This window comes from Acanthochromis polyacanthus, chromosome 4 (genome assembly GCF_021347895.1).
Source record: "Acanthochromis polyacanthus isolate Apoly-LR-REF ecotype Palm Island chromosome 4, KAUST_Apoly_ChrSc, whole genome shotgun sequence".
Taxonomy (NCBI): Eukaryota; Metazoa; Chordata; class Actinopteri; family Pomacentridae; genus Acanthochromis; species Acanthochromis polyacanthus.
Genome location: NC_067116.1, coordinates 6,303,968 through 6,592,325, shown reverse-complemented (window position 1 = coordinate 6,592,325; position 288,358 = coordinate 6,303,968). Strand labels below are relative to the sequence as shown.

General features: G+C 39.3%; 1 protein-coding gene and 1 long non-coding RNA gene across 31 annotated transcripts; both read left to right on the top strand.

Annotated features, from left to right (window-relative positions):
- Window positions 1-49,721: 49,721 nt before the first annotated feature.
- On the top strand, window positions 49,722-58,169 carry LOC127533511 (uncharacterized). Its single transcript, XR_007941247.1, has 2 exons — window positions 49,722-56,779; window positions 56,871-58,169. It is a non-coding gene; the product is annotated as an uncharacterized LOC127533511 (long non-coding RNA).
- Window positions 58,170-124,509: 66,340 nt separating this feature from the next.
- Window positions 124,510-272,711, top strand: adgrl2a (adhesion G protein-coupled receptor L2a). Of its 30 annotated transcripts, none has more exons than XM_051946593.1 (28): window positions 124,511-125,559; window positions 152,915-153,101; window positions 187,452-187,665; window positions 212,871-212,980; window positions 214,498-214,557; window positions 219,021-219,035; window positions 220,144-220,944; window positions 235,258-235,554; window positions 236,652-236,755; window positions 237,308-237,493; window positions 238,674-238,712; window positions 240,937-241,120; window positions 241,730-241,852; window positions 243,355-243,560; window positions 244,215-244,388; window positions 246,398-246,607; window positions 247,280-247,500; window positions 248,126-248,192; window positions 254,093-254,184; window positions 257,010-257,054; window positions 257,360-257,386; window positions 259,313-259,481; window positions 259,691-259,819; window positions 261,657-261,753; window positions 265,220-265,348; window positions 267,631-267,648; window positions 269,800-269,838; window positions 270,480-270,604. In XM_051946593.1, exons 2-27 carry the CDS (start codon window positions 153,026-153,028, stop codon window positions 269,835-269,837), a joined length of 3,831 nt encoding a protein of 1,276 aa, XP_051802553.1. In that variant the 5' UTR covers window positions 124,511-125,559; window positions 152,915-153,025; the 3' UTR covers window position 269,838; window positions 270,480-270,604. The 30 variants fall into 30 exon arrangements, with proteins under 30 accessions (XP_051802550.1, XP_051802556.1, XP_051802551.1 ...); XM_051946592.1 differs by having other exon boundaries at window positions 269,800-269,852; XM_051946590.1 differs by lacking the exon at window positions 269,800-269,838 and having other exon boundaries at window positions 124,510-125,559; window positions 267,631-267,682; window positions 270,480-270,660.
- The last annotated feature ends 15,647 nt before the right edge of the window (window positions 272,712-288,358 follow it).

Genomic DNA, 288,358 nt, shown 5'->3' with positions numbered 1-288,358 from the left:
CTATTTGGAAATTCCTGTGTGATGAAAGGGAAAGAATATCCCCCCAAAAAATGATTAATGTGGTGTTCAGGTACACAGAAGATTGAGTGATCCTGTCAACACGCCATATGGTACCAATTTATTCCAGCAAGCATAAGGCAAACGCAGTGGAGGAGCTCTCACGACTGCGCCTCCAACACTTTACGACAAAAAAATACATATATAGATAGATGTGTGTGTGTGTGTATGAGTGTGTGTTAGCATTATTTATTTATTACACACACACGTAAAAAGAAAAAATACATAAAAATAAGTATTGAGTGAAGTGCTGATGGTTATCTTTGCATGTGTGTTATTTTAATTTTTTGCAAAGTAAAAGATTTATTGTCCAGCGAAAGGCCCACTCCCATAATTATTATTATTACACACATTCCAGGGTTTTTCTCATGTCTGAAAAATGACATAAACCCATGTAATCCAGGTTACTGTACAAGGAACCGGCACCAGTTTCCATCATCTTATATCTCCCTGCTCCTCCTCTGAAAATAGAATTAAATTCCCTAATATCTGCGAGAGGGAAAAAAAAGTCTGTAAATTGAGAAAGTGGCAGCAGCAGAATAGTGGAACCTTTTGACAGCAACTCCAGAGGTTTCATTAAGAGTTTACACTTTAAGACTTTTCTTTTTTCTTTTTTAAAATAAATATAGCCAGGTAGTAGAATTTAGTTTGCATCTGACAAGCCTGTCGAATCAGGCTGAGGGCTGTAATTTGACACGGTTTGTTCATCCTTAAGCACCTAAACAGGGTCTTTTCCCAGAAATAGATATTGTGAACGCTCCGTGTATCTTATTGACCTAAATGCGGCTGCACGAGGAACATTGCAGGTTACAGTAGCTCTAATCCAGAAGCACGTTTAAACTCAAGTGCATTTTTTAAAATATTTCTAATGTGCAACTTTGTTTTTCCTCTTTTGCACGGATTTTACCCCACTCCTTTTCTACAAAAAATCAGAAATCACCCTCCCTGCCCTGTGAGGCGTTGCAGTGAGGAGTGTTTTTTCGCTTCAGCCTATGCAGTGCTTGACATATCGTGACGTTTGTGAGTGCAGCGTCTTCACATCACGTGACCTCCCCGATATCTCCTCTTTTTAGCGCCGCTCAAACGTGACTTTCAACTCTCTGATCTCCTATCTGGAGTCGCGAGCGGAAATGAGTGTTTTTTGAAAATGCAGATGGCCACTGGCACGGGGGGGAAACAGGTTAGGGAGCTGGACTCGGACCACTTTTCTTTCTCCTCTACCTTGTTATTTGTCGCCTCACCCCTGCAGGGCATGCTGACAGGAACTGATAAACCTCTTTATGGGCTGAACTGAATTGGCTCCTATTATCCAAAGGTGTGGAGCTGCTCAATGGTGGAAATAAAAGACTTTATCCACTGCCCATCTGCCCACCAGTCACTCTCTGCCCAGTTCTGCAGGATTCCATGAAGCCGCGTCCAATTTGTGCTTGTAGTAGCGTACAGCTAGGTCGGAAAAAACCACGTCTTGTGACGAGAAATAGATTTTCATTTGAATGGTGGCCTAATAGATGCCATGAAAAATAAATTGCAGTCGTGAAAAATGTTTTAATACACGGCTGTAGTAGGCTGCAGTTGCATGGTTGTGTATAGGGGCGTAGCTGGAACACTGAGCAGGCATTTGCTTATGAAGGAACAGAGCCAGGTCTCTAATGTTTGACTTTTAATCAGGGCAGTAAAACCGACGAGTCACTCATGTGGCTTTTTAGGCCTGACCGTGATTCCAGCTGCATCATAACACTGTTTGTCCGGGGGATATTGCGGTCGCAGCACTATTTTATACAAATGCTGGGAGAGGGGCATGCGTGCACCCCCCGGAGTGTTGGGGTTGGAGGTTCGCTTGTTGACTTTGTGCTACTTTTTTTTAGGCGAAAGCACAGCGCCACAGCCATAAATCACACAAAGAAAGAGGCGCGTGGTATCATTTATTTATCAGCAAACACGACGGCCGGCTGCTGATTTTGGTTATTTCTTGGCTCATCTACTCCTCGTGTGCTCAATTTCAACATCAGCTGAACAATTTCTCTGTACTTAATAAGAAAATTGACGTTATTTCTCACTCGTCACATTTTAGCGAACACACCCAGGAGGAACAGCAACCTTTTTAATATAAGGTGGCCGCAGAAAGTTGTAAAATCAATCCTTATTAGATGATATTTCACTGTGTTATTTATTTAAACCTGTGACCGCACATACGTACGTTTTGCACAGCGTGACAGTTAATCTCTATTGAAGCTGAATGCTGGTTCTCACTGGCTGCGCTGCTCTATTGATTTTATGCAGCCTGTTAAATTCACCATCACTCCCAGCTCATAGGGTTTTTTTTTGGGAAGCTTTTTCTTGCACCATGTCTTCAATCTGGACCTTTTCTCAGGTCAGTTCAAGTTCAACTGGATTTATTTATAAGGTGTTTTCAGCAAACAGGTTTGGAAAGCAAAAGATACAAAAACAACATGCAGCAACGGCGGTTATTAAAGGACGAGATGAATAAATAAAATCACACACTCCAGCTCCGCCGTGAGCAGACACACAGGTACGCTGATCGTTGTATCTCGGCGCCAGAGCAGCTCTGACCCGTCGGGGGCTTGAAACTGGCCCTCTGGGGGCGTCGTGCAGGGTTTGGCATCAGGATGTTGGCAGCCGATCCTCTGGGTCATGAGGTGTGCGGGGTGAGGCCTCTGTGGATTGGGCTCGTTTCAGAGAGCCACAGTTGTTGGATTCTATTTGTGTCTGGACCGTTTAGAGGCCTGGTATTGCAGGAAAATAAAATATACATACAGTTACCCACACTATCTAAAAACATTTGTAAAAAACATTGGTTTAAAAAATAGTAATGTGCGCATAAATTCGATATTTTTTCGCCGAGATTCAAATAATTGTTGCCAGTTTGTGTAAATCAAAAGTGTATTTTATACTAATCTAAAAAGAAGTGCAAATGTTCTGCAAAATTACAAAGTTTTGCTTTAAAAGAAAGGAAATTAGTGCATAAAGTTGCTGTTTTACCCTGAAATGAGCCCACATTCAAATAGTCAATGCGTGCCACGATGAGTAAATAAAGAGCTTCATATTGCTGTTTAAACGTGAAGTTAATAATGTAAATTTGTGAGGAAAGGCAGCCTTCCCTCTGCAGAACAGAACCAGGTTCCTAAATCCGTGTCCGAACTTCCATCCTTCTGCTCTGACGTCATCACAAACACCAAAACATTATTTAATGCATTTGATTTTCTCAGGCTCAGCAAATCTTCTGGTTTGGGGAACAATGATGAATCTGATGCAAAACCACCTTGAGATGATATAACCGTCCATCAAAAAGTGCTGCAGACGTGTAATTGTTCTTATTAACGGGATGATGGAGGTTTTAAATTAAAGCTTCCTGCCTGTACTTTAAAGTCATCAGTGGAAATCCAAAGAAGTATGCAACCAGGAAGTCATTTTCTAAATGAACCTGAACCTCGGCGTAAGTAGTATGTGCATACATTTGCTGTTTTTTGAGCCCAGATTCAATAGATATCACCAGTTTGTGTAAATCAAAAGCGTATTTTTACTGCAGAACAGAACCAGGTTCTAAATCGAGGTCCATCCTTTCACTCTGACGTCGCCACAGCCACCAAAACTCAACAATATTTAAAGGATTTGATGTCTTCTTAGATTCAGCAAAACTTAGTGTTTGAGGAGTAATGTCATATGTAGGTGTTCTGCTGTGAGTCAGATGTCATCATTTGTGGTTCTGATGCAGGTGTTTCACAGAATTACACACCGGTGGCTACAAATACTGTCAAAAGAGCCAAAATGACTGCAATATGCCTCCTTTATTGACGCCGTGCTGGAAATAACTGCAGGTGAACATTTTAAAATGCTTTATTTCATTAGCGAATTTAGCCCCGCTGACATTTAGAGCACGGATTAAAGAAAATTACAGACTCGACTATGCACCACTTAACATTTCTCCAGCGCTGCAGTGAAACGTGGAGATCGGTGTGGCTATGTGCTAGCTAGATAACTTCAGATTTACTGCCAACTTGCTAATACCTGGAGCCATTTTAAAGCCTCAAGTTTGAGTATTACTGTTCAACAGGAGCTAACAGATGATGTTTGCTTGTTTTCTAAATTCATTTTACGCTGTTTGCTTCCTTTAACAAAGTATCTCTGAAGTCTTGTCGTCTTTCTCACCTCTTCAGCTCCAGAACAGTCTATATTCCATTTTGAAATCGTAAAAGTTGTACCTTCTTTGCTGTCTTGTTTGCATTGGTTGAGACTTTGGTAACTTTTTTTGGTAATGCTGGAGCTTTTTTTGCGATTCAACTTCACTGCAGTTGCCTTGAAACCCGCACAACAGAAATTGAAGTGCAAATGCCTTTATTGTCATTGCATGTACACTTAGAGGACACATAAAAAAAACAGCTAAATACGGTAAAGCGTTGGAATAAAGTGCCTATGCCGTCGTGCAAGAAATGAAAATTAGAATAGAATAGCTTTATTTTCATCACAAATGGGGGCATGACAAAATATAAAAATGCTGCCACTGGATGAAGCTAAATTAATAACAATAAATAATAAAACCAAATGTACGTATTTAACAAGACTATATCAAGAATTCCAACATCTACAAAAGAGACCAGATATATACAACACAGTGTGGGAGGTAAATTAAATCAAATAAAAACCAGTAAAATGGAATAAATATGTACAGGAGATTGCACGTAAGCAAAATTAGAACCACTGAAAGTGACACTGTGTGTGTTACTGTTTTGAATTCAGAAATGTGATGGACCGTGGGAAAAAGACGTATTTATAGAGCGTTAAAATGAATGCTGGAATTCATGTGATTTACTGCAGAAATATTCACCTGACTGATGGAACTTTAGGCCTTTTGACAGGCATCAGTACAGCTTTATGTACTTACAGCGTGGCTTATATGAGTGTGTGTTTGGAAAGACTAAGATTCAACTGAATAAATATGCGTATTTTTACAATCTTAGGCCCCTCAATCGTGGCTTCTTGGGGGCGCACGGAGATTTCTTGGGGCATTGTTGCCTCTGACCTCGCTAATTTCTGACGCTGAGGTTCCTAAAATCATTCCTGAAAAGTTTCCTGCAGCGTCTGCTGAAAGAAGCCGTCAGGGAATACCGTTGCCACAATGCACGCGATCCGATTGGATAGATGTCAAAGTAGCATCTACATGAAAGCCACGCTGCCTCTGGTGGCTCGTCTTCCTCCCGTCGAGCATCCTCCTGCTGTTTCTTCTGCAGATAAACAATTCACATTCACTCAGCCGTCCACATGGTGCTAAAGAAACGCGATCCTTCAAACCGGTCGCCTTCTTTCTCTGCTCCATGGTCCAGTTTGATGCTCATTGTAGGTCTAATGGCGTCTCTGATTGGTCTGCAGCTGCACAGATTCGTAGAAAATAAGTTGTGATTGACTAAATATTCAGTTTTTGGGCAGTTTTTTGGTAAAGTAGCTCTTCTTCGCAATCAGACCACATGCAGCAGCCTTCACTCGTATCCGGTACATTCGTCCTTCCGTCGCCTACATTTGGTAGCTTCTAACCACAAAACATCTGCAGCTTCATAAATCCTCCACCCTGGTTGTGCAACCGCCTGATTTTTCTCGCCTCCAAGGCATCAACTTGAAGACCTGACGGCTCACCTGCTGCCTCTGACGGGTGCCTTTCGTAACAAGATAATCAATGTTATTCACCGCTTGGTTTTAATGTTGTGGCCAACAAGTGCATGTCGGCCTTTTAATGGCTTTTACACGAGAGTATAATTAACCTGTGTGGCGTTTGAGTGACGGCGAGTCGGTGTGGATGAAGAACTGCAATTTATTTGACAAAGACAGTGAAAGTAGGCCACGAGAAAGAGTTGCAGTGGATGTTTAAATGGATCTTGAAGTAAGACTCATCATGTTTCCATCTATCAAAGTATTGATTTGTATCTAATATTGATCCACACTGACTGTTGAACCGCTTTGCACGTCCCCAGAATAGCATTTCAGTGTGATTAGGTGGTTGTAATGACGGTATTATCTGCAGAAATGTGCTAAAACGAACATGACAGTGAAACCATAATGCATTGAAGACATATGCAGGCCTTCAGGCAGGAGGGAGAATCACTGTCTGAGTGATTTGCGTCTTAAAATCTCTTAAGTCTGGAGCCTGGTTTAATATCCCGTATGTTTACTTGTGAGCTTCCCCAGTTCAACAGCTCTGTTTCACACCAGAATAAACGGAGCAGAACTCGGGGTAAAGCTCGACTCTCATTGAAATGCAAAGAGATTTTATCCTTCCCCGAAAAATACTTCACGGTGACTAAGGATCGCAGACTTTCTTAAGTCACTGCATAAATTGTGGTGATTTGGAAGTGTCATTTGTGAAGCTACATTAAATACTGTATTAGTCCTCAAATACTCGAGTCACCTTGAGATGATATAACCGTCCATCAAAAAGTGCTGCAGATGTGTAATTGTTCTTATGAACGGGATGATTGAGGCTTTAAATTAAAGCTTCCTGCCTGTACTTTAAAGTCATCAGTGGAAATCCAAAGAAATGAGAGTACACAGCCAAAAAGCCACTTTCTAAATGAATCTGAAGCTCGGCATAAGTGTCTGTTTTAACTGAGGGGCTTGAAACTGGCCCTCTGGGGGCGTCCTGCAGGGTTTGGCATCAGGATGTTGGCAGTCGATCCTTTGGGTCATGAGGTTTACGGGGTGGGCTTGTTTCAGCGCGCCACAGTTGTTCGGTTGCATTTGTGTCTGGATAGTTTTGGTTCCTGGTATTGTAGGAACATTTTAAAAATACATACATTTAACCCCACTGTCTAGAAAAAATGGAAAAATTTCCACTTATAAAAAGGGAATTAGTGCACATTAGTCACTGTTTTTACCCTGACATGATCCCAGATTCAAGTAGTCAATGTGTGCCATTATGAGTAAATAAGAGCTTAATATTGCTGTTTCAAAAAGAAGTCTAATGATGTAAATTTGTGAGAAAAGGCAGCCTTCCCACAGCCACCATAACTCAGCATTATTTAATGCGTTTGATCTTCTTAGATTCAGCAAAACTTCTGGTTTGGGGACTAATGTCATATTCAGATCTTTTGCTATGATGCAAAACCACCTTGACATGATATAACCGTCCATCAAAAAGTGCTGCAGACGTGAAATTGTTCTTATGAACGGGATGATTGGGGCTTTACATTAAAGCTTCCTGCCTGTGCTTTGCATCAGGATGTTGACAGCCAATCGTTTGGGTCATGAGGTTTGGATTCCAATTGGATTTGTTTTCGGACAGTTTTGAGGCATGGTATTATAGAAAAACAAAACAAAAATATTTACCCCCACTGTCTAAAAAAAATTGTAAAATTTTGGTTTACAAAATGGGAATTAGTGCATAAAGTCGCTGTTTTTACCCTGAAATCAGCCCAGATTTAAGTAGTCAACATGGGCCATTATGAGTAAAAAACAAAAAGCTTAATATTGCTGTTTCAATATGACGTCCAATTATGTAAATTTGAGATTAAAGGCAGCCTTCCCTCTGCGGAACAGAATCAAGTTCCTAAATCTGTGTTCAAAGTTCCATTCTTTCACTGTGACGTCACCACAACCAAAACTCAACATTATTTAATGCATTTGATCTTACAGGGCGGTTGCGATTTACTTCGGAATTCTGTTCCGACGTCGTGACGTAACACGATTTTTGCCGTAAGTCGGAACTCACATATGTATATAAGTAGTTATGTCACTCACCTACACTAACACAATGGTAAAATCATAATCTCGGACATAAAACACTGTACTGTAAAAATACAAAAAATAAAAGTAAAGAACAATTCCTGACCTTTCCTTGGTTGGCTTGCACGCTGGGCGTTGCAAAGGTTGGAGAGAGACAGGTTTACACTCGGCTTTCTTTGTCTGCCATCAGAAGAGTCTGACACACACTTAGGAGCCATAATGAAGGGCAAAAAGTTTCCAGAAAAACAACAGAAACGAAAGAAAGCGAATTTAGCATGATCCAATGGGGCGAATGTCAAGCTGTCGTCCTCGTACAGCGGCGTGTGACAACGTATTCACAAACTAGTTTCTGTGGGAAATTTGCTTTAACATCGCAAACGGCATATGTCGGAATGATGGAACAAGACTTTCTTCATAAATTTATAGGAGATTACAAAATAACCACAAAACGTTGTAGGTCGAGTACCTGCTGAATTAGGTTCAGCAAACTTCTGGTTTGTTGAATAATGTCATATTTACATCTTCTGCTACGAGTCAGAAGCGTGTTTTCATCATTTGTGGCTCTGATGCAAAACCACCTTGAGATGATATAACTGTGAATCAAAAAGTGCAAAAAAAAGTGTATGACGTGTAATTGTTCTTAGGAACGGGACGATCGATGCTTTAAATTAAGGCTTCCTGGGTGAAGACACCGACGGACAATTTAGAGTAACCAATTAACCTCAGCATATTTTTGGACTGTGGGAGGAAGCCGGAGAGCCGAGATAAAATCCACACATGTACAGGGAGAACATGCAAACTCCATGCAGAAAGATCCCCAAAAGGCCGCAAACTGGGGATCTTGTAACTGCAAGGTGACAGTGCTAACCACCAAGCGACTGTGCAGCCCTGTACTTTAAAGTGATCAATGGAAACCCAAAGAAGTAAGAGTACACAGCCAAAAGCCTCTTTCTAAATGGATCTGAAGTGTCTGTTTTAGCAGAGTGTGATCTGCAGTGTGACATGCATCGACACAAGCTCCAACGTCTTCAGTTTGTAAAGCCGCCCGTCGTCACAGCCGATACACAAGACTTCCTCACCGCTTACTTATTGAATGTCACTTTGAAGAGACGACAAGAAAATAAGAAGTCTGGTTAAATGTCAGATTGTTCAAGGTGGATGCAACCAGTTACGCTCACTTAATATTAGTGTCAGCCGACTAGTTTAAGAAACACAGATGACACGGATCCAAATCCTTGAGAGGAGGGTTCGGCTGTGTGACAGCGAATCGTTCCCCCCAGCCATGTCTGTAATGACTCTGTTTGCATGGGGAACGGAACAAGCGGAGCCAAAGATGGATGTTTAGTTTACTGTAGCGCTATCTGTGGAGTTTTGGACTGCTTTAAGCAAGTTATCAAAGCCATCTGTTTGGGCCTACGGGCCGAGCCTGATTAATATAGCCACTGAATGAGAATGTCACAAAGAAACCAGAGTCGAAGACACCGACAACGAGGTTTCTGAAGGATTTAAAGCCTCAGTCCAATGTTCTGATGTTGAGGCAGCATGAAAAATGGCCAAAAAACGGTGTAACTTCAGGTCATGCTGACATGTGTCTTTACAAAGTTGCAAAAATGTGTTAAAAAGCAGCTTTTTGTGTGTTTATTTAGGTCTCCTGCAGCCTCTGTTGGATGATATCTGAGAGATTTAAATTTCAAAATTTAGAGTCGAAGATGAATGTGAGCCAAAGACAAAAACTAAGCGCCATAGTGAGAATTTAAGCACCAAAACAGTTTATTTTCCATTTTGAAATTGCAAAAGTTTCATCTTCTCTGCCATCTTATTTGCGTGGGGTGACACTGGAGGATTCTGGTTGCTTTCTTTGGTAATATTTTCAGCGATTCAACTTCACTACAGGTGCAGGACAGTGAAGCCTTGAAACCTGCACAACAGAAAATGAAAAGTCAAAAGCCTTTATCGTCATTGCATGTACACTTAGAGCACACATTAAAAGAAACATAAATGTGGTTAAGTGTTAAAGGATGGAATAAAGTGCCTGTGCATTCGTGCAAGAAATGAAAATTTGACGTATTTATAGAGCGTCAAAATGAAAACTGGAATGTATGTGATTTACTGCTGAAATATTCATCTTACTGATGGAACTTTTGTCCTTTTGGCAGGTATCAGCACAGCTTTCTGTAGTTACAGATACATGCAGTTACAGTTTATATGAGTGTGTGTTTGGATGGAAATCAAATGGCAGCTTAATGCAGGGATAAGATAATCGCCTAAACTGGTAAATATACACATTTTTAAAATCTTGACGCACCTCAATCGTGGCTTCTTGGAGTCACGCTGACATTTCTTGGGGCATTTTTGCCTTTGACCCCGCTGGTATCTGCTGCTGAGGTTCTTCAAATCATTCCTGAACAGTTTGCTGCAGCGTCTGCAGCAGGAAGCTTCAGTCCAGTGTTCTGACGTTGAGGCAGCATGAAAAATGTCCAAAAAACGCTGTAACTTCAGGTCGCACTGACGTGTCTTGACAAAGCCTCAAAAATGTGAGTAAAAAGCAGCTTTTTGTGCCGTCAGGTTTTATTTAAGTCATCTGGGACATTTTAATGACAAAATTCAGACCAGAATCAAAGATGGATGTGAGACAAAGGCAAAAAAAAAACAACAACAACAAAGTGCTGCAGTGAGAATTTAAGGTGTCATGTTGAGTTTAAATTGCCACAAAGTTACAGTTAGTTAGCAATCAGCGAATTACCACATCAGTTATACTGAGCAATTCTAAAACGGCTTTTTTCTTATTTGCATTTAGATGGGCATGCTAAATGGGATATTACACAGGACATAATATAAAAGCAACACCCAATTCATTGACTCTGTGCCAACCACTCACAAATACATCAATAAAAACAATCACAAACAGTCCTACACTGCCCATCTCTTGCCATTTGAATTATTTCAATTCAATTTAACTGCAGTGTCCCTCCCTCTCAAGCACCACAACAACATCCCAAGTGCTCAGTGAATTTCTATTTTGGACTAATAATCCAGAAAACAGATTTCCCTTTCAGACCAGTAAGCTAAGCGTCATTGATAGTTAAACGAAGACATTAGCATGAGTCGGTGGTTAATGACATTGTTTAATGGTGTGTTCACTTTGTTAATATGGCTGACAACACAGACACATTATGCTCGCAACTTTGAGTTGTTGTGACTTCAATATGAAGAGTCACTTTCAAGGATAAGTTCACAAATATTTCAAATCATTTTTTAAATGACTTCTTGCCTGCAGGCTAGTTTACAGGGCAGGTGAACAAGGCAGCTAAAAATACGAGGCGACGTGCAATTAGGTGGCTTTTTTTTAAAAAAATATTTATTTTCTTTTTGAAATCTCTGCTAAGTGATGCAACTTTAGAAACTAGAAAATGATCCCTGAGTTGAAAGTTTTAGATGCAACTTTATGCGCTCCATTTATACAAATAAAAATCTGTTGAGCTGAACCAGGGGTGTCAAACATACGGCTCGCGGGACAGAACCGGCCCACCACAGCGTCCAATTCGGCCTGTAGGACTGCTTTGTAAAGGTTAAATTGTACATTTGTAAATGAGAGTTAAGTGCTGAAATCATGTTGGAAGAATGTAAAAGAATAATTCATAGAAGTAACAATGAATGAGCTTTAATGTTTATGTATGAAGACATAAAATAGCCTAAAAACAGCGATTGCTGCACCAACTGATGTTGCAAATGAACCCAGCAGGTTTAAAAATGGAGGTTAAGGCCTACAGGGTCGTTTATAGTGTGAGTTTAGCAGAATATTTGACATATTAAGGATTTAAACCCTACAAAAATGTATGAAATACAACTCTACTTGATTATAAACCATAAGAAGGCTGAGACGCTTTCATATTATTAATTATGTAACTTTAAATATCAGGGGATTAATTATTATTATTAATTATTATGGGGATACATTATTAATATAATCCAGATGCTCTGTAGACACACTATGATCTGTAATGTGTAAATGATAAACTGAGGCATAATATTGTTCAAATTAAACTTATTTTTCTTAAGAAATTTCAGGTTGTTCATAATGTTTTGTAAAAACTGATCGAGTGGCACATATTGATATATTGATACTTTCTTTGTTTTCTAAAACATGTGGGACGAGTTGAGGGCTGAGAATCATGTTTGAAGAATCTTCAAGAATGAACCAGAGGCGTAACAATAAATGAGCTTCCATGTTTATGTAAGAAGACATAAAATAACCTAAAAACACCAAGTGTTGCACCAGTTGATGCTGAAAATGTTTAAAATTTGAGGTTTAGGCCCAACAGTGTTGTTTATAGTGTGAATTTAGCAGAATAATTGACATATTAAGGATTTAAACCCTCCAAAAATGTATAAAATGCATAATATTGCTCAAATTGCACTGATTTTTCTGAAGAAATTTCAGGCTGTTCATAACGCTTTGTAAAAATGTAAACATTTTCAGAGTTGTACTTTTTTGCGCTGAAACAGAGAGAGACATTTGGAGTTGTGGTGATTTATAGGTTATAATGCTGTGATTTAACAGGTTTTATTGGATCTGCATGTTTCCCCGATGCTTTAAACAGTCAGTCTCATGGAAAACAAATCTGAGTGAATGTTGCTTTTCATCCACACATGACAGAGGAGCACACAGGGGAGCTCTGATCTATAGCAAGCCTCCAAAATAGCTCAAGTAATTAGCCTAATCTCTGCACGATGCATTCACTCCTTCTAGTTAATTATAATCCCTATTTATGATGTGCAGGTTCAAGGGATGATAGAAGCATCTGTCACAGGTCTCGTTCTGCACAGTCTGAGCCCTGCGTGGTCATCAAGAGCTGCGCCCCTCAGCCTCGCTCGGCGTTTCGAGTGTACTTCCATCCCTCTAATTGTGTGGATTTCGGTCCTGAATGCATCTTTTTTCTCAAACGGGTGCATTCAGAACACCTCAGAAAGCTCGACGCACTCAACCTTGAGAACGTATCAATAATTCAAACACATCATCCTCTCGTGATGTGGCTGTCTGAAATTGGGGAGACTGTGTCTGAGGGATAATATTGCACTCCGTCACATCTGACTAGCTGTCACCTGCAGGAGCGCGGCGACGCCCAGCTAATAAATGCACAGTCAAAGCAAGCACATTTCCATGATTTGCTGCTGTACAGTAACTGCTGCCTTTAGCAGGAAATGGGACTTTCAGATCTACAGCGTTAAGATAGGAAATAATTGGAGCCCGCATATATATTTTTGGACTGGTCTCGAGTATAAAATTGATTCCAGGGATTTCCCAATCCCATTTGTTGGGCCCCAATCCCGATTAGCATTTAGCAGCTGCCAAGCTACTTTTAAACGTTATTTTTGACTATTTTGGGACCATTCCAGAACTGGAGGACATTTGGACTTCACAATTTTTGAAGAATAAGCCTTGACTTTTACAGTTTTCTGCTCCATAATTATCAATAATAGGTAATAAACTATCAAAGGCTTGATTGGCTCAGCTTACACATCAGTGGTACCATTTTTATTCCATGTTTTCTGTGTTGTTTGCTAACCCTACTCTAATCACAGTAACAGGGATGCTAATCCATGCTAATGTTAGCTTTTTCTCAGCAGTAGAAGCTAGATATTTAGCTAGCTGTTACTGCTGACCAAGAGGACAAACTGACTGATGGACAACAGTCCAAAGAATGAGTCTGATCCTGATAATGAGGTAGAGTGAGACATTCAGTCAAAGCTGACAATGTGATGAAAATATGAAAAACAAAACAAAACAGAAGAGCGGACATAGCTTTGCTCTACCTATTCTTTAGGAAAACTGTTTGATGATGATAATGACAAAAACAAGACCGAAAATGACAGAAATGAGACAGAAAATACAAAAGTGAGACACAAAAGACAAAAGCATCATCAACAGGGTTTCTAGCATGCTGTGGGACACACGCTCTGTGCGTAATAATAACTATTCAAAATATTATGTTGATTTAAATAAAAATGTTCCCACAATTACAAGAGACATCAATGAAAAAGTAATACCAAAAAATGGAGATTCCCATTTTATGTGAACTGTTTTATTTGAGATTCAGTTTAATCATCAGTGGTGGAATCAGAGAAAAATGTCCTTTTGGGGGAACTACAGACTTATTTGTTATTTTTGAAAATATTTTCAAATCTTTTCTCCTAGTTGTTTTAGATTCGGTCTCAGGACAAAAACATTTACACAATAACTGCATGTTTTAGCATTTTACACGTGAATTATTTAAAAATGTGATGGGTGGAACGTCAAATTTCCTCCACTTCTAGAGTGACCTTTTGCAGCTGTGCACAGAAAGCAAGAAGCAGATTAGCATCAACATAAGTACATTTTTATTCGAGTTCGGTTTCATCAAAACCAGCAGGAACAAAGTTCTTGATGCTTGAATGTGAAAAATGGTGCTGAAGTTTCTCAGAAGCCGCCGTGGCTCTGCCCGTAGGTTTGCTGAGGCGTGCTGTCGTATCATTAACTCAACTGCCGGCTGCTGTTTATTTGTTCTGTTCAGTCGCTCGCAGCTCGACGTGGTTCCAGCTTCTGACAGTTGGCGTTCGAGGACACGAGCAAACAGATCAGAGACTCCAACAGATCGGATCTCAGATTGCTGATATTATTGATCAGAAAGGGGCCCTGATCCTGATCCTGGTCCTGATCCTTCAGGATGCATTTTCAGCCCCTCGAGCATCTGAACGTTTCTCGGTTTTCTCCAGTTTTTTTTTTTGCTTTCCTGGCACATCCTTAATTGGCAGAATCAGATTCTCGGCCTTTCATCAAACAGCCCAGAGACATGCCTCTCACAGGAACACTTTGACTGGTTTAATATTTGTGGATGTAGAAGTTTTTGTCTGATGTTTGCTCTGAGTGGAGCAGGTGACTTCTCCCATCCAGTGAAGACAGATCAGTGTTAGGAAATGGAACTGAAATGATTTCTTCTATAATCAGTTTTACCTTGAGCAAGAAAACAAAAAAATGATTTGACAAACTAAGAGACAACTGCAAAGGGAGATAATAACATATACGAGTATAAAAAAGTAGTTGTGGTTAAAAAACATAATTTGTAACACAACAAATCTCCACCTCCTTCTTTGCACGTGCTCACACAATAACTTGTATCTCACATCTTCATTATCAAACCACTTCCTGCTTCTGTATCTCCATCTTCTGCACATAATCCTTCTACTTTTACAGTCTCGTATGTTTGTTGTTGTGTATACAACATGCTGTCTGCTATCTGATTGTTGTTGGCAAAGTGTGTTTTGCATATGAGCAATTTGACTTTGAGAATTTTGTATTCCTGTGCATCAGTAGTAGAATCATTTTAAAGCCTGATAAACGATTAGAAAACAGCTGTTAGATGCCAGATAAGAAGCACAGAAAATCAAATGTAATATGAAAGTAATAGAACTGTTTACAGTGTGCAGAAATGTGCAAACTTTTGGCCTGAGAATGTGCAAGATTATGCAGTATTCAAGATTTCTCTGTGCATGTACACAAAAATACGAAATATCCTTCCCTCTAGCCAGAATCAGCACCACAGAAAAGAAAGCAAAGAAGGGCACATTAAAAAAGTAATAAAGAATATCATAAATAGAGATTACTAGAAAACAAATAACTTAAAACCATGCAAACAATACAATAGCTGTGCAGGAGTCTGAGGACAAGATGGTAAAGTGCTGGAAAAAGAATCATTTTAAAGATTGAAAAATGATTAAAAAGCAGCTGTTAGAAATCAAATAAGAAGTGCAGCAAATGAAAGATAATATAAAGCTAATAGAACTATTCACAGTGCGCAGAAATGTGCAAAATATTGACCTGAGAATGTGCAAGATTCAAGATTTCTTTGTGCACGTGCGCACACAAAAATCTGAAATATCCTCCTCCTGGCCTGAATCAGTACCACAGAAAAGAAAGCAAAGAAGGGCTGGTTAAAAAAGTAATAAAAAATATCATAAATAGAGATCGCTGGAAAACAAGTGGTGCAGGAGCCTGAGCACGATACATTAAAGCCCTGGAAAAGTTAAATTAGCAGCACAGTGTGTCAGAGTTCTGCTGCAGGTCGGTCCAGTGGCAGCACGGTGCGTTCAAGTGCTACAGAAAGGAAGTTTAATAAGAAAATATGTGCAAATGATATTAATCTGATTTCTAAAGCTGTGCATTAATCGAACTCACTGAGTGTATTTTATAAAGACATAAAATGACAAAAACAAGACATAACATGGCAAAAACAAGACACAAAACGACAAAAACAAGGCACAAAACGGCAGAAACGACACATAAAACGACAAAAACAAGGCACAAAACGACAAAAACGACACAAAACAGCAGAAACGAAACATAAAACAACAAAAACAAGACACAAAAAAACAAAAACAAGACAGAAAATGGCAAAATTAAAGACATAAAACAACAAAAACAAGACACAAAATGGCCGAAACGAAACATAAAATGACAAAAACAAAACAAAATGACAAAAATGAGACACAAAATGGAAAAACAAGACACAAAATGTCAAAAAACAACAGCCAAATTGACAGAAATGAAACACAAAATGACAAATACAAGATATAAAGCAACAAAAACAAGACCCAAAATGACAGAAATGAGACACAAAATGACAAATACAAGACATAAAGCAACAAAAACAAGACACAAAATAACAAAAATGAGTCAAAAAGCAAGCGGTGCTGTACCTTGAGCACAATACATGAAAGGGCTGTAAGTAGTTCAACTAGCAGCACAGTGTGTCAGAGTTGTGCTGCAGGTCGGTCCAGTGGCAGCACGGTGCGTTCAAGTGCTACAGAAAAGAAGGACATATGTGCAAATGATATTAATCTGATTTTTGCAGCTGTTCATTAATGGAACTAGCTGAGTCGCTGGCGGTCTGTAGCCTGCTTGTTGTTGACAAAAGCGGCTGAGTGTGTTGGTTTTCTACGTTTCTATATTAATATCCGAGTCCTCAGTCCGCCTGCTGCACCGACAGGAAGCCCGGCAGCAGCTTAAACACTCAGGCCAGCTTCTGAATTTTTCATCGGTTGTGATGCAAGACTTCGGTTGGGTTGTGCATCTCTAAAAGGCTATCAATGGAGCTCATTACACTGTATCAACTGTATTAAATGATTTGCCGATTGAATGGCGAGGTCTGGAAATCTATTATTTGTTGTCATTCCCGCTGATGAGATAGCGCTCAGGATTTGACTTGACTCCTCAAATTAGATTCATTCATCATTATGGTTGAAAACAAATTTTCTCGATCAATTTGGCTGCCTCCCAGTAACTTCTGGTACGAGATAACCAAACATGGATAATTAGCAGATATGAGAAATCATTACCCACCGTTAATCATGGTGGAAGTTTGTCTCGCTCATTGTCGCTTCAGTATCAGCACACTTGTGAGACAAGAATATTCCACTGATGTAATGTAATCAGAGATGTCTATCTCTGAGAAGTTCTGCCTCAATTAGTCCTCCTGAACACTCAAGGCTGAGTGCTGAGCTAATTTTGTCCTCTACTCAGCACCTGCAGTGCAGTCGGCGCGCCGCTCACAAACTTTGTAAGGAGAGAAATATTTAGGAGGTGTTTCTCTGCTCAGGTTGGACCCAATTTTCAGGAATATGTGTCCTCATCCTGCACCTTTTCGTGAAAAAGCGTGATGTCCGCAGGATGATAAACACATTAAGCAGATTACATCGAACTTAAACAACCGACGTGGTCCGATTTAGAGCAGCTGGAGACACTCGTCTTTGTCTAGTTGATAATCTTGTTTAGTCTCCTGTCCTGAAAATGAACAGTCACAGAGAGATAATGGGTCATTCCAGAACTGGAGGACATTTAGGCTTCAAAATGTTTGAAAAATAAACCTTCTCTCTTACAGTTTTCTGCTCCGTATTCATCAATAATAGGTAATCAACTATCAAAGGCTTGATTGGCTCAGCTTACACATCAATGGTAGGATTTTTATTCCATGTTTTCTGTGTTGTTTCCTAACCCTACTCTAATCACAGTAACAGGGTTGCTAATCCATGCTAATGTGATCTTTTTCTCAGCAGTAGAAGCTAGATATTTAGCTAGCTGTTACTGCTGACCAAGAGGACAAACTGACTGATGGAAAACAGGCCAAAGAATTACTCTGATCCTGATGATGTGAGGTAGAGTGAGACGTTCAATCAAAGCTGGCAATGTGATGAAAATATGAGAAATAGAGGAGAGGACATAGCTTTGCTCTACACATTCTTCAGGGAAATTGTTTGATGATGTGAACGACAAAAACAAGACACAAAATGCTAAAAACAAGAAACAAAACAACAGAAATGAGACAGAAAATGACAGAAAATGACAAAAATGACAGAAACATAATCAACAAGGTTATTGTGGGACACACGTTCCATGTGTAATAATTAGTATTTTAATATTATGTTGATTAAAAAATGTTCCCACAATTACAAGCGACATCAATGAAACAAATAATACCAAAAAAATGAGATTTAAATTTCATTTTAACAGTTTTATTAGAGATTTAATTTGGTCATCAGGGGGGTGGGACGAGAGAAAAATGTCCTTTTAGTGGGAATGAATGACTCTAATGCCGTTTAGCTGCAGCCCAGACGTTCTCAGCCTCCCCTGGGCCGGAACACATTTGGATGGTCGGGTGAAAAATTGCCCTGAATTCTGACCAATGAGTCGTTTTACGCACACTTTAATGCGTTTCATAAATAATCTTCCTGAGAAGGTAATTAGCGCAGGTGTTTACACATCTTTCTGCCATCAGGGTGCACAGTAGGATCACAGTTGGCTGAGTGAGTTTTAGGTTATTAAATTAGACCCAAGGTAACAGCAAGACGGATGAGCTACAGTTGGCCAAGGTATGAACAACAACATGTTCCCCGATTCATCATCCAAACAACAACAACAACAACAACAACACACGTTCAGGACATTATGCAGGTTCAAGTTCTCTCCCGTCTCAGGAACAAGTTGTGTGTTTGCATAATCAGGAGCATTTTTCATGTGCAGGAGTGGAGAGGTCAGACGTCTCCCCGGGGGTTCTCCACCGATGAAAGAAGTGCTGGACCTAAAAACGGAAGAATTAAGCTGCTTAACTTCACCGAGCTAAATAGAAAAGTAAATCAGTGTCGTCGCTGTCTGCTAGTAAACAGAACAACACGGAGAGGAAGCTCCATCACGCTGCAAAACAGAAAGGAAGCAGAAAAAATGAACAATCTGACGGATAAATGACTGAAAAGCATGTGTTCAAAGTCAAATAAGAAGTGCAGCGAATCAAATGTAAGACAAAAGTAACAGATCAATCTGCAAGCTTGTGTACCGTGTTCAAAGGAGCAAAAAATTAGTAACATTTAAAAAAAGAAAAGGTTAAAAAAAACAATGAAAGCAAATAAAAATGAATAACTAAATAAATAGATAAATGAAAGAATAAACAACAAACAAACAAGCAAATAAATAAATAAATAAAAGGTAAACGAAAGTCAAATGAGCAATTCAATAATTTAAAAAATTAATAAAAAGCAAAAGAAAGTTGAAGTCATAGGAAATAATTAAATACATAAACAATAAAGGAGAAAAAATGAACAGTGAAATAAATACAATTTCAGTTTTAAAAAGGCTAAAACAATAATACTATTAATAGTAAATATTCTTTAAAAAATTAATGAAATTTTAAATAAAAAATCACCAATAATGGCAATAGTAATAATAAATAAAATAAATACAGAAATAAATAGATAAATGAAATAATAAATGCAGAAACAAATAAATGATTATGGAGAATAAAATGAACCAGAAAAATTATGAAATATTAATTTAAAAAAGGCTAAAAGTAATAATAGCAGAAACAGTAAATACATTAAATATATAAATAAACCAAAAATGAATAAACAGTAAAGGAGAACAAAATTAACAATAAAAAAAAATTGAATTAAAAATAGGCAAAAAATTATAATAGTGGTAACAGTAAATACATCAAATAAATGAATGAATAAATAAAGGCTAAAGGAGAATTAAATGAATTAAAAAATAAATACAATTTGACTAAATATAGGCAAATAATAATAATAGTAGTAGTAAATACATTAAATAAATAAATAAATTTAAAAAATTAAATAAAGAGTAAAGGAGAATAAAATGAACTGAAAAATAAATAAAAATTGTAATTAAAAATAGGCTAATAATAATAATAATAATAGTAGTAATAGTACATGCATACAGAAAATTTGTAAATAAATAAACAAAGGATGATAAAATAAAAAATAAAACTCAATCAAATTTTAATTAAAAAACTGCAAAAAATATGAATAGTAATCATAAATAAATCTCTGTGCACCTGCATACACAAAAACCTGAAATGTCATTCCCTCTAACCAGAATCAGCACCAGCTATGAAGAGCACTTTAAAAAAGTGTTTAAAAAATGTAATAAATAGAGGTTACTAGAACACAAATAACTTAAAAACATGCAAAAATGCAATAGTGGTGCAGGAGCCTGAGCATAAGATGCTAAAGCGCTGGAAAAAGAACCATTTTAAAGACTGATAAATGATGAAAAAGCAGCTTTTAGAAGCCAAATAAGAAGTGAAGCAAATCAAATCCAATATGAAAGTAATAGAGTTATTTACAGTGTGCAGAAATGTGCAAAATTTTGGCCTGAGAATGTGCAAGATACATGAAAAATGACATATGATCCCCCCAGCAGCAGCACAGCGTCTTTATCCTGCTCTCATTTGGAGAAATTTTCTGTTTAGCAGCTCAGAAATCTGTCTTTTTCCTCAGAGTGTTCTGTTCAAACATCAGAGCTCGTCGGTGAAGCCCACAGGTGATGACGGGTCGTTCCACTGACCTCAGCTCAGCAGCCGTCACTTTCATGGTTTCTACCAGCAGCTTACAGCAAACACTCGTGATGAATAATGTTTACAGATGCTGTGGCTCGATGGGAATTAAAGCATCGGGTTTAGATTAAAGCTTCAAATCTGTTTAGCTCGGAAGCTGCTGCAGAATAAATAGAATCAAACATGATGACGCCGACTGATTCTTTCTTAGCTGCTGATGGTTTTACCTGAAGTTAAATTATGTTGGAACCACGACAAAAATAGGTTCTCCTCTGTTCACTGTTTCTGAGCCAAGCAGCGTTTATTTTATTCATCCAGTAGCTTTGGTTTTCCTCTCAGTCTCTCTTGTCGTCTCTGTTTTGTCTTATTTTTTTTGTCATTTAGTAGTTTTTGTCGTGTTGTTGACATATTGTGTCTTATATTTGTCATTTGTTGTCTTATTTGTCTTGTTTTTGTGTTATTTTTTGACTCTTTTTGTCGTGTGTCTTGTTTTTGTCATTTTCTGCCTTATTTTTTGTCATGTATTGTCTTGTTGTCATTTTTGTGTTGTTTAGTCATTTTTCCCCGTTTTTGTTATTTTTTGTCATGTTTGTCTTGTTTTTGTTATTTTGTGTCTTATTTTTTTTCTTGTTGTCTAATTTTTTGTCTTATTTGGTCATTTTTGTCTCATTTTTTTCATTGTGTGTCTTGTTTTTGTCATATTTTGTTGTGTTTGGTCATTTTTGTCTCATTTTTTGTCATTTTGAGTCTTATTCTATCATTTCTTGTCTTGTTTTTTGTCAGCTTTTGTCTTATTTGGTCGTTTTTGTGTTATTTTTGTCATTGTGTGTCTTGTTTTGTCATATTTGTCTTGTTTTGGTCATTTTGTGACTTATTTTTGTCATTTTCTGTCTTGTTTTTGTCTTATTTGGTCGTGTTTGTCTCATTTTTGTCATTTTTTGTCCCATTTTGGTCATTTTGTGTCTCATTCTTGTCATTTTTTGTCTTGTTTTTTCATTTTGTGTGTCCTTTTTTGTTTGCTTTTGTCTCGTTTTTGTCATTTTATGTCTTATTTTTGTCATATTTTATCTTGTTTTGGTCATTTTGTGTGTCATTATTCCTTTTTTGGTCGCTTTTGTCTCATTTTTATCATTTTGTGTCATGTTTTGTCATATTTGTCTTGTTTTGGTTATTTTGTGTCTTCTTTTTGTCATTTTTTGTCTCATTTTGGTCATTTTATGTTTTATTCTTGTCATATTTTATCTTGTTTTGGTCATTTTGTGTGTCATTATTCCTTTTTTGATCGCTTTTGTCTCATTTTTGTGATTTTGTGTCATGTTTTTGTCATTGATCACTTCATTATCTATTTTACTTGTACTCCACATTAGACATTTAAAGACTGTGTTAACCTGGCAAATTACCAATTATATTTATAATTACATTAAAAAAAAATTCTTTTCATGAAAATATCCCCCAACCACTGTCCAGTATGTCTACCACAGTAAAAGCTAAGATGAGGGCAGCTTTCAGTTTAAAGTGACTCAAAGGGAAAAGGCATGTTCATTTGATTTGAATACGTATTTTAAAGAAAAGTTGTCTTTTCATACGCAAAACCTGCTCAAACACCTCTCCACCATCCTCCACCGCTGGAAAGCAGGGCGGTAAACAGGAACTTATAGCCACCGAAACATTCCTCTGTCTGATCCGATGGCTTCAAATCTCATGCAACATTTCCCACAAAGCAAATTATCTGCAGCAGGTCAGCTACGAAAACTCAACACTCACCGCCACCTATGGATTTTCTATATTTTCACAATTTAAAATCGATAAGATCTTATTTCTCTGTCGAGCCGTGCAGCCGCTCCAACGCTCTGTGGACTCAGACCAGCCTGTCTGAGGATAGTCCTTCTCTCTCAATCCAAACATGCGTGGGAGGACGGATTGTTCTCGGCTTTTCCCTGCAGATTGGAATCAATCCGGAGTTCATGAACAGTTACGATCAGGAACACTTCTGTACAAAGGTGTCCAAAAGTGATGCATTCAAGTTTACTCTGATGAATTATCCATCTAAACTGTTCAATTAAGCTGATGTATGCACGGAAGAAGTGATGTTAGCTTTGCACATGTGCAGCTTCTAACTGCTGCTTGGAGGTTTTAGGTTGAGTGTAGCAGACTTTACGCTGGAAAAACAACATTGTATAAACCTTTATTTCCTTTTCTGTGGCAGCGAACACCGTACACAGCATTTGGACAGCTGTTGTTGTGCAATTTAGACCTTTCTGATAACTTCATTTATTTCTATAGCGCCTTTAAAAAACACAGTTTACAAAGTGCTTGACAGACAGAACAAAAAATATAGAAAAGAAACTCAGGAAGAGCGCTGAACAACACAAGGCCGGTCAGAACAAACACACAGAGAAATGGAGTTAAAGGTGGTAAAAGATTCACAAATCGAATCAATACAACAACAGCGGATAAAATAATAAAATGCCACATCAAGTAAAGGACAAGAACAAGTGGAATAAAAGAAAATGGTGCATGAAGCAGTAAACTCAAGGCTAGAACTAACAATGATAGTAACGGTGAATAAATTAAATCAATATAGAAATAAAAAAAGGATAAAGGAAAATAAAAGGAACAAAACAATTCATAAAATTTTAAATACATAAACAAATAGATAAATGAAAGAATAAACAGAAACAAACAACAAAAGAATAAATAAATTAAAGGTAACGGAGAATAAAATGAACAGTAAAATAAAACTATTTTAATTAAAAAAGGCTAAAAAAATAATAGTAGTAACGGTAAATAAAAATAATGCAATTTTAAATAAAAAAGTTTAACATATTAATAGTTAATAAAAAATTAATACGTAAATGAATAGTGTAAAATAAATGAAATGAATGAATAAACAGATAAACAAACAAATAGACAAATAAATAATAATAAATAAATGATAATGGAGGCTAAAATAGATAAAAATGTATACAATTTTAATTTAAAAAAAGCTAAAAAATAGTAATAGTAGTAATAGTAAATATTTTTAAACAAATAAATAGACAACCGATAAGTAAATAAACAATAAATAATGGGTAAATGAGAATAAAATGAACAAAAATATAACCAAAATTTTTACTGAAAATAGGCAAATAATAATAGTAGTAATAGTACATGCATAAAATAAATACATAAATAAATAAATAATCTGAAAAAATTGATTACATTTTTATTTTAAAAAGTCTAAAAATAATAGTGGCAATTTTAAATAAATGTATGTCACATGTAAAGCAATAAAGAAATGAAAGGCAGAAGAGAATAAAATAACAATAATTTAAATAAAATGTAAAAGTAAACACCAAAAATAGACACTTTTTAGAATACAATTTTTTTACACTAAAACTCTGCTTCACTTAAAACACGTCTGTAGTTTTACACTCATTTTATGTTGCTCTCGTTTAAATGTGCGTGTTTTTTTTAAATTCTAAATAAAGTCACTGATTAATCCCCAGTATGGACTCCAGCAATGCTAATTACAGTTAGCGCATGCTTTCAACTGTACTTTACTGTTTATTTATTGATTGAGTTGAATTTCCAATTATGCAAACTGATAAATTAGCAAAATAAAATGACAAATATCGAGAAATAATCGCCCCAACTTTATCTCAGATCCCGGATGTTAACATTGAACGTTCCAAGCTTCAGTTAGCTTCTCTAGTGCAAAGATTCAGGTCAAAGTGGCCTAAAATGTGTCTTTATTAGTCTAATATCATCCAGGGTGCCATGAAAGGGAGAAAAACTGAAGCCTGGTGCTCCTGAAAATGCTTGAAAACGTGACGATCAGCAGCAGCGTGTTCGTAAGTCGGACACACATCAGCACATGTGGTGCTAATGGACTAAATAGGTGGGTCTAATTAAAAATAATGAAGTGTGTGGCTCACTGTAGCTCCAGTCTGTTACCTGCTGATAATATGAAGCTTTCCACTAACGTTATACATGACATTATTTCACATCAGTCGCAGTAACAAGAGCTTTCATTAGCACCTCAGTGGAACCTTTTATTGGCTAACTGCACCGTTTTATTCACCTTTAAACCTGGAGTCCGGTGAGGGAGTTCCTCAGTAAAGCTGCCGTCTTTAGCTTTAACAAGAAGAAGATATATTCACCTGCAGGAGTCGACAGAACAGGAAAACTCTTCTTAAAGCATTTGCAGAGCCAGAAAATGTGAATAAATGCAGCTGTAGCTTGTCATACCTTGGGCTGATTTTAGCGTCCAAATAGTGTGCAAACAGCAATACAGGATTAAAACTTGTAAAATCAATTTGTAAAGCCAAATGAAATAGTATTCAACACTAAAATAGTACAAAACAGGATTGTAGCTCATATAATCAAGTTACAAAATGGAATAAATATAAAATACTTGAATATTTAGACCAGCAATAGCAACCAAACCACAACAACAATAATAATAATAATAATAATGATAGTAAACCAAGATGCTAACATTAGCATCTCAACTTAACCTTAAAAAGGCTTATAAAAATTAGTAGACATTGTTTTAAGATGGGATTTTTTTGGGGGGCAGGAAAATAATTAATAATTTAAAATAATTAATATTTATATTTTACAAAAGGCTTGACAGACAAAAAATACAAGAAGGAAACTCAGCAAGAGCGCTGCACAACACAAGGCCGGTCAGAATAAACAGAGTTAAAGGTGGTGAAAGATGAACAAAATGAATCAATACAACAACAGCGGATAAAATAATAAAACGCCACATCAAGTAAAGGAAAAGAACAAGTGGAATAAAAGAAAATGGTGCATGAAGCAGGAAACTCAACTCTAGAACTAACAATAGTTGTCATAGTAAATTAATGAAATAAATATGCTAATAAATAAAGGAGATTAAAAGGAAAAAATTCATAAAATTTTGAATAATGGAAGGAAAAAATAATAATAGTAAATAATGAATGAATGAATGAATAAATAAATAAATAAAGCAAAAATGAACAATCAAATCTTTTTAAAAATGTATTTAAAAAAGCAAAAAAAGTAAATACATTAAATAAATAGATAATAAAGGAGAATACAATTTCACAGTAAAATAAATAAAATTTTAATTAAAAAGGCTAAAATAATAAAAATAGTAATAACAAATAAAAGTAATTACAGGGTGGGGAAGCAAAAATGTCCTATTGATAAATTTGCATGTCCTGCCCAAACGGTGAGGCTAATCAAAACAATAACTGAAATCAAAGTTCCTTACCTTTAACCAGTCTTTTTAGTATTTGTCAGACCTTGGTGCATTGTGAAGTGAGCAAGCAACAAGCAAAACGCAACAGGGTTTGTGATCTCCTGGATGCCCAAATCCCTCAGTGAGAGGACCATTCGCTGCATCCGGCATTCCAGACAATCCAGTTTGGGCACCAAGAGATCTCCAGATGGTCCTGGGAGTCCTGGGCTCAAATGGCAATAAGATGCCCCCCCCTACTTCTTCAAGCCAGATCAGAAAATTGTGGCTGATGTGTACTACAAAGTTCTGAGATACACCGTTTTGCCCTGGCTGAAGGCCACCTACCCTGACTACAACTCTGTGTGGCAGCAAGATGGGGCTCCTGCTCACACATCAGTCAAGGTCCAAAAGTTCTGTGAGTAGAATATGGAGAACTTCTGGCCCAAAGGCATTTGGCCCCAGAGCTCACCTGATCTAAACGCCCTCGATTTTTTCTGATGGGGTGCCATTCAGTTGAGGACTAATGCCACCCCTCATGCCAATATGGATAGATAGATAGATAGATAGATAGATAGATAGATAGATAGATAGATAGATAGATAGATAGATAGATAGATAGATAGATAGATAGATACTTTATTCATCTCCAAAGAAATTCACTGGAACTGTGAATAAAACTGTGAAGGAATAAAACGAACAGTAAAATAAATGCAATTTTAATTTTAAAAAAGCTTAAGCAACAATAATAAATTATTTAATAAAAATTGTTTAAAAATGTATAAATAATTATATATAAATTAGAAATAAGAAAAGGCAAAAAAAATGAATCAATAAATATGTAAATAAATAGATAAATGAAGAAATAAATAAATACACAAACAAATAAATGATATAGGACAATAAAATGAACAAAAGAATTTTACCATTTAGTGGAAATAATAAATAAAAACAAAAAAACATTTTTTACTAAAATTAAAAATAAGAAAAGGCAAAAAAAATAATGACAGTAAATAAATAAATAAATAAAGATAAAATAAACAAATAAATAAATGAATACACGACAATAGAGAGCATAATTAACTTTTTTTTTTTTTAAAGTTTGCATGGGTAAATCTGTGAACTGCTAAAAAACATGCAGTTACAAGCATCATTTTTTACAGTGCACCGTTGACCTGTGAATGGAGTTGTTAGAGAAACGTGAATTTCCTTCACAGTGTTTTTGTCTGAAACTCCTTACAGTATGTGAATCTGCAGAACTACTAAGGCCCAGTACAGGTAAAGGAACATGGAAATGTGTCTCCTTCCTGACAGACGGCAGCTTTGATCCGTTTTCATTTTTCCGTCCATCCAGCGTTTGTGATGGGAGTGGAGTTATAAACCTTGATGTACGAGCTAATCACACAGCTCTGGACATAGTAACGCTGTCTGGCGTCTGGGACAGTTTGGCTGCTTGATTCATTGAAAATCAACAAAACCCATTTATTCATTTTTCATACTTCTGGGGTTCGGAGCTCCCAAAAGAAAATAGTGGGACCTTTTAGACGGTTCGCTGTATTTGTGGAAACGTATATCTTCTTTATGTATTCCATTAATTCATATGTTTTCCAGTGAAGGAGGTGTTCGTGTGGAGGCAGATGGAATAAGTGAAGCTACAGTTTTAAAGTGCCAGTCAAAGCAACCCTGGCTTCACTTTTGGTTAATAATGGCTCACAGTAGGTCGTTTTTCCTTTAGGGAGGATTTCGTATTCTCGAATGGATGCCACGAGCTCCGAGGAGAAGTGGAGGGGACCGGCGATAAAAACGATCATTTGGTTGTGTACTATTTTTGAATCACCGCAGTATGTAATTATGTGGCAAACATCTTAAGCTGTGGAGAACCTTAACTGCTCATTTATGGAGCGGTTCTGATCGCCCTGAGGATGACGGGTTCGAGCACGAAAAGCCGCCATGAAGACACATTTAATACGAAGATACACTGGACGAGGTTTTAGCAAACATGAATCTTAAACCAAACACATGACCGTTCAGAAGTTTGGCCTCACTTACAAATGTCCTTATTTTTGAAAGAAAAGCATTTTTTTCCCCATGAAGAAACATGAAATGAACAAAAAATCCAGTGTAGACATTGATAATGTGGTAAATGACTATTCTAGCTCGAAAACGTCAACTTTAACTAATATAGAGAAACTTTAGTTTAAATAGAGCAACTTTAACTAATATAGAGCAACTTTAGTTTAAATAGAGCAACTTTAACTAATATAGAGCAACTTTAGTTTAAATAGAGCAACTTTAACTAATATAGAGCAACTTTAATTCATTTTTGAGCAACTTGAACTCATTTAAAGCAACTTTAACAAATATAGAGCAACTTTAACTAAAGTAGAGCAATTTTAACTAATTTTTGAACAATTAAAAAAAATATATAGAGCAACTTTAACTCAATTTGGAGCAACTTTACAAAATATAGAACAACTTTAATTAATGTAGAACAACTTTAACTAATACAGAGCAACTTTAAAGAATATATAGCAACTTTAACTAATTTTGAGTGACTTTAACAAATATAGAGCAACTTAAATTATTATAGAGCAACTTTAACTAATTTTGAGTGACTTTAACTAATATAGAGCAACTTAAATTATTATAGAGCAACTTTAACTAATTTAAAGCAACTTTTAATAATATAGAGCAACTTTAACAACCATAGAGCAACTTCAACTCATATGGAGCAACTTTAACACATGTAGAGCAACTCTAGCTAATTTTTGAGCAATTTTAGATAATATAGAGCAACTTGAACTATGGAGCAGCTTTAACTCCTTTAGTGCAATTTTAACGATTATAGAGCAACTTTAACTCAACTTTGAGCAACTTTTAAAAATACAGAGCAACTTTAACTAATATAGAGTAACTTTAACCAATGTGGAACAACTTTAATGTAGAGCAACTTTAAATAATACAGAGTAACTTTAACTAATATAGAGCAACTTTAATTCATGTACACTACCGTCCAAAGGATTGGGGTCACTTATGAATGTTCGTATTTTTGAAATAAAAGCGCTTTTTCCAATGAAGATACCATTAAATGAATGATAAATCCAGTCTAGACATTGTTAATGTGATAAATGACTAGTCTAGCTGTAAACAGCTGATTTTTAATGGAATATCTCCATAGGGGTACAGAGGAACATTTCCAGCAACCATCACTCCTGTGTTCTAATGCTACATTGTGTTAGCTAATGGTGTTGAAAGGCTCATTGATGATTAGAAAACCTTTGTGCAGTTATGTTAGCACATGGATAAAAGTGGGAGTTTTCATGGAAAACATGGAATTATCTGGATGACCCCAAACTTTTGAACGGTAGTGTGCGATTTAAAAGTACCAGATCACCATCAGAACCCACCTGCTTGGCTGACGGCAGCTCTGTATTTTTCTGGCTGCTTTTTGTCCTCTCTGGGGAAAAGCACAAGGATGAGTCATGCCAAATTCCTATTCAGACCAATACCCATTGAGCCTGATGGTTTTATGACGTTGCCATGGCACCACGCTGACAAAAGGCCGCTACGCTTCACTCTGGAAATGTGAAGATTTATTAAACTTCATAAATGGACACGTTTGAAGTGTTTTTACTGGCAAATTCTTAAACTGACCACTTTGCTCACGGCCAAACTCTTCACATTTTTCAAAAAAATATCCTGGATCAAAAACAAAAGCTCTTTGAAGACGTGGCCTCTGGATGGATGCTTTACTTTCTGTGTGCTTTAACGTCTTTCTGTGTCGAAGCTTGGCTGAATCTCAGAGGTTATCGGTCAACTTTTATTTAGATAATGTGAAAACTTGTAGAACTGAGCTATCTGTCTCTCAGCTAGTGGTGTAAATGCTTCCACAGTGATGTAAGTTATCGCCGTTTCCTTGGAGACGCTCTGGTGTAAGAGCTTCGACAGTCAAACACTCTTATGCAGCAGCAGCTGACGATGACGAAAGATAGTCGTATTGCTTCGGTTATTATTACCTCTGCCAAGGAGGAGGGTCTGCTTTCATTACCGTTTTGTTTGTCTGTCTGGCAGCAGGATTACACAAAAACTTCCAAGCCGATTTTCATAAAACTTGGTGGAGAGTCGGAGCAAAAGGAAAACTCATTAGATTTTGGTGAGGATCTGCTTTGGCTTGTGGAAATTGCACATCATGGAGGACAGTCGGCCTCGGTGTATGGAGGTGATTCGACTCTGCAGCATCAAACAGTCCAGTGTGCTCAGTGAAATCTGTAGAAACCATCCTCCAGCTGAAACCACCACCAACCAGTTCTGGCATTTCTGAGACTAAAGCCGCAGTAAGAGTGGAGATTCGAATGCTTGCTGTTGATTTCATCTAAATTCAAAAACCACAGCTGAAAGCAGCCACTGACAAAGCAGCTTCCTCTCATGATACCAACCCAGCGCTGCTGTTTGGTTACTGCCAGCGTGTTTCTTTGCAGCATCAACTCACATTAGAAAGTTAATAGTCGTCTTTGTGGTGCTTGTTTTGTTGGTTTTGCACTTGGAGTTCTTATTACTGGAGAAAGGTGTGCAGTTCTCATCAAGAAAAGTTTTTTAAAATCAGATTTTGAAGAAAAGTGTGACTTAAAGGGGAACTTTGGTTTTTTTCAACCTGGGGTCTGTTTTCATATGTCATTTCATACATGTGAGTGATGGAGAAATGAATTTTCGACATAGCTCCAGTATTTAGCCAGGCAGGCAGCTTAGCAGCTCAGCTAGCAGCTCAGCTAGCAGCTCAGCTAGCAAAAAGTATGGGGCAACTTGCCCCCCCGCGTCAAAGTCCACCCTAACGTGCTTTTTTTCCCGCACTGACCGGCTCGGATAGTCTCAGTGAGTGTCCCACAACATAATAGAGATGAGAAGTGAACGAAAACCTCCACATTACCTGGCGATCACTCTTTGTTGTGGTCTGTATCCAAATGTTGGGACGCTAGAAAGCAAATCTCGTTCCGAAATCGCAGTGTTTTGGCGCGAGCTATCGTGAGATTTCGTGAGCTATCGCGCGATTTCGGAACGAGATTTGCTTTCTAGCGTCCCAACATTTGGATACTGACCACAACAAATAGCGATCGCCAAGTAATGTGGAGGTTTTCATTCACTTCTCATCTCTCGTATGTTGTGGGACTCTATAGGACACAATAAAGTAATTCTGATTCTGGTTCTGATTCATATAGTTGCAAGGCTGCATGGCCACTGACTTCTCTGTTTTATAATAATATTCTACATTTAAAAAGTAAACATAGGGAACAACATTTTATTTGTTTCTTGCTAGAGCAACCTGCTTTCAGTCCATGAATTATTTATTGTTTTATTATCACATTCCGAAAAACAGACATAAACATTCACACCACCTAAATGCATATTTCTAGCTATAGATTTATATGATTGCAAGGCTGCATGGCCACGATCTGCATTTTGCAAGTTTCACTGTTTCTAAATCATCTTTGGCTTAGTAGACATGTATAATAATATTTAATTCTCTTCTGCTTCTGTTTCATTATCATATTCTGAAAGACAGAAATTAACATTCAGACCACCTAAATGCAGATCTCTAGCTTATAGATTTATTTAGTTGCAGGGCTGCATGGCTACGGTCTGCAATTTTGCAGCTTTTTTAAATTTCACTGTTTCAAAATCTCCTTTGGCTCTAAAAAATTACACGCGTTCAGTAATATTTCATTCATTCGTTGCAATATAAATCTGCTTCTGTTTCGTTTTCATGTTCCAAAAGACAGAATTTAAAATTCAAACTACCTAAGCGCACATATCCAGGGTATAGATGCATGCGATTGCAAGACTGTATGACCACTATCTGCAATTTTGCAGTTTTGCTTTTAAACTATGCGGTTTCAAAATCATCTTTGGGTTTAAAATGGTACACATGTATAATAATATTTAATTCTCTTCTGCTTCTGTTTCATTATCATATTCTGAAAGACAGAAACTAACATTCAAACCACCTAAATGCACATTTCCAGCTTATAGATGCATGTGGCTGCAGGGATGCATGGCCACTAGCTGCACCTTTTTTTAATTTCTCTGTTTCAAATCATACTTTCCTTTAAAAAAAATGCTTATGGTCAAGAATATTTCATTTGCTTCTTGCAATAGAAAATTTCCTGTGTTTTGTTGTCATGTTCCAAAAGACAGAAATTGACCTTCAAACACCTAAATGTATATTTCTAGCTTAGAGATGCATGTGGTAGCAAGAAGGCATGGACACTAGCTGCAATAATGCGAGTATTTTTTAAAAAGTTCACTGTTTTCAGATCATCTTTGGCTTTTAAAAAAAAGTGCATGTGTTGGATAATAATCAGTCCCTTCTGCTTCTGTTTCATTATCATATTCTAAAAGACAGAAATTAACATTCAAACTGCCTAAATGCATAAATCCAGGGTGGATATATGGTGGGTGGTGCAGTGAGACTTTTTTTTCAAACTAAGCCGTCTCAAAATCGCCCTTTGGCTCTACAAAAGTACACGTGTTCAATAGTCTTTAAGTCATTTGTTGCAATAAAAATCTGCTTCTGTTTTGTCACCATCTTCCAAAAGGCTGAAACTAACATTCAGACCAGCTGAATGCACATTTCTTACTAATAGATGCATATGGTTGCAGGGATGCATAAGCACTATTTGCAGTTTTGCAGGGTTTTCTTTTAAATTTCACTGTTTCTAAATCATGCTTACCTTTAAAATGTACAGAAACTAACATTCAAACTACATAAATGCATGTCTCTAGCTAATAAAGTTATATGTTTGTAGGGATGCATGACCACTATTGGCTGTTTTGCAGGTATTTTTTCTAAATTTCAACTGTTTCTAAATCATCTTTGGCTTTAAAAAAAAGTACACGTGTTTAATAATACTTCAGTCCCTTCTGCTTCTGTTTCATTATCATTTTCTGAAAGACAGAAATTAACATTCACAGATTTCCCAAACCTGCTTTAAGGGTTGATACAAAACATGATAAATATCAAACCACCAATAATCAAAAGCAGCTTTTCTGAGTGACAGACAGCCGACGAACCCCTCAGTGATCAAAGTCCTCCTGCGTGTTTCCTCCATCAGATTGCTGCCTGTGGAATGCAGCTTCTGCTCGGACCTGGACTTTAATTAGAGCAGCTCTGGTTTGAAGCAGGACCGGTCATTATCTGGCCAACACAACGAGGACGTTTTCCAGATTGCGCAGGCAGCACAGAGTCTGCTTTCAAAGCCTCGGCAGATACGTATCAAATAGTCACACAGATAGATAAATGTGATTCTCGCCACTAAGCCTGTCTTCAACTTTTCATGCTACTGTGAAATTACTCGATTTGCAGCTGCTCGGGGCAGAAGCTCACAGACAAGTGAGAGGAATGTGGCTGCAGACACCGAAACATGAACAACTGCATCAGGCCTGTGCTGCAGGGAAGCACGGCTCGATCAGATAAACGAGTGAAGAAGGGGATGAATGTGGAGATTTAATTGAAAATTAGCCCTTGTGATAGCAGAAATTTGTAAATAGTTCATCAAAAGTCTGGAAAATGGAAACCAGATTAAACTCGCAGCTTTAAATGAGTGTTTTTTGTTTTGTATTTTTGAAAATGTATCAGTTTGAAGTGCTTTAGACTGATTCATTTGCAGATTTTTAACAGCCACAGCGTCTCAAATGCAAAAAACAGGATTGAAGTGCAGTCATGATTGTACTTTAACACTTCCAGTTTGTCTTTTTGTTTTGTATTTTTGAAAATATGTCAATTTGAAGTGCTTTAGAATGATTAATTTGCAGAATTTTAACAACCATACTGTCCCAAATACAAAAAAATATGATTAAAATATGATTGCGATTTTACTTTTACACCTCTTAGCTTAAACTTGTAGCTTTAAATTACTGTTTTGTTGTGTATTTTTTTTAATTGATTAATTTGAAGTGCTTTAGATAGATTGATTTGCAGATTTTTTAACAACCATAGTGTCCCTAATATAAAAACCACAGGCGTCCTTCTTGTACTTTAGCATTAAAAACACCTCTTTTCTGTTTATGTATTGGCTGAATTAAATAAATGCACAATTTCAAACCTAAATGAGCAGCTTTCCATGCACATTAGCTCACGGCGGAGGTTTTAATTCTGAGAGAACGTGGTGGCACGTTAATCTGGTGGACGGTGAGCTGAGAAAGTGTGGAAAGCCCCCTTTGGCCATGTGGCTCGGTGTCTTCAGCTGTGGTCTCTTTAATTACACCGGGAACAATGGGGTCAGTTGTCCCGATCCGGTTCTGAGGCTAACATCTTTACAACATGGAGAGGCATGGAGAAAGCAGCTGTCAGCGAGGATTTCTCTCCACGTCAGCCTCAGCGTTTGAGAACACATCTGAGCGAAGAGAGAGAGAAAAAAAGATATTCCATTCCTCGCTACTGGTTGAAACCACTTAGAATACAGGATGACTTTCATTTTCAAATCCCCCCTTCCTCACATCTCTGTGGAGAGCAGACGTCATGAGATTTGAACCTACACCACCTGAGATTTCAACATTTATAGTAAACAAAGGCTCAAGAATAAGCGGATAAAAGATTCCTGCTGTTTACGGTGCTAGTTCTGGCCTTGACGAGAGCTTTAATTGAGATTTGGAGGATTAAAAATTGAAGCAAGACACCTAAATGTGAAGACATATTTTGGTGAAAGTCTTTTTATTTTTTTTTCTAGTGCTCTGCTGTTCAACCAGTTATTTAATTTCACTGATTGGAATCAGAAAACTGAAAAAAATAAGACTCATTCCATTACTGGAAGACATTTCACCCATCAAATTACAAATAATCCACGTACAAAACACTAAAACATGCAGCTGGTGTGTAAATGTTCTTGTCCTCAGACCAAATCTAAAAAAATCACTGAAAAAATAATGTTTGAAAATATTTTTAAAATACCAAATAAGTCTGGAGTTCCCCTAAAATGACATTTTTCTCTTGTCCCACCATCCTGATGACCAAACGGAATCTAAAAAAAAAACAGTTAAAATTAAATTTAAGCCTCCTTTTTTTGGTATTATTTTTTCATTGAATTCTCTTGTAATTGTGGGAACATATTTTTAAATCAACATAATATTTTAATAATAATTATTATGCATGTTTCCCACATGTTAGCATAACCTTTTCTAGCTGGTAGAAGAAGGAAACAGTGAATCACATGAAACGTTGGAATTAACATCATCAAACAGTTTTTCTAAAGAACAAGTAGAGCAAAGCTATGTCCTCTCTTCTGTTTTTCCTGTTTTCCATCAGTCAGTTTGTCCTCTTGGTCAGCAGTAACAGCTAGCTAAATATCTAGCTTCTACTGCTGAGAAAAAGCTAGCATTAGCATGGATTAGCAACCCTGTTACTGTGATTAGAGTAGGGTTAGCAAACAACACATAAAACATGGAATAAAATGCTACCATTGATGTGTAAGCTGAGCCAATCAAGCCTTTGATAGTTTATTACCTATTATTGATCAATATGGAGCAGAAACCTGTAAAGAGAAGCTTTATTTCTCAAACATTTTGAAGCCTAAATGTCATGAATTCTGGAATGACCCTTACATAAACGAAGAGTCGCTTCTTCTTAAGTTTTGACGTGAGAAGTGTTTCTGTGTGAATGTTGGCCACAGACGCTGTTTGACAACAACGGTGGGATTTCCATAGAATGCCAAGCTGTGCAGCGAATACACAGCACCCTGGGTAGTCAAACACTCGTACTTATGAGATGCATAAAATTGTTTGAAATAAGGCATAAGCTGGTTTACACCCGTGGTCGCATGTAGCGTCGCGCAGAGTCAAATTGAACAGAACAAAGTGGTGTTTAACCGTCTCCCCTGCAGCGCTGAAATAATGACCCGTCTTTGTGTGATTCTCTTCTTCATCCTTTCTTTCTCACACTTCCTTCCATTTTCTTTCCCATTTTTTTTCCCCACCAGCTTCAGCCAATTGAGATATGTAACCCAGCAGGAGGAGGGGATAAAAAAAACACTGTATCCAGCGAAACAAGACCATGAATAATTTAAAAGTGTGTTATTAATGAACTTCTAGACATTATGTTAATGAACGATTCCGAGTCTAATTTGTCGGCTCGACTTCTGCTGTCTGTTCCGTCGGTGGTTTTATGTTTTTATGCAGATCAGGGGGCGTCATAGTAACACAAGTGGGTGAGGAAGATGTGATGCCAAAGAAATCCTGGACTGAAATCTGATTTAAATAAATCCTCCTGTAATGCAGAAAAAGTCCAGTCTGAGTTCTGATAACTCACTGTGCCATCCATCTCATGTTTGTCCATTTTTCTGTGCATGTTATGAAGTAAAACATGTAAAATCTGGTTTCATAAGTAACATTAGTTTATGATTTAAATATTATTTAAGAAGGTTGATTTTTGCATAATTTTCTTTGCATCAATCAGTTGGATCGATGTTTGAAGAGTCATATCTTGACAAATAATGCAGCTGGAATCCTGAAATGTTGCAGAATCATTGATTTGTACATCTGGTCTTCATTGATGCAAACCTGCTTTGACAGAATAGTTCCCCTGGAAAATTTTAAACATCTACTACGGCCAGTGTGTTGAAATTTGGTCAGCATATGTAGATCTTCAAAATGCAGCAAAAAGTAATTGACACCCATGCCCAAAATCCAACAGTTGGCCATTTTGAATCATTTGTCAGATTTGGAGTGGTCTGGTGGAGGTATGACTTGACAAATAATGCAGCTGGAATCCTGAAATATTGCAGAATCATTGATTTGTACATCTGGTCTTTAATGATTCAAATCTGCTTTGATAGAATAAAACTAACCAGTTATATGATGATGCAAATTTGCTGTTGCCAACTTTCCCAACAAACTGCTTCTCTGTGACTAACTCTGCTAACAAGATTATAATAAATGAACACAGATCTTAAATGTTCTGTTATGTTTAAAGTTGACTCATTTTAAAGTTAAAAAAAAAGTTTCAATAGAAACATTTCTTCAGTGTGAAACTTCCTCTGCTTGGCTTAACAAGTGCAATCAACATCTAAAATGAAAATGATTCATTTCACATATTTACAAACCCACCATGAAAGTTAATTTACAATGAAAAGAAAAGAAAAATCTGAATGTAAAATGAATTTAAAAAAATCAATGTGATGACAAACTATTGTATTTTATATGTACACACGTGGACAAAATTGTTGGTACCCCTCAGTTAAAGAAGGAAAAACCCACAATTCTCACTGAAATCACTTGAAACTCACAAAAGTAACAATAAATAAAAATTTATTGAAAATTAAATAATCCAAAACAGCCATTACTTTTGAATTGTTGATTAACATAATTATTTAAAAAAACAAACTAATGAAACAGGCCTGGACAAAAATGATGGTACCTCTATAAAAGATTGAAAACTATTTGACCAGAGTGACATGATTAACTCAGGTGTGTCATTTAATTGACATCACAGGTGTTTCCAAACTCATAATCAGTCAGTCTGCCTATTTAAAGGGAGACAAGTAGTCACCCTGCTGTTTGGTGAAAAGGTGTGTACCACACTGAACATGGACAACAGAAAGCGAAGGAGAGAATTGTCCCAGGACATCCGAGAAAAAATGATAGACAAACATCTTAAAGGTAAAGGCTATAAGACCATCTCTAAACAGCTTGAAGTTCCTGTGACAACAGTGGCTCATATTATTCAGAAGTTCAAGACCCACGGGACAGTAGCCAACCTCCCTGGACGTGGCCGCAAGAGGAAAATTGATGACAAATTGAAGAGACGGATCGTTGGAATTGTATCCAAAGAGCCCAGAGCAACCTCCAAAGAAATTAAAGGTGAACTCCAAGGCCAAGGTACATCAGTGTCAGATCGCACCATTTGTCGTTGTTTGAGCCAAAGTGGACTTCATGGGAGACGACCAAGGAGGACACCACTGCTGAAAAAAACTCATAAAAAAGCCAGACTGGAATTTGCAAAAATGCATGTTGACAAGCCACAAAGCTTCTGGGAGAATGTCCTTTGGACAGATGAGACCAAACTGGAGCTTTTTGGTAAGGCACATCAACTCTATGTTCATAGACTCAAAAACCAAGCATACGAAGAAAAGAACACTGTCCCTACGGTGAAACATGGAGGAGGCTCAGTAATGTTTTGGGGCTGCTTTGCTGCATCTGGCACAGGGTGTCTTGAAAGTGTGCAAGGTACGATGAAATCTGAAGACTATCAAGGCATTCTGGAGAGAAATGTGCTGCCTAGTGTCAGAAAGCTTGGTCTCAGTCGCAGGTCATGGGTCTTCCAACAGGACAACGATCCAAAACACACAGCCAAAAACACCCAAGAATGGCTGAGAGAAAAGCGTTGGACTATTCTAAAGTGGCCTTCTATGAGCCCAGATCTGAATCCCATTGAACATATGTGGAAGGAGCTGAAACATGCCATTTGGAGAAGACACCCATCAAACCTGAGACAACTGGAGCTGTTTGCTCATGAGGAGTGGGCCAAAATACCTGTTGACAGCTGCAGAACGCTCATTGACAAATACAGAAATCGTTTAATTGCAGTGATTGCCTCAAAAGGTTGTGCAACAAAATATTAAGTTATGGGTACCATCATTTTTGTCCAGCCCTATTTCATTAGTTTGTTTTTTTAAATAATTATGTTAATCAACAATTCAAAAGTGATGGCTGATTTTGATTATTTAATTTTCAATAAATTTTTATTTATTGTTACTTTTGTGAGTTTCAAGTGATTTCAGTGAGAATTGTGGATTTTTCCTTCTTTAACTGAGGGGTACCAACAATTTTGTCCACGTGTGTACATCCACTTCTCCATCTCTAAAAAATACTATTCCATGATCTGCTCTGGTTGCACCAAATGTAGGAGGAGTTTCCTGCAAATTTCTCTCATGAACAGCAACTATTCACTCATATCTCAGTACACATAAGAAATATTAAATATTTCACTCTGAATTAAAGAGAAATAATCATCATAGTGCAGATTAACGTCTTTTGAAAACAACTATGAGGTGATGCTATCAGAGCGGATGAATATTTAATCATAGAAACAACATCCTCAGCTCCTACGAGCAGCAGTTGTGTCTTATCAGCGTGACAACATGCTGAAGATCCCACAGAGCCATTAGTGTCCTCTTTTTCATTCTGACACCGACTTCTGGATATCTGCCATCACTTAATATTATATTACAGCATCAACAACCCCCCGTTTATCTTTATTACTGGCCCCTAATCTCTCGTGACAGTTAATCATGTTACAAGTTCTTTGGGTCGCTCCAGTTCTTCGGAGCTTTCAGCGTCGTCTTTGGAACAACTTCTGATCCATTATACGGCGCTTCCTGCCGTCCAAACTTGTGTCTTAATAAGAGAAGTCGCCGGTTCTCCCTCAGTGCTGGTTAGCCACGCCGTGATTAATGTCTTCATAGTCTGGTCAAAGTGTCGATATCTTTAACAGCTGGGCCCATCTGTCATCTTTTTCCTGTGACACCCCTGAACGTAACTCAGGTCCTATCAGGGAGGCCATCCATCAAAGTGGTAAACAGAGACGTCTCACATTAGCAGCGCCGAACACTTCTCATCATATACCATAACAGACAAGCAATCATCTGGCATTATGTAGCGCTACGGGCTAATGTGAAATATTAACGGAAATATACGGCGCGCCAGCTGCCCGTTGGAGGAGGCATCTGTGCTCAAGCTAATGGCTGGATAACAATTTAATAGTGAGGAAACAGTAGATTGTAGATCTGCTCCACAGATTTGTTCCACTGGTTCGTGTCATAAACAAGGAGTTTTTTTTTGGGTGGGTGGAGTCTCTGTTTTTCTCTTTGAGCGTATAAATCACCGACTTAAACAGCGTTTTCCGTGGACAGCCGATTGATTTGTGTCGTTGCAGAGACGAGTGTTTTAGTTAACCCTCATGTGCTCTTAACATCCTCTACGCTCCACTTGTCCTAAGGGTCAAAAATGACCCGCCTCCACTCAGCCTCTAAAATAAAGCATTTTAACTGTTTCCATTTCTAGAGTACATGTTTATTATCACTATTATTGCTGCTAAATGTGCTGCATATGTGTAAACATTATTTGTTTAGCAAGAGATAGTACTTCTATATCCTAAGAAAGTTCCGGAAATGGGCATAAAGTCGCTTTACATGGATTTTTTGAAGGGAAACAACAACAGTGTGCTCTATACTATAATGGAATTCAACACAAAAGTTCAGCTACAAAATACTCGTCTTCCCACATCTTTTGAATCATTGCTTCCACAACAACATTAAGAAAAAATGCAACAACAGATGCAAAAGGAGTTTTCCTTTTGCATCTATTGTTGCATATTAAACTCCAATTAGCTTGTTTAGGACCGTATGCATGTGTGTGTGCGCGCGCATGGACTTTACAAATGTGTTTTTCACAAGCACAGCACAGTATTTGTTTTACAGTTTTGCCATCTGGATGTCTGAAGAAATCTGATCTATGAGCTACCAAAAACTAAAAACTACACTCATTACTTCAGCAAACAGAGGAGTGGTGGTTCTGTCTTTGTAGATAAACTTTCACTTTTTCTAACATTGCTTTTGGAAAAGTCATTGAATTTCAAGTTGATAAAAGGATATTTAGGGCTTTTTCTCTGCTATTAAACATAGTGGTCAGGTTATTTGTGACCCACAAGGGTTAAACCAGATCTGAGTTATAAGTGTCTCGTAAAAACTGACGGATATCGGCAACCACCGGCATTTGTTTCTGGGATTTGCTTCCTCCAGGGGGTGGCGGATTCAGGCTTAGTCTCAGATGAAGCGCTGGAGGGTCGAGGCCATGGGTCGGCGTACCAGCGATCCACCTGGTCGTTGTTTAGGCATCCATAACCTCCCGTCTGTCTCTGCAGCTCTCTCTCCTGGCAGGGATTATGCTGACGCTGTAGAGGCGGGAATATATGCACGCTGGAAATCAAGATATGGAGCTTTTGTCAGCGCTGTTGTCAAGTGATGGAGATAGATGCAGGTAAAATATGTGTTTTCAATGTTCGTTGTGGAAGCCAACGCTCCGGTCGCCTTCCTGTTTCTGTAGTTTCTGTGAGGATACTTTTTAGATAATGGCCTCTGCGGCGGCAGGGATTCTTGAGGATAGACTGATGAAAACGCGCCGGTGTCACAGATAAAACATCGGTCTCCTGGCCCTTTGTTGCTGACCATCGCGCTCCGTTATTTGGATTCAGGCTGCAGAAAACCACATGGCATTTGAGAAAGGAAAACTCTATTAGATAAAGGAGGCCAAATTAAGCACAGGTCCCCTGAAATTGGAGCGAGATAGTGTTTCTCTGACTCTTTGAAACCCAAGCACGATCTGGCACACATGGAGGAGCCGAGCGGCTAATTGCATCAGCACCTCTGCATAAAAAAGTCGCTCGGTTATGAAGACATAATGGAAAACAGGATTCCTCCGCAATGCTCGGCGTAATACACACCTTTTTTATTTTCTCGCTCGACGTTATTATTCTTTTTTCTCCCTGCCATCTGCAGTGGTCAAAGCAGAGATACCCATTGTAACAGTAGGAAACATTTCACATGTACAGAGGAATGAAGCGAGGGAGGCCAATAATCAGGGCAGTTAAATGGAAATAGTTTCATTTCCTTTGGTGTAAACAAATACCCCATGTAGTCCCGGACCAGAGCTGTGGGTAATCGGCTGCTGTAACTCAACAGAACACTTTGCCCTGAGCTAAACATAATACTTCCTGCACTTAACTAAATCCATTTTTCAACCCTCTGAAGAGTTATGACACGCTGATGCATCGCTGCACAAAGCTAAAGCTGCACAAAACATACAACACTTCGATGTTTATTTAAAGAACATTTCATTAAATGAGATCTCAGAGCTGTACAGGGTTAAAGGTGGACAGTGAAGGCCCTTTCTGCTCAGTTACTCTGTTTTTCTTTATTTTTTCTTCAGCGGGCTGAAAATAAGCCCGTCAGAATATTAAAATGACCCTCGTGACCGTTTTCTTCTATTTCAGTTCACTCCTGGCGAGTTTCAATTATCCATTTGACTCTGGTTAGTCGATAGGCCACTGCTCTGCCATTCCTCATCAGTATGGATTCTCTTTTGAACGCTTCCTTTTTTCATAGGCGGCGTCACACCGATGCTGACTGCAGCAAACTCAGATAATTAATCAGCTCAAAGCCACAGGTTTGGGCTGAATCGTATGGATTCACAGAAGGAAGACGTGCAGTTATGAAGAAATCAGTGCGGATTGAGAGCAGATAATTACTTTTCAAGAGCAGAAATATCCAAAGTGGGAGATCAAGCACCTGTCTGACACCATGAACTTGGACGGTCATTTTTTCTGTCCACACTGTAAATCATTTGACTGCCGCCTTAAAAGTGGGAGCTCAATGTATAGATCTTTTTGCGTTTCCACTTTTATAGACTCTGCATTTCTCATGTTATGTCTTTTTGCTTTTTCTTAGCGATATCTGGCACTTGAAGTTCCATAATTTTTAAAAATTCTTAGCTTGGCTTACACTCTAAAAATAATTCAGAGGATCTTTTACCAATCAAATGCATAGTCACAACATAAAAAGAGAAATTCATTGATTTAGGAAAGAATTTTAAGGTGGAAACATAATTTCATGAGTTGTGTTGACTTAGTAATGTTGCTAATTATGTCAATTTAATGTTTTATATAATTTCAACTTGAATTTCTGCATTAACTGATGTAAAGGAAAACTCAAGTTGAAGTAATTAAACTGGTTTTATCATTTTTTTTCACCTTGAGTTCAGTCAAACAGTTTTGTTGCTGAGGGAATGAATGTCTTAAAGCTAGAATAAAAACATAAAAAACTGAATGGAGCAATTTAATTTTTAACAGCTGAAAACTTGTGTGAATAACTATGCTAATAAAGTTTTTAATACTTAAAATTCCTTTGAAATAATATAGAAAAAGCAGTTGCAACAACTTAATTTTATGAGTAATCAATTTAAAAACATGTTTGTGGCACCATTTATTAAGTAGAAGGTAATTAAAAGTCCTTTTTACTGTAGAGGAAAAGCTATTTCACCTATAAACTGTTAGTTGAACTCAATTTCATTGGAAGTTACAGTTCAAAATTATTGATGCAAATTTGTGTTAATTTGTTTTAGTTGAACCAAAACATTTGTTTTCAGAGTGTAGCTGAGTTTACTTAAGTTGATTAATTTGTTTGAATTCATCTTATAGCTAACTCAGTTAAATAGCTAGACGTGAAAAATCAAGTTCAACAAACTGAAAATAAGTTGAATCAAGTACTCACAGAGACAGTAGCCTCGTGTTCATTTCACATTTTCAAAGTTTCAAGAGTTTTTTTTCTCATTTAACTTTGACAAGTTGCAGCCATTTGTCAGATTTTTACCACAGTCAGTCTGTGAGGCTGCTCCTGGTTAACGGGAAATGTATTAGAAGTCCACAGGTGCAGGGACAGAGTTCAGTACTATCCTTTGTCATTGTTAGAACTGTTTGGATTATTGTGAAAAGAAGCAACTTTCAAACTGTTTTTTAACCCTCTAACAATGCATCATGGGAAGTCTGCTGATATACTTCCTTTAAACATAGAATTAGAAGTTGAATTAATGAATGGCAGTGAACTTACTGAACTTAAGAAGTCATGCATTTATATTCTTGAATGGTCTGAAAATCAAAATTTAACTAGAAATTAGCAAAACCTACATTACCATTCAAACGTTTGGGGTCATCCAGACAATTCCATGTTTTCTATGAAAACTCACTTTCATTCATGTGCTAACATAACTGCACAAGGGTTTTCTAATCATCAATGAGCCTTTCAGCAGCATTAGCTAACACAATGTAGCATTAGAACACAGGAGTGATGGAAATGTTCCTCTGTACCCCTATGGAGATGTTCCATTAAAAATCAGCCGTTTCCAGATAGAATAGTCATTTATCACATTAACAATGTCCTTACTGGATTTATCATTCATTTAATGCTATATTCATTGAAGGAAAAAAAGCTTCTTTTTTTTTCAAATATAAGGACATTTCTAAGTGACCCCAAACTTTTGAATGGTAGTGTATGTATTTATACTAAATAAACCAAAAAAACTGACTAGATTTGATTGGATTTCTTTGTGATTTTTTCACTGCAAGCTCTTAAACTTGAGATGTGTTTCAGCTGCAGCCTTCATCTGAGCCCATCTCGGGTCCATGCAGGAGGTCTTTCCACTGCTGCAGGTGGTGTGAACGCCGTCGCCACGCCTCGTGTAGCAGCAGGCCTGTATCCAAAGCTGAGACGCACCTCTGATGCCTCACGCCAGAGCAGACAGTGTAAAGGTGCTGCTTTTACTAGTTGAAGTGTAATATTTGGTTATGCTTAAAGCACAATGCACCAGGAGATGAGTCAATATAATAATTACTAAAATAATGATGAAATAATTAAGATTTGTTCATAATTTGGCAACAAAAAACTCTAAATTCAACTAAAAAAAGAACTGCAACGAGTAAAGATGCACTGCTTAAATGAAAATCACACGTGAATGAACATGACATCCACCAGCTTGTACATTTTTCAGAGATTTATGGCACATGCTTTCTGAAAAATAAGCTTTCTGTGTGTCTTTGAGATATATTTAGACTTAGCAGTACATCAGTAAGGTTAAATGTGACATCCACAGCCTAAATATTGAATTAAATCTGCTAATATTGAAAAAAAAATACATTTAATTGGAGTAGACAGTGCGAAGGTGCTGCTTTTACGAGCTGAACTGTAACATTCGGTTATGCTTAAACCACAGTGCACCAAAGAATGAGTCAGTACATACGTGTGCTCTTCATTATTCATTTGCATTTCAGGAAAAAGCAAAAACTTTCTCCTCCGTGGCTGTGACTCCAGTGTAGAACTAGAAAACTAGAACTAGAAAAGATGAGTAGATTTGACTGGATTTCTTTGTGATTTTTACACTGCAAGCTCCTGAACTTGAGCTGTGTTAGAGCTGAGCGTTAAGGATGAAGCCTGCATGACTGCTGCAGCCTGAATGCTCCGTCTGAGCCCATCTCGGGTCCATGCAGGAGGTCTTTCCACTGCTGCAGGTGGTGTGAACGCCGTCGCCACGCCTCGTGCAGCAGCGGGCCTGTATCCAAAGCCGAGACGCACCTCTGATGCCTCACGCCGGCGCCGCTGTTTGTACAGCCAAAGCGTAAACACTTTGCCCATTTGTTTCACCCGGGCTGTAATGGTGCCTGACTAGCTTCTGCTGCCCCTGTGTTTTCAGTCCATATCTCAGCACTAAAGCAGCAGACAGGTCGCTCTGAGGCCCTGCTGCGAGGTGCTGCTAGATGAAGCCCGCTCCAGGTAAAAACATGCATGGCCACTCACCATTAGATCACTCCCCATGTTGTCGCCGGGATGGCGCTCTTAATTAGAAGGTCCTCGGATCTTACTGTCTGAAGTCAGACTTTACGGCCCACATTAGCCCTTTTTGTAATGGACTTCCTCTTGAGCGGAGTTAAAGCATCGTAGCCACCCACAGTATATTATGAATATGTGCTGTAATTGACGCTGTTTTGGAGTTGCTTTATGGCTTCGCGGTGGACTTCTCCTTTCTCCCCACCACCGCCCGGCGATTAGCCTGTTACTCACCTGCACTTCCTCCCCAGACAATGCCCTGCTCCGCTCATGCAGATGACGGCGTGCGGCATCAAAGCCAAATGAGACGGTTGCCAATTAAGGAGGGCTTCCAGGTGCAGTTCAATGCAAACGGGCACCGGTAACTGCACCCTGTAGTGTCTCCATTCAAAGACACTTTATAGCAGGTAGACTTCAACGGAAACTTCTGAAAGTATTTCAATTACGGGGATAAATGACAGATGACAGACCTCTTCTCAGTACTGGAGGGTGAGCCGTGTAATGATGTCTTACTAAATGTTCTAAGCAGGAATTTAAATGGATTTTCTGTCAGTTCAGTTTGTGTAGCCGCTTTTATTCCTATAGTAGTGAAAGTTCAATGGAAAAAATCAAAAAAATCCATTTTCCTGTGTTCTGGATGGACTCAAGGTGCATTGCTAGGAAACAGTGTGAGAGCATTCAGGTATTTGGAGGATATTCTATAAATATATGTAGCACAATACTGCACCTAAACACTTTACTGGTTTAAAATGAGACACCAGAGGAGTGAACCCTCTGCGTTGCATTCATATTAAAAGACAGTCCAGAAAATCCTTCCCAAAATAATTTTTAAAAAGGAAATGAGTGACGATTTTCCACATTCAAATGCAACACATTACCATTTAAAGCATCAGTGATGAACCAGGAAGTTCCTCCTTTAAACAGGTTAGGTCATGACAGGAAAAAAATTAAAAAAATCCCTGCTTGTGAGTGTGTTTCCTGATTCTGGAAATGCACTAAAGTGGCCTTTGAATCAAAAATTTTCGTCATTATTCAAATTAAATCAAGTCGGGGCAGACGGGAAGAGCAGTCAGAAGAAGCTTGCTGCTGTAAATCTCGAAGCTCTACCTCTGTGATTGCTCAGGCCACTGTGGAATAAAGATTAGAAGAAAATCACTAATCACAGCGGATGTCATTAGCATATTACCAATAAGGGGATGCAAAAGGGGAAAAGAGGAATTGCCTTATAATGCTGGTTAAAGTACGAATCAATGCCATGTATGGATGCACACAGCTGCTTGACAAACAGATATATTCACTTCCAGACATGGGTAAAGGAAGTGTCTAATAATGATGTTTTTTTCAATGTTTTTGTCTGAGTCACTCGCTGAAGCACTTGATGCTAATATCACATTCCCCCTCTCTCTTTTGATCAGCTTTTGCAGCTGGGCTGCCCTGCCTCACTTGGATGCATCAACAAAGCTTGAAGTGGCCACTCTAATCTGGTTAAGTATCGCCTGGTTGGGGAGAAATTAGCCGAATTCTTTTAACTTTTCAAACAAACATAATACAGTCGAACTTGCTGGATGAGAATCAATTGCATGAACTGAATATAGGTTCGGTGGGGGGTCGGTGGGGGGTTGGTGGGGGGGGGGGGGGGGGGGGGGGGGGCGTCATTTCATTTCTGGAAATCATCTAATGCATCTATTCAGCGGCGTATCCCTGTAGTGTCACATCGAAGCCATATTTCAGTCCAGTGAGATGAATGAAGCAGAGGAGGATCTGCTGAAACGCTGCCAGAATACGTTCCACAAATCCTTTCTACCCAGTGGTGATACCGCTATTATCAGCACTACTTAGCAGATGCTTATTTCTGGTCTAAATCTATAAGATATCCCGAGAAATAATGGAACCGCTTCAGGCTAAAATGTGCAGTTTCTCAGTGGTGACCACAAACTGAGCTGTCCTGGTTGTGTCGAGTAAACAACAACAACACATTTATGTCCGGTTTATTCAGCAGATTTTCTTCTGTGAGATGAGTCATTCCACAACTGGAGGACATTTTAAGTCCCACCCATCAAATTTCAAATAATCCACGTACAAAATACTAAAACATGCAGTTGTTGTGTAAATGTGCTTGTCCTGAGACCAAATTTTAAAAAAAAAGACTAGGAGAAAGGAATTACTAAATAAATCTGGAGTTCCTCTAAAAATGTCATTTTTCTCTTGTCCCACCCCCTGATGACCGAACTGAATCTCAAAAAAACAGTTCAAATGAAATTTAAATCTCCTTTTTTGGTATTTTTTCCATTGGTGTCTCTTGTAATTGTGGCAACATTTTTTAGTCAACATAATATTATAAATAATAATTATTATGCTTGTGTCCCACAACAACTCTGTTAGCATAACCTTTTTAGCTGCTAGAAGAAGAAAGCAGTGAATCACATGATACGCTGAATTAATATCATCAAACAGTTTTCCTAAAGAACAAGTAGAGCAAAGCTATGTCCTCTCTTCTATTTTTCCTGTTTTCCATCAGTCAGTTTGTCCTCTTGGTCAGCACTAACAACTAGCTAAATATCAAACTTCTACTGCTGAGAAAAAGCTAACATTAGCATGGATTAGCAACCCTGTTACTGTGATCAGAGTAGAGTTAGCAAACAACACATAAAACATGGAATAAAATGCTACCACTGATGTGTAAGCTGAGCCAACCAAGCCTTTGATAGTTTATTACCTATTATTGATGAATACGGAGCAGAAAACTGTAAAAGAGAAGGTTTATTTATCAAAAATTTCAAAGCCCAAACGTCGTACAGTCCTGGAATAGAGGAAGCCCAGATGTATTTTCAGTGCAATAAATGTCTCTTTTTGCTTCTAAATTGTGTGTTTTATCCACATTAAAAGTGCATTAATCTCCACCATCTTAATCCTTTGATGCACAGAGCGACCCGTGGAGCGACTCTCATTCAACAAATCACCATTTCACTACAAAGTCCTGTGTAATTGTACATCTAAAGCCACGAATATCCATCTATGTACCTGTCAAACAACTGTTGGTGTAGATTAATTACAGAGATACTAAAAGAAATATCTGCTTCGACGCTGTTTTTGCTATCAACTCCTTTTCTTTCTCGCGTGAGATAAGATTGCGGGACAAAAACTGATTTCTTTTATTACCAACTTCGCCTAACAGATGGTTCAGAGGGGGAAAGAAGAATATGATCACAATGCAGACATTTTTGTTGTATTGAACATTTTCTCCCATTAGATCTTTAGGGCAGATTGTCTCCATTTTTCAATGTGTCTGAGGCCTTTGTTTGAGAGAGATCTGTTAAATCTGTCTTGCTGCTAATAAACTGCCATTATTCCCCTCAACAAGGCTGCGCTCATTAATAATGCTTCTGTCAGCTGCTCATTCTCCTCTGTGAAAATAGAAAATATCATTAATTACAGTTTCTGTCACCCTCTGACAGCTCCGGCAATTGTTCCGGTCCCTGAGTTGGGTTTTATTGTGTCCATACCTAGTGACCACCTATTCTTTGCCGCCTCAATGGGGATGTCCAGCATGCGGGAGCCACAAAGGCCCTGAGATCTGCTGCACATTGCACAGCTCCCATCCCAGCAACACATTAGTCATCCGCCGAGCGATTGAGTTAGCCGGTAAACTCCAAATGCAGCTGTATTCTACTCTCAAGCAGAGATTAGGGGAAGAGTGTCAGCCCAGATTGTTGACTTCTCATTGTGGATTTGGTGCATTTTTTGGTGCTATCAGTTAAACGTGACATCCACGGCCTAAAAATTGAATTAAATCTGCTCATATTGGAAATATATACACACTTCATTGGCGCAGACACTCCAAAGGTGCTTTTTTTCTAGTTTAAATGTAATATTTGGTTATGCTCACAGCTCTGTGGACCCAGGAATGAGTCAACACCATTATAGTGACTTAAATAATGATGAAATAATGAAGTGTTTGGACAACAAATAACACTAAGCTCAACTCAGAAAGAATCGCAATTAGTAAAGAGGCAACGCTTTAATCAAAATCACATATAAATTAACATGACATCCTCCAACTTGGTGCATTTTTCAAAGATTTATGGCATAAATATTCTGCAAAATACGCTTTCTGTGCATCTTTGAGATATATTTAGACATCAGTAAAGTTCAATGTGACATTCACAGCCTAGATATTGAATTAAATCTGCTCCTATCAAAAATAACTGGAGTAGACAGTGGAAATGTGCTGTTTTTATTCTCTTAAATGTAATATTTGGTTACACTTAAAGCACAGTGCACCGAAGAATGAGTCAGTACAATAATAATTAGTTAAATAATGATGAAGTCATGAAATATTTAGGCAACAAATAACACTCAATTACAAAAGGCAATTCTTCTATGAAATTAACATCTTCCATCTCGTGCATTTTTTTTTTTTTTTAGATTAATGGCATAAACTTTCTGCAAAATATGCACAATAAGCTGTAAGAAATATCCTCCCTGGAAAAACACTGATTCAATTCATCATCTGGGGAAAAGAAGAGAAAAAACGGTGGACTTAAGATTGCAGCTGCTGAATGTAGTTACATTCTTGTAAGAATACACAGGGATCTGATTGCATGTGGAATGCTTACGGGTGAAAAATGGCCGCGGCGAATGGAAGGAAACAGTCGCAGGACAAGAGCTTAACTCGGCAACAGATCGGAGCGGCGTGCTAACAGAGCGAGCTGCTGGGATTGTTTAGTTTCACATTATGTAAACTGCAGAGGAGCCAACAATCACACGCCAACTGTTCCCCCGAGTGCTGCCATGTCAGACAAACACTTCACTCTGGTGAGCTGCTCGTACTCCTGCTAGCAAACTTCATACTGCAGCCATAAATTCAGAGCGGGCATGCTGTAGGTCTGTGAAGTGCCATCAGCCGGACATTAGAGCGTCGGCCTCCATGCAGAGTCCATTCAGGTTTGTTTATGTGCTTTTTGATCGGCTACAGGAGGCCCAACAAGCACAAACACAAGTCTGCAAATTGGTAAAACAAGCTTTCTGTGCATCTCTGAGATATATTTACATTTGTAAAGGTACATCAGTGAAGTTAAATGTGACGTCCAAGACCTAAATATTGAATTATATCTGCTCATATTGGAAAAAAGCGTACATTTCATTCTATATTTCTGCCTTTTCTACCTTAAATCTAATTATTTTATACCATGCAGGTTATACTGGAAGCACAAGAATGAGTGTATGCAATAATAATTACTTAAATAATAATAAAATTATGAAGCATTTGAGTGACAAATAACACTCAAAGGAGAATTGCAGTGAATAAAGAGGCAATGCTTAGATCAAAATCACATGACATCCTCCACTTTGTGCATTTTTTCAGAGATTTAAGGCATAAACTTTCTGTAAAATAAGCTTTCTGTGCAGCTTTAAGGTATATTTAGACTTGTAGAAGTACATCAGTAAAGTTGAACGTGACAAATCTGTGAATACTGGAGCAGACAAGGTGCTGTTTTTACCAGCTTAAATGTCATATTAGGTTGTTGCTGAAAGGACAGTGCACTCAGGAATGACTCAATACAATAATAATTACTTAAATGAGGATGAAATAATGAAATATTTGGGGAACAAATAACTCTAAATTTAATTAAAGGACAATCGCAGTGAGTAAAGAGGCACTGCTTCAATGAAAATCTCATGTGAATTTACATGATCTCTCCACTTGGTGGAATTTTTCAGAGCTTTACGACATAAACTTTCTGCTAAATTAGCTTCCTGTACATCTTTGAGATTTCTTTAGACCTGTAGTACTCCATCAGTAAAGTTAAACGTGACATTCACGGCCTAAATATTCAATTAATTCTGATCGTATTGAAAAAAATGTACGTTTAATTGAACTGAAAACTTATGAGTATGGATTTTCTAACTGAAATTTAATATTAGCCTTTACCACACAGGTTATACTGGAAGCACAGTGCACGAATAACTGAATCAATACAATAATAATTACTTTAATAATGATGGAATAATCAAGTTTTGTGCAACAAATATCTCATAATTCAACTAAAGGAGAATTGCAGCAATTAAAATTCTATGAATTAACATGACCTCTCTGTGGAGCTTTTCATGCATTTCTGATATTTTTTCTATATCTGTCAGTACTTTTAAGCAAACACGATCCAGGAATGTCTCATTTACAGTTAGATAAGAATGTACTAATGAATTTTTAAAGCACACACCTCATAAATATACAAACGAAACATGAGAAAAACAGTGCTGCGACCCGTACGGAGTCAGTTAATGTAATATTCTGTTTGTAGATGTGCGGCCATGCTGGTTCATTTCATGCCCCCGTGTTGATGTGTGCTGCAGGTTTTCAGGTGTAATTCTGACATGTGATGAAGAAAAAACATAAAAATCAGTGAGTCAGAGGAGAAGAAGCTGTTCTTCAAAGCTAATATCTACAACTTGTGCTCCTCGTTATTCTTTTGCAATCCAGGAAAAAGCAAAAACTCCAAGGAATGAGTCAATACAATAATAATTACTTCAATAATAAAGGAATAATTCAACATTTGGGCAACAAATACCACTTAATTCAATTAATGGAGAATTGCAGAGGGAATGCTTTAATGAAAATCACGACATCCTCCACTTTGTGCATTTTTTTCGCAGATTTATGGCATTTTCTTCTGCAAAATAAGCTTTCTGTGCGTCTTTGAGGTATATTTAGACTTGTAGAAGTACATCAGTAAAGTTAAATGTAACATCCACGGCCTAAATATTGAAGTAAATCTGCTAAATAATTGGAGTAGGCACTGCAATGGTGCTGTTTTTATTAGCTTCTGGTTATATTTAAAGCACAGTACACCAAGGAATGAGTCAGTACAATAATAAGTACTTAAATAATGATGAAATAATTAAGTGTTTGAGCAACAAATAACTCAATTCAACTAAAAAAAGAGGTCTAGTGAGTAAAGAGGCAATGCTTTTATCAAAATCGCCTGTGAATGAACATGACATCCTTCATCTTGTGCATTTTGTGAACGATTTATGGCACAAACTTTCTGCTAAATAAGCTTCCTGTGTGTCTCTGAGATATATTTAGACTTGTAGAGCTACATCAGTAAAGCTAAACGTGACATCCACGGCCTAAATATTAAATTAAATCTGCTCATACTGGAAAAATAATTGGAGTAGACAGTGCAAATGTGCTGCTTTTGCTAGCTGAAATGTAATATCAGGTTATGCTTAAACCACAGTGCTCCAAAGAATGAGTCAGTACATACATGTGCTCTTCATTATTCATTTGCATTCCAGGAAAAAGCAAAAAAACGTTCTGCTCCGCGGCTGCGATAAACCGTGTTAATGGATTAGCTGTCGAGATACCTGCCGCTCCTTAAGTTATGGCTGAAATATTCTTTCACGTATTCTGTCAAACACAGGATTATATGACACAATAACGCAGACTCTGGTTAAAGTTTCCTGTGATGGATCTGCTTTGAGGGCCGTGCTAGCGGACCCCATACATGGATGTAATTAAACAAGGCCAAGTGATAGCGGTAATGGATCATCCAGCCGAGCCCGGGTCCCGGCTTCCCACCAACCAGAGTTACCGGAGACAAACGACTCGCAGCCAGCGTCGCTTTCAACTTGGCGTGGTGCGGAATATGTGGGAACAGTGGTGGCCCGGCCAAGACGGATGGACAGTCATAATCCCCCCACTGGTGGAGAATGTGCTTTATTAGAATACGATACAGTGGAGGTGAAATATTTTTCTGGCGGTGCGATTTAGTTCCCAGCTCATTGCTCAGCACACACAAGTCATTCCTGACAGTTTCTTTTTCCTCCGAGCAGCTTAGCCGTCTCCGAGCCGCTGCCTTCAAAGTTTGGTGAGTTGTCTGTCAAGGAGAAATGTGTTATTATTATTCCTGCAGAAACTACAAGTAGGACACAACAATGAACCCTCAGATGCTCCAGTGATTGGACCCTACACTGGGTCAAAAATATAAGAATCAATGTGTTTTTGTTCCATTATTGTCATTTTGGTTAAGAATAGTCATTTGTATTATTGTTTGTATTCTATTTTTGTTCACACAAGAATTATTTCATGTTTGAAATGTCTTTATTTTTCACTTTAGAACAGATTTTCCACATTTTGATATTTGAATAAGAATAATATTAGAGAGAACAGCAGTAGAAGAATGTCAACGACCACTTTGTTGACATTTTTGCACTCTTTTCCTCTGGCTGTTGCTGTTGAATAGCTGGAAAATTAATTGATAAAAACTTTTCATTGCAAAAATATTGCCAGAAAACGACCTCACCGGGTCATTTTTGACAAGGTGAGATCATCATCATTGTTGCCTTCTTAATGGGGTTGGGACCATCAGTTGTGTTGTGCAGAAATCAGGTTGGTCCACAGTTGACAGCTTTATTGCACAACTATTAGAATCCATATTATGGCAAGAACCAATCAGCTAAGTAAAGAGAAACGACAATCTATCATTACTTTAGGAACATACAAGGACTTTGAACCTCCTCAGGACAGTAAGACCAAGAACCTCCTCTGCTGCTGAGGAGAAGTTCATCTGAGTCTCCAGCCTCAGAAATGACAAGCTAACAGCAGCTCAGATTAGAGCCCAGATAAATACCACACAGAGTTCTAGCAGCAGACACATCTCTACATCACCTGTTCAGAGCAGACGGACCAATCAGGCCTTTATGGTCAAACAGCTGCTAAGAATCCACTACTAAGGAAAAGCAACAAGCAGAAGAGATCAGTTTGGACCCAGAAGCACCAGGAATGGACATTAGACCAGTGGAGATCTGTGCTTTGGTCTGATGAGTCCAAATTTGAGATCTTTGGTTCCACCTGCTGTGTCTTAAAGAGGCACCAAGGAAGATTTTAGCGGAAATGTAGCGTTGCCTACATTTCCCGTCAGCCTCGGCGCGCACTGTCGCAAACCAGGAAAGCCGGCGGAGTTGAAATCATTGTTACCGAGCTAACGTTCGGTAGCTCCGAGCTAATGTTACATTAGCCAATACCCACACAGTGTTTTTGCCACAAAGTTAGTCAACTAAACCAGTCACAGTCAAACTAATCCCATAGTCTACTAACCACACATCGCAAGCAACACACACAAAAGAATTGTATCAAACTTACAAAGAGCTAAAGTTACGTACCTGTCTAGGAGAAGCACAGCCAGCTCGGCATCTGTTTTGATTCCTTTTTGCTCCCGGAATTCTCTCCACCTCTGAAATGCCTGACCAAGATGAACTTTTCTTTTGCTTCGTTGTCGATCTGACAACCTTTTTGCTTGCAGACTTTGCTCCGTTCTCTTCCTTTTGCGCTCCATGTGTGCCGTCTTCTCAACCAACTCTCCGCTCTGCTACTGCTAAAAACAACTAGCTCCGCTCTGCTACGCTCATCAGCGCACACGCACCGTATTTGCTGTAAATCGCTCCGTCTCTCACAGGAAATTCTAGACGAGTCGACAAAAAATTAATAAAATACAAATATTTACAAAACCAAAATGATTCATGAATCGAAAATGGGGGCATTAATAAGTGTAAATAACGAAGATTCATCCACATTAATATGAGACTTTGTTATGAGCATAAAAATCTTCCTCGGTGCCCCTTTAACCCTTTGATGCACAATATGAGTCAACAGTGACCCATATTCAATGGAAAATGGGTTTCTCTTCACCCATGTTGTGCATCAAAAGGTTAATGTGACCAGAAATGGTGGACGGATGATCTTTACATTTATGGTTCCCACCATGAAGCATGGAGGAGGAGGTGTGATAAACGATACACAAAACAACAAATAAAGTGAAACACAAAATGACAAAAATAAGACAAAAAACACAAACAAGACAAAAAGGAAACACAAAACAACAGCAATATGACAAAAGTCAGAAAAAAACAAGAAATTACAACAAAAACAAGGAAACATTACAAAAATGAGACACAAAATGACAAAAGTGAGAAACAAAATGACAACAAATTAGGCAAACGACACGAAACAAAACAAAAGAGACAAAAAGTTAGATTAAAAAGTTAGAAAGCGACAGAAAATTACACAAATGACACAAACAGGACAAAAATGAGAAAATCAAGAAAAAAATGACAAAAAACCTACAAACAACAAAAGCAAGACAGAAACAGCACAAAATGACACAAACAGTAAACAACATACAACGAGAAAAAACACAAATGAAACCAAAAGGAAACACAAAATGACAAAAATGAGAAACAAAACGACATAAACACGAGACTTACAACAAAAATCTGACAAAAAAATGACAAAAACAAAACAAAATGTTACAAAAATGAGAAACAAAAAGACAAAAAATTAGGCAAACGACACGAAACAAAACAAAAAAGGGACAAAAAAATGTGATTAAAAAGTTACAAAGTGACAGAAAATTACACAAAAGACACAAACAGGACCAAAATGACAAAAACAAAAAACAAAATGACAAAAATAAATAAATAATGAAAGGGAGACAAAAACAGCACAAAATGACACAAACAGTAAATAAAACACACAATGAGAAAAAACAAATGAGACCAAAAGGAAACACAAAATGACAAAAATGAGAAATAAAATGACAAAAGCACGAGACAAACAACAAAAATCAGACAACAAAATGACAACAAAACAACAAAAACAAGACAAAATGTTACAAAAATGAGACACAAAACAACAAAGGAACCAAAAACAATCTAGTATTTTACTTTATGATCTAAACAACTTGTCATGGTCTGGAAATTATTTTAAATTTATAGTTTTACTAATCTACAATCTGCAGTTAATGTCTTCTCTGTAATTTTTACACTTTGAGGACCGGATTGGACCCTCTGGAGGACCACTTCTGGACCACGGGCCTCATGTTGGACACCCCTGGTTTAGTTGGACTATCATTTATTTTCCAACAGAACAATGGCCCCAAACACACCTCCAGGCCGTGGAAGGACGATCTGACCAGGAAGGAGGTGATGGAGTGCTGCGTCAGATGACAAAAAAAACAACAGAAATCTGCGTTCTAAACTTAGAGAATCATTCTGCTATTTATCGGCTGTTTATCTATTCAGTTACAGGATGCAAGAAGTGCTGACGCCTTTGGATTTAGCCGTTATTGCATATCATTACATGAATAAAATATGTGTACCATTACATGCAAAAGTTTGTTCAACCATTCTCCAATTTGGGTTTGTTGGATCAGAGCGGGGAGGAGGTGAGTGGCAGCTTTTTGTCAACATCTTGAGCAGTAATAAGGTTCTGACCTGCGTTAATTATTAACAGAGAAATTACTAAAAGTACTTTAGTAATTTTTCAATAGAGGAAGCTGCTGCCGGATTCAAACTTTTGAACTTTTTTCTTTGTAGCTGTGGTGAAAGAAGTGCGAGAACAATGACTTCCTCCTCTGCTGCTTCGGCCTCCAACCACCGATTGTCATTCGTCCACGTTCTCCCGGCTCTCGGGGCTCTGGAACAGCTTTTATCTCGTACGCTCTGGTCATTTCCTTGAACACAGCAAGGACCTGCGGTGCTGAGAAAATCATTTTATGGCTTCTTGTGTCCCGTCTGGTCCTGCAGGGTCCTGCGCAGCGTCAGGGGAATGCAGATGAGCCCACCTCAGCAGACCTCTGTGGACGCTTTGTTTGATCGACCTGCCGATGGTTCCTTGCGCTTTCAGACTTTTTATCTTTGTTTTTATAAATGACCCTCAGAGCTGCAGATCACAGGTGGTTAAATCGATGTTTGAGGCCTCGTTTCCATCATTTTCCAACGTCTTCCATCATTCATCCCCGTTGCCTTTTCAGATATGCTGAAAGTGAAATATTACTCTTCTGAGTCAATACAATAAAAAACACTTAAATAATGATGAAACAATCAAGTATTTGGGAAACAGATAACTCTAGATTCAACTTTAAGAGAACTGCAGTGAGTAAAGAAGCAATGCTTAAATCCAAATGACATGAAATTAACACGTCATTGCATTTTTTCACACATTTGTGGTCCAAACTTTCTGCAAAATAAGATTTCTGTGGATCTTTGAGATACATTTAGACTTGTAGAAGTACATCAGTAAAGCTAAATATTCAAATAAATCAGCTAAAAATTACATATTTATTACAGTAGGCAGTGCAAAGGTGCTGCTTTTACGAGCTTCAGTGTAATATCATACATATACAATAATAATTACTTAAATAGTGATGAAATAAAAGTACTTGGAGAACAAATGACACTAAATTTAACTGAAAAGGAAATGGAGTGAGTGAAGAGGCAACGCTTTAATCAAAGTAACATGTAAATTAACGTGATGTCCTCCACTTTGTGCAGTTTTTCCGACATTAATGGCATTTTTTCCTGCTAAACAAGCTTTCTGTGCATCTTTGAGATATTTTCAGACTTGTACATCAGTAAAGTTAAATGCGACATCCACAGCCTAAATATTGAATTAAATCTGCTCATACTGAAAGAAATATACATTTTATTCCATATTTCTGACTTTTCTACGTTAAATCTAATTATTTTATACCACGTTTGAAGCACAGTGCACCAAGGAATGAGTCAATATAATGAAAATGACTTAAATAAGGATGAAATAATGAAGTATTTGTGCAACAAATGACACTTAATTCAATAAAAGGAGAATTGCAGTGAGTAAAGAGGCAATGCTTAAATCAAAATCACATGACATCTTCCACTTTGTGCATTTTTTCAGAGATTTATGGCATAAACGTTTGAGGCCATCCTTTTCCATCATTTCCGTCTTTCATCCACGTTGCCTTTTCAGATTTAGACAGATTTGTCGAAGCAGAAACATTACTCATCTGGTTTTTAATGTGTCATCTTTGAATCTCAAATTAAACTTTTTGCTGCAGAAATTCACATACAAAAGATTTATGTCGTAATTACTCGGGCATAATTACCGGGAAAACAGTTAATCAGCATAAATTAAAACACCGAATAGTTTGAAACGTGCAGTCGAGGAACAAACATGTCATCCGTTATGATGAAAAACACGAATTCAGGCTGCTGAGAAACTGCTCAGAAAGCCTGTTCTTTCCCACATTAGTCTGGAGTTTGTTCTTCACTTTCCAGGAACAGTTCATGGAATCACAATCTTAAAGATGTTTTACTTCTTGTTTCCAAACACACATTCAGCGTTAACATTAGCACAAACACATACAGACGAGACTGTGTAATGGATAATATCCTGTAAATTAATGCTTTTGGCTAAGATGTCTAAAATGTGATAAAAGTTGTGTTTTCATTTCCAGGTCATCGGTATTATGGGTGATACCAGGTTCTTTATATAACAAGGTAAAAATGAGATCAAACTGTTTGTGCCAGATATCGCTCAGAAAAAACGACATGACAACACATAAGAAATGCAGAACAGTAAAAATAAACATTAAGATATAAGTATGATGCTTTACTGACATTACTGAAATAAGTCGCTAAAATAAGACCAACAGTAAAACGTAATGCTGACACTTTTGTGGGGTAAATAAGTCACACATGAACTTGAAAAATAAATCAATAAAAATATATACTGCAGCTAAAAAATGAAATGAAAATTAAATCTTGCACATATTGACAGTACTGTGCATAAAAGTGAAATAAAAACAATGATAATAATCACTTTATTTACATGACGCCCTTTAAGAACAAAGTTTAAAGTGCTTAATAGACTCCACAACAGGAAACCGATCAGTCCACACATGGTCAAGAATAAATTAATACAACAACAAATGATAAAAACAATAAAATACCACATCCAAAGAGCAAATGGAATGAAAGAAAAACGAAAGGTAAAACCATCAACACAAGGCTATAAATGATAATAATAATAGTAACAACAGTAAATAAGTAAAATAAATACTGAGGCTGTCAAAATTAAGGCGTTAAGGCGAATTAAGACTGCTTTAAATTAAATTGGTGTAATAAGATTCTCAGAATAAATTAGTGCAGGATGTGAAAGAACAAGTTGATTAAAAGAAAAAATAATATAATAGTAAATATTGAAATATAAAATAATATAATAATAAACACATGGCTAAAAATGATCATATTAATAAATAAATAAATAATAAATAAAAACAAATAATAAATAAATGAAAATTGAATTAAATGAACAGTTAAATAAAATTTTAAAAATCTGATTATTAAAATAGATAGAAATAATGATAATAATAATAATAATAATAATAATAATAGATGAAATACTAGATATTTCATCAATAAGCTACAAATGAGACATGAAAATCTGAGCTGCTGCACATAAGTCAGTACGTATTTAGAAGGAACAAACTTTCCTCACAGTGACAGTGGATTGTGGTGACGTTAACCTCCACTGCAGCTCATCCATCCAGCTCTTCTGCTGCTTTCTTCCTATCGTTTGGTCGGGCTGCAGCGTATCCCAGCATGCAGCGGGTAAAAAGCGGGGAATCGCCTGCCGCTCCGTCAGAGGACCGGCAGAGGAGACAGATCCAGGTTCAGCCTGCAGGTGATTTGGAGTCTGCAGTCAGTCTGAGCTGCACATCTGTGGATTCACCAAAACACAAACAACAGAGGCTCTCCTGCTCTGAGACATCCACACCAGTGCAGCTCTGTTAAAGCAGCCGCAGCTTCATGAAGCAAATTATGGGATGCATTAACGCCCTGCCAGCAGAAAGACAGCTTTTAGGTTCACCTCATTCTGAAGCAACAGCTGGACTCAGTCACATCATAAGATTCATCATCTCAGAGGTCCTCTTAGAATTTAAAGAAATAGATCAATAAATAAGTCGATAAACAAGCACATCGTTTAATAAGTACATTTTTAAAATGAATTCTGCTTTGCTTTACACTTTAAAGAAGTCATTCAGCACCTGTTGTACCACTTACTTAAATGTATTACTGCAAGATTTGTGCTTTAAATATTAATAATAACTTCATTATATTTGTATTGCACATTTCAAAACACACACTTACCAAATCCTTTACAGTATAAACAAATTAAATATAATTAAAGTTAAAACCAGTAAGATCCCAGAAAATAGAATGGATAATAATAATAATAATAATAATAATAATAATAATAATAATAATAATAATAATAGTATTATATTTGTATTGCACCTTTCAAAACACAGTTACCAAATGCTTTACAGTGTAAACAAATTAAATATAATTAAAATTAAATTAAAACCAGTAAGATTCCATAAAATAGAATTAATAATAATAATAATAATAATAATAATAATAATAATAATAATAATAATAATAATACTGTTGGTAATTACACCAACTTAATATTTTGAGGAATTTAAACTAAATTTTCTGCATTAATTGATTTAAAAACAATTTTCAAGTTGCAATAAATGAATTAAAATTGACTTTTTTCATCTTAAGTTCAAGTTTTCAAGTTAAAAAATGTAAAAATTCAGTGTCTGCTGCTAATTATTAAAAAAATTACAATACTTTGAATTGTATATAAACATCTATTTGCTCTAACTCAAAAATATTTTTGAAATAATAATAATAATATACTTTCCGTGACACTTTAAAAAGTAGCTCAGCACCTGCTTTATTAAATGTACCAAAAATCACCAGATTCATAGATTTTGTTAACCTTTTGAAAGTTGCAAGCTAGCATTATAGCATATTAGCATTAAAATGTGATGCCAAATAAATATTTTTAAGTAATTGTAGCAGAAATTACTGCAAGAAATTAGATTCAAATTCTAGTAAATTAATTAAATTGGCTTGACATGTTAATTTTTCCCCACCTTGAGGTCAGAATTTATAGTTAAAACCCTTAAAACTTGTGTGTATGCTGCTAATTATTAATTAATCTAAAATACCTTTGACTGTAGAGAAAAAAATCTAATTGCTTCAACTCAAAAATCATTTGCTGGTTGAATATAATTTCATTTAAAAATGTTTAAAGTCAAAAAAACCTAACCCTGGAGTCTGTTTTTGCATATATTCCAGTGTTATTTTGAGTTGTGTTCATTCTAAAAGTGTTCTTCATGTGAAGAAAGGGTTAAAAGTAAAATAAATATCTCAGATAAACGGTTCTGCAGGATTACCGCTGTATCTCTCTTAAAGAGGACTTTTTGTCCTTCTTTTTAGATTATAAAGCAGTGCTGTGAAAGGGATTTGGGATGTTTGTAGATTATGATTAAATCCTGAACTGTACATACGCAGACAGAGGTTTGAACACGCTGCAGTTTGGACTGTTTAATACGCTGCATGCCGTTTTCTCGACCAGGAAGTGACAGTTGAGTCTTGGAAATAATAAAACTCAGCCAGAATATTGCTTCAAATTGAACTGAAAGTTTCCACAGCTGATTTTTAAACGCTCCCTCTCCAGGTAAAGTCACCGAGTATCAAACTGAACCTCTGTACCTTCATGGGAATTCACTTTTGGCACATTGAAGGCGTCGAAAGTGTTTTCTCTGGAGGTGTGTCTGGGATGGATGTGGCTCCTTCGGTGCACGTTAACAGGCTTCTTCATGTGATGCTCGGGTCGCTGCTGTTTGGAGTTTCCTCCCTGAGGAGGCTGAGGATTAGCAGCAGGGCTAACGTTTAGCTGCCACCTCACACTACATGACTCATAAGCTGTAAAGAGCTGCCGCATATGTCTGCATCCTAAGTCCATTTGTGATATGACAACATGACCCTGGGATTTAGACCCATCTGTTCAGCTGCAACTGTTTACAGAAGAGCAGAGAAGTGAATTACATTTTGCACTGACAGGAGATTTTACAAGAAGGAAAAAATAACATGCTCCACAAACCGCTTCCTTTTACACTCTGATTTTTAAAGACCTGCATTAGTCAAGCAAAGAGTTGGTCTCATAGAAACAGTTAGAATAAACATTTAAGAAGTAATTTGCTGGTGGCATGTAAAAAGACCAGGAAATGGTTATCACAGCAGAGCCCAACTTTGAACACATGGATGGATATCACAGTGGACATTTATAAACCAGACAGGATAACAGCGTTTGTCAGTCACAAATTTCAGAGATTTGTCTTATACAGAGAAAAATGGGTCAAATATGTCCCACCCAGAGGCCTGGCTTTATTTTTACAAAATGGTAATTGTGACGTATGGAAAAGATCACTGCCTTTTTGTTTGTTTTCTGTTGCTGTTTGTTTGTTGATTTTGTTTCATTTTCATTGCTCAGTAAAGACACTATTTTATCATTCTAAGGCAGACAATAGATCTGAGATGCTTGCACATATGTTGTATCGGATGTGAATATCTGACTTTGAATGTCAATAAAGTAATAAATTATATTTTAAAAAAAAGAAACGGTTGGTTGGGAAAGTTAAAAGCAGCAATTTTGTGCCGTCATACAACTGGTTAGTTTTATTCTATCAAAGCAGGTTTGAACCGTCAAAGAGCAGATGTACAAATCAATGATTCTGCAACATTTCAGGATTCCAGATGCATTATTTCTCAAGTTTGGGTTTTTTAAACATTGATCCAACAGATTGGTGCAAAGAAAACTGTGCAAAAATCAACCTGACTCCACTTTCTTTCAGAATATTGAAGTCATAAACTAATGTTACCTATGAAACCAGATTTTAGATGATTTACTCAACCCTCCTGTTATGTTACGGGTCAAACTGATCTACGTTAAAATAAACAAAAAAGCTAAAAGTGTGTGAGGAAGGTGTGATTCCAAAGAAGTCTGACTGTAAAAATCCTGCTGTGCAGAAGAAGTCCAGTCTGAGTTCTGATAACTCACTGAGCTGTCCATCTCATTTCTGTGCTTGTTATTCAGTAAAACCTGTAAAATGTGGTCTCATAGGTAACATTAGCTTATGATTTTAAGAATATTTTCTTAAAGAAAGTGGAGTCAGGTTGATTTGTGCACAGTGTTCTCCACACCAATCTGCTGGCTCAGTGTTTGAAGACCCATAAGTTGAGTAATAATGCCGCTGGAACATCCCACACTGGGCCATCTTAGATGGAAATGGAAAATAAAACCTACTAGAACAATAAAATAAATGCAGCATGGCTTAAAAACTGTATAAAAGCTGCTAGAAATGCGTTCAGTACGGTGAAATAACTTCGTAAAGTCGATCTATAAACACAGTAATGTGGAAAAAATGCTATGGGTTTATAGAGGTTGTAAAAAAAACTGTAAAAAAATAAAAAAAACTATCAAAGAAGGCATATGGAATTATGTTGTAAGCAAAAAGTGTTCATCTTTATTATTACTATACAATGTAGAAAATATTACAAATAAATAAAAAGCACTGAATGACTGTCCAAACATTAGTGTAGAAATGAGAAATTAAAGCAGATGTTTAAAATGTTCCACGGGATGCTATTGAGTCATTTTGGCATACATATGTGCAATTTCCTTAAATATAAAAAAAATTGCTTATTCTGATTCGTGCCCAAATTTTCACAGGTTTTCCAGTAGATTCAGGCCTTCAAAAGTCTGATTCAAAAAGTGAACAAAGAAAGAAAACAAATAAACCCACAAAGCAGGAGGGTTCCCAGACCCTAATAAACAGGTAAATAGGACATAAATACAGAATAGAACACTAAAACTAATTAAAAGTAAAAGTAAACTTCACATATAAGCAAGTCTAAAGAAGTGATTTAAAAGAAGTTACTGACTCTTTTACTTTGTCCTTTAAACTGCCCCACAAGTTCGAGGTTTACTCGAGCAAAACTGATGATTTTAAGATGTTTCAATCAGAATGTTTTGGAAACCTAAACGTTTTTTGCAGGACTTTTTGTTCTTCTTGTTGCTCAGTGTAGCGCTATATGGCTCCTACTGTGTCTCTGACGTGCTGCAGAATAAATTCAGCACCATCTAAAGCATCTACTGTACATTCGCTCTTCTTTTAGCTTTAATTCAGCCTCCACTAATCTCTGCTAGAAGTTTCTGAATCCACTCTGCTACGTTAAGCAACTCGATATTGTCTGTGTGCTATTTTGGAAGACGGAGTACAGTGGATTAATGAGAGCATTTATGCTGGAAAAATAAAAAAACTATTGACTGCACATGTGGACGGGGATGATGAGAACTTGGAGAGTAAACCGTTAAAGCTGTAAAACCTAAAAATGATCTGGAAGCACCAGATTGTTCCACACAGAGCCGACGGGAGCTGCAGAGACGCTGGATTGTTAGAAATCTGATCCGTTTTGGGTTTTATGGGTCAGTGAAGACTTGTGTTTTGTATTTCTAACCCACATTTTCTGTTCCAGTCAAAAGTACGGCACATTAATGGAGATAAAGCTGCAATACACAAGATTCAGAACATGAATATGGCATTTATATGGCAGCAAGTAAGGTATGCTGTGGAAAGACGAAGTCAAAGTACTTTTACTTGTGATTTAATCCCAGTTTCATTATTCTGTGTTGGGCAGCTTTGTGCATGTAGGTACATGTTTGTGCATGTGAGTCCCTCCTTTTGAAACTGTTCAGAAAAGACTGGATGAGATCAACTTTACTGCCTCCAAAGGGAAGTTTTATTTGGTCAGAAGTGCAAATACTACAAAAACTTGGAATATCGTAACTCGTTCCAGTCAAACGTACATCACATAAATGGAGATAAAGCTACAATACACGAGATTTTTAACATGAATATTGCATTCATATGCCAGCAAATAATGATCGGCTGTGGAAAGATGAAGTGGAATAATTGCATCCTTAAACTGAAGCAGTGGTTCTCAAATGTTTCCCCCAATAACGTTGTATATACTCACAGTTCATATGTGTATATATGAGTAGTTACTGAAGCCGTGCTAGGAGGATGGGTGTATTGTAGAATCGACTTTCTTTAGAAAGCTGCAGGGAGTTGATGCTAATTGTCCGCCTGCTTGGATGCCGTTTGCCTGAATCTCGACAACGTAGGCAAAAACTGCAAAGTTAGCATGACGCTTAGAGCCACAGTAGCAAGATCAATGAGGCACATGTACATAATCAATGTACATCGATTATGAGTTCGACAAATGCTACAAACTACCGAGAAAAGGACTATATATATATATACATATGTAGGGGCTGTCATATGTTATAGCTGTCAAAATGAATGCGTTAACGTGGATTAATCCATCATCATGATTAACCCCAGGACCCCAGGATGACCAGCTGGTGCCATAAGCATCAGCTAATGGGGATCTTTTTAAAGAGATAAATAAATCTGATTAAAAATTTGAACGGTATTAACATATCTGCAGCACAGAATATCTCAAAATTCCTGTAACGTCTCTGGAAACACATTTCGAGCAGTTTGTTCAAGCAGACTTGCCGTCGCTCATGCTCCAATGGGCAGTTGATCCGGTAGTGGCAGAACCAACCAGCTCAGCATGGAAGACGGTAAACAGGAGGACCTGGCTGGTTTATTGGCCAGCTGATTATTGATTATAGCCGTTTTCAAAAATAATCATCATCGGCCGGAGTTTTGCCGATTAAACGCAGATATATTCTTAATTTGTCATTAAACAATAAATGCTTTTCAGCGTCGGCGCGGCGCAGAATGATGTCGTTTCGCCGTTTAAACTACAGTCAGGAAATATTACAGGAGTGGGCGGAGCCAACAAGTAAGATTAAAACAATGCTGTGAAATTAACAATGACTCAACATGTCTCCCATTTCAGTTAAGAGAAAAAGTTAAAGTCCAAAGTTGAGAAAATACTAGATAAGATCAACTTTATTGCCCCCAAAGGAAAGTTTTATAGCTATATATACACATGTGCAGCGAAAAAAAACAAATTAGAATGTCATAATTTCATTCAACAAGGTAAACTTTTGTGTATTCTATATTTATTGCACCTACAGTGAAAATTTTAAAGCATTTCTATTGTTTTAATGTTGATGATTATGGCTTCTAGCTCTAAAAATCTGCAAGTTAGCATCTCAAATTCTGAGAATATTTCACCAATTAAAAGTGCAGCCCTCATATGTGCAACGGAGCAGTAAAAAGAGCTTATAGGCTGTAGAAAAATAACAATATCAGTAATAACTTAGACATTAACGCATTGAGTTTGCACCATTTTCTTGTATTTGTACTAAAAACATCTATGAAAATATATTTCAACAGTAAAAGTAACAGTCAGTAGTGTTTAGGGGAGGTATTTGATTTCTCAATAATAAATAAAAAACTACATACCCACTAAGATTGTCAGAGAACCGTACTGAAACGTGCGTAAAACAGATAAATAATGTGTGTGGAACAAAAACAAGGATCCAGAGATGAGCCCTGAGGATGAAACGTGTTAAAACACAGCAGAAGTTCAGACTGAGCTGTTGTTTCTGGAGCTGTGTGATGATTGGAAGTAAAACACAGTTTGTAAAGGTCGCTCTTACATCTGCAGGCTCCCTAACATCCACATGAAGGTGGTAGTTTGTAGACTAAAAATAGACTCTGAGTGGTCCTTCAGGTTCTCGGGATTTTTCACAGAAGGTGTTAAGGGACGGCTGTTATTTCCTCCCAGTCGCTTTCATTTCTATTTCTAACTCTTAACTGGACTGTGAAGATGCTGGAACAAGCTGCCGTGTCGTATCTGTTACAGCTCTATAGAATAAAACCGTGATCTTTGTGCAGACGGCAAACAGGAAAATAAAATCTCTGAACCTTTAAATCAGAGGTGTCAAACTCATCTTAGTTCAGGTTCCACATTCAGCCCAATCTGATCTCCAGTGACCAGAAAAATCACAGCACCACAACCTAGAAATAACCACAACTCCCAGTGTTTCCTTTTTAATGCAAAAATGTTCACATTAAATGATTATCCTTTTACAAAACATTATGAACAACCTGAAATTTTTGAATAAAAATAAGTTCTGCTACAGCAACACAGAGTGTCGACAAAGGAACACAACATTTAGTCATCTGGAACTGAACGATTTAGTGTTTTACTTTATGATCAAAATGACAAAAGTCAGACAAAAAATCAACAAAAACAAGACAAAATATTAAGGAATGAGACAAACGACAAGAAACAAAACAAAATAGAGACAAAAAATTGACAAAAAAATACAAAGCGACAAAAAAAATGGCAAACAACAAAAACAAGACAAGAAATGACACAAATGAGACAAAAAATGACCAAAGCAGGACACAAAATCACAGAAAACAGACAAACAACACAAACCAGAAAAAAAATCCCAAAACGGTAAATGGTTGTATTTATAAAGCGCTTTTATCCAAAGCGCTTTACATGATACGTCACATTCACACACTGATGGTGGGAGCTGCCACGCAAGGGACTAACCACGACCCACCAGGAGCAATTAGGGGTTAGGTGTCTTGCTCAGGGACACCTCGACATGAGCTCAATGTGCCGAGGATCGAACCGGCAACCTTTCACTTACAAGATGGCCACTCTACCCACTGAACCATGCCGCCCCAAAACACCAAACAGTGAATAAAGCCAAACACAAAATGGCAAAGTCAGACAAAAAAAACACAAGCGAGACAAAAAGGAAACATAAAACAACAAAAATACGAGACAAACTACAAGAAAGACAAAAAAACAACAAAAACAAGACAAAATATTACAAAAATGAGACACATAAAGACAAAAAATGAGACAAACGATGTGAAACAAAACAAAAAACTAGACAAAGTTACAGAGCGACAAAAAATGGACAAAAACGAGACAAAAAGTTACGCAAATAACCCAAATGAGACAGCTGAACAGCAACAAATGAGACAACAACAAATGAGACAAGAAACGACAAAAGCCAAAATGATAAAAAATACACAAGCAATGCAAGCGAGACAAAAAAACCCCCCACAAATATGATACACAAAGCAACAAATAAAAGACAAAGGCAACACAAAATGACAAAAGCGAGAAACAAAATGACAACAAATACAGAAACAATGCAAGCAAGACAAAAAAACACAGAAAAGATACACAAAACAACAAATAAAACAACAAAGGCAACAAAAAATGACAAAAGCAAGAAATAAAATGATAGAAACGTGAGATAAACAACAAAAATCAGACAAAAAAGACAAAAACCAACAAAAACAAGACAACATATAACAAAAACGAGACACAAAACAACAAAAGAACAATCTGGTATTTTACTGTATGATCAGAACAACTTGTCATGGTCTAGAAATGATTTTAAATTTACAGTTTTACTAATTTACAATCTGCAGTTCATGTCTTCTCTGTAATTTTTACTCTCTGAGGACCGGATTGGACCCTCTGGAGGACCACTTTTGGCCCACAGGCCTCATGTTGGACACCCCTGCCTTAGATGCTCATCCTGAACCACTTTAAAGGTTACCTGTTTGGCCCCATCACACCGCTGTTAATCATCTACCGTTTCGTTTGTTTCTTTGGTCCTCGCTGCTCTTCTAAAGAGACACAGTGAAGTAAAAATGGAGTCTAATGTTCAGCTGAAGCCCCCAAAACAAAAAACAAACAGTTTTATTCTCATAATTTATGTGCACCAGTTTAATTTCAGCTCAGTGTGAGTTTCTGCTGCAGATTCCATCTTAAATCACCGCAGGCCTTCTGCTCCACCGTCTCTCATTTGCATGAAACGTTATTATCATAAAATATGGCTTTATAAAATGATATGTGTAAAATTAGAAACTGCTGCATCTTGTGTTTTCCAAAAATTACAAAAACAGGAGGAAAATAAACACGTGCCAATCAATTTTAGCCAAATCGGTATAAATATTTTCAGAAATACACAAAAAGGCAAAATAAGTGATTTTTGTTTAACTTTTATATTAAAAAGTGAGTTCTACATGTTTGGTTTTGTATTAATGTGACATGCAGCTACGAGTGGCTTTAGAGAATTTCACTCGTTCACTTTGCATGATCATTTTTTGTTAATGTGTGTTTTTTTCATATTTCAGCTCACCCATAATCAGACATTATTTCATCTAACACTGAAGGTTCTGAATCAGTGACATGATGAGGAGGAGCAGTAAAAAGTTCAGGTTTTTATCTGTAATATTTCCTGAGATATCAGCATCAAATTTCACTTGGTAAATGATTGTATTTGTATAGCGGTTATACATCACATTCATCCATTCACACACTGATGGAGGAAGCTGCCATGCAAGGCACTAACCACAACCCACCAGGAGCAATTAGGGGTTCAGTGTCTTGCTCAGGGACACCGATGGGTCGAGGATCGAACCGGCAACCTTCCAGTTACAAGACAGCCACTCTACCCACTGAGCCATGCCGCCCTTATGGCACTATTTTCATAAGTTACACTGGTACATATTATTTTGAATATTCTTATTATATATTTTTCTGTCTAATTGTGTGAATGCACAAAAAATGCTGTTTAATGTCAATATAATGTAGAATATTTCATTTCTCGGTGATATTTTACTCCATCCAAATTATTGTCAGTGTTACTTTTTCTATTCTAGTCCTTCTATAATCTCACATTTATTTTGCTGTCATATCTTATAGCTTTTCTACGAGGAACTTTCCTTCAGGATTAATAAGGTTTTATCTTTTCAGCAAAACAACCTGCTAACAATGCATCTTTCTAAAAATATCTTGGAAATGATTTCATATATTAAGCTAAAAATTCACAAATATCTTTATATCTTTTTATCTTTATCTTCAGGAAAATTAGAAAAATGTTGAAATTGTTCTAAAAATACAATGATTTAAGATTCCTTTCTTTTCGACTCCATTCTTTGTGTGTCTGTTTCCACACATGCGTCGCTTCGGTTCTTTTTTTTTTACATATCTGGGAATTTATTTTATACCATAAGCTAAAAATTCACAAATATCTTTATAAATATTCACATTTTAGTTAATAATGACGTTATGCAAATCAGACATGGATGAGCAGAAGTTGTTCTAAAAATGTAATGATTTCAGATTTATGTCATTTACGTCTTTTCGACTCCGGTCTTTGTGTGTATGTTTCCACACGAGTCGCTCCAGTCTGTCCTCGGATCCACTACAGTTCTATGAACCGTGAACACTAACACTCATAGAGCAGAATAAACACAGATTATACTAAATAAAGACAGGTGAGGTGACATGCACTGTTAGCGTTGTCTAATTTTTGCACCCAGATTATTTCATGTCGGCTCTTGTGAACATACTCTTCAATCAGCCAGAGTCAGAGATTACTTGAACTACTTTTCCAATATTACAGATTCTGAATCAGTCGCAAGATAAAAACTACATAAATTTGAATATTTTTAAATTTCTTTTTTCTTCTATGAGAGTAAATGGAATATATTTGGTTTAGGGACAAAAGGAAACTTTTAGATGAGAAAAAAATGCAAAAAAAATTTTTTTTTAAAGATATCCTGTAATTTTTTTTTAGATATTAAGCTAACAAATATCACAAATATCTTCATACGTATTCACATTTTTGGTTATAAAGGTTTTATGAAAATTAAATGTGATTGAGCAGAAATTGTTCTAAAAATTTTGTGATTTCAGATTTTTTTTTTGAATCCGATTTTTGCGTGTCTGTTTCCACACATGAATTTACTGCGGTTCGTCCTCGGATCCACGACAACCGACCAACCAACAAACCAACCAGCCAACCAACCAACCGACCAACCGACCGACCAACCAGCCAACCGACCGACCGACCGACCGACCGACCGACCGACCGATTGACCAACCAACCAACCAGCCAACCAACCAACCAACCAACCAACCAACCAACCAACCAACCAACCAACCAACCAACCAACCAACCAACCAGCCAACTGTGGAAACTGATACTCATGGAGCAGAATAAACACAAATGATAGGAAATAAAGACAGATGAAGTGAGGATAATGATACAGGAGTAGACATTCAGCGTTAGCTTCGGCTAATCTTTGCAGCCGGATTATTTTTTTTCTGCTCTAATCTTTGTGGTTGTAAATGAAGATGAAGGCAATTAGAACATGTTTTAATCTGAGATGCTCCAGTAAACCTTCGGTGTTAGTAAAACAGCGGCTACATCATCTTTAAACTTTGCTTCTGGTATTAGCATCAGAGCGAGTGACTTAATAATCCTTCAGATGTGTTTAACATTAATCTCCAGATTTTGCATAATCTTCAAATAATCATCATCCATATTCCCTCACAAACAGGTCCGACAATAGAGCGGGAGTGTTTTTAATGGAGTAAATGAATAAGATGCACACTTTCTTTCCCGTGTGCCTTTTCCAAATGATATGAACAACAAAAACAAGAGTCGACGACCGTTGGAATTAGAATCCGGGTCTCTGAGGGCTGAGTGTAAAATTGCTTCCACCTCCTCTGCATTAAATGGCAGTTCAGGTCATTACTTTAACTCCAAATCAACCTATAAACTGCAGAACAAAATGAGTGCAGGAAGGCTGAATTCATACGACGGGTGGAAAGATGGAAGCTGGTGCAGATTCTTTCAGTCGGTTTTATCTCCTGAACATCTGCAGTGTGTCTCGTTGTTTTGACATTTGGAATCCACGAATTAAAGCCCCGCCGTATCACTCGTTAGCTCCATCCATCAGAGGGGCAAAAGGGTTTAAATACACAACGCTGCCGACATGTGAAACTAGCTGTTGACGCGGCTCAGATACATTAGGCCCCTAAATAAACCTTTTCTCGGGGAAATCATCTGTTAACGTCGAGCTGTTGGCAGGAATGTGTTTGCGTATTTAGTGTCGCCGGCTGCTCTGCTGCTAAATCCATTGGTGTGTCGTTTTTCTCAACTTTTCTACGAGGGAAAGTCCTTTGTTATTGCCAAATATGCACGTATTGGTCATAAATCTCTGATACGGGTATAGTTTTAAGTAATTTTTTAAAAAAAGCAACAAAAACAGACTAAATTTACAGTGCATGCCTATTTTAAAATAACATTAAAAGCCAGTAAGTGTGAAAAAGGAAACTAATATCCTCGTTAAAATGCATCTGCGGATGTACTATAATTTCTGTAGTATGTCTGTTTTATCTGGTAGATGAAACTGTTAAATTCAAAAGTTATTGTACTTTTGTAAGCTGTTTATTTTTTGTTATTTTACTGTATTTTTTGGTGCAAGAATATATTAGAGAATGGGATTTTAGAGTTGTATTTGTACATTACACTACAGGTCCAATGGAATTCTTTGTGGGTTTTCTGGAGTCAACTTTATATACAAGGAAAAACTAAATAAATAAAATAAAATAATGAAAAAGGAGCAGCAGCAACAAAAAACAATATGCAATATAAAAAAATCAGTACACAATATGAAAAGAGCACTTTGTGTAAAAACAATCCAAACAACTCTGAGACATTTATATATATATATTTTGCTTTTCTTGCAGTTTACCTTTTCATTTCCTGATTCGTTAGGATCCACCTTTGCTCAGTTTTGCCATAAATCTGTAGTTTACATTCATTTTCAGAGCGTCTTTTTGTTTTTGCACTGAAACACTCATAAACAGAGACGGCCCCGGTTAATCATTGTGTGGTAAAACATCTCGACAGATCAGCAAACAGAGCATTTATCTGAGTGAGGAAGCTGATAAGAAAATGAGTCTCTGAGGAACTCCAAGCTTCTGATTCCTCATTGGACGGTTTGTCTCTGGACAGGAAGTGACCCGTCCTGGAGAAGCTCCGAGGTCGGCAGCTTGTTGTGATTATCCTCCAGCTCCTTTTGCTTCCAATCTGGAAACAAACAAACCGAAAAGAGAGAAGGTGACGTCTCCCACGGCTCCGTCACAGGACGGAAGAATGGAAGCGCTATCAGCCCATCAACACCAGCAGGACCTGCAGACAGACAGAAGATCAGCTGCTGTTCAAGTGTCTCTGCACTGACAGGAAACCAGACTTTAGGCTGCTCTAATCCACTCACTGGAAGCTTCTCTGAGGACGCTTCACTCACTGGATAGTTACTAGAACGCCTCCCTGACGTAGAATTATTTATTCTAAGGGGGTACGATCATCAGAAAACCTGCGCAGCTCCAGTAAAAAGGGATTCAATGTGAGATACTAGGATTTGTGCTGTCATGAGAAGCCGTTACTGTCCAGTTAGTCAGCGTTTTGAAACACAAAATCACTGCAGAGCCTGACATTTCCTCTTCTGTAAGTTCTGATATCACTGTAAAGCACTGGAAAAATGTAAAAGAAATGACAAGGGGGAAAAAACGATTTTCAGCTGTAATTTTTTGGACAATTTACTTTTATTTTGCAGATTTTTCCATTTGATTGAATTACAGAGAAAAAAAACTGTCCAAAATTGTAAATAAATAATAAAAATCTGCAATTTTCTGTATTATTTATTCTTGATTTAAGTTACAAATTTTTGTAAAAATAAAAAAATTCTTTATTATTTTAAGGTATCTGAAAGAACAGAATTGCATATTAAGGACTGAAGAATAAATAAATTTGCAAAAAAAAACCTAACAAAAACAAAATTTGAACATCAAAAAAGACACATCCACATTAAAAAATATATTTTTGTAACAAATACTAATTTGTTGTTTTACAATATTTGAAAAAAACTGTATTTAGATTTGCTGAATTTTTCTGGAATTAAAAAAATACAAAGAAAATTGATTTATTTTGTGTTATTTCACAGATTTTCCCCGTTTTATTAAATTACAGATTAAATCCACTAAAAGCACAGAAAACTAATATTTATTTACACAGTGACTGAAAAAATTCAGCCCACAACTGTGATTTTGTTTTTGAAAAATCTGTAATTTCATTTATTTATTGTTCTTCTTATTATTATTTTAGGATATATGAAAGAACAAATTTGTAAATTAAGGATTGAAGAGTAAAGAAATTAGTTATTTCACAGATGTTACCAGTTAGTAAAATTCTAGAAAAACAAAAACATGCACAGCAAAAAAACAAAAAGACCAAAACTCTGAATAGCAGCCACATAAAAACTGTATTTTTACAAATAGAAATTTGGTTGGGGGACATTATTACATGTTTTCACAAGTTAGTTGTAGGAGCCTAAATGCAGTTTATTTTATGTTGGACATTGACATTCAGTGATTTAGAAGTTAAGAAATACACACCTCATAATTTCAGTAAGATAATAAGTTAATGGTTAAAATGTCTTATAATGACAGAATGACTGATAATCGAGTTAAGCTAAAAACGTTTAAAAATCTAATTCATATTACATTTGTGGCTTTTTGGAGCAAGTTGTTGTCAGTCAAGTTGTCGATAATCTTATCTGTTTGTGGCTGCACTACTTTATTTTGGTAGATTCATAACGTGACATGAGAGTTTGGGCCAGGTGGTCACACACACAGCAGTTCAGGCAAAAGGAGAGTGGAGCCACACAGTTTTTTGACCTCTCTTTTGTGGATCGATTCCTGCTTCTATTAACTGTGGAAATAATTTTGTATTACGTTTTTGTTTTAAGTAAACCTTTAAACGATCAAGACGTTCTGTGGATTTTTTCGTTGTGGATTAGTAGGAGTGGAATCGTCTAAGCTAAAGGCTACATTCATTAGGAACTACATTAGTGAAAAAATATTGGATAACAACATCTTATTTTACTAATATTTGCTGTTAATGGAGCCAGTATTATAAATTTATTTTTAATTCTTGCACCGATAATGCCAAATTTATATAGCATATTTAATTTTAAATACTTTTTTAGAGTGGGGGATTTACAATTCTTAAAAGTATAAATGAGCAATCTTTCTTCTGTGATCTAAACTGCAGAAATGGTGATAAAACACTATACTGGTAATAGAAAACACAGTTTGCCTCTCTCCGGTTACATTTCCTCTGTTGTAGCAGGGTTTGCATTTAAATGTCATGATAATTACAGATCCAGTTAGGCATTTCAGAGGGGATAATTGGCTCCCAGACTTTTCAGCCACATATTAGTCGGCAGACATGAGTTTTACTCACCCTGAAATAAGAGGGCGAATGAGATCACTTCTGCCAAAACTTCTACGTTTTCACCATCGAGGTATTTAATAGGCCGAAGGGGGATCGATAGTTATCCAGTAAAAGTAAAAGTATTTTGTGCGGGCTGCTGAAGATGAAGTGGGTCACACATAAAGCACATCATTCAGTCCCTGACAGACGGATCAGTATGCACGACGAGGCGCTCAGTCACTGTTAATCAGTTTACATCTCGGGACCGTCCGCCCTGCAGATGTGAAACTAACGGTAACGGTTTCATCAGACACTGCACTGATCACATGTGATCAATTGGTGTCACATCAGACGTGATTTGTCTGAATTCCTCCCCAGGTCATGTAGGTTTGTCCTGTTTACCGCCTCCTCAGTGCAATCTAGTGTTTCTGCAAAGGTAGAAGAAATGATGCAAGCGGTGGCTGTGCTTAGTTTTACTCGAGGGAGGGAATTACTCCTGTTGTTGGACTTAAATCTGTTTATACAGTCACAATATGGGACACAAAGCCAGTCCACATAATGGAAATAAGAGTCTGTGTGCTCGCTTTTAATTTACACAAACTGTATTTCACTGAGACTGGTGACCTGTCCAGGGTGTCCCCTGCCTTCACCTGAGTCAGCTGGGATAGGCTCCAGCACCCCCCGCGACCCTAGTGAGGATAAAGTGATGTATAGAGAATGGATGGATGGATGGATTTCACTGCAGGTTTCAGCAGGATAATATGGATGCAGCCTCATTTTAATTTCCACTTATTTTCCACTTTTGACCACTAATCAAGTGCCATTTTTTCGTGGGCGTGGCAGCAACTTTTTCTATGAAGGGGGCTCCTGTTCTGCATGTCTGCAGGTAAAACATTTTCCCTCAGCTGAAAATCTGAATCGCTCATAAATAATCATCAGGAAATGATTTGGTTAAAGAGAGATGCTTCTTACAGCCACTTTAAATATAAATCTCTGAACAGAACTTGCTCTGGATCAAGTTAGCTTCACAGCATCAGTTACCATGGAGATTTAGCTTCACAGCATCAGTTACCATGGAGATTTAGCTTCGCAGCATCAGTTACCATGGAGATTTAGCTTCACAGCATCAGTTATCATTGAGATTTAGCTTCGCAGCATCAGTTACCATGGAGATCTAGCAAGTTAAAAGAGAACCAGCCTCAAAAAAAAAATCTTTCTTTGGGCTGCTAACCCTCTAATCTTGTTTTATTGTACAGAAACATGCCAGCCTGATTAATCTCTGCAAAAGCAAAAGCTGCATAGCCAGAACTCAGGTGGTAAAACAGAAGTTTGCTGGACTCTCCTGGCTCCACTCAGCCGCCCTCCTGTTCTTCCTCTTCCATCCAGTGTCCTTCCTTTTTCTACTTTTCTGTCAGTGGGGTAATTATGAGTGGAGTCGAGGCTTCGGGGTTCGCCTTGGACCTGCTCACTGAGCCACAACAGCTCCTCCGTGTCCGTCTTCCTGCTCGGCTTGATAAATGACCACGATGCTGGCTGCTCCGGAGCGACCCAAGAAGCCGAAAACGAGCCAAAACACCACTGAAAGGAGTGTTTTTCTTCACCTCTGAGCCTCAGTCTTTAGTTTAATTTTAGCAGCTGCCTCTTTTTAAAACAGTTCCTCTGTCATGGCGCTAATTTTCTCTGTTTGTTTGCAGCGTTGATGAAATACCGGTCATTAAGTGGAAACACGTCGTTGCAGTTATTAATATGTTTTGTGTAATTTCCTGACAGAGCGTAGATAAATACGTTTGTGTGAAAATGTCACAAATTATGACTCGTGTGTTTACCTTGTGGGCAGTAAAATGTCACAAACCTCGCTGTGATTGATGATGAGCTGAATTTTTAATGTGTGAGGCGGATGCTTAAACAAAATCAGCAAAAATACACACAGTGTGATTTAATTCAACATTAAAAACACTGTGAAGGCCTTTGCTTTTATAAAAATTTTGCTCCGACAGTTTTTTTCATTTCCTTATTAGGGTTCAGTTTCACAGGCAATCAGACAAAACCGAGCTAATCAATTTAAAGGTGAAGTAATATTAAACAAGGTGATAAATGAAGGATATCTGAGTGGTGGAATGACACAGCATGGAGGGGAATGTTTACCTATTTCAACTTTAATTGAGGACAAAATCCATTAATTCTCGTCCCCGTAGAACCGAGGTGCTATAACGTTCTGCTACTCTCATGACAAGTTTAGATCCAGGGACTCTAGATCTTAAACCAATATATAGCTTATTAATAGAATTTATGCGCCATATACCGTCTTCTCGGGGACGGGCCGCCTAATTATCCCACAAGCTGAATAATATTGATGTGCTTTATTAATGTTCCACAGTATTGCCAGGGACAACCAATAAATACGGCGCTGGGGATTCCACCAAATGAAATGGGAATATTTCAGTCTTTTAATGAAGCACTGTCAGCGAGCACCACATATGCTCCTTATTTAAATATGCACATGATCCTTCAAAGACATATTATACAAAGGATGGGTAAGTGATGGCGGCTGGCTTGCTTTTTACAACCCAGGAGCTGCTTTGAGCCACCTCGGGTCCTTCCTCATAAGGAAAACAACAGCATGCAGATAAGACTCTTCTCTTTATGATGATGATGTGCTCCAGAGATGGACTTAACAAGCACCTCGGGGCCCCGAGTCGACTCTGTTTCTCTGGGCGTCTGAATCCCATCGGAGCCGGCGGGGGAAAAGTTTACATTTACAGCAGTGGCAGTCTTGGTTCTGCTCACCTTTCATTGGAACATAATGGAAAATCAAACATCATTATCAGTACATCGAGCCATAAAAGACAAATGTGTGTGTTGCTGCTCACACTCTGTTTTCCTCGGTGTTTTATGTCCTCCCAGAGGAGATGTTCAGGCCTGTTGCAGATCGGCCATAAATCCCAAACTTAGTCTTTTTTCTCCACCGCAGAGGGAGGCGGCTGTCTGGCTGAAGATTGACCACGGCTCAGGGCTGGATAGAGACCTATATGACGGGCCCCGCCGAGGACTGAATGGACAGCGGTGTCTGATGAATGACCCGCCGCCTTCTTAATCACAAAGCTCTCAGTCCGAGCGAGACGCCAACAAAAGGGGAGCAGCGGTACTGGCGAGGCGAGTCTGCCGATCTCAGAGGAACTTTGGTGACAGGATGACAGGAGGGATGGAGGACCAACATAGAGCCCGGTCGGGAGACGAATTCACTCATTTGCATGAGTCAATAAGGGTTAACTACAAAGGAGGAGGCTGGTCTCACCAGCACATCTGTCAAAGTTGTGCACCTAAATGGCAGCCAAGGTTCCAGCACAAGTCTGGAGGTCTCCTAAATTCCTCGTTATTGTCAGTAATGAATTGAATCTGCCGTAGCATCTTCCCAGCAGTCTCCACAAAATGACGTTATTAAGATAAGACAAGACAAGATACGGCTTTACTGAGGAAGCTTGCATTGTTACAACAACAAACAGGAGGTGGTGCAATGATTTAAGGAGCAAAATAAAGTACTAGTTCTGATTTTCCAAGTTTATCTGGATGGAAATAACAGTTTTGCACATTCAAAATGCAGTTTATACAACGAGACTTCACTGTCACATGCAATTTTGAAACAAACATTTTTTGTTTTTGCAGGATTTTGTCTGTAACCTGTCACAAATATGTTTTGAATCAAGATGTCTGTTGTTTATTTTACTCCTGAAGCTCCAACTGCAACTCAGAAACACACCTGAAAACCATCAAATGCAAGTGGGTTGTAACCATCTTCCATCCATCCATCCATTACCTGTTCACCGCTTAATCCTCATTAAGGTCATGGGGGGCTGGAGTCTATCCCAGCTGACTTAGGAAGAAGGCAAGGGACACGTGGACAGGTAACAGTCAACTGCAGGGCTACATGCAGAGACAAACAATCACACTCGCATTCACACAGGACAATTTAGAGTTACCAATTAACCTCAGCATGTTTTTGGACTGTGGGAGGAAGCTGGAGAACCTGGAGAAAACCCTCGCATGCAAACTCCATGCAGAAAGATTCTGGGATGGCCAGAACACGAACCGGGGATCTTCTAGCTGCAAAGCGAAAGTACTAACCACCAATCCATGGTGCAGTCCATTGTAACCATCTTGCAAAACAAAAAATAGATCATTTTCACAGAAGTTTGTGAAGTCATGCCACGTGAAATCATCTTCAGTCATCTGTAATCGATCAAAGTAAGTCCAAGTCCAGAGCAAAGTTGCACAACACAACAAGTCCTCCTCTTGAAATAATGGAATCTAATCTAATAATCTAAGTATAATTCACAAAATGACATTTTCAAAGAAGTGCATTTTCTGTACATTCTGTTTGTTACGTATCTCAAACATGTTTCCAATCAAGATGTCTTTGCCGTTTTCCAAAGTAGTTTAAATCAATCCACTGGACTTTAAGAAACTTTCTTAAAGTTTCCAGGTCATGGTTCTCATTCAACCATGACCTGGATGAATGAGAACCTTATTTAACTGCTTTATGATGACCACCAGTTGTACTGCTGGTGTATTATCCCCAACTGCAACCTTAAAATAACCAACTGGGTTGTAATCATCTTGCAAAACAAAAAAATAGATTGTCTTCACAAAAGTTTGTAAAATCATGTTGCTTAAAATCATCGTCAATCGTCTGTAATCAATCAAAGAGCAAATCCAAGTGCAGAGCGAAGTTGCACAACACAACAGGTCCTCCTCTAAGAACAATCTAATCATAATTCACAAATTTGCTGCTGCACTGTCATGTTTCCGTCTGTCTGCAGTCTTCCTCAGAAGCGCCATCTGACGTGTTGGTGATGGGTCATTTATATCAAGTGACCGGTCTGACAGATTCTGACAGATCTGTCAGACCGGCCACACCCGACGCTGTCTAATGGTCTCTGGAGGATGGAATCCCATGTGTGCGATGGTGTTCATGGAATTGCTCGCCCACTTCCTGATCTCTAAGGCCTCCTTAATCTACAATTTATCTGAGCTGTTATGATCCTCTCCTTGTCCCATAATGTGCTTATTACTCCAGCAAGGAGGTGGAGCCTACACAAAGTAATGTGACGATCAGCGTATGTCTGTCTGTCTGTTTGCAACACAACTGAAAAGCGGACAAATGGATTAGGATGAAGTTTTCAGGAAAGGTCAGAAATGAGACAAGGACCAAGTGATTAGATTTTGGCAGTGATGCTGCTTATAGTCTGGATCCATCCACCACTGAGGACTTATCAGGACTTATCCATTAGAAATGATATAAGGAACAATACATGTTTGTGGGTTCATCGATATTAAATTGACACATTCTATGGTGCCGTGATTTCTGCCAAAAAATTTTTTTTCAAGATTTTAGCTGTTGGAAACAATACAACGACTGAGCAGCCTTGAAGGAGGACTGGCTCTCTGAGTGCTTTTTTGTTTCTTTTGCAGCGGTCCATGATTCGATGATTTTGAGTTTCTTGTTTGAGTTTGTCGTTTTGTGTTTTTGTGACTCGTACGGCTGTTTCTTTTTCACATTCTGTATGATGTTCCTTTTTTCTTGTGTTGATTGCTCTTCCTGTTTCTCCTATGTATGTTTTCTCGCATGATTTGCACAGAATTTCATATACGATGTTGCACTTATTGTCCGGTTCTATTTTATCTTTGGGCCGTACTAGTAGCCGTCACAGTTTTGTATGTGGTTTTACTGCTGCGTTGACGTCGGGTTTTTTGTATTTTTCATTGTACAGGTTTCCTCGTATGCATGGAATGGTGATTATGTCGCTCTTCTTATTGTCCTTTTTTCTGTGCTTTTATTTGCATCTTCTCTTTGTTCTTGATTTGTTGTTTTCCTTTGTTTAATGCTTTTGGATATCGACAGTGTGTGAGTGCGTTCTTGATGTGTTTAAAATGTGATAAAAATGAGATGTCAGATGATGCTCTGAGGAACACTGCAGATGCGGTTAAAAGATGTCAGCAGGGCAAAACCCATCTTTTCCTTACTCAGTTGTCAGTTAAAAAGTAACGCTATTCTAAAGTAAAAAACGACAAAATGAACACAATCCATCTATGAACTTAAGCTGTCTTTCCCACATTGTTTTTCAAAACAAATGAATGTTTCATTCACAGCACATTTGAGAATGCTGTTTGTATCGTAGCGTGATTCTGTGGAGACGGTTTTGCTTCTTCGACCGGCATTTTTGCACCATGAGTCACAGCGTTGCATCGAATTTCACTAAATGCATGTTTCATTCCTGTTTTACTAACATTTACTGAATGATGCAGCGATTGACTGCTTTAAGAACTCTTTTAACATCTTTAAACACGTTTGTTACCTATTCCAGATGATTTATATCCAGGCAGAAGGTTTGGTTTCCTCACAGAAGTGCAGCTTTAAAATACTCATGTTTTACTGTATTACACATTTAAGCAAAATTCACAAACACTGTGTTCAAGGTTTTTGAATCTGATGTGCAAATCATATGGGATTTCCTTCTGATTTAACATTGGATTGCTAAAATCTAAATCCTAATATCAGGAGAAAAGCTTGTGTCAGTGGAAAAAGGTGACCCTAAATGCATCCTTCAGCGGCTGCACATTGATGAGCAGAAAGAAGCAAAATTGTCCTTCAAAGCCTGTTATTATTTGAGCAAGCTATTGCGATGCAAGGAGCACAGTGAGCCTGGAGCACGGCTTGCATTTGCTCTACACTCCACTGCAAAATGAGACTAGTCAAGCCCTAATGTAACCAGCAAAAGCTGGATAAAAATCTATACAAACTCAATTATGAATCAATTTGAGTTTGTGTCAGACAGTCTGGTGCCAACAGAGTGGATTTTTTATTAACTTATGGTCTGGGAAGAATGAAACACTTTTCATTTGTGTACTTCAGTATGTTGCTTCATGATTCAGAGGATGGGTGTTCACACTTTGTCTTGGAGGATCTCTGACGGGGAACGCTTGTCTCACTGTTTTGCGGCTTGGTTGTGAAATCTCTCTTATTTTACTGCTTAAGATTTTCAGATTACAGAGATGTGGGGCGACAGAGAACACCTTTTTTTGCAGAGCAGAAGGTAGCTCAACAGTTGATTGAGTAATTAAAATGAAATCCCTCCCACACTGATTCGTATTACCACGTTGCTGCGGTACATTTGAGTTCAAATGGATTTTTACCCTGCACCCCACTGTCCTGCTCTTGCGTATCAAACTAGGTCACAGGCTTGAATATTCATGATCCTCTATGACAACTCCCCGCTATTCCATGTCAAGACCTATGTTAATTCTCAGATTTGCACATTTGAAACTACTTGAAACTCTGTAATTTCACTACCTCAAATTTTGAGAGGCGGTTTGACAACTGTAGCCTCTCCGGGAGGAAAATATTGTGCTGCACAAGTCTCCTAATATCCCGTGCTTGCTGCAGGTTTGAGCGAGTTATTTGTCTGCTGTTCCTGGACATATGGCTGCCATTTTGGAGGGTCACTCACTCTGCAGCTGTGATAGTCTGAGATGTTATTGATTTGAACAGGATAGCCAGGTGGCCGGTGGGATTTCCACAGAATGCTGTTGTTTTGCACACAGATAGATTGAGCTCCAATTCTCTGGTGTCGCCGCAGAAGTGACAGTCGAGTCTTGAATATTCTGGGATGTAATGGTCAGCGAGACGCGCGGCTCCATCCGTCAATCATCGCTGTTATCGTCCGATGCTTTGTGTGCGAGCGTGCACGAGCCGGGACGGAGAGTTGACACGTGCACTCAGACACACGGAGGTCCCATTGGTTCCATTAAAAGTTGCCCTACAGTAGTTTGTCCTTTTCGTCCCTAACTCATACACCTGCCACTTCCCAGGAAAACCTGCTCCGTCCCTTAAGGTCAATAAAGCACTAAAGAATGGCCCAACAGAAACGACAGCGTTTTCCCCCGACGTTTACACCCGGCGTGTGATGACCTCTCATTAGTAAGAAAGTGGGTCATATAGGATCTAGTAGTTATCAATTCTTGAGTGAGAAATGGAAGCTGTGTGTACTTCATCTTGGGAAATAAAACAACCCTCTTGGTAGTCATTTACTACTTTCCTGCCAAGAGCAGCATCATTAATTGGAAATGGTGTGGAATGCTTGGCATGGGCCTTTTCTAACAAGTTGACTGAGAACTGAGGCTTTCGCAGCCAAACTGTGGGTGCGTTTAGCACAGAAACAGTGGGGAGGGAAGCAAACGTGATGGGAGAAAGGAAGTACTTGAAGGGTCATTTCAGAAGCGGAGGACATTTTACGTCCCACCCATCAAATTTCAAATAATCCACGTACAAAATACTAAAATATGCATAAAATGACAAGCAGAAAATATGAACAATTCATAAATTACCCTCAGAAAATGCCAAATAAGTCTAGAGTTGCCCCTAAAATGCCATTTGTCTCTTGTCGCTCAGAAACGGTGAAGAGAGGAGCAAGTTGTTGAAGATACATTCAGCATGGTGAAATATCTCAGACTAAAAATGGTCCAAAATTACTCAAATTGTCCAAATTGACTCAAAAACTGTAATTTTAAACACATTTTGAGTCATTTTAAACTAGGGCTGGCCCGAATAGTGGTTTCTGGCCTCCAAATATTCGGGCCCTATTAAAGACCAATATCCGAATATTCGCTCCGCCCCGTAACGTCCGACGGCGGGGGCTGTGGTGGAGACAGCGCGAATATTTGGATCCGTTCGTCTGGTCTCCCGGGTCCAAATTTTGCCTTTGTTTTGTCTTCAGTTAAACTGGAAAATTCCCAAACAGCGGAGGTCTTCAGCATCTTGTCTTGTGTTTATGCAACGAAGTGAAGCGTGACGCCAGAGTCGGCAGCAACCTGACCATTCGGGTGGTGGTAAGAAACACGAATGGATGAGCAGAGATGAGCGGAACACGACGGGATGAACGGAAGTGGACCGAAGGCGAAGGGAAGAGACGAGCTCCAAATATTTTCGTCTGGGGGGAGGAAGGAGTGATCATATAGATATATTCGGATCCGTTTGTCTGGTCTCCCAGGTCCAAATTTTGCCTGCAAATATTCGGATACCAAAATTAATATCCGGACACCGCTGTAGCGAACGAATATTCGGACATTCGGGTCCAGCCCTATTTTACTTTTCAAGTCATTTTCAAGTCATTTTCGATGATTTTTGAGTTGTTACTGACTAATTTTATGCTATTTTGGTCACATTTCAAATTATTTTAGACAATTTTAGACGACATTGACAATGCAACCTATGATCAAATTGAATCTCAAATAAAACAGTTAAAATTATATTTAAATTCTTTTTTTCCTATTCTTTTTGTCTATTGTAAATGTTGGAACATTTTTTAAATCAACATATTTTAAATAATAATTATTATGCATGAAACATGTTAGCATAGCCTTTTAACTGGCAGAAGAAGAAGAAAACAGTGAATCACATGAAACGCTGGAATTAACATCATCAACTGTTTTCCTAAGGAATGGGTAGAGCAAAGCTGTGTCCTCTCTCCTATTTTTCATATTTTCTCGTTTCTGTAATTTTTGTGTCTTATGTTTTGTCATTTTGTGTTTTGTTTTTGTCTTTTGTGTCTTGCTTTTGCCACTTTATGTCTTGTTTTTGTCATTTACATCATACAGCTGTTTTCCTAAGGAATGGGTAGAGCAAAGCTATGTCCTCTCTTCTATTTTTTATATTTTCTCATTTTGTAATTGTGTGTCTTATTCTTGTCGTTCTGTGTCTAGTTTATTCATTTTGTGTCTCATTTCTGTCTTTTTGTCTATTTTTTGTTGTTTTCTGTCTCATTTCTGTCATTTTGTGTCTTGTTTTTGTCGTTTTGTGTCTAGTTTTTGTCATTTACATCATCAAACAGTTTTCCGAAAGAATGGGTAGAGCAAAGCTATGTCCTCACTTGTATTATTTTTCACATTTTCACAACATTGTCAGCCTTGATTGAATATCTCACTCTACATCATATCATCAGGATTACACAAATTCTTTTTACTTCTTTCTTCACTGTTTTCCATCAGTCAGTTTGTCCACTTGGTCAGCAGTAAAAGCCTGGTCACACCGCCCGAACTTTGCTGGAGCGGTGAAAAAAATTCATCACCGCTCGTAACCGTTCACCACCGTTTAACAGAAGCTGGCCCCCGTTAAAGCAACGCCGTATACGCTCGGCCACCACTGATGTTTCTGGAGGGGCCCTCCTACCGCTCCGAAAGCTTTGAGCTGCACAAAATATTGCGAGTGGTGAGGAGGGGGCAATTTTACACCCCGGCAAAGTTCACCCCTGCTCCACCAACGCCCAGTCAAAGTTTGGCACCGCTAGATGCAAGTTCGTGGACGCTTGGGTCCACTAGGCCAACGCAGAAATCTTGAACACTGGACCACCGCTGCTTCGCCAGCGTTGTCTGGGCGGCGATTAAACGTTGCACAAACTTTGGTGGAGCGGTTGTAAGCGTTTTACGAGCGGACACGGGGTTGCTGGAACGGTGTCGGGCGTTGAAGCAGCGATCCATGGCGGCGATGAACTTTGGTTTGGCGTTGGTATAGAGGTGTCGGAGCAGGACCAGAATTTGGCTATAAATATGGGGAGAAATGGACCAGGAGCTCATTTGGAATCGAGCTGCTGAGTTTAAGTTCAGACCTCATCTATATCGAATTTGCTCAAAGTTACAGTAAAACTGTATCACCATGGATGCTGAGAGACTTGCTATGATTGGTGCACTAGTCCAGCAGCAGAATCAGAACCTCCTCAGATTGCAACAAGCTGTTGACAGAAGGAGAAGAGAGAGAAGAAGGAGAGACAGAGTTGTGTGGGTCAGACAGTGGATACTGAGAAGGCCTGAACATGGACTGTATGACAAGCTGATGGTGGAGCTGAGGAATGAGGATCCACGAGCCTTCCAGCACTTCATGAGGATGCCACCAGCCATGTTTGATGAACGATCCGTTCAGTTCCGTAGTCACAAGCGGTATACCGCTAAACCAACTCCATACCCCCGCCGAGCCAACGCCCGCATGTGCAGAACGCCGCTATACCAACGCTAAAGCAACGCCGGCTTCAGCGGTGCACCGCTAAGCCAACGCCCGTGTTTTCGATTGTTTTTCCCATTTTGTGCGCGGTGACGAGCGTTGTCGAAATTCGGCCCCCCCTCCCTACCATTCAAGGAATGCTCCAGCAAAGTTCGGGCGGTGTGACCAGACCTTAACAGCTAGCTAAATATCTAGCTTCTACTGCTGAGAAAAGCTAATATTAGCATGGATTAGCAAGCCTGTTACTGTGATTAGAGTAGCGTTAGCAAACAACACAGAAAACATGGAATAAAAATGCTACCATTGATGTGTAAGCTGAGCCAATCAAGCCTTTGATAGTTTATTACCTATTATTGATGAATACGGAGCAGAAAACTGTAAAAGAGATTATTTTTTTCAAACATTCTTACACCCAAATCTCCTCCAATTCTGGAATGACCCTTAAGAGGAAAGGTAGTTTCTATAATACAGTAGCTCCTCACAGTTTGCCTCCCTCGTCTTTTTCTTCATCTTTGCTGTTTTTCTGCTTCTTCTTCTTCTTTCTTTTTTCATCTTCTCTCCCCAGTCGTTCAAAATTACAACTGGCCTGTTGATGTATCTTGAAGATGATTATCCTGTGAGATTGGGCTTCTGTAGCTGAACACGCCCAGGGAGCCTCATCACCCCCGCTGTAATAGACAAGAACAAAAGGAGTGGAGAGGCGAAGGAGAGAGGAGAGAGGAGAGAGGCAAGAATTCCACCGAGCTACAACAAAGAACACAGTCAAATCTTCACCCTCCCTCCCTGTCTTCCTCCTCCTCCCCCCACATCATCATCATCACCATCATCGCCGTCTTCTTCTTGCCGTCTGCAGCAGCCGCTCAACCTGAAGATAGCTCGATCCTCATCTCACCCAGGGAGAGCGATACACCGAGGCATATTGATCATCGTCTGCTTACAGCTGTCATTAATTCAGACAACTCAGAGCTTAATGAGAAGTTTTATTTACACCTCTCAGTTCCTTTGTTGGTTCGGCTGTGTTAGATGTGTCCACCCCCACCTCCACTTCTACTTAGTGTGACATAGATGCTGCCCCCTGCCTCCCCCTCCTCCCCCTGCCAAATCCAACATTTAAAGATTTATCTCCTAAATGAGAACCTTTGGTAAACAGGCTAATCTGTTTGGCAGCACTCACGGTCATGGCTGAATAAAACATTTGACAACACTAAGCTCCTGAATCTTCCTATCTCTCCCTGGCAAAAGGCCTCTCTCTGCCTCCCTCCAGGGCTCCTTCATTGTTAATCCCACCGATCGCATTCTTCCAGCTTTTTTTTTTTTTTTACCGTGCTGCAGGGGTGTGGCCGCACTTTTGTCTCGTCTGACAGAGAGTTCATTATGTGATTGGCGAGGAGCTAATGCAATAATGCTCATCACGTGCCCGCTAACCGGGGCCAAGTCCAGCCGTTCGTTCAGCGCTCGGCTCTTCCTGCTCTCCTCTCTCGGCCCGGTCTGCTGGAGGCAGCCTGCCACTTCTCCTGTGGTGACAGGTTCCCTCTGAGGTATTTAACCACTTGTCTTGCAAAACCCCTTTTAATTGAAATTGCCCATTGGCTGATAAGCTTCTGGAGCCTTATCAGGGGGGTAGATATAGTGGTTGGGGTCTCTCACACTGGAAGCCCTGCTCTTGTTGCTCTGTTTCTAATTGTATTTCTCCCTCTTCAGCTCGGTCTCTCTTTCTTTCCAACTGGATGATCTCGTATTGTTGTTTTGCTCCTATCTGCCGCTCTCTCACTTTTTCTCTCTCGGGTTTGAAAGTCGCCCAGTCGAGCGTCTCGTCCTGTCTCGACATGCGACCTCGTATAGTGTGCAATATGCTACATGATCCGGTGAGCATTCGGGCTTTTATCTGACATACACAGACCCGTGAACCGCCGTGACACGCCTCCCGTGTTGTGAGCCATCAGAAATCACAGGTAAACAAAGCTGAGGCCACTTCAGCCAGTGACACCGCGGTTTGAAAGTAGCCCTTAAAGACCTACCATTGTGCAAGTCCACCAGGACATTCCTACCAGGGCTGGGATTTCAACGTATTTATTTTGATTAATTAATTACAGAAAAAATAACACGTTGAAAAAAAACACTTTTCTCAGTTCCTTAATTTCTGGCACACCGGTAACACTGATGAACACTCCATGCCAGCAGATGGTGGCAATCAACCTAAAGTCTGTTTTCCAGCCGTGAAGAAGATCCTCAGGATGCACTGAGAGACGTCAGCTCAAGAAAGTTTGATGAACAGTAAAGAAAGACATGACTGCATTGAGCTTGTGGGGAGGAAGGTTTTCTTTTAAAAATCTTACTGATGGCAGCTTGGATAAAAGCGTGGTTGTTCGCAAATTGTGCAACAAAGAGTTTTCTGATCACTGCATCACTTCATGCCGATGGTATCACCTCAATTCAAAATATGCTGCTGTTAGCACCAGAGCTAATGTTGGCTATGATAGTCCTGCTAATGGCTAACAGTGTAGCCATCCCATAATAAACTACTTTTCAAGACATTGAAAGTGCTTGAGTTTACAAAAAGTCTTAAAATGTTGAATGTAATAATCGCTATAATTGCACTTTTTCTGTTTGCAGTAATCTGATTGTAGCAGACAGATGAAAAAATGCAGATAAATATAAAGGAAGCATATTTTAACAATGACAAATTTTTTAACCCAGCCAGCCAGCGGCAGATGGGTCCCCCCATATGAGCTGAGTTCTGCTCAAGGTATCTTCCCGTTAAAAGGGAGTTTTTTTTATTGCTACTGTTGCCTCAGGGCTTGCTCTGGGGATTCAGACATATAGTTTCTGTAAAGTGTCTTCAGACAATCTGAATTGTGATCGGAGCTATATAAACAAGAAAAGCACTCAGAGAGCTCAGTCCTCCTCCAAGGCTGCTCATTCCCCCATATATCAGAAATGCACCATTTGTTGTTATTAGTTACTGATGATCGTATATCATTTAATATAGATGAACCCACAAACAAAATGACCTTGCGCTGAGCATAGGCATGTGTTATGCATGTGTATGTTATGTATGAATTGCATGCCCTAAATATGTAGCGGGTTGCGGGAATTGATGGGACTCAGAAACACCCCCACAATTTAATCAGTTGTTCCTTGGATCATTTCTGATGGATAAGTCCTGATAAGTCCTCAGTGCTGGATTTGTAGTAGGATCACAATCAGCTGATGTCGTGTTCACTTGTTGTCATGGTTACAGTGACGCTGTGCCGCTATCTGGCAGTAATACAGAAATCTTTAACAAATCCGTGGATCCAGACTATAAGCTGCATCACTGCCAAAATCTAATCACTTGGTCCTTGTGTCATTTCTGACCTTTCCTGAAAATTTCATCCAAATCTGTCAGTCCTTTTTTGAGTAATGTTGCCAACAGACAGAATAACAGACGAAGACAAACATAAGTCGATTGTCACATAACTCTGCCACATTCCTTGCTTAAAAGTGCAACAAACCTAAAAAAAATGAAAACAGTTTTTGTTTTATTCACACATATTTCAAAATACAGAAATTGCACAGCTGTGTCCTTCAAATTTGTAAAAGAAGTTGCACAATGTTCCGTGATCTCGTTTCTAAAGATATTTGTTATGTGCGCTTTATGTTGTATTTTTGCAAACCCATCACTGCAGCCAAAAAGCGCTCTGAGACCTGGTGAATGTGTGAAATGTTAGTCTAACTCCAAAGATTTAATATGCAAAAGAATGATTGATATATCTTATCTGGCTTTAAATCAAATGCCAATCAAAAATGAATGTGCAGTCGTAGCGCTATGATGGGCTCTATGGGGTTATAGAGCTTTTGCTGATCGCAAATTGCTAATTTATCATTTAGCTGCAAACTAATGCACAAGCACCATAATTAGGTCAGTAACAACTGCTGTTTAAATTCTGTCACAGTCGAAGCCTGACATCCTCCCTCCCACCGGCACATACATACAGTGACACGTTGTGAGACAGCAGAATCAGCAGCAGCAGCAGAATTAGCCTGCTTTTAAAGGGCCAGGGGAGAATACAGTGATGACATCATTCTGTATTAAACAACTCATCCATTTTTCTTTTCTTTTTTTTTTTGTTCCGTTCTGCCTGACTGAAACCGTCTCTAAAGAATGATCTCCTTGGATTGGGTACCTCGGAGCATGCAGACTCCTTTTGTGTAACCCTGAAAGAAGAATGATGTTATCAAGTCAGAGGCTTCTACAGCGCATTGGTTTGCCAATGGAAATGCACATTAGCTCGGTTCAATATCTCCTCTTTCCAGTTGCAGCACAGCACACTGCATTTCTGAATGGGCTCCAACTCAGCAGGCCAAATTCAATATGAAAATGCAACGAGCATAAAGCAAGGTAAACAACCTCAAACGTACTTTTCCAAAGATGACAGGAATACGTGCACACTAGGACGGGCTCACGAGTGCGCACGGCTCAAAAGACTGCCTGTGTGTTTAACAAAACACATCGCAGCTACCTAGAAACATAGAGTCAGGGATTTTTTTGTTTGATATTCAAATACTTCTCCTGTGAGTCGGTAAATAAACTTCAGCTTCTGCCTTGTTGAATGTAATTTGAAGGCTATGGCCTGCCGAATATAATTTGATGAGCACTTACTATGCTGAAACCCACATCACTCTTCAGGCCATGACACAAATGAGTAATTCAGTGGTCATTTATAATGAAGAGGCTGTTTTTATCACAACTCTTGGTGTGAACAAATCAATGTGACACCAGTGTTACATCTGAATTATTCATCAGCGGTTATTAGGGCCTTTCATTTACATGTACTAATTGGAACGACTGCTGCACACGTGCCTGTATGATAATAGTTATGCTTAAGCTGTCAAGGGCATATAATGACCAACAGAGCTCTCATGCTTTGTGTTTTCCATGTATGTGCTTAACAGTTTGATTGCTAACGAGATGTGTCAAACGCAGGAATGTCTCGTGTGCTAATATTAGCTGCAGATAATACAGATTTAAAGCAGCTTGTTTTAGTCGACCTCAGGACTGAATGTTCAAATGGAAATACTTCAAATTTAACTTTAACCTGACAAATGCGTGCAAGAAAAAGAACAGATGTAGGAAAACATTTTAACAGGCTTCAGTTTTTCCTAGAAATTGCAACATTTGCAACAGCAAATAATTTTTAAAGGAAACATCTGCACAACATAATGAAGAGACACTGTTAAATAATGTATTTGCAGAGTCACAAACTGTAAAACTAGGGCTAGGACTTTCTCGCATTAATTTAGATTAATGAATAACAGAAAAAATAAAGCATTTAATCGCACCTTTCTCAATTCCCTTATTTCTGGCACTCTGGTAACACTGATGCACACTCCAGCCCAGTAGGTGGCGCTAATGAACCTAATGTCTATTTACTAGACAGAAGATGCACAGGACGCACAGCAGTGGGCCACTAGCTGGTCACGTGCCAGCACTTTAGCTTCAGTCCGGTAGAAACATCGGACCAACACGGTGGCTCGGCTGCAAACTTTCCCTTTTGTTACAAAACAGTTTACAGCAGAAAATATTTCTGAAATATTTGAGGTGAGAAATAATCTGCTGAATCTGTCCTGGTTTTAGTTTAACGACAGCTGGTTTAGACGTTTGACGAACGTTTCATAATGCATCGGACCTTCGCTGCCTGCACTGAATTTGCTTAAAGCAGAAGTCGAGTCTACTTTATGCCAGTGAGCCCCAGAGAGATGCACCGGATTGCAGCTCAAAATGCATCACAATGCAACCAGCATGCAACGCGGTGCATTTCACATAGACAATGAATGGGATGTGAGAAATTGACGATCTTGTGGACACATTAGCTACGACAGTCCTTACCGGCTAACGGTGTAGCCATCCCATAATAGACCACTTTACAAAACACTGAAAGTACTTGAGTTTACAAAAGTCTTAAAATGTTGACGTAAGTCAGAACTCCAGCAAATACACACGTGGACAAAATTGTTGGTACCCTTCAGTTAAAGAAGGAAAAACCCACAATTCTCACTGAAATCACTTGAAACTCACAAAAGTAACAATAAATAAAAATTTATTGAAAATTAAATAATCAAAATCAGCCATCACTTTTGAATTGTTGATTAACATAATTATTTTAAAAAAAAAAACTAATGAAATAGGGCTGGACAAAAATGATGGTACCCATAACTTAATATTTTGTTGCACAACCTTTTGAGGCAATCACTGCAATTAAACGATTTCTGTATTTGTCAATGAGCGTTCTGCAGCTGTCAACAGGTATTTTGGCCCACTCCTCATGAGCAAACAGCTCCAGTTGTCTCAGGTTTGATGGGTGTCTTCTCCAAATGGCATGTTTCAGCTCCTTCCACATATGTTCAATGGGATTCAGATCTGGGCTCATAGAAGGCCACTTTAGAATAGTCCAACGCTTTTCTCTCAGCCATTCTTGGGTGTTTTTGGCTGTGTGTTTTGGATCGTTGTCCTGTTGGAAGACCCATGACCTGCGACTGAGACCAAGCTTTCTGACACTAGGCAGCACATTTCTCTCCAGAATGCCTTGATAGTCTTCAGATTTCATCGTACCTTGCACACTTTCAAGACACCCTGTGCCAGATGCAGCAAAGCAGCCCCAAAACATTACTCAGCCTCCTCCATGTTTCACCGTAGGGACAGTGTTCTTTTCTTCGTATGCTTGGTTTTTGAGTCTATGAACATAGAGTTGATGTGCCTTACCAAAAAGCTCCAGTTTGGTCTCATCTGTCCAAAGGACATTCTCCCAGAAGCTTTGTGGCTTGTCAACATGCATTTTTGCAAATTCCAGTCTCGCTTTTTTATGAGTTTTTTTCAGCAGTGGTGTCCTCCTTGGTCGTCTCCCATGAAGTCCACTTTGGCTCAAACAACGACGAATGGTGCGATCTGACACTGATGTACCTTGGCCTTGGAGTTCACCTTTAATTTCTTTGGAGGTTGCTCTGGGCTCTTTGGATACAATTCCAACGATCCGTCTCTTCAATTTGTCATCAATTTTCCTCTTGCGGTCACGTCCAGGGAGGTTGGCTACTGTCCCGTGGGTCTTGAACTTCTGAATAATATGAGCCACTGTTGTCACAGGAACTTCAAGCTGTTTAGAGATGGTCTTATAGCCTTTACCTTTAAGATGTTTGTCTATAATTTTTTTTCGGATGTCCTGGGACAATTCTCTCCTTCGCTTTCTGTTGTCCATGTTCAGTGTGGTACACACCTTTTCACCAAACAGCAGGGTGACTACTTGTCTCCCTTTAAATAGGCAGACTGACTGATTATGAGTTTGGAAACACCTGTGATGTCAATTAAATGACACACCTGAGTTAATCATGTCACTCTGGTCAAATAGTTTTCAGTCTTTTATAGAGGTACCATCATTTTTGTCCAGGCCTGTTTCATTAGTTTGTTTTTTTAAATAATTATGTTAATCAACAATTCAAAAGTGATGGCTGTTTTTGATTATTTAATTTTCAATAAATTTTTATTTATTGTTACTTTTGTGAGTTTCAAGTGATTTCAGTGAGAATTGTGGGTTTTTCCTTCTTTAACTGAGGGGTACCAACAATTTTGTCCACGTGTGTATGTAAACAAAGCCGTTACGTGCATCACGGTATCGATCAGTCCGCCCTATTCTGAGCGTTTTATTCTATCTAATTTCACGTCCATGGAGACGGCTTTCCTTTTCTTTGAAGCTGCCATCAGAAGAGTCTGACTTACCTTTGGGAGCCATAATGAAGGGCAAAAAGTTGATGAATGTAGCACAATCCAAGGTGGCACGCAACCAAAGAATAGAAACAAAGCCGTCTTATAAAAGCACTTGACGACGTATTCGTCCACTCCGCTTGTCTTCTAGTTCCACGTAACCAGATCCGACGTAACGACAATGTGCCATAGGTCGAGGACGTCATAAACCGAGGACCTCCTGAATTGGTCCAGTATTTCATGAGTCTTCAACTTTATCTTGTGACTCTTTTTGAGAAACTAAAAAACAATGTTTAAGCTCAACAATAATCAATAACACAAAAATCTGTATCAATATTTTTGAGTTATGACAACTCCTATATCCAACTAATAAGCTATATTTGAATTCCTCTGTAATATTACAAATTTAGCTTTAGCCTAACAAATTAGTGCAAGAAAAAGAAGTGCACAATGCAGACAGAGGAAATCATTTGAACAAGCTTCAGTTTTTCCTAGAAATTACATTTAGACAAAACTCATTTGCAACAGCAAATAAGTTTTAAAGGAAACATCAGCACGGCATAATGAAGAAATGCTGTTAAATAATGTATTTGCAGAGTCACTAACTGTAAATTATAAATATATTAGTGAAATCTTCAATAACTTATTTATTTTTTCTACACAATATCTGCAGCTAAAGCAGGGTTGAATGCTTTCCTGTTCAGGTTGGGGAAACGCTGTGACCTTGGTTAAATATTGAAATTTTTAAACAACGGGACACAATGTGCACTTATTAACATTCATCAAAGGGAAAAAAAACATGATGTTTTCTTCAACCAAAGTGCTTTTTTTGGCACTAAACTAATTTCACACACAGGATGTGAGCCGCCTTGTGCTTCGTCCGTCCTGATTTCTTCTCCTGCATGTCGCACATACGTGTCACACTTCCTGCAAAAATAGAAGCAACAGTGAAGAAAACTGCACACATAATCCATGTGGCGATTACACCTCGCTTCAAAGCAGAAATAATCAGTAAAGATGTTCGAGATAATTATTACACCATCATTTTCTGCTTGTTTCTTTGCAGTTCTTGGTGGAGCCAAACTGCATTTTCTACCTAAAGCTGTAACACATGTTTTTACTGTCGATTGTTGATCAGTGCTCTTATTTTATGGAACTTGTACAGGTGTGAGCAAAAATGGCCCAATAGCGCCACCTGAAAAATTTCAAACAGGCTCTCCGACCAGGACCATGCCACCTACAGGTACGAAATGTGGTAAGTATATGCAACTTGTCATGACGCACAAAAATGTAATTGACAACCATACCTAAAACACAACAGGAAGTCGGCCATTTTGAAAATGCCACATGTTTTGGATGATTTTGGACCAATCTTTGCACATTTTTAAAAGCTATGACCTCAAACAGGGTAACCCCAACAGAGCTGAAATTTGGTCAGGATGTACAGCAGGCATGGGTGACCAAAAGTCACCAAAATTCTCCACAAAAGTCTGAGGGTGTGGAAATGGCAGATGGCGGGATTTCAACAATTCGCCATGACGCAGGAAATGCTGTGTAACTGACCTGAACATGCTCCAATCAGCCTCAAACTTCACATGTATGATCAGAGTCCAGCCCTGATGAATTCCATAGACCAAAATACAGTCACGGTTATAGCGCCACCTGTTGGATGGGTCACCATGAAACAGGAAGTGATGTCTAACTAGCCTGTACATGCTCCAATCTGCCTCAAACTTTACGTGATCACACTCCAGCCCTGATAACATACCTAAGTCGATATACATTTATAATGATAGCGCCTCCTGGTGGACAGTTTGATAGGTCATAGGCGGAAATACCTTCTCAGTCACAGCGTCACCTGGTGGACATGCTTGGATTCGCTGACCAGTAAGAACGCAAGGACCCGTTCAGTGCTACTTGCAGCTTAAATTTAGTTTGGATTTGCACCTTACTCACAAAATAACAGCACCCAATAAACGCTTCCTTGCATCTCATGTGAGTTTTGATATTTTAACAGTTGTTCAACATGATTTATTGAATGTAATGTATTAGACTTCTTTGTGTCTTTTTGAAGATCCAGTCATTATTTAACCACTATGATGAAGTTATCAGTATCAGTGCTGACGGTCTGTTGTGTTGACTTTGTAAAGAAGAAAACAGGTGGTACAATAATTATTTCCACAGCCGTACATCTAAAGATAACTTCGCAGGTTGCACAGCGATGTCTAACAGGGACTATATTAGGAGCAAAACTGCAGAGGAATATGTCTGCTGGTACAAAGTGACTACATCTATTTTCTAGTCTACTACACTACATTTATCTACTAGTTGCATCCCAGTTTTGGCATTTAAAAAAATTCCAATATTTCCCAGTATTTCATGACCCTTCAGCTTTATCTTGTGACTCTTTGGAGAAACTTAAAAAAATATAATGTTTCGGCTCAACAAAAATGAAAAACACGAAAATTTGCATCAATATTTTCGAGTTATGACAACATTCACAATGCTTACTATTGAAAATATGTTCAACCAACAAACTATATAGTCAAGATAGAGGAGTGGACTTATCTAACTCAGGAAGTAAAATCTTTTTTTTTTACATTATTTATTTAAGTGGTGAAATAGGTCCTTTAAATTACTTTTTACATGTGACAAGTACCAGACTAATGGTAAAACTAATAGTGGCTTTAGAATTACTTTTCATTTCTTTGAGCTACATTTCAAGGTGAAAAGAAAAAAGAAAAAAATCAATAATCAACAACAATGAACAACAATTCTAATGAAATCATAATAGGAAAAATAAATTTAAGAGGGAACAAGTCCTTTAAATAGCATTTTATATGTAACACGTACAAACTAAACATAAAAACGTCTAATCGTGACTTCATAACTGCTTTACATTCCTTTGAGCTACGTTTCCAAGTCAAAAATGTACTATTTACTCTGCTTTATTTCTCTTACTAGCTGCATTTCAGTTTTTTTCAATCTAAAAAAACAATTATTGAAGCATGAAGAGGTGAAATTATCCACTATTTCATGACCTCTTGTTATCTTGTGACCTTTTGGAGAAGATCTGACCCGAACACTGTAAAAAAAAACCTAATAATAACCCTTTAAGCTGCAGTCAATTCCAGCCATTTTCAGTACAAAAAAATCGCTAATATTCTATTTGTAAATAAAAATATGACGAGAAATACAGGGAATATTGGACACGCATCGCCAGGTGCATTTCCTTGAAAACGACCTATTCGTGGATTTTATACCGACTTCAGGACATGTTTTGGACAAAATAGTTTACTGGCTTGTGTCATCTGGATGTCCAAGGTTGGATTATGGCCGTTTTTTGTGGAATATTTTCATCTGTGTGTAATAATGAACCCGGAAATGTGAGTCGCGCTGTGTGCGTTGAAGCCGTGTATAGAGAACGGATGGATGGATATTCGTTGTTTGTCGGACAAATGTGTTTTTCTCACCCGCTGTGGTAATCACATCTGAAAGTGGTTTATACCGGCGGATTCATGAGAATCTAAGCTTTCCATCGATGTATAATGTTTCTATCATCGAGTTTGCAGCGTCGGTCAATTAAGCGAAATACTTTAGTGCATCTCAAAGTGTACCGCGGGCAGGACACTGAAGCGCACTGAAGCGCAAAGGGATAAACAAAAAATGAACAACAATTCTAATGAAATTGTATGAAGAAATATTAATTTGAGAGGGAAGAGGTCCTTTAAATGACATTTTATATGCAACAGGTACAAAAATAAAGGTAGAAATGTCCAATAGTGGCTTTATAATGACTTTACATTCCTTTGAGCTACGTTTCAAGGTGAAAAATGTACTTTTTACGAAAACCCCCAAAATAACCAATAATCAATAAAAATAAGGAACAATTCTAATGAAATTATGAAATGTAAGACACTATATTGAGTTCGGTGAATTAGCTTCTCTTCTACAAGCAGAGAGATATTTATAATTAGCTGCACAACTGAAGCTGTTTATGTCTTGTGGTGGCTACATTTGTTTTCTTGACCTCTCAGCTTTATCTTGTGACCTTTTGGAGAGCGTTTGACCCTTATGTTGAAAACCGCCGGACTAACTATATAAAGCAGCTGCTGCCTGACTTAAACCAGATACAACACGAGCAAGAATCCTTCCCGATGCATCAGTAAAATATCCAACGCTGGAGCCAGTGGGCCACGTTCTCTCAGCTGCTTTTTGTTCTTCTTGCGTGACTTTCTTCTCCAGAACGGCATCTGAATACTGAACATACCGGCAGCACGTATAGGAAACATCAGAACGTCTACCTGTGCACATTCCAGCAGTTTACCACACAGCAGCTGTAGCGGAAGAAAGTATTTCAGAGTGTGACCAACAAGCTAAGTGGAAGCCTTGGGCATTCATATTTGAAGTTTATTCAAGGATGTCTCAAAGAAACTAATACAACTTGGGACTTTAGCTGGTAAATTGAGCAGATTAAAAAGCTTAGCAAAGACAGGGAGCAGGGAGGAGGAGGAGGAGGAGGAGGGAGGAGGAATGTGCTGCAGATGGAGGCGAGTGTGGAAAAGAAAGTGTGGACGGCGTGACCTGAGACGCACCGTGTGGAGCGGTGGAAGTTCCCGCCAGAGCCACCCGAGCCTCGACTCGGCCTGAAACAGGAGTGATCCGCTGACAAGCCATCAGTCAGAGACTCCGACGGGCCTTTCAGCGTGCCGACCCCCGTCCTCCCAGAACCCTCGAACCCAACTCCGCGGCGTATGTCAGCGCCATCATTAGGGTAATTGCTGATTACATACACAATTGTCTCTGAGACGTGCGTCAATCCGCAAATAGGATCGACCCTCAACCCTTCTTATTCCTCCATAAAATTATATCCTTTGTTGAAAATTGTGGATTTGTTTGCTTGTGTAGTATTTGCAGGGCGGTGTGAGACGAAGATGAAAACTCACGGTGAATGCTTTCGCTTTGAGGCCCGCTGATGGATAAGTGGACGATGTGCCACGGACAGGTAGCTGTGAAATATTGCCCTTGTTATGCCTGTAGACAGTCTGGTATCTGTGGAATTCAAAACAGTGAGAGTCCTCGCAGGCTTTTTCTGACAGTTTGTCCTCATTTTTGGTTTGTTTTTTGTACAATCTCAGCATTTTTCACTGAGAAAACATCAAAGCCCTTTAAGACTTAGCGTTGTGCACCAGGACATATTCTTACATTTTGACATTCTGTATTGCAGGGGTGTCAAAGGTGTGGCCCGTGGGTCAAAGCGGCCCGTCAGAGGGTCCAGTCCGGCCCTCAAAGTGCGAAAATTTACAGAGATGACATTAACTGCAGATTGTAGATTAGTAAAACTGTAAATTTCAAAGTTGTTTTCATTAATCCATCCATCCATTCTCTATACACCGCTTTATCCTCACTAGGGTCATGGGGGGTGCTGGAGTCTATCCCAGCTGACTCGGGTGAAGGCAGGGGACACCCTGGACAGGTCACCAGTCTGTCACAGGGCTACATATACAGACACACAATCACACTCACATTCACATCTACGGGCAATTTAGAGTCATCAATTAACCTCAGCATGTTTTTGGACTGTGGGAGGAAGCCGGAGTACCGGAGAAAAAGTTGTTTTCATCATGAAGTAAAATAATAGATTATTCATTGTTCTTTTGTCATTTTGTGTCTCATTTTTGTAATATTTTGTCTTGTTTTTCTTGTTTTTTTGTCTCTTTTTGTCATTTGTCTCATGTTTTTGTCATTTTGTGTTTCTTTTTTGTCTCGCTTGTGTATTTTGTCTTTTTTTTTCGGTTTTTTGTGTTTTGCCTTATTTGTTGTTTTGTATGTCATTTGTCCCTTTTCGTATTATTTTGTCTCGTTTGTGTTTGTTTTTTTTGTCATTTGTTTTCTTGCTTTTGTCATTTTCAGTCTTGTTTGTGTCATTTCAGTAATTTTTTGTCCCATTTTTGTCGTTTGTCCATTTTTTTGCCCCTCTGTGTCTCATTTTAGTTTGTTTTTCATGTTTTTTTGTTTTTTTGTCTGACTTTTGTCATTTTGATCATAAAGTAGAACACTGTATTACTCAGATTCAGATTCCTTTGATTAAATGTTGTGTTTCTTTGTAGACACTCTGTGATCTGGAAGTTGTAATGTGGAAATGATAAACTCAGGCATAATGTTGTTCAAATTGAACTTATTTTTCTCAAGAAATTTCAGGTTGTTCATAATGTTTTGTAAAAAGATAATTCCTTAAACGTGAAAATTTCCAGAAAATGCTTTTTTTCACTAAAACAAAAGGAAACATTAGGAGTTGTTATTTATAGGTCATTACGCTCTGATTTTACTGCTCCGTCTCACTTAGGATCAAATTGGGCTGAATGTTAGCCTAGCCACGCTACACCCATGTTTCTGAAGGCACAAGGGTCTAGGGAAGCTCGACAGGGAGGGAGGCGGGCTAAAAGGTTGTCTTTCAAATCACTCTGCAGCAATTGGGTAGGTATACAACCAATCAGCGCAACGAATAGGCTGACGTAGTTCCGAGAGCACCGGCGGATTGTGGCTAAGTCCCGTTAGCTTCCCAACCAGCGGAGCCAACTGGTATATTAAGGATTTGCCATATCCCGTCGGCATAAGTCCAAATACGTCTTTCTTCTCAATGAAACACTTCAGTGTCGTCCTTTGTTTATCTTTCAAGTTGAATTTTAGCTTCAAATCTTTAAGGGCTGTGACCAAAGCCGAGTCGAAAGATAACTGTTTATTGTGCGCCGGCTGTTTCTGTCAGAATCGTCGCGCCTCTGTCATCACTTCGTTATGCCCGCCTTCTGACTCTACACTTCATGGTGATTCGCCCGGCCAGTTTTAAGAGAATCCAGCTTCGAGCCTTATGGAGGGTAACTAGACCCACCCTGGCAGAGAATTAAATTCGTTGCCGTGGGTTGTCTAGCGCGGCTAGGCTAGCTGAATGTGGCTCCTGAAGTAAAATGAGTTTGACACCGCTGCTGTAGTGCAATTTTTTTTAGAGTATTTTTATTTGCTTTACATCAGTGTAACACCCTATATCCCACGTTTTAATAATATGTATTGATTTATGTCCTAATTACAACAATAAATTGCTTAAAAGTGCAATAAAGCAAAAAATAAAGAAAAATTGTTTATTTACATATATTTCAAAATACAGAAGTTGCATAGCCGTATCCTGTGGTCTGCTTTATAAAGATTTTTGTTATGTGTGATTTATCGTGTATTTTAACAAACCTATCACTGCAACAAAGAAGTGCTCTCAGACATGGCGAATGTGTGACATGTTAGTGGAACTCCCCAGATATTCTATGCAAAAAGAATGAAGGATCTACCTGATCTGGTTTCAAATCTACCGCCAATCAAACATGAACATGCAACCGCACCACCGACGCTACGCTGGGCTCTATAGGGTTAAAATATTTATTTTTTCTTCCCGTTCCATCATTTTCAATTTAACGTATACATTTGCATTTTGTGCATTATGCTAATGGACACAAAAGAACAAAGTTTTATTTGCAGATTCGTACACACGGCTGGGACAAATCTGTTTTTCTTTGGCCAACTCCACGTCTGTGGAATCAAAGCAGCAGCTGCTTCCATTCTTTGTAGGAGATGTCGGTTTGATCGGCTAATTTTAAGGCTGGTACAGTCACACTGATGAATATTTCAGCTCCTATTTGCGGATCAGCTCTCCTCGTTTAAAAATGCATGATTCCACAACAGCTTCATGATAACAATATTAACCCATTCAAACAAATGTTCACCTTTGCAATTACACCAATCAGCAGCGATATGAAAGGGAGGGCGCGCCGGCGTGGCCTTCGGTATTCAGCCGGCGTTTCCGTTCCTTATCACGTTGATTTCAGGTGATCGCTCTGAGTTTGCTTCAGACGGCTTGTTTACGGCTGTTTGTGAACATCACTTGAGGAGAAAATTGCTCCTGCCTCCTGTCTTTGTGCTCGCTGAGGGCAGAAACCGGTGGAGGTGCTGAGGGAAACGAACGGGGACGGCGGCTGAGGTGAGCGCTCCTCCATCAGTGCGAGGTGATGAGTTTATGCATCCTCACTCCCCAGAGGCCCCGGGGCCATGACCTCCCATCCATCCTCTTACTCTCTCATTCATTTCACTTTCATAAGCATCAGTAATGACTTGGCTCCAATGAAAGGCGGAGAGGGGAGGCTGAAACACTTGTTGGGAAGAAGTGGAGTCTTCTTCCTGCTACTGCAATTGGCTGTGCTCTTAGAAAGCGCTGCGAGGGGGGATATATAGCTATTACCGAGGTCATGCAGGACGGGGACAACAATCATTTTCACCCTCTCGTGTACGCACACTGCTTAACGCAGCTGGCACTCAAACGGATTGACACATGCCTAAACGTACACATGCATGCGTTCGGGCTAATCGTGCGCGGCGGCGGCGGCGGCCCGGTGGCTCGTTGTAATGTGCCGGGGAGCCTGTACGAGGATTAGCAGCTCATTTCTGTGGCTGAGCAGTTGGCCTTCACAGCCTCCCAGAGGAGGGAACAGCTGTCTGAAGGGGGCGTTCGCTTATCTGACACCGAGGGGCAAATTTGAGATGGTCCAATAGCAGCTTAGCCAACACACACTGCTGCACTTAACTGGAACGGCAGCTGACTCGCACCTCTCAGGAGATGTCTTATCGTATCGCTCCTCGCTTTAAACAAACTACAAGTTTGCGAGGATTTAGAGCGACTTCGGAGCAGGCATGTGACGGAGCATGACGGCATGTGTTGGAGAGGATTTGTGATGATTAAAAGAAAGACCCTCAGAGATCCAACTTAATTTTGAAGTGAGTTCCCGCTAATTCAAAAAGATAAACACAAACAAGGGTTTCTTTTTTTCAGCACAGGACCAGACTGTGGTGTGATAATCACACGTGAGTTTAATTACATTCTCCCACACAGAACAAACCGGCTGCCGGCGATACGATCCAGGCGGACCTCATTACGAGAAAGGGAGGAAGGTCTTGAGTGACAAGGGGTCATGTGAAGATGTGGGTCATTCCAGAACTGGAGGACATTTGGGCGTCAAAATGTTTGAAAAACAAACGTCTTTTACAGTTTTCTGCTCCGTGTTCCCCAAAAAGCTGGAGTAAACTATCAAAGGCTTGATTGGTTCAGCTTACACATCAATGGTAGCATTTTTATTCCATGTTTTCTGTGTTGTTTGCTAACCCTACTCTAATCACAGTAACAGGGTTGCTAATCCATGCTAATATTAGCTTTTTCTCAGCAGTAGAAGTTGATATTTAGCTAGCTGTTACTGCTGACCAAGAGGACAAACTGACTGATGGAAAATATGAAAAATAGAAGAGAGGACATAGCTTTGCTCCACCAATTCTTTAGAAAACTGTTTGATGATGTAAATTCCAGCGTTTCTTGTGATTCACTGCTTTCTTCTTCTACTAGCTAAAAAGTTTATGCTAACAGGGTTGTTTTGGGACACATGCGCACTAATTATGATTTAAAATGCTATGTTGATTAAAAAATGTTCCCACAATTACAAGAGACATCAATTAAACAAATAATACCAAAAAAATGAGATTTAAATTTTATTTCATTGTTTTTTTTTTTTAGATTCAGTTCGTTCATCAGGGGGGTGGGACAAGAGAGAAATGTCATTTTAGGGGAAACTCCAGATTTATTTGGTATTTAAAAAAATATTTTCAAACATTCTTCTTTCCTGTTTTTTTTTTTTTTTTTTTTTTTTAAGATTCTGTCTCAGGACAAGAACATTTACACAACAACTGTATGTTTTAGGATTTTGTACATGGATTATTTGAAATTTGATGGGTAAAATGTCCTCCAGTTCTGGAATGACTCATTCAAAACAGAACAGGAGGCATCTGCAGACACCTAAACACAAATAAATATTTGAGTGGCTCCTCTGTCATGTGGACCCGAGGGTTCTTTACTCTGCAGTGACGGGGTGTGAATGACCTCCTCTCTGTTTGTGTTGCCTCTCTTCCACGACTCATCATTTCCAGCCGCCCGCCGATGAAGAGTTCATGTTTTTGGCTGTCATCGTTGCCGGTAGTATAAATGTTGTGCCGCGGCTCCTTTTGTTGTTACAGGTTAAGATTTCATGACTGCTGGTGGCCCTACAGCTGTCAGCTCCAAAGCAAACACCGCTCCACTCCAGGACAGGAAGCAAGAAAAGGAAACAAACCCACCGACAGACAGTACAAGAGCCACACTCCGACTTCTCTGCTGGTTTCTCAGGCAGCTCGGAGACTTTTACACACACAAGAAAAGCATCACAGTTTGTAATTTTGCATACAAAGGCAGCTTTAACTGTGTCGCATCTCTTCCTTTATGTGCAGCATTTACATGAGAAATGACTGGTGGTGAGTCTGGGCTCCCCATCACAGTTAGCGCCTCTCTAATCCCACCGAGCCATCCCAGGGGTCTGCTTTGTGAGGAGAGGAAGGGGGTTATGATTTTGAGACCCCCGAACTGCAGAGAGGTCAGCGGCTTTGCTTCTCCAGCTTCCTCTGGCTGTGACGATGTGAGGGTGGTGAATCCAAAGCTGGCGCAAGCTCGCGAAATAGAACAAATATTCGAGTAAGTTTCCCGTTTTTGTGCAACCTAAAAAAATGGAGAAGTGGAGGCCCTTTCAAATGAGGCCTTCCAGCTTCCTCACACTTGTTTCTGAATGGAGACAAACCCCCATAAATATTTACCGAGTTCTCAGGACAAAGTTAAGATACAATTGCTGGCTGTCGGGCCTCCGTCCTCCGTCGTCCTCCCCCCACTCCGCTGCACATCCTCAGCCGGGCGTCCACTGTTTGGCTGCCGGAGAGGTTCGAGAAGAGTCCCGGCCTCATTGTTCCAAACACAACAGCTGTGACTTAATGAGTCCATTCCAGCGCTCAGCCGGAGCTGCTTCCACCGCTGCCTCCTCTTTGACCACATGACCATTGTCGCCGAGGTATTCACCGGCTCTTAATGGTAAGACACACAAGAATGCAGCGGTGGTTGAGGCTCTTCCCAAAGCTCCCCAACTCAATTCCAGCAGCTTAGAGTTTACCATGACAAACCGGTGACCTGTAGGTTCACTGGTAATTTGGGGGGAAAAACCTCCCACAAAGGCACACAGGAGCATCTTCTTCATTGCAGTGGGGTCATTCCAGAGTTGGAGGACATTTTTCGTCCCATCCATCAAATTTCAAATAATCCACGAACGAAACACTAAAACTTGCAGTAGTTGTGTAAAGACCAAATCTAAAAAACAAAAGAAAACTAGGAGAAAAGAATGTTTGAAAATATTTTTAAAATATCAAATAAGTCTGAGGTTCTCCTTAAAATACCATTTTTCTTGCCCCCCCCCCCCCCCCCCCCGACCAAATTGAATCTCAAATAAAACAGTTAAAATGACACTTAAATCTCCTTTATTTGGTATTATTTTTTGTCTATTGTAATAGTTGGAACATTTTTTAAAATCAGTATAATGTTTTTAATAATTATTTAGCATGAAACGTGTGTCCCACAATAACCCTGTGAACAGAACCTCTTCAGCTGGTAGAAGAGGAAGACAACAGTGAATCACATGATACGCTAAAATTAACCCCAAATATTAAGAATGCAAAACCAAAAATAAGTATTTTTATTTGTCAAATGTTTAAAACTAAAATTCTAAATATTTGCGTTACAGAAGCTTTTCCTCAAGCAGAAAACTCGACTATTTGCAGTTTTCTTGTTCTGACATTCACACTAAAAACACAACAGCCTCGTACATGTGCAGGTTTTTCCTTCACTTGAAAATACTTTGGCACAAAATGAAATTTTTATGCGCTTTGAGGTATTGTTTTAAAGCTTGAAAGTCTGAAGTTCCCCCTAAAATGCCGTTTTTCTTTTGTCCCATCCTCCTGATGACCAAACTGAATCCCAAATAAAACAGTTAAAATTAAATTTAAATCTCCTTTTTTTGGTATTGCCATGTCCTCTCTTCTGTTTTTCATATTTTCCATCAGTCAGTTTGTCCTCTTGGTCAGCAGTAACAGCTAGCTAAATATCTAGCTTCTACTGCTGAGAAAAAGATCACATTAGCATGGATTAGCAACCCTGTTACTGTGATTAGAGTAGGGTTAACAAACAGCATAGAAAACATGGAATAAAAATGCTAGCATTGATGTGTAAGCTGAGCCAATCAAGCCTTTGATAGTTTATTACCTTTTATTGATGAATATGGAGCAGAAAACTGTAAAAGAGAAGGTTCGTTTTTCAAACATTTTGACGCCCAAATGTCCTCCAGTTCTGGAATGTCCCAGTTGCAGTTTTATCTGCCTGTTCTTTTTTTTTTTTTTGGGTGTATCTCTGCATCCTAACAAGGACATTTACAAAACTGGAGCTAATAATGTCTGGAAAAAAAAGCCTGATTTGCTCCTTTAACATGGGCGAAATAACAAGGACGAGATTCTTGGCTGTTTTTTCTGTCAACAACATATCATTACCCCAAAAAACGCGCTGCTTTCTGAGTAAAACTGGGCTCTCTGTGATCTCTGTGAAGCAGAGAAGCAGTACAAACCTGCAGCCTGGCAGAGGATGCTAGGATGTTGCCATAGTTATTGAGATGAAATCCACAAGTAGTTGTTTAATTAAATCCTGCTTCTTTTGTAGATCTGACAGTGCGTCGGCCGGCGACAAAAGGCAGCCATAATATTAAAAGTCCGTCATTAGACAGTTCCCGTGGAACCGTGCGAGTAAATTCGTTTTACTTTGACACTGAAGCGATTTGACTGAGGCTGCTGGAAACAAGCTTTTTATGAATAAATTATTCACACAGATGTGGTGATCTTGGCTCATAACAGGATTGCAGAACAGCCGTACATGACCACTAAACCCTTCTTACCGTCTTTTATTCCACATTCACTTGAGCAGAGTTATGTTATGAGGCTAATTGTGTGGAGTGTTCGGCGGCAGTTTATCCTTGAGGAGGAAAAGAGCGCCTGTCAGCCTGCATACAAAGCGGAGCGCTGCTTTTCTTACAGGACGACACAAACAAGACGGTATCGGGAGTCGGGAGCAGAGAGGATGCTGGAGAGCCTGCAGTTACACACCCTTAACCCCAGGATCAGCCCAGCATGGAGCTGTCATTCCAGTCAGCTATCATTATCGCAGCAAGTTCTTAGTGAAGGCTGACAGCTTTATGATTTGATTCACTTGCGCTGTGAAGTAATTAAATAGTAAGGTAGCACTGGAAGGTCTCTGAAAAGCAGACACCTGAAGCAGTGTTTGTTCATTAGAAAGACGCAGTGTTCCGGTGTTTTCTACTCAGTAAAAGATGCATGTCCTGATGTACAGGAGGGCTGATAGAGATCAATTACAAGAACAGTCTGTGTGCCAGCAGCTTCTTTTTACTCTGCCAATGAACGCAGCAGAGCTATGTGACGATCGCTGTACGTTTGTCCTTCTGTCAGTCTGTCAGCAACATTACTTCAAAACGGACTAACGGCTTTGGATAAAATCATCAGGGAAGGTCAGAAATGACACAAGGACCAACTGATTAGATTTTGACAGTGATGCGGCTTACAGTCTGGATCCATGGAATTGTTACAGATTTCTGTATAGCGGCAGGATGTCACTGTAACCATGACAACAAGTGAACACTACATCAGCTGATTGTGATCCTACTACAAATCCAGCACTGAGGACTTATCAAGACTTATTTGTCAGAAATGATCCAAGGAACAATTGATTAAACTGTGGGGGTGTTTCTGAGTCCCATTAATTCCCGCCGCCCGCTACATATTTAGATCATGTGATTCAGTATCTGTACATAATGTACACATGTATAACATACGCCTGTACTCAGAGCAAGGTCATTGTGTTTGTGGGTGCATCAATAATAAATGGACACATTCTATGGTGTCGTGATTTCTGATCACCAAAAACTAATATGACGGAATGAGCAGCCTTGGAGGAGGACTGAGCTCTCCGAGTGCTTTCCTTGTTAAAGATGTTCTAATGAATCTCACCCATTTTGCATCTTTATCAGAGAACTGAATTCCACTCTAACCTGGCAAAAGTCAGAGCCTGACCCTGGATTTGAACCTCAGGGTGAGAAAGATCCAGATTCCCAGATAACCTTTCGCCTCCCCAGAGGTTCTGCTGAGGAGGAGCTTCTTCCCCTCGTCTCCTGGACATGCCATGCAAAGTGAATGACACGATATTAAAGCACTTCCTCATCAAGATTGAAAGGCGTACATTCTTTTTTTGCCTGCAAGCAGTCAATTATTTGACAAGTACACATAATGAACAATGCAAGACTGTTCGGAATTTAATCAAAAGGCAGAGACAGGGGCCCAGTGCAGATGGGAAATGATTAACACAGTTAATCAAACATCCCAGCGTTAGGTTAAACATGGCAAGCCTATCCCATCATCTGAAATATGGATGGGATCCATTGCACATTTCCATTTTTCCATTTCCTCTTGCCTGTAGAACATTTATTGCATTTATTACGCTGACCCCTATTTATTCTGCTTCTTTCATAAAGGTATTTATGCTGGTCCTGACACCGCTGACTAATTCCTGCTCTTCGGTGAGCCGTAATGCAGACGGAGCTTTGAGGAAACGGTCAGTGTAATCTGAGCGCTGTTTTTCTGCACAGGGTCTTTTTTCTGCTATTGAGAACATTTGTGAAATAAAACACCCACGGGCTCTCGAGAGAAAATTCAATGCATCAAGCGGGGCAAAGCATAATAGGTGAGAAACTGTACAGAGACGTTTAGCTTTTCTTCTGCACCGGATGGACAGAAAGGCGTAATAAAAAGCGTCAACCTTGTCTCACGCACTGCAGAGCTGCTGCGTCTCTATACCGCATTTTAGCACAAACTGGAGGCTCTTAAACTTTACATGAGTGCTTCTGTTTATTCTATCCTCAAGGAAATATTGTGCTTCACATAGTTACAGGTTACAGACTAATATACCACTGGAATAAGAGTGAGTTTGTATAGAAAATCCTGCAGCATCTTTTTGTCCCTTTGAGCAAAACTCAATACTCTGACCGACTCCAGCAGTAAATGCTGCACAGAAATGGATCAATATTAATAATCTGGTTGTTCTTTCAGCATATTTTCCTAATAATAAATGAATACTCTGAGCATGTGCGGCAGTAGAGAAGGATTCCTACATAATTAAACTACTGCACAGAAAGACGTGCAGAGTGTTGTTAGAGCTGAGATTGATTCAGTGCAGATTTTCTCAAGTGTGCAGTAATGAAACCTTTGCAAATCTTCAAAATATCTCTTTATTTTGCAAACTCACAGGAAACTCAGTAGCTATTTTTCTTTTCCCGCTTTACTGCACTCAAATACAAACCGGAGGCGCTTTACATAAGTACAGTATAGTATTTAAAACTGGACACAAAACTGTCCCTCTGGGCAAAACTCAGCAGTAAATGCTGCACAGTAATGGATCAATATTAATAATCTAGTTGTTCTTTCAGCATATATTCCTAAAAATCGGTGTATATTTTGAGCATGTGCAGCAGTAGAGAAAGATTCCTACATAATTAAAAGTATATCATGCAGTTAAAGTCAAACTGCTGCATAAAAATGTGTCTACAGCGTCGTCTGGAATATTTAAAGTAATAAATCAGTGCAGATTCTCATTTTCAGCTTTTCAACATCATTCAACGTTTGCAAAATCAGGAAATTTATTTTGCAAACTCACAGAAAAGTGTGGAAGTATTTTTCTTTTCCCACTTTACCAAACTCAGCTCCAAACCTGAGGCACTTTACAGAAGTGCAGTAGTGTATGTAGTGCAGCAGTGTACGATGCAGAAGGATTTACTGTGCTGTAGATTCACAGATTAAGATTTTATTACAACAGCATAACATAGTCTTTGAAACTGGACACAAACCTGTCCCTCTGGGCAAAGTTCAGTTCTCTGAGCAGTAGAAGCTGCACAGTAATGGATCAATATTAATAATCTAGTTGTTCATTGAGCATGTTTTCCTAATAGTGAGTGTGTCTTTTACTTTCAGTGCAGTAAATCCTTTTAATTAGAAGAGAATCTCAGTTAAACTAGAAATGTGTCCACAGTATTGTCTGATATATTTAAAGTAATAAATCGGTGCTGATTCTCATTCTGTGATGACCTCAGGTGTGCATGAATTAAAACTTTTGCTAAATTACTACATTTATTTTGCAAACTCACAGAAAACTCTGGAACTATTTGAAGAGTTCATTTGCAAAAACAGATAACTCCGTTTTGATAAATATTCAGAAAATTATTTTTTATTGTTTACTTGAGATAATATCAATCAAACTGAAGTTGAGTGGATTTGACTCAGTAGAAAAATACATGACAAAATAGAGAAAAAATAAATTATTAGTGTTATTATTATTATTATTATTATTATTATTATTATTATTATTATTATTATCTCGAATAAACAATAAAAAAATGCGTTTTTTGAAAGCGGAGTTACCTGTTTTTGCAAATGAACTCTTCATTTCTGTTTTCCCACTTTACCAAACTCAGCCACTGGACTTAAGATGCAAATGTTTCCTTTTACTGTTACAGTCTTATACAATGCCGAAGGAAGTACTGAGCATGTAGCTTCACTTCATGTAGTTTCTGGTTACAGATTAAGATTTTATAACACACTTTTATTACAGCAGTATATTATAGAGTTTAAAACAGGACACCAGTTTGTCCCTCTGGGCAAAGTTCAATACTCTGAGCAGTAAATGCTGCACAGTAATGGATCAATATTAATAATCTAGTTGTTCTTTCAGCATGTATTCCTAATAATCAGTGGATACTTTGAGCATGTGCAGCATCTGTGCACGGTGTTCAGTGTTAAATCAGTGCAGATGTCCTCAGGTGTGCAGCAAAGGAACTTTTGCAAACAACTATTTATTTTTGCAAACTCACAGAAAATGCTGGAACTATTTTTCTTTTCTTTACCAAACTCAAGTACAAGCTGGAGGCCCTTTAAGTACAGTAGTGTAGTATTTTATAGTATTTAAAACAGGACAGCAGTTTGTCCCTTTGGGCGACACTCAATACTCTGAACAACTTCAGCAGCAAAAGCTGCACAGTAATGGATCGATATTAATCATCTAGTTGATCTTTGAGCATGTTTTCCTAATAGTGAGCACATATTTTTATAAATTAAAGAATCCTGCATACAGTCCAATTACTACAGCAGAATGTGTCTTTGGTGTTTTCTGGTGAATTTAAAGTAATAAATCGGTGCCGATTCTCATTTTGTGATGGCCTCAGGTGTGCATGAATTAAAACTTTTGCAAAAGTAAGAAATTTATTTTGCAAACTCACAGAAAACTCTGGAACTATTTGTCTTCTAAATTTCTCCAGTTTGTGTTTGAGTGTTTCTGATTATTTTATGCTCGCGAGCTTACACCATGCAGAAGGAAATACTGAGCTTGTTGCTTTACAGATTAAAATTCTATGTACACTCTTATTACAAAAGTATCTTACAGTTCTAAAAACAAAACACAAACTGTCCCTCTGGGCAAAACTCAACACTCTGAACAGTAAATGCTGCTCAGAAATGGATCAATATTTTCCTTCTACTAAACATGGTGCATTATTTTAACTCTAATAGAATCTTGCATGCAGTCAAACTACTGTAGAAATGTCTTCAGTGTCGTCTGGTATATTTAAAGTAATAAATCTGCAGATTCTCATTCTGTGACGGCCTCAGGTGTGCGTGGAAATTTATAGAGCAAACTCACAGAAAACACAGTAAAGCAGAGGTGTCAAACTCACTTTAGTTCAGGTCCACATTCAGGACAGTTTGATCTCCAGTGACCAGTAAAATCACAGCATAATAACCTAGAAATACGTTATTAAAAACTCCAAATGCTTCCTTTGTTTTAGTGCAATGAAGTATGTTCTGAAAATGTTCACATTTAAGGAATTAGTTTTTTTTCTTTTTTAACAAAACATCATGAACAACCTGAAATTTCTTCAGAAAAACAAGTGCAGTTTCAACAATATTGTGCCTCAGTTTATCATTTACACATTACAATTTCCAGATCATAAAGTGTCTACAAAGGGACAAAACATTTGGCCACAGCTATCTGGAGCTGAACAATATAGTGTTTGACTTTTACTACTACCAGAACGACAAAAAGTCAGACAAAAAAAGACAAAAAACAAAACAATGTTACAAAAATGAGACACAAAACAATAAAACCGAGAAGCAAAATGACAAAAAATAGACAAACAACGAAAGGGAAACAAGGAAACACAAACCGACAAAAACATGAGACAGGCAACAAAAGTCTACACAAAATGGACAAACCACTCAAGTGAGACCAAACACAAAAATTAGACAGACAACGCTAAAAACATGAGACGAGCAACAAGAAAGACAAAAAAGACAAATATCAAAAAAATGACAAAATATTACAAAAATGAGACACAAAATGACAAAAATTATAAAAAATGACAAAAGCAAGAAACAAAATTACAAAAAATGGACAAATGTAACAAGTGATACAAAAAGGAAACACAAAATGACAAAAATTAGAAACAAAACAACAAAAACACGAGAGAAGTCAGACAAAAAAGAGAAAAAACAACAAAAACAAGACAAAAATTACAAAAAATGAGACAAAACAAAAGCAAGAAACAAAACTACAAAAAATGGACAAATGCAACAAGTGAGACAAAAAGGAAACACAAAATGACAAAAATTAGAAACAAAACAACAAAAACACGAGACAAGTCAGACAAAAAAGGAGAAAAAAAACAACAAAAAATGAGACAAAACATTACAAAAGCAAGAAACAAAATGACAAAACATGAGACAAAGAACAAAAATCAGACAAACAATGACAAAAAACAACAAAAACACAAGACAAAAGACAAAATAGTAGACAAAATGCTACAAACATGAGACACACAATGACAAAAGAACAATGTAGTATTTTACTTCATGATCCAAACAACTTGTCATGGTCTAGAAATTATTTTAGATTTCTAGTTTTACTGATTCCCAATCTGCAGTTAATGTCTTCTCTGGAGTTTTTCCACTTTGAGGGCCGGATTGGACCCTCTGGAGGACCACTTTTGGCCCACGGGCCTCATGTTGACACCTCTGCAGTAAAGGATCAAAAATAATAATCTAGTTGTTCTTTGAGCATATTTTCCTGATAGTAAACATAATGCAGGATATAGTTTTAACTCTAGAAGCGGTCAAACTGCTGCATAGTCATGTGTCTTCAGTGTTGTCTGCTCTATTTAAATCTGCAGATTCTCATTCTGTGACGGCCTCAGGTGTAATCAAACTTCAACAGATTCAGGAAATATCTCTTTATTTTTGCAAACTCCCAGAAAACTCTGGAACTATTTGTCTTTTCCTCCACTTTAGCGTGCAACAATAATTAGCCGTGATTACAGAGTATCTCTTGAGAAATTGGGACAGAACAATTTAGTTCATTGTCCTCAGAAATTAGAGTTGCCCTTCCTTCCCTTGTCTTTTTCCCCTATTGGATTCATCTGCTCCTCAGGCAGAACACACCACTAATCAAGCAAACTCTTTGATTGGCTTGGAAAGATTTCCTTCGGACTAATTTGGCTTAATAAACAGTCGTGTCAAATGATTGTGACGGGCGCCTATTAAAGAACCCGTATTAAAGGATCTGCTATTGGAAACATTTACATACGACCTGCCAGCCTGTGTCTCCTGAAGCGTGCGGCCGGAAACACACCTTCAAAAAAAAAAAAGCAATAAGCCCTCAAGAGCAATATGTTTAGTCACATGTGCAAGTTTTTCGGACAAACTGAAAAACCCTCGGCGATTGTTGTTGACTCGGTTTAAGCATCTACGGCCAAAGCCGGCAGAAAAATTTGGCCATTTTTCATGCCTTAGTGAGCAGCTTCTGTATTTAGAACGGTAATGTTTTATGGAAATAAGCTATATGTATTTAAAACTTATAATTGTGTTCCTTTATACTAGCACAAAGCGGCTACTTTTAAATTAGTAGAATTAATCGGAATGCAAAATTGAAGGAGGAATGTCTGTCCACAATGATGAATGCTTAAGTAAGATTTTACTTCAATTAAAATTTCAGGCAATTATTCTAAAAGATTATTGACCTCTGAAGGGACCGCTGAGGTCACGTATTTTCCTCTGTCTTTGCAGTATAGTGTTCATCTTCATTAGAGAGAACAATTGCAGGCGTTTTTTTCCGCTCACGCTGGAGGGTATTAACGCCAACAGATTATCCTCTGCACACTTCACTAATAAAGTTGATTTCTATTATTGTCTGTCCAGGTGAAGGGACGTTTTGAAGCATCGTCTTCCTCACACTGACCTCTTCCTCTTCATCACACTTTCCTGTCCTCTAAACAGACACCACAAGGTCAGATTTATGGGAGTACCGGTCATTTCTGTCCTATGAGACAAAGGATGACACCGATGAGACACAAAACGACAAAAATGAGACACAAAATGACAAAAATTAGACATAAAATGGCAAAACTGAACATAAAATGACAAGAATTAGACATAAAATGACAAAAATGAGACACAAAATGACAAAACTGAACATAAAATGACAAAAATTAGACATAAAATGACAAAAATGAGACATAAAATGACAAAACTGAACATAAAATGACAAGAATTAGACATAAAATGACAAAAATGAGACACAAAATGACAAAACTGAACATAAAATGACAAAAATGAGACACAAAATGACAAAACTGAACATAAAATGACAAAAATTAGACATAAAATGACAAAAATGAGACACAAAATGACAAAACTGAACATAAAATGACAAAACTGAACATAAAATGACAAAAATGAGACACAAAATGACAAAACTGAACATAAAATGACAAAACTGAACATAAAATGACAAAAATGAGACACAAAATGACGAAAATCAAACATAAAGCAACAAGAACTGAGAAAAAAATATTGAAAGTTAGAAACAACATGACAAGAACGAAATAGAAAAATGGTAGAAAGGACACAAAACTGTCCCAAAGAGACGTGAAAACAAGATAAACCAGATGTAAAAGAAAAATGAGACAGAAAATGACACAAATGTGACATAGAACAGCATAAACAAGACAGAAGATTCTAAATGCAAGACAAAATGACATAAACAAGACACAAAACAACACATACGACACACAAAAGGACAAAAAACACACACAAAGCAACAAAAACTGAAACTAAACGACACAAGAGATACAAAATGAGACACAGTACAACAAAAAGGAGACACAGAAAAGAAACAGAACTGTCCCAAAGTGACCTAAAACAACATAAACAAGAGACAAAATAATAAAAATATGACAAAAAGGCACAAACAAGACACAAAACAACACATATGAGAGACAAAATGATACTGAGACACAAAACAACAGAAATAATACACAAAACGACAAAAACAAAACATAAAACAGCACAAAATGACACAAATGGAACATAAAATGACAAAAACTAAACAAGTGAGCGACAAGCTGGCAAAAACAAGCCACAAAGCAACAAAAATCGAGACTAAATGACACAAGCGAGATACAAAATGAGACACAGCTCGACAAAAAAGAGACACAAAATGACAGAAAAGAGACAAAACTGTCCCAAAGTGACATGAAACAACATAAGACTAGACACAAAATTTAAAAAAAATGTGACAAAATGACACAAAGAAGACACACAAGAATACATACCACACACAAAATGACACTAATGAGACACACAATGACAAGAACAAAACATCAAGCAACATAAATTCAAGACAAAAGTGAGCTAGAAAAGAAAAACGACACCAGAAGGTCAGATTTATGAGGTCATTCTGTCCCTACAAGTACGAGCTCCAAATTAATACGACGTGGTGAAAAGAGGAACAAAAATGCATTCATTTGTTGTTGCAGTTTGCAAAACACACAACAAATCCTGCTCTTTTCTCTCCATCGATACTTTGGTATTAACTTTTTATCTGCGTGAGACAATGGGGGAATAACTGTCGTACAGATAAAAGCCATTATTTCTGAGTTCCTTGAAAAATTGAAAACTAGAAAAAAAATGTCACAGATGTTCTTTGTTGCCGAAACAAGTCTGTCTTCGAATTATAATAAATCATCTTGATGAATTATGATTGCGATCCCAAACAATCGGGCCCGACAACAAACCTTTGCTTTCAAACGTGTCGCAATCATGAATAAATGGATTTTTCTTTCAGCGGAGTCGTTTGAAAAGTTTGCCGAGTGTTCGCCGGAGTCCACGGAGCAGAATGTTTGAGAAATCTGTCCACATTTACACAACACAGAGCTCCGGACGGCAACGTCAAGCAAATTGGAAGTGCTGGCCTCTGCTGAACCGTATTACTGGCGACCATACATCATTTTTTATTGGTCACAAGTGAAGCACATCTGGTTCCACTTGGCTAAGTTTCCATATGAAACATTTGAATAGAGATTCCTCACCTGTGTCTGCCGCTTGTTTAAACCGACGTGCGTCTCATACATCAAACCTGGAGGCAGCTAAAGGGGCTGTTTGGGAGCAGAGAGCTTCCATTTGTGATTGTAGAACAGAGTTTAGGGTTTTTTAATGTTTACCGTTTGCTTTAAAATGATTTGTTTATGCGCCGTGCTCTTTTAAAAGTCACCCTGCCTGACAGTTGTGCAGTCCAGAGCCTGACGTGGCCACGCCAGACCTTGCTTTTTCTCAAATTTGATCTCAGAGCCCCTCATGTGTTTGACTTCTTTTTAATTGCTTCCTGTCTGCTGGGTCAATTATAAGTCTCTTTAACGGGGGAGGGGTTCGACCAGAGCTGCATTTTCTGAACAGACGGGGTGATTAAATATCTGAAATCTGAGCAGAATGATGAGCTCATTCCTTGCGACTTGATAATATTTTTGCTCGGCGTGCCGACTCTCAGCATGTTCGCTTCAATTTAGTCCAAAGTTGATTGCTTGCGCTGCCTTTGTTTAATGAAAAAAAAAGTGCAGCGAGACAAAGAAAAGCGTATCGATCTCAGAAGGCACGAGACAATCTCGTATTCGTTATTGATCTGAGGTCAGGTGCACGCTGGCGTAAACGCTCCAATGACACCGGACTCAAGAAAAAACACTTGAAAGATTAATTTAGAGCAAATTAAAAACATATAAAAAAGTGTTTTCTTTAATGTGCGGTGATCTCTTCTTTTTTTAATTAACCCGGACAGCGAAGTAAACAAAAAACTCTTCATCTAACATTTGCAGACTGAAGATGCAAACCTGCAACACAGCTGCTAAAATATTCATATCAGTGAAGTTTTCGTAATTCCTTATGAATAAAGTCTATTAACTGAAGTCAAGGCTCAGTTGTTCTGCATTTTGAAAATTTACACGAGCAAGGCTCCACTGTAGTAACATATTGTAAGAATACAGCCAAATCCAAACAACAGTGTTCGTTTCTTTCAAAATTACAGATTAAAAACTGTCAGATCTGGTCTTTTTCTAGGAGCTGAAAATAAGAATAATGGTTAACAGCAGACTGATATAAAAATGGTGGTCGACAAATTCAGCTTAACGTGACAAAAAAGAGACACACAATGACAGAAAAGAGACAGAACTGTCACAAAGAGACAAACCGTCACGAATAAGACACAAAATGACCAAAACGAACATAAGATGACAAAAAGTAAACACAAATGAGCAACAAAGAGACAAAAATAAGCCACACAGCAGCAAAAATCAACACTAAATGACACAAGTCAGATACAAAATGAGACACAGCACGACAAAAAGGAGACACAAAATGACAGAAAACTAAGGCTGGCCCGAATAGTGGTTTCTGGCCTCCGGATATTCGGGCCCTATTAAAGACTAATATCCGAATATTCGTTCCGCCCCGTAACGTCTGACGGGGGCGGGGCTTGTGGCAGAGACGGCCAAATATTCGGATCCGTTCGTCTGGTCTCCCGGGTCTAAATTTTGTCTTCGTTTTGTCTTCAGTTAAACTGAAGAATTCCCAAACAGCGGAGGTCTTCAGCATCTTGTCTTGTGTTTATACAGCGAAGTGAAGCGTGACGTCAGAGTCGGCAGCAACCCGGCCATTCGGGTGGTGGTAAGAAACAAGAATGGATGAGCCGAGATGAGCGGAACACGGCGGGATGAGCCGAAGTGGGCCGAAGGCGCAGGGAAGAGACGAGCTCCGAATATTTCGTCCGGGGGGAGGAGGGAGTGATCACATAGACATATGTGTACATGTCATCGAGATATGTGTATATGTTTATGTGATCACAGGACGGGATGAGCCGATATGTGCACCGAAGGCGGAGGGAAGAAAGTATCGCCCGGTAACGTCCGACCGGGGTGTGTGTGTGTGTGTGTGTGTGTGTGTGTACTTGTTTCTGCTATACCGGTGGGGACTTTGACCTGACTATTTGCTATAAAGGTGGGGACTTGTCTTACGGTGGGGACCTAAAATGAGGTCCCCACGGGTGGCAACACCGTTTTCTTGGCCATATTGTTGTTAATAAAAAATGTAAAAGTGCAAAAACGTTTGTTTAGGGTTAGGCATTGATTTGGTGATGGTTAAGGTTAGGGTTAGGGTAAGGAGTTAGATATGAATGGGAGTCAATGGTAAGTCCCCACCGGTATAGAAAAACAAACATGTGTGTGTGTGTGTGTGTGTGTGTGTGTGTGTGGGGTGGAATATTCGGATACGAAATTAATATCCGGAAACCGCCGTAGCGAACGAATATTTGGATATTCGGGTTATTTGGGTCCAGCCCTACAGAAAAGAGATAAAACTGTCTCATAGCAACACAAAATGATAAAAACTAACCAAAAAGAATTCACAAAATGACATAAAGGAGACAAAACTGTCACAGAGAGACAAACAAACCGTCACGAAGGAGACACAAAATGACCCAAACGGAACATAAAATGACAAAAACTAAACAAAAATAAGCCACAAAGCAACAAAAATCCAGACTAAACGACACAAGCATGACAAAAATGAGACACAAAACAACAGAAAGGAGACAGAACTGTCCCAAAGAGACATGAAACAGCATAAACAAGACACAAAATTACAAAAAAATAAGACAAAATGGCACAAAACAACACAAGCCAGATACAAAATGACGAATGAGTCATAAAATGGCAAAAATGAGATATATAACAATAAATCTGTCCCCAAGGGACATAAAACAACATAAACAAGATACAAAAAAACTAGAAAATATAATGACACAAAAACACAACTTACGAGACACAAAACGGCAAAAAAAGACACAAAGATAAAAACTGAGACAAACTGACACAAGCAAGATACAAAATAAAAATGAGAAACATGACAATAACGAAATAGAGACGCCAGAAAGGAGACAGAACTGTCCCTGAGTCACATGAAACAACATAAATGAGATATAAAAGAAAAATGAGAAATAAAATGACAAAGAAGAGACACAAAATATTACAAAACCACACAGAGGAGACATGAAACGACAAAACATGAGACATAGGTAGACAAAAACGAGACATGAAGCATCATAAATTGACTGATACACAAAGGAAAAAATGAGACACAACATGACAACAATGAGATAAAAAAACAAGGCACAACACAACACAAATGACACGCAAAGAAAAAATTACACACAGCATAATATAACCACAAAAAACTAACTCAGAGACAAAAAAACAACCTCAGAGACAAAAACTCAGGCTCAAAACAACCTCAAAGAGACTCAAAGCAACCTTAAAGAGACAAAAATTCAAAGAGAAACAAAGCTTCAGAGACAACAAACAACCTCAAAGACAAAAACATACCTTAAAGAGCTTTAAAATAACTCCAAAGAGACTCATAGCAACCTCAAGGAGGCACAAGACAACCTCAAAAACACTTAAAACAACCTTGAAGAGACAATAAACAACCTCAGAGAGACTAAAACAAACTCAGACAGAAAAACAACTTCAAAGAGAGTAAAACAACTTCAGACTTAAAAACAACCTCAGTGACTCAAAACAACCTAAAAGTGACTAAAACTATCTCAAAGAGACTCAAAACAACTTCAGAGACTCAAAACACCACAAAGGAGACTAAAAACAACCTCAAAGAGACTCAAAATAACTTAAAAGAGAGTAAAACAGCCTTAAAGAGACAAAAAAAAAAAAACAACCTCAAAGAGACTGAAACAATCTAAGAGTCTCAAAACAGCCTGAAGGAGAATAAATCAACCTCAGAGAGAATAAACAAGAACAAGAAACAAAACAACAAAAATAAGCCAAAAGCAACACAAAACAAAAAAATATGACACCATACTTTTAAAAATTTGGCAAAATGACACCACTGAGACACAAAAACAGTTGTTGTGGCCATAAGATATAACATTTGATACACTGTTGTGTACCGTGCTTTATTCTAATATGCAATAATTAACTATTCATGTAAATTACGATCTCAGATTATCACAAATTTTATTTTATTTTATTATCATTTTAGAAGAAAGTTAGTTTCAATGGAAGAACCAGATTTCAGCAGAAGACTTTAAATTATTGCAGCATTAAAATACAGATTAAATTAAACTTTATCGTCCACAGAGCTGCTTTATAAAACCTCACAACAGAAGCAGAGTTTTTTCCAGATCTTTTCTAATCCTGCTACTTCTAACCTCTGTCGCTTTGGTCCAGCAGCAGAAGTCAGGTCAGAACTCCAAGCTACATGGTTGCCCATGACTACATAAATATTAACCGAGCCTCTGCTGTGTGGGGAGGCCTTCTTTGATTACAAGTCTGCTCCGAGAGTTTGATATCCAGGGAGACCGCTGGAGCCAGCTCCACCAAATTGATGAGAGAATACCGCGGGAGTCAGGAGGAGTTTCACTTGATTTGGAACAGATTCATGCAAATGAGGCAGGGACAGAAACATCACTAGTTCACACACTCGGAGCTTCACTTTGAACTTTTCATCTATAGAGCTTGGAGGAGATGTGACAAGAAGAAAATAGGAAGTGCAACTCGCGTTAGCCACCTAAAGCCGATTCTTTTATCTGCACTCGGAACAATTTAGTGAGTAGAAAATGTCAGTAAGTTGGTTTCAGTGACGTCTCTGTTACAGGAGGGTTGGAGTTTTCGGTTACATAAGTTTTATTTATCAGTTAACTTCATACAAACTGCAGCAAATTAACAGAAAACTTAAAGTTTGGTTTAATACACCAATGCCTTTAAAACAGTGTCGACAGATCAAGCTGCAGATGTTATTATTACAGTTCTGTGGATCTAAACTTTTGTATCTTCATCTAATGCCACACTGACTTCATGACACTAAGATGAGGGTTCTGTTACAGGACATCTAGGTCTTTATGAAACTAAAGATGCACTTTTCTGACTCTGGCTGCATGTTTGTGGTTGTTGTCGAGCTGCACTTAAAGCTGATTCTTTTATCTGCACTCGGAACAATTTTGTGAGTAAAAAATGTCAGTAAGTTGGTTTAAGTGACGTCTCTGTTACAACAGGAATCTGGGCTGGAGTTTTTGGTTACACAAGTCCTAGTACTTAATTTTATTTATCAGTTAACTTCATGCAAACTGCAGCAAATAGAAAGAAAGCTTCAAATGTGGCTTCATGCACCAACGCCTTTAAAACAGTACGGACACAGATTAAGCTGCAGATTTTTTTACAATACAATAATTTCATTAATCCCCGAAGGGAAATTCAATACCACAGTTCTTCTGTGGATTTAAACTTTTTTTTTCTTCATCTTACTCCAAACTGACTCCATGACACTAAGATTAGAGCTCTGTTCTAGGAACTCTCGGTCCTTGTGTTGCTAGAGTTGCATTTTTCTGACTCTGGCTGCATGTTTGTGGTTGTTGTTGAGCTGCACCTAAAGCTGATTCTTTTATCGGCATTCAGAACAATTTAGTGAGTAAAAAATGTCAGTAAGTTGGTTTATGTGACGTCTCTGTTACAGGAGGAACCCTGGCTGGAGTTTTCAGTTACAGAAGTCCTAGTAGTTCGTTTTATTTATCAGTTAACTTCATGCAAGCTGCAGCAAATAGAAAGAAATCTTAGGTTTTATGCACCATTGCCTTTAAAACCATGCAAACACAGATTAAGCTGCAGATGATGTTCTTCTGTAGATTGAAACTTTCTCACCACCTTTTATTTCTTCATTTAACTCCAAACTTACTCCATGACACTAAATTAGAGGAATTCTCCATCTTCTTATCACTAAAGATGAGTGTTTTCTGACTCTGGCTGCATGTTTGTGGTTGTTGTCGAGTTGCACCTAAAGCTGATTCTTTTATCTGCACTCGGAACAATTTAGTGAATAAAAATGTCAGTAAGTTGCTTTATGTGGGGTCTCTGTTACAGGAGAAAACCGTGTTGGAGTTTTTGGTTACTCAAGTTTTATTTATCAGTTAACTTCATGCAAACTGCAGCAAATAGAAAGAAAACTTCCAATGTGGCTTCATGCACCAACGCCTGTAAAACAGGGTTGACACAGATTAAGTTGTAGACGCTGTAACCACAATTCTTCTGTGGATTTAAACTTTCTCACCAAGTTATGTTTCTTCATCTAAATCCAAACTGACTCCATAGCACGCAGATTTGGGTTCTGTTGCAGGACTTCCAGGTCTTTTTGGAACTAAACATGCATCTTTCTGACTTTGGCTGCATGTTCGTAGGTGTTGTTGAGCTGCTGGTTGAATTTCGTACGGGTCAGACACCTCTGATGATTTTGCATGTTTCTATTAAGAATTTGAATGTCAACTGTTGCAGGACTTTTACGTCTTCTTGTCACTAAACATTATTTTTTCTGACTCTGGCTGCATGTTTGTGGTTATTGTTGTGCTGCATCTAAAGCTGATTCTTTTATCTGCACTTGGAATGATTTATTGAGTAGCAGGAGGAAATCTGGAGTTTTTGATTATGTAGGTCCGAGTAATTAGTTTCATTGATAAGCTATCTTCATGCAAACTGAAACAAATAAAAAGAAAACCTGAACTTTAGTTTTATGCACCATTGAATTTGAAACGCTGTCACTACAGATTAAGTTGCAGATGTTACCACAGTTCTTCTGTGGATTTAAACTTTCTCAGCACCTTTTGTTTCTTCATTTAACTCCAAACTCACTCCATGACAGTAAGATCAGGAATTGTACATCATTATGTCGCTAAAGATGCATCTTTTCCGACTCCGGCTGCATGTTTGTGGTTGTTGTCGAGCTGCAAGTTGAATTTCGTACGGATCAGACACCTCTATGATGATTTAGCATGTTTGTAAAAGAATATTAATCTCCAAAATGCATACATTTTTTGCAGAGCGTCGTATGCAGGTCAACCCGGGTAAGAAGCAGCACAGCAAGTTAATAAGAAAACATCAAAAACGGTTAATGAAGCAACGATTGAGCGATCAGGCCTCGACTCAGCTTTGTTAATTGTGCTCTGAAGCATATAAGTTGGTCCAATCTTTGTCTGTCGGCTTGAAAGGCCTCAGACCTGCCGGGGTCAGTGGCGGTCTTCTGACTGGTCATGTGTGCCTGAGATGTCAATCATGGGCAAATATTTTGGGTAGGAACCAATCAGCATTGTTTGGTGAACAATCGGAGGTTAAGAGGCAGACTGGAGCCACATGGGAAAGCGGCCGGCGTGTTCGCTGAGACCGTCTGAAGCGTCTGCTGTCGTTCCACCTGAGATGAAAACAGAACAACATCTTCCCCGTGCTGCAGATATTTAGCTTCCAAAAAGATCACGACGATAATTATGTTTCTCACCTCGACGTCGCTGAAGGAGTCGGCGGCTGTCGTGCACCATTTGGCGGGTGATTACGCGCAATATTGTGCCACCTTTGCAAGATATGATTACATCAGAGTTTATCATAACAATTTATGTGCAACTGCTGCGTCTCGTCAAAGGAAACGGAGCTCAGGCTGGAGGCTCACGCACACAAGGTGGTCTATAATTAGCAGAAAAGCATTTAATTACAGCGGCTGATGTCTTCACCTGCTTTATTCTGTTGTGGATCTTACACTTCACTGATTTATGCACATTTGGGAGGATATAAGTCTAATGCCCTCTGTTGACAATTTGAGGAATCATATTCAGACGAGTTTGAGTCGGTGCAGAGACACCACATGTGTTTTGGGTCTGGCCTTATAAATAAACATCCCTCCAGATATGGACGCCTGTCACCGGGTGACCTTTGATTACATCTGTTTTCCCTTTTTTGTCCCGGCTGTATTATTATGTAAAATTATGCTTATGAAAACATAACTCTGCCCCTCTCCTGCGTTCACCTTCACCTGGCAAGCATGACTCAAGCCCACATTTCCCTACAGTGGCTGAGAGACGGCTTTCATTGAAGCCAGGTGTGTGGCATGTTCTGCTTCAGTCTCCTCGGGATGCAGAAATAAACCTAAAACATTCCTGCATGTTTTATTTATTCTTAGATGTTCTGATATAAAGTTAAACATAATAGCTGCACCCATAACTAGATTTTCTGAAATGTGCTTCCAACAAAAATGCATTTGAATTGAAATCATTTGCAGAGCAGGACGGATGTAATCTGCACAGAAGCAACATGCAGCCTGAGGAGTGCAGGTCACAGCAGCATCCCCAGACCGCTGAACGGTGTCATGAATCATGTAAAAGAAAACTAGAGTGAAAAAGCTGAGAGGAGCTTCGAGAAGCTGCTCGGCTTCACACACTTGGCTCCGCTGACCAGCAGCAGCGGCAGCAGCTTGACCAGAGCTGCTGAGGCCACTGTTCAGTCCTGAGGGGCCGCTTGGAGAGAGGGGGGAAAGAGTGGCCCTGTACTTCCATGTTGCTTTTGATGCCTGCTAGTATTACAGTAGAATGAGTCCTCTGTCATTGGCTGAATAGGCTGGACTGCCTACCGTGACAGAGTGTGGGCCTCTCACCCAAAAGGAAGCCAGTGTTCCACCTCTGAGCAGAAAAAGGGGCCAAAATGAAGGGAATATATTGATAACCTCCTTCTTTTCTCTGTGATGCCGGTGACTCTTCCCTTTATGTGAGAAGAAAAAGCCGAGCCGAGTCCTACCGGGGTCCTGATAACAACTTGATGTGATTAGTGTGCTGCGCTCCGAGCCACCGTGGATGTGGAGTCCATGTCGGGTTTTGGCGCAGCCCTGCGCTCAGACGGCTCCCGCAGACGGCAGCCTGCTCTCCTCTGCACTGGCGCTGTTTACTGGAAGCCGCTCCGCGCTGCTTCCACCAAGTGTCTGAACGCTGTGAGCGGGATCTTTTCCAGAGGCGAGCCGCTCAAACTTGCCCAGTCTCAGCAGAGTCAGTGAGCGGATCCGGGAGCGCAGCGTCGGCGGTTCCTGAGCTGCCCTTCAGCAGACACCGAGCAGCTCCACTCCGGTCTCCTCTGTCCCTCACTCACTCTGACGGCTCTTTTTTTCTTTTTCTTTTTTCTTTTTGTTTGGTCCCCGAGCTTTCTCCCTCTCTTGTCCTGGAGTGAAGAGCCGCAGAGTGGATGCGCCGCCGCTGACTTGGAGCTGAGCGCAGAGCAACACCTCGGTGCCATGGAAGTGCGCGCCCGGTGCGGGGGAATGTACGGGCTGAGGGGGGGACCCGCCGCCTGGTAGCCAGCCTCCGGTCCCGCATCAGGGGAGCATGAACCAGCCGCTGCTCTCAGACTGTCCTTCCGCTATCTGACATTTTTACTCTTCACATTTCCTCCCCTGACTTCATTTTAGCGCCGCTTGTCTTCGCTGCTTTTCCAGAAAGGTAAGAAAGAGTTTATTAAAGCACACTCAACTGCGAGGACAAGTTCATGCGGGGAGGAACTTTTCCTGCCTCTTTTTTTTTTTACCCCTGAAGCCAGGTTTCACTGGTTTACTCTCTAAAAGTAATTAAGTGCGAAGGCTGGATCCAGTTTGCAGTGATTTAAGTCCAGCGTGCGTAATTGAAACGCGCTTAATCAAACATAACCAGATGTGGATTGATTCGGTCTGAATGGAAACTGTTTCGGCCTGAGAGTGTGTTTGGGGGAAGCAGCTGAACAGAACGTGTAAAAACAGCCTTTTTAATTGTGGAACCTGCGCCTCCAAAGTTGAGCCGGAGTTTGTTGGTCGCTGAGGGCTTTAAATCCACTGAATGGGGATTTGAGCTGGAAGGAGCGACGTCGGTGTGATTCTGGAGAGCGTTCAGGGGCTAATCCATTATAATTGGGGTTCGGCTATTTGTTCAGAAAAAAGAAAAGAAAAGAAAGGCAAAGAAAAAAGAGGAGAAATGAGCGCCGCGTCGCCTGGCAGCACAATAATGAGTTTTGGCCACAGATCGTGGTGATGCAGCGGATCCACCGGCGTGGAAATCAATCCGGAGGCACGAATGAGAATGAAAACGGGAAGAAAAAAGGGTCAGAATCGGCTGCTCGGGCTGAAACGGGCGCAGAGTGGCAATAAAATTAGATCCTTTTACTGCACATGTATTATTTAGGCCTCCGTCTTGTCAGCCATGTGTTTAAGCGCGGCGGCGGACGCGCACGCGGCTCCGGTGCGCCTTCAGCCCGGCGGAGCGGCGGCGCGGCGGCCGCTAGAGCCCCGGAGCTCAGCTCGGCCTGATCGATCAGAGCACCGGGATAAATTTAGCTCCACATGCCCGTAGCTGTATTTTTTTATTTTTTTTATCCTTGCAGTGGATGTGATCTTTAAACACAGAGAGGAGGGAGGGAGCTGTAAATTCCTGCCTGGATTAGTGTCCATGAATGTGTCTGTATTTAGTCTGCAAAAATGTGCACATTTATCACAGCCACTGCACGAGCTGCTGCAGAAATTCATGTTAAATTGCACCGTAGCACGACCCCATGCAAGGTAATCCAACAGAAAGTGTCTTCAGGATGCAGATTTTGGTTTTTGTGTTGCTCCACCAAGTGATTGTTGAGCCACACACAAAGCCAGACTGAGGAAGTTGGAAGGAACGCCTGAGGAAAAGGCTTACACTTTCTTTTTATCATCCTACAGAAACCTCCACCGCTCCTCCAAGCATTTTCTTTACTATTCTTCTTCTTATTATTAGGGGAAACTCCTTAAAATAATGCAAATTCCAGATGTTTAGAAGCAGGCTATTAGCATATCAAAGTGGTCAGAGCCTTTACACAATGGAAAGCAGTTGTATTTTTGTGCCAGTGTTTTTTTTTCCATTTGGCTGAGCTTGAAAGGCTCCAGGATGAGTGTGTGTGGGACTTCTTGTTTCCTTCTTGTAAGCAGGTCCGTGCGACATGTTGTGTGGAACGTTAATCTCACTTGTGTTTGTTTGTGTGGCGGGTTGTGGGAGAATTTGTCAAAGCTTTCTGACAACGAGCTAATATGCACAGGAGGAGAAATAACATTTGCTTTGGAGGAATAAGAGGAGAAAAAAATCCTGCAGTAAATCATTACTTTTTCCCCTGAATTATTCATTAAAACGGCAGCAGAATTGTACTTTTGTTTGCCAGCGTTCAGTCACAGGTCTATGGGAGTGATGTGATGTGCCTGTGGATGCCTTTTAAAGAAGGAAACTGTCTTCTCGGGTGTCTTGTTGCTTGATATCTGCGGCCATTATGAGCGTTTTTGCAATCCAGTCTGGCTGGAGAGCACCTTTTTTCAGTCCGGAGCCTTCTTTCAGTGGAAGTGCGTCCGGTTTCAAAGACCTGCAGCTCTTGATCTGCCACCGCTCCAGATTGCTTCTCTTTGCTCCAACGTTCATCTTTGCTGGCAGATCAATACCAGCCCTGCACACTCCTGCATGAGACTCGTCACTCTTTTGTCAACTTCACATGTCACAGAGCACTAGAGTGGCTGAACGCGTGACATTACGGACTGTTGCTCCGTGTTCTGCTGGGATGTTTCCCCTCAGAGCAGCAGCTGAGCTCCATCTGACGCTAAAACAGATCACAATGCATCTTTTAAATCCCATCGACCAGCCAGGCAGGCCCACTCTGGCTTTATTAAGGTGATTTGATATTGATTTAATTGGCTGTATGAGCGTGCACGCACTGACCGGTGGCGGCGGCTGCTCACTTGGCGTCGACGTGCTCCTGGTGTCTTCGAGTGAGCAGCACTTGGCGAGTCAACATGGCCGATTTGAAGGTTGCTTCTTTTGGGGCTGAATGGATTGTTTGTGTCAGTGTTACACTGTGGGTGGGGGGGCTTTTATCCTCTAAATTCAAGCTTTTTTTCCCCTCTGTGTGTGTGTGTATGTGTGTGTGTGTGTCCTTGATGGCCAAAAGTGTGCGACGAACCAAATTTTCAAATTGCAGCTCCAACAAATGACGTGTTAGCAGCCAAAAGCAACGTAAAGGCTGCGAGTGTGCCACTGGCAGAGGGTAGCAGGGAGTTTACAGCGCTCAGATTTACATCCCGTCGCTTAGTTGCCGTGTAAATTGTGGGTTTTGTGTTTTTAGATGCAATCTTTTCTGTTGCTAAACCACCTACACGGAGCCACGCTGTGCGGATAACTGCTCGCCATTAAAGGGAATAAACAAGGCTGTAAAAAGAAGGCTATGGCAAATTTGATGTAGGCCTTCGGTGGGCCAGAATGCCTCCCCTTTCATGACTGATTTTATTTTACGATTGGCAATCAGTAAAACGCCGTGCGCCACCGTGTTCCCCTCCCTGCCATTTTGTGGAACATTTGTTTCCACTTGCCAAAGGCCTCTGGTGCAGCGGGGGGACTCGGTGCCCCTGAAATGGCAGGTGAAACTTTCTGCTTGCCTAAATAATTTGCTAGCAGAACATTACCCCACAAGGACACCGGCGACAGAGAGCGGAGCTCGATTCAAAGTGTGGTGACACGAAAACAACACGGATATTAAGCGAAGGCTCGGCTATAGGTTCCACAGACTAAGTGGCAGCCTCCCTGAGCTTATCTGGCAGCTCTTTTTTTTCCCTTTCTTTCGTCATTGCTTCAATCATTTTGTGCTTTTCTGAAGAAGAAGGAAGTGCAAAAGTGGGTCACGAAAGCTGCTGGTCATAAAACGATTGGGTGTAACATATTGGCCTGGTTTCTGATTGCAGCTTACGTATTTTCACATCGAGTCGAGAGCTCGGCTCTGGTTGGGCTGTGTGTGTGTGTGTGTGTGTGTGTGTGTGTGTGTGTATGTGTGTGTGTGTGTGTGTGTGTGTGTGTGTGTGTGTGTGTGTGTGTGTGTGTGTGTGTGTGTTCAGGTCACTCCCAAGATATGTGAAAGAAATGTGCAGCTCTGGTGAAATAATCAACTTTTTTCTTTGTCAAATTTCACACATAAAAATTGAAGATAAATATGAGAATTGCTCATTTAAAATACACAATAATTATGGTTATTTTACATTCTTTTCTTCCATTTTATTCTTATGATTTAAAGAAATTAAGAACACACACACTCTCACACACACAGTCTCATTCTTTGTGCTGTATGAACAGGACTCGTCCTTATCTGTGCGCAGCTGCAACACTATTTGGGAAAATATTCAATTTCTGTGTGACAGAGGAGAACCTGGGAGGCAAGGCTCTGAGCAAACAGCAGTTATTGCGGCTCTGCCATAGCAGCGGAGAGCAAGGCCTGGCTGGGAGAGAGGGGGGATCTGCGGACGTCTGCCAGGGGAAGCAGTCATGTCTCGGCTGGATTATAGGAGAGCGAAGCACATCCACGCTTAAAAGCCCCTTTTCCAACAAGACAGGGCTGTTATTTAGGGATGGTGTGGGTAAACATGCCAGAGCAATATATTTCCTCCATATAGGCTGTTGTTGTCCTTGACAATTGTGGCTCATTGCAAGTGAGAAAAGTTTTGCTTCTTTTTTATCCCCTTTTCAAAAATAATTTCATGTTGGGATACGTGGGCGTTTTTCTCCTTCACTGTATTCAAGCTGACATTCTTGCAGAGAAGCTGGTGAGCAGTTTTCAACATCTGAGTATCATTTTTGATGTATTTTTCCACGGCTGTATTTTAGATCTATGAAATTATTCACACAGCTATTGTGTTGACTAACATACTGTTTGGCAGTTTAAGTGAACTGGGAGACTCAAAGGAAGCAGAAACCTTACACTAAAATTGGAGATGTGTATATATATATATATATATATATATATATATACATATATACATATATATACATATATATATGTATATATATATATATATATATATATATATATATACATATATATATATATATATATATATATATATATATATATATATATATATATATATAAAGAAATAGCAAGCCATCCAATGGATTAAAACTGAAGAGGTTATAAAAATATCTGCTTTCCTAGTTTTTCTTGGGAGTTAATTCAGAAAACTGCAGCAGCATCTAGACTCAATAAGCTGCATTCTAAGTGATTAAATGCACCACACAGTAAAGTCAAACTGTAAAAAAATAAATAAAAAAGTGTACTTTGCTGACTAATTTGCAGCTGAAATCCTGCCAGATAAAACATAAAGTGTTTTAAAGTGCACACGTCACTGCATATTTCACCCTATATGCACACACACGTATAATGTATATGTGTGTGCTTGGTGCTGCGGTTCATTTGTAAGTCTGAGGCTTTGATAAATGATATTTTATTGTACAGTATTTAGTTGGGAGTGGAAGCTTTTGTTCTTGCAGACGTAGCTGCCAAGTCAGATGGAGTTGAGCGTCTGGTCTGGGAGTTTCAGAGGAATATCACAGGCATGGGAAGTTGCTAAAAACTAAGCTAATCAAGAAAATAATTGTCTGTTCAATTGCTACCATGCCAGAGACTTCAAACATAGCCGAGGTTGAAAAACCCCCCCAAAAACAATCAAATTATCTCTTAATGATTGCTCACGCTGACAGACGAGTGCTTGCGAGCTGCTTGGTGTTTTTGGGCGACATATGTGGAGCGAGAAGTTTTCGTGGTCGCCGGCTCGTAAATCCCGCGTACATTTTAGTAATCTACACGGATATCCATCATCACCTGTAATGAAAACAATTTGATCTTATTGTGTGGTTTTTGGTGTGGAAGCAGAGAGGAGCCGTATTAGTCTATTAATTTCCTGCAGTGAATCATGAATCCTGCTGCTTTTATCCTCGCAGCAACCCTCCATGTGTGGTCCACAGAAATGTTTCTATTTCCTCTCCAAACTAAAGTTTTGGCCCCGACGTCTGCTCAACCCCCCCCTCCACCACCACCACCTCCACCCACCTCCTCCACCACCCGCCCTCTCCTTTCGTCTTTCTCTCTGCGTAGATAATGTCTCTGCAAATGATTTAACCGCCCTCGTTGAGGCTCCTTCCAGTAATTGAACAAGCAGAGACTGGGTGCTTTACAGGAAAACAATAGTCATATTATCTCAGATCTCCAACTGCTCTGAGATTCAACAATGCAGCGCCGTGCTGGACTGGACTTTTGCGGACTACTTCCACAACTGAAGAGGAATCAGGTTTGCTTTCTCTCCTCTTTTAAAGACAGAATGAAAAGGATAAAAAAGCCCCGGCAGACTGGGTGCCATTACTCGTCTCGGCGTATCGAAGGCGTTGCACGATTAGAATGCACGTCTTGCAAGATTCACGTGGGGTAAAGTGCAGCCTTGGGTGGTTCTCGGTTGACTTGGGAAACATACTTGCTAGAGAGGCTTGCTAATAATTAATCAGGAACGTGTTCTGACAAACAGTGACGACGCTTATAGCAATAATTAGCAGGAAAATCTGTGCTAATTACATACCGTTGGACTTATAATACAATTAGATGTTTACTTTTATGCATAATTTAGACATTATTATTAACAATATTGTTATTATACAAATCCCCTTCCAAACCTTTCCATTCGATGGCTTCAGGTTGGAATTTGTTGTTTTTTGGCGGAGCGAGGGGAGCTTTGATTGTGTTGCCGTGGAGCGGAATTGACCTTGTGTGTCAGAATGGGCTTTTTCTGCGCCTTGTTTCGCGCAGAGCACTCTTAGAGCGAAATGGCCTTAGGAGGAGTTGTTCCTGACAGAGATGCATTGTTTCAGGCAGCCAATAAACCACTGCACTGAGTGGCTACATCTGTGGACCTCATCTCGACTACAGTGCGGGGCTAGCAACAACACGGCAACTGTCACAGCTGCACCTGCTGCTGTCTCAGTACAGAGCCTCCCTCTCTGTTAGCCACACAACCGCATCACTCTCCTCTCCGTGACAAGCCAGAGGCAATGGTCTCTCCCCGCTTGGGTCAACCGGAGAGACGCTTCTTGGGAAAACATTTGAAAAACAAAGGACAAAATGTCAGTCCCCGAAAAGAGATGTTAAAATAAAACTCCTGCCCCGAGGGCCGGGATTTGGTTCCGCCGGAGCCTGGGTATGAAATTCTGTGTGTAAAAACATAGCGGGGTTTAAGAGTGCTGGACCAAGCACTCGAGTGTGTGTTTTTTTTTGTCCAGCTACAGTAGCAGCTTGGGCTGTGATGTGACAGCATAATGATGTAAACGATGAATGCAGATAAACGGAGCTGACTCCTCTGTACACACCGGCCGCCCTGCTCGCGTATCGAGGCCATTCAGAAGATGATCTGATCAGCTAAGAAGAGATTCAGGAGCATTAAAGGCTTTTAAAGCTCATATGTGCTCGTGTTTGCCACGCTGCTGTTAAAAGTCACAGATCCGCTGCAGGAATACACAAGCAAACCTGCCTCACCGGATTCAGCCAATACCTGAAAGCAAGAATTTCTTGTTTTTTGTTGTTTTTCACAGAGAATGACTATTGAATCAATTGCACATGATAACACAGCCCCATCACGCTGTCTCAGAGGAGAGGGAACAATGCCGAGAGGGTTTTTCAGCCAGCAGAAAGTGATGCAACATGTCCACTTTCCTGCCAAATTGAACTTAGGAGTGTGAAAAGTGATGCAGGGACACGAGGAGCGGGGCTGACGTGAATGCAGATAGTGTGGGATTAACGCAGGGGAAGATTGAGCGACAGTGGCCGGTGACTTCTCTTTACAGCTTTGCTTGTACAGCTGTGCCAGGCCTGGCATCCGCCGCTGCTGCTGGATCCAACTCCTCCTCCACTGCCGAGGGGGTGAGCTAATGAACATCTTAAATACTGCAGACAACTTGTGTGTGTGTGTGTGAGTGTGTGTCGATGGAGACGTCAAATTATTCATGTATTTATAATGAAATTTAGAATGCCTCATATTGACACCTCGCTGCCGATTTGATCTTTTTGGCGTTTGCACAGTAAAAATACATACACAGGCCGCCCTAATAATTCATCAGCCTGCTTCTAAATGAGGTGTGAGGCGGCTCTTGCTGGTGTGAATTCTGCCATAAATCACACGTACCCTGACTGCTTTATCCATTAGAGCGACCCGTTTTGTCTAATTCAGCCATTCAGTCCCTCACAAACTGGTTTTTGGTAATTGAGACGAGTGTGAGAACTGCAGCTTCCACTTCACATCTGTTATGTTCTCAGTGTGGGAAGAAGAGATGGAGTGCATTAAAGATTTCTTAAAATCAGAGCGAAACATCGGTAACTTAAATATGCTGGGGCTAATATCAAAGCAAACGGGTGTGAAGGCTGTCAGTGGAGTTTTTAAAAGGTTTTTGGAACTACCTCCGTCCATTAACGGCCTCGGAAATTAAAAATTCTCAATTCAAAATGGCATGCATTTTTATTTGAACTCTAAAATTAATAAATTCCAGGTGTGTGATCGGCCCTGGTTTGTTTATTGCACACAGACAGAAAGCAGAATCTTAATTTCTTCTACATCTACATCAGATTTTTGTGGGTTTTTTTAGCGTTGATGAGCGTCTTTTTTGATGAGAAATGAGATGACCGCCCTAAAAAAGATGCCACAAAATGTCCAAACATCGCCAACCTAGCAGAACATTTGTCCTCTCGTACGAAAAAAACACAAACCGGGAGCTTAAAATTAAACATAATCCTTCAGTTGGTCTGAAAAATTAAAAATTTTCAATTAGAATTGGCAGGAATTTTATTTTAACTCTAAAATGAATAGATACCAGGTGTGTATTCAGGCCTAGTAACATTAACTGCACACAACAAAGACAGCAGAATCTTAATTTCTTCTACATCTACGTCAGATTTTTGTGCTTTTTTTTACGTTGCTGAGCATCTTTTTTAATGCTAAATGAGCTGACCGCCCCAAAAAGATGCCACGAAATGTCCAAACATCGCTAAGCCAGTGGAATATTTTCGCTCTGGTACGGAAAAACAGCATAAAAAACGAACATATGTTTACGTGAATTACCTCCCCGATGGAATCAAAGCAAGGTTAAACGATGACCAGACAGAAAGCTCTGAACAAGCTGCACAAAATTATCAAGAGCTGCATCTGTGCCTGGCAACACATGCTTCATTTTTAGCTTCAGCATCAGCAGCTGAACCAATGTGACGAGTGCCGTTCTGCAGGAGTCGATGGAAATGTGAAAAAAAAAAGAAAGAGAGAAAGCGTAAAGAGGACAGTCAAATGGGGGGTTGAAACGGCTGCGGGTTTTTTTGTCATTGCAAAAAGTGGAGCCGGTGGCGTTGGCCGAGCCGAGCTGATTACGAGCGAGTCTGGAGTGAGCTGACAGGATGCGGCTCCTGCAGCCATTACCATCAGAAATAGGTCCAGCAGGCCCACGAGGCCGAGACCTGCCTCAAGGATGGAAAACTTCCTCCGCGGTGCCTCGGCACGCACCACAACGGAGGTGTACCGCCGTTTTCAGCATCTGCCTCACGTTTGCTCCAGAAATGGCGGCGCTGAAACGTAGCTACCAGACACCAAAGTGCAGACGCCGCAGCGCCTACTCACTTTACTTACCAGAAGAAAAAGACTTCCTTTATTCTCTCACCTGAAAAGGGCTGGTGGGCTCGTGTACATGATGAAGCCGAGCAGCGGGGGGAGGAGGGCGACGGCTTCTCTGAGGGACAGCCGGGACATTTTCAGGACTTTCTCAGGTGCATACTTGGTATTTAAACTTGAACCGAAGTTAAACAATTCAGCGCCCAGACAGAAATGTGTAATGAAGCTTTCATAACGCGACTCGTACAACTGGAGCATGCTGTAATAGCCCCAAACAAAAGGGCTAATTGTTGCTGCAGATATTTTGGTGTATGAAACACTGAAGGATGTCAGAGGGAGAATGTTCACAGCAGGACTGAATATTCATCAGATATACTCTCAAACGTCTGCTTTGAAGTGTTTCACTCAGTTTCTGTATTCGTTTGTGCATTTTCAGTCGATGTTGAAGTGAAAATCAAGACGATGATGTTAAATGTTTTGGATTTTCTTCTAAATATACACTACAGTTCAAAAGTTTGGGGTCACTTAGAAATGTTCTTATTTTTGAAAGAGAAACCAAAAAGACAAGAAAATGAGCCCAGTTTCCTGTATTTTTCCAATCTCCATTAACAAAGAATATCAAACCTGAGAACGAGGAAAACAGCTTGTTGTTCAGTGTGATGCAGTCCAGTTTTTCGTTTTCTGTTTAAAACTAAAAACGAAAAAATCTCAGAGGTTTACAAAGAAAACTGTAGTGGAATCAGCAAAACATTGTCTACTAAAACACGAAGAAGAACAATGCGATATGGATCCACCAGGAACTGCAAAGAAACAGCAGAAGAAAAAACTGAATAATTTCTAAAAGCTGTAGATGTTTAGTTTGACATCATCCATTTATTTGTGAAACATTTCTGTCCAAAGTCACCAACAACATGTGGATTAAAACCGTGTAAAACAGCCGTGTTCAGTGCTGCACTGTGTAGAGATGAGTTTTTACTGGACGTGAACTACCGATCAGAAGTTTTCGGTCACTTAGAAATGTCCTTATTGTTGAAAGAGAAGCATTTTTTTCACTGAAGACAGCATTAAATGAATGATAAATCCAGTGTAGACATTGTTAATGTGGTAAATGACTATTCTAGCTGTAAACGGCTGATTTTTAATGGAATATCTCCATAGGGGTACAGAGGAACATTTCCAGCAACCATCACTCCTGTCTTCTAATGCTACATTGTGTTAGCTAATGGTGCTGAAAGGCTCACTGATGATTAGAAAACCCTTGTGCAGTTATGTTAGCACATGGATAAAAGTGGGAGTTTACATGGAAAAAACATTAAATTGTCTGGATGACCCCAAACTTTTGAACGGTATCGTACATACAAACATCATGTTGCCATGGCACAAGTTCAAGGCAACGAAATGCGTGCTTTGTGATGACTTGTTTTTCAAAATATTCCCTCTTCTGCAGAAAGCAGTGACTGCAAGTGTTTGCAAATTTTATCTATGACTTAAAAGAACTGTGATTTTTAAATTGTTGATGTGGGGCACTCAGGTAGCTCAACTGGTTGAACGGATGATCCATGAATACGGGCTAAATTCCCCGATGCAGCGGCCTGGGTTTGATTCCAGCTCGTAGCCCTTTGCTGCAGGTCTTCCTCCCGTTCTTCTCCCTACTTTCCTGTCTGCCTCTCAACTTAACCTGTCAAATAAAGCCAAAATTTTCCCAAAAAATCTACTTTCTCTAAAAGTAAATTCATGTAACTCTCATGGGGAGAGGAAAAGATCCGGGTTCACGTCCCGGCCTTCCTAGGATCTTTCTGCATGGAGTTTCTGGGTTCTTCGGCTTCCTCCCACAGTCCAGAAACATGCTGAGGTTAACTGGTGATTCTAAATAGTCCGTAGGTGTGAATATAAATGTGATTGTTTGTCTTTATTACCTGTCCAAGTGAACCTTCACCCTAAGTCAGCTGGGACAGACTCCAGCCCCCCAATGACCATTAAGCGGTCTATAGATCATGGATGGATGTAATTCTCAGGTTTCCTTTCTCGTTTTAGCATCACAAGGACGATTGTTGTCGATTGTGTGAACAGAAACAGCTCGAACTTACTCTAGGATCGACTCTAGCAGCCATTTCAGTGGAATAAATCCTTATCTTTCATCTCCGCAGTGCAGTTCATTATGTTCCTCTGAATGGCGCATCATGTTAAGAAACAGCCTCCCTGTCGAGGCTTGTTTATGTTCAGAGGAGAATATTCCTCCCCAGCAAGAGCCCTTGTCAAAGTATTACCTTCTCTGTCACCGTGGGACTCTGTTATCACACTCACTTCATATTCATAGTGAGTCTTATTCTCCTGTCATTATTTTTGAATAACTTAGAACTGCAGCAATTACACTTCAGTGGATTACCTGTACAGACACGGGGAGATTAAAATCTGGGCTCCATGCTACCTCCGGCGCGTCGGTTCAAAGGTGCGACGTGCGCCGCAATCCGCTATCGTTTGGCGGAGCGCAGAAATTGGTCAACCTCTCAGAATTTGTTTGGGAATTTGAATCCCTTTGGTATTCAAAACAGGAGGGCCTTATGACAGGGAGATAATTTCCCAGAGAATGTTTTATCGCGGTCCGCTTGACAGTCCTCCTGTATCTGCCTGCTCGCTCTCCTTGTGTCTTTAGACTCCCTGACTTTGGTCCAGTTATTCAGGGAGGGAAAAAATAAGAAGAAAAGAAAGCCCTGTTTGTCCCCCTCCCCTCCTTTTTGTTATCACAAAAGAGCAAACGCATATTAAACATACACAAGGTGCAGGAGCGGTGATTGCTGTATCTGCTGTCCTACTGTGGGTGGCGGGGGACGATAACATAAGCCACAGATCCATTTACATAATTTTTTTCTTTTTTTAAAAATCATGTCAGGCCTGAATCGTGGTCAGTTGGGAGTGGGAGAATATTCTTGAAAAGAGATATTTTGGCCCATGGCAAACATTTATTCATGTTTTCCCTCTGGTATGCCATATGCTCCCGTTTGGGCCGAAGTACAGCGACGCCGCTTTCATTCGTCTAACGGACGCTAAATGTTTCCTCCATGCCGTCCAAACTGAGGCTGAAACTTTTCTTATATTCTAAAGTAGGTGTGTCATTTTAGTTCAGAGGCCACAATCAGCCCAATGTGATCTCCAGTAACCAGTAAAATCACAGCATAATAACCTATAAATGACCACAACTCCTAACGGTTCCTTTGTTTTAGAGCAAGAATGTTCACATTTAAGGAATTATCTTTTTTTTTTTACAAAACATTATTAGCCCTTTGATGTTTCCATTGAATTTTGGTCACTTTTGACACATGTTGTGCATCAAAATGTTGACAAACTCAAATTTCTTCAGAAAAATGAGTGTAATTTCATCAACATTCAGCCTCAGTTTATCATTTCCACATTACGACTTCCAGATCACAAAGAAACACAACATTTAGTCACCTGGAACTGAACCATAGAGGATTTTACTTTATGATCAAAATGTAAAAAGTCAGACAAAAAACAACAAACATAAGACAAACCATCACAAAAATGAGACAAAAAATGACAAAAGCAAGAAACAAAATGACAAAAAATCTACAAATGACACAAGTGAGACAAAAAGGAAACACAAAACGAGGAAAGCGAGAAACAAAATGATGAAAACATGCGACAAACGACAACAGTCAAGCAACAAAAACATGACAAAATATTACAAAAATGAGACGCAAAACAACAAATGCGACAAGCAAAACAATAAAAGCAAGAAACAAAACGACAAAAAATGGACAAACGAAGCAAGCAAAATAAAAAGGAAACACAGAACGACAAACATTAGAAACAAGATGTCAGAAACGTGAGACAAGCAACAAAAATCAGACAACAAAAACAAGACAGTATTACTAAAATGAGACAAAAGAACAATGAGCAAACTATTATTTTACTTTATGATCAAACCGACAAAGACAAATAAACAACATAAAGAAGATAAAATAATTCAAATATGAGACACAAAACAACAAAAGCAAGAAACAAAATGACAAAAAAATGGACAAACGACACAAGCAAGACAAAAAGGAAACACAAAGCGACAAAAAGATACACAAATCAATAAAAGAGCAATGAGCGCGCAATTTAACTTTATGATGAAAATGAGAACAAAGACAAAAAACAACAGAAAAGACAAAATATTAAAAAATGAGACAAAATGACAGAAACAAGACACAGTATGACAAAAACCACATCTAAACAACACAAGCAAGACAAAAAGGAAACAAAACCATGAGAAGTCAGTCAAAAACAAGACAAAATATTTCAAAAACGAGTCACAAAATGGCAGAAGAACAATGAACAATCCAGGTTTTTACTTTATGATCAAAACCACTTGTCATGGTGTAGAAATTAATTTAAATTTCTAGTTTTACTAATTTACAATCTGCAGTTTATGTCTTCTCTGGAATTTCTACTCTTTACACAATCGGGCCGGTTCTGGCCCTCGGGCCTCATGTTGGACACCCCTGCTCTAAAGAAAGCAGCTCCTTTGTACAGTAGGAACCTATGGCACCTCGGTTATTAAAACTGGCGGGTGGAATGAGCCAATCTGGGCTTGTTTGCATCACAATCCTCCTCACAGCGCTGATGTTATGCAAATGAGCCCCGTGGAGAAAGAAGAATTCTCGGCCCCCAAACTGTCCTCCCGCTTTCACAGCTGAAGGTGGGGAGAGGCCGAGGAGCACTGACACCAGGAAATTTAATGAGGGAAACTCAAAGCGGCTAAAATTACCTAATTTTCTCATGTAGCTCGTGGAGTTTCTGCAGTTTTTGTTTTTTTTGGTAGGGTTGGAAATATGTTTCATGTTATTATGCAGCCGGGTGTGGAAAGTCTTCAGTTCTGAGCTGCAGATAAAAAAAAGACATTTTCTTTGTCTTTGAGGGGAAAAAAAGAGCCAATATACCTTCATCAGGTTTAACAAGCACCATTACCTGTCAGGGCAGCGCTGAGTGAAGATTTAGGGCTGTCAAGTGATTGCATTTAGGAAAGACTACACCCACTTCTTTTGTGCGAGCTTCCTGACGATCCACAGTGCCATACCTTGTTTTAGCTCGACGTACGCCGCTTCCCCCCGTCTGACAAAGGCATTCATGCCATCTTTGAGATTGAAAATAGATACGGCAGCTCTGGGAAAGAAGCGGATGAAGTGGTGCATCCACTCCACTGCTGGAATCGCTCGTGCCGTTTCTTTTGCCGTGAGGACTTTGTGTTGTTTCCTATTAATAGGACGACTCTGATTGTGCCTTTTCATTTCGATCGTCCTTCCTCTCAGCCACAGGAAGGTTAAAAGCCGCAATTAGACGCCAGGAGCCAAGTTTTTTGAAAGAATTAGCGCCCTTAAAACTGAACCGCTGCTTCCCGAGCTCGTGCACTTTCAGGGTTTTTACATAATTTCCAGAAAGAGGTGCTTTTCTGACGCACATGTGGAGAAATTGCATTAGAGATCCTCAGGATGAAGTGAATCCAGGTAAAAGCTTTTATTGGGGCTTTGTTGAATCACTGAGGAGCCGCAGCTCAAAAAAGCAAACATCTCGGATCTTGAGATGTTTTGCGAAATTGGCTGCATGATACGATATCAGGATCCGAGCCGAGCGTTTACGTCTTCAGTTCAAGGTGGAGTAAAACGTTCCCCCATTTTTGAAAATATCTGCCGCTCCTGTTTGCCAGATGAACGGCCTCCATTTTAAAGGCGTCATCTTCTCCGTTACCTTCTTCGTGTTTTGTGTTGCTGCCCACTTCCTTAAAAATTAATCATCCTGTTTAATAACGCCTTGCGATCACAGTGCATTATTGATGTGCAGGTCCTTAATAGAAGGATGGAGCAGCGTTTTTAACCGTTCGGCTGCTCGTTTTTTAAAGCGGCTCGCGTCCGAGGAAATGCAGCAGATTATCATAAAGCATCCAGAAGGTCTGCAAACAAACATGCTGCTTTAGAGACAAACTCTGCAGCCAGTCTGACCTCCGTTTGAATATTTGTTCACCGTAGTTAAAGCACAACCACATGAAGAACTGCTTTTATACAAGAAATAACAGAGAATGCGCATCTTTGTTTGTTTTTGACTTTACCGTTCAAAAGTTTGGGGTCACTTAGAAATGTCCTTATTTTTGGAAGAAAAGCATTTCTTTTCAATGAAGATAACATTAAATGAATGATAAATCCAGTGTAGACATTGTTAATGTGGTAAATGACTGTTCTCGGTGTAAACGGCTGATTTTTAATGGAATATCTCCATAGGGGTACAGAGGAACATTTCCAGCAACCATCACTCCTGTGTTCTAATGCTACATTGTGTTAGCTAATGGTGTTGAAAGGCTCATTGATGATCAGAAAACCCTTGTGCAGTTATGCTAGCACATGGATAAATGTGGGAGTTTTCATGCTCTGGAACAGTGGTGTAGGTCAACTTTAACATTCGAGCAATTTTAACTAATATAGAGCAACTTTAACTCATTAAGAGCAACTTTAAATAATATAGAGCAACTTTAAGAATCAAAAATCTTTATTGTCATTGTGTTTCCATACAGCGACATTTCAGTTGATGACTCCCAGCTATAGATAAAAAATAGAAAAACTGCACACTATACAAAGTACAAAGTAATATAAAAAGTAATATAAAATTTAAACATTTTCAAAAATATAGATATGTAAACAGAATTAGTTCACATGAGCAGTAGGAAGAGTGTTACAGTGCAGTCCAGTGCAAGAGTCAGTTTTTTATTGCACACAGTGTGTCTGTTGTGCAACTTTAAGCAACTTCAACACAGAGCAACTTTAACCAATAATACCAACTTTAACTGATGGAGAGCTGTGGTAAATGACTATTCTAGCTGTAAACGGCTGATTTTTAATGGAATATCTACACGGCAACCATCACTCCTGTGTTCTAATGCTACATTGTGTTAGCTAATGCTGTTGAAAGGCTCATTGATGATTAGAAAATCATTGTGCATAAAAGTGGGAGGTTTTATGGAAAACATGGAATTGTCTGGATGACCCCAAACTTTTGCACAGTGGTGTACGTCGTATATATATATATGTTTTTATTTTGCACTGATTGCGATGAGCTCATGCTGGAATGTTGGAATTGAGAAGATGAGTTTCGGGGGAAAGTGCCTGGTCAGGCTCTCTTCATATAATCCCTGATTTGTTTTGACAAATTTGGCCAAAGCGAGGTGGATCGGGCAGCAGATGTGTCTTCTCTGGTGTCCTGACTATTTGTGTGCACACACTAATTGGATTGGGTTTGCAGACGGGGAGGATGCGCTACATATTGCATGCGTTGTGTGTATTTCAAGGTGAATCACGCCGTGTCAAGGGCTTATTGGACTTGATTGGCAGGTACTATCGCCACGAGATGCCCATATAATGGCAGGGCTCCTGTTCCTGACCCGCCTATTTATCTAGCTGTATTAATGTCACCCAATTAATTCCTAAGCGGAGTAACATTTGGCAAAGACACCGTTTAACAGCCCCGGCTGAATCGTTCTTATCTCGGCGGACCTGAAAGGAATAGTTTTGTGCTATCAGCGAGTGGAAATGACATTTTGAAATTTCATTTGAGATAATCCACTTCACTTCCCAGTAAAACATCAAAATTAGAACAAAAAAATGTATGGAACCTGCATTAAAACTTTGTCACCGCGGCGAATCAGCGGGCTATAATCCGTGTGGACAGACAGGTGTAGGTATCTTTCAGCGCTAATGGGATTTTTGTTGCATTGCTAAGGTGATTATGAAGCCGTGAATTTAATATATATCCAGGCATCGAGCGCTCAGAGATACAGGTGAGCTCAGATAAGGCGCAGGTGGAGAATCCTCGCCAATAAACGCACTTGAAATACATATTTGTGTATTTGGGGCTGATTCTCCTTTGTCTCTGCTGAAGTATTGATGTGCTGCAGCGTTCCAGGGTTTGGCTCATGATTGCTTTATTTAGTAGCCATATGTCCTGACCAGTGGGGAGTACTCTAATCGATTAATTGAGTGGCTCATAAAAATGATGAATGGCACAAACACTAAGAGCAGCGAGCACGACGAGCAGCACGCTTCAGTCTCACGCTCTGGTTCTGCTGCTGCGTTTTCTGTAATGATTCATTTAATCCAAACATTACGATCAAAAACAATTGTTTTTATGTGCTCCGGGTTGATGAGATGGCTTAGATAATACCTGGAAATTAAAAGGAACCTTTAAAAACGTCTCTCCGCGAGGTATTAATAGACTAAATAATGTGGCTTTTGGTCATTAGAACACAGCCTCTTGCTTTCTTTTGTCTCCTCCTGCTCTTTCAGGCATCCACTGGCCGTTGTGCCCCCGCCGGCCGCCTCCTCCGCCCCCCCCGCCGTGCAGTCCTGTTGCGCAGCATGCGTGTTTGACCTGGTATTTCACTGGCTTAGCTCCTGTCGGGGTCAGGGTCTGCGTTCGGGGCACCAGCAGTCGCTCGGTGTTTGCTCGGGTGTCATCCTGCTCCTCGGGGCCGGTGCTGCTCTCAATCATTCCCCCAGTGGAGGGGTCAGCCGGATTCCTCCCTGCCCCATATCTGCCTCAGCGGGGCCCCCGACTCATCCGATCACCGGGGCCCAATCTCTCCACTCTGGAGTGCGAATTTTCTGATTTACGCTTGCAAATTGTACATCTTCAGCGGCGTCGAAGCAGGAATCGCTTTTAGGAATGTGTTTGGCTGAGTGCTCGGCGACCGTCCCCGGGTGCTTCAGCTCCTTTCCCCTAAAAGTGGTCGAGAGAAGCAGAGATAACAGGAGCCTTACAGTCCGGATGAATTCATGTATGAGGGATGCTGTAGAATGGAAACCAAATGTGTTTCCTGCATTCAACATGTGGTGGTCTGTTGGTTAGGATTTACATTTCACTGAGTCCCCGGCCCGTATTACTCTTCCTTTGCATCCCTGTGATGTTGGGTGACAATTAACATCCCCACTCTTTCTTGGGGTTTGTTGAAAGCTCAGGGGCTAATTCAAGGGTCAAGCAAGACTTGCAGGCTGTCAGTCTTTCATTGTGTTGCGAGGCTTCCCTCCCCCTGCTCAGGTTCTTTATTCGGAGGCCCCCCCCTCCTCGTTTCACAGAAAAAGGCCCCGGCTCTTCTTCTTCTTCTGTTCTGCCGTGGCCCTCTAACAGCCACACAGGGACAACCGGGAGCTTTGTCTAAGGAGCCTGACATTCTTTCACATCTGCCTCTTGTTTTTCAGCTCCCCCCCACCCCCCACCCCACCTACCCCTCCACCCCTCCAACTGCATTTAAATTTCAAACTGTCCTTTTGAAACCACCCTCCTCCACCTCCCCCTTTCCTCCCGGTTATTAAGCCCTTTTTCTCTTCCTTAAGAACCACTCCTGCAATCCACTGTTTTTTTTTGTTTTTTGCCACTTAACTGTTGATTAGAAAGCGTTGTTGTGTTGTACGTCGGGCTCACATATGTCTGAGCCTCTGGGCCCACGCCCCTGTGGCTCCTCCATTTCTCAGAGTACTTAAACATCTGTCTGCAATGACTTCATATTTAGCCTGAGCAGTGCGACGCCTGTTGACATTTTAGTCAATCTGTGCTCAACAGCCACAGCTCACGGCCTCGGTCATGTGCCGGCTGGATTAGAAGCAGGCGTGTCTTCAACTTCCAGGTGCTCAGAACCCGTTCCTGAGATCACACCTGAGTCGAGGACCATTAAAGAAAACAGTCGAGGTACGATTGGCGGCGGTTTCCGTTGCAAGGCGGAGGAGAGGGAAGAGAAAGCACCAGCTGAGCGGGGAGACCTCGGCACGTTTAATGAGGAGAACGGCAGTCAGACGGTCTCTGCCTTTGGTGTCTCAGCATGTTAAACACTCGCAGCGTGAGACAAAATATATTAAATTATAGGACTGTTATCATCGATTTACAGAACACCCATCCCCGTGTACTAGGGATCTACATTCTGCATTTTTTTTTCGTGGCAGGGGGTCTCCGCTGCCTTCAAGGCAAAACTGTTTCAAGGCATCTCGTCTTTGTCTCCACGTTCCGATGCTGGAGGTCTGCCGAGCGTCTCGGCTCTTTTATTTTTACACTAAGCGATGATGACAGGGAAGTAAGAATAATCATATTGATTCAGTGCCGTTATCTCCGGCTCTGACTGGTAATAGTTTGTTTGCATAAGTAAACACCCAAAGCAACCAGAGAGACACGATGAAGTGCACGTTTTTAACCGGTTCCAGAAGCAATTAATAAGTTTTCAGGCAGATTTTATTTGCAAAATTCAGGAATATTATACTACAAGTTCTGGATGCAGCTATTAATTCCAACAGAGAAGAGAAAATCAGCGCATTTAGAGATGTTTTAATAATTCAGTTGCAACCAGAACAAGGTGATACGCCAATTATTAGCAGTATCAGACCTCTGAACCATGTAAACTCCTTTTTAAACTGAGTTTTTCAACTTTGTGTGTCAATCATGACTGAAAGTGATTCTAATCGTTCAAATAGGGTCTAACGGTTTATCACTCTTTAATGAACTTCTTGGGTATATTTTAGTTATAAAACTGTGGAATATAATATCAGTTCATTTAGTTTAGAACATAAAAGGGAAAAAATTAATAATTCAGCTGCAGCCAGAATACGGTGACGCACCAATCACTGTAATTATCAGACTCTTAGCGGGTTAGCTGACTGGCGTCACCACCAGCTCCGGCCTTTGAAACGCCACTCGGCAGGTGTATCAGATAGTTGGAGTGTTTTGAATCCGTGCACGCACGGCCGAGGTCAGCGAGTGAACCAGATGCAAAGTGGGAGCAGGTCTGATAAAAGGGAGGCAGGGCTGGAGGAGCTGGGGAAATAAAACTCATTTTTTTAGATTGACAGTGATTTAATGTTACAGCGAACACCTGGAGGGCCGGAGCCTGGGTGGATCTGCTCTCTGAAATGATCTTTAAACCAATTAACACAAAAGCAGACGCTCAAATCTCCTGTCAGATTCCTCCTTTCAGTTGGCATATAGGCCACCGCACATCCTTCTTCTCGTTCATTGAGCTGCTCAACCCCAAAGGAAACTTAGACTTGCATTTCTTTCTGGTAATCTGACGACATATTGACGTGTCGTGTCTGCGTGAATATCCTGCTCACTTTTCTCTAAAAATTGCAATGGAAATCTTACAGCATGGGACCTAGTACTATTTCTTGATCACTTTCAGCGCTACATGAGTCTGAACTGCATCAATGGATAGAAATACACAAGAAACTTGGAGCTGTGACGTGATTTGAAGACATTATTTTCACATTTCAGGTGCCAATAAAGGCACAAATAACAGCATAAAGACAGATTTTGTGCACCAAAGCACCTTTCTGATTCACTTTGCTCTGTTAGCAGCATTACTCACAAACGGATTTGTGTGAAATTTTCAGCGAAAGTCAGAAATGACACAAGGACCAAGTGATTAGATTTTGGCGGTGATGCAGCTTATAGTCTGGATCCATGGATTTGTTAAAGATTTCTGTATCATTGCGAGATAGAGGCACGGCGTCACTGTAACCATGACAACAAGTGAACACTACATCAGCTGATTGTGATCCTACTACAAATCCACCACTGAGGACTTCTCAGGACTTATCCATCAGAAATGATCCAAGGAACAACTGATTAAACTGTGGGGGGGTTTCTGAGTCCCATCAATTCCTGTCGCCCGCTACATATTTACATCACGTGATCCGGTATTCGTACATAACGTACACATGTATAATACACGCCTGTGCTCAGAGCAAGCTCATTGTGTTTGTGGGTACATCTGTATTAAATGAACACATCCTATGTTGCCGTGATTTCTGATCATCAATAACTAATAAACAAATGCTGCATTTCTGACATATGGAGGAATGAGCAGCGTTGGAGGAGGACTGCACTTTCTAAGTACTTTTCTAAATCTTATTCTTTCGGTCTGTAACGGGTGCTCGCTGCATTTCACTGCACGTTATACTGGGTGTAAATGTGTTTGAGACAAATAAAGGTTTTGAAGGTTGGAGAACTTCTAATTGATCTTCAGTCTGTCTTAAGGCCAGACAAAGCAGCAGCAGCTAAGACTTTGTGTGCACAGATGAAGATCCCTGAGACTATTAGCTCAGTATTGAGACAATCAGCTTAAGGTTTGGTTCCTGATCACTCTCCTGATAGGGAGCAACTGTCGGGGTTTTTGCTGGGTTCTGTTCACATCCCTGTGATCATCTTTCATTTGCGAAGCCGTACGACTGCACATTATTCCACTGAAAGCGAGCGAGCTGTGTGTTCTGCTCCTGTTAACCTCGTTTAAACGGCTCTGAAATTAGAGGTCTCAGGTGAGGCGCGGTGTCAGACCGGTTGAGCTGATTGTGGCGGCTTTAATTATGACTTTGCAGGCTAATGTGCGGTGTGTTTTCTCAACGCTGAGTTATTGCGCCGCGTGAGAACGCAGACGAAACAGATCAAAGAGCCTCCAGGCCGTGGATGCTCTCCGACCGTACGCCACAAACAGAATCCCTCATTGTCTTTGCAGTTGAGTTTCCTTGTTAGTCGCCAGAGTGATGGATAGCATTCAGTCCCCTGAATCTTAACTAACAACTGCAGTCTGCAGAAGTGAAAAAGAAAATGGAATGTTGTTTTTGAATGTGCTAAAAAAAGAACAGTTTCTAATGGGGTCCTGTGTGCCTTGATGCCGGAGTGATGCCGTGTCTCATTTTTGTCGTCTCTCACTGTTTTTTGTTTTATTTCAATTCTTTGTCATTCTGTGTCTTCTTTTTGTTGTTTTATGTCGTGTTTTTATATGGTTTTGTGTCTTGTTTTGGGGATTTTATGTCTCTTTTGTGTCATGTTGGGTATTGTTTTTATGGTTTTGTGTCTCTGTTGTATCAATTTGTATCTCATTTGTGGTTTTAAGTCTCTTTTGTGCCATTTTGTGTCTTGTATTTATGGCTTTGTGTCACTTTTTTGTTGTTATGTGTTGTGTTTTTATGATTTTACGTCTCTTTTGTGTAATTTTGTGTCTTGTTTTTATGGTTTTGTGTCTCTTTTTTGTTGTTTTGTGTTGTGTTTTTATGGTTTTACGTCTCTTTTGTGTAATTTTGTGTCTCTTTTTTGTTGTTTTATGTTGTGTTTTTATGGTTTTAGGTCTCTTTTGTGTAATTTTGTGTCTTGTTTTTATGGTTTTGTGTCTCTTTTTTGTTGTTTTGTGTTGTGTTTTTATGGTTTTACGTCTCTTTTGTGTAATTTTGTGTCTTGTTTTTATGGTTTTGTGTCTGTTTTTTGTTGTTTTATGTTGTGTTTTATGGTTTAACGTCTCTTTTGTGCCATTTTGTGTCTTGTATTTATGGCTTTGTGTCACTTTTTTGTTGTTATGTGTTGTGTTTTTATGATTTTACGTCTCTTTTGTGTAATTTTGTGTCTTGTTTTTATGGTTTTGTGTCTCTTTTTGTTGTTTTGTGTTGTGTTTTTATGGTTTTACGTCTCTTTTGTGTAATTTTGTGTCTCTTTTTTGTTGTTTTATGTTGTGTTTTATGGTTTTAGGTCTCTTTTGTGTAATTTTGTGTCTTGTTTTTATGGTTTTGTGTCTCTTTTTTGTTGTTTTGTGTTGTGTTTTTATGGTTTTACGTCTCTTTTGTGTAATTTTGTGTCTTGTTTTTATGGTTTTGTGTCTGTTTTTTGTTGTTTTATGTTGTGTTTTTATGGTTTAACGTCTCTTTTGTGTCATTTTGTGGCTTGTTTTTATGGTTTTGTGTCTCTTTTTTGTTGTTTTGTGTTATGTTTATGGTTATGTGTCTCTTTTGTGTCATTTTGTGCCTTGTTTTTATGGTTTTGTCTCATTTTGTCGTGTTTCAGTTTTTGTTATTTTCTGTCAGTATTTTGTCTTATTGTGTGTTGTTTTTGTGGTTTTCTGTCTCTTTTGTGTCATTTTGTGTGCCATTTTTCTTGCTAATGTTGTTTCATGTTTTTTTTGAAAAGCTTAGTCTAATTTATACTGTTTTGTGTCACAGTTTATGTTTTAATTTTTTCTCATTTGATGTCTCATTTGTGGGGTTTTATGTCTCTTTTGTGTCGTTTTATGTCTCATTTTTGACATATTGTCTCATTTTTTATTTTCTCACAGTTTTTTTGTCATTTTCTGTCTCGCTATTTGTTGTTTTGCTTCAACTTTTGTGGTTTTAAATCTCTTTTGTGTCATGTCTGTGCCATTTTATGTCTTGTTTTGGTGGTTTTATGTCTATTTTCTGTTGTTTTGTGTCTCATTTTTCTTGCTAATGTTGTTTCATGTCCCTTTGGAACAGTTTTGTCTTCTTTTAGTTGTTTGTGTCTCATTTTTGTTGTGTTGTGTCTCACTATTTGTTGTTTTATTTCCATTTTTTGTCATTTTGTGTCTTGTTTTTATGGTTTTGTGTCTCTTATTTGTCATTTTGTGTCTTGTTTTTATGGTTTTGTCTCATTTTGTCATGTCGTGTTTCAGTTTTTGTTATTTTCTGTCAGTATTTTGTCTTATTCTGTGTTGTTTTTATGGTTTTATGTCTCTTTTGTGTCGTTTTGTATCTCATTTTTCTCGCTAATGTTGTTTCATGTCCCTTTGGAGCAGTTTTGTCTCCTTTTTGTTGTTTGTGTCTCATTTTGTTGTGTTGTGTCTCACTATTTGTTGTTTTATTTCCATTTTTTGTCATTTTGTGTCTTGTTTTTCTGGTTTTATGTCCCTTTTGCATCATTTTGTGTCCCGTTTTTCTTTTGTGTCATGTTTTTGTCATAAACTAACAGTTGCAGTCTGCAGACACACGAAAAGTGAGAGAGGGAGAGAAAAAAGAAAACAAAATGTTGTTTTTGAATGTGCTAAAAAAGAAGGAAGAGTATCTAATGGGCTCCTGTGTGCCTTGTTGCCAGAGTGATGCGGTATCTGCTGGTGAATGTGCTAATGGCTGATGGGAGTGAGCCCGGCAGAGTAAACACACAGACAAAAGGGAGCCGTTAGAAGTGTGAGACGCATGCCTGGGCGCGCAGGTAGGCATTAGGTTTCACCCTGCACGGCATCCATGACAGGGAGGAGGCCATTTGCTTCTGTAGCCGAAGAGAGGGAAAACAAACACTCAGGTATGGGTGAGGAGGAGGAGGGGGAGGCCGTGGACAGATGTAAGGAGGAGGAGGAGGAGAGGGGAGATAAGCTGGTTTATGGTCGGTCACAGCACTGAGAAGTGACCATTTGCTCGCCGGTGTTTGTTTGTTTGTTTGGTGGAGCTCGGGGGTGGAAGAGTCACTAAATATGTGGAGAAGAGGATTCCAGCGGTGCCTAGTAAAACTTTCTAGAAGCAACCTGATGCTGAAATCAGTGTTTAAGCAAACATTGGTGAGTCAGATGTCCAACAGGAGAAAGCAAATGGACTAAAGGAGGACTGTAACAGGATTTACTGTGGAGTTACACTATTTCACTTTATTACAGCTGTAACTGAGTTACATTAATTACAGTAATCTGTAGTAGAACATTAGATTCTCTGTGCAATACTGGAACACGACTATTCAGTAATACACTGGATTCATATCATAAAAAACAGAAAATATTACTGTCCTTTTGCGTCTCTTTGTGTCTCATTTTTCTTGTTAATGTTGTTTTGTGTCGCGTTGGAACAGTTTTGTGTCCTTTCTGTTGGTTAGTGTTTCATTTTTGTTATTTTCTGTCAGTTTTTTTGTCATTTGTGTCTTGTTTTTGTGGTTTAATGTCTCTTTTGTGTTGTTTTGTGTCTTTTTCTTTTGCATCTCGCTTTTCATGCCCCTTTTTGACAGTTTTGTATCCTTTCTGTTGTTTTGTCTCTTTTTTTCATATTGTGTCTCAGTTGTTATTTTCTGTTAGTATTTTTGTCATTTTGTCGTTTTCTCATTGTTTTCTGTTTATTTTGTGTCATTTTGTGCCTATTTAATTATTTTTTGCTAATGTTGCTTCTTTCTGGAATAGTTTAGTCTCTGTTATGTTTGTGTCTCATTTTTGTTGCAATGTGTCTCAGTTGTTATTTTCTGTCAGTATTTTGTCATTTTGTGTCTCATTTTTCTGGTTTTGTGTCTATTTTGTGTTGTTTTGTGTCTCATTTTTCTGGGTTTGTGTCTCTTTTGTGTTGTTTTGTGTCTCATTTTTCTGGGTTTGTGTCTCTTTTGTGTTGTTTTGTGCCTCATTTTTCTTGCTAATTTTGTTTCTTGTTTTCTATGTTGTTTTGTGCCATTTTTTTGCTGTTTTGTGTTTCTTTTGTATCATTTTGTGTCTCCTTTTTCATTTGCTTCTCCTTTCTGTTGTTTTGTGTCTCATTTTTGGTTGTTTTATGTCTTGTTTGTGTTGTTTTGTGTCTGTTTTCTGTCGTTTTGTGTCATTCGTTTGGTCTCGCTTGTGATGTTTTGTATCTTTTTGGAACAGTTTTGTCTTTTCTGTATCTTGTTTTTGTGACTTTGTGTCTCATTTATGTCAGTTTTCTCATTTTTAGATTTTTTTCCTATTTTGTGTCATTTTTCAGTAGTTTTGTCTCCTTCATGTTGTCTGTCTTGTGTTTGTCGTGTGTCTCATTTTTCTTGTTTCTCTCTGATGATTTGCTGTTTCGTGTTTCATTCATGTAGTCTTAGTTTTCTCTTGTTTTGTTGCTTCATATGTCTTTACAACAGTTCTGTCTCCCTTGCTTTGTTTCTCATGCTATTTCATATCGTTTGTGTGTGTTTCATATGTATTGTTTTGTGTCTCATTTTGCTTTTGTGTCTCACTGATGTTGTTTCGTGTCTTTTCGGAACAGTTTCGTCTCCTTCCTGTTGTTTTGTGTCTCATATGTGTCATTTTCCCTAATTTTTTGTCGTTTCGTGTCCCATTTGTGCCATTTTGAGTCAAATTTTGTTGTATTGTGTCATTTTTAAGCTCAGTTCAGTGTCAGTTTCTCTAACAGCCTGCTGTTAACACTTATTGTTGTTATTGGCTTATAAAAAGCCTCAGAATTTACAGTTTTTAATCGTATTTTTGCTGCTATAAAACCTTGGCTGCATTTAGTCTGTTATCATGGATTATCACGTGGTTTTAACGTGTCGGTTTCCTGTCGGTCAGTTCTTCTGAGACTTTTCACTCTGAACTGGTTTAGAATTTTCTTTCAAATGGAAGCTTTTTGTTGCATCATGGAGTGAATTTTCTGAAATGAGGAGCCTCAGCATTCAGCACGAATCCCTGCTGAGGTGTCACTTTGTGAAAAACACAACATTTTAAAGATTTTACGAATAACTAAAGGTATAAATCTGCCATTATTTGTCATTTTGTGTCTTATTCTCGTTTTATGTTCCCTTTGTGTCATTTTGTCTCATTTTTCTTTTTAATTTTGTTTCATGTCTTTGTAGAACAGTTTTGTCTAATTTATGTCTCAGTTTTTGCTATTTTCCATCAGTTTTTTGTCATTTTGTGTCTTGTTTTTGTGGTTTCATGTCTCCTTTGTGTCTTATTATGTTTCATCATTTCTTGTTTTAAATTTTTTGTGGTTTTACATCTCTTTTGTGTCATTTTGTGTCTTGTTTTTATGGTTTTGTGTCTCAGTTTTGTCTAATTTGTGTTGTTTCGTGTCTCTTTTTTAAAAATTTCTTTCTCCTTTTTGTTGTTTTGTCTCGTATTGTGTCTCACTATTTGTTGTTTGGTTTCAGGTTTTTCTTGTTTTATGTCTCTTTTGTGTCATTTTGTGTCTTGTTTTTGTGGTTTCATGTCTCCTTTGTGTCTTATTATGTTTCATCATTTCTTGTTTTAAATTTTTTGTGGTTTTACGTCTCTTTTGTGTCATTTTGTGTCTTGTTTTATGGTTTTGTGTCTCTTTTCGGCTGGTTTGTGTCTCATGTTTCTTGCTAATTTGTTTCATGTCACAGTTTTATCTAATTTGTGTTGTTTCGTGTCTCTTTTTTAAAAATTTCTTTCTCCTTGTTGTTGTTTTGTCTCGTATTGTGCCTCACTGTTTTTGTTTGGTTTCATGTTTTTCTTGTTTTACGTCTCTTTTGTGTGATTTTATAAATGCCCCTGTCAGAGAACATCAGATGAGTGGGTCTCCTGGTCGTGGGCCTCCTCGTGTTGGACGCCGGCCCCACCCTGCTGCCCCTCCCCAGCAGTGAAATGGTTAGCATTGAGCTGCCATTAAGGGATTTCCCTTCTCAGGATTATTGACCTTCTGGGCTTATTTTCACGGCCTGCGTGGGTTTGGTAGCGTTTCACGGCTTAGGGTTTGTCACATTTCTGCAGTGGAATGTAAATGTGCCTTGTGACACCAGTCTTTGGGGGTGAATTCCTCTTTGAAATCGCAGCTCACGTATGGAATACATTTCACAGAGCCTCTCTCTTTTTTCTTTTTTTTTTTGCTCCACAGGTGAGAGGATCAATGATGAGCATCTCTGAGACCAATTGGTTTGGACTTTTCTAATCAGAACCCGTTAATCACGACTCAACACTCGACCACAAACCACCACCGCCAGGCGCCATGGCATGCTCCCTGTGGAAACTACAAACCTTCTGCTGGTTCCTCATCACTCTGGCCCAGGTCCACTCCACAGAGGGTGAGTACGACTCAGACCCTCGTCTCTGTTTGCGCTAAAAACAGGTTTTGCTTCCACGCCAGCATCTTTGCCATTTTTTTTTTTTTTGGCACCAGATTCTCATTGTTTTTTTGTTGCTGTTGTTGCACAGTGACTGGATTTATGATAAACTTACCGTATTTCATTTTATTACAGCTGTAATTTAGTTAAACAGTTCTGGATAATTAATTACACAAATCTGTAGTAGAATACTGGAACACAGCTTTTCAATAATATACTGGATTCATATTGTACAGAACTGTTACCGTTGTTTTGTGTCTCATTTTTTGTTTGTGTCAATTTGTGTCTTGTTCTTGTTTTTTTTTTGTCTTTTGGAACAGTTTTGTCTCTTTTCTGTTATTTTGTGTCTCATATTGTGTCTAGTTTGTGTACATTTTTTGTCGTTTGGTGTCTTGTTTTTGTGGTTTTGTGTCTCCTTTGTGTTGTTCTGTGTCTTTATTTTTCATTTGCGTCTCCTTTACGTTGTTTTTCTCTATTTTGTCTCACCATTTCTTGTTTTGTTTAAATGTTTTGTGGTTTTATGTCTCTTTCTTGTGTGGTTTTGTGTCTCATTTTTTGTTTGTGTCAATTTGTGTCTTGTTCTTGTTTTTTTTTTGTCTTTTTGGAACAGTTTTGTCTCTTTTCTGTTATTTTGTGTCTCATATTCTGTCTAGTTTGTGTACATTTTTTGTCGTTTGGTGTCTTGTTTTTGTGGTTTTGTGTCTCCTTTGTGTCGTTCTGTGTCTTTATTTTCATTTGCGTCTCCTTTACGTTGTTTTTCTCTATTTTGTCTCACCATTTCTTGTTTTGTTTAAATGTTTTGTGGTTTTATGTCTCTTTCTTGTGTGGTTTTGTGTCTCATTTTTTGTTTGTGTCAATTTGTGTCTTGTTCTTGTTTTTTTTTTGTCTTTTTGGAACAGTTTTGTCTCTTTTCTGTTATTTTGTGTCTCATATTCTGTCTAGTTTGTGTACATTTTTGTCGTTTGGTGTCTTGTTTTGTGGTTTTGTGTCTCCTTTGTGTCGTTCTGTGTCTTTATTTTTCATTTGCGTCTCCTTTACGTTGTTTTTCTCTATTTTGTCTCACCATTTCTTGTTTTGTTTAAATGTTTTGTGGTTTTATGTCTCTTTCTTGTGTGGTTTTGTGTCTCATTTTTCTCGCTTCTGTTCTTTCATGCCCCTTTTTGACAGTTTAGTCTCCTTTCTGTTGTTTTGTGTTTCATTTTGGTCGTATTGTGTCTCAGTATTTAGTCATTTTGTGTCTTATTTTTCTGGTTTTGTGTCTCTTCTGTGTCATTTTGTATCATGTTTTTCTTGCTAATGTCGTTTCATGTCATTTTGGAACAGTTTTGTCTGATTTGTGCTGTTTTCTAAGTTGTTTTGTGTCATTTTTGCTGTTTCGTGTTTCTTTTGTGTCTTTCTGTGTCTCATTTTTCATTTGCATCTCATTTCCGTTGTTTTGTGTCCACTTTTGTTATATTGTGTGTCACCATTTCTTGTTGTTTTCTAATTTGTGTTGTTTTCTATGTTGTTTTGTGTCATTTTTTTGCTGTTACATGTTTCTTTTGTATCATTTTGTGTCTCATTTTTGGTTGTTTTGTGTCCTATTTGTGTCGTTTTTTTGTTCTAGAGCCAGATTCTTGTTGTTTTTGTTGTTGCTATTGTCTTATTTAGGAGTATACCATTAGCAGTGAATGTGACTCAAGCCAAATGTGCTCCTCTGAGTGTCGGCGCCGCTTGTTGCGAGTAATGCAGCTCAGCTTGGAGGACGGTGGGCGCAGGCGGATGGGGGATAATCTTGAGTGGTTTCATTAGTTGGTAAATTGTGATTTGTCTGAGATTTTCTGCTTGAAAGCGTCAGTTGTTCCCAGTGGCATCGGGGCTGGATCCATTTGTAAATTCCCTGCTAAAATGTTCCGTCTCGTGGCAGATTTCACGCCGCAAAAAAAGAAAAAAAAAAGAAAAAATATAAAGCCTGAATGTGTTTTAATCACACTGCATTTAGATCAGATTAAATCACTCTCAGCTGTAGCATAATTACGAGATTTATGCGTCTAAGCCACATCACACAAACTGTATCCTGTTCATATTAGTGTTTAATCAGACTAGAGGTGCATTAGTTGATATGTTTGATGACTGGGTTTAGAATAAACTAAAGCTGGCGTGGTTTTTGCTGCAACATAAGAGCGGATTTGGTTTACTGGTGCCAGCCGCTGAAGATGCGGCCAAACGTTCACTGTACCTGCTTTATTAGCTTTTATTTTAGGACAAATCATTAACGTGAGACGGATGACGGTTTCTCAAGATGCTTAATTTACGGCGTGACAAATCACACTGGCACGATATGTGAAACTGGTTTATGTCATCTTTCATACGAGAAACGAGAAATGTGGAGACGGAAATCTGTATGGATTCAAGGAAAACAGTCAGAAATGACTTAAAAGTGGCTGCAAGTAATGAAATGTTTGCCAAAAAATGTCAGCATTTTGATAAAAGGTGTTGAAACTTGTGTATGTATGAGCTGTAAAAACTAATTTAGGGAAAGTGTTCCAACCATATGATTAAATACAAGATAAAAAGAATCACACGTATTGGCTTAGATAGAGCGTCGTCAGTTGCAGATATTATTTTAATGGATTGTGTTGACATAATAGTGTTTGAATCTAATCCATGACAACCAATGGCAGTTTAGCATCAACCCAGAAATGCAAAACCAGCAGTAAAGTGCATTCACAGTATACTACATACAGTATGTTACAGTATATATAGTATAAATGTTGATAACTACATTTACTCAATATTGTGTGGAATTTAAACTCAAATGTCTGCAGTAGTCGACTTAAAACTACTTTCAAGTTGAGGTAATTTAATAAAATTGGCTTAAAAACTTCATTTTTCTTCCTCTTTAGGTCAAAATTTCAAGTCACTTCCTCTGCTTGAGCTTCAACTACATTGAAACAACTTGATTTTTTATAGTTATACAGCGACCAATGTACATGAAAATACAAAGAAATGCTGGAAATCACAATGTATTTAGAAGTGTAAATAAAAAATAATTAAATGAAAAATTATGTTAATTAAAATGACAAAAAATAAAATTATAAATAAAATAATACAATAAAACAATAATAGTTCAAAAATAAAGTCATAAATGCAGAATTTATTACTTTATTATCGACGTACGTGAAAATACAACAACATTTTGTTGGTAATGTAGTGGTCAAATAACAAATAAATTCAAAATAAAATTCTAAAATGAAATAATATAAAATAATAAATAAATAAAATATTAAATGATTTATTACTTTATTATCAGTGTACATGAAAATTCAAACCAAATGTTGTTTTGCCATGTAGAGGACACTGGAAAGCACAAGAAATGTGTATATTTAAAAATATAAATACAAAACATGTAATAAAATGAATTCAGTAAAAGCAATAATGAATAAAAACAAAAATACAATTCTAAATGAAATAATAATAAATAATACATGTATAAAATAATGAATAATTTATGACTTTATTATCAATATACATGAAAATACAACAGAGTTCAGTTGACAATCTCTTACAGAGTATAAAATAAATCAAATGCTAATTTTCATGAGCTCTCATCTTAAAATGTGTGTTTATGCTTCCAGTTACTGACTAAGTGGTAAAGTGGTTGAGCATAATTCAATCAGAAGTTGTCATAACTGAAAAAGATTGATGTGAGCTGCTAAACTGAGCCTGTCTAAGGGTCAGGAAGCGTCGCTACAAAGCCGTCTGTGCTCTGCTGTTTGCTCGCTGCTCCACAATAGTTTTAAGTGGCAGTGAGGGATGAGACGGGGTTAGGTTTGTCCACGGCTTCATGTAGGCGACACATTGGCAGAATAAACCCTCCTCTGGCAAACACAGTGAGTAAGCAACGGCGGCGTTACGTGAGGAAACTTGTGCTCTAAATGAGGCCAAACACAGCTAGAGGGAATTTATTATTCTGACGTTTGTCATTCACCTTTTCCTCCCCGGACCCCCCCCCCTCCCCGAGATCAGCCGAGAAACAGTTCATTACAAACAATATCCCCAAGTAAACATGCTTCATTTAACTGCGTCTGCCCCTAATATCTTTTTAATGCATTTTTATAATTGAATTAAATGGGTTAGTGGAATGCTGTAAATAGTTTAAAGTTTTTCTGCGTCTGAAGGAAGAAACATCGTCATAGCAGAGAGGCTGTGATGGATCGTGTTGCTCTCTGACCTCAGACTTTTGACTCTGTTGTCCTGCGCTGTGTCTTTGTTAGTCGCTGCATGTCCAAGGCTCTCCTGATTTTCTGCAACAAAAAAAATAAAAAATCAACGTATATATCAGCAACCAGGCTGTGCAAACATCTCCCCTCCAGTACAGTCAATCTGTCATTCTGTCGCTGCAACAATTATGGTAAAGATTTCATTAGAATGCAGATGGTTTCATGTATGTTTTGAATAAAATTCTTGGAATAAAAGCGCTGCAGCTCAGGAGACTCACTGAGATGACTGGCGATGATATGAGACCAAATATCTTGTGGGATTTTGGTTGTGATGTACAGTTTGAAAGGATCTGCAGCCTCGCTTTCATTAAAGACACATAAAGTGAAGTCTTCATAATTCATTAAGGTGCTTGTATGAATCCCTCCGTGGCTCTGAAGGTAGAAGAAAAAAGAACTGAGCAACAACATTTTGTCCCCTGCTGCATTGATTTTGACTCCTGTTTCCTAAATAAAGCAGATTTTCCCTTTGAAACGTGATGCAGAGAGGAGCAGGTTGACAGTGTGCGTTAATATTGGCTGGATGTGTGCTGATGGTGATCACAGTAATAGTGTTTACATTCCCTCATTTAGTTTATGATTCAGAGCAGAGATGTTCTGAAGAGCAGCAGCAGAGTTCTGTCTAAGTAACTTTTAATGTCTGACGAGGAGGTTTGGTAGATATTTACAGAAAATGACAAAATGTTTCTTTAACTTTCTTAATGTCGTCTTCACTCCAGCGTCAGCAAAAAATGGAGGACCAGTTGTTCATTTTTTTGTGCTGTTATTTCAGCTTTTACAAACTACGAGGCCTTTTGCACACACTGTAAAAATAATTTTTTGGAACAAACAAACACTTTTTAGCTGTCATGTTTTGAACAATTTACTGTCATTTCATGGAATTTACCTTTTTAGTTAAATTACAGATAGTGACTTGTAAATTCATATTAAAATAGAATAATTTGGTTTTTTGCATTACTAAAAATATATTTATTTACAAATATAATGTACATATATAATGTTTAACAATATAGTGTTATAAAAATATTGTTCACATCGTGAATAAATATTTTTAATTTTTAAAAATATTTTTCACTGTAAATGATACATTTACACTATTTAAATCAATAAAAAGTAAATAAAATTATTTTTACAGATATTTGCTGTTTTTCCAAAAGAAAATCTGTATATAAACAAAAAATGAGATATTGTTAAAAAACAGTTTTAACATGTGTAATGTTGTGAAATTTTGTTGACAGCAGAAATCAATATTTTTTAAATTTTGCTTTTTGCAACTTTTGACTGTAAAATTACATTTTTGCTTATTTAAATTAATAAAAAATTAAATTAAATGATTTTTTAAACAGAGATATGCGTTTTTTGTCCCCCAAAAGAAAATCGGAATAAAAATCTTGTATTTTTTTAAACTGTAGATTTTGCCGGTTTTGTTGAAATACATACAACTAGTAAAATTACAGACAGAAGTGTAATTTACATGTTAATACTAAAAGTAATAATAAAAATCAAAAATATATAATAGAAAATTATTGCTCACATATAAAATTTTGCTTTTTTCCAAATTTTCACTGTAAAATTACATAGATCTTACTGTATTCAAATTGATAAAAATGCAAAATAAAATATTTTTTACAGATATTTTCCTTTCTTTTCTCAAAGGAAGCAGTCTATATAAACAAATAAAAAAGTGCTATTTTTTTAAATTTGCAGATTTCCTGTTTTGTTAAATTAAGGATAACATCTAGTAACATCGCTGATTTTTATCTTTAAAGGAGCCAGAACTGTAGAGAATGTCCACATCAAAAATGAGCATTTTTCTGAATCATAATTCATTTTATGCAATTCATGACTGTAAAATTACACTGTGTGTACTGTATGCTTAAAAATAAATTTACAGGTCACTTGAAACAAAAATAATGAAAAATTACAATTTATTCTGTTATTTTATAGATTTCTGTTGTGTTGTAGAAAACAGCAAAAAAAAATTAAATAATTCAAAAAAGTAAAAATTTACATGTTAACTGTTAAAAAACAGGCCAAAGCCATAATAATGTCCACATTTTCACAAACACTAGCTGTTTTCTTCTGGTTCCCCTGCTGCCAGATTTTTATCTTTTTTAAAATGGATTTTTTGAATTTATTTCATACAATGCAGGGTGAGTTGTTCATGAAACCAGAGCACCCCAGATGTTAATCCACTGAGTCAGTTTTCAGCATCAGAGCAGGTGAGGCAGCAGCGTCCATCCATCTCCGTCTAAATCTTTGATATTGTTTTGCATCGACACAACTTCTGCCCTCTGGCATTCGGTGATCTTCTCTGAAGCAGCGGCTTCATTTCCTCTCGGTGTCCCCGCGGATGTCACCATAGCAACCCGCCAGAAATGAGGTGAAGGTGTAATTTAAGAAGTAATAATATTTTTTAGCAAAAGGAAGAAAAAAATAAGAAACAGTGATGATTTACCCTTGCAAGACATGATTAAAGCGGCTCGCATGTCTTCCAAAATAATTTAGCTGAGTCTGGGGGGTTGAAGGGATTTGTATATCTCAGCAACTGAATAACAATTCACACCTAGCTCAGCCTTCCTTCAAAGGCTCTCCCAAAGATTCTCAGAATTATGGGGAGAGCAGAGTTGGGATTCTGTGTGGAGAGGAAGGGAGGCAAAGCTTTGCACCGTGTCAGACGGGAAGCATCAGGAGAAAATGTGTGAAATCTCTGGTGTATGATCAGTTAATGAGTAACGGTATGGACTTCGCTCTTTATCATGAGCCTTTTATTGTTTTGTAGATCTGCAGAAGTATCCTTCACGGAAGATCTTAGAAAACACGTCACATCATGTTTGTAATACCTTAGAGAAGTACAACTTGTGAAGCTTTGAGAATTTTAAAAATGTTATATTTCTTGTTTGCTCTACAAATTGTTGCATGGACTCACCCCACCCCCCACGTCTCAGGACCAGGGCCTCCTTTAGAGGGGACTGTGAGGTCCCACACAGAAAATGCTCCTTCTGTGAAGGTCAGTAAGATCTGGACCAGTCTTCTACTCAACATAAGGGAGTGTCCCACGCTACCAACCTTCAACACTCACCTTAAACAGTGGCTGAAAGTCAACCAGTCTAGTGACCTTTAACTTCTTATTGTAATGTTCTTTTTTTTGTACCTGCCTAAGGACTGTGGATTTAAATTAGCATTGTGGCTATAATCAGGCATATTTACATCTATTGCTGTCTAAATAGATGTAATGTGCGCTGTCTTCATCAAATAAATAAACAAGAAAAGCACTCAGAGAGCTCAGTCCTCCTCCAAGGCTGCTCAGACGCTGTCATTTCCAGTGGATGAAATCTTGAAAAAATTTGTGGCAGAAACTACGGCACCACAGAATGTGTCCATTTAATACAGATGTACCCACAAACACAATTACCTCGCGCTGAGCACATACGTGTGTTCTGCATGTGTACTTTATGTACGGATACAGAATCATGTGACCTAAATATGCAGCACAGAAACAACCCCACAGTTTAATCAACTGTTCCTTGTATCATTTCTGATGGATAAGTCCTGATAAGTCCTCAGTGGTGAATCTGTAGCAGGATCACAATCATGTGATCATCAGCAGGCAGCTGATGTAGTGTTCACTTGTTGTCATGGTTACAGTGATGCCATGCCGCTATCTCGCAATGATACAGAAATCTTTCACAAATCCATGGATCCAGACTATAAGCTGCTTCACTGCAAAAGTCTAATCATTTGGTCCTTGTGTCATTTCTGACCTTCCCTGAAAATTTCATCCAAATCTGTTAGTTCATTTTTGAGTAATGCTGCTAAAAGACAGACAGACAGACAGACAGACAGACACCGATCGTCATTTAACTCCCCACATTCCTTGACAGAGTAAACACAAAGATTTCTGTGTATCGGTAGCATAGCGACAACTTTTGATAAATTAATTGTTCAAAAATAAATGTATTAGTCACATTTAAGTAAACTAGAATCTCAGTGATGGTAAAAAAGACAAACAAATGTGATTTTTAGAAATTTATTGACCGTATTATTAATTGAAATAATGATGAAAGTACTAGTCAGACTAATAAATATCTTTTTTAAATATTTGCAGCCCTAATGGAATTGGATTTTCAAGGTCTTGTACATTTTTGAGTAACGTTACAGACAGACAGACACAAACCAACACCGATCATCACAGAACTCCGCCATTCCTTGGCTGAGTAATAAATAAATGAAGCAAAGCTATAATAAGTAGGTCATGGTGACTTTTATCTAACAATTACATTCTCCTGATTGCAGGTTGTCCTTCATTTGGGATATAAAAGCTGCGTTAACGTGTGCGAACAAGCTCTGAATATTTCTGCTCCACACACCCCTGAACCCACACCGACTGTTGTTTCTGCTCAAAGCTCCAAATGTTTAAAGTACTTCAGATTTCTCAAGGACAACAGGGAAGGGCACCTTTAAAAGTCCCTGTCATTGTGCCATGTGAAAGAGAAACAGGAGAGACTTAAAGCCTTCATCTCAAAGTCAATGGAGTGAAATAGACAATCAGGGCGTTCTGAAATGTAATTACTGGAAGTAGAAGCTCGGGGCTTAATGCTGAAGCCAGAACCTGCGAGAACAGGATCCTCCCCGAGCCATGCCATCACCTGTTTGATCTGGTTGGCGTTTTCTGGCAACCACGGCTTGCTTACTTCATAGCTCAGAGATCTCGGTAACTTTCCATAATTCTGTCCAGCCAAAAGTGAAAATATGCGGCGTTGTGTAAGGAGAATATGAACTCCTGAAAACCATCTTTAACTGGCCACACGGTGCTGTTATATTCTAATACATGCAGGTTTTTACATCTATATGGCTCATTCTGTTCCTTGTTATTCGCTGTGTTTTATTATCTGTGAGCTGCTGTAACATTTGACCCGCTGCCCGAGGCTAATCCACCCTCGGGGGGAAATAAAGTGTATCTTATCTTATCTTATGGCCAGTCACTTATTTATTTATTTTTTTTTTTTGCAGTTTTGAGAACGTTTCCCTCCGGCCCGTCCCTGCGCCTTACATAGATATATTAGAGAAGGTCTGGAGAGATAAAAACCAACAGGTGAATCTGTTGTGAGAGCCTGAAGAACATGGGTGCCAGAGTTGTGTTGGAGGCTTCTGGAAGCAGCTCCGAGTGTGTGTCAGGTTTCCTCCCGTCTTAAACAAGCCGTGCTGCTTTAGTCTTGATGACATCCTGGCTGCTCACGGCTTCCCGTGGAGCCGGCCAGGCGTGGGCTCTCGTGTACGGAGGCCCGCCATGCTGTCACGTCTCTTTCATCGCCAGCCAGCCTCGGCCAGTAAGGAGATAAGGAGACAATGACTGGGAGAGCAAGCAGTGGCAAGGTGTAACCACAGCCCCTGGGTCTCCTCCCTGCCGAGTACTTCAAATCCTCATTAGGATTTTCAGCAAAGGAAGGAGGGATTTTCTGGATTAGGGCTTTGTCACAGCTGGCTCCAGGTCGGTGTTTGTCATGCACGAGCGTGGAGGAGCTCTGACATCCCTCCAGCCCTCCTCCCCTCCCCGTCACCTGGCGGAGCGAGGCAGCTAAAAGATGTTCCACTGACCCAAAACTCATAATTATTAACTAGCTGTCGCCGCCGAACAGCTTCCCGGTGGCCTGTGTTTGGGCTGTTTGTGGGTTTGGGCTGCTGCGTCAGCATTCCCCTTAATGGTTATTTATGCAGAGATAACCTTGGGAAGCATCATTAGTTTGTTGTTTTGCTGTCGCCGTCCATAACTCACGCTGACATCTCGGCCGTGACACTGATGTGGCGGTTCAGACAGGAGACACGACGCCCGTTTCAACCCTGGTTGGCAGAGTTGTGATTCACAGATAAGATTCTCACTTATTTCGAGGATCCTGTGATTTTATGGGTCATTCCAGAACTGGAGAACATTTGAGCCTCAAAATGTTTGAAAAATAATCCTTTTCTTTTACAGTTTTCTGCTCCATATTCATCGATATTGGGTAATAAACTATCAAAGGCTTGATTGGCTCAGTTTAATCAGCTAATCACAGTAACAGGGTTGCTAATCCATGCTAATGTTAGCTTTTTCTCAGCAGTAGAAGCTAGATATTTAGCTAGCTGTTACTGCTGACCAAGAGGACAAACTGACTGATGGAAAATGTGAAAAATAGAAGAGAGGATGTAGCTTTTGTTTAACCCATTCTTTAGGATATCTGTTTGATGATGTTAATTCCAGCGTTTCATGGGATTCACCAGCTAAAAAGGTTATGCTAACAGAGTTGTTGTGGGACACATGCATAATAATTATTATTCAAAATATTATGCTGATTAAAAAATGTTGCCACAATTACGAGAGACATAAATGAAACAAATAATACAAATAAAGAGATTTACATTTAATTTTAACTGTTTTATTTGAGATTCAGTTTGGTCATCAGGGGGTGGGGCAAGAGAAAAAAGGTGTTTTAGGGGGAACTCCAGACTTATTTGGTATTTTTAAAAACATTTTCAAACATTCTTTTCTCCTATTTTTTTTTAGACTTGGTTTGAGGACAAGTACATTTACACAATAACTGCATGTTTTAGTATTTTCTACATGAATTATTAGAAATTTGACAGGTGGGATGTAAAATGTCCTCCAGTTCTGGAGTGATATCTGTGATTCCGTTGCAAAGCTGTTTGTTTAATTAAGTCTTCTCAGACAAAACGTCTGGACTGCGTTCTCCTGACATGTTGCTGAACCTCTAACGTGGTCCTTCATTGGGAGCCGACTAGTTTCGGCGTGACAGACTTGGTGTGAAAGCCACCGTCTCCCATCTTGCTAGGCGCTGATCTTTGTGGATAACGGGCATTCACTCGGCTCCCACGAGACCCTCGCTGGGTGGGATCTCAGGCACCCAAGATTAGTCATCAGCCCACATGCTGCCTTGTCTGCCTTGTATTTTACCGTCATGCTTTGTCTCACTTTGTTCTTGCTCAGCAGAGTCATGTGGGCCCCTAACAAGTATATCCCAAACAATCTACAAAGCATGTTCTGATAACCCATCGAGCCTCTCGTCTGAATCCCAAATACGGGAAAACAAATACGACTTATCAATCTCCAGTGCAGTGGTCTATAACCAAAAACATATTATTCATGGAACATTTATTGTTTTGTGCTCTCGACGGCTGCCTCTGATCTGACCATGGCAGATGTGACGAGCGGTATGTGGGCATCTTTGTATAAGCAGGCATCAATTTGTCAGAGCTATGCCTCCGTTTTAAAAGTTCTGCCGTCTGCTCCTGTGTTTCTATATTTGCTGTCTTCAACCCGGGTTAGCTGCAAGATTTGATGTTAAAGTTCTGGTATATTTAACAGAGAGAGAGAGAGAGAGGGAAAAAAGAAAGAAGAGAAAGCACAAGTGAATTGAGAGCTAAAGCTGCCCGTATGATAAAAGAAATAGCACAGGCGCTTTGGTTCTTTAATATTTTTATGTTGCTCGAGCTCTGTGTAGTGGACATCAAGGAGCGCAGGCAGACCTCACGCAAGGACTGCTGATGAAGTGCTGTCTGGAAGGGGCGGACAAGGAGAATGTTTTTGATTATCCAGTGGAGATGGTATTTCAAACAGGAAGCAGCATGTACACCTCGCGCCAGACAAATGAACCGGCTCCCCTGGTCAAAGGCCAAACGTAGCTTTGTTTCCTGTTTGCTACTGTAATGCTAAGGAATTTTAAGGGGATTAGACTGCAGAGTTCTGGGCAAATGGATGCCTGGTGTGGTCGATACATTCACTCGTTCACTCGATATGCGTGGGTCATTCCAGGATTGAGGGACTTTTCTTTTATGTCCCACCCATCAAATTTCAAATAATCCATGTGCAAAATACTAAAGGTTGTCATGTAAATGTACTTGTCCTGAGATCAAATCTAAAAAAATAGGAGAAAAGATTGTTTTTAAAAATACCAAATAAGTCTGGAGTTTACCCTAAAATTACATTTTTCTTTTGTTCCACTCCCCTGATGACCAAATTGAATCTGAAAACTGTGAAAGAGATGGTTTATTTTTCAAACGTTTTGAAGCGCAAATGTCCTCCCATTCTGGAATGACTCATGAAATGAAATTTAAATCTCCCTTTTTTGGAGTTATTTTTGATGTCTTATAATTGTAGGGACATTTTTTTAATCAAAATAATGTTTTAAATAATAATTATTATTATGCATGTGTTGCACAACAATCCTGTTAGCATAACCTTTTTAGCTGGTAGAAGCAGAAGAAAACAGTGAATCTCATGAAATGCTGGAATTAACATCATCAAACAGTTTCCATAAAGAATGGGTAGAACAAAGCTATGTCCTCTCTTCTATTTTTCACATTTTCCATCAGTCAGTTTGTCCTCTTGGTCAGCAGTAACAGCTAGCTAAATATCTAGCTTCTACTGCTGAGAAAAAGCTAACATTAGCATGGATTAGCATCCCTGTTACTGTGATTAGAGTAGGGTTAGCAAACAACACAGAAAACATGGAATAAAAATGCTGCCATTGATGTGTAAGCCGAGCCAATCAAGCCTTTGATAGTTTGTTACACACGTGGACAAAATTGTTGGTACCCCTCAGTTAAAGAAGGAAAAACCCACAATTCTCACTGAAATCACTTGAAACTCACAAAAGTAACAATAAATACAAATTTATTGAAAATTAAATAATCAAAATCAGCCATCACTTTTGAATTGTTGATTAACATAATTATTTTAAAAAACAAACTAATGAAATAGGGCTGGACAAAAATGATGGTACCCATAATTTAATATTTTGTTGCACAACCTTTTGAGGCAATCACTGCAATTAAACGATTTCTGTATTTGTCAATGAGCGTTCTGCAGCTGTCAACAGGTATTTTGGCCCACTCCTCATGAGCAAACAGCTCCAGTTGACTCAGGTTTGATGGGTGTCTTCTCCAAATGGCATGTTTCAGCTCCTTCCACATATGTTCAATGGGATTCAGATCTGGGCTCATAGAAGGCCACTTTAGAATAGTCCAACGCTTTTCTCTCAGCCATTCTTGGGTGTTTTTGGCTGTGTGTTTTGGATCGTTGTCCTGTTGGAAGACCCATGACCTGCGACTGAGACCAAGCTTTCTGACACTAGGCAGCACATTTCTCTCCAGAATGCCTTGATAGTCTTCAGATTTCATCGTACCTTGCACACTTTCAAGACACCCTGTGCCAGATGCAGCAAAGCAGCCCCAAAACATTACTGAGCCTCCTCCATGTTTCACCGTAGGGACAGTGTTCTTTTCTTCGTATGCTTGGTTTTTGAGTCTATGAACATAGAGTTGATGTGCCTTACCAAAAAGCTCCAGTTTGGTCTCATCTGTCCAAAGGACATTCTCCCAGAAGCTTTGTGGCTTGTCAACATGCATTTTTGCAAATTCCAGTCTGGCTTTTTTATGAGTTTTTTTCAGCAGTGGTGTCCTCCTTGGTCGTCTCCCATGAAGTCCACTTTGGCTCAAACAACGACGAATGGTGCGATCTGACACTGATGTACCTTGGCCTTGGAGTTCACCTTTAATTTCTTTGGAGGTTGCTCTGGGCTCTTTGGATACAATTCCAACGATCCGTCTCTTCAATTTGTCATCAATTTTCCTCTTGCGGCCACGTCCAGGGAGGTTGGCTACTGTCCCGTGGGTCTTGAACTTCTGAATAATATGAGCCACTGTTGTCACAGGAACTTCAAGCTGTTTAGAGATGGTCTTATAGCCTTTACCTTTAAGATGTTTGTCTATAATTTTTTTTCGGATGTCCTGGGACAATTCTCTCCTTCGCTTTCTGTTGTCCATGTTCAGTGTGGTACACACCTTTTCACCAAACAGCAGGGTGACTACTTGTCTCCCTTTAAATAGGCAGACTGACTGATTATGAGTTTGGAAACACCTGTGATGTCAATTAAATGACACACCTGAGTTAATCATGTCACTCTGGTCAAATAGTTTTCAATCTTTTATAGAGGTACCATCATTTTTGTCCAGGCCTGTTTCATTAGTTTGTTTTTTTAAATAATTATGTTAATCAACAATTCAAAAGTAATGGCTGTTTTTGATTATTTAATTTTCAATAAATTTTTATTTATTGTTACTTTTGTGAGTTTCAAGTGATTTCAGTGAGAATTGTGGGTTTTTCCTTCTTTAACTGAGGGGTACCAACAATTTTGTCCACGTGTGTACCTATTATTTATGATTATGGAGCAGAAAGTTGTGAAAGAGAAGGTCTATTTTTCAAAAATGTTGAACCCCAAATGCCCTCCAATTCTGGAATGACCCTTATATTGACTTCAGCTTGTAAATTAGATACTGTCTTCTGCTGTGCAGCTTTTCCCCCATAAGGTAAATTACATATATTTATCAATGTGAGCAATTTAGCCCCACTGCACCTTCTGATTTCTGCAACAAGAGCAACCGACGGATGAATGCATTGATTGAAGTGGCCTTGAGCTGCTATTCGGGTCTCCGTCGACTCATTTCACAACAGCTGAAACGTACATGTAAACAACAACAATCTGCAGGTGTTCGAGGGGAACCTAATCACGTTTTCATTGTGAGGAAGGAGATCGTAAAGAAAGCTGATTGCAGGACACGTAATGACGGATTCTGTTAAGAACATATCCGAAAGCTCGTGATTTCACAGTTCAGTCACAAGAGTCGGATGTAAGATCTCCCTTCTTGCCCTTAGCGGGGTCCTCTTTGTCCTCCCGCTTTCATTCCTGATTTAGAGCGGCAATAAATCCTGAAGAGGCTCCTGTAAACGAGAGGTGGTGAAACTACGCCCATAAATATAGAGGATTTAGGAGATTTTGAAGGAACCCTGAATGCACCTTTATGAAGCTTGTTAACTTCCAGCGTTTCATGCGTTTTTCTGCTCTTTTGTTCAAAGTCGCCGTAGCATTTTGTTGTTTACAGCTCATCTGAAGGCTGCTTGACCATGGCCTGCTAAAACAGTCAATAATGAAGCTGTTTAGCTCATTAGTCATTTTTGTCGCCGCTCATTTAGGGCGAGGACATGTTGGTTTACTCGCTGTCAAACTAAACACACGTCAGCCGGGGTAATTTGTGCTCTGGTAGATCTCGGCGACGTGACCTCGGCTGACTCAGTTCCTGACCTCGTGAGTCATAATGAGTGTTTGGACGTGGAGGGTTTGGGTCTCTGCTTTTAAAGCCCCGCTCTGGACCGAAGCAAATCATAGACAGATGTCTCCTTGTGGGAATGTTAGAAATCAATATCAAATAAAACCAGTCATTTTGAATCTCTTAACATGTATCTTTCATGATGGTGACACGGCTCAGCTGGACCCGTCGCCTCTTGTTTAATAGTTGCTTAATTTCCATCAATCCCCCCCCCCCCCCGCACACACACACACTTCCTCAGAGCCCCCAAAGTAGTTTTAAATAGGCAACAAGCAATAATTAAGGCCGATAAGCACGAGAGACATCTGATAAACCCTTAAATGATAACTTCAAAGTGCCCCTGCTGAGACATGCGTGAGGGCTGGAAGCAGATGGAGGAGGGAGAGTGTCGGGACTTAGACGAGGTTAATCCACATCTGAAAGTTTTTCTTCTAAGAAGTGTCGGGGTGAAGAGGGGAGAACTTGTTTTAAATGTTACAACAATCAGCTCACTTGAGGGAAAAACACGCAGGCGGGATGGAGGGTCATCAAGATAATATTCAGCCTCCGGATTATGGCGCCCAATAAATCCTAATAAATTGATTCCATTTTAAGTTTCTAGTACAGGGGTGTCAAACATAAGGCCCACGGGCCAGATTGGACCCTCTGGTGGGCCAGTTTTGGATGTAATGTCAATCAACAGCTTCAGTACAACAGAGTCTGGTTTGATGGAACCTTATTGTTGATGTACTGCCACAACTTTTATGCATTTTTTATGTATAAATTTTCTATATTTACAAGCCAGGGGGATAACTTAACCTTCTTCCTTAATAGTTCCCACTTGGCTTTGTATGACGTGGTGGTCAGGATTACGCCACAGAAGTGGAAATGAATGAGAATTTAAAATAATTTCTAAGTCTTGACAAGTTGTAATACACAGGGGGTCCTCGATTTATGATGTCCTCGACTTACGACATTTCTTCTTTCCATTGGAACTGGTTACGGGACGGTTCTCGGTTTACTATGTACCACGATTCGTCGTTATGTCTGATCTGGTTACGGAGAACTAGTTGGTGAGTGGAGCAGACGAGTTCGTCGTCACGCAGCGCTAGAAGGCAGCTTTGTTTACATTCTCTGGTTGTACGCCACCATTCTCTAACTTTTTGCCCTTCATTATGGCTCCCAAGCTAAGTCAGACTCATCTGATGGCAGTGTTTTGAAGAAGAGGAAAGCCGTCTCCATGGAAGTGAAATTAGGTATAATAAAACACTCAAGCTGTAAAAACATTGCAACATGTTCTGTTATCTTTTTGTGAAATGACTCATACGTGCATGACCGTCGTTGGTATTCATGACTTTTATGAAGAACTGATCGATACTGTGACGCATCAATGCCTTTGTTTACATTTTCGCCAGAGTTCTGTCTTACAGCGAAAATCGAGGCTTGGGACTTAATGGTGTTGAAATTTCACTTATTTTTCTTCAGGAATTTTAGGTTGTTCATAATGTTTTGTAAAGAAACAGTTAATTAAATGTGGACATTGTCAGAACGTACTTTTTTGCACTGAAACAAAGGGAAATATTTGGAGTTGTGGTTATTTGTCGGTTATTACGCTGTGATTTTACTGAACTAAAATAAGTTTGACAGCCCTGATTTAGCACTCGGAGTATTACGAGATGCTGTGCTTGAACTCTGTGGAATTTAAGGATGATAGCATTTGCCACCGAGAGGAGCAAACACAACTATTGTGCACGGATGCTCTGTGGGTGTGCGTAACCTTGAATGAGGCCGGTGGAGCTGAGTAAAAACAGCATTGTGTCACATAACAATCTGCAGAGCCGAGAAGGCAGCGAAGTCTGGCCTGAATAAGAGCCGCATAAAGAATTCAGTGGAAGCAGCAGTCGTGTCATCAAGGCATGACTACCCTGTTGGTCAGGGAATTTGAATGCCAGGTGGGGGTCAGTCGAAGCACCGGCTGAATAATGTGGCACAAATGCATACACATGAGAGCAGAGTCTCGGGAAGACGAAGCACCGCCGCGGTCCGCTCGAGGAAGTGCACTTTTTCTGAATGCAAACCAAGCAGATGGACCCTTCTCATTTGTGTGTACTGCCACTGGTGACCCATTGGGAAATGCTTCTTTATTGAATGGAGGAGCATCAAACGCTTCATTGGAGCAGAGAAGGAAGAGTCTGGGTTACCCAATGTATTTTTTTTTGTCATTTTTTTTGTAATGAAATCTGTGGAAATGATATAGAGCCGAGGTGCCCCAACATGTCGCAAATTCAGTCTGAAAGGTCCTTTTGGCACAAAAAAAAAAAAAAAAAGAAAATGACTCACATCTTTTAAAACGTCTAAAGTCTGGATCATTTGATCTCGTTTGAAATATTGTCAGTGATAAGGCTGAGTAATGAGGTCCAAAGAGCTCCGAGGCTCCGTGTCACTAAAAGGCACCGTGACTCCTAGGAGGGACCGACCTATATCAGTCCTGTCCGGGAGTGACTCACAGTTAGCCAAACAAAGCTCTTTAACCCGATAGAGCCCAGCGTAGGCGCTGTGATTGCATATTCATTCTTGATTGGTAGATCTGAAACCAGGTAAGATATATCCATCTTTCTTTTTGCATATAAAATCCAGGAAGTTAGAATAACATTTCACACATTCATCATGTCTTGGAGTTCTTTCTCATTGCAGTGATGGGTTTGTAAAAATACACGATGAAGTGCACATAACATAAATCTTTATCAATGAGACCACGGGATATTGTGCAACTTCTTTTTTTTTTTTTACAAATTTGAGGGCTCCAGCTATGCAATTTCAGTATTTTGAACTGCACTACTTTATTTATTTATTTTTAAAAAAAAGGATCCCCATTAGCTGATGCCAATGGCACCAGCTAGTCTTCCTGGGGTCCTAAAAAAACAACCTTACATCAAAAGATCATGCGTCCAGATCACATCTGTCAAAATACACATCTAATGTACATCATGTTTACGGTGACAAGTTGATGTTAGACCAGTCATTCAGACAACAGGAACAAACAGAACAAGAACAACACAGAAACAGGACATTATAGTCCTGTTAAAAGCTTAGAGTCATCCAGACAATTCCATGTTTTCCAGTAAAACTCCCACTTTTATCCATGTGCTAACATAACTGCACAAGAGTTTTCTAACCATCAGTGAGCCTTTCAACAGCATTAGCTAACACAATGTAGCATTAGAACACAGGAGTGATGGTTGCTGGAAATGTTCCTCTGTACCCCTATGGAGATATTCCATTAAAAATCAGCCGTTTATAGCTAGAATAGTCATTTACCACATTAATAATGTCTACACTGGATTTATCCAGTGTTTCCCCTCCTATATGACCGATGAGGCGGGTTGCCTCACTGGTATAGGCCACCGCCTCGTTACAATTTTGCCGACATTGCCGCCTCACTGGTGCGCGCCAAACAAACAAACAAAAAAAAAAGTAATGCTAAATATTAGAAAGCATTGACACATAAGTCCGGTATATTCGCCGCTGAAATCAACAAGCCAGAATGGCAGCCTTTTCTCGCCGTGGCTGAAGACAGCAAAGCACATCCCCATTGTGGACAAGAAGCGGCAGCGCTCCATGGTTTCATTTTTCGGGGCTAAAAGTAGGTGTGTATCACAGACATATGTCAAATTAAGTATCAAAACTATCGCATGTCATCAAAATAAAGTAAGCAACGCGGTGTAGGCATCGATCTCGCTTCCTTTACTGAGTGTGCTTACTGTTTTGTTGTCCGCGGCGATACGAATTGACAGTGACTGCAAAAATGGCTCCAGTTAAAACATTTAGGCGACAAAACCCGTTCTCACCAACGAGACAAATGATTTCAATGGAATGTAAAGTTCCTAGTTTCTTTTGATAAAATGATTTATAGAGTGCCTGAAATTATATCATTCAATGGCAAAACAAATTCTGTAATTTCAACGGTTCAGCGGGCCGTTTTGATATCTGCATAAGCATTTATCAAAATAAACCGACACTGCCAACGCGATTATAGAAACACTATACACCCATGGAAAGCTAAGATTGGTCAACATTAATCCCCACTTATATTTGATTTGCCTCATGTAATAAAGAGAGCATGTGTTCAAATTTGGTGTTTGTGTTTTCAAGAATGTTTACTTAAAGTCTTTAATTCAGCTGCCTGACACATATCACAAAATTATGTATTCTAACTCAAGGTTAACAACTGGTATTCTAAAGAAGTTATTTCTTTATTCAAAAAGGGAACAGTTTTGAAAACAGAACTAACTCCTTCAGAAAACCAGCTGTTAACCCAGAGTTGAAGTTTTCTTTCACATTTTTAAGTAAAATGAAGGTCATGACATAACCTTTTTATTATAAATAAAAATCAAGTGGGAATTTGGTACCTAACATGTAGTTGTTTTTAGAAAAAAAGTAAAAGTCACCACTTGATTCCAGATTCAAGTCCTTTGTCATCTTTTTCAAATTTGTAAAAAGAACTGATGTGGCATTTTGGAATGGCTTGTGGAAATCTGACCAGAATATAATAGACTGAACTAGTTGACATGTTTTGATCGCAAGGACAAGTGGGTTTATATTTGTCATATTTTCTCCCTATCACTAATTTTTAGAAAAGAAACATGAAAATTTTATTTAATTTAGTTTTTGGAAATGGCTACAAATACAACAAAATGTGCTCCAAATTGTGCCAGAATGCCCCATTTTGCATCTTCATTTTCAAGATGCCTTCGGCCCTTGCCTACACCCCACCACCTCACAGCCATTTCAACCCAGGGGAAACAGTGTTATCGTTCGTTTAATGTTATCTTCACTGAAAAAAAATGCATTTCTTTCAAAAATAAGGACATTTCTAAGTGACCCTAAACTTTTGAACGGTGGTGTGTATTTAGTTTCCCTGAGCAAAAACATTTTTGGAAATTATAAACTCATCAAAATTAAAGGTATACTGCGCTTAACTGTCTGAAGGGAATTTCAAATCAGTACATTACAGCGTAATGTAAATTTAATTCTTTCAAACATTACATTAAATGGATTTCAGATATTGTCACTGGTCCAGAAGGAAGTTTAAACAGACTTCTGTTTGCAGCTAGAAGAGTTCAGATCCAGCAAATGAGACCAAAAACTCTGCAGGATGTAAAAAAAAGTTTCCAGCCAGAATAGTCATTTACCACATTAACAATGTAGACATTGTTAATGTCGACATTGAACTGCACTACTGAACATTAAATGATTTATCATTCATTTAATGTTATCTTCATTGAAAAAACATCTTTTTCTTTCAAACATAAGGACCTTTCTGAGTGACCCCAAACTTTTGAACGATGGTGTGTATGTGGAAAGAAACCATTTTCTTTTTTTGTGTTTATTGCATTTTTAAGCAATTTATTGCAGTAGTGAAGACAAAAGTCAATACATGTTAAAATGTGCACTACAGTGTGTAAAAATGTAAAGATATGTCCTGGCAGACTTGCACAATGGCAGGTTTTTGAAGGGTTAAAGCAAGTTGCGCAAAAAATCACCACTTCTTCATCTGGTTTAAAAAATGAATCCTTTGATAATCTCAGGATGTATTTTCACAGTAAAATGTGCCGCTGACCATTCATTCTGCAGCTCGGGACACAATTTACTGTTTCCAGAAGATGTCCTTGCTTTTTCGTACGACCTAAAAAACACTCCCTCTTTTATTTTATTCTGCTTCTCACACACACACACACACACACACACACACACACACACACACACACACACACACACACACACACACACACACACACACACACACACACAGCCAGCCAGCGCCTGGCCCACGGCTATCCGATATTAGAGAGTGAGATGACACTGTGTGCTTGTGTGAGTGCAGTCAGCCGACATGTGCAGATGATGTGAAGTCAATAATGCATTATGAAAAAAGGGGATTTATGACCTTGATGAGCCCCATAGAGCTTAATTAGGCCTAAAGGTTGATTTACATACAAGTGTACATGGAATTTGATGAGGCCGTGTTTTTCCTGCTGCTGCCAGAGCTTTCTCATTTTGTCTGGCAGCAACACTTGATGCCTCGTATTTGTTCGAATTCTTATGGATTAGAAAAGAAAAGGAAAAAAAACACATAAAACTATAAACCTTTCCTTGGCTGCTAGTCTTTCCAAGTGTCCGTGTTTTGTCGGAAGACAGTAAAATTGTCTGGTAGTGTAAGCTGCCGGATCGTATTTCTTTTCTTGTGCAATGATGGCATTTCCTGTGCCGGCTTATGTGTCTACAAGTGCTGGTTTGGAGATGAGGAATAAACTAAATGGGGGAGAAAAAAAGTCTCTGACAGGGTAAATTTCTGTTTAAAGAGGCCCGGCTAAACCAAAAAAAGGGAGAAAAAAAAATGGCTTTCGTTTTTTTTTTCACTGCGTCTATTCAGAGAGAAATGACAAGATCTTTTTCAGAGTCATGTACCTATATCAAAGATGCTCCTGATAGCCCCCCTGCTGTTGCTATGGAAGTAGCGGAGATGTAAATGAACTGGAGTGAACTGGATGGTGTAGAATACAAATGAGGTTGGGATGCTCATTCTCCTGCTGCTCTTTGCCTCATCTTCTTCCAGTATCTCTCTCTGTTCCCGTCTGCCTCTCTCTCTCTCTCTCTCTCTCTCTCTCTCTGCACAAGTAGATTTCAAACCGGTATTCCACATATTTCAACACCACATAATGTAATATCTGAATATATATAGATGTAGAGAGAAAATAATATATAATATATAATAGAATGGCCTCTCTTCTGTTAAACACGAGCACTGTGGCTTTGTGCGGATTCCTCGGGCGCTGTGGTATCGTGCTGATGCATTGATGAAATAAGAATAGAAAAATCAATGTTTTGTTCCCCCTACAGAGGATAATCTGGGATATAAATATGAGCTAAGATGTCAGGGCGGTGTATTCTGTGTCGCACGCGTCATAGTTTTCGCGTCAGTTGTCAACTTGGTTAATAATCCGTGGATGTAAAGTGCCGTTTGCCCAAAAACAACGTCAGATTTCAACACGTGCAAAGTGGAAAAAAATAAAAATAAAACACACAAAAAAATAGGAGCAGTGTTGAGTTAAAGTTACCATGCAGAAACTCAAAAGAATGTTGAATATCTGTCATGCCAGAAGTTTTAATTCCTCTTTACAATGGCCACACAGAGCCAGCGGTGGAGCTCCAACCCCGCTGTTTGCAGGATATATGCAATATTTTCTTTCTTCTCCTCCCCTGCGTGGACCTGACTTCTTAAGAATACATGCTGTTGTAAAGGATATCTCTGGATTATAGAATCAGCACTGTGGGAAGAGTCTTGACTTAAAGGTTTCTTTTCCTGCACAGACTTCCTTTGCTTGTAGCACAGATAGGATGGAGGAGGGGGTTAGCAGAACCTGGAGGACTCAAGCTGCGTCTCCCGTGGCTCCAAGCTAATGCTATAGGCCACACTTTTCTTTCACCCAAAATCCCCCCAGCAAGCGACCTTGTCGGCTCGGGAGCGCAGAATAATGGCGGGGCCGAGCGGAGATGCTAGCTCATTTACAAGCAGCTGTTTAGCTCCAGTCAGAACAGCGAGGCTAATCAAAGGGCCGCGCTAACGGTAGACGACAAGCATCGGCGGCGTCCCTGTCACACTTCTCATTGGCTCTGGACAGAAAAATTATCTGGTTTCACATCAAAATAATCTGGAGACCTCTTTTGTGCTCGGGGCACAATGATGGCAGCGTGAGGGGCTGAATGGGCCTTTTGATCGCCTCTGCTTTGCCCCTGGACTCACTGTGGAAGCATGTGTAACTCAAGCTACAAAGAGTCAGTTTAATACGAAAACCATTTACTGGATGCAGACGGAGAGCAGAATAGTTCCTCTGTTGTTCATTCTCCATAATCAGAGCAATAGTTAAATCATTTCATTACATCGATGGAGGCATAAGTTTGCTGGCCTGTTTAACCCTTAGATGATGATTTCTTAGGGCTTGCTCTGGGAGGTCAGGCATATGGGCGCTGTATAGCAAGCATCTTTGAATTGTAATTGGTGCTAGAGAAATAAAATTGAATTGAACTGAAGATGCGGAAGTGGATCAGAAATAACCCAGTGAGGTCGTTTTCTTCCAGGATCTTTTTATCATTCCATATTCCAGGTGTTACTCAAACCTTTAATTCTTTGAAAGAAATTGTAATATTTACATCACTACCCCAAGCTCTTTATCTCTGGTAATATCATACAAGAGGTGATCGACAAACTTGGTGGAAAAGAGTAGAAAAATGTCAACAAAATGAACATTGACATTATTCTATTGCCATTTTGTGTAATATTCTTCTTTTTTCAATTATCAAAATGTTCAAAGTCTGTTATGAAGTGAAAAATAAACATATTTCAATCATGAAATCATTCTTGTGTGGACAAAAATATAATACAAACAATAATACAAGTGATTATTCTTAACTAAAATGAGAAAAATGGTATAAAAACACATTGATTCTTATGCAGGTCATTTTGGACCCACTTATGGAAGAGTGTAGGGTCCAACCACTGGAGCATCTAAGGGTTAAAAATATTCTCAAACATTCTTTTCTCCAAGATTGTTTGGATTTGATCTCAGGAAGTAAAGTACATTTACACAACAAGTGCATGTTTTCATATTTTGCTCATGGATTATTTGACATTTGATTTGGTGGGACGTAAAATGTCCTCCAGTTCTGGAAAGACCCGCGAAGAGTCACGTTAATATGAAAACCATTTACTGGGTGCAGATGAAGAGCAAAGTAGTTCCTCTGTCATTTATTCTCAGTAATCAGAGCTCGGCAATAGTTAAATCATTTCCTGCCATGGATGGAGGAATGAGTTTGTTGGCCAGATTGAACATGCTTGTGTGGACGCGTAGACTCGTACGTTGAGTCTTGTTTCGACATGCTGGACGTCTCCACATGGCTGAAGAAGATCCTAATGACTCCTCGTTTCTGTGAAATAGGAAGACATTTTGTTCATTACCTCTGCTTCAGCGACACTCACATCCGACCAGATGGTCACTTTCCAATTGATTTGGCTCATCTGTGAGAGAAAAAATGAATTAAAACATTACAGCGCCAAAGAGATGGTGCATAATGGCTCCGGCCTACATATGGGGGTTTCTCATAGTTCTTCAGCCGCGAATTCTTTATGGGCCTAATGTCATTGCAAAGGTTACATATGGCAGTAAACGGCAGCCTGGGAAGCCTTAAATAGAGGTTTGTCATTGGAGTAATAAAGTGCTATAACCCATGAAAATAGAGGTCCTGTGCACCAATCAAAGTCAATTACTGGCATGTTGGAACAACATTTCCAATAAGCACAAGTCAGAGGTTCACTGACTCCAGTTTTTTCTTTTTTTAAGTAGACAACGAGTTCTAATGTTTGTTTGTTGATGAATAAAAATGAAATAAATGAAAATCTGCAGCGTTTTTAAGGTTTCAGCTGCAAGTTGACTCAGTTCAGTGTCTTCTACGTAGCTGAGGACGAAGAACTGCTCTGGTTCTGGTGGAGGTCGTAGGTGATTGGAAACGGTGTCAACAGCCCATAATAAGGGTTGGAGCAGCGCACAAGGTTGCCATGGCCACCAGATGGAGCTTTTCATGTTATATCTTAGTGACTATGCCTTGATCCTTTGCTTCCTGCTGTTTAATTAGTGCAGAAAATAAAAAAAAAAGATCCTTTAGCTTTTTGATTGGTCGTAAAACCTGACATTTAGTTTTTCTATGATGTGAATTTTTAAAAGATGACTATGTTTAAAAAGAATCTATCATTCTAAAGGGAGTTGGTTGATTTTTTTTTTTATTGTAGTGCATCTGAACTGGAAATAAAAATAATTTAAAATTAGCCTTTCTCATACCATACAACACTGGCACACACACTTCTAAAATCGTTTTTTGCTTCAGATCAGAACATTGTGCTGCTGATTTAAACGGTCAAATTAGCCGCGTTGAATCATGTAGTAGCAACAACTGCAATTCTCTGCAGACAGATAGCTATCTTTTTCTGAAAGAAGAACACAGGTGCATGGAAATATTTCAACCACATTCTCATTTTCATTGCACATGTGGAGCCTGCATGCCAACAAATTCAGCTTCTTTGCAAATGAAGTGGAAAAAAACAGAAGAACCCTGAAATCTGAAGACATGATGCCTAATCAGACAGACTTGTCTTGTAGATTCGTCGTGAAAAGTGAAAACAGTGCTTTTGGTTCCTTGTTTTTACATCAAGCAGTAAGAAAACTTGTAGCTTGGTGTGTTTGAGTTAATTTGCATGACTATGTTAAAGCTCTTGCAGTGACTGTTCGAATCGAGATATTGTGCAGTTTTTTCCTTCCAGTCCTTGAGTAGCTTTGGATGCACTATGGCAGAGTGGAAATACATCAAAGCTTATGATCTGATATTTTAAGATGTCTGAAGTGTGTTTTACCTGTGAAACGGAGCAATAAAATGCAAAAAAAAAAACACACACACAACTAAAAACTCCTCCTGCATGGACCTGGTTCCACTCCGCTTTAATTTTGACCCGTTCGGAGCATTTCGACAAAAAATCTTCCCAGCTAGAACCGAGAAATCGCAGGTTTTCCTCGATCCTGAATGCGAAGCGTGACGACATCAGTGTCACGTATACTCGGCAGATGTGCAGTCGATGCCGCAGCCTCGATTAAAACGGTTCTGCTCGACGCTGGCACAAAGGTTCCAGCGGTGGTGAATAGACCTACTGTAGTCGGAGAACCAGAGCTAATTCAGTGGAAAAGCTGCAGCCTCGTGGTCGTGGTTTTTTTTTTTGGGATCCGAGTGCACGATGCGTGGCGCCATTTTGTTGCCTCAGCAGCCTCTTTGTAAAAAAGCTCAGAGGTAAAACAGAAAAAAAAGGTCCAGGAAACACAGCAACAAGTGCTTTGTGCTGCTCCAATTAACCGTTGAGCTTTTTCTAGGAGGAGGAGATCATTAAGCAAAAGAAACCCTCAGTGGATGCTTGATGCCGTCAGTATTTGAACCCTCGCTCCGTATTGTTATTCCTGACATGTTTTACTGTCACCATATGGAAAGTAAATAATTTTCATAGCATGCATTCCCTGAATAATTATGCTAATAACCCTATGAGCAAAATAATGATTACTTTTCAGGCTCATTTGAATAATCACATTATTTAGTTAAGTGAGACAGTGAGCATTGGATGTGTTTATGTTAGATCCACTGTGATCGCATTATTCTGCTGTAATTGCGACGCGTGATCGATGGTGTTTTTGTTTTTTCATATTGTGTGTCTGGAAGCAGACAAAGAGGATTTATTTGATGTGGAAATGCTGCAGTTGACCACATAAAAGATCCTAAGCAACAAACAGATGTCAGAAAAGCAGGAGAAACATTTTTTTCCTCAACTTTCTGGCCAATAATGACCAATAATTTATAATTTTTGTAGTTAAAAAAGGAATTTTTATTGGCACACACTACCATATAAAGGATTTATGTGATGTAGTTAAAGAAATGTTGTATTGAACAATTTGAAAGAATATAAAGAATATAAAAGAACTGCAGAGCTGTAGAAAGAGACCAGAGGTCAGCATGGCAGGGTAAGGTATTTTAGATTTTTGACCAATAATTCAGAATTGTTGCAGTTATAAATGAGATTTTTGCCATGTACAATATAAAAGACCCTAAGCAACAAACTGATGTCAGAATAGCAGCGAAAACTATTTTTCTTTGGCTTTTTATCCAATAATGACCAATAATTTATACATTTTGTAGTTAAAATTTTAATTTTGCTGGCATGAACCACTACAAAGGGGTTATATATTTGATATAAAAATGTTGCAATGTACAACATAAAAGAATTTCAGCAAAAAAACGTTATATAAACGTTATATAAAGGATTTTTTGCAGACAAGGAAGATTTGTCTGCTATAGAAATGCTGCAGTCTACCATATAAAAAATCCTTAGCAACAGATGTCAAAGTAGCAGAAGAAACTATTTTTTTTAGCTTTTTATCCAATAATGACCAATAATTAATCATTTTTGTAGTTACAGTACAGTATAAAAGAACTAAAGCAACAACCACATGTCAGTATAGTCGTATAAACTGTGTTTTTAAACTCTTTTGGCCAATAATGCCCAATTTCGAGGTAAAAATAGAATTTTTGCTGGCACACACCACCACATTTGTGAAATTTGTTTGTCAAAAGGTCGTATTTTCTGAGAAATCTCAAATAAAAGTGCAACAAGATGAACCTAAATGAAATAATAATCAGACGAGAGGCTTAATCGTCGACATTTGAATAAAGAATCGTTGAACTTTGTTTGCTGGATTGCTGCTTGTTCCTGTATCGATCCGACCGTGTCACTCATCTCCACATGAACCAAAAACACCATCTGACACCAGGGTGAGAAAGTAGTTCAGCCTCGGGCCTGATCAATGCACTGAGGCTTTTGAAGGTTTTTTCGGCCACGCTTTCAAACCATGTTGCACAATAAAGCGCGCCGAGAGGACGGCGAGCCAGAAATCCGAACACGAAAACATCCCATTATTACAGAGCCTGTCATCAGCAGAAGTTGCCGGTGTGTTTCAGGATTCCTTGAGCCGACATTTATCTCCTCGTTGCCGCGGCTTCTGTTTTTCTATTTAAGCGCAGAGAGACTGACTGCTCTAAATCATAAAACCAGAGATGGGGAAGGCTCCACGGAGTGATTTAAGTGTTTTAGCAGCGTTCCCGGAACACGGCGGGGTCGTGGATCTGGAGATCAGACCCGGAGGTCGAAGAAACGGCCAGAAAGCAGCTCAGAGTGGAACAGAGCGAGTTAATGTACCCCACCTATAGATGAACGATTGATCGGCTCCCAGTCAATGTGACCTTTATAGTAAGACAAGCTCAGCCTGGTCCAGTCTCAGCACAGCTCTGGATAAACGAGCTCTAGTGACGAGTATTGGACGAAGAAAATATACAAGACTGTAAAAAAAAATCTGAGTTTTAAAAAAATGCATTTTTAAAATCCATAAAAATGTCAATTAGCAAAAAAAATTGACTGAATTTAATAAATCCAAAGCAAGGTAACATAAATAAATGCAATCTTTTAATGTTCAGTTATAGGTAAAAACTCATTTTACAGGATTATTATTGTAGCTATAATCATAGATTTATCTTATAACTCTAATTATGCGTGTTTACTACATTTTTCCAACGGAAATTAAGTTAATTGTTTAGATGGACGTGTATTTTATGTGAAGTTCATATTCATATTACACATAAAATGATCTAAAATTAACAGAAAATACATGGCCATGATAGAATTCAACCATATTAGAGGTAATTTTGTTGTTTTTACTCATACAAATGTACTTAAACTTTAAAAGAACCCAGAAACTACACATTAAGTACATTTAAGGCTAGAAATGGTATTTTTATTATTGAAAATGTGTGTTTCTTTATTAGATGGTTATATTCTACTCAGCTTTGGAGACACAGTTGCTGAAATATTGCAGTATTTTTTTTTAGCAGTATAGACCTTTACAATATACATAACATATTGTAATATCAGATTAAGTGTTTGACATAGACCAGCTCATAGACCAACAAATTATATAATACAACACCAATTAATAGTGGCACTTTTGTGCAGTATGAATAATAATTGTATTATAATAATTAACCATATTTGTATGTAATTTCCTTGTATTTTTTCTAAAGTAATACCATTCATTTTAATCTGATATGAATAATTAATAGAGGATTCTTGCAGTTTGAAACAGAATTACTGGTTTTTCAACTGTATTTTAACATTTTATACTTGAAATTCTATAATGAAATCCAACTAATAGTGACTCTTTTTTGCAGTATTGTGCCTGATTGTTGGTCTTTTTTTATTGGACTGTATTCATAAGTATTTTAATTAGTTTTTGCACATGTACACATGTACTTGATTAAACTTATAAAAGCCATAAAAATACACATTAAATAAAATTAAGACTCGAAACAGTATTTTACTAGTTTTTAAACTGTAGAACAACCATGTTAAAGGTAATTATGTTGTTTTTACACATAAACTTTAGAAAGCCAAAAAACAAAATATAAGAAACTGTATTTTATTCTAAGAGGTGACAGTTTTTATGAGATGAGTATTTTCTGTTCTATTACAGCAGCTTTTGGAGACACAGCTGGTAAAATATTGCAGTATTTTCCGCAGTATAGGCTTTTATGATGTACAGAACGTATTGCAGGATTAGATTAAGTGTTTGACATAGACCAGCTCTGCACTGGTGAGTCATAGCGTCGTTTTCCTTCTGCTTATGTCGAGATACAGACAACACTCTCATGAATTATAGAAAAGTTTTTATGCTTCTCAGGTGTACCAGATGTGGAAAATATGAAAGTTGTCTTTTTATTTTTTTTTGTGATGAGACACCTGGAGAGAGAAGCAACAGACAAGTCTCCATTACACAGCTGCCATGATCACATCCTGATTTGTGTGTGAAGGATGGTAACGTGGCGCTGAGTGATGTTTGACTGTCCGTTCGCTCGCTAAACGCAGGATTTCAGTGTTTCGGTGAAGCTCTGCTGGAGTGCTTTGACATGAACTCCAGATTGGCTGTCAAGTCTTGTTCCTAACATGCTGTGTTTTCACTTTTTCCACTTGGGCTTTTTCTCTCAAGCCAACATCTCTGATAAATTGTTTATCACCTTAAGCGTTTCTTTTTGGCTCCAGAGAGAGAAAAAGAAAAAAGAAAAGAAGAAATAGAGCTGAAGTCCATCGTGTTTGAAAGCCCTAACATCTATTGGTCACACAAGAAAGTAAATCAAACTGTACAGCCTTAAAACATAATGAAAAAACACTTGTTAGACAATATGTAAAACAAGTTTTAGGTTAAAATGTTGACCTAAAATTCTTTATACATTTTTGAATGCTTTAAACATTCATAGCTAACATTTTCATAGGGATCTGTAGTGAAAGATGCTAATGGTAATAATAAAAAGTCAACTTATTAAAAGTAATAAGTTCACTTTTCAGCAATACCATTAGCGTTAAGCATTAGCGTAAGTTTACTTGTTAGCATTAGCATTTGCATTAACATTAGCAATGCTAATACGTGTACTTTTTAGCATTAACATTAGTATTAGGCATTAGCTGAAATTTACTTTTTAGCATTAACAGTAGCGGTGCTAATGCTAAAAAGTAAATTTATCAAAAGTAATGTTTGCTATTATTAACTTTGTAGCATTAGTATAAGTTTACTTTTTAGCAATAACATTAGCATTAAACACTAGCATTAGTTTATTTTTTATTAGCATTAACATTAGTGATGCTATTAAGTTTACTTTTTAGCATTAACATTAGTAATACTAATAAGTTTACCTTTTAGCATAATGTTAAAAATAAACATTAAAAGTAATGTTTGCTATTATTAAGATTACTTTTTAGCATTACCATTAGCATTAAGAATTAGCATAAGTTTTCTTTTTAGCATTAAGATTTGTGATGCTAGCCTTAATGCTAGAAAATAATAAGATCACTTTGCAGCATAGAGTTACAAGCAAACTTATTAAAAATAATAAATTTACTTTTAATACATTTATTTTTTAGCATTAAGCATTAGCACAAGTTTACCTCATAGCATTAACATTAGAGGTGCTAAGAAGTTTACCTTTTAGCATAATGTCAAATTTAAACTTTCTAAAAGTAATAAGTTTACTTTTAATAAGTTTACTTTTATATATTACCACTAGCATTAAGCTTTAGCATAAGTTTGCTTTTTAGCATTAACGTTAGTCATGCTAATGTTACTGCTAAAAAGTAAAAATATTAAGTTTACTTTTACTTATAAAACTATTAATAACTTTGCTTTTTAACGATGCTAATGTTAATGCTAACAGACAGCTTCTTCTTCTGCGGCTCAGCTGAAACAACACAGTGACGTCACCAGAAAAACACGGCTTCCGGCTTCTTCTTCTTCTTCTTCTTCTTCTTCTCCTCAAAATGAGCTAAAAGATCATTTGTAGTCTTTAACATGTGCAGATTAGACTTTCAACAGGTACCGATGTACATTTGATCTGAGGTTGCTGCTTCGTTTAGAGGGTGTTCTGGGTGAGATTTTATTAGAGATTGTAAAAAAAACTTACACAAAAATAATCTCTCACTCGTGGAGACAAAAGGATCCTTCCCCGGTGATCGTTTGCTGCCAACCAAATAAAAGAGGTTAGAAAGGCTGCCCTTCTCCTCACACATATATCCTTTGTTTACCCCCAGTTCTCCTCAGAAGAAGGATTTTCACCTGATTGGCGCACAAACGGAGGATCAGGCAATACAAACTGACATTTATCTTCCTTTGTAAAAGACCACAGCAGCGTTTCCCGGCGAGGAGCACAATGCAGAATGCTAATCCCCTGCCACTGTAGCTTAGCATTTAATCAGACAAAGATAATTGTATTGGTAGTTAATTGATGAAGCATTCAATAGGGGCAAAATGAACTCAGCCTTTCTTTGCCAATTTAGTCCGACGTCTTTAAGTAAACTGCTGCGTCTCACGGAGGGGGAAAGGAAAAAGAAATCATCATGAGCACTTATGGCTCAGTCCTACTTCCTGCTAAACCTTCGGAGGCATCGGCTGAGTTTGGCTGCTGTTTAAGGCCTTGAAGAGGTGACAAAGTCGCCACTTGGTGCAGCGACACCAGTTATTATTCAGCGCCGCCAGTGGTTTAGTCCACAGAGGAGCAGCTGGAGATCTTTTTAAGCTCCCCATTACAATGTGACATCCCAAAGCTGTAGAAAACTCTGACCTGAAGAGCAGATTTGGGTTTAGTTAAGCATGCAGTTCACTTTTAGTTTAACTATGGCTTTTGGCATTGTTCATATTTGCAGAGCCACAATATTGATTTCCATTTTTTTCTTTTTTTTTCTCTTCTCCCGCCCCCCTTCGGTTGTCAGTGCTGCAAAGTGGATTAAATTACACTCATGTTGTCGTGCTTGTTCTTCTTCTTCGTTTCGGATGGAAAAACGAGCATCTCGAGTGAAACCACAAGTCTCCAGCGACAGAGTCTGTGATGACAGTGTGTGTGTGTTTTTTTTAAAGTACACTCTGTTTATTGGGTTTTCAGATAAGCCAACAGTTACAAAATTCTTACTTTAGCAAGATTTTTGGCAGAAGTAATACAGACGGAGGCATTCAGTGTGTGCGCATTCATAAACACATATACATATGCAACAAAAATAAAAAACAAACAAACAAAAAAATGACCAAATAAACCTAAATAAGAGAAGTTTACATATCAACCAGATCAGAAGTATCGTCTCTTACAGTACACCATCCAGCTGTATGGCAATGGTCCCATAGATCCAATTCCTCTTCATAAATACATAAAGAATAAATACAAATTTAACTAGAAAAGCACTCAGAGAGCGCAGTCCTCCTCCAAGGCTGCTCATTCCCCCACATGTCAGAAATGCAGCATTTGTTTATTAGTTATTGATGATCAGAAATCACGGCAACATAGAACATGTTCATTTAAAGACCCACCGAGGATGATTTTAGCGGAAATGTAGCGTTGCCAAAGCAGCCACGCTTCTGTCAGTCTGCCCCAGGGCAGCTGTGGCTACAAATGTAGCTTACCACCACCAGAGTGAGAATTATTATTATTCTGCATGTGTACGTTATGTACGGGTACCAAATCACGTGACTTAAATATGTAGCAGGCAGCAGGAATTGATGGGACTCAGAAACACCCCCACAGTTTAATCAGTTGTTCCTTGGATCGTTTCCAACGGATAAATCCTGATAAGTCTGCAGTAGTGGATTTGTAGTAGGATCACAATCATGCAGTGTTCACTTGTTGTCATGGTTACAGTGACGCCGTGCCGCTATCTCGCAATGATACAGAAACATTTAACAAATGCGTGGATCCAGACTGTAAGCCGCATCACTGCCAAAATCTAATCACTTGGTCCTTGTGTCATTTCTGACCTTCACTGAAAATGTATTTCAAATCTGTTAGTCTGTTTTTTAATAATGTTAGTCCACCAAGAACATGTGAAAGTGTTTGTCATTCTGGAACTGCAGGGAAATGGAGTCGTTTGACGTAACAAAAGAATGGAGCCCACATTACGAGAAATCTGTTTATAGATTACATATGAGTGCATGTCTGACTTTTTCAATTTTATTCAACTTAAAATGTCCTGAATCCAGAGCGCATGGCACGGGGGGCAGAGGACTTCCACCGTAGCAAAACTAAACATCTGGCTGAATAAGTGATGGAGGCAGTTACATCTTTTTTTGTTTTAGTTTATTGCAGTGCTGTTAGAGGGTCGGGCTCAATCCAGTTATTTCTGATATTGTGTCAAAAATATTTGTCCGATAGTCCCTGAGTGATGGGCAACCCAGGATGACAGTGTGCTCTGATACTGAAATGAAACAGCAGTGTGACAGTTACAAAAATACATTAAATACAAAACACAAAATGATGTTTTTACTGTCATACCAGCTGCTAAATTTCCGCTATCGGTGTTGTGTCAGTGCGCTGAAGTCGGCGGTCACCAGAGGGTACGAGGCTCCAGACATTTAAGCCGACAAACTAGACTTTAATGACAATTATCGATTTTTTTTCAGGACCAGTTAAGGCACGGGGATGACATACTAACACCATTAGCTCCCTGGTGCGGTCCAGATCTGAAATGTCCGCTCAATATACTGATATATGTCGGTGCAGCCGGTTTCTCCTTTTTATACAGATTCATGATTTACGCTCTTTTGAATAAAATAACACAGAGCATGCATGAAGAAGCGTTTCTTTGTGCGTGATGTCTTTGTGCCATTCAAAGCTTCTTCCCTCTGCAGCCGCACGTCTCCCTTCGATTTGCACTGACAGAGCTCTTTCTGCGTCTGTTCTCCCTCAGGCTTCAGCCGAGCCGCCCTGCCATTTGGCTTAGTACGGAGAGAGCTGTCCTGCGAGGGCTACCCCATCGATCTGCGCTGTCCGGGAAGTGATGTCATCATGATCGAAAGTGCCAACTACGGCCGGACGGACGACAAAATCTGCGACGCCGACCCCTTCCAGATGGAGAACATCAACTGCTATCTTCCAGACGCCTACAAGATCATGTCACAAAGGTAAAAACCACACACATCTCCTTGCAATAAAAACAATAACAACTATATAACTCCAAAATGAGGCATCTGGCAAAGCTGCAAAAAATAATTGACAGGCCCCAGTAATCGCTGGACCACTGTGGACCGTTTCATTTTGTCTGGTTGCAGCCGTCAGCATCTTTTAACAAAGTTTAAACAACCACAAATACACAGAAAAAGAGCAGAAAGAGACACAGAATGAACACAAACAGATGCTGATTCAAAGCAAACCTCGTCTTGGGCACAAAACTATAAAAGAGAGTTGAAAAAAGACACAAAATGACCAGAAAGAGTTTAAAACTGAGAGAGACGCAAAATGAACACAAACAGATGTGAAATCAATGCAAACAGAAAAGACCCACAAAATGACTTTAAACAAATACTGAGAGCTTCTAAACAGCCAAAAAAGAGACATAAATATCTACAAAGATGCAGAAAAACAGCAGGAAGTGACACAAAACGACCACAGGAAGACACAAAACAATGAAAAATTCACTCAAAATGACTGGAAGGAGTTCAAAACTGATGAAAGCAGACACAAATGAACACAAAAACACAGAATTAACCACCTTTTAGACACACAAAGATACAATATCTCTGCAAAAGGGACGCAAAATAATTTTTAACAAAGTGAAAAACAGAAAATGTGAAGAAAGAGATTAATACTGATGCATTCTTCCACAAAAGAGACTGACGAGCTGCTGTTAGATTGATTTACTCCATCAAAAATGGCAAAAGTGAATGTACATGTGGAATTAAAAAAAGGAAAAAGGCCACAGTAGCCTGTCAGCATCGATATCCCAGGAGACATTAACGTTCGCTCTGAGACAGCAGAACCTGAACAAAGCCAGAATCAGAAACTTCACTGAAACCTCAGGATGTGAAACAATGCTGACAAACAGAAGAGAGCAGATTAAAACGCATAAAAATATAGTAATAAACTCAATTCAATATTTACAATTTCGAATGGAACAAATAAATGTTCCAAAAGCAGAAACATGAGTGAAAAAGATGTGATCCGGCTTGCAGGAGGTAAATCTTCTGTTCACAGTAATTCCTTCTGGTATTAACGTTACCTTGCAAATGTCCGCTTCAGATCCAGTCGTCCAACATTAATTTATCAATTTTTTTTCTGGATTATTAGTGAGGCTGACCTACTTGTTCTTACAGAAATCAGTTTAACCTTTAAGTGACTGAGTGGAGTCGTTTACGACCTCGGCTGTGTATTTATATGTGCCACTGTGATTTATGGAACTGAAAAGATGAATTTTTCCTAGTATTTTACAGGAACTGACCCATTGTTGTGGCAAAAAGTTTTAAAAAATGACATTATAGGCTCTGATTTTATTGTAATTGTCCAATTCTAACTACGGTGGAGTGTTTTGTAATCAGTTATAGATGGTTTTACTAATGCAGGAGCCTGGAGGCTGACAGTTAATGCTCCAAGTAACGATGAAAACTGCTCAGAGATTAGTTTTTAAATTAAGAAATGTTTGAAAAGCAGAATTCCTGACATGATGGCATTTTAGAATATTTGTTCTATATAAAACGAGCAGCACAGGTATGATAAACGCAATTAAAAATAAATATAATGGGGTTTTGAATGGCCTCATTCTGTCATTTCAGTCACTAACAAAGCTTGAGTGTTAATTTGAGTATTTTTGTGCTTCTACAAACCAAAGCAGGAAAGAGAAAGAAAAGAACTTCAACAGCGGGGCAGTAAGAGGCAGAAAAAAATAAAAATCTTGGTGTCAAAATGTAGAAAACACAAACTCCAATAGAGAATTTTGTCGAAATGTTATTTATTTATTTAACTAAGAGAGTGCTTGTAGTGTTCATTCTTCAGATTGCAGACAGAAGTAGCTAGGACTGAAAAAACTAAGTGCAAAAAAACTGCAGTTCCTCAAACGAACCTCTTGAGGCTCCAAAAGTGAGTCAATCCCAACAAACCTCCGTGTTAAAAGGTCCAACTTTGCAGCATTTACAGCCTGCTATGGCTAGCTTTTACATTCATGACAGCATGTGTGATGGGGAATTTTTATAGGACTCACATGTTTAAATTGTATTTTAAAGACTTAAAATCTTGCATGATTAAAGGCGTGGCCACTTTAAATGGTGCCGTCAGTTTATGAGGCACTGCAGCAAAACCTGATTTTTTGAGCATCTATAAGTTAGATTTGCACACAAAATAGCCGTAACAAAGTGCCATTGCAGAATTTTTATGTCTTTTTATACAAAGTCTGTAGAGGTGGTTGCATGGAAGCTAAAGTTACACATTTTTACATGAAATTAAAATGTGGGAATCGGTAAAAAAAAAAGCTACAGACAATCAGAGAAATGCTAAATATCGGTTCTGATAATCAGCCAGGTTGACTAATTCGAACAAATAATAATATTAATAACAATAATAATTGGTTTAATGAGTAGTTTTCAGTTTAGTATTCGATGAAAATGGACAATATGATCTGAAACGTGACTGAATGTTAGAGTGTTGTTGTATTTTGTCTTTGGTGTTTCTGCTTGAGGGAACGTTCTCCTTACTTCTTCCACTCCTGGCATCCCCTTAACTTCACCATACTGATCTTCTCTATTGGCTTTTTGGTAATTCCTGTCTGCAAGATTAAGGGCAGGCTGTTGGCAGGAGCGACTCAAAGACGCTCCTTATCTCCTAAACTCCCACTGATGGTCTGTTCGTTTTGGCTCCTGATGTTGATTCGGTTTATTTTTAGGTTTTTTTAAAAATGAAATTTAGCTTTAGTTTCATTCACATATTAGCCACACTGAAGACATTTTAGCCCATGAGCGACGCTCTAGTGTAATTTTTTGTAATTTGTACGATCATTTGGAGGCCGCTGCTGCTGTCTTTGTGCACGATGACGGCGGTTACATGTGTTATTCTCGTCTGTTGCAAGGTCAGTGGAAAAGGCTCAGTGACCCTCCAGCTCTGCAGCGATCCAACAGACAGATTCTCGTCTGTAAATCCAGTTAATGCTGCCGCTGCCAAACTCTGACTGTTTCAGGTCACAACAGTAAGAGGAAATTCGCACACGGAGTTCACTTCATAAATCCTTTTTTCATCAGATAACATTACCGACAGACACATAGCACGAGTGGATGTAAAGTGCTTCTTATTAGCAGCAGAGCAGCAGGGCAACACAAATAAATCCACTGAACAAGAGGTGGTTTGTGCAGAAGCTAATCAGCAGCGTGTGATTGCACAGATGCTGCAGGTCACTGGATAAGAATGTGCGCTAAAGCAGTGATTAGTGAGCATTTAGTTCATTCCTGCATCTTGAAATATCACTTTCTCACCACAAGAGATTATCGGGGAATATTTTTCGGCACTGATGACATTAACACTCTGATTGACGGCGCATTTTAAAACCACGCTTTGTAGCTGAAGTGTGATTTATTGTGTTTTTGAAACTTTAGATTCTAATGACATATGAGCAGTTTAAACAGATTTGTCTGAATGCTACATTGGGTTTTTCAGGGAGGTTACGCAGATTTGAATGAGTACTATTGGTAAATAATCACATATGTCCTAGTTGTTGTCAATAAATGTGAGGCCACTCTGGGGACGTCCACTATTTATATCAGTGACAATGAAGCTCATATTACATTTAATATGATGGAAAATGAGCAGTTTATTGTTGTTATTATAATCATAAGGGTTTGTTTATTAACCGTAGTCTAGAAATTCTTCAAAGGTAGCTAATATTTACAAGATTAGGATTAAAAATCTCAATAAATTAGATTTGTATGTAAACTCGGGCTGGGACTTCTACACGCTAATTACGATTAATTATTTACAGAAAAAAATAACGTTAAAAAATAAGGCATTTAATTGCACCTTAATCAGTTGCCTTAATTTCTGGCACACCGGTAACACTGATTAACACTGCAGCCCAGTAGGTGGCGCTAATGAAAGTATCTTAAGAAGAGGCACAGAATGCATTGGATGAATCAGTGCAGAAACGTCGGACCAAAATGGCGAAAACTGTTGAGTAAAAGGTATTTCTGAAAGCATCTAAGGTGAGAAATAATCTGCTGAATCTGTCCTGGTTTTAGTTCAATGATGGCTAGTTTAGACATTTAACAAAAGTTTCGTGATGCGTCGGACCTCCACTCCCCGCATAAATGAAAATACTTTATGCAAATGAGGTCCGGGGCAAGGCACCATGTGTTAGCTACGACAGACCTGGTTTATTGTTTATTGTTTGTTTATTGTTTAATTAGGATCCCCATTAGCTGCCCTTTGAATGACTGCTAGTCTTCCTGGGGTCCTAACGGTGTAGCCATCCCATAATAGACCACTTTTTAAGACATTTGAAGTGCTTGAGTTTACAAAAAGTCTTGAAGTGTTGAATAGAATCGCTAGAATCAGACTTTGAGTTTGCAGTAATCAGTGAATGTAGTAGACAGATGAAAATGCAGATGAATGGAAATGAAACAAACATTTTTGTTGTTTAAGTTCAGGGGGTCATCAGTTTACGACGTCTTCAACCTATGGCTTTTCGTCATAACGTTCTAACTGGTTACATGGGACTAGTTGGCGAGTTGAGCGGATGAATACATCGTCATGCAGCGCTATAAGACGGCTTTGTTTACGTTCACTACCTTGGATTGTGCTACAGTCACTAACTTCTTGCCCTTCATTATGGCTCCCAAGCGCAAGTCAGAATCTTCCGATGGCAGCTTCAAAGAAAAGGAAAGCCATCTCCATGGAAGTGAAATTAGACATAATAAAACAGGAACAGGACAAAACAAAGACGATATCGTGATGCACGTAGCAGCTTTGTTTACATTTTTGCTAGAGTTCTGACTTGCAGTGAAAATTGACTTGGGTTGAGCGGGAACTTGTATGTTTTTTTTCCATCGATTCAGACGTCAAACTACATTTATTCGAATGGAAAAACTTACTTGCTTATCGTGTCAAGTATTGTTATTTGACAAAAATGTGATTATTTAATTACAAAGCATCTAATTAATTAGATAAATTTATTTTGATCATGTCCCACCACTAGTAAAAACTCATATCCTGCTTGATAGGGTCTAATCTTAACAGTAGATTCTTGCAACTAGAAAACTAGTTTAACAGTATTTTGTATATTTTAAGTAAAATTCTAAGTCCTCAGTGGTTTTTAAAACGTTTAAAAGCCAAGAAATTAAAGATATAAGTCTATTTACAAAAATGTTTCTGGTAAACATGAAAATAATTAATGTGATTCAAATTATTCTGTGGAATTTTTCCATATTTAATATTTTTAAAATGCACAAAAATATCAATAAAATTGCAAAAGGAGACTGTGAGTTAAAACTAGCTTATCAACAGTATTTTGTATATTTTAAACAAAATTCGTCACCGGAAAAACTGCGGACAGATAATAAATGTTATTCAGTTTGATTAGTGAGCATTTAGTGCATTTCTTTGCTTGGAAATATGAGTTTCTCACTGCGGGGGATTATCGGTGAATATTTTTCGCCACTGATGACATGAACGCTCTGATTGACGACACGTTTCAAAGCCACACTTTGTAGCCGAAGTATGATTTATTGCGATGGAGGTGCACATGTTCTAGCAGGAACGCTGTGTACATGAGACTTAATACATGAGACCAGTTGTCACACGGGGATGCCATGGGAGCCAAAGTGCACGGGATGGAATGACATATGACTGCCACTGAGAGAGATATTGGACGGTATGAGACCGTCAGCAACTCTGTGAGCCGCCTTGGGAAATAAAAAAATAATGAAATAAAACAGTGGAGGCCTTGTATTCAGGGGGTTTATTGTCAAGTCCTATTTGATGAAGTCAGATAGCTGACTCACATTGTCTGTCTTGAAAGGCTGCAGTCGGGCCGCTCCGTGCCCGTGGCCTCATGCGTTACCTCGGCCTCGCTCGGACAAAAACAGCCCACTGAAGCACAAACAGCCACCCAGCAGGAGCCCGGCAACAAATCCCAAACAGCGTCTCGGAAGCGTCTGCAGCGGACTCCGGCTCATTCCTCGTATGCATACCCCGAGGCCGCGGTTCATGTGTTATTTTAGACGCGTTTCTGGCATTCCGGTGTCAGTGCTGAGCTATTGTGCCGAGAAAGACGTGCATTCAGACGGAGAGAATATACGATGAAAGAGGTCCACTTCAACGGAACCTCACAAGAGTTTACACTGCAGGAAGAAATAAAATAAAAAATAAAAAAATAAATGCCCAAGTGATGCAGAAAATATTACAGCAGTGTTTTGTGCACGTTCTTCTGAGAGAGCAGATGAATTAATAATTACTGTGAGAGTAGCATAAAAGTGAAAATGAAAAGAGATTCAAGGACAGCTTGACAAACGGCCAGGATTGCATATGGGACTAATTAGTGATTCTTTTCCTCTTGTCCATTTATTTACAAGAATAGACTAAAATAGGAAGCAAATGTGCTGGAAGAATGCCCCGCTGCCAAAAAGAATCATCCTCAAGTAAGAAATGTGCTGATTATTTTGCCTTTTGTTTGGCATGCGGTGTTTGTTTCGTTGCTCCTCAAAACTCTGAGATCCTCCTGATGTGGATCAAACCTCGACACACTGTATGTGGGAATAGAAAAAGAAGTGTTTTTTGTCGTTTTGTTTCTTGCTTTTGTTGTTTTTTGCCACATTTTTGGTGTTTGTCCTTTTGTTTGTGGCTTTGTAGCTTTTGTCTAATTTTTTGTCTTTTTTGTTTCGTGTCGTTTGACTCGTGTTTTTGTCGTTGTGTTTCTCGTTTTGGCAGGTTTTTTGTCTCGCTTGTGTTGTTAGTCAATTTTTTGTGATTTTGTTTCTCACTTTTGTAATTTTTTGTCTCATTTTTGTGCATTTCTTGTTGCTTTCTAACTTTTTTGCCGAATAGTCTTATTTTGTGTAGTTTCATGTCGTTTGTCTATTTTTTTGTCATTTCATTTCTTGTTTTTGTCATTTTGTGTCTCATATTTGTCATGTTTTGTTTTTGTTGTGTTTGTTGGTTTGTTTCTCATTTTTTGTCATTTTATGTTTGCTTTTTTCTCACTTGTTTTTTGTCTTATTTTTCTTATGTTGTGTTTTGCTTTATGCGTTGTTTTGAGCATCGTTTTTGTCCTTTTGGATTTTTTGTCTCGGTTTTGTAGTTTGTATATTTTTTTTGGCTTGTTTTTGCTCACTTTTTTGTCACTTAGTAACTTTTTTGTCTCTTTTTTTGTTTTGTTTTGTGTAACTTGTTTAAGTTTTTGTCATTTTGTGTTTCATTTTTGTACTATTCTGTCTTGTTTTTGTTTTTTTGTCTGGCTTTTGTCGTTTTGCGGCTTGTGAGATCCTCCTGATGTGGATAAGACCTCTGCACACACTGTATATGGAAATAAAAATAAAGCGTCTTCTACTGTACACTAACAAAAGGACTAAAGAGCCAAAAATATTTGCTGCCATAATTACTCTGGTCGGCTCATTTAAGCGTGTGGGTGAAAAAAATAAATCACATAGTGTGGAAAACTGCGTTCACTTTTAAACATCCGAAATTGATGCGGCCCTGAAGTGTGGAGAATTGGATTGAGGCTTCGCTGAGTTTGATAGATCCTGTTGGCACTCCAAGTTGTTTTTATATCTGGCTGCCATATTATATTCATGAGCACAATGATTTTATGAAAATAGCCTCAGGACTGTTGTGGCTCAATTAGAACATTCAGCTGCAAGCAATTAGTCGACTCAAGTGGGTGATAATCTGTACAGGAATTTTTCACATGGACACCTCCCCGGCAGATGTGAAACTGCGTGGCAGCACACTTTCAAATAATTCATTCATTGATAATTATATTAAGTGATGGGATTTTTTTTACATTTTTTTTTACATGTCTCGTTTTTGTCCACTTTCTGTCACTTGGTTTCTCATTTTTGTCATTTTATGTCTCATTTTTGTAATATTTTGTCTTGGGTTTTTTGTCTTTTTTTAAAATGAAATTACTATATCATTCAGTCCCGGATACCTGTGACTAAATGTTGTGTTCCTTTGTAGACACTCTGCGGTCGAGAAGTTGCCATGTGAAAATGATAAGCTGAGGCTTGATGTTGTTCAAATTAAATTTATTTTTCTCAATAAATGTCAGGTTGTTCATGTTTTGTAAAAAGAGACTTCCTTAAATGTGATGTTCTTTTTTGCACTAAAATGTTGTTTATAGGTTATTATGCTGTGATTTTTCTGGTCACTTGAGGTAAAATTGGGCTGAATGTTTCCTCTGAACTAAACTGAGTTTGACACTGCTGCTCTACCAGATAAAAACTGCATGTAAATATTATTTTGTGTTGCATTTCCACTGATTGTTATCATAGCAGAAAAAAGAACACTGACACACCAAAAAAAAAAGAGAAAGAAATATTAGGATAAACAGTAGAATAAGTGGCTCTGGCATTGATTCCTCTTTGACTAATGAGCTTCATTGTACGTATTCGATAACAAGGTCATTGATCGCTGTAACATAACATGGTCGGTTCCTGCCATGCCTGTGGATTATGGGTTTTCCGAGGAGCGTATCATTGACGAAAGTGATCAATGCGGATCGCTCTCTAACAGAGAAGATTAAATTCATCAGCGGGATTACAGGACAGCTGCGTTAGACTAGGTTAATTGTCATTAATAATGAAAATTAGGCATTTAAAATGTTATATTCTGATGACATATGAGCAACTTAAACACAACAGATTTGTCTGAATGTTACATCGAGTTATTAAGGGAGGTTACTGTAGATTTGAATGAGTATTACTGGTAAATAATCCTACATTTCCTAGTTGTTGTCAATAAACGTGAGGCCATTCTGGAGACTAAGTGCTTCCACTATTTATATCGGTGACAGGACTGCTAGCGAGGCTCTCTGAGGAGCTCCATTGTTGCCGCCTGACAGCGCGCCGCCTTGTTCTTCCTCTCTGTACATACGGTGTTGGTGTTTATTTAAAGCGCAGCAGATTAAGATTTCATAAAGATCCAGATTCAGCTCGGGCGTTTCAGAGGGGTGTGCAAAAGTTCATGAGGCATGAAACTGCTCTCTACCCAATTGGTGATGGTGTGCTAAATAAAAAAAAGTGTATGAACAGTCATCAGTGATTCTCATTAACCCAGTAACTGCAAACACCAGCGTTAAATTACATAAAACGCTGGAGGAAGAGATTTAAAAACAAATATTACGTCATGTTATGCTGCTGTGACTGTAGTGTTTGGTAATGCTGTGATGATATAAAGACTTTCGCCAGAGATTTTGGGTCTAGTCCAAATCTTTGGATGCATTAGACAGCTGTGGGCAATGCAGTCAATAAGACCTTGATTTTTCAGCTATTATGTTCCTAAACAGTTTCTAGTTTGTGTTCCTAGTAATCTTATTATGTCATGTATTGCAACATAAGACCGTATGCATCACGGTTAGACATTTTGTCCGTGCGACCTCCTTCTGTCAACGTTCAAGGTGCTGTAAACAACATTCAGAACTGCTCCGTGTCAAACTGGAGCATCAGAATGTCAGACTGGAACAAACCGGTGTGTTGGCAGCACGATCCTCCTCCCTTCGTGTTTCATTCACAGCGTGGAAGGTTGAGTACATAAGAGACATTGAAAAGTACTGCAGCTGTACCGCTGTAGGGTACATGGAGTGGTTGTAGTTAGCGTGGTCTTTACTGGCTCTGCTCTGCTTCATGTGTGTCTGTTTCACTGTAAAACACTGAAAAGGAGTCAAAATTGGTGACAAAGAGAGATATTCTTCTATTTCGGACTGTATGGCAGAATACTATCACAACAAACATGGCAGTTGTTTAAAACATGTCCTGCTGCTACTATCAAAAAAGAACCATCTGCTTGGAACAGCAAAACCAGGAAACCTCTGAGTAGAGATGCACATTTGGATCAATCAGTCACACAGATTGGGTGTAGTTGACGTTGGTCTCTATATTGATAGCCACCGGACATGTATTAAAAGAGTAGTAGAATGTATTAAAGCTCAGTTAAACATGCCACTAGATTATAGGAATGATGGGACTTTTGTCAAATACATAAACTTTGGTCGGAGGTCTTTAACCATCACAGTAGTCTTTGTCATGGTGCTCTTTGCTAGCTAAACCAAACGGATCACTAACATGTGACCTAGAATTGCCATCTTAGCTCACCTCAGTTAACATTGAATATGCTAGCTGCGCCCCAGAGCCATTAAATGTCACAGAAGTCTTTGTCATGGTGCCCGTTGCTAGCTAAGCCCCACCATGCTCTCTGGTTGCCAACATGAACTGTAGTCTGAGTGACGCCTCCTCTGGTCTCTGTAGTAATAAAAAATACGAGGTTCCTCCTGGTGGAACAACCAGGTACTACAGCTGATGTACAATACATTTTCTGTCGCGCATGTTCATCTTCTGCATTATTTAGACCCTCCAGAAAAACGTGAGCTAAAATCCTTGATTATGCGAATAAATATGCGGGGTTTTTATGCCATTTTATGCGGGGAAATTGCGGAAAGTTGCAAAGTATGCGAATGGTTGTGAAATATACAAAAAGCTGCAAAATATGTAAGAATTGGAAAAAAAGGTGATTCTTCTCCTACATCCTGTTACTAGGCTACCACTGAATGTTTGAGTCCGTTGTGTTCAGCAAACCTTCTGCTGTGCTTCGTTTTGGAGAAGTGCTGCAACACGGCTGATTTTCTTCGGTGCTCCAGAACGATGTTGTACAGGGTGCAAAAAAGTTTCCCCCCACTTTCGTGCAGTAAATCTGGGTACTGTTTTGCCCGGTCTCTGGCTGAAATATTCGTAGGTAAATGTGATCTTTGAGCATTTGCCATTCTTGTTTTTTGTCTCTGAGCACCGCGCTCCGCATCAGTTCGTGCTTCTAGTGTGTGTGAATGCGCAAACTGATGACATCAGGCCAGGCGTCACATAAAAACTCACTCACAACTCCATTTATATCGGTTATAGTTTTCTTATTTTATGCGGGAATTGTGAAATCAAGCGGGACCCGCATATTTCTCTTTTTTCGTGGAAATGTGAGATTCTTGCGGGAATTATGTGCTGTTTTGTGGGGATTATGCGGCCTTTTGGGAAATACTTGACCCCCCGCATAATCAGCGGCATTTTGGTGATTAATGCGGGAATTCATGCGATCGCATAATCACGTTTTTCTGGAGGGTCTAATTATTGGTTCATATCATTTTTAATCCATTAAATTATTTATTGCAATCAATAGATTAAATGTTAATCAATAACCTTGCTACATCCAGCCAATCGTGTTGTTGCACTGACTCAGCTGCGGTGTTGTAAGCATGTGACAAGCAGAAAAAAGAATTTTTAGGCCTTTTTTTGGTGCAAAGTCACCACATTTTTAGGCTGTTTTTATAGGGTCGGACTCTTTACATGTACTTTGTATGTCCCGGTGACCATTAAAATTGCAACTATAGCTCTTTCCCCATTCATTTAAATACAAGTCTGCTCTTGTTAGCAAAAGATAGCCAGCCAAGACGGCTGCCAAGTGACAAAACTTGAATATAAACTCACAAACTGAATAGGAATATGAGTGTACATAGACACAAATAAACACATTTTAATTCATTGTTTTTTTAGTGGCACTGACTGGACAGTGCAGTCACTATCGATGCACAGATACAGTTTCAACTAGACCAGCCCTCAGTAGATGGCAGAACCATTTACCCAGCCAGCCAGATACCGAAGCGAATGCAGTAACCCCTGTGACCTTGACCTTGATCTGCTGACCTCTAACTCCACAACTGAGCAGGGGACCTTCGACCGATCTTCAGTGCCAAGTTTGATTATCCTGACTTCAGCACTTGCAGAGATATCTGAATGGACATACACACATACATACTTACCCAGCCAGCCAGATACCGAAGCGAACCCAGTAACCCCGCTGACGTACACGTCAGGGGTGGTTAACGAGAGGGACTCACATGCACCAACATACAAAGATGTTCATATTGACAACCACAACACAGAACAGAAAATCTTTGATTACAACACACACAGAGGGAGTTTCACAGTGTCTTCAAAGTAAAACACGATACTCCACTGTTGGAAATTTTCAGGTTTTATGATACAGTAGCATTGATTTAGCGTAGATTAAATTTTTGGAATTCATTCTACAATTCTACAATTTCATTTAGCAGACGCTTTTGTCCAAAGCGACGTACAACACAAGCAAGAATTCAGACATAAGGAAAAACCTGTAGTAAGTGCTTCAGGTGCTTCAAGTGCTTCAAGTGCGATTGGTCTAAGGTGTTGCCATCAAGTTGCAGAAGAAGTGCCAACCCCCCCCCCCCCCCCCCTCTTCTTTTTTTTTTTTTCAAAATTCCTACGGTGCTATGTAACTCGATTTTTACCATAAGTCTGAACTCACATACCGTGACGTATGTGATGTACAACCAGCAAATGAAAACAAAGCCATCTTCCTCGTATGGGGCAGCGTGTTCATCCGCCCAACTAGTTCCCGTACAAAATTTATTTTAATGTCGCAAATGTTGTAAGTTGGAATGATGGAACAAGACTTTCTTAATAAATTTGTGGGAGATGGCGACATAACCATGAAATGCCGTAGGTCGAGGATGTCGTAAACTGAGGACCTGGTGTATTGGCAAAAAGAATCTTGACCTAAAGTGACCCAAATGATCCACAACTACAAAATACAGAATATCTGAGTGATTGAGTATCATCTCATCCTAGCTTCGACTCAGTGGGGATGTTTCTGCACCGTCTTCGCTCATCTGCAGTTTTTCCTCCATTTTTCTTTTGCTCTTCCTGATTGCATTAAGACCTGGAGTCAGACTGGGTCACTCCAGGACGTTAGTGTCGTCGTCTTTAATCCATTTCTGTGCAGCTCTGTCGTCTTGTAAAGGTCACAGTAGTATTCCCATTGACTCCGGTGACACGGCGATATACCTTTTCTGGTTTAAAAATCAATATGCTCAATGGAGACGGACGGATGTGGGACAGACGGCCGTCCCCCTGACTCTTTAGGAGGCTGGGATCCCTCCGTTGAGCACCGTTGACAGTAAAGAGGGCATAAACACAAGCATATGACAGTAATTAGGAGTGAGAGCGACGTCTTATCCGGATATTGGGTCAGACCTCCAGTTGAAGACGGGATGCTAATGGTTAATTTCTAATGACCTATTTCCTGAAACGTTTATTGGGCCACCCCCTCGGAAAACGCTCTAAATATACTGATACTGGAGGTGATTATGCTCATAACGTGTGTGTAGTCGATGCACATGTGTGTGGTTTTGTGTGCCCCTCGCCACGGATTGTTTCTTTAGCTGCCATTCCGTGGCCCTGGAAATGATTTAATTTTTCAGTGGCCTGTCTGCTATCAACAGACTTGCCTCTTGAGAGAGATGTCTGCCTTGATAATTGTGCCATGAACCTCATCAGCATTTCAGATGAAATGGAGCTAGACGGGTCACTTTGAGTTTAAGAGACGCTAATTTGATTGAAATTCAAACTGGGAGCACCAGGAAGTAGATTGTGCCTTTTGCTGTAATGTGCTCCCCTCACTCATGTCGCTTTTCTCCTCCAGTTACACAGCGACTGTTTTCGCTGCCGCTGCTGTTTTTTTTTCTTTTTATTGTGAATTACAAATGGCTGCTTAGGATTCCTGCGTATTGAGGGATAGAAAATTGGAGCCGAGCAATCTGAGAGTCAGAAATTAAGGAGCGTCTTCCCGTTAGTCTAAACTGGACGGGTCACATGATGGAGAGGAGAAACTTCAGACGGATAATAAGTGGTTTTAAACAGTTTAAAAGCCAAGAATTTAAAGGTATGAGTCTATTTACGCATAGGTTTCCAGTAAACATGAATGTAGTTAATGTGACTTAAGTCATTTTGTGGAATTTTTCCTTATTTAGTATTTTGAAGATACACCAAAAAAATCAATAAAATTGCAAAAACAACTATGAATTTACACATCAAAAGTAAAGTCACATGTAAAAACTTATAATACATTGATATGATTAAAAATTAGCAGTTTATTAAACAATTTAAACATTTTAAAGACAAAATGAATAAATACATGTACTGTCATGTAAATTTAAGTTATTTTAAGCCTCATTATTTGCATAATTGCATTATTTGACCATATTTAAGGTAAGCTTGTTGTTTTTACACATGTAAACATGTAAAATTGCATGTAATTAATATATTGCTCTTGATATTGCCTGAAATTGGGAGTTACTTCTTGCAATTAGATGCTGAATTATTAGTTTTTTGACAGTATTTTTTTTTTCAAGATTTCTGACCTTAAATCTCAAATCCTAAAAAACAGCGGATAATAAAAGCACTTTCCTTAAGTAAAAAACTAGATTTTTTTGTATTGTAGCATTATTTCACCATATATTACATTACATTGTTTTTACAGATATTCATTTACTTCAAACAATAAAAAGACAAAATGAATAGACACATGTGCTCTCATGTAAATTTAAGGCTAGAAACTGGATTTTCAATGTGGAAAATTGCCGTATTTATGTCATTTTACAGTATTTATTTGGTGCCATTCACACTTGTTTGTTTGTTTTTATTTTTTTGTAGTGCTTTCCTAGATTGTTTGCCTCGGTATCCCGACCATACTTAATGTTTTTGGTCTAATCACTAACTTTTAGCCTAATCAGTATTTGGTTTTTGAACAAAAATTAGAAAAAATGTTCTGCTTCTGTGAGCAGAAAACACAAACAAACAGTTTTAAGTAAGTTTTCTCATATTTGAAAATGAAGAAATTGTAACCAAGCACAGAAAAAACATGCCTTGGCATTTCTGTAGTGTAATGTCTGTTACTAATTGGCAGATAATGTCAGGTTTGTGATAAACAGCATCAGTCCAGATGTCTGCTTCACAATAACTTGTTCATTTAAGTTAAAATAAAGGAGGTATATGAGTAAAATATTCTGAGCTGAGCCTGTGGTGTTTGCTGATCGACTGTACGAAGCAGAATTGATGAAAGCGAGGATTTGTGGAGGAAAAAACTGTTCAGAAATATAGTGGGTTTTCTTTCATCTTTTTATTTCTCATGATATCAAAATAAGTAAAAGTCTTTTGGTACGGAACAGTTAGCTGCATGTTAACCGCATGGAAACAGTGGAAACGAGTCTTTTTGGTGTATGTTTGACCGAACTGGTCTGAACTGGTCTGAACTGGTCCTAACCGGTCAGAGCTTTGAGTTGTGTTGTTTCTTCAGATTCCTCCTGCATTGTTGTTATCGTACGAACCGGTCCAAACCAGTCCATACTCTGAGTCGTTTGGTTTCTTCAGATTCTTGCTGGGTTTGTTGTCGAGCTTTGTGGTTTAGATGTCATCAGATCAGTGCAGTAGGTGACTCCTGACACTTAGAACCTCTTCACATCCTCTTCATGTTTCTGTAGCTTTGACTTCATCTTTGAGGTTTTAGTCCAAACTGGGTTGATTCATCCAACATCTCGCCTTGCAGGGACATTTTTACAATAAAAGTCTTCCTACCAGCACGCTGGATGGTCTCAGAAACGCCTCCTGATATATTTGTTCCTGGAAATGCAGCAGTTTTCTCATGTGAGGCAATTTATTATTCAATTAGTGCGTTATCTTCACGTGCATTTATTCCTGCGACGTGCTTTACGGCGACAGCGGAAAAGGTTAAATTGCGGCATCGGGAGCGCTATCAGTTACACCTTGTTGGCGTCTCACCGCAGCTCCTCCACCGCTGTCAGCAGGGAGTGCTCATTTTTTAAGAGAGATTTGCATCAAATCCTCACAGCGTTTTCTATGACACTCTAATTGTACTGATGTCTGCCTCTTTCAAAAGGTCAGAGATGCGATGGGATTACATGTGGAATACTTCAGTGTGATTAACAGGCCGCTGGGAGAAACGGAGGCAATCAGGGCGGAAACAGAGCTCCATCCTGCACTTAAATGGAGTTTCACTTCCAGAAAGATCTCTAATTTTTGATATTCTGCTACTATTTCGATGATTAAACAAATCACAAATCTTTGAACCCTCCTGTTAGGTTCATTTCTCATGATCAGCAAAAATGTTATGTTTAAATGACTGAAGGTGTCAGAAACCAAAAAATCCCATTAAACATTGTTTATATCTCATTAATAACTCCATTACAAATCAGTTCTATCAATATTTAGTGCACTGGTGTTCTTTACCTCTCATAGATTCACCATTCAATGAGGATAAGTCACTGTTTGATTTATATTTAGAATATTTTTATGTAGAAAGTCATATCATGCTTGATACGGTCTAAACTTAACAGTAGATTTTTGCTACTGGAAAAGGAATAACTAGTTTAACAACAGTATTTTGTATATTTTTAGTAAAATTCTAAGACTTAAATGGTTTTAACAATTTAAAAGCCAATAATTGAAAGGTTTTAAGTCTGTTTACACATATGTTCCTGATAAACATGACTGTAATTAATGTGATTCAAGTCATTTTGTGGAAGTTTTCCATATTTAGTGTTTTTAAAATGCACAAAAATATCCATAAAATTGCAAAAACAGACTGTGAATTTACATGTTGAATTTAGAATAGCTAAACTGAAGTAAATATAGAAGTTTTTTGTTTGAAGTCACATGTAAAAACTCATATTACGTTTAAAATAGGTGAATCTGACCAGAAACTTAACAAGAGGGTTATCAGTTGAAAACCAGTCGCTGTATCTGCTGCAGATCTTCTGATAAAGCACACAGGAAATATGCATTTTTCTCGTTTTTGGGCTGGCAACCTTCAGTAAAACGTGTCACGAACATGTCTATTAAACACAAAGAGAGTACATCTCCTCACACAGAAGGCTTTGTATATCTGCCTTGATTAAACAGAAACCAGAAAGTCCCATTAAACATTGTTTATATCTCATTATTAACTCCATTACTAATCAGTTCTATCAATATCTAGTGCACTGGTGTTCTTTAGTGCTCATAGATTCACTGTTCAACGAGGATAATTCACTTGTTTTTCATTAAAAACATGCATGTTAAAACTTTTTTTAATGTATACTGGAAAGACCTACATATAAAAAACAGTTTTACACAATGTTGGTTTTTAAAAATTTTATTTCACATTTTGACTTTTTTTTTCATGGAGTTGATAAAAAACAAAAAGACAAATCTGTTCAGGGTGTAAATATGTAAAATGAACCATTCTAATTTTATGTGTTGATTACACTCATAAAGCCCAGCAGAAGAAGTTTCACTCCACAAAAATACATTTGTTTTTAGATTTTTTTAACATAAAAATGAGTGAGTTTGTAGAAACATAGCAGGAGGGTTGAGAGTTGAAAATCAGTGGCTGTATCTGCTGCAGATTCTTTGATATAGCGCGCTGGAAAACAATATTTTTCTCACTCTTAAGCTGGCAACCTTCAGTGAAACATGTCACGAAGCTGTTAAACACGAAGCGGGTACATCTCCTCACGCAGATGGCTTTGCATATCTGCCTTGATTAAACAGAAACTAAAACAGAAGGATCACCAAACTATTAGATAATACCCCCGCTGAAAAGGATTCCAACCATTCTAAAAAAAAAGCTCCTTTTCCAACCGGTTAATTACTCTTTCTCTTTATTACGAGACGGGATAAATTAGTATTCTTTGCACTTTTGCTTCTGTCAAATCCGGCCCAGCAATCAAGGTATTTATAGAAGAAGAATGTTTCACTCTGGAGGAAAGTGGAGAAAAGATTCCTTTGACTTAATATTCATTATGTACATGATTAATTACTATATAGCCTCAGACTATCAAAAGATAGTCAGAGATATCATATTTTACATGTATTTAATTAGTGTGCACTCTGAGACCTGTGCCCCGCCCGGCAAACCCGAACGCTGAACTTTTTTACGGGAGGAATTTCAATTACGCGCTCCTCTCAGAATGAGGGCCAGGACTGTGCATGGGAGAAGTCATTAGGGCTTTTTCAATTGGTCTCAGGAGATGCCCGAGGTTTCACAGATGAGACGGGAATCAGAGTCGCACAATCCCATAGATCAGGGCGCCGCTGCTGCACCGCGCTGAAATTAGGGCGATATATCAGCCGCAGCTCTCAACGCTTATGTCAACATTGTTTCAGGAGAAATATGAGGTTTTTGCAGCGCTTATGTCCTGTTGTTTAATACGTTCAGCTGAGTGATGATGGCAGCTGCACGTCTCGTTAGTGTCACACATTTTATTTTTCGTATCATTCTGTTTCATGTGGCCAACACAAACCTTGGATATTTTCATATTTTGCAGCCTCAGATATCAACATTTATTTTTGCATTTTTAACAGTAACTTTGGAAATATTCAAATTTATTGTTAAAATGTGGTAAAATAAATGTTTATATCTCATGAACATTTATTCACTTTGAATATTTTAATAAGCCTCACCATCAGATACAGACATTTATTTTTGCATTTTTTTAACAACAACTGTAAATATTTTGCAGCCACAACTTTAAATAGGAACATTTATTTTTTCATTTAAAACAATCATTTTGAATATTTTAGTGTTTTGCAGCATCAGCATGAGATATAAACTTTTTTGTATTTTTTAACAATAACTTTGAATATTTTCAAATACTTTCATTTATTTTTGCATGTACACAGTATCTTTGAATATTTTAATATTTTGCAGCCTCACCATAAGATACAAACATTTATCTTTGCATTTTTAAACAATAACTTTGGATATTTTGCAGCTAGAACATGAAATGTGAACTTTTTTTTTGCATTTTGCATTTTTTAAACAATAATTTGGAATATTTTCCAGAAAATGAGATATGAGCATTTATTTATAATTTTTTAACCATAACTTTGAATATTTCAATATTTTGCAGCCTCACCGTAAGACATTTATTTTTGCATTTTTATCAATAACTAAATATTTTGTAAATAGAACGTAAAATATGAATGTTTATTTTTTAATTTTTAACAGTCACCTTGAATATTATAATATTTTTCAGCCAGACCATGAGATATGAACATTTATTTTATTTGCATTTTTCTAGCAATAACTTTGAATATAATAAAGTCACAACATTAAATATGAACATTTATTTTTACATTTTTAACAGTAACCATAAATATTTGAATGTTTTTCAGCCCCATCATGACATATAAACTTTTTTGCATTTATTCAACAATAAATTTGAAAATTTTGCAGCCAAAACATGAAATATGAACATTTATTTCTTCATTTTTTTATTAACAACTTTGAATAGTTTAAAATTTTGCATCCAGAACATGAAATGTGAACACTGATTTTTTTGCATTTTTAGCAATAACTTTTAATATTCCATATTTTGCAGTGTCAACATGAGATATGAACATTTATTTTTACATTTTTTATCAATAATTTTGAATATTTTGCAGCCAGCACATTAAATATGAACATTTATTTTTGCATTTTTAACAAGAACTTTCAATATTTTAATATTTTGCAGTGTCAACATAAAATATAAACATTTATTTTTGCATTTTGTAACTGTAACTTTGAATATTTTTCAGCTGGAATGTGAGATGTGGACATTTGTTTTTGAATTTTTATCAATAAACTTGAATATTTTAGTATTTTGCAGCCTCAGCATTAGAAATAAACATTTTTTGGCATTTTTTAAACAATAGTTTGAATATTTTGCAGCCAGCACATTAAATATGAACTTTTATTTTTGCATTTTTAACAAGAACTTTCAATATTTTAATATTTTGCAGCATCAACATAAGATATAAACATTTATTTTTGCATTTTTTTTAACTGTAACTTTGAATATTTTTCATCTGGAATGTGAGATATGGACATTTATTTTTGAATTTTTAACAATAACCTCGAATATTTTATTATTTTGCAGCCTCAGCATGACATATAAACATTTTTTTTTGCATTTTTTTATACAATAAGTTTGAAAATTTTGCAGCCAGAATATGAAATGTGAAACTTATTTTTGAATTTTTAACAATTGCTTTGAATATTTTAATCTTTTGCATAAGATATAAACATTTATTTTTGTATTTTTAACAACAACTTTCAAAATTTTGCATCTACAACATTAAATATGAACATTTATCTTTTTCCTGTCGTTTAATACGTTTGTCTGAATCATGATGGCAGCTCTACGTCTCGTCAGCGTCACGGATTTTAGTTTTGATTTCTTTCTGTTTGATGGAGCCAACGTAAACCCTCATGCTGGACAAAACATGGCGGTTTATGGGATGTGATCTGCTTATTCATGAGCAGAGGAGACGCAGTCATCAAAGTGACCATGTGATTTATGGAAGGCGTGAAATATTAGCCAGAAAAAACAAGCAGCGTGTTATTGGTCCCAGCATGAGGCGCGCCTTTTTAATTCCAAAACAGTAATTCATTTCCACGAGAAGAATGTGCTGATATTTTCATCCGTGATGCACGTGGAGGTGATTAATAAAGGAGGCGTTCCCCTGAGACCGTCACTGAACGCAGATGTGGACATAAATGTGTGTTTATGTCACTGTTCTCTGACATAATGGACTGTTTTAGCAGAAAGAAAAGACAAAGAAAGCAAGAAAAAGCCCTTTTGGCTGAAACTTAGTAGATTCTTGAAAACTAGGAAATGAATAAGTAGTTCAACAACAGTGTTTTGTTTTGTTTTTGTAAAATTCTACAATAAACTGAGCCACAGGAGAAACTTAACAGTAACTGGAAATGGAAAAGACCTGAGTGGTTTTCAACGCTGCTTCACTTTAACAGCTTTGTATTTAGACTTTAAGTTTATTTGCACGTGTTTGTCTCAACTGAAATATGAACGTACTTGAAATAATTAATACAGTAAAAATATGTTTCCACATTTTTTAAATGCAAAGGAAATATCAGTAAATTACAAGCATAAACTGAATTTAAATGTCTAATTTAATATTCCTAAACTAAACAATTAAATATCAAAGATTTTTCTGTAAAATTACTTGTAATAGTCATATTACAGTTGATATAATCATGATTACTTTTTTATTAAGAGTAGTTTGGCAGTTTTCTGCGTTAATTTTGGAGGTGGACATCTTTTTTTTAACGTTAAATGACCAAATTATTAGTCGTATAGCAGCATTCTGTTTATTATTTAGTACAATTCTATAGCATATATAACTTTTCTGCGGTATTAAGCCTGATTATTTGATTTATTGCATTATTTGACTATATTTAGAGATCATTTTTACTGTTCTTACACATGTAAATCCTGATATCACACTTTGTATTACCTGAATGTAGCAGTGAATGAATTGTGTCTGTGATGTCGTACACACTCCTCTGTGACAGTAAACTGAATACTTTTGGGTTGTGGACAAAACTAGTAAGTGTAAATCTTTAAAATAAAAACAGGAATTAGATTAAAAAACAATAAATGAAAAAATGCAGAATATCAGATCGGATAGTTGATCAACAGTGACAATTTGTACATCATTGACTTCACTTCTTTGTCTGTTTTTACATTCATTTCCTTCTATTTTGGTCGATAATTGCTTTGGGGGACTTTTAAAGTCTTAAGTGTCTTTCCTCCTTTGTTTAAGTTTCTGGACATGTTTTTTTTTTTGCGCTAAAACTCGTATAAATTCCTGATCTGCTGCTAAAATTTTCTTGTTTTCAATCTGGAACCCAAACGGCACCAGTTCCCGGCCTCCTCCGTCTCCTCACCGCCCAGCACTCCTGATATTCTATTAATAAGGTTTGGACAGAGAGCAGTGATTACCTCTGCAGACCAAAAACAAAGGCAAAACCCAAAGCACAGGACAATACAAGCACTAATACATTTTCCAATGATCTGCTGCAAATGGACGCACTGGCCTGTGATAAGAAACAAATATTATCTCTGGTCGCTGCTAAATCAGCAGAACACACTTATTGATCGGGCTCCTCGCCTCGCCGATAGAATTTTAAGTCCCCTTGGCTGAAGCGCTCGGGGTATTGATGTCATTATCGTGATGTGAGAGCAGCCGGAGGGTGGTCACCTGCAGATCCCAGAGCTTCACCTGCTCTCCAGATGTTAAACGCAGACATCCAGACTAACTCCTGACACCGCTGCACAGATGAAAAACTAAATGTGTAAATGTGAAATGTGATTGTTTTTTCTCTGTGAGGAAAGAAAAGCTCCCAGGTCACGTCTGCTCTGATTCATTCTAGTCCAGGTTCCACATTCAGCCCGGTTTGATCTCCAGTGATCAGTAAAATCACAGCAAAATAACCGATAAATGACCACAACTCCTAATGGTTCCTTTGTTTTAGTGCCAAAAAAGTACATTCTGAAAGCAGTTATCTTTTTACAAAATATCATGAACAACCTGAAATTCCTTAATAAAATAAATTCAGTTTTATCAACATTCAGCCTCAGTTTATCGTTTCCACATTTCAACTTCACAGAGTCATCTGGACCTGATGATCTAGTATTTTACTTTTTACAAAATAACAAAAGTCAGACAAAATATTCCAAAAATGACACGCAAAATGACAAAAACTGAGACAATTGACACGAAACAAAACAAAGACGAGACAAAAAATGACACAAAAGATACCAGAAATGACAGAAGCGAGAGACAAAATGACTAAAAAAAACAGATAAATACAAGAGAAAAAACACACAAAGCGACAAAAACGACACAAAAGAATGAATAAAGCAACACACAAAGTGACTAAAATTTGACAAAAAGCACAAGCAAGACAAAAATGAAATGCAAATGACAAAAACCAGAAACAAAATGACGAAACGACAAAAATCAGACAAAAAGACAGAAAAACAACAAAAACAAGACAAAATGTTACAAAAATGAGACACGAAATGAGAGAAACGACACAAAACAAAGCAAAAAAAAGTTTAGACAAAAAAAATTCAATGTGGCAAAAAAATGGACAGATGACACAAACAGGATCAAAAATGGTGAGAAACAAAACAACAAAAAAGTAAACTAGAAGTTTTACCAAACTTGGACCGCCCGGCGACAAAGATGACCCCTGTGACCTTGAAAATGACGTCACAGTCACCAAATGCGAACTTGACCTGTGTGTCATTATGGTGCACCTGTGTACCAAATATGGTGAGGCTACATCAACGTTTCATCGAGTTATCGCGCGGAAACCAAATTGTTACAGACAAACAAGCAACCAACCAACCAACCAAGACTATGCACCTTCCGGCAAACGCAGTGGTAACAAACACCATAAACAATACAACAAAAGCACAAATCAACACAACACAGTGAATAAAGCAAAACACTAGAACAAGAAACAAAATGACAACAACGTGACACAAACGACAAGAGTCAGACAAAAAAGACAGAAAAACAACAAAAACAAGACAAAATATTATAAAAATGAGACACTAAAGAACAATGAACAATCTAGTATTTTACTTTATGATCAGAACAACTTGTTGTGTTCTGGAAATTATTTTAAATTTACAATTTTACTAATTTACAATCTGCAGTTAATGTCTTCTCTGGAACTTTTACTCTTTGAGGACCGGATTGGACCCTCTGGAGGACCACTTCTGGACCACGGGCCTCATGTTGGACACCCCTGGTTCAGATTTAAAAAAGAAAGGAAAACATCAGGATTCGTTCATTCTCTCGTCTCTATTTTGAATAATATTTCGGGGTGTTTTGGGTCCTCCGAGGCTGCGGTGCTAATTAATGAGACCTTTGATGGCATTTGGGCTCGTCGTCTCGCTGCTCAGCATGGCGACCCGTTCAGGCAGCAGCCAGCTCCAATCAATAAGTCGGGACATTTGAGGTTGTTTACCCAGAGCAGAATCCTGCCCCACCAAACAGCGAGGCGGGGGGTAAATTCCAAGATCACATGAGGTCCCCCCAACACGCACCAGGCTTTATCTGTTTCCGCTGATATTTATTGTCATATCGACCTCATCCTGCTGATCTGCATTTAGTTTCATTTCAAATTCCACTTTCTTCACAGAGCAGCTGCACGAAACGCTCGGATCTGATTCAAACTTTCAAAACAGAAAAGTTAGAACTGACTCAGTTCTGACCAGGAAAATTAAACAGCATCGCTACGAGAGTCCATTTAGTTCTTTGAATCAGAATCAGGTTTCAGTAGATCACGGTAAACAGCATCATATAGATTTAAAAGCAAAGCAGAATTTGAATATTTTGGAGCCTCAATGTGAGATATGAGCATTTATTTTTTTTTACATTTTTAACAATAACCTTCAATATTTTATGGTTTTGCAACCTCACCATGAGATATGGACATTAATTTTAGAATTTTTTCAACAAAAATTTTGAATATTTTGCAGCCAGAACATGAAATTTGAACATTTATTATTGCATTTATAACAGTAACTTTGAATATTTACATTTTTTGCAGCCTCGCCATGAGATATAAACATTTATCTTTGCTTGTCTAAATGTCTATATCTCATGAACATTGATTAACTTTGAATATTTGAATGTTTTGCAGTCTCGCAGTGAGATATGAACATTTATTTCTGCATTTTTAACAGTAACCTTGAATATTTTAATATATTACAGCCTCAACATGAGATACAAATGTTTATTTTTTCATTTTTAACAATAGTTTTTAAAGTTATTGTTAAAAAATGCAAAAATAAATGATGTTTATATCTAATGAACATTTATTAACTTTGAATATTTTAATATTTTGAAGCCTCAACATGAGATATGAACATTTTTTTTATTTTTTGTAGCCATAAATATGAAGATTTTGCAGCCAGAACATAAAATATGAGCAGTCATTTTACTTTTTCTTTTTTTTTTTTTACAATCATTTTAAATATTTTTAATATTCTGTAGCCTCAACATGACATATAAACATTTATTTTTGCATTTTTAACAATAACTTTGAATATCTTGCAGACGGAACGAGAGATTAGAACCTTTATTTTTGCATTTTTTTATTAATAACTTTAATTATATTGCAGGGCAAAAACAAAACAAGGATCCCACTGAACAACAGAAAGCTGGTCGGTCCAAACACAAGGAGAAATACAGAGTTAAACATTGTGAAAGATTTACAAAATGAATGAAAAAAGAGCCAAATATGCCACATCTGAGTCAGGAAAAAGAGGATTAATAGAGGGTGAAGCCCAAAAGTAATAAATAATATAAAAATAAAATATTTTAGGAGACTCTGCTGCTTCTACAGAGTGTATTGTTTTATTTAGTGTGTCTGACGAGGCCAGCATCATTTATGGTTTCTTCTCTCTGCTTTCTCTTCTCAGGTGCAACAATCGGACCCAGTGCATCGTGATCACGGGTTCGGACGTCTTCCCCGACCCCTGCCCAGGAACCTACAAGTACCTGGAGGTCCAGTATGAGTGTGTGCCCTACAGTAAGTACCACCCTTCTGCTGTCGTCACTTTAAACCTCTTCCTCCTCCTGTTTCCCTCCTCCACACCCTCCCATCCTCAGCTGCTCCTCCTCCTCTCTGTCTTCTGTCTTCTTCTTCTGTGTTTTTACACCACTTCCTGTCCCATTTCTTCCCTCGCCTTGTCTGGACGGTTCTGCAAACATCCTCCCAGCACCCTTTCTCCTTCCATCCGTGTTGCACCGAGAACTTCTCCATGACCTGTAACACCCTTTTGGTCCTCTCCTTCTTCTTCTTCTTCTTCTTCTTCTTCTTCTTCTTCTTCTTCTTCTTCTTCTTCTTCTGCTTCTCCTTCTTCTCCTTCTTCTACTTCTTCTCCTTCTTCTTCTGCACTCCCCTTATTGTTGCTGTGCTCACCGTGTTTCCAGCCTGGTTATGAGGGTAGCAGAATAGAGGGGAGGGCACAGGAAGTCACCAGATAGCTCCACCGCTCAAGTCTTAGCAGGCCACCTTGATGGCTTAATATACGTTCAGACAACAGGTGCTGGAGAACGCTAACAGCTGTTTCATTATGTAACCGAGCAGAATGGCTCCAGCTCAACAAGGTAATATTTCATCCAAAGAGATAGTGTTAACATTTCGCCCGTTCCTTGGATGTTGAAATATTCATCGCCATTCAGCTTCCAAACAATCTTTAGATTGCCCTTTGTATTAAAATTCCCCTTTGTCCTTTAAGCTGCCATGTTCATTTGCAATTTGTGAAGGAATTTCCCCCGCGTAACCTTTCCAGACTGATTAATGACAAAGATTTAGATGAATTGCCAAAATCACTAATCAGGTGGAACTGAAATGATTAGAGCGGGAGTGATGGGACGGTAGTGTTTGACTATTTTCTACCCTGATGTCTTTAGATGTGTTTCAGTTGTGAGATTGAATCTAAATAAATAATGCACCTTTATCCTACAGTTCTCTCCATCTCTATTTAACACGTCTGTTCTACATTGCTCATTACCAGTGTACCTGTCGAAGCTGTTCCCCTCAGTGCTGCATCCGAGTGCATTAGTGAGCATCATTAGATGGTGGAGCTCATTACAACCTAAAGGTTAACCTCTCTGAGGCTTTGAGGACCTGTAATTAAAAATAGAAATAGCCATAATGGCTATTTGAATCCGACTTATCGAGCAAAGACAAATCCTGTAGCTTTTACCTTAAACTGCTTGTGTTTGTGCTGGTTTTCTTTTTTTTTTTTTTTTACTTCTTTACCTGCCTCATAGTTAAGTAAAGTATTGATCCTATGTCTTGCTGTGTTACCTCAAACCTTAATAGCAGGATTAGCCTCAAGGTGCACTCATGTCCACCCACTGTTATGATTGTCTTTTGCCTCCGTCTTACACCAATAAAACAGTGGAGACGACTGTAGCTCGGTGGAAAAATAAAAGTTCTGCCCAAGGACTCTCAGCCTCAGCGCAAACAGGTCCTCATTTCACTCTAAGTCGGTTTCAAACATGCATGTCTGTAGCCCCATCTTTTTGCTTCTCAAGGTCCATGCCCAACCAGAATAGGACCAAGAACACAGAATGTTTCCTATCGCAACTGCCCCGGTAAGTGTTTAGTGTTCTCCCCGTCTGATTCAGTCCACACCAGCCCAGTCCAGCCTTTTCCTGCTCAAGCCCTGCTGTAAAACTGTGATAGAGTTTGGTTTAGAGACCCCGTTTTGTTGCTTCCCTTTTACGAACCCCGCGTCTCCTCTCCCCCCTCTGAATGTAACGCCGGTCCTCCGCATCTGTTTGTAGTGTCAGAATGGCGCAGAGGAGTAGAGATCTCACTGCCGTAGAAAAGCCCTTTACTGCCGTTTTCTAGTGTTCAGAATGAACCGGAGTCGATCACAACGCCAAGATCTGTGATTAAAAAACACTTTGGCGGTCCAGGAGCTTAGGATCCAGTGGATTTGCCGGAACACAAGACTTGAGAAGATGTTTTTGCAAGAGAACGTATTAAATCTGCCGTTAATCCGATCAGCCACGGGGCCACAGACAGCGTCCTCGTTTTCGACCCGCTCCTCAAAATCCAACCGAATTTAAACACAACTTAAGCCGTTTTGTTTTTGGTTTTATTTTTGCCACCGACTGAATGTATTTAATTCATTCACTCTATTGTCCAAGAATTTGCATGATCATACGAGCAATTTGGGATTTTTTTCCCCCACTTCTGTGCAACAAGTTGCCTCCATTTCCACCATTTTCATCCTTTTGGCTTTCTAATTTGGTCCCTGTCATGATCCGCCCTCATTAGCAACACTATCTTCATATTCCAGCCAAGGATGTAAATTTTTGCCTTCACCTGGCACCGAGTCCTCCTCTGAATTGGCTCCAGTAATTGCTTGAATCAGGCAACATAAAAGCCAAGATGTTTCTTTATTAAGACTGTTCCGTGCGGGCTATTTAGAAAAAGAGGAGAGACAAAAAAAAAAAAAAAGTAGCTTGTAAAAGTGTCGAGTCGTGCCAGTGGGCATAAACAGTCCTCATTGCTAATGTTTTCATTTCATCACATGCTAATGCCGGTAAATCCTCAGCTCCATGTGACAGTGATGGCCAGATTATGAAAATGAGTGAAAAAAATTAATGTATAACAGCACAAGTGCAGGATCCCCTTCGGTGATTTGTTCAGTCCGTCCCCCGTTATTTATTCAGTGTTAATGTCTTAATTTAATTCAACACCTGACAGCAGTTAATATTAACGGTCATCACAGTTTAATTAGTGGTAGCTGGTAGAAAGCAGGCATTTTTTATTTTATTTTTTTATTAAATGCTGGATAAAGTTTGGGGTTTAATGTGGGCTGGGATGTCTCATGTTTGTTCTGCTGTTGCTGTTTAAAACCTGACTGACTCTCTTCCCTTCCCCCTGTGCAATCTGCAGGAAACCTCCTCGGCTTTCTGACTCACTCTCTTCATCCACTGACCGATTTCTGATCACACTGATAGCTGATTTTCTATTTTTACATTTCCACTAACGTCATCAGGTCTTCCGTCATTGTGTTTCTCCTTTCCTTTCCAGATTTCCTCCTTCACGCCATCTTCTCCTCTGTCCTCCGCCCGCCTCCTCTGGCCGAGGCGGCGTCTCTGAAAACTGTTGTTCGTTTGTTTGCCTCCCGTCCATATTTGATCTCTCGGTTAGGTGCGACACGCTCGAGTTTCTCCGGCAGATCATCCTTCTGAATCTCAGCTTTTTCTTTTGCTCCACTGAAGCCTCGGTCAGACTTAAACATTTCTGACAGATTCAAATTCCGATATGAAGTAAGTGGAGCAGGAGGCTTTCAGGAAATCTCATTTACAATTGCTCACATCATCCCGTGGTGAAAAAAAAAACGGGTTAAAAATGTGCACGTTGAGAAAGACTCAGTCAGAAACCAGCAAAAGTCTGCACAAGAACTGCCACATGCAGGTCTGTATAGGTAGTAATAAGTACTATGTATTGTTAAGAATAAACTCAAACTGTATGATTTCAGAAGAATCTAATTTTTCATGCAAACAGGACAAAAAAATAGCTGAAGTTCTATTTGATAAATGTGGTTTTGTAATTATATTACACATAGAAGAGTCACAGGATGCAAATCTTCAGCCTCAACATGAAATATGAACTATTTTTTTGCATTTTAAACAATAACTTTGAATATTTTTAATATTTTGCAGCCTCAGCATGAGATATGAACACTTATTTTTGCATTTTTTTTAACAACGATTTTGAAAATTTTGCATCCAGAACATGAGATATGAACATTTATTTCGGCATTTTAATAGTAACTTTGAGTATTTTAATATTTCGCAGCCAGAACATGAGATATGAACATTTATTTCGGCATTTTAATAGTAACTTTGAGTATTTTAATATCTTGTAGCCAGAACATAAAATATGAACATATATTTTGGCATTTTTAATAGTAGCTTTGAATATTTTAATATTTTGCAGCCTCAACATTAAATATGAACATTTATTTTTGCATTTTAATAAATAAAAACTTTGAAAATCTTCATAATTATTGTTAAAAAATTATAAAATACATGTTTATATCTTATGAACAGTTATGAACTGTGAATATCTTCATATTTTGCAGCTTCAACATGAGCTATGTTCATTTAATTTTCATTTTTTTCCCAAGAAATTTGAATATTTTGCATTTTTTCAACAATAACTTTTAATATTTTGCAGCATTGCTCAGAATAAATCTTCAAATGTATGACACTGAACAGCATCATGCGTGGATCAGTTACAAGAATCACATTTTTCATGCAAACAGGACAAAAAATAGCCCAAGTGCTATTTGATAAACTTTGGTTTTCTGATTATTATACATGTAGAAGAGTCACGGAATGCAAATCTTTATCACAACGATGGGTTAATTTGATTTGCATGCTACTTTCTGTGTTATTTTGCACATTACTTTTCTTGTTTTTCTTAAATATAATTTGTGAGCTACTGGACACTTTGAATTTCCCCAAAGGGATAAAAAGCCCAGTCTATTTCTGTATATAATCCATCAGCAAACACAGCAGTTATTAAACTTAACAGTCTATAGTGTGACCCAGGCTTCAGACTGAGCTGAGAAACGTGTGTTTACTTTGCATTGTTGTAGCAGAAAACGCGTGGTGCTAATGCATGTGATGTTCTGTTTTACATCTTGTGATGTGTTTTATTGACCGTTGGCGTCTCAGATTAATGGACTGGGGAATGCTTCTTTGCACAGGTGCATTCAGTGCCTTCTTAAAGCGCCGCTCGTGTTGAAAATCAGCTAAAACAACTCTGAAATATGTGTAGAATTAAATACATCTTTCGACAGTGAGTGCACAGAAGCTATATTCATGCATTTTGCTGCAACAATTTGCACTGATTACCTGCTTCCTTGGGGCACAATTAGCTTGTTTTTTTTTTTTAATTTCCTTTTCTTTCTGTGTGTATGCAGCTTGATCATTTTAAAAGTGCTCAAGTATGAAAGTGTTACACAGAGACTTTTGTAGTTATTAATCAAGCATTACTTTGTCCGGAATGTTAAGTCGCATCTCTGTTGTGTTAAAATCTATTTCAAGGATGTGTCAAAGAGCTATCTATATTTCACTCTGTATTTAACTCTGCAGCGGGAAAAAACACTTTTTGATGGATTTCTGTTTGGTTTGAGATGGTGGTGGGTGGATTTAAAGAGACAGTTTTAATTTACACAGTGAAGTAGATAAATAAAATCATACCACACACCACACTTTACTGCTGTAGTATCTATTATGTGCCTTTTAGCCTATAATATGTATGCAAGCGTTCAAAAGTTTTGGATCATTTCATGTTTTCCATGAAAACTCCCACTTTTATCCATGTGCTAACATAACTGCACAAGGGTTTTCTGATCATCAATGAGCCTTTCAACACCATTAGCTAACACAATGTAGCATTAGAACACAGGAGTGATGGTTGCTGGAAATGTTCCTCTGTACCCCTATGGAGATATTCCATTAAAAATCAGCCGTTTACAGATAGAATAGTCATTTACCACATTAACTATGTCTACACTGTATTAGTATTATCATTCATTTAATAATATCTTCATTGGAAAAAAAATGTTTTTCTTTCAAAAATATGGACATTTCTAAGTGACCCCAAACTTTTGAACAGTAATGTAGATATTATTTTACATATTTATGACTAAACAAAAGTCCTTCTGTCAGAATCTGGATTGTTGTATTTATTTCTCAAACTAAAATCTAATTTCCCGAGTTGTGGATGTCTGACGTTGGTGCATCCTAAAGCTCAGAAGTCAAATAAAGACATTAAAAAAATCCATCCACCACTGTGCCAGCTGATCATGATCACGTCCATTTCTGGTGTTCTAACCGAAACCCTTTTTCTGAGACAGGAGCTTGTGGGCGGCGCGTCACCTCCTCTCTTTAATAGGTGTACCCGTCTTTGTCCGTGTCTCATAACATGTTTCTGCATATGTGACCGTAGCGATGACAGTTAATTCATATTAATCTCTTTTTTCCCCTTGCACCCCTTTCATTCTCTCTTCCAACGCTTAAAATAGAAGTGGAGCAAAAAGGTAAATAACAGACACGACCCAAACCCTAGCTCCTTGTTTTTGTGGCATCTGGTTGTAAATTACCTATTTTCCCATGGTGGCCTCAGACGTCATAAAAAGAAAAAACCCACCCCAAACTGTAATGTTAACAGCCGGTGTAGTGCTACAAGGGAAGTGAAAAAAGACAGCACACAAGCAGCCAAAAGATGTAAATGGGGGTGTGTTGGCTGCAGTCCATAGGGGCATCCTCTTCTCATTCTCCCTGGGTGCTTTTGCTACTCAGCAGAATCTCATATTGCCTGGCTTCCAAACCCTTTTCCATAGCATGCCATGGTAACACTGTTTCTTGGCCCTCTTTTCAAGCTATTGCTTTCTACTGTCCCTTCTCTCTCCAAGCCTCCTCTCACTCTTTCCCCCCATTATTCTCACCTGACCACTTGCTGCTCTTTCCTCTTTTGATTCTTACGCCTCAGAGCAACAACCTAAACACCTCCAGAGACCCCTACTGAAAGCTTTTTTTCTCTTAAAACAATCCTAGCGGTCGTGACATTTGCACCACTTGCTAATGACGAGGCTCTCAGGTCTATACTGTAGAAAAGGTGGTGTAACTGAGACACATCTAAGCGCACACATTTTGCAGACTCCGCTGACTCCTGCTCTCTCATAACCTCTCCCGTCTGTTGCCAAGTGACTTTAGTTGGCTGCATTTTTTCTGTTTTTTTTTTCGTTTGTTTGTTTTTCGTTCACAGGACCGATTGTTCTGTTAAGTTTCGTTCTGTTTCCCCTCATTTGTGTTCTACTCAACAGTAAATGTCTATGAGGCCAACCTTCCTTTTGTTTCAGACTACCTTACATTTACATATATATTTATATACATATTTAAACGTTATGCTTGATAACTTCTCCTTTTTTCTTTCTATGCACAAAACCAAAATCCTTATACTGCTTGTGACTATTGGCTCTAGATGTTAGTTGTGTTTTTTGGCCACTCTTTACTATGTGTTTGTCCCCCAACTCCTATTGGACAACCTGTAAAACTAAATGAAGACATTTGAGTTGACATGAGAGATTTGACCGTTCACATTTTAACCCATGTCTGTTTCTCATTCTACTCTTCTCCCACTACTAGTTTTTCTTTGTCCTGGGACTCTGAAAGCTGTCGGTGATCCTTCCTTTCTATTTGAAGCGGAGCAACAAGCCGGCGCCTGGTGCAAAGACCCGCTGCAAGCCGGCGACAAAATCTACTTCATGCCCTGGACTCCTTACAGGACAGACACCCTCATAGAGTACTCCTCCCTGGACGACTTCCAGAACGCCCGGCAGACCATCACCTACAAGCTGCCTCACCGGGTGGACGGGACTGGATTTGTGGTGTACGACGGCGCCGTGTTTTTCAACAAGGAGCGCACCCGCAACATCGTCAAGTTCGACCTGCGGACTCGAATCAAAAGCGGCGAGGCGATCATCAACAACGCCAACTACCACGACACGTCGCCCTACAAGTGGGGAGGCAAGACGGACATCGACCTGGCGGTGGACGAGAACGGCCTGTGGGTGATCTACGCCACGGAGCAGAACAACGGCATGATGGTGATCAGCCAGCTGAACCCGTACACGCTGCGCTTCGAGGCGACCTGGGACACGGCCTACGACAAGCGCTCGGCCTCCAACGCCTTCATGATTTGCGGAGTACTGTACGTGGTGCGCTCCACCTACGAGGACAACGAAAGCGAGGTCAGCAAGAGCCTGATCGATTACATTTACAATACCAAACAGAACCGTGGGGAATACGTTGACATCCACTTTCCCAACCAGTACCAGTACATCGCGGCTGTGGATTACAATCCGCGAGACAACCAGCTGTATGTGTGGAATAACTTTTACATCCTGCGGTACAATCTGGAGTTCGGCCCGCCGGATCCAGCGCATGGTAAGAAGCCGTCGCCCCGATCACTCCCACCGCAGACAATAACACTAAATTACAGTGCTGAGATTGTGATTTTTAGCTACTGTCAAGTGCATTTTGATATTCCTTCCGTATTCCACATCTATGCATCAAGTGTCACAGCTGACTGATTTTTAATTTAGAATCTAATATGTGCTAGATATGTTATGGGAAGCTTTGGAGTGGAGGAAAGCATCTCGGGGGTGAAGTGAGCGGGGCTCTGTGGTAAACAACACCTCGAAGCCAGTTACCTTATCATAAGGGATCAGTATCTGGGGGATTTGGCGAGGTTTACCATCCGGGCGTTCCCTGAGTCCCTGGTGCTAAGGCTCTAGGGATCCCTGCTAGCATATCCCTTTTTTCAGAGCGGGTAAGACGGGGAGAGAGAGAGAGAGATATACTCTCACCTCTGGAAACATACATGCCTGGACAGGTGCAAAGTCTGGCCTGGGGCAAGGTTAGATCATTCCCCCAGTGATGCTGAAACTCCAAATCTCCATCGGCTATTAAAAACTGGAGGAAGAAAAAGAAGAAACTCTTCACACTCTTTAGCTGCAGCGTGAGGATTCACAGTTCTGCGTACGAAAGATGTTCGACACGAGGGAGAAGGATCAATCATCCAGGGTCACGTCAGCAACGTATGTTTTTAATTTAGCTGTCAAGAGCCGAGCGGAGGCTAGCCGAGGCCTGAGCTAGTCCTTACACTGAGAATATAATAACAGTAATTATCCTAATCCCCTCCACACCCACAGTCCTAAGTCCACGTAATGCTCAGCGCATTCAGCGATGAGCCACGGAGGTCAAGCAACTTTTCCACAGATTATCCGAGAGCTCAATATTTATTAATGTGTTCGCTCGTCCACTTTGGTATTGATAGGACGTGGGCCAGGGCTGCTAAATTGGGTTCAGCCAGTGGAACAGCATCAGTCTAGCCAGACTAAGGCAAGCATTACTGTGACAAAGACTGCAGTCCAGGTCTGAAAGCAGGAGTTATATGCAGAGGTTTGACTGAGCAGAATACTGCAGCAATCATAAGGAAGAAGATAGATAAAAAAAAAAAACGCTTTCTCTTTTTATTTCTCCACCTCTGAAAAACGCTTTTGAAGATTCTCCCCTGCAAATAAGACAGATACTGAGGGATTTTTTAATGAAATATTTGCATATGCAAAGTAAATTTAGAGCAATTGAGGAGCATGCTACAGTCAAAACGTCTTTTTTTATTTCAGTCATGTCCAAAAAATAATTTCACACAGCCACACAAAGAAAATTGAAAATGAGCTGATTCTAACCAGAGCTTTAAATTTGCAGGCAGCTGCAGCTGTAAAAGCAGTCAGAGCACAGTTTGTGAGATCTAATAGGAATAAAGTGGAGCATGTTTTTACATGCCATTATGTGTTTATGAACAGTAAACTGATTATAAAGCAGTCGGGCGACAGCCTTTATTCTCAGCTTAGCTGATATGGATTCTGGGAATAAGCTGTGTATAAGCAGGCTGCACGCTCAATTGATTTATTCATTTGTTGAATGGACACTGATTACTGATAGCAAAATCAGAGGCTTTAAAAGAAGAAATAGGAGCAGATTCCATTTGTGTGCATTGTGACAGTGTGTTTCAGATACACACTTGGTGAGTGTGTTCGTTCACGTCCAGAAGAGGCCTCTTCCCGGCTTGTTTAGGAGCATACAGTACCTGACATTCACTGCTGGCTGCTCTCTATTCATACATCTTGATTTTAATGTCAACGAGGACTCTGTTCTCTCCTCCTGACAAACGAGACATGAGCCTGGCTCTGCTGCTGACTAATGTATGTTGAGTTGCAGTCGATGAGTGTGAGGCAGAATGGTCCAGGATGATCATCAAGATGTCAATAAACTTGTCCTCCCACATGGCTGATGTTGACACATAAATGATGGCACTTTTTTCTGGCTGTCACAGGACGCCCTCTCTCTGATATCTTGATGCTCGTTTCACTGCCTGCTTCACTGGCGCTTCAAACGAGCATCAGAGTGGTTTGGCGGTGTTAAAAGTCCAAGGTATGCATTTTAAGTGGAAAAAAATAAATAAAAATAAAAATGAAAAGAGTATTTCAGCTTTGCTCACATTCAAATCATATCAAGCACATGTGAAAGCTCAGCGCCGTGCAGAAAGAAGTGTTTCTGCCGCTGCCACTGGGCCACTCTGAATGAAATGTGACAGACTTCACAGTGATTGAAGGCACAAACAATCCAGACAAAAATACCAGCAGCAACAATAGAGGCTCACTTTGTAAGAAGTCTGCTAGTTTCTGAGCTGTTCTGTCATCTATAGGGGCACAGACTTGTTGAATCACTGGGAGAGCTCGAGACACAAAATGCTAGCAAGCGTTTTTTAGGTAAATGTGAACGCAGATTCCACAGCCGGTTGATCGTCTGACCTTTCTCCTTCGAGTAAGAAAAAGAATCTGTGGGTTTTTAATTTGTCTTTTTCAGATTTCTCCTCTTCGAGGGAATTTGAGAAAGGGATGAGTCACTGATGCAGTTGTCGGCTGATACTGTATTCATGTGCACTTCCAGCTTCGTTTATTCCTGCATCTCTCAGGCGGACAAACAGCTCAGTCACTTGATTCGCTCCGTCACGGAATGCAAAACATCAAAGTGATGTCGGGATGCTGTGCGACAGACAGTTGGATTCTTGTCAAGTCCAATAACGTTGCTCGTGTAGAGACAAGATCATCTCTTGTAGGATTATGGGGGAGTGGACGGGGTCGCGTCCAACAAGCGGCTCCACTGGAAGTGGACATTAAATGGGTCAGTAAGTCCCTCTCTTGGCTTTGACCAACTGCACCATAATCCACCCGTTTAACCGTTCGTGTTTCCTCTTCTTGCACATATGAGCTCATAAAAAGAGTTATTCCTTTGTCGCATCTTGTAAGTGAGATGATTAAATTGATTTAAATGAGGTGTTCCCAGAGAAAACTCATTATGCACCCATTTCTATGGAGCGTTTATTCATGCCAAGCTCTGATATGTGGCCTCAAACCACCGAGTAAGCATATCGGAAGCTATTTTTACAAGAAGCGGACTGTGACACCGCCTCGATGGGACGCAGGTGAGCCTCGGAAACCTTTTATTTATCCCCCGTTGCAAAATCACGACTGTATAAAAGCCCCCGGTGCTGCAGTTACCGCCCACACAAATCAAGACCTCCTCTTTAATTGTTCAAATGTCAATACATTTGCATACAGTCTCAATCTTCGCTGCACCCTCAAATTATACATTTGCGAGCGGGGATCGTAAGAAAGGAAATGAGCCAATTTGTTTAAAATTATAAGGTGCGGTTCACTGACGCGGCTTGCCAATTAGCTTACAAAACTCTGCATGTGGCCAAAACAATGCCCCGTAGTTTGTGTGTTGCGAAAGTGCTTCACAATGCAGAAATGTTCGGCTGTTACAGATGCTTGTGACTCACATGCAGTCACCCCAGAGAGCTTCCCTCTTACAGTCTGATGAATATACAGCTCTGTAATAAGCGCCGCCGCGATTCGTTCCCGTCGTCTCACATGGAGTTCAACGTGTGCACGAGAGGAAACAAGAGAAGCCAGAAAGGGAGAGTTTCAAAGTTAAGCTCCCTGTGAGGAGCTCAGGTAAAACGGCAAAGGCTCCTTTCTTCTCGCTGCTCGCCGGCGGTGCAGGAACAGGGATCAGGATGTGTTAAAAGCGGCCAATTTGTTTGTTTGCCTGAACAACAATCCTCGCTCTCCCCAGCCCCCTGTCAGCTGCCCAAGTGGACATAGTGGTGTGAAAGGAGAAGGTATTCATGTGGAAAATCACTCTTTTTGTTTTCCTGTCCTGTCATATTCGGGATCCCATTGTTTCTCCCCCCGTCTGCTTCCATCTTATTGTTTCTCTCTTTCATTATCTCTCTGTTGCGTTCAGTGTGGCCATATTTTACCTTTCCCTCATCTCACCTGCAGACTGATATTTTTCCGCCTCCGTGACTTTTGCGCTCTGCATCCAGACACTTCTGTCTCCACGTACGTGCATCTGTTTGACTTCTCTCCTCAAGCTGGGCTAAAACCCGGGTCAGACAGCTCAAATAAAGCCCAGCAAGACGCACTAAATGACAGGATTTAAGTAAATCCTTCGCTCTGCCTCCCAGGAAACTGTACACACAACAAGACAAAGATGGCCTCGATCGCATGCTGCTCACTTTCATTATTCATGAATACTTTTTCCAGGTAAAACAGGGATTTTATTACATTTTTCTTGCTTCAAATATATTTATAAGTTAAAATCTTGATTGCACGCTCCACATATGAGTGGAAACTCTTCTCTGTTGATCCGGCCTGCTATTTAATCCAAACTTTGCCAATCCAATCAAACATCTGACTGTGTAATCTGCAGCAGCGTTTCAGAATTTATGTTAAGATTCCTCCAAAGTGAGCCGATCTCTCGTTTGTTGGTCACCTAGTAGAGAAAAGTTAGTTCATAAAGGTTGGTTTTTGGTTGTTGAGGCACCGAAAATGAATCTGTTTGACTAAAACTGGGGTCAGACAGCTCAAATAAAGCCCAGCGAGACGCACTAAATGACAGGATTTAAGTAAATCCTTTGCTCTGTCTCCCAGGAAAATGTACACACAACAAGACAAAGACAGCCACCATCACATGCTGCTCACTTTTATTATTCATGAATACTTTTTCCAGGTAAAACAGGGATTTTATTACATTTTTCTTGCTTGAAATGTATTTTTCAGTTAAAATCTTAATTGCATCCTCCACACATGAGTGAAAACTCTCCTCTGTTGACCTGACCTATGATTTCATCCAAACATCTGACTGTATAATCTGCTGCAGTGTTTCAGAATTTATGTTAAAGTTCCTCCAAAGTGAGCAGACTTCTTGTTTGTTGGTCGCCTAGTAGAGAAAAGTTAGTTCACCAAGCTGAGTTTTTGGTTGTTGACGCACCTAAAATGAATCTGTTTGACTTAAACCCGAAGCAGACTGCTCAAATAATGCCCACGAAACGGGCTTCATTACATTATTCTTGCTTGAAATGCATTTGCATTTTTGAATTAAAATCTTTCTTGCACACTCCACATATGAGTGGAAAATGTTCTCTGTTGATCTGACCTACTGTTTAATCCAAACATCTGACTGTATAATCTGCAGCAGTGTTTCAGAATTTATGTTAAAATTCCTCCAAAGTGAGCCGACCTCTAAAAGTTCGCTTCGTTTTTTGGTTGTTGGAGCACCTAAACGTGTCTTTAAAGCTCAAGAACCTCACCCCATCTCTGTAGTGTTTTGATTTGTGTAAACTGGAGTAAATTTCACCGCTTTAGGGCACTATTCAGCTGTGTGTCTTCAACTAAAGGCCAACCTATACGCAGCTCCTCACATTTTCTTTTATTTATTCTGTGTGCGTCGTGACCCACTGGTCTCATTCTCGGGGTGAATTTAACTGCGACGATAAAAGAGGGGAAATTCCACAAAGGGGGGATTTACGGTCGTTTCCACAGTGCTCTCTGATACTACAGAGCAGGATAACGCTGGTGGTGGTAAAGGCTACGCACCGTACGAGGTCAGAGGTCGCCTGCTTCCTCTGAAAGCCGATCCTGATTTCTGCCGTTGCTGCTGCAGCACCGGTCAGACATCACCACTCGCTACGCCAGATAAGAGAAAAAGAATCTGAATAACACACCTCGACGTAATGTTTTCTCATAGTCCCAAGCTGCTAGTTATCACTTCTCTCGGAAAGTCTTACCCGCTGATGTTACTGCTGCACGCAGCGCGGCCAAATGATCTCCACCGGCAGCGAGCGACAGTAAACCCGAGGTCATGATTTAGAATGTCACAAAGAGTTGTTTTACATAGAAGAGAGGCGAGAGAGGAGGGTGTGATTATGGTTACACTGAGTCCTATAGCCGAGGGGATCCACAGTCTCTTGTTTGATTACAGTCTGACTGTGAAACAAGACGTATTAAAAGAATTATTACTCAGACATCACAATGGTCCCCCATCACTCCCTGACACACGCCTTTGAGGAGATTTATTTCACACAGGCCTGATTATTGTGTCTGAGGGAGTCTGTGTTTCTCTAATCTGTGCATATATCGTGCTGTTGTGTACGTGCAGCCCCTTCGGTGTGTTTGACCATCCCGAAATAGACGCTCCTCCTGCGTTGCACATCAGTCTGCCCGGCACTCTTACAGTTAACGCTTGAAATTTGAAGCACGTACAGTACAGAAAGCTGCAAGGAGAAGAAAAACAGGCGGTAGTCTGGCAGCTGCTACGTCTACTCTCTATACTTTGGTGTCATTTTGTTTGTGTGTGTGTGTGTGTGTGTGTGTGGGGGGGGTGTTGGGGGGGCGTATATGCGAGCGTGTACTTGTGTTTGTGTGTCCTTTGCGTGGGTGCGAGTGGGAGTGCGCCGTGTCCGCATGAATCAATGTGTTGGTACAGTAAGGAAAGGAGAAATATCGGAGACGGCAGTAAATAACATAATCCAGCTATTAGGTTTTGTTCCCTAAGACTTGGATGTGTACTGTACACACCTCACAAGGACATGACTCATGGGAAATTATATGAATTTTCACTCAGCTTTCTTCATATTTACTGCTGATACACTAGCAATCATACAGCGTGTTCCCCTCCACGGCTACAAATGCGGCGTGGAGTGAAAGACGCGTAATCCAATTTCCTTTGTGTATTATTGTTATTATTGGTAGATATCGAAATGCATCGCAAACGTATTATAAATCATCACACCATTTCATGCTCAACAGCGGCTCCATTTCCATATGAACTTCGATGCAGAGCTGCATCAGGGGAGGATCCGGCCTGATGCACGTTGGAGATGTTTCGGCAGCATTAGCAGAGACACTTATTTACACTTTCTCTTTACAGTTCAGCACCTCATTTCAATAAACTTATGCTCGACGTCAAATGACTTGAAAGCTGATTAATTTGTTTTTCCCCTCACAAAGGCCAAACCTGGACGCTTTTTGACTGCAGAAGGAACCCTTTAATCGCTCCAGGTTCCTCCAGCTTGTTAACATTTGCTATTTCTCTTCAATTAAGGTGTGATTACCTCTCCGGGGCCAGTGTAAAGGCGTAACGCAAGTACGTCATTCCAGAATCGGAGGACATTTGGGCATCAAAGTGTTTGATAAATAAAGCTTTTCTTTTACAGTTTTCTGCTCCATATTCATGAATAATAGGTAATAAACTATCAAAGGCTTGATTGGCTCAGCTTACACATCAATTGTAGCATTTTTATTCCATGTTTTATGTGTTGTTTACTAACTCTACTCTGATCACAGTAACAGGGTTGCTAATCCATGCTAATGTTAGCTTTTTCTCAGCAGTAGAAGCTAGATATTTAGCTAGCTGTTACTGCTGACCAAGAGGACAAACTGACTGATGGAAAATATGAAAAATAGAAGAGAGGACATAGCTTTGCTCTACCCATTCTTTAGGAAAACTGTTTGATGATGTCAATTCCTACATATCATCTGATTCACTGTTTTCTTTTTTTCTACCAGCTACAAAGGTTATGCTAACAGGGTTGTTGTGGGGCACATGCATAATAAATATTTAAAATATTATGCTGATTTAAAAAAAATCCTGCAATAAGAAGAGACAACAAAGAAAAAAATAATACCAAAAAAGTAGATTTAAATTTCATTTTCAGGTTCATTCCAGAATTGGAGGACATTTTGGCCTCAAAATGTTTGAAAAATAAACCTTCCCTTTTACAGTTTTCTGCTCCATATTCATCAATAATAGGTAATAAACTATTAACGGCTGGATTGGCTCAGCTTACACATCAATGGTAGCATTTTTATTCCATGTTTTCTGTGTTGTTTGCTAACCCTACTCTAATCACAGTAACAGGATTGCTAATCCATGCTAATGTTAGCTTTTTTCCGTTCCATGCATAGTAACTATTATTTCAAATATTATGTTGATTAAAAAATTTCCCCACAATTACAAGAGACATCAATGAAAAAATAATACCAAAAAAGAAGATTTTATTTTCATTTTATTCGTTTTATTTGAGATTCAGTTTGGTCATCAGAGGGGTGGGACAAGAGAAAAATGGCATTTTAGGGGGAACTCCAGACTTATTTGGTATTTTAATATTATTTTCAAATGTTCTTTTCTTCTAGTTTTTCTAAATTTGAAATTTGATGGGTAAAATATCCTCCAATTCTGGAATGGCCCACAAAGGAAATCTCCTACAGAAACCTGAACAAAGAGCTGAATCTTCATCATGAGATTATTCTGGTGGATACAAAGAAGGGGATGAGCGACATCTAATAATTATTTTAACTTTTCTTTGTAAAGTGTGTGAATGTGAATGTGAATGTGTGAGTGTGTGTGTGTGCGTGTGTGTGGCAAATTAGCTGAAACAAATGCTAAATATGTGTTCCCTCACCACTTCCCCACTCCCCTGACAAGATAAACGGCACCTGATAATGTGTATGAAACATTACCCTGATGAACAAGCATGCGGTGCCTGCTGAAAGTGAAGCCATTAAACATAATATAAAAGACACACACACTGTCGGTTTTCATTTGTCACCCCGGCGTGAATGCTGGTAATCTGGGCTGCATGTGTGTGTGCGTCTGAGCGTGGGCGTTGCGTTTTGTGTGTGTGCATATGCTCTGACAACACTCGACAAGCCGTGCTCCTCTCCTGGATTCCTGTCTCGTTGTCTATCATCAGTCCCAGACCTTATAACCCTGCTAGTAATAACACAACCGCCGAGGTACATTCAAGTGCAACATTGTGTGGGTGTTGAATCATACAAAGAGGTTATGAATAAGTCTGTGCTGACTATTGGCGGCGCTTTGGAGAATATCACTCCGTGCACTCACACTCTGACAGCTAATTGAAGCTTCCCCTTGGGCTGAGTGCAGCAGAGACATAATAATCAAGGATCCTGTCCTGGTTTTTTGCTATATAGCTGGGATTTGCTTCTTTGTGTCATAATCAAGGAAGGGATATTGCGTAGGGAAGGACATGTTTCCTCGTGCTGCAGCAGCAGATCAATAGTCATCCTTCACAATCTAAACCTATGGGTCATAACAGAAATGGAGGACATTTTACATCCCACCCATCAAATTTCAAATAATCCACATACAAAATACTAAAACATGCAGTTGTTGTGTAAATGTTCTTGTACTCAGACCAAATCTAAAAAGACTAAGAGGAAAGAATGTTTGAAAAGAATGTTTAAAATACAAAATAAGTCTGGAGTTACCCTTAAAATGCCATTTTTCTCTCATCTCACCCCAATGATGAACAAACTGAATCTCAAATAAAACAGTTGAAATGAAATTTAAATCTTCTTTTTTGATAGTATTTTTTTCACTGATGTCTCTTGTAATTTTGAGAACATTTTTTTCATCAACATAATGTTTTAATAATAATTAATATCCATGGAACGGAAAAAGCTAACATTAACATGGATTAGCCACACTTTTACTGTGATTAGAATAGGCTTAGCAAACAACAAATAAAACATGGAATAAAAATGCTACCAATGATGTGTAAGCTGAACCAATCCAGCCTTTTATAGTTTATTACCTATTATTGATGAATATGGAGCAGGAAACTTTAAAAAAAAAAGCTGGTTTATTTTTCAAACATTTTGAAACCCAAATGTCCTCCAGTTCTGGAATGACCCTTAAAATGAAATTTGAATTTCCTTTTTTTTGTATTATTGCCGTCCTTGATGTCTATTGTAATTGTTGGGCCCTGTTTTTAATATTATGCACGTGTCCCACAACAATCCTGTTAGCATAACCTTTTTAGCCGGTAGAAGAAGAAGAAAACACCGACTTAAATGAAACGCCGGAATTAACATCATCAAACAGTTTTCCACAGGAATGTGTAGAGCAAAGCTATGTCCTCTCTTCTGTTTTTCATATTTTCACATTTTCCATCAGTCAGTTTGTCCTCTTGGTCAGCAGTAACAGCTAGCTAAATATCTAGCTTCTAGCCATTAGCATGGATTAGCAACCCTGTTACTGTGATTAGAGTAGGGTTAGCAAACAACACAGAAAACATGGAATATAAATGCTACCATTGATGTGCAAGCCTTTGATAGTTTATTATTGATGAATATTGAGCAGAAAACTATAAAACAGAAGGTTTATTTATTAGAAATGTTGAAGCCCAAATGTCCTCCAGTTCTGGAAAGACCCTTATCCACTTGGACATCTCATCGGTGAAGCAGGGACTACCTGAGAGGAGTGTCTATTTTAATACTCATGTGTTAATTCCTCCCAGCTTTCGTTGGATTAAATTAAACCAAGCTACGGCATAAAGGTAATAAGATTATTGTGTTGCTGGCAGGATTACGGGCCGACACGCTTTTGTACACAGGAATGGCAGTGGTCAGAGACGCCGCATTGTTTATGCGCGGATCTCTCCGGGAAGTATAGCCCACATTCACATTAGCCTCGTTCTCACACAGGAAAGAGGATTAGTTTGCATCATAAACACGACACGAAACCCCCGACAGGATTATTTTAGCCCTTTTATGTAATATGTTCTCTTTATGTTTCTCATTAATGAAGCTTTCTGGCTGTATTCTGTGACGGTGCACACTCAGAGCAGCGTTTTTTTTTAGCAACACTAGCACAGATTTCCTTGCACCGACATTCTCAAATCCACCCCTTTGCATCCAGTTTGCTGTGGGGCATTCCCTCTTCGACAGACAGCTTCAGGACAGCCAAACCCATTAGTTCTAACCTCGTATTAACCGAGTCTAACATCAATTATCTCTCACTGATCGCAGGTGCCAACAAAAAACTGTGAGAAACATACTTCAAAGAGATTGAACTGTACACGCTGTAAGTGGAGCGTTGAGCTCGGCGTCCCAGTGAGCCGTGACAAGCAGCCTGCTGAATGAGGGCTGTAGACAAGATACAGTTGTTAGTTGACATGCAGAAGGAATGTGCTTGGATTACAGCAGACGCCTCTTTGATTTATTGGTTGTAGTTGTGAGCTCTTTATCTTAAATCACGCTGCCGAACAGCGATTCATTTTCATTTTATTTCTGTCTGGATTCTAAACCCCCCACCCACGGAGACCGGCATCTTATCGTCATCATCTTTCATACTCTGGAAATGAGAAACCTCAGAAGGGCCCCACACTTTCTGGGGATTCTTCTGGAAGTTTGCCAGGCAACTCTGACCCAGATGTTGCCGAAGAAACCATGATAGTAATTTCTACACCGTGTTGACACACATTGGCTTGCCGAGCGTGTAAACTTAACCAGAAATTTGCAAAGCCATTTCTCCGGTGACTATTACTCTCACCTCTGCGCGTCTTCTCTGTGAGTCATGGAAAACAAGGCTTATAGCAATGAAGGGGTACTGGAGCAGAACAAAGACAGGCATTTCTCCCAGCCGGCTAAATGCTAGTAGTGAAAGGGCGCTAAGCACGGGTTGTCTCTCAACCGCTGTGACAGGCCGAGCAGCCGAAAATTTCACCGCGTTGAGTAAAAGGATACAGGTGGGGGAGGAGGCCGAGGTGAAGCCAGCCGGCCAGATCTGCCTTCAGCTCAGTGTCAGAACAGCCAGTCAGCTGTGTACACCTTCATGTCACCTGCTTGTGTGCATCTCCGTGTGTGTGTGTGTGTTTGTGTGTGTAGCCAACAACAGGAGGCAGCACACAGAGTCGTCTCCTCTGGTCAATAGAGCCTAATTCGCCACAGGTAGCAGCCAGCCTCAAAGGCGATTTCCCTTCAGCTCGACTGTGCCGAAGCCTCTCATCCACACCGTGGGGCCCGTCGTGATAGTAGCAGCGCTGTGTGCCGGGGGGGCAGGGGGAGGAAGGGCCGGCGTTCGCTATCAGCCGGACCCATTATCCAATGGAGGCAATAGATACGGAGGTGTTTCTGCCCGGGGTCTGCCTGCCTCTCCTCCAATTCAAGAAGCCGCCGTTGTTTCTGAATCTTCCTGTCATCATCTTCTGTGTTTTCCACCATCCTTCCTTCCCTCCATCATCATCATCATCATCTCTTCTCTTCTCTCCTCTCTGTGTTTCCTCTGGTTCAACCACTGTGCTCAACTCAAGCAGTGTAACAGCACCTCTTCACATTCCCTGCATGCTCTGCAGGCAGCCTAATGGAGGAAATCAAAGTGCTCAAATGCGATTAGATTCAGTATGCACATTGCATTCCAATCAGAGCTCCTTTGATGGATATAGCTTACCCTTTTAAATTCAACCAACAAATATTTTTTTTCGAGGCGCTGTGGAGGGGTGGCGGGGGGTGGCGGTGGTGGTTCTGCTTTCTTTTTGCACTCGGTGGTTTGGAGCAGATTTATATCAAATAGTTAGTGTTTATCAACATTTCATCTGTGAAACTCCCTCTTGTACAACTTTTATGAAATGTAATTACAGTGTTACTCGCACTCCTGCAGTGTATCACATGAAAAATGTCCTCGTAGTTTTTCCTTAGTGGCTCATGTTAAATGTAAGAAGTGCACTATTTTCTCCCTTCCTGGGACTGAAACATATTGTTTTTGCCTGGGGCATTGCATGAGTTACTGCACACCTGCTTTATCAGAGTATGAGTTGTAGGGGGGAAACAACTGTAAAATGAATGTTCTGGCAAACCACGGCTACACATCGACAGGTTCTGTGTTGCTCTAGTGAAATTTAATCAGCCATGCCACAAAATCTCCCAGGCAAGAATGATTGCCAGGCAGGAGGATGTTACTGTAATTATTGTCTTGTTCGCTTCAGACTGAGTGCCTTGGATAAGCCATAGTCAACGGGAAAGCAAATACGCTTGTTGCACAAAGCACTTAGCGGCAATTTACACAACAGGGTACTTGGATGTATAAGCATTACAGTGTTGAACATGTTGAGAAAAAAATTAGGAATGTTACTTACATGGGGCGGAGGGAGGGGGACTGTTAATGTTAGCGCCCACCGAAGGTCCAGCTTAAACTCCACGTTGTGCAACTACTTTTACTCTGCCGAGGAACACTGCGGAGTAAAAAGTACGTTTGTCCGTCTGTTGTTTCATCTGTGTGCAACACTACTCAGAAACAGACCAACAGATTTGGATGAAATTTTCAGCTAAGGTCAGAAATGACACGAGGACCAAGTGATTAGATTTTGACAGTGATGCAACTTATAGTCTGGATCCACAGATTTGTCATAGATTTCTGTGTCACTGCGAGATAGAGGCACAGCGTCACTGTAACCATGACAACAAGTGAACACTACATCAGCTGCCTGCTGACGATCACATGATTGTGATCCTACTATAAATCCACCACTGAGGACTGATTGGGAATTATCCGTCAGAAATGATCCAAGGAACAGTTGATTAAATTGTGGGGGTGTTTCTGAGTCCCATTAATTCCTGCTGCCCGCTACATTCAGTATTTAGGTCACATGATTCAGTATCTGTACATAACGTACACATGCAGAACCCCCACATAACTTAAAATATTCACATTTAAGAAGGTGGAATCAGAGAATTTAGAGTTTTTAAAAAAATAATTTACTCAAACCGATTAATAGATTATCAGAGTAGTTGGTGATTAATTTAATAGTTGACAATTATTCAATTAATCGTTGCAGCTCTACTTCCAGTTAGCTTAACTTGTGTAGCTGGAATGTGGAAAGAGACGGAGATGAGAAGATGCATGTACAATAATTACATTGATGAAGGCTGTGCAGGTTCATGCAGAGCACATTATCGAGCAGAAGGACCAGAACAAGGTCGTTTTGTTTGTGGGTACATCTGTATTAAATGGACATAGTGTCGTGATTTCTGATCATCAATAACTGATAAATAAATGCTGCATTTATAAAAAAACAGTGCTGCTTGTCTGACAATGCCATATGGGGAAATGAGCAGCCTTGGAAGAGTACTGTGCTCTCCGAGTGCCTTTCTAGTCATTCCATGTTTTAATTGTTGTTTGCTAACCCTACTCTGATGTGATCTTTTTCTCAGCAGTAGAAGCTAGATATTTAGCTAGCTGTCACTGCTGACCAAGAGGACAACCTGACTGATGGAAAACTGTAAAGAAAAAAATCTAAAGAATTAGTCTGATCCTGATAGTATGAGGTAGAGTGAGACTTTCAGTTGAGGCTGACAGTGTGATGAAAATATTAATGCCATGTGGGGGAATGAGCAGCCTTGGAGGAGTGCTGTGCTCTCTGAGTGCTTTTCTTGTTGTTTCTGTTTTCATAAGATGGACAAATGTGAGATTAAATTGTGGAATCGTGAGCGTTTCTTCTCCACCCAGACGTGATGCCTCTCTCTTTGCTCTCTCCCCACACAGCTCCGCCCCTGTCAGAAGTCACCACGTCCCCCCAGCCGCCCAGAACCACCACCACCACCACCACCACCACGGCACACTGGGGCGTGGCCAACACCACCACCACCACCGGGTTCAGGGAAGGCAGCAGGGGAGCGCCCAAACCGCCGCCTGTAGTCCCGCAGACTACCTCCCCTCCGCCCCTGGAGTCCTTCCCTTTGCCTGAGCGCTTCTGCAAGACCACCGAGAAAAGAGACATAACGTGGCCTCAGACCCAGAGGGGCATGCTGGTGGAGCGGCCCTGTCCGAAGGGAACCCGAGGTAAACAGCTCTGGAGCATCCCTCACATGATTTTATCCACAAGGACTCCTCTATGGCTGCACAGCGGCGGCAGGGGTGTTGGATTTTAGCTGTGCCATTCTACGTGCAAACATGATTAAGCGATCTGTAACGGCTGTGTTGCAGAGGAGCAGTTGTTCCCCCCCGAAGCCCGTGAAGAGACGAGCATCCCTCATTTGATTGTGTGTGAAATTGTGTTAGCGCTCAGAGTTCATCAGACGCCGGGGATAATTAGGACGGAAAAATAGCTGCCACTTCTGTAGGAAAAAAGCTGCGTGAATAATTTTGCACGAGCCGAATCGGTGACTCTGCATGTTTCTGTAAAAATCATTAACAGCAAAGTTAAAAAACAGAATCTCCATCCAAGCCGACTCTCTTTACACATTAGATAAATTATGTTTCTTTACATCTAACAAGTCATTTACTAACAGAAAAGTTAACCCTTTAAGGCTTACCATTGTGCACCAGGACATATTCTTACATTTCTACATACTGTAGGGCAATTTTTTGGAATGTTTTTATTTGCTTTGTATTCACTTACGTCTTAACTACTACAATAAATTCCTTAAAAGTGCAATAAACATAAAAAAAAGTTGTTTTTCATATGTATTTCAAAATACAATAATTGCATAGCTGTATCAGTTGAATTTGTTAACGTAAAAAAGTTGCACAATATCCCGTGACCTCGTTCATGAAGATTCTTGTTATGTGGGCTTTATTGTGTATTTTTACAAACCCATCACTGCAACCAAAAAGTGTTCTGAGACCTGGTGAATGTGTGAAATATTTGTCCAACTCCCCAGATTTTATATGCAAAAAGAAAGATGGATCTGTCTGGTGTGGTTTCAAATCTACCACCAATCAAACATGAATATGTGATCGTAGCTGCGCTGGGCTCTACAGGGTTAAAAATAAAGTCTCCATCCAGGCCGACTCTCTTACATGTTAGATAAATTATGACTCTGCATGATTCTTCTTTTCATCTCCGCTGCTGTCCTTTGTTGTCCCGACTCCGTGGAACAATAAATTTGATTCGACTCGACTGAACTTGACTGCTCTCCTCTTGTTTTCCCCGACAGGCACGGCGTCTTATTTATGTGTCCTTTCCACCGGGGACTGGCACCCAAAGGGCCCCGATCTCAGCAACTGCACCTCCCACTGGGTGAACCAAGTCGCCCAGAAGGTTTGTACGAGCTCTGCCGCTCTGTTTTCCTCCTCAGCTGTTTCTTAAAAACACACACAAGCAGGTGGACAAAATAATGGAAACGCGCTCTTTGTAAAGGGACTCTGAAGCAACTCAGCAGCAAATCTGGGTCACGTTAACTTGAAAAAGACTCGAGTGTCCTGCGTGGTTTCAGAAGACGACTAATGAGATTGCAGAGATTAGCATCTGTGGAAAAACTGCAGGCGCATCAATCAGAAGAACTGCAATATTGTATGTCGAGGAAAATTACGCACGAAAAAAGAAATAGGAAACGCCACAGACAGTAGCCTGTAAGGATATTATGGATGGATTCAACATTGCAAAATAAATTCTAACAGTTTCTGCATCTAACAGCCGATACGGAGTAAAAACCTGCAGCTTCTCCTTCACGAAGAAAACCCGAAACCCCCTTTTTCATAACTGGCATTTCAAGGAGTCGCTGAGGCGTAATTTGATGTTCGAAACAAGGAACCCTCCGAATCTGTCTCCTCGTATTCTCGTGAACATTATTCATCTTCTTTCCCCCCGCAGATCCGCAGCGGTGAAAATGCAGCTAACTTGGCCAACGAGTTAGCCAAGCACACCAAAGGGCCCATCTTCGCCGGGGACGTCAGCTCCTCGGTGCGCCTGATGGAGCAGCTGGTGGACATCCTGGACGCTCAGCTGCAGGAGCTGCGGCCCAGCGAGAAGGATTCTGCAGGACGGAGCTTCAACAAGGTAACCACCGAAAAACAAGAAAACTAAAGCACCACTGCATCCAGGAAAACATTAAAGCCAACTCTGTCTTTCTGAAGTGCTCTGCAGTGGGAGTTTCTGAGGCTTTGATGCTTTATGGACCAAGTTCTTAGAGGACAACTTCACAATTTTATTTTGTTTCTTTAAATGAAGTCAGTGTTCTGTTTTCTGTCCTGTTTATTTCACAAAAAGCTGAGAGACAGAAGAAATAAAAAAACAAAGGCAGTTAAAATACTTCAAACTCTGACAAGAAGCAGACTCACTGAGAAACACCATGAAGGAATTTAGTCCTTTCTACCCCTATTTTGTAATTTGTGTAGTGTAAGTTTTAGTCATTTCTAGTTAATCAAACTTGAAATGTCTGATTTTTAGTGAAGTTAGTTTAGTTATTGAGTTTCTAAGGAGAAAAAATTAGCAGAAAAGCTAAAAACTCCCCGTAGATTCTTGTTTTTTTGTGGTTTTAGAAAACTGACATGATGGAAACTTGCCCTGTTTCTTTGTTAAATTATGATTTTCATAATTATTAAAATGTCTCCAACAATGACAAAGGTTGGTGCTGAATTCAGTTCCTTCACCTTTGATTTATCTTTTATCTCCAGCCTCACAGAACGTCTTTGTTCTGACTCGGCTTCAGTCGTCGGAGACTTTTTTGACCAAAGTTAAATGAAAAAGAAACTCCTTGAACTCAGAAAGTATAAAAGAAAAAGCAAGTCTGTCTGCAAACCGCAAGTGATTCAACTCATTGAACTTGTTTTCTGGAGTTCAGGTTATCCAACTCAGCTAGTTTTGCACTTTCGCGGCTCATAAGTTGAACTAATTAATCAAGCGAAGTGCGGTTAACTCCCATTTTTAAGGCAGCAGAGGGACTTAAGCTGAACGAACTTAAAAAGATTAACGGTGCATCTGTGTTCATGCATTTATAGATTTACTGTAATGGTCATCATACCTCTGTGATGTGTCAAGAAAGGTGTGAAACAGAGAAAATGAAGCGCTCTGTCACGACTTTATTCTTAGATTTCAGGTCGAACGCGGCGCCGCTCCGGTCATTCAACAGCAAATGTGTGCATCTTGTTTCTTGCAAATCCTTTAACTCAAGCTCATGTGTTAAAAAGGAAAAAATGTCAACTTTCATCTGTTCTGTTTCTTTTCCTAATAAAAAAAGCTTCAAAAGCGAGAGAGGACTTGCAGGGCGTACATGAAGGTACGGAAGCTTGCTGCCGTCCCCTCCAGTTCCTGCACTACTGTATCTGCAGCAGCATGCCTCCTCTGCACTGTCACGTCCTCCCTCCTCCCCGTGCTTCCTGCTTTTTTTGAGTAATTGCTTTACACGCAGCCACAGTCGTGCTCAGAGTGCTTTCTAAGTCAAACAGAAGTCATCTGCAATTACTGAGGTGCCTTCTTTTCCGTGGATGTGTCCGTGTTTTTCTGTGTTTCGTTTTTTTTTTCCTTTCTCCTCCTTCTATGCATTGACAGCTATGGTTGTATTTTGTTATTCGTCCTGTTTTTTCTTCCCCCTATTGTGTGTTTTTATTGTGTTTACCCGAGATTGCACGCCTGGATGCATAACACCGCAACCCGAGCAAACATCCCTGCTCTTACATTCCTCTCATTATTCATTTGATGGAGGATTTTCTGCTTTGTTGCAATTTTTTTATAGTGAGAGCTCAATTAAATATACGACACTCCTGAATTCACTTGTGATTTATTAAAACCTTTTTTTGTTCCTTTTTTATTCCAAGGACCTGACCTTTCGCTGCATGTGAATAAAGAAACGGTGCCTCTTTTGTTCCACAAGGACGCAGGTTTTAGGTCATTTGTTTCATAAATTAAAAGGTGGAGATGTAGTTAATAGGGTTACTGCAGGTCAGACTGTATTCTTTTCCCTTTTATTTTAAGTATTTTTTTTATATATATTTTCCTCCACCAACATCAGTGTCCTCCACCTGCCACCAAAGTCAACCCCCTTCAATCTCTCCGTCGGGAGGGTATTAAAGTGGATCAAGCTTATTAGTCAGTCAATGGCCGTGCGCTCATAAAAGAAAGCAGAAATAAAGTGCGCTTCGTCACCGCATCATCTTTGTTTTTGCCGTCACAGACTGCAGGTTAGAAGCGGCCGCATCGACGCCGATTCCACCGTTTATTCCGTTAACGGCAGCGACGAGGGGACGGCGATGGCTCAGTCAGCAGCATCTGACAGCAGCCATACTTGACGCAACATCGCAGTCGCTCCATCCCCCCACCCTCCTCCCTTTTCCACCGGCCGTCGCCAGCATTGATTACCCGATTAGATGCATTGATTGGATTATTTCCCAAAGAAAAACCCGGCATTGTCTGGATCCATCGCCCAATTTGTCCTCTTGTCTTTTCCTTTGAGCTTTTAGGTGGCAAAAAAAATATGTTCAGAACTGAACTTACTGCAAACATTTTCAGACCTCTTTTTTTTTAGTGCCTTCTGCAGGACATGAGCTTTTCTGCACAGGTCAAAAGTCAAAGGAAAGTTTCCACTATGAACTTTGCAATTAGACAATTTTTAATTAAGTCGACACCAGAGTAAATAAAAAATAAACGGTTAATTAAACAGTGATGCAGGAATCCCTCGTAGATGGTTTCAAATTGACATCAGATGCTGATCGTAAACCATCACCGCCTCGAAAATCAACAAGATCAAACGTTTTGCAGATGATGTCAGCATATACGTTTTTCATATGGATCATGAAAAGTCAGATTATCTCACATTTGGCTAAAGATGCAACTGTAGGTCCAAAAATCACAAATTTTTTTACTCTTCTGGATGAATGTGTCCAATAGTCATGTGTGATTCGATCAGAGAAGTGTTTTCCATTCGTTACTTTGTAAATAAGCCGAAAATAATCAGAAAAGGGAACACCACCTGGACTTTTAAAAGCTCCGATTCTCTTCTCATTTCTCTGCCAAAACCACTTAAAGCACTAAAGAGTTTAGTCGTTCTGTCCGTTAACAGGTTTCACATTTAAAACGATGATTTTTTTTGCAGCTTTTGGTGGTTTGACTTTCATCAGGCCGTCTCATAATATCCTGTTGTCGGTCAGACCTGATAGACTCCACACACGGTGACCCCAATCGTTGATGCAGCGTCCTTGAAAAGGAAACTGAATCCTCTCCTGTTCATCTCTCCCTCAGCAGTTCCTCCTTTGCGGTCAATACCCTTTTTAAAACAGCCAGTAAATGTCTCTGATTGACTGTTGTTTTTAAGAATAAACATCCTCTTTTTTTAGCTTCTTTATTTCCCCTCATGTCCATTTTTAATTCCTGCAGATGTGATGCTCCAGCGCAGCATTGCATCGATTCATCTCGGTGTTTGCATGTCGCTGCTCGTCCCTACAAACACTTTGTTTGCTTTTTCTGAAATTGCTCACGTGGTTTTTCTTTGTGTGGTTTGCCTGCAGGCCATCGTGGACACTGTGGACAACCTGCTGCGACCGGAGGCCCTGAAGTCGTGGCAGGACATGAACAGCACGGAGCAAACCCACGCCGCCACCATGCTGCTGGACACTCTGGAGGAAGGAGCCTTCGTCCTCGCCGACAACCTCATGGAGCCCGCCATCGTCAAAGTTCCCGCCGACAACATAAGTAAGCAGAGCGAGGGTTTGCCGAGCGACGGGTGATTGATGCGAGCTCCGTTAGTTTGATTACCCTCAGTTCATTGAAAGAGCACGGCCTGCCTCGTAAAGTAAAAAGAAGAAAGAAAAGGGGACTTTGTTTTCATAATAAGCGTTTAAACCTCTGGGGGAAGCGAAAAACAACGCATATTAGGTTTAACGAGTCACTTACTGACAACGTGATGAATATCAGACAATTAAATAGACTGGATTCTCTGATTGCGCGCTGACTTTATAAATGTGTGCGTCTAGACCCTGTAACTCTATACATTAATGCGAACATTAGTGGAGTCAGAAAACGGGCCTCTCTTTCCTCAGACCCTATCAGGGAGGCTTTTTGTTCTCAGCGCTGTTTTATTCATATTATTAGAGTCTCGGCGGGACCAAACAATCACTTTGCGAGTGACGTTTTATCGTGTATCTTCGCTGTCACTGAGATTTACTGTTCACATGAGACGTCCGTGTGTCCTTTGGTCGGCAGAGATGTGAAGCTCTGCCTTCGATATTCTCCACTCCTTTAGAGTCGAACAGCCTCTGATATCTTTCCTGTTTTTGCTTGGTCTTCTTTGCTCCCCTGCAGTCCTGGATGTGTACGTCCTCAGCACCGACGGTCAGGTCCAGGATTTTAAATTCCCACAGTCCAGCAAAGGCGGCGTCTCCATCCAGCTCTCAGCCAACACCGTGAAGCTCAACAGCCGGAATGGTGAGGCCAAAAACAGCAAAAATAAAGGGGGGAAAGTAATTCTGGATTCTAGAGAACTTATTTAGCGTTTGAGTAACATTAAATTGCTAAAGTTCTAAAGGTCCATCAGTGGCTGCATCTGACCCCTCAGAATCAGTTGATTTTTATGTGCAAAAAATCGAGTACATTTGATGAATCCATGCAAAGTTTTCTCTTCATACTATGAATATTTTCAGAGGTAAAAGCCGTGAGGGTCTTTATCTCTGAAAATATTCTTAAGGGCTTAAGGGCAACTTGAAAGTTTGCGCTTCTTATTTTGCTTTTTTTTCTCCAGCGTTTCTAAGTAACTTCATAAGTACAGCAGATGGGCTGATGGAAAATCAGAGCTAAAAAGCATACTTTAGCTCTGTTAAGACAAAGTTTGACCCAGAATTAATCATGTCTAGCAGACGATCCTGAAATAAAATGCTTCTTTTATTGTCTGTAACTTGTTCTGATCACCACCTATCTACCACATCTGCTCATAGTTTACCCAGAATGCACTTTTATAGTTTTCTCTGGTGAATTATCAGAAAACAGATCCACAACACACATCCATCCACATCCAGGGTGCCAGTGATTGCTTCTGTGACTCTGTGTCACAGACATTAAAGTGCTGCGTAATACTGATGCTCCAAAGATGTGTTGACTGAAAGGTTTTGAGACGTTCCAGATGAGCCTGAAGTCGATTGCAAGACCATTTTAGACAAGCCTGAAGTGATTTTAGAGCATTTTTAGTCGTTTTGTGAAACTCATTCATGGAAGGTTTTGAATAATTTTGGATGCGTTGCTGGAAAAGTTTTGAGTCATTTTTGTGCCGTCTGGATGAATTATGGGGCATTTTGAGTCATTTTGGACAACCAAATGAATAAAAACCAGGTTTATTCTTCAGACTATGATGCCTGGATGGATGTAAAACTGATCTGGTGTCAGTTTTTACCAGAACTCAGATGTGTTTTTCCTCCTAAAATGTCATGTGTCTATCTGCTGCATGGATGAAATCCTGATGCTCAGAAATGATGGAAAAAGTCAGTTAAAAAGTGATAAATCTAAACCCACCTCTGTCGACTTCAGGGGCCTGGACCTGGGAAAATATTCATGGTAATAATGTGAAATGTTGCAGGGCTTTAATAGAAATACTGAAGTTACTGTAGATAAAAAATAAGCTGATTCTGAGGAGGTGAGGTGGGGACTTTTTTCAGATTTGTTTGATTTTAAATAGAACGATCCAGTTTGTCTGAAATCACCCAACACCTGTGATTTCAACCACTCATAAAAGCTTGTTTCTCACTTTCCGTATCTGTGTTGTTTTCATGCAGGTAATTTGTTGAATAATTTAAACTCAATCAGGAATTTGAGTGTTGAAATATTCTTGGTCTTGCTGTGTTCTGAATATTTTGTCCGTACCGCTTTTCTCTTCATTAGTTATTCTGGTAATTTCACCACTTTGTGAAAGTTTTTTTCCCCTCTCTTTTACACTGCAGGAGTTGCCAAGCTGGTCTTTGTTCTCTACAAAAACCTGAGCCAGTTCCTCGGCACGGAAAACGCCACCATCAAGATGGCGAACGAGGCCTACAGCCGCAACGTGTCGGTGGCCGTCAACTCGGACATCATCGCCGCCTCAATCAACAAGGAGTCCAGCCGCGTGTTCATCAACGACCCGGTGATTTTCACCCTGGAGCACATCGACGTGAGTGTCCCCGCCGGAGCCGATGGAGAGGTCATATTAAAAAACACCAGGAGGGAACGTCCAGAGTAGACAGAGATCCGCAATTTGAATTGTAAATGTCTGGCTGGGTCAGTCGGCAGTTTATTTAAGTCATTGAACATCAAATTAAAGGAGTCTTTAGAACCTAAGTGAATTCTTAATGAAAACTAATTCTTTAATCAACATTGGGATATAAATGATGCCCATTTTCTTTTATAGTGGGGGAAATTAACTCCTAGATTAGCCCCACAATCTAGGATGAAATTACTGGAGCCCCAATTATCTTTCGTCTTTTAAAGTTGTCACTGGAGTTCCCAGAGGGCCGCGCGCGACTCCATTCTTTATCAGAGAAATTGTGCAATTCCAAAGACATGCCGTCAAACAATTATGCCTCTCTGTTATTAAGGCCTCATATAGCCGACCACGCTCCGGTTGATTTGGCGAGCATGTGCCAAATGAGATACAACGTATGAATTGCTCCACGAGAGCTGTGAAGTGAAAAATCCTCATCCATATCAGCGCCAGCGAGAAATACTTTGTATGAGTAGGGGGTAAATGGCCTCTGTGTTCTACATGTGCTTCAATTTCAGGAAGTCAATTATTTGGACACTTAACCATATCTCTTGTTATCTGCAGATGGAGCACTACTTCAACTCCAATTGCTCCTTCTGGAATTACTCTGAGAGGAGCATGATGGGCTACTGGTCCACCCAAGGCTGCAAACTCCTGGACTCCAATAAGACGCACACCACCTGCTCCTGCAGCCACCTCACCAACTTCGCCATCCTCATGGCGCATCGGGAAATCTCGGTAGGTCGTGACGTTTTTTTGTATTTTTATCTCTAAGTGGAGTCATTCCAGAATTGGACTTAGGCCATCAAATTTCTAATAATCCACGTACAAAATCCTAAAAAATGCAGTTGTTGTGTGAATGTACTTGTACTGAGACTAAATCTGAAAAAAACTAGGAGAAAAGAATGTTTGAAAATATTTTTAGAAATGCAAAATAAGTCTGGAGTTCCCCCTAAATGTCATTTTTCTCTTGTCCCACCCCCCGATGACCAATATGAATCTCAGATAAAACAGTTAAAATGTAATTTAAATCTTCTTTTTTGGCATTTTTTTCATTGTTGTGTCTTGTAATGTGTGGGAACATTTTCTTTTAAACAACATTATAATTTAAATAATTATCATGCATGGAACGTGTGTCCCACATGTTAGCATAACCTTTTAGCATAGAGGAAAGCTATGTCCTCTCTTCTATTTGTCATATTTTCAGAATTTTGTCAGCCTTTATTGAATGTCTCACTCCACCTCATATTATCAGGATCAGACTAATTCTTTTTCCTGTTTTCCATCAGTCAGTTTGTCCTCTTGGTCAGCAGTAACAGCTAGCTAAATATCAACTTCTACTGCTGAGAAAAAGATCATGTTAGCATGGATTAGCAACCCTGTTACTGTGATTAGAGTAGGGTTAGCAAACAACACATAAAACATGGAATAAAAATGCTACCATTGATGTGTAAGCTGAGCCAATCAAGGCTTTGATAGTTTATTACCTTTTATTGATGAATATGGAGCAGAAAATTGAAAAGAGATGGTCAATTTTTCCAGCATTCTGAACCCCAAATCTCCTCCAGTTCTGGAATGACTCACGTGTTCAAAACTTTGCTCCGTAACATTCTCATTTCTGGGTATTAAAGCAGCAATCCTATCCAGTCAAAGAGCCATAAGAATAATCGGTTGAAAAAAATGTAGAGATCCAACAAACCCGCTATTCCTGCAGTTAAAAATGTGGAAGTTTCATGGCATAGTAGATTGTATTATTCTGAAAATTTTGTATAAACATCAAGAAACTCTACCAGCCAATGTCCAGAACAGATTTGCAAAAAGAGAAAGTAAATAAAAGGAACAGAGATGTTCATAAAACCAAGATTTAGGGCCAAATTAATGGAACATTGCAGTTCTGTAGAAGGGATCAATTTATGGAACAATGTAGACGAGGAATCAAAAGAATCTAAATCACACACAAGATTTAAATGGATTTATAACCAGTACATGTTTAAATACAAAGAAACGAAGTAAGAGTCTCACTCTGATACGAGTCATTTTGTTTGTTTTTAATGCTCATTGTCAACTAATTGTTGGATATAAAGGAGCAGATTACTGAAGTTTACTCTTCTTTCTGCTCCCTTTCATACAGCAGTTTGGAAACTTTTGTTTTTGTGTTGTATCGAATTGTTTTTTGAATGAATGAAATAAAAACTAACTCAGGTTCCATTTACACTGATGTTGCCGCTCACCGCTTTGTTCATTAGATGTTTAATTTAACAAACTGGCACGTCGTCTGCTTCAAAATATTTAGAAAAAACAAGACGGCAAGAAATTAGATTGTTTCACTTGGAGGATATTTAGAGGCCTGGAGAGGTGAAAATATCAATTTTACATCTGTGGGAAATGGGAATGGAAGGGGAGCCGGCGTGCCAGCAAATCGATGGTGAAGCTGGTGTTTTAAGGTAAACTAGTTGGTTTAAGAGAAAAAATAGACTTAGATTGTAAGTAATATGATTTTGTGTACAAAGAAGGATGCTTTTATGATTATTTCATGGCTTTAAATCATTACGCGGCTCCCCTTCAGAGGTACAGATGTACTCAGATGAAGTCAGCTTACGTTCAACATCTGCTAGACGAGCTGCTTGTAAAAATTTAAAGCTGAGATATCAAAGAGGAGGAGTTTAGAGGCTCGGATAAGATGGTATAGAATTTACCAATAAATGCTCCTCTCCCCTCACAGACGCGTTTTGTGTTCTTATTTCCAGGTCAACGGTGAAGTGCACGAGCTGCTGCTGACCGTCATCACTCGCGTCGGCATCGTGGTTTCCCTCGTCTGCCTCACCATCAGCATCTTCACCTTCTGCTTCTTCAGGGGCCTGCAGAGCGATCGCAACACCATCCACAAGAACCTGTGCATTAATCTCTTCATCGCAGAGTTAATATTCCTAATTGGTATCGATATGACGGAGCCCAGGGTAAGCTGGAACGATCTCGCCCTATTGATTCCGTTTTGATTCATTCCCTCTCACTTTATCTCCTCCAGCCCCCAAAACAAAAGACCCCTTCAGAGTGAAATGGATGAGACTTTAAGCATTGTTTGTTTCTAACCTTCGCCGGTTTGTCCCTGACATGACATGAGTGGAGCAGCGCCATTAATATAGATTACTAAGGGGACACGTCTTCCTCATGACAGGTCTTTTTTCCTCTTTCAGCTGAAGCCGCAGTTGGCTGAGCCGCATCCAGACCATTTTTAACTTCTTCTTCTTCTTCTTCTTCTTCTTCTTCTCCCTGCATTTTCATTTCAATCTCTGGAAATCACAAAAGCATTTTTTTCTGCATACAGCTGGGAGTCAAAGCCTCCAAAGCTGAGCTGTGTGATTAAATCTGCTAACCTCACAATACGAGCTGTATTTAAATTCCTCCTGCGCTGATGGAAAGCCAAACGGATGCGCGGTCCGAACCCATGCAGTGAATGAATATTCATTACCGCCTTCGCTGATATGTGTTCCACTGAATGGAGCTTTTCAGTGGGTTTAAATAAAAGAAGAAGATGTGAGATGTGTCTTGTTTAAATCATTCCCGGCATACAGGTAGATGTTTTACGTCTCCCGGATGTCTAATATCGGTTGTGGTTCTGTGGTTCTCAGATTGGATGCGCCATCATCGCGGGGATCCTCCACTTCTTCTTCCTGGCCTCCTTCTCCTGGATGTGTCTGGAGGGCGTCCAGCTGTACCTCATGCTGGTGGAGGTCTTTGAGAGCGAATACTCCCGGAAGAAGTACTACTACGTGTCCGGGTACCTCTTCCCGGCAATCGTGGTCGGCGTCTCGGCAGCGATCGACTACAGGAGCTACGGGACCAAGAAAGCGTGAGTGCCGCTTTTTTCCTGGTTCTTGGAAATGCAGAACAGGCGTCGCAGGATGCCGCAGTCGCCTGCTGCGTCTCTGCGCGGCGGGTTTCTGAAAAAAGAAAAACCTGCTCGTCATTTCTGCCAGCACCTTATGTGCATCCCCGGAGACGACACCAAAACATTTGAGCTCCTTTTGCGCGGGGATGGGCAGCTGTTCAATTTTTTATGTCATTTGAAAGTGGCTGACAGACTCAACACTGTGGTTTCTGGGGAGCACATAGCTACATTAATGTCTCTCTGCTCAAAGACCCTCCTGTGACCTCTTGTTTGTAAATGCTTTCTTAAAGAGAGGAGCACGGTGCAGAAAAAGCCTTTTACATAGATTAATGGCCACGTCTCGGCGAAGGCTGGGCTGTTAAGAGGGGCTACTTGGGGTCCTCTCTCTGTTTTCTGTATTAATGTTCAACCTGTGAAAGCGCTCCAAGTTAAATATTGATAATAAAATAATAGGAACTAAATTACACACTCAGTATCATCGGCCCAAGTAACCAAAAATTAATTTCTTTCCATTAGTATTTGGCCGCAGGAGCGTGATATTGTTTTTGCAGGCCGAAGCTGAAGTGTTTGTTTCTTTTTTTCGTAGGTGCTGGCTGAGTGTGGATAATCATTTCATATGGAGTTTTATAGGACCTGTCACCTTTATCATCATGGTAAGCTGTTTTATTTTTTCCTCTGAATACTGAGACTGACGGAGTGAGGAAGGGACTGAGAGGAGGAGATGAAAGAGATGCAGGAGAGAGATAAAGGCAGCGAGATGCTTGAACTGAAGGCAAAACTCAGCAGGATTTTTTTTGAGTCTCCTCAGTGATGACAGGTTAATTTTGCGCCAAAAGACAGATTTGGAGGATTCTTCCTGCCTCTCACCGCCTGACAAGAATCAGCACTGTACAGGGTGTCCCTAAAGTCTGGACACAGAGGAAATATCAATAACTGTAATGTTTTAGCCTCCACAGATTAAATATGGCTCTGTCGAAAGAAGGAAGAGTTGAAGTGGTACTTCTCAGTGGACGTGAAGGATGGACATATGGAAAGATAGGGTTAGGGTGAGCGAAGTGATTTTTGAGGGCTAGCATGAATTTTAGCAGTGACCAATTCTTTAGTTTCAGCTGATACATTTGGTCGTCCAGAACAGGGTTTGTCCATGGCACTGCCCGTTTCTTTAAACCTTTTAGCCACCATCACCACCGTGGAAAAACCAAGTGGAATCCTCTTTAAATTCATCTGCTATCTTTATCCATCTTTCACATCCCCTGAGAAGCCTCCACAGATTAAATATGGCTTTTTTGAAAGAAGAAAGAGTTGAACTGGTACTTCTCAGTGGACATGAAGGATGGACGTATGGAAAGACAGAAGATGAATTTAATGCACGTCATCCAAGGAGGATTCCACTTGGTTTTTCCACAGTGATGAAGGTGGTTAAAAAAGTTTAAAGAAACAGGCAGTGTCATGGACAAATGCCGTTCCAGACGAGCAAATGTTTAACTCTAAAATGGATCATGGCTAAAATTCATGCTAGCCCCAAAAAATCACTTCGCTCACCCTAACCCAATCTTTCCATATGTCCATCCTTCACGTCCACTGAGAAGTACCACTTCAACTCTTCCTTCTTTCGACAGAACCATATTTAATCTGTGGAGGCAAAAACATTATAGTTAATGAGATTTCCTTTGTTGCGGCACAGTGACTTGGTGTGGTTAGCACTTTTGCCTTGCAGCTAGAAGAACCCTGGTTCGCATCCCGGCCTTCCCAGGATCTTTCTGCATGGAGTTGGCATGTTCTTCCTGTACATGCGTGGGTTTTCTCCTGGTTTTCCGGCTTCCTCCCACGGTTCAAAAACGTGCTGTGGTTTAAATTGTCCATAGGTGTGAATATGAGTGTGATTCTTTGTCTCTATATGTAGCCTTGTGATAGACTGTAACCTCTCCAGGTGAACCTTCACCGTAAGTCAGCTGGGATAGACTCCAACCTCCTGCAAACCTATTGAGGATTAAGCAGTGTATAAATAATGGATGGATGGAGATTTCCTGTGTGTCCAAACTTTAGGGACACCCTGTACTTTCACCTCACATAAACACTACTTTTACATGTCACCTACTGGTCTTTAGGTTTTTAAATATTTTTATTTTATAGCTAAAAATATTCAAAGTTGTTTGAGATGTGAGCTCGTTTTTTTCCCTCCTCTGCAGCCGCCTCCGTGCATTTTCATCTGGCTGCAGTAAATAGCAGATGACAGTGTAGGGGAGAAGAAAAGCAAGGGCACCTCTCTGTTTGGTCAAGGACCGTCAAGGGTGAAGGACATATAGCATATCATATTGACATATGTCCCATTGAGGCATGCAATTATTTACTGGTCATGACATTATTATCTCCCGCTCCATCAGAGAGGCTCAGAAGAATGAGACCGTAGGGAGTCTTACTTCCCTGCACGAGTGGGGGAAAAAAAGAAATAGCAGGTGGTTTTCCTCCCATAGATCCTCTCCGCCTACAGTATCTCTTTGCCCTCGCGCTCACTGAGGAAGCTCTGCAAACCCGTGTGGCTGCTGTGCAGGGAGGATGGGTGGTATTTGTTCAGTGCTGTGTTCATTATCCAGCCTAATGGTTGGTACTGTATCTACAGACGCAGTGACCTCTGTTGAACATCAAGCTGACACTGAAAATATACTAGAGAGAAGGGGCAGCCATGTCAAATTCCAGCGAGTCTGTGCACACTATTGGCAGACTGCGAGGAGCTTTCAGAGTAAAGATACAGCACGGCTCTTTGTCTGTGTGCTAGAAGGATAAATAAAAGACGAATCGGCTCACTGGACTGCATTTCACAGTTTTCTCCAAAACAGACTTTGCCACTCGATGTAGCATTTAAAGGTGGAAGTGCACAGAAGACCTGACGAAGCCGGTGCTGGATTCACTCAGAGTGAACGCTGAAATGCCTCTTTCTTGTTTTTTCATTGATTTTTTCCCCTTCTTCCGCGCACCCTGCTTTGAATGTGTGAGCTTATAATTGAGGAAAAGCTAACGTCGTATTAAAGCAAACATACATTTCTCCCTGTCTCAGCAAATGCTCCGTCAGCCACACAGGAATATGTTTCCTTTCCTTAAATTGGGCCCTCATTGTTTTCCAGTCGAGTGTTGCTCTCATAATGATTTGCATGAAAAATACGTCTGCAGTGGAAATGATGATCAGGATCCCGGCGGTGATGACCGGAGAGATAGAATCATGACCCTGTGAGGAGCTAATGTATTGTAGCAGAGCTAATGTGTGACAGGAATGAGGTTTTCTTGCACCGGTTTGGGCTTCGCTGTGATGCTGTGCAACAATTGACTCAAAAAGACAAAGTACTGTGGAAAGGGGGATCTCAGGGGAGCGTGCAGGAGCAAGGTTTGTCTACACCATCCGTGACCCTGGTTTCTCTACAAATTGGCTTTGTCCTTGTCAATGAGAGAGAGAAGGCGAAAAGGCACATGAGCCAGAGAAAAGGAGGGAAAGCAGTGCTGCTTCCTCCACACGTTGCACAAAAACCCAGTTTTGTCTGCTAAGCAACACCAGTTTTTAACCCAGACTGGTCGTGTTTTTTGCAGTTTTTCTGGGGCACGACAGCGACAACGGTTTTAGGATGAAACACAAAGGTTTTGTTGTGTTGCAGCCTCCAGTTTACACAGAAACAGTGTTTTAGAAAACCAAAAACTAGTTGCTGGAGTTTTTTGGGCATTGGCATTGTGCCGCTACAGGTGAAAGTCTTGGACGGGCGCAAGACAGAAAGCGAAAGCATTTGCCAAGAATGTTTTCATGATCTGAACTAATTGAACATGTTGGCTCAAAAAATCCCACCTCAGGCCCAGTGGATCGCAGATGTTTTCTGCCCGACACATTTGTTAGCACAAGATTATAAAAAGAAAAATCTTTTCTTGAAATTGGTGTTTTTGAAGGACAGTGTTCCTAAACTTGTATCGCATTTTGTCCTTTAGGTTGAAGTAGTGAATGACTTTAGGTGGCTGAAGTCATTAGGCGCCTTGTTTTATATATAATTTAAAAAATGCATTGATTGGATGTTTTCATGTTCTAAAGTATGTTGTGTATTTTGCAGGAACCACACAAACCACAGGAAAATGCCAATTTGTCACGTGTAGTTTTCTCTTTTTTAAAAACACCTTGCATGAAATATGTTGGTAGGAGGAAAAAATCCCCACCAGAGTTGAGGGAGTTCATTCATTGACATCCACTTTACTTTTATTCTAGGCGCCATGCACGAACCGCATGACAACAGGAACAATTTGCCTTCAGCAAAGCGTGCATTTGTTGCGGCATTATTGCAATCAGCGAAGACGCATTCGATATATCCACCAGATTATCAGCCCACCTCTACATCGGCTGTACTTCTTCTGGTCTGTGGAGGAACTGGCAGCGGTCACATGGGGCGTTCCTCTACAACGTCACATCGGCGGGTACCTTCCCAGCATTCCAGCGTTCCGATATTAACGCAGATTTTTTCCACTCCGTTGTCGTGTAAACCCGACAAGGCAAAGGAAATACTTCTGTTTTCCGTGTGAGACGTTATCGTGTAAACGGGCCTTCAGCTCTTCCTGCCGCTCCTTGTTTTGGCTCGTGGCTGAAACAGGTTCTGAGGTGGGCATTTAGATCCGTGTTGGTAGGCTGAGGTTTGCCCCGTCTCCAGGCACAAGAGGTATTAGCTCCATGAAAGGGGAACATGGAAGTAATGAGTGGTGGGGGGAGCCATTAGTATGCTTGAGATAGCTTCAACACAAGGCCTCTTGGATCATGACACGTCGCGAGCAGTTCTTATCATCTGGACAGCTCCATCTGCACCTTTAATATTTTATCCCCAGCAGTTCATTTGGAGTTCAGTGTGTACACACACAGTCCACTTCAGAAAAAAGCTTTCTCCTCGGTCCCAGTGTGGCGAGGTGCTTCTGCATGGCTTGCAGTGATGATTCAGAGACAGAGTGAAGGATAGAGGCGAGGCAGCCCCGCTCCGGCAGGAGGGATCCCCCGGGAAGGGCTGCGAAAGCATGTCGGTGGGGGAGGGAACATGTGCCACGCTGCTAGGTTGCTTTAAAGTACTGTGTCCCTCTCCTCTGTCTCATTGGATCCATGTCACCACTCCAGGCTGTGTGAAAGGCTTTTTCAGAAGTCCTCCTGCCCCTGCCCCGCCTCCACCTCACCGTCTGACTCATGCAGGCGACTGACAGAAATAATGGCTGATAGCGGCAAAACAAAACAGTTTCAGTGCCGTCTGTGGTATAAAAGAAGATTTTTCCCCCTCTCTGTCTCTCTCTTTCTTTCTCCCTTTCTCTTTCTGTGTTTTTTTTTTTGCAGTCGTGCCTTTGCTTTAGAGCCTGGCTTATTGTGAGCGGCTCCATGAGTTGATTGCATGTGGAGGGGTGATGTATTGATCACAGGCAGCCTTTTGATAGCAGTGTGCACCAGAACACTGAGAATGTCTGTGAAAGAGCGAACGGCTGTGGTCTGAGTCCAGCTCACAAAGGTCCCTCGCATTGGCAATCCGTCTCCATTTTTCTTTTGCCACTGCTTTGGCATTCTAAAGATAACACTGAAATGCACTGTTTGTGAGTCTCGCTGAACAAAAGCTCGTCATTGTCGTTGCAAACCTGTTTATTTGGGTGTCTGTCTTTCTGGTCGCTCGCATTCCACTGATACAGTAGCGCGCATGTATTTTTCTGCTTTTTTTTGGTGTTTGTTTGATCCTTTGATATGCTCTATTGGAGGCACACATCTCAATTTTTCCTCCTCAGATATTCCTTGACATTATTTATACATGCCTGGCTTGCAGTACAAACACAGTGTGCTCGGTCTGCTGTGAGTGCATGCACATGCTGTGTCGGGGACTAGTTTGCCCCGGAATAAATGTTTTTGAAGTAAATTATTTTGGAGAGGCTCCTTGCTGGACCATTCAGCCTTTGTGTGTCTAAATCACAGTATTGATTTTTAAGGTAGCAAAGAAAAGTGCTCAGAAACACGGCACATCGTCTCCCTGTTTCAGCCCGATGTGTGCCACCGGCTCCCTTAAGATTTAATACGTTAAAAACAAGCAAACATCTCCTGCTCCCTTTTCCTGTTTCTGTCCTCATCTGGCCACACACAGGAAATACACCGTGTTTCCTGAAGCCTTCTGCAGCTGCTTATAATATTTCACTACAAAATGATATGCAGTTGTTTTGTACAACAGGAGGCTCTCTTGTTTCTCCTGCTACTCCTCATTCCCTGCTGCCAGACTGCTGCTGTGTGGCTGTTTCTTCTCTTTCTTTTTTTTCCTAACAGTGATGGATTTTAATGCATTTCCATGCTCTTATTGATATAGAATGACACTAAATTTGGCGCCAGTCGGCCCGTCTGAGACGAGCTGGAACGATAGATGTTTATTGGATTAGTCTGTGGACATGCACAGAGTTGAAGGCTCTCCTCTTTTAATACTTATAGACAAATTAACAGTTTTTTTTCCCTCCCCACTCCGTCTGCTGTGTCTCGAGTCATGCATCTTCATGTATTAACGCTGCCATTACTCTGTTTTGACAGCTCAATCTCATCTTCCTGGTGATCACAATGTACAAAATGGTGAAGCACTCCACCACCCTGAAACCAGACTCCAGCCGACTGGAGAATATAAAGTAAGTGAAGCCTCGCAGTTTCCTGCTCATCAAGCTGTGCTTTCTTGTCACTTCTACCAGAAAAACCTGAACATTTCTTCCACTTCTTCTTCCTTTGAGTCAAGTTTCAATTAACATATTCCCTTTTGTCGAGGCTGAAGATCGGATGGAACATTCTCCAGATGTCAGGGTGATCCCAAACTTTTCAACAGTAGTGTAGGTCCACCTTAACTCATTTAGAGCAACTCTATATAATACAGAGCAACCTTAAGTAATATAGGGCAACTTTAACACATTTAGAGCAAGTTTAATATAGAGAAACTTTAATAGTATCAACTTTAGCTGTTATAGAGCAACTTTAACTAATATAGAGCAACTTAAACTTATTTAGAGCAACTTTAACTAATTTAGAGGAACTTTTACTCGTTAAGAGCAATGAATGTAGAGCAACTATAACTAATATAGAGCAACTTTAACTCATTTTACACCAACATTACGAATTATAGAGCAACTTTAACCAATATGGACCAATGTTATCTAGTGCAGAGCAACTTTAACTCATTTTAGAGCAACTTTACTGTAGAGCAACTTTAACTAATATAGAGCAAATTTAACCAATATGGACCAACGTTATCTAATGCAGAGCAACTTTTAGTCATTTAGAGCAACTTTAACTAATGTAGAGCAACTGTAGGGTAGAGCAACTTGAACTAATATAGTGCAACTTAAACTTATTTAGAGCAACTTTAACTCATTTAGAGCAACTTCAACTAATATGGAGCAACTCTATTGAATATAGAGCTACTTTAACTTATTTTAGAGCAACCTTAACAAATGTAGAGCAACTTTAATTAATATTCACTACCATTCAAAAGTTTAACAAATTTTTGGGCAACTTTAAATAATATGGAGCAACTTTAATCAACAATATCAACTTTAGCTAATATAGAGCAACTTTACCTTACGTACACTACCATTCAGAAGTTTGGGGTCACTTAGAAATGTCCTTATTTTTGAAATAAAAATCTATTTTTTAACATCAAATGAATGATAAATCCAGTGTAGACATTGTTAATGTGGTAAATGACTATTCTAGCTGGAAATAGCTGATTTTTAAGTCCCTGAATTGTGACTGAGATGTAGTGTTTTTGCCGGTTTAACTGTCGCAATGACTCCAAACATGCTCAGAGTTTTTGTGCTTTGTTGTTTTGCTCCAAAAACCGCGAGCCGCAGAATTGCTCTGGTATGACACACACGAGTCCACGGCTGCAACTTAACGCTGCGCTGTTGGATCTGGCAGGGCGGGGTGCAGCCCAACAGCTACCATGTGTGTTCGCCACTGGAACATGTCAAAAACATTTTTTTTATAGATCCCAGCTTTCTAATCCCAGGCAGAGAGAAAAACTCATTCCAAACACAACCAAGACCATGTTTCTGAGTCACCTCAACATCGAGTTCTGGGAAGGAAAGCCAAGTTTTCTGAATTGTTTTTCTGCATTTACACTACTGTTCAACAGTTTGGGGTCACTCAGAAATGTCCTTATTTTTGAAATACAAGGATTTTTCAATGCAGATAACCATAATCCAGTCTAGACATTCTTTATGTGGTAAATAACTATTCTAGCTGGAAACGGCTGATTTGTAGGTCAACTTTAACTCATTTAGAACAATTTAGCTCACTATAGAGCAACTTTAACTAATATGGAGCCACTTTTACAAATTTTTGAGCAACTTTAATTATGAGCAATTTTAACTAATAATAAATAAAATATGGAGCAAACTTTAAGATGCAACAACTGTAACCAGTAATATCAACTTTAACTAATGTAAAACAACTTTCACTCATTTAGAGCAACTTTACCTAATATGGAGACACTTTAACTAATGTAGAGCGATTTTAAAATAGAGCAACTTTAACAAATATAGAACTGAATATGGAACCCAAATTTGTGAACGATAGTGTGTAATGTAAAAATAACACAAAAACACAACATTTTTTGCTGTTTGCTGGATTTCTAGCTTTGCAGCCTGATGTCAGTTTGCACCATTATTATTTCACCAAGAAACGCGTTGGTTTGTCTGTGAATCTGTCTGTCTGTCAGCAGCATTACTCTAAAACAGACTAACGGATCTGGATGAAATTTTCAGTGAAGGTCGGAAATGACACAAGGACCAAGTGATTAGATTTTTGGCAGTGATGCAGCTTATAGTCTGGATCCATGGATTTGTTTAAGATTTCTGTGTTGTTGTGAGATAGCAGCACGGTGTCACTGTAACCATGACAACAAGTGAAGACCACATGATTGCGATCCTGCTACAAATCCACAAATTTTTTTAAAGAGTTTATCTGTCAGAAGTCATACAACCCCTTAGGAAGCCTTGGCAGAGCTCTCTGAGTGTCTTTCTTGTGATATTTTGTGTTTCACCTTCCACCAGTCTGTGCAGCAGCAGCAGCAGCAGCAGCAGCGTTGCTATTTTTTATCCAGTGTTTGTTATTTTTCATTTTCCCTTAATGAATGTATGCAACACTGTGGTCAAACCGCAATCAGGGAGAACAGTCAGAAAAGGCCTTATTTAGACTTCTTGGTTTATTTGAGATGGGCTACTCCCTTATCAAGGAGACCACAACAGAACACGCTGCTGGGATTTTATTCTTAGCTTCTGTCGAATACACATTGTGCACTAATAGCTGCTTCTTTGTGATCATTTTCTCTGTGTTCTCCAGAGTCGCTTTGACACGACGGTCATTGCATGTTGCATGTGAAGGCGAAGTTAACGCTCAGCTTCTCCTTTCTTTTTCTCCCCCCATCACTCTCCTCCTCTCTCTGTTCTGCGATCCACACCAGTAATTATCGCGTTTGTGACGGATACTATAATACCGATTTGCCCGGGTAAGCTTTTACGACTCACCTCAGATAATTTTTACCCACACAACAACAGCACCACCCACGCATACAGTAGCATAAATGCTAATTCAACCACAGACGATGTGCTCTGACCGAATGCTTTACATGGAGTTTCATAATTGAATCATCAACAGCAAAAATAAAACATGCAGTTCTTGTTAGAGGCTTAATTTCACTGCCTCCCCTGATTTCCCTTGGATCAAAGTTGAAGATATCTTACTCAAAATGCAGACTAACCCACGCTTCTAATCTAATTGTGTTTCTCTCTTCCTGCCTATCATGCTCTCTAGCTATGAAGATAATAAACGGTTTATCAAGTAAGAACATGTTGCCCAGAAGTCCCCTCTTCAGCTCTTATACTTTACTCTCTGCTCTCCTTTTAGTCTTTCTTTTGTTTCCCTCTTCCTGTCTTTTTTCTTCCTTTCACCCTCTCCACAAACCGCGGCTTCAGAGCTACTCATCCATCGTCCTTGTGGCCTCCACCGTGTCCATCATCTTGAGATGCAGTGTTGTTGTTATTGTTGTGTGTCTGAGCGTTGAACTGTGACCGCTGCTGGTGTCTGAAGGCTCCGCAGGACCTTCACACATGAAGCCGGGACGTTCTCCTTCAACTCTTTCCACATCTCCACCTCTGATAACACCCTCTCTAGATAAATATTGAGCAGACGATAGTGTTTCATGCTTTTTTGTGTTATTTTTGGTGCTTTCTGCTGTTCTAAGAGGTTATTTACAGAAAACTCTGTGAAGGTTTTGAATCCTTCTTGTCTGTTTGAAGGCAGAAACTAAAGCTTGTTTTATTCAGGTCGTTTTCTCATGACCTCATCCTTGCATGTGTTACTCATTTTTGAGCAACTTTAACTAACGTAGAGCAATTTTAAGTCATTTAGAGCAACTTTTACTAATATAGAGCAACTTCAGTGTCGAGCAACTTTAACCAATAATATCAACTTTAGCTAACATAGAACAACTTTAGCAAATATAGAGCAACTTTAACTCGTTTAGAGCAACTTTAAATAATATAGAGCAACTTTAACACATTTAGAGCAACTTTAAATAATATAGAGCAACTTTAACTCATTTTTATGCAACTTTAACTAACGCGGAGCAACTTCAATGTAGAGCAACTTGAACCAGTAATATCAACTTTAGCAAATATAGAGCAACTTTAACTCATTAAAAGTAACTTTAACTAATATAGAGCAACTTTACCTCATTTAGAGCAACATTAACCAATAATATCAACTTTAGCTAACATAGAACAACTTTAGCTAATATAGAGCAACTTTAACTCGTTTAGAGCAACTTTAAATAATATAGAGCAACTGTAGCTCATTTTTGAGCAACTTTGACCAATATAGAGTAACTTTAATTAATCCAGAGCAACTTTAATATAGATCAACTTTATTCAATAATTTAGCTAACATAGAACAACTTTAGCTAATATAGAGCAACTTTAACTCATTTAGAGCAACTTTAATATAGAGCAACTGTAGCTCATTTTTGAGCAACTTTGACCAATATAGAGCAACTTTAATTAATGCAGAGCAACTTTAATATCGATCAACTTTAACCAATAATATCAACTTTCACTAATATAGTTAGCTAATATGGAGCAACTTTAACACATTCTTGAGCAACTTTAGCTAATATGGAGCAACTTTAATTCATGTACACTACCGTTCAAAAGTCTGGGGTCACTTAGAAATAAATGAAGATCACATTAAATGAATGATAAGTCCAGTGTAGACGTTGTTAATGTGCTAAATGACTATTCTAGCTGGAAACGACTGCTGGGACTTTTTCCTTCAACTCTTTCCACATATCCACCTCTGATGACACCTACTCTAGATAAATAATTAGCAGACGATAGCATTGAATGCCTTGTTTGGTGCTTTCTGCTGTTCTAACGAGTAAAGATGTTGAATCCTTCTTGTCTGTTTGAAGGCAGGAACTACACTTGTTTTATGGCTTGTGTCCAGGTTGTTTTCTCCTGACTAGATCCTTGCTTGTGTTGTATCTGTGTGCCGTGCTTTGAATAGAAGCGTCTGCTAAATGAAATCGTAGACTTGTAGGATCTGCTGAGAGTGTGTGTGGATGGAGGGACGGTGAGGACGGCATGTGTGTGTTTTCTGTCATTCTATGGTTTTACAGCCTTTTTGCCCCAGTGTTTCATAAATCCCCGCCACCGTTCCTGTCCCTGAACGCCTCTCACGCCGGGTCCGTCCTCTCGCTGTCCCCCTCAGGTCCTGGACCATGGGGGCTTTCGCTCTGCTGTGCCTGCTGGGCCTCACGTGGTCCTTCGGCCTCTTCTTCATCAGCGAGGCCTCCATCGTCATGGCGTACCTCTTCACCATATTCAACACCTTCCAAGGAATGTTTATCTTCATCTTCCACTGCCTTCTCCAGAAAAAAGTGAGTTTTTTTCTCCTTCCTTCTCTCTCTCTCTCTCTCTCTCTCTCTCTCTCTCTCTCTGAAGGTGAAATTCGAGCCGTCAAGGCCGAACCTGAACTCGGCGAATTCACAAAGCGCCGCATGCTGATATAAAGAACAAACAGTGATCTGGGCTAAGTCATATGTAAAGTCAACACTGTATGTAAACACGCGGCTGTTTGCTCGCGCAGGTCCGCAAAGAGTACAGCAAGTGCTTCCGACACACGTACTGCTGCGGAGGGCTGCCGACCGAGAGCTCGCACGGTTCCGCAAAGACGTCCACGGCACGGACCAGCGCTCGCTATTCCTCCGGTACACAGGTAGACCGGCCACTTTACCGCGCATCACACAGCCCATTCAGAGCTCAGGACAAATGTGCTTTCATGGTGTAAGTATTCCAGAAAGAAAGAAGAAAAAAATGCACATTCTGCATTTTAGCTTCAGAGGTAGATGAAGAGACACAAACATTATTCCACATTTTACAAGCAGCATCTGCTGTACTGCATGAGTACCTTTCTTCTGTTCTGCCCCCTTTAGCACTTGCTTTTATCTTTTCTCTCACTAACGTCATGTGCATGGGAAAACAGTACTGCACTGTTTAAAGAGCATCGCAGGCACATTTTACTGCGGGGGAGAGACGAAATTGCAGAAAACATACGTATTTGCTTTATCCCTTTCTTATTAAAGGCTAATAGACCTGAGCAGACGATAGCTCCAGATGTGCAGTGCTCTTATGGAGGAGCACTTAGACCCCCGGCCTTACTCAAAAGGAAGGGATGCCTGAACCCAGGGGTGTCAAACTCATCGTAGTTCAGGGGAAACAATCAGCCCAATTTGATCTCAAGTGACCAGTAAAATCACAGCGTAATAACCTAGAAATAAGCACAACTCCTAATGGTGCCTTTGTTTTAGTGCAAAAATGTTCACATTTAAGGAATTATATTTTTACAAAACATTATGAACAACCTGAAATTTCTAAAGAGAAATAGTTTAATTACATCAACATTCAGCCTCAGTTTATCATTTATACATTACAACTTCCAGATCACAGAGTGTCTACAAAGGACAAAAACATTTAGTCATCTGGAACTGAATGATGTAGGATTTTACTGATCAGAAAAACAAAAAAAATACAAAAAACGACAAAAACAAGACAAAATATTAGAAAAATGAGATACAAAATGGCAAGAAAAATGAGACAAATGACATGAAACAAAACAAAAAAGAGACAAAATTCAATAAAGTTACAATGCAACAAAAAAATGGACAAACAACACAAGTGAGACAAAAAACACAAAACGGCAAAAATGATGGTCAAAGCAGCAACTAAAGCAAAACACAAAATGACAAAAAGAAGGCAAAAAACACAAGCGAGAGAAAAGATGAGACAAATGACAAACAAAGACCAAAAACAAGATCAAACGCTGAAAAAATGAAACACAAAATGACAAAAATTAGACAAAAAATTTGAAAAGATACAAAACGAAAATGGACATGAGACAAACAATTACATAAACAATGCAAGCGAGACAAAACATGATAAAAATGAGAAACAAAATGACAAAAAATAGACAAACGCAAAACAAAAGGAAACAAAACGAAAAAAAACTGAAACAAAATGACAAAAAATGAGACAAGCGACATGAAACAAAACACAAAAGTGACAAAAGATTCTATAAAAACATTACAAAGTGACAAAAATTAGAGAAAAAAGACAAAAAATTACACAAATGACAAAAGTGAGACAAAATATGACAAAAAAGAAATGAAATGACAAAAACATGAGGCAAACAACAAATGTGACAAAAACGACAAAATATTAGAAAAATTAGACACAAAATGAAAACAGAACAATTGTAGTAATTTACTTTATGATAAAAATCACTTGTCATTTCTAGAAATGATTTAAATTTATAGCTTTACTAATTTACAATCTGCAGTAAATGAGGACCGGACTGGACCCTCTGGAGGACCAGTTTTGGCCCCCGGGCCTCATGTTTGACACCCCTGCCTTAGCCTGAAGTTGTTCAGAAGCACATCCAATTAGCTGTGAGAGTCGCTGAGCAGTTTGTAGAAGACACGGAGAACAGAAGAACGTTTATCTGAAAGACGAGGCTTGTCTAGAGTCCTAACGACTGTCCCTTGTTGACCTGACAGAGTCGTATCAGGAGAATGTGGAATGACACCGTAAGAAAGCAATCTGAGTCCTCCTTTATCTCAGGTGACATCAACAGCACCTCCACCCTTAACCAAGGTCAGTTCACGCCTCATCTCTCTCCACATGCACACCTATGTTTCATCATCCCACTAAAAATACCTCCTCCAGGTTCCCGTGATCTCGCAAGGGTCCACACTCTGGTAATAAATGCCTTCAGCTTGAAAAGACAGAGCAGTGCGATAAAAAAATAAATAAAATAAAGATTTAGGCCTTTAGTGCAGCCTCCCTGTTCTGCCAGCAAAGGATTACAAAAATCCGTCCTCAAATACTCTGTGCGCCGTCATTCTGGCCGCTAACGTCAGCCTCAAATTGGAGCGAGGCTGGAGGAGCGTTTTTTATTTAAGTGCTGCCTGTCCAGAGTTCATGCCCAGGCTCAGGGGAAGCAGAGACAAACCTAAAAACACGGGAAAGGGGAGTTTTATTTTCAGAAAATCTTAGCATGCCGCAGAAGGCCATTTGTTGCCTGGCATCTAAGGTGACCTCTGTTACTTTCCGGGAGGATTTATGAGGGCGGGAGGAGGGGAAAAAAAACTGTCATTTATTATTTAGCTTGAGCACAAATATGATGATGAGAAGATGATGTTCAACTCTGGCTGACCCGGAGCGCTTAGTGCGCTGTTAGGCTTTCTGCTGCCTCTGAAATGGCTTTCCAAGCATGCGAGGGGGAAGAAGAGGGTTTTACACCGAGGCAGCTTAACTCCCCTCCTCTGACTCCTGTCGCTGCTGCTCTTTGCCTGGTCTTTCCTTTTTTTCTTTTCGTTTTTCTTTTTGCTGTCACTTCCCACGAGGTAAAACATCACACCGAGGCTCCGAAGCACATTCTGACTACATCAATAACAATGTAGAAGTTTTTTGTTTTTTTTCCCCTCTCAGAGATGTTAATGTAAAGGCTGGATATTGATCACTCCGGGGCGTAGTAGCCTAGTTACCCCGGAGAGTCGGCGCGCTGAAGGAGGCCTCTATCTCCTAGAAGCACTTCCCTGTCATTAAAAGCGTCCCTGGAGACTTCTCAACATGACAGATGGCATTTAAACGCAGGTGATAAATGGCAGTGGAAATACCTCAGATCCTTAAAACGCACCGAGAGCTCGAGTAACAATGAGGAAAGTGAAAGAGAAATTTTAGTCAGAATCAGAAATTTGATGTAAAAATGTTGAGAAGTTAAAGTGAATTTATATTTGCGGCTGCTTTAAACTGTAAAACATTAGCCTTTTTGCAGAAATGCATCTTATTATATGACTCTGCAGTAATGAACTCAGTGTGCAGAGCTCAAAACGCACTGAGAGCTACGGTTAAAAATAGGACTACGGTCAGTTTTGTGAGGAAAACTGAGACATTCTGAGGTGAAAAGTTGAAAGAATTGAGGTGAATTTTGTATTTTTCAGCCGGTTTAAACTGTAAAATGTGTATTTTTGCAGAACTATCTTGCAGTTTTCTGTTAAACCTGTGAAATGTACTGATGACACTGCAATAATGGACACAGTGAGTGGAAATATCTCAGATCCTTAAAACACATTGAAAGCTGAGGTTCAAAAATAAAGAGGAGACTTTGAAGGAAAATGGATGCGTTTGATTTGAAACCTTGCAAGGATTTGGGTTCATTTATATTTGTAGTTGTTTTTAACTGCAAACCATTAGCATTTTCGCAGAAATATAACTTTCTATTTATGATAAATGTAGAAAAAGCAGTGATGGCACTGCAATAATGACCACAATCAGTGGAAATATCTCAGATCCTTAAAACACATTGAGAGCTGAGGTTTAAAAATGAGGGAAAGATGAGCTTTGGGAGGAAAAATGGAGTGAATTTTTTTTATTTGCAGCTGGTTCAGACTGTGAAACCTTCACATTTTTGCAGAAATCCAACCTGATAAGCAGCTAAAAAGACGAAATGTGCCGATGACACTGCAATAATGAACACAATGAGCGGAAATACCACAAATATTAAAACACTCTGAGAGCTGAGGTTTAAAAATGAGAGGAAGAGGAGATTTGGGAGGAACGTGATTAAATTTGAAATGAAACCTTTGAGGGATTGGAGTGAATTTATATTTGTAGCTGGTTCAAACTGTAAAACATTAGCATTTTGCAGAAAAGCAACTTATTATTTATGATAAACCTACGAAATGTACTAATGGCACTGCAATAGTGAACACAATGAGTGGAAATATCTCACATCCTTAAAACTCTCTGAGAGCTGAGGTTTAAAAATGAGAGGAAGATGAGATTTGGGAGGAAAATTGATAAATTTGAAAACCTTTGGGGGATTAGAGTGAATGCATATTTCCAACTGGTTTAAACTGCAAAACCTTTGCATTTTTGCTATTTATTTGTGATTAAATGTCTAAAAACCACTGATGATGCTTAAATCCTTGAAACACGCCGAGAGCTGAGGTCTGAAATGAGAGTAAAGTTAGCTTTGGGAGGAAAATGGAGACATTATGAGGTGAAAACTTGGAAGAATTGAGGTGAATTTATGTATTTTCAGCTGGTTTAAACTTTAAAACATTTCAATTTTTGTAGAAAAGCAGCTTGTTATTTATGAAAACCACTGATGACGCTGCAGTGATGAGCACAGTGGATTGAGAGCTGATCTAAAAAATGAGAGGAAGATGAGGATTTGGAAGAAAATGGAAAAAACTGAGTCAGAATGAAACTTTTAAAGTAAAAACTTAGAAGAACTGAGGAGAATTTATACATTTCCAGCTGTTTCAAACTGTAAAACCTTTGCATTTGTGCAGAAATACTTACTATTATAAATACTTATAAATACTTACTATTTATGAGAAACTTGTGAAAACCACTGATGACGCTTAAATCCTTGAAACACACTGAGACCTGCGGTTTGAAAATGAAAATAAACTTAGGCTAGGGAGGAAAATAGATGTATATGGAGATGTAAAACAAATTTTGATGTAAAAACTTTGGAGTGAATTTGTTTTTGCAGCTGGTTCAAACAGTGAAACATCTGCATTTTTGCAGAAATGTATCTTGCATTTTTCAGATAAATTTCTGAACTGTACTGATGACAGAGCAATAATGAACACAATGAATGGAAATACCTCAAATTCTTAAAAGACACTGAGTTGAGATTTAAAAATGAGGATAGAATTAGCTTTGGGAGGAAAATGGATAAATCTGGGTCAGTGAAAGTGAAACCTTGGAAGAACAGAGGTGAATTATGTATTTTCAGCTGCTTCAAACTGTAAAACCTTTGCATTTTTGCAGAAATACAACTTGCTAGTTTGAATAAACGTCTGAAAAGCACTGATGTCGCTGCAGCTGTGAACACTGAGAGCTGGTTGGTTAATAAATGGGTCATGAATGACGAGCGGCACAGAACTAGACCAAAACGTTCAGAAACAGCTGCTTTTCTCACTTCTCAGACTTGGTTTTCTCTTCACACCTTTAAAACCTGATCAGGTGCCGAGCTGACTGACTCTTTTCTTCATTCCTTTTCTTCAGTGAATCTTATCTGTTCCTCTTCTGTCTGCCACTCCAGGAATGACCGGGAACTATCTACTAACAAACCCTCTGCTGCGACCACAAGGCACTAACAACCCTTATAACACCTTGCTGGCTGAGACAGTCGTATGTAATACCCCCACGGCTCCAGTGTTTAACTCGCCAGGTGTGCAAACTGAACACTTTCACCTGCATTTTCTGCCTTTTCAGTCTTTTCTCTCCCTCCTCGGTCGAACACACGGCAAACGAAAAGCTCTGCAGTATCGCCTTTCCTTCTGAATCACCGTCTCCCTGACACCAGACTTAGCGTGTGTCGCTGTGAAAACATGTTTTGGTGCAGGACAGAGATTTGTGCGGTCGACCCGGCCTCTGTGCTCTCATATTTCTCTTATCCAAACTCTGAAACGGGACATGATGATTAAGATGGGAAAGAGATACTACATGTTCTGCCTGGAGATAATGTAAACAGCAGCGCAGACCTGCAGCTCTAGTCTAAACTGCATGCTTATTAAGATGAATTCTCCCGGGTTTATCAGGTCGTTTGTTACTTTTTGTGTGTTTTAGAGCAGTGGTCTCCAACCGTTTGGTACCAGACGGCACAGAGAGAATAAAAATGGTTTATTTTACGTTTTATTTCTGGCGGTTTCATTTAGAAAAATGATTAGATGGTCTTCCTGTTGCTTCCGTCCGCACTCGTTTCCTGCACTTGATGTTAAACGAAGCCGTCAATCTGCCAAAATGAATAAAAAATAAACATGTCTGGAGAACTTCTTTAAAAAGAGGGAGAGACTTGATGTTGACAGAAGAAAAAGTGAGTAAATATTTAGTGGTCAGTATTTTTAGGGCTGGGAATTAATTGCAGAAAGGTAACGCGTTAAAAAAAGTAATGCACATTAATTTACACCAGTAACTCCGATGAACACTCCAGCCCAGTAGGTGGCGCTAAACCTAAAGTCTGTTTTCCAGCCACAAAGTGAATCGGTGCAGAAACGTCGGACCGACAGACCGAAAACTGTTCGGTAAAAAGTATTTCTGAAAACATTGAAGGTGAGAAATAATCTGCTGAATCTGTCCTGGTTTTAGTTCAACGACGGCTGGTTTAGGCGAAAGTTTCACGATGCGTCAGACCTCCACTCCCCAAGCCTCATTTGCATAAATGAAACTACTTTATGCAAATGAGCTCCGGGGCGACGCACCATATGTCATCTACGACAGTCCTGGTACCAGCCAGCGTCGTAGCCCATAATAAACCATTTTTCAAGACAGTGAAAGTGCTTGAGTTTACAAAAAAATCTTCAAATGTTGAATATAAACGCTATATTTGCACTTTGAGTTTGCAGTAATCTGAATGTAGTAGACAGATAAAAAACGCAGATAAATAGACATGAAGCAAACATTTTTGTTGTTTAAGTTCACATGTATGTCTGTTCATCCATTCAGTCGTCAACCAACATTTATTTGAATTGAAAAACTTTGCTTATTGTGTCAAGTATTGCTGTTTGACCAAGATGAGATTATCGCAATTAATTAATTACAGCTTCTAATTAGTTCGATTAATTTTTAAAATCACATCCCACCAGTAGAAATTTGATTTGTTTAGAACTCTTTATAAAGAAACGATCATTATTACTCCACAAAGGAACATGACGGAGTTCTGTGGTGATCGGTGTACGTTTGTCCATCTGTCTGTCTGTTAGCAACATTACTCAAAAACAGATTAACAGATTTGGATGAAATTTTCCTTAAAGGTCAGAAATGACACAAGGACCAAGTGATTAGATTTTGGCAGTGATGCAGCTTCTGCTCTGGTTCCACGGATTTGTTAAATGTTTCTGTATCATTGCGAGATAGCGGCACAGCGGCACTGTAACCATGACAACAAGTGAACACTGCATGATTGTGATTCTACTACAAATCCACCACTGAGGACTTATCAGGACTTATCCATCAGAAATGATACAAGGAACAACTGATTAAATTGTGGGGGTGTTTCTGAGTCGCCCGCTACATATTTAGGTCACGTGATTCGGTATCTGTACATAACATACACATGCAGAAACATGCCTGTGCTCAGCGCGAGGTCATTTTTTATTAAAGATTTCGTCTGTCGGAAATGATACAACGATTGTTTTGTGCGTGATGACCGGTCCGTTAAAAATGATCCTGTTTGAATCCGATCTGTGGTGCAAGAAAAGGTTGGAGACCGCTGTTTTAGAGGGAGCTTTCTTTTTCTTTTTGCTGAAAACGTCTTAAACTGCAAGCAAAATCTCCTGCATGCATGTGTGTATCTGTACATATGTTATTAAATCAGAATATCTCCGTTGCACATGACATTTGAACATATATCACACTGTAAGGACTGTCTGTGACTATATGTGCTCTCTTACTTTGAAACTGAAATGGCATCTTCTGTCATGTTTTGTGCTTTTCCCCTGTGCTTCCCTCTAGTGACCTACAGAGAGACAAGTATGGGAGTAAAACTTAACTTTGCCTATCAAATGTAAATTTTTTTCAGCATGCCTATTAAAAAAAACAACAACCCAAAACCCCCCCTGGCACAATCACTGGTTTACTTTTAGGCCATTAACACACACTCAGTGAGCAAGTGGTTCACAAAATTACCTCCAAATTCTGCTCTGATCGGGAAATAAATCTACTGTGGGAGTCACATTTATCTCTGCTTTTCTCTCTTCTGCTTAATTTGTGGTTTTCAACCGGCCAAGAAAAGAAAAAAAGGGGGCATTTATCTGAAAGGTTTCCTTTTCTTTTCTGTTTTATATTCTCCCCAAACGCCTGTCCTCGTGTGGCACTCAGCAGTGTCCAGTAGTATTCCCCTCACACCTTCCCAGACAACAGCTGTCTGGACGCTAAATTGCCTCCTACCAGGCGTAAACGCACGGATGTCATGGCAGCAGCTGTTCACTACTTTACTATCTGCTTTATTTGTGAGCCATTTTTCCCCTAATTTCCAAAAAAATCCTCTTTAAAAACGGCACCGCAGCGTCGCTGTAGGGATCATTTCAGAACTGGAGGACATTTGGGCATCAAAATGTTTGAAAAATAAACCTTCTCTTTTGTAGTCTTCTGCTCCATATTGATCAGTAGTAGGTAATAAATTATCAAAGCCTTGATTTTTATTCCATGTTTTCTGTGTTGTTTGCTAACCCTACTCTAATCACAGTAACAGGGATGCTAATCCTTGCTAACGTTAGCTTTTTCTCAGCAGTAGAAGCTAGATATTTAGCTAGCTGTTACTGCTGACCAAGAGGACAAACTGACTGATGGAAAACAGGAAAAATAGAAGAGAGGACATAGCTTTTGTTTAACCCATTCTTTAGGAAAACTGTTTGATGATGTAAACGACAAAAAGAAGGCATAAAATGACAAAAACAAGACACAAAACGAAAGAAACGACAGAAAATGGCAAAAAAACAAGACACAAAACAAAAACAAGACAGAAAATGACAAAAACAAGACAGAAAATGACAAAAACAAGACAGAAAATGGCAAAAACAAGACACAAAACGACAGAAATGAGACACAAAATGACAAAGACAATGACAAGAAACGTCATCAACAGATTATGCTGACATGTGGGACGCATGTTCCATGCAAAATAATTATTTAAAATATGTTGATATAATTTTTTTTTTACTACAAATACAAAGGACATCAATGAAAAAAAATAATGCCAACAAAAGGAGTTTTAAATTTCATCTGAACAGAGATTCGGTTTGGTCATCAGGGGGCTGGGACGAGAAAAATAGTATTTTAGGAAGAACTCCAGACTTATTTGGTGTTTTAACCCATAAGAACCCACAGTGACACCAGTGTAACAAGCACTTTGAGTGTCCCAGTCTAAACTTTTATGTTTGACCTTAACTCATTAAGTCCTTTAAGGAAAAATGGGTCTGGGTCCTTATGAGTTAAAAAAAATATTTCCAAACAGATTTGGTCTCAGGACAAGAACATTTACAACAACTGCATGTTTTAGTGTTTGGATTGTTTGAAATCTCCTGGGCGGGACGTAAAATGTCCTCCAGTCCTGGAATGAGCCATAAAACCCTGGAACTGCCTCCGCCTTCATTTGTTATTCTACAAGGAGGCACATTCTCCCTTTATCTCCTCTCTCAATCACGGCATAGCTAATATTTATCCTTTCTGCCGCTGCTTTCCGTGACCTCCGTGCTTTGAGAAATTCCTGACATGACTGCGCGTGACCTCTGCAGTCGGCTGTGTTTTCTCCGGCCGTCCTGCTAGTGGCCGAGGTCTCGCTGGGAACTGTTACTGTGACGGATGCCAAGTGCCGAGCTCCGGGCCAGCTCTGACCTTTTGCCAGCTTTGGGTACACGAGCTGCCAAATAATGGACAGCAAGTGTACCAACACAAACTCAACTCCAAAAGAAAAAAAGAAAGAAAAAAGAAGAAAAACCGACAACAAAAGTAGCTGTTGGCATTTGATTCCTGACAGTGAAAGCGGTTTAATGCTTATTTATTTCATTTGCTGAACCCTTGCTCTCGCTAAGTTGCAGTTAAGACCTTTACTTTACATTCTGTTGTTCTTTTGAGTGATTCTCCATGTTACAATAAATCATTTTACTTTCTTTTGTACATCAGCTGCTCTTAGACCAGATAGCCTGAGCAGACAGACATGATGTGAGTTGTCCAAAGTGAGTCTTTTCACCTGCTGTGTGTGGTGATGGTGGAGTGCTGCTTGTGGGCTCCCCGTGTAGTGAGAACAAAGATGGCTGTCCCATGTTGAAACATAACTACTTTCCCTTTTCTGTCCGTGTCATCTTTTCCCATCTGTCCTTTTCTTTTGCTTTCCTTCAGCACATCACCCTATTAGTTGCTAGAGAACCCCTGAGTGTCGTAGCTTGTTGCCCGTCCGTGGCTTCATCCTTGTGGACATCTACTTTTTTGCCCGGTGTGTTGTGATGGTGGTTCCTGTTTGTTTCTTAATGTTGTTTGGGATCTTTTTCATTGCTTTGTCACCTTTTGTGGCAGATTTAAGCGCACAGTTTCCTGCTTATTTTAAAAGACACTTTTAAAAAGGGAAAGCCAAAATGAATATGTGAGAAAGTAAAATGATTTCTCATCGCCAGTAGTGCATGCCTCTGTATTGTATGTTAAGGGTTGTGCCTAACTAACAGATGACGGCATGGCTTAATTCTACCTGAGTTTTTTTTTTTAATGTGAAACTGCATCCTAAACAGCATTAAACTTGTGTCTCTTCCTCTCGTGGCTATGGATGGTGACTAATGGCAGATCCCCTCACGTCTTTCCTTTCTTTGCAGGGCACTCACTGAACAATGCGGTGAGGGATACAAGTGCAATGGATACTCTACCGCTAAATGGTAACTTTAATAATAGCTACTCGCTCCGCAACGGGGACTTTGGCGACAGTGTGCAGGTAGTGGACTGCGGCCTCAGCCTGGACGATGCTGCCTTCGAGAAAATGATCATCTCCGAGCTAGTACACAACAACCTGCGTGCCTGTAACAAAAGCCACCAACAGCAACAGCAGCAGCACCACAGTTTACACCACCCGCCCCACCACCAGCAGCCGCCGCCGCCGCAGTACCACCATCACCACCACACGGAGCGGGCTCCTCCCAAGGTGACGGTGGTCGGCGGCAGCAGCAGCGAAGACGACGCCATCGTAGCAGACGCTTCGTCTTTGGTCCACGTGGGCGACGCGGTGGGCCTCGAGCTGCACCATCAGCAGGAGCTGGAGGCGCCGCTCATCCCCCAGCGGACTCACTCGCTCCTGTACGCGCCCCAGAAGAAGGTGAGGACCGATGGGGGAGTGGAAACCCTCGTCAGTCAGCTGACGCCCACCGACCCCGATGAAAGTCTGCAGTCCCCCAACAGAGACTCCTTGTACACTAGCATGCCCAATCTGAGAGACTCTCCGTTCCCCGAGAGCAGCCCGGACGTTGTGGAGGACCTGAGTCCGTCAAAGAGGAGCGAGAACGAGGACGTTTACTACAAGAGCATGCCCAACTTAGGGGCCGGCCACCAGCTCCAGGCCTACTACCAGATAGGCCGGGGGAGCAGCAGCGACGGCTACATCATCCCCATCACTAAAGAGGGCTGCATCCCAGAGGGCGACGTACGAGAAGGACAGATGCAGTTAGTGACAAGCCTTTAAATGTATTTAAATCATCCCAGACCTGCTGGAGGACGCCAGCGAGGGGAAGGGAAGCGTTTGTATTATTTTGAAGGGAGCCTCGTCGCCCCGTCATGTACACCCCCTCCCTCCTCCATCTGCATCGTCATCTCCTCCCCCCTCCACAAACATGCCACTCTTCCTCCCTCCCTCCCCCGCAGGCCGATAGACTCGGAGCACGGCGACGGCGGTGCAAAGTTTTAAGGAGACTGTACATAAAAATGCAGAGTCAGATTTCAATTTTAAGAGACAAGCCAACTATGTATTTAAATGTGCTGCTGCTGTTGAATAATTGAGAAAATTTTAAGGTACGAAAATGGAAAAAAAAAGGCAAAAAAATCCAAAAAACGAATTAAAAAAACCAAAAAAAAAAAAACATTACTGGCTCCATCCAATCAGCAATTTTCCCCGTCAAAAGGTTGTACATACACTCCCCAACATCCTAGCTGAAGCCTGTTTTTTTAATCGTGAACAAATCGACACGCGCCGACCAGGACACGGACACGTTTGTAACACGTTCCTGATCAGACTGTTAGAGAAGGAATACGAGGTCCTGGTCGGCCTCCACCACCATGAAGTCTGGATTGTATGACCACTAGCAATCAAACCCTGGCCTTATATTTTCTCAACTGTACCTTGAACCTGTCGTCAAGGCAAATGGCTAAAATATATATTTTGTTGTATTGCTAGTGTAAAATAAGAATTCATGGGAAACCATAAATATGAAGAAAAACCTTTTAATTGCAAAATTTAACGTTTGAGAGACTATTGTGTAGAAGTTGCACATATGTTATGCGGTGTGTTTATGGTTCCGACACTTCATTCATGGTAGTACGGCTTAGAAAAAGAAAGACGGAGTCAAAGAATTACAAAGATGCATTATCACATTCTCCACTTGTGAACAGTGTTTTGGTTTTTTCCGTTTGAGTTTCATCGATATCGCCCATCGAGTTTATTTGCCAAAGTGGCATTACTTTAGTAGAACGGGAATGCAACACCCCAGTTAAGGTGATTTTATGCATTGCACATTTTTTTTGTGTAATTCCGATTGATCTAGATCTTTTTAGAGCGATGGGCAAAACGAAGCGAAACCGACTTTTGACAACAAAGTTTCTATCATAAATGTAGTTCTTCCGCTTGGGTTTGGATATTTTATTTATTAAATCTTTCCAAAAAAAAAAGAAAAGAAGATAAATGGGAAATGTGTGGGTGTTTTCCAGCACTGGTATACATGCTGTACTGTAGCTCATGTTTTCTATGTAAACATGTTATCAAGGGGCTCATCACTTAAGACTGATGTAAAGTTCAACACTTGTTTAACGAATACAATAAATGTGAGATTTTTTGTCAAATGCCAGTTGCTTTTTAATGCTTTGTGTTTTTGGTACTATTTGAGGAAAAAAAAAAAAGCAGGTTTAATGACTTCGCTATGGACAAAATACACTTCTGACTCAGGTTATAAGTAAGTCCCGAGCACCTTGAACGGTAAATTGGTGAATTTATTTTCGGTTTTGTTTTGGTTTTGTTTTGCTATTTCTTCAGTCGCTGCAGAGTAGAGACAGCTCATTCCACCGTGTGTGTTAGAGAAGCCAAATCTTTCCATGTGATTCAAAGATGAGAAAACTCAGGTAGGAGAAACTGCATTGTAAATGTTCCTCTGTGTGGTTGTAACACTAATAAAGGTTCAAAAAAACCAAACGACGCTGGTTCACAGCATTGTCCACTTAGTATATTATTGAGTGAGGGTGCCATTAAAGCAGCCCTGTAGTAAGATGTCGGCTTTAATGCTGTGTGGAAGTGGAAATGTGTCCACAGACCTAACAAGGGGTCAATGTTACACTTGGCTGCGGTTGGAGAAATATATTATACATAACATGTCCGACTATGACACATATTTGCTCTAATTAATGTCTGCTGCTGCTGCTGAAGCCCACAGTCACTTCCCGTACGGTTTACGCCTCAGGTAATGCTAATTTATGAAGCATTTTAATATAACACCAGTTGAGGCGGAGTGACAGCTCTCAGCAGGGTTGCTGGAAATTGCACTGTTTACCATTTGGCATTGAAGGAAATGACTCAGAACTTAGCAGAAAGAAAAAAAAGCACTTTATGTCAGTGCACATAATGCTGTGTGGGCTGCGTGTTGTTTTGACTTTTCCAACAATTATGCGACATTTTGTGCAATTATCTGAGGCTCCAAATTGTCATAGAAGAATTATGCTCTTTTTTCGCGTGATCTCTCGTACAGACCCCCTCTGAATGTCAGTTTGGAATCCGGTGTCGGGGCGATTGTTGACTGTTGGAATGGCAGACGCATGATGACGAGTAGAAGAATGAGAAAAAATATCAGATTGACTCCTAAGACTGCACTGTAAAACATGCAGCATCTGTGTAGATGGATGGATGGATGGATAGATAGAGTTTGAGGTCACTTAGAAATGTCCTTATTTTTGAAAGAAAATCATTTTTTTGTTCAATGAAGATCACATTAAATGAATGATGAATCCAGTGTAGACATAGTTAATGTGGTAAATGACTATTCTAACTGATTTTTAATGGAACATCTCCATAGGGGTACAGAGGAACATTTCCAGCAACCATCACTCCTGTGTTCTAATGCTACATTGTGTTAGCTAATGCTGTTGAAAGGCTCATTGATGATTAGAAAACCCTTGTGCAGTTATGTTAGCACATGGATAAAAGTGGGAGTTTTACTGGAAAGCATGGAATTATCTGGATGACCCCAAACTTTTGAGTATATATTTAAAGCCATTTAACATCTAGACTTTGAATGGGAGTAACTTTTAGCTGAGCATGTTCCCCTCAGGGATCAATAATCTGATTCTGATCAGAAGACGGACTCCTTGGTGGAACCTTCATTATATAAATAAAAAAATATACATCACATTATCTGGCAGCAGCACTACCTTTATAATTTATAAATGAAAAATAATGTGCTTAACTGCTTCTCTGTGCAAAAACACCAACAGAGCTATTATTTATTACATTGTCTACTTGTATTGCTGGTGTAATGTACATTTTTAGATTATATGCCACATATTTCCTACTTATGTTTATATTTTAGGACTAATTTTCAGCTCATGTTTGTCTTATATTTGTTCCAGACTTTAAACTTTTACCTAAACCAGTTTCCCCTCAGGGATCAATAATCTGATTCTGAGACCATCTGGGACTGTCCTTAGACAGTTGGTGGAATCTTCATCATATTCATTCTAAATATGCATCACACTGTCTGACAGCAGCACTGTCTTTATAAGTGATAAATGAAAACTAATGTGCCATAACCACTTCTCTTTGTAAAAACACCAATACAACTAGTATTTACTGCACTTATGTAGATTTATTTTGCCAGTGCAATGTGCAGTTTTGCATTATATGCTTATACTTTTGTACTTATGTTTATATTGTAGTTCATATTTTTACTCATTTTATATTTTGTTCGACTTTAAATGGGAGCAACTCTAACATTTCCCTTCAGGGATCAATAATCTAATTCTAAGCAAAGATGGACTCTCCTTAGACATCATATAAATTCTAAATATGCATCACATTATCTGGGAGCAGCACTGTCTTTATAGTTGATAAATAAAAAAATAATGTCCAATAACTGCTTCTCTGTGCAAATACACCAATAGAACTAATATTTATTACACTGTATGCTTATGTTTTGCTAGTGTAATGTCATGTTTTTTGCTTTTTATGCGTAGTTTTTTACTTTTGCTTATATTTGAGAATTTATTTTCGACTCATGTTTATATTAATAATGTGATTGTGAGACAAAAGATGGACTCTCCTTAGACAGAAAAAAAAAACAAAAAAAACCCCTCAATAATCGATGTGCAGAAACCAGCAGTGCACTGACAGCCTTCACAAGAAAAGCAGGATTAAAATATTGATGAAAAATTAAATTTAAACTCTCGATCCTATGTGCATTATTTCAGCAGAGCGAACAGCTGCCCACCTCCATCTGAAGGTCGCTTTTCCAACTTTAAAGCGTCCAATAGACACTTGATCTCATCGATGATTTAACCAAACCTGAAGAGAATCGCTGAGATGCAAACGTAGACGTAATGACGTGCATAACGGTGAGAAAAAAATCAGATTGATTTCCAAGCCTGCATTGTAAAACATGCAGTATCGGTGCAAAAGTTTCTTAAGAAGGAAAATGAAGAGTCCACATCTGCAGAAGAAACCCTCAGCGTTCTCTGCAGCCTCGTCGTGAAGCTATTCTCACGTGTCTCTTCTGTTTTCCTTCACTCTCAGTCACCTCTCTCCAGCTTCTTCTGTTCACCTGTGAATGAAAACAGAAATGCAGGATTCATTTTAAACCAGGGGTGTCCAACATGCGGCCCGCAGGCCAAAAGCGGCCCTCCAGAGGGTCCAATCCGGCCCTGAAAATTACAGAGAAGGTATTAAATGCAGATTGTAAATTAGTACAAGTTTAAATTAAAATGTTCTACCCTTCTAGATTAGCAGACCTTTGTTTGTTTTCACCTTTTAGTAAAACACCAGATTGATCATTTTTCTTTTGTCCTTTTGTGCCTCGTTTTTATCATATTTTGTCTTGTTTTTGTCGTTTTTATCTCATGTTTTGTGTGACTTTTGTCGTTGTCTCATGTTTTTGTCGTTTTGTTTCCTTTCTGTCTCACTTGTGTTTTGTGTCTTATTTTTGTCATTTTGTGTTTCGATTTATTCAGTGTTTTTTGTCTTGCTTTTGTCGCGTTGTGTCTTTTTTGTCTCGCTTGTGTCATTTGTCCGTTTGTTTTGTCACTTTGTGTCTCATTTTTGTAAAATTTTGTCTTGTTTTTTATCTCATTTTTTGTGTGAATTCTGTCGTTTGTCTCATGTTTTTGTCGTTTCTTGTTTTTGTCATTTTGTGTTTTCTTTTTGTCTTGCTTGTGTCGTTTATCCATTTATTTTGTGGCTTTGTGTCTCATTTTTGCAATATTTTGTCTTGCTTTTTGTCTGATTTTTGTTGTTTTGATCATAAAGTAAAATACTAAATCGTCAGTTGAAGGTACCTGTGACTAAATGTTTTGTGCCTTCGTAGACAAACTGTGATCTGTAGATTTTAAGGTGGAAATGATAAACTGAGGCATAATGTTGTTGAAATTGACCTTATTTTTCTTAAGACATTTCAGGTTGTTTATGATGTTTTGTAAAAAGATAATTCCTTAAATGTGAACATTTTCAGAACTTTTTTGCACTAAAACAAAGCTAAGATCATATTTCTCGGTTACTGTGCTTGACTTTACTGGTCACTGGAGATCAAATTGGGCTGAATGTGGAACCTGAACTGAAATGAGTTGGACACTCCTGGTATAAACGGTAAAATAAAGCCCTTGCTAGCAGCACAGTCTTACACCGGTTAGCATCCAGGCAGACAGCTAATCGCTCTCCTCACCCCTCCGCCTCACTGCAGTTTGTTTATTCTGACACGGTGACCTTAGAAGCAGATAAACTTTGCGGGTAAGCAGGCTTGTTTTCATTATTAGGAGCAGGGAAACGTGATCTCGGACTGACTGTTCGTGGCAGAACGTGCACTCGGCAGCCTCTAGCTTTGCGTGTGGCCTCCTCTCCTCGCCGTGCTACAGCCTCCTCGCTAATTCCCCGTCTTTTGCTCAGGGAGAGACTCGCCCTTTGTCAAACATTGATTCAGAAGTAGGCCAGGAGCTGAGGGGCCGAGAGCTCGGTTCCTCCCACAGAGGAGCCGCTCGGCCCCTGGAAACAGAGCTGGAGGATCCTGTCAGCAGAATGGGAGGGAAGCGCTAAAGATGGATGTGTTATTGACTAAACGCAGGCATGAGGCTAATGTGTGACCAAACACGGCTAGCTGTGATTGTCGAGTCAGAGATCATTTCCAGGATCTAAGGATTTCTGTAGGATATGATGCAACTGCATGAAAGAGATTTTCTTGGTGATGAAAGGTTTGTATGTGTGTTTTTTCTCCCCTAAATCCCAGAATGCAGCGAAGGTCTCCCCCACGCTGAGGAGACGCAGAACAATGGAGCTTCTGCTAAGTGCTCTCACTATTCTGGTCACAGACGGATTAAACAAACATTTAATTAACTCATCATCTGTTTAAGATCAACTGTGACGATCTTCAGCAACTTAAACAGGAATTATGTGCTTCTTTAATTCCCTCCACTTTAGTCATACGTCCCTGCAGGAGCAAACAAGCCTTTCTGTGTGTTTAGTAAACCTCAGCCCAGAGAACGCAGCTTTTCCCTCAGAAACCGAGCAGACTACGACAGCTCTCGCAAGTGTATTTGTTGAAAGTTCAGCTTAAGAAGTTCCTTTTCAAACCCTGGGGGATTTCTCTGAGGTTATCGATAGCTGCTGCAATAGCTACTGCAGCAGTTACTCCTGTGAACGGAAAACACTGCCAATTATAGATGGCATCAACGTGGATGAAAGCGATTGTGTACAAGCAAAGGAAAAAGCCTCTGAAGCCACAAACCGTAACTGGCAACGCACAAGTAACTTCCCAAACTCTTGAAGTCAAAGAGGACCCTTTAACTGCTTACTCTTTTCTTCCCCCAGCCTCTTTTGTCCTGTCCCCAACTTCAAATGTGCAGATTTGCGGCCCATGGGCGACTTAGATCCGGTCCCGTCGAGGTGAAAAATCCAATTAACCTGCAGCTCCAGCTGCCTACGTTCTAATCCCCTCCCATAATTATGAAATTACTAGATGCAGGATTTCAAATGAAAAAAGGATGAGAGCGACTGACTCAGAAAAAAAAGATGAAATAAAGCGTTGGCTGGCGGTATACAGAGTTCCCGTTCACCTCCAGGAGGAACAGCTCTTTCTTAGGGCTGAATTTGAAGGTGAGACCCTCAGAAGCTTTTGTAATCAGAAGAAGAAATACCCCAACAAAAACACGAGGGTGGAGGATCGTGAACCGGCCTTTCAGATGAGCGGACAGACTCCTGCATGCTCTGCATTTAGACCTTTAAAGTGACTGGAAATGAGTGTCGGTCTGGACTCAGATCAGAGACGCTCTGTGGACTCTCCGCTGCTACAGATGTTCATTTTTCAACGACTTTTAAACCTGAGAGGAAATTTTTTTGAAAACTGTTTCAGCTTTCTCCTGGTTTAATCTGTAGTGAAGATGCAGCTCACAAATAAGCAGCAGTGAGATGCAGCATGTGTAATGTGAAGTGTAGGCAAAACGAATGAGGTTTGATGCTTTATTTTGTCATCTCACTACAAGTGGTCGCTCCAGCCTTTCAGCTCTGCATCAGTGGTGAGAAAAAGAACCCTCATCACATGTTCACACATTCAGCAGAGCTCCTTCCAGCTCAATGAGGTCTGATTCTGCTTCTCTAAACGTTAAAACCACTGATTCCTGCACTAATAACAGAAATAAAACACTGAAATTACTCTGGGAGGCTGATACGTGACTGTTCTCTTTAATAGAAGTGAAACTAATCAAATATTTCAGAGATTAAATTGTTTATTTATGCAGCAACAACAAAAGAGAAAAAGCAGAAAACATGAAAACATGAACCTGAGACAAAAGACGGACTCTTTGGTGGAATCGACACCATATAAATTCTAAATGTGCATCAGATTATCTGAGAGCAGCGCTGTCTTTATAGTTGATAAATGAAACATATTGTGCAAAAACTGCTTCTCTGTGCAAAACACCAATAGAATTATTATTTACTGCACTTATGTGTGCTTATTTTTGCTAGTACAATGTGCATTTTTGCATTTTATGCTTATATTTTTGTACTTATGTTGATATTTTAGGACCTTTTTTCTACTCATCTTCTATTTTATAAGACTTTAATGGGAGCAACTATGGCATTTTTATCTTTTTTTGTCGTTTGTCTCATGTTTTAGTCATTTTGGCTTCTCGTTTTTTGTCGTTTTGTGTTTCCTTTTCACCTCGTTTTCCTTTTTTGTCACTTTCTAATTTTTTTGTCTAATTTTTTGTCTCCTTTGTTGTTTGTTTCGAGTTGTTTGTCTCATTTTTGTCATTTTTTGTCTCGTTTTTGGAATATTTTGTCTTGCTTTTGTTGTTTTTTGTCATTTTTGTCTGACTTTTGTCATTTGCCTCGTGTGCTTTTGTCACCTTGTGTTTCCTTTTTGTCTCGCTTGAGTTTTTTGTCTTATTTTTGTCATTTTTGTCTCGTTTTTGGAATATTTTTTATCTTGCTTTTGTAGTTTTTTGTCATTTTTGTCTGACTTTTGTCATTTGCCTCGTGTGCTTTTGTCACCTTGTGTTTCCTTTTTGTCTCGCTTGTGTTTTTTGTCTTATTTTTGTCATTTTGTGTTTTGCTTTATTTGTTGTTTTTGTCTCACTTTTGTCGCGTTATGTCTTTTTTGTCTCGATTGTGTTGTTTGTCTATTTTTCGTTGTTCTGTTTCTCGCTTTTGTCATTTTTGTCTCATTTGTGTCATTTATATATTTTTTTGTCCTGTTTTTCCATTTTTGTCGCTTTCTAACTTTTTTGGCTCTTGTTTTTTTGTTTTGTGTCCTTTGTCAAATTTTCTGTCATTTTTTGCCTTGTTTTGCAATACATTGTCTTGTGTTTATTGTTTTTTTTGTCTGACTTTTGTCATTTTGATCATAAAGTAAATCACTACATCATTCAGTTCCAGATGACTAAATGTTGTGTTCCTTTGTTGACACTCTGTGATCTCGAAGTTGTAATGTGGAAATGATAAACTGAGGCTGAATGTTGATGAAATGGATTTTATTGTTCTTAACAAATTCCAGGTTGGTCTTAATGTGAACGTTTTCAAAGTGTACTTTTTTTCACTAAAACAAAGGAAACATGAGGAGTTGTGGTTATTTATCGGTTATTAAGCTGTGGTTTTACTGGTCACTGGAGGTCAAACTGGGCTGAATGTGGAACTAAGAAGAGTCTGACACTCCTGGTCTAAGGAGTTCATCTTTTATCTCAGAATCAGATTATTGATCATTGATTATGAGCATAAAATAAGTCCTAAATGATAAAAACAAGTAGAAACATAACAGCATAAAATGTAAAAATGTACACCGTAGCAGGAAAATACAAACATACGTATATGTATGTGTAATAAATACTAGTTCTATGGGTGGTTTTGCACATTATTTTTGACTTATCAATCACAAAGACAGTGCTGCTGTCAGATAAGGTGACTATGAATTCCACTGTTCACACATGAAAATATCTCCGAAAAAAGCAGAAAGCATACATCTTCACGATATGAAAAAGATGATCATATCAGCATTACTGCTACTAATAACAGTATTAATAACAGTCCCATTCTGTCCTGGAAGCAGTTCTTCAGGAATATTTGTGACTCATGCATGAATAAATAGTAGAGCACAATCTCCTTACGTAACGCTCTGAGTTATGGCATTGTTTCCCGGTAATCAGGGACGATGTATTCCTCACGTCTGCCGTTCAGGTCCTTCACTGCAGAGAGGCTCCATCTCATCACTAAATCTAATATTCATCTGATAAACTCATTGGCACTCGCCGGAGGGAAGCCTGGAGCAATAACTACAGGATCTCCTGCTGCGTACAAGCTTCTGCAGGCCAATGATAACTCCCACTCACTAGACACCTACTGTATGCCGAGTCTCATGCAAAATAATCCATTACAGCGCCGCGCTCACACCGCATCCCTATTCATCATTTGGCAGAAGAGGAGGAACATGTGAGGATTTAATGGCCCTATTTGTTTCTAAAGGACGCTTAAGAAGCAAACGGTGTAGGTGGGACGGCGGCGTCCGTCTGTACACTCGGGGGAACTGCTGCTATTGTAATAACACACAGATGAGAAAACGTGCTTTGCTAGGACTCTTAAATTGGACGTCTCGGATATCTAAGCAAAAACCCATCACATCAAAAGTTTGCTGCTTTTCCTCAAGCCGTGGAGTCGGTTGGAGGGCGAAAGACGAGGAGTTAACGCACTTCTTCAGCTGATGCTCAAAAATATAATGTGCAAAAACTACTTGTCTGTGCAAAAACACCATTAGAACCAGTATTTATTACACTTATGTTTGTATTTTCCAGTGTTTAATGAGCAAAATACAAATATTTTACTTTTTATGCTTACTGTATATTTTCTACTTCTGTTCATATTTTAGGATTTATTTTCTACTCAAAATCAATTTCCTGTTGGCAATCAATAATCTGATTCTGAGACAAAAGATGAACTCTTTAGACCAGGAATGTCAAACTCATCTTAGTCCAGGTTCCACATTCAGCCCAGTTTGACCTCCAGTGATCAGTAAAATCACAGCATGATAACCTCGAAATTACCACAACCCCACGTTTCCTTTGTTTTAGTGCAAAAAAAGTACGTTCTGAAAATGTTCACATTTAAGGAATTATATTTTTACAAAAAATTACAAACAACATGAAATTTCATAAGGAAAATATCTTTCATTTCATCAACATTCAGCCTCAGTTTATCTTTTCCACTTTATAACTTCCAGATCACAGAGTGTCGATAAAGGAACACAACATTTAGTCACCTGGAACTGAACCATGGAGGATTTTACTTTATGATCAAAACGATTTAAAAAAAAGACAAAAAGCAAACAAAATGACCTTGTAAAATGTCTTGGTATGCTGAAGCATTCAGAGTGTCCACTGCTCTAGAGTCCAGTGGTGGCTGCTTTACACCACTGCATCCCACGCTTTGCATTGCACTTGGTGACTCTGCAGAAAGTTGGCCACCTCTTGGCACTATGCTCCCCAGCATCCTCTGACCCGCTCCATCAGTTTACGTGGTCGACCACTTGGTGGCTGAGTTGCTGTCGTTCCCACACACTTCCACTTTCTTATAATACAGCTGACTGTGGAATATTTAGGAGCGAGGAAATGTCACGACTGGATTTGTTGCACAGGTGGCATCCTATCACAGTTCCACGCTGGAATTCACTGAGCTCCTGAGAGCGAGCCATTCTTTCACAAATGTTTGTAAAAGCAGTCTGCATGCCCAGGTGATTGATCTGATACACCTGTGGCCATGGAAGTGATTGGAACACCTGATTGTGATTATTTGGATGGGTGAGCCAATACTTTTGGTAATATAGTGTATTTATTCAACTGCACACGTGTAGGGGCCAGGGTGTGCAACCATCGACATGATGCTGCTTGATGGCCAACAAAACTGTTTCAGTGTCCTATTTTACCATCAACAAAACTGCAGCCCAGTTACCAGATCATACTTTTATGAGTCTGACGTCATGTGACTGAACCAACAGGAGTGCAGGTTAATGAGAGCCTTAGTGACATTAAACTGTGATCCTGAACTCCTTCTTGACTTTACAGCTGCTCCGTTTTACCTTCCACCCACTGAAACTCAGAGGTGGCGTTTTAAAATTCATGCAGTCTGCTCCGAGTGCTAAAACAGAGAAGGAAAAGCTGTGTTTGTAACCGAAGCCTCCGTGGTGCACATGTACTCTCGTCTCCTCGTTTTGTTTCTCCGCCGCTCCGATTAACCCCGTTAAAATGGCCTGCAGGATCGATATAAATGTTTGATTTCAGACTGGCTTTCCTGCAGAATGTTAAAGCGCAGACATGTGGCCGTCCTGCGGTTCCTCCCAACATCAGCCGAGGATCTAATTCCACTGATCTGCCCGTCACAGCTGTGAGCTATAACATCAGTCGTAATGCAGCTCCTGCTTGATGTCACCTTCAAGCCCAAAAAGCCCCGACGCACTCGAGACAAAACAACCATTCAACATCTGTTAGAACCCCCCGGCCCCGAGGTGCAGGAGCAGGGAGGAAATATTTCAGGTCCCCACAAGACTGATAGCAAAGTGAGCGTTTGCCGTAATGATTGCGCTGCTTTGGATTAGAAAACCTCAGCCTGTCATTAAACCATATTCCACTCAGGACATCTGCAGACTTGTGCTGCACATAAAGGGTGAAACGAATCAATCAGGTGGCAGTTCCACCATATTCCATTACACTCCACGTTATTGAAATACATTCATATTAAAAGTCTATTTCCAGGAGCACGTAATGGGCTCCATTCATAGAGCTGAGTGTCAATACTGTGATTATCACAAATAAGCTCAGAGCCATTCACCTGCTGGATTAACGGACCGACGACTCGGAGGGCGGAAGCGTCGCTGACATTACACCGTCTGATCACTCCAATCTATTTTTGATTGTTGGACATGCGAAACCTCCGCTCAGGTATCATTAATTGCTTTTGCTGCTTTTTTCTTTCCTCCAGTCAACATAATGCTCTCCTGCAACCCGATCCATCGAGTCCCAGACGTAATTTACGTGATTGACACGATGTTTTATTGTCATTTGCGAGACATCAGACATAAGACGTTTAAGGAGGAGGATTTAAAGGTCATGCCGGTAATTTCATCAGCGAAGAAATGTTCTGCGGGGAGATTTCAGGGATTTCCTCTGAGGAGGAAACTTTGGCACCGGACACGAATCCTCCTCTGCAGCGTCATCCAAAATGTAAGAAATGTAAGAAACGAACATGTTTCTGAAAAATACCGTAATTTCCGGACTATTGAGCGCACCTGAACATAAGCCACACCCACTAAATTTAAAAGAAAAAAAGGTTTTGTACATATATAAGCCACACCTTATTGTATTGTATATCATCGTGGTGCATTTCACTCTGCCTCCGTTTCCACACTCGTGTCCGCAACACACACACACACACACACACACACACACACACACACACACACACACACACACACACACACACACACACACAGCTGCAGCACTCCTCCTCACGTCACACACACGCACACATACTCTCTCACACACACCATAACCTGCCTAGGTTAAAGGAGAGCAGGCTCGGCCTTCAACAGCTATAAAAGCGATAAAAACCTGGGCAAAAGAAAAAAGTCAGTTTTCTTTCTCTTCTTTCAAATTTCACTATTACAAAACTGTATTTTTTAAAACAATCTACTGTTATTTTACAGATTTGAACTGTTTTGTTAAATTACAGATAAAATCTAGTAAAATCACAGGGAAAAGTACTATTTACTGTAAAAATATCCAACAAAAATCTGCTTTTTTTTAAACATTTGCAATTCATTCTTATTCAGTGTTTGGTCATGAAATTATTATTATTATTAATATTTTTTTATTGTACTGAAATCAGTAAAAAAAAAGTCTTTGTTTCACAGATGGATGTCGGTATTTGGCGGGAAAATGGTAAATACAAATGATGGGAAAATGGTAAATACTTTTTACCTGTTATTTGACACATTTTCCCAGTTTTGATAAATTACAGATAATATCTAGTGAAAACACAAAAGAAAGTAATAATTTACATGGTAGCCCTCAAAAACAAAGAACAACAAAAAAAATGTCTGCATCAAAAATCTGGTTTTAAAACATTTTTCTGATACATTTTTTATTAAATATTTTTTAAAGTGGTAAATGTCTTATATTTTTAAAAAATTACAAACACAAAGAGCAGACACTAAATCTGTAAATGTTCATATCAAAAATCTGTATTTTTACCTTATTTTACAATGCAGAACTATAAAAAATACAGTTTTACTTTCTTTAAACCAGCTAAAAATATAACAACTTTATAAGTATTTGTTGTAATTTTTCGCACCGTTTTATTCCATATGGCCCCTTGGATGCCAGACTTTGAAATGTTTTATTTACTGTGTAGTTTTGATTTGTTTTTAGCATACAAAGTGGAAAAATGTTATCTTCTGTTTACTTTGTTCTTATTTCAGCTTTGGCCGGCCTTTATTATTTACACTTTTCTGCGATAATGAATATTTGATCTTCATATGAAGCTGCGTTTTTTTCCCTTTTTCTTGTGGGTATTGAATCAAATTTGCCGTCCTTTTTAATGCGTATTTGCAAATCGCCAGAGAAACACGGCCATGGGTGAAATAAACCGTTGATACGCATCAGAAAAGTGCAACTGATTCCTCGAAATGCTTTCTCATTTTAATAAAAATGAAATCAGATTACATCTCACAACACTTCACTCAGGCTATATTGAAAGTGACCTGCAGTTCAGCAGACATTAAATTACACAGCACCCGCTGTATTCTGGTGTTTTCCTCCTTCTCAGATCCTCTTTCTTCTTCTTGTTTAGGTGTAATTACATTTCAGCTCATTAATAAAATAAGTGACCTGTGTTTCTGTTAACACCTGTTGAATTGAATCGCTGCTAATTTGAAGAACAGAGAAGGAATATGTGTGTGTTCTCCTTTAACGGAGCGGAGAAATGGAACAAACTGTGTCTTCTATTTGACTAAGACAAACTGCTACACAAATAGGACAATGACAACACAAAGGCAGCGCAGGTAATGTGGCAAAGATCACAGGTAAGAAGTGCTCTGTGAGATGTAGCAGCCGGACCCGGTGGGACCACTTGCCCGGGATTAGCATGACAAGGTTCCCCTGCAACGACCCAACTGAATCCTAATGAGGAAGCACAATCCAGCCGAGACATTCATAATAGATTTTATATCTTCTCTTCATAGTCCTCCTTCACATTCGCCACCAGCAAGGAAACTCACGATCAATATTCAGCTGCGATACAGCGCCGATCCTCAAGGTTACATCTGCTTTTTCATTTTTTTCTTCATTTATCAATTCTAAAGACAGTCTCAGATAATGTGATGATAAATTCCACTATTTACACGTGAATGCATCTCATTTACATGTTTTCTTACATCACAGTAGCATTAATTCTTTCTGGAAATGTTTTTGTTATTTGTGTGAGTTTTTTTTTTCTTCTTGCATCTCAGCGATTCTCTTCAGGTTTGGTTAAATCATCGATGAGATCAAGTGTCTCTTGGACGCTTTAAAGTTGGAAAAGCGACCTTCGGATGGAGGTGGGCAGCTGTTCGCTCTGCTGAAATAATGCACATACGTTGGAGAGCTAGATTTAATTTTTCATCAATTTTTTAATCCTGCTTTTTTTTCGAAGGCTGTCAGTGCACTCCTGGTTTCTACACATCGATTATTGAGGTTTTTGGGGGATTTTTTCTGTCTAAGGAGAGTCCGTCTTTTGTCTCCCAATCACATTATTGATTAATATAAACATGAGCAGAAAATAAATTCTAAAATATAAACATAAGTAGAAAACTTTAAGCATAAAAAGCAAAAAAAATGACATTACACTAGCAAAACAAAAGCATACAGTGTAATAAATAATAGTTCTATTGGTCACAGAGAAGTCGTTATTGCACATTATTTTTCATTTATCAAGTATAAAGACAGTGCTGCTCCCAGATAATGTGATGCAGGGTTAGAATTTATATGATGTCTAAGGAGAGTTCATCTTTTGTTTCAGAATCAGATTGTTTAACCCTGAGGGGAACTTGCTCAGGTTAGAGTTGCTCCCATATAAAGTCTAATATTTACATATATATTAGGAGTGTAACGGTACACAAAAATCACGGTTCTGTACATATTTCGGTACGAAAGTCATAGTTCGGTTCGATTCGGTTCTCAGTTAAGTGGAAAAATGGGAAAAAAAACTAAACTCTGCTGATATAAAAGCTGGTATGACTTTGTGGCTGAAGTGTGGACAAGAAGGAACCTCATTACAGGGCTTCATCACCTAAAATAGGAAATATATTTTATTGTAATTGATTTTTTTTTTTTTTAAACACCATTCAATTAGGCTCTTGTTCACCAGCATAAATATACTAGTAGGCTAAAAAACACACACAATCTAAGAGCACAGCAATAATGTAAAGTTAACGTAAGCTGACCTCCATCATAAGTTTAAAACCTCAGTTCTCAACATGAGTATGGACGTAGATCTGCTGCTATGAAAACACCATGGACTTGGTTGTTGCTTTAGCCCGTTCTGAATTGCTAGGCAGGATTTGATTAAATGCTTTTGGGAGGATTGTTTGTACAGTTCGCTGTTTTTTTCCTAGCAGTGGGGATAACTACACTTTTTCTAACGTGTGTCTAAGTGTGACGTGTTGCTGGATGCATAGCTGAGGACCGCTTCACAGTGTCGGCACACGGCTTTCGTCTCGTCCACGTGTTTTTCTACTTTTTCGTACTTCACTGGGAAACTGAAGTCATCCCAAACGGGTGATTTTAATGACGCCGGAGCGTCTTCCAGCTCTAGCTTCTTCTCGTTGCTGCTAGCATTAGCCATGAAGCGTCGACAGGAGAATAAAGGTCCGTCACATCCTGTGGTTCCTTGGAAACTCCTACTTGTTTTTAGCTCTGCAATACTGCGTGACTGCCAGGTCCACCGCAGCTGTGGGCACTGCAAAGTTTTAGGTTTCGCAATTAAAACAATTCTGTACATTCTTAATAGTCTTGAAATTTTCGCACCGCAGTACAGCTCTGTACCGAACCGAGCGGGCCTGTACCCAACGGTTCAGTACAAATACCGACTTGTGAAATGTTGCATTAAGCATCAGCTACCATGGGGATCTAGCAGGTTAACAGAGAGAGAATAACGCTAAACTTTAGGCTCAGTCGACCTCTTTAAGTCATTAATCTGAGTTCATAGTGCAGAGATTTACCTGTTAAATGTAGTTCAGGTGTTTCTCTGACTAAAACATCCTGGACCTGCTATTGTAGGAGACATTTTCCTGCATGTTAAGAAACTCAGCGTACGTACTGTCGTGTAACAAGCAGCTATTTGGTTCAGTTGACAAACAAGATTAAACACTTAAATTCCAGGCGCTCCCTGAAGCCCGGCCGCAGCCTCCATCGCTGCCCACACAGACCCACTGCCACCTCTGCATTCAGCCGCTGTAAATGGGGTCGTTTCATAGCACGCCTGCCAATCCTATTAAGTTTGCCGAGTTGCAGATGCCGCGGTGAGATTTGTGTTTTTCTTTTTTTTTTTTGGATGTAAAAGCGAAGCCACTTAGATTTGTATTCAGAGGGCGGCTCCGGTGTCTGCAGGGCCCGTCTTCATGTGGCCGGTGTGCCAGCAGCGTTGGAGGAGGACCAGATGCAAAGAATCACAAGCGAAAGCGAGGCCACAGCCGCGTATCAACATGTGTCATCGGGATGGATGTGTCAATTT

Excerpts from the sequence above, each read along its gene's own strand:
- adgrl2a (XM_051946577.1), top strand. The coding sequence starts at position 153,026 with ATGGCATGCTCCCTGTGGAAACTACAAACCTTCTGCTGGTTCCTCATC. Across the intron at positions 187,666-212,870 it reads TACAAGATCATGTCACAAAG|GTGCAACAATCGGACCCAGT; the intron begins GTAAAAACCACA and ends TTCTCTTCTCAG. Across the intron at positions 259,482-259,690 it reads ACTGCCTTCTCCAGAAAAAA|GTCCGCAAAGAGTACAGCAA; the intron begins GTGAGTTTTTTT and ends TTGCTCGCGCAG.